This window comes from Photinus pyralis, unplaced genomic scaffold, assembly GCF_008802855.1.
Source record: "Photinus pyralis isolate 1611_PpyrPB1 unplaced genomic scaffold, Ppyr1.3 Ppyr1.4_LG5, whole genome shotgun sequence".
NCBI classification, from domain to species: domain Eukaryota; kingdom Metazoa; phylum Arthropoda; class Insecta; order Coleoptera; family Lampyridae; genus Photinus; species Photinus pyralis.
The window spans coordinates 20973822-21197393 of record NW_022170596.1 but is presented as its reverse complement, the minus strand read 5'-3'; the positions used below and the strand labels follow the sequence as shown (position 1 = coordinate 21197393).

The following is a 223572-nucleotide window of genomic DNA, read 5'->3' as shown; positions in this document are numbered from 1 at the left end:
AAACTGCAACCTGGTTGTTAATTACACGCTGATACCATTGAATAATAAGACTCTTTATTCAATGCTGATACTTTAAATCGGAAAACCAGACCCGGTGAAATTGAAATCCATAAAGCTCAATTAGAATCTGGTAGCTGCGAATTGGAGAAGCGAAACCGAAATGTGGCAATTGATTAAAGCTGGAAAGTAAGAAATGGAATTCGAAAACTAAGATTATTGTGCATTGAAACTGTAAATCAAACAATAAAAACAAACCTTCAACAAATGAAAACAGGAGACTGGTAACTGAAATCGAGTAACTGGGCCTCTTAAAATAGCAATGGAAAGTACAATGTGGAAATTGGAAACTAAAAAATGATAAATATACACCGATAATGGGGAACTGAGATATGGGCTCTGAATGGATGCTGAAAACTTGTACCAGGTGGAAATCTGTACAAAACAGAAGCTAAAAGACTTAAACCGGAATCGCGAAACTAGGAAAAATGTTAGAAATTGGATAGCGAAAGTTGCAGTTCGAAATCCGAAATTATAACTGGAAACTGGCAAAGGGAAACCGGAGGTACGAGACTGAAAATGTGAAACTGTAAACGTGAATGTGGAAACTGGAAAAGTAAATTTTTCAGAACCAGAAAGCGTTCATGCCGTTTAGTAACCAAGAACCGTTTATACAGACTACAGAGCAAATCTTGCTACCCCTACAATGTAAAGAGAATTACGTAATTTTCGATACATTGTTCTCTATTACATGGAGCTAGACATGGAGTCTTCTATCTCAAACAAAAGTAATCCAATTTCAAAGACAGATTCAGAAGAAGTACACATAATTACCATCTACATTGAAACTATTCTCACTAAACCTTTAATAATGAAGTGACTATTTTTAACATGCTGTTTTTATAATGTCTGCACACACACAAACTGACCTACTTACACAATTTCAAGGAATCTTCAAGAAAAAAAAAACATACTTAGCTGAAATAAAGGAGGCATGAAAGCACGTTTCTTAATAAAGAAATAAATAAACGTTGTCTTTTCGAAGCATTTGTTGTCACCGCGTGTTCTATGAAAGATATTGAATATCGAAAATGTTCCCCATACCTATTAGTAATGCCTGCACTTACAACAAAAATTCAAGTTTGAATTCAAGTGGCAAACTGACTGATATACACATAATGAAATGTGCATGGGCCCATAAACATCTGCAGTGACATTAATTAACAAGCAACAATTAATTATTGCATTTTTTATTATCGACCATATTTTCTGCTGCAATTCGACCTAAATGTGTTTGGCATATACAACTTTCCATTTCCATCCCATATTCTCATAATTCGGTTCAGCGAAATGTATTTTTTGTTGTCTGTTTTCATTCCTTAAGATAAACTAAGCTTTATTTTTAAATAATATTGTGTACCGAGCAGTTACTTACCCTCGCTATGCGTGAATGGACCCATTTATTTCCATAAGCGCATATACCTGCCCAATCCTACATTTTACACAAGATCTCGAAAATCTCGAACGAATTAACTCAAAGTTCAAGAAAACAAGCGAGATGCAAAACCATTTTTAGCGCATTTCAACAAAAATAAAAAAAAATGCGCTATTGTGGCCACTTTGTCCGTCCGTCCTTCCGTCCGTCCGTCCGGCTGTCCGTCCGTCCGTCCGTCCGTCCGTCCGCTACTTTTGCGACGCTACTAGTTCTTTATCTTAAGAGCTATTGTTCTACTTTTTTCGCTATTTGGTTCGTTATGGTGTCGAGTCTTGTACCAAGGAAGGAATTTTTTCTGCGTTTATTGCTAAAAAAGTTATTGTAAAAAAACCAACAAACCGTTTTTTACATGTTCATAATTTTACACTTTTGCCGTTCATTAACCATCCTAGAGATCATTTATAATTTTGTATTGTTGTCTGTCGTCTGTCTGTTGGTCTGTCCGTCTGTTCCTGTGCCTGTCTGTCCCTCTATTTGTCCGTGTGAACGATAATTTTGTTTAGAAATGTCCGATCGCTTTTACATCTCCGTTAGTTATGAACTGAATTGAATGAAATTCAATATGGTCATAGCCTTAGCCATATATTTCATATTTATTTATTTTTTCCATTTTGATTACAGTGTAAATAGGTAATATTGGAAACGTCATTTTAAATTTTACGCGACTTGAAAAATACATACAAACTACAGAATTGACTACAACCAGACTAACAGTAACACGCATTTACATATAACACACAGAAAGACATAATTAGGTTTTGCAGAGGTATTCGTTGACACTATAGAACGGATTATCAAGAAAGAACATTTTAACCTTAGACATAAAGGAGGCCTGATTGCATTTCAGGAGATCAATAGGGAGGCTGTTGAAAAGTTTAATGCACATGTATTTTGGAGAGTTCTCGAACAGGGTAGTATTATGTCGAGGGACAGTGAGCTTAGAACCGAAACGAGTCTTCCTGTCACAGCTGCGGATCTCTTCGTTCGTTGTAAACTGATATGAGTTGTCGAAAACGAATTGCACACAGTTATAGATATATAGGGAGTACACAGTCATTATTTGCAAGCGTTTAAAAAGAGGTTTGCAGTGGTCACGTATGCCAGAGTTACACATATGACGTATGATCCGTTTTTGCAGTAACAGCAGTCTGACAGTTGCATTGGAGTTGCCCCATATAATGATGGCGTAGTGTAGTTGACTTTGGACCTGGGCATAGTAGTACTTCAGTAGAGCAGACTGCCCTACCACGGGCCTCATACATATAATTGCGTAGCATGCACTTTTTAGTTTCGAGCAGATTTGATCGATGTGAGAGCTCCAATTTAGATTGTCACTTACAGTTACTCCAAGGAAGCGTTCGCCACTGGTAATGCGCAACAGTTTCCCATTCATGATAATGTTAGGACGTCCCGCTTGGTTATTTCGGCTATTGCAGAAGCTTACTACGCCAGTTTTGGTTTCGTTTAATTTTAGCTGGTTAGAATCGCACCACTCTCTTATGCATGTTATAGCATCACAGGCCTTTTGTGCTAGGGTGTCCAAATTAGGATCCGATATCACTAAGGAGGTGTCGTCTGCATATTTGCAAAGAGAAATGCTCGGGTCGTTGAACTTCCTATCCAGGTCGTTGACAAAGATCGCGAAGAGTAGTGGAGCTAAGGTGGATCCCTGGGGCGTTCCAATTTTGTAGTCCAGTTCAGAGGATTTGAATTTATGATTCGTTACGTTACCAAATTTACGGGAGAGTTCAACAAACTGAGACCTCCCCGTTAGAAAGGAGCTCAGTAATTTGAGCGGAATGCCTGTGATACCATATGACTCCAATTTCTTCAATAATATATTGTGGTTGACGATGTCGAAGGCTTTAGATAGGTCAAAGTAGATTCCTATGACGTGTTGTTTATTGTCCAGTGCTTCGTAGATGCGGGTAATGGAATCGAATAAGGCTGTGACCGTTGATTTTCCTTTTATAAAACCGTGTTGCGTTCTGAACAGTAGCTGGTATTTAGTTAGATAGTTGATTAACCGGTTAGCTATGCATTTCTCAAATAATTTTGAGAAAACAGATACTAAGGAGATGGGTCTGTAGTTCGTGATGTCATGCACATTTCCTTTTTTGAAAACAGGCACCACTCGCGCTATCTTAAGGGTATCTGGAAAATACCCAGAGCTGAACGCGTCATTGATCATGTGGGAAAGAGGTTTAACGATATAGCCGGCGATGTTGTACAGGATGTGGCACGGAATGCCATCTGCACCTGCTGATTTTTTCTTCGACAACTGTGTTATTATATTGAAGAGTTCAGCTTCAGTGACGGGATTGAGAAAAAATGACTCGCTGGACCACCTGGGCAGATCCACATACTTCGCATTAGTTATTCTTGAAAATTCATCTGCGATAAGAGCGGCGCTATCAATAAAATGATCGTTGAAGATTTTACTGGTGGTGAGGAGGTCACGCACGTACCGTCCGTCATGAATTATGGTAATTTCCGATTTTTCTTTTCGTCGTCCTTGTCCGCCTGATAAACCATTGATTAGATTCCATACTGCTTTATTAGTATTGTTGGACTTCCTGATAAGGTTGTCATTATACTCTCGTTTGGTAAGATTGATTAGTCTTACGTACGATGTTTTTAAGCCCTTATAGGTACGCAGCACATTTTGGTCACCGGTTAGCTTCCAGTTACGATGCATATCTTTCAGTCGTTTACTTGTAGCTATGATTTCCGACGTTATCCATTTTTTGTTGTTTTTCGCAGTTACTTTAAGTTTGGTCATAGGAAAAGCCGCATTGAAGTAATTAGTGAACGCTTCTGTGAAATTGTTGAATTTTGCATTCACACAATTAGCATCGAAGACATTCCTCCAAGATTCGTTAGCTACACAGTTGTGGAACCTCGAGATGTTTTTGGAAGTAAACAGACGAGTGTTTGTATAATTAGTTTTATCCTGGGCAGTGGTGTAAGGTAACAAGAGTTCAATAGCCAAGTGATCGGAAAATCCACTTTCGATAACCTTGGCTGATTGATACTGAGTGTTGCAGTAGATATTATCGATCGACGTAGCGCTTACATTTGTTATCCTTGTCGCGACGTTGTATAATACGCAATGCCAAAAGTTGAGTCGAATCGATTCAAAATTCACAGTGCCCTTTTCGCATCTCGACCATTTATAAACCGAATTGCAAACTTTTTTTCTTATAAAAGTATTTGAATGAAATTTGATACATAGGCACTTGAAATAAAGGAAAATCTAACGCCAGTTTCAAAATTTAGGTTTGCGCATGCGCAGTTCCTACTTTCTTATTTAGAAAAGCATTGAAATGAAATACTTATAAACTGAAATTGAAATAGCATGTCAAAAATGGATTGCTCATGTGCAACGTTATCTTTCATATTTGTGGACGGATTTTTACGATTTTAACAGAAGTTGCATCTTACAAATGGGAAATGAATGCAAGTGGAAATGCGCTTTATGTAAATCGTTTACGATTACTTTTTAACTTCATTAGTCATTAGTCATTATATTTTTCCTTTGGCATACATATGTACAATGTACATAGGAGGCGTCAACGAGAAAAAAATAAAATACACACATAAAAATATAAAAAGAAAATCACATATCACACAGCCACAGGTATATCACAGTAGTTAAAGCATTTATTTCTACATCCATCCACATATTCGTCAATGGTGTAGAAGCAGTTGCGTATTAAAAATTTTCTTGTTTCCCTACGAAATATACCCAGGGACTTGCAGGCCTTGAGTTTTTCCGGGAGCAGGTTGTACATGTGGGTTCCGGCAAACATGGGGGACCGTTTGTAGAAGGCGTAATTCGGTTTAGGCTCGTAGAAACTGTCTTTCCCTCGGGTGTCGTGTCCGTGAATCTGGGTGTGTGTCCTGTGCATCCGTTTGTGAGCATGGAAGTTAGTCAGTAGTTTGTATAGGTAGATGGAGGTGACTGTTAATATGCCCTGTTTTTTGAAGGTCTCTCTACATGAATGAATGTTTCGCAGATTAAACATTAGTCGTATGATACATTTTTGCGCCAAGAACAAGCGATTTAATTCTGTGGATTGGCCCCAGGCTATGATATTGTAATTTAGTGCCGAATGAACCAACGCGTAGTAAACACTCAACAGGGAGTTATTATTTAAATAATTCTTTAACGTCATTATTGCAAAGAATGATTTATTTAATTTTTTAACGACTTCATCGATTTGGCTAGTCCATCTTAGGTTAGTGTCCATTACTATACCAAGATATTTAACCGTGGCCGTTGTTGATATTGTATTTGAGATTGATCTTGAGCGATTGCGGAAATCTATTATAGATGTTTTATTTATATTTACTATTAATTTATTTTTATGGCACCATTTATTAAAGTCTTCTATCACTTGTTGGACGAGATCGCACGCACGTTTTGGACATGGGTGTTGCACGATTATCGTGGTATCATCTGCATACATGAATACTGTACCGTAACGAATGTGGTGTGGTAAGTCGTTCACGTACAGAAGGTATATTAGGGGTCCCAACACGCCTCCTTGAGGGGTCCCTCTGTTCATTGTAAATATTTCAGAGTGTTGGTCGCCACATTTTAAAATGTAACTCCGGTTTTTGAGATACGATAATATGTATTCTGCGGCGTGACCTCGGATCCCCATCTTCTCGATTTTTTTCCTTAGAAAGGAGATGTCAATTGTGTCGAAGGCGCGCGAAAGATCAAAGAATACTCCAAAAACAGTCTTGCCGTCATTGAGGTGGCCCATGATGCAATCAATCATGCTCGTAGCTGCTGTTTCTGCCGAACGGTTTTGCCTGAAGCCGTGTTGGGATGTTGTTATTATATTGTACTTGTTTAGGTATGAAGATAGCTGCCTTGCCAGTAGTTTTTCAAATATTTTTGAAAATATGGTCAGTAGCGCTATCGGTCTATAGTTTTTGATATCCGTTGTGTCACCTTTTTTAGGAACCGGAATAATGATCGCAACCTTCAGGATTTCTGGGAAGGTGCCAGTCTGTAGTGAGTTATTAAAGGATTCTGCTAGGTCTTGTGCAAGGATGCTGTTGCATCGCTTGACAAATCTTGCGGATACATCGTCGTGGCCGGTCGCTTTGTTGATTTGTAAACCTTTTATGAGGCAGCTGACCTCTGTTGCTGTGAAGGGTGTGAAGTACATGCTGTTTGGTACCTCGCTCGATGTTGTGCAAGCTTGGGATACGTTTCGACCAAAGTGATTTCTTAGTGTGGTTGGAATGATGTTTTCAAAAAATTTTGCGAACGTTCGACATAGTTGGTTGTTCTGAGTGATGGCCTGCCCTTCGTAGATTATTGGTCCAATCTTGGTCATGGTTCGAGTTGTTTAATTACATATTCAGGTTTCATAAACGTAATTTTTAAACACGAATAATTCTAATTTCGATCTTCTTGCTATTTTGCCATTTTAAAAGCTGTCGATTTATTTGCCCAAGTCCAGGAAAAAATGCAATCTTTTTGGAAAACTCTACGTTTCTGTGCATTTTAAGTAGCACCAGTATTCACATCATAAAGTCGAGTAGGTACCAACAGTACTACAAGTAAATTGTATTAGTTCATTGTAATTTTCCAGTATCTGCAAAAGCCCTAACATACTATATGGTCACCTATAAAGTGACAGGGGTTCAAATGGGGAGAATACGGAGAATGTTCCTGGACTGTTTCACAAATAACGCCTTTTTCTAACAGTGCAGGCTTCTTCTTCCGAACTCTCCCGTGTAGGGATTTCAGAACATCGAAACGTGATTAAGAGTTTGGTCTTCTGAGACCCAGTCGATGTGAATAACGTTTCGAATGCCGTAGAAAACGATCATTCATCCTCTAGTCCAAATGAACAGTCCTCCTTTTGAAAGTACCCCCTTCTACACGAATCATTAATTTGCTACCCAACTATGAAGGGAGAAGGTTGTAATACATTTAGTCCAGCGTCTCTCAAGTTGTTTCATACCGTAAAAAAAAAATCAATTGCATGCGCTTTTCGACTCATTATCTGAAGTAAATTTTTTACCCCTGAGCTGTAGGGTGGATGTGGTAATTACGTGAACCACGGATTGCGATAGTCGTTGAAGCACGGCGCGTCTTGTGGCAATTGTCGTGCAACAACGCGATTTTTGTTCATCATTCGTTCAGTCATTTTGATTTAAGAGCCCCCTTCAAGCTTTCAATCGTGCTTCCATAAACCTTTTGCCATCTATTCAATAAGGAAAACGCCCTCGCTGCCCCAAAAAATGGTCGCCATCCATTTTCCAGACCAAGACTGGGTTTTTAAATTTTTTAGGTTTTTTTTTCAAACGAGACGAGACTAACCATCACTCTCGGCGAGAGCTAATATTTTTAGCTGCAGAATGGTATAGAAAATCCTTAAACTACGCATAATTATGTTTCGTGATTAGCAGATAGATATGGACGGTCATTATTATTTGTTATGCCCTCGTGGTGCCTTTTATATGCTCTACACCATTTTTGGATAGTATGGCGAGACCAAACGAGACTAGACGAGACGAGACGAGACGAGTCTGAACCAGGGCGAGACGAGACTTTGAGTTGGTCTCGTCTCGCGGCAACACTACAACTTTGTAACATAAAGAAGTTTTAATTACAGATCTGTTCATAGAAATCTATACCACTCTATATGTACCTCAAAATGTAATTGAAAAATTATTAAACGAGAGAGTTGACAAGGGACTAAAAAGCGTTTACATGTTCCAACGGTCATATCATCATCGGATTAAAAATATTTACATATTGCATGGAAGGAAAGGAGTCAAATGAATTTACAAAATTGTTAGTGCCACTAGAATCGATAAATATTTTATAATCACTGGAGTACGCAATTTTTAACATGTAACTACACGTCAATTTCATACTTAAACCGCCCGATGATTGTATGATTATCGAAGCATGTAGCGCCATTTAAACCTCATATCAACTTTCCTTGCAATTTTTCAAATGAGAGATTTACAATTTTCGTCAACGCTACCAAAGTTGAAATAGAATGGTGGTTAAATACTGAACAGTGCTTGACAGCAGGGTACTTATACCTCGACTTATACTCTAAAGGGGGGTATTATCGGTAGGCCATGTTTAAGGTATAAAAAACGGTTATTTCAAACTACGTACTATGATGTAGGTAAATCATAGATATGTTTAATTAACTATTGGGCGTTGAGTGTGATTATAATAGATAAATACTGTTGTTAATACTACACAGAAATTTTGTCATTTTGGAGGAATTGTAAATTCGCCATGTTTGAGGAATTTACATAAGAAGAATGGAACTTGACAGTAGATAAAAATGCGTGGTTCTATTAACGGGGATTAGGACTAACAGTTTCGAATTTCAGTTACTTTTCACGTTCCGATTTAGAGGATATGACGCGTCCCATAAGTATCGGACGGATACATAAAATATCTTAAAATCATTGCATCTTAGTCATTTCCAGCAAATTTAGAGAAACATGCGCGACACATTTCTACACAAAGACGATCTAAGGTGAATATTTACAGAACATTACGCATACTTTCCACTACGTACAAAGAATCTGAATGATACAACGTTGTCCGTCTACCCAAACAGGGTTATTGAAATATACTAATTTTCGCCACACTTCATTTCTGTTAAGGTGACTAAAAATAAATAAGAGATAGAGACCATGTCCAAATATAATGAAAATTCACATTGTTTGCATAAATTAATCCGAGAATGCTCTGCCGGTGCAATGGTAAAAAGGATTGTACTCGCAATTTTGTCAGAAATGGGGCTTTTGAACCTAACGTGATGTACAAGAAAAGTTTTACAAGTACATCTTTTTAGCTTCGCCATTTATATAAAAACGACACAAATTTTCATTTGCAGAAATTGATGTACTTGCAGGTAACTTTTGAACAAAGCCATAGTAGAAAGATGTATTGAACTATGAATTGTTGTTTTATGCAAGCGAAAAAACAACGTACTACCAGTACCCGTGTATAGCAAGTTTATTTATTCTCAACGAAACACAAACGCAGAAAAATGTACTACCAAGTACATCCTTCTGCCATTGGAGTAGGCAGTGTTTAAATAACTAATACAACGTAACTTCAACAGTACATTATTTAGCATTGTATAACCTTACTTTAAGGGAAAACTCGGTTAAAAACCGCCTTAAAACGCCGACAGCGTTGAAGTTATAAAGTGTTACATAGTACATTTTAGTGACGCCAAATATGAATTCTAGAGTAAAAACTAATGTTTAAAATGATGAACGAATCTGTATCTGGATCATTTAAGTAGTACGTAGGTTAGCTCGCGCCTAAGACGTCGTTCAAAGTCTAAATTACCCCCTTATATTTCTGTTGTTGTTTTTATTAATTTGTACTTTGTTTGGCAGGACGTTATAAAAAACGGTTCACTTAAAATTTACCTAACATTTTTTACGTTATTTTGTAATCTATGTTTGAGTTTTAAGAAGTATTATGGTTCCTTTTATGTACTTATTCTTATGTAGAAATTTATTTTTAACATAAATAAAAACGTACAAAATCAATCAACTTTACATTATTTTAAGCAAATCTCTTTACTAAATGAACCACCTAAATACAATGGCAGAAAGATGTATTGTCGTTTACATTATTTTACCAAATGCTTTGTTTATAAAGTTATATTGGCAAAATGATGTACACGACTTTTAAACAAAAGTAGAGTAAATATAACTAGTTTTCCAAGATGTTATAATAACTGATGATCTTTCAGGCCAATGTACAACATTTTGTTTATGTAGCGTCAATAATAAAGATGAGATAATTAGCTTAAAACTTAATTTTCTCAATATCTAAATTTAGCAAGTACATTAATTTGCCTTTGTGCGGCAGTGCTGTCTCCCAATATAGAGATAGACACCTTGGTCCTATACTTTCTCCATAGAGAATGTGATGGATTGCTGAACAAGTTTACCAAATAACTACGTCATATTTTAAGCTATTGACAAGGTACTGGAAGAGAACCATGTTCGCTCGCTAGTCGCTTTGGTGAAGTATTGTCCAACCCCGATTTGTTTGTATGTAGCTAAAGATCACTCTTTATTAACTAACCGCTTATAAAGAATTTTAAGACTTGTAAGTGCCGTAATTTATACTCATTTCGAACAAACTAGTTGTTGAAATTACCGGTGGAATTCGAGCTTAAATCAGTATTTGAGAACTGATCCTTATTTAGACAATTTTACGTATTAAGGTGGCGTTTACATTGCAAAGTGGAAATTTGCTTCCACAATAACTTCTTTCTGGGTATACAGTTTTGGTTGAAATAACATTCATTGAAATATATAATGTTTCGACATTTGCATGAAACAAAAATCATTTAGCTAATTCCTGTACTTTCACCGTTATTTAGGAAAGAAGTTTAAAAAACTCCCATATAAAATACGAGTATATATCTTTCATTTTTATGGCACACTGATAATAATTTGTTATCAAATTTAACTTCATTCATAAGCTTAAACCTGTAGCAACCATCGGTCGTTAACAGAAGTTCATTTTTTACCTCGAAACAAAGTTATTGAGGAAATCGCAAGGAAACTTTTGCACTTCTTGTAAAGAAAACAATAAAATATTTAATGTTGGTTTTGAGGTAAAAGAATATCGTTTGTATCAGTATCACCTATTTTTGACTTCGCAAAGCTTATTTTTTTAATAAATGATTAAATTCCTACGCCAATGAGACTAAGAAGAATTGGATATAAAAGGAAGACGCACTTTTGCAAGGAAAAGTATTAGTTATAAATGTACCGTTGGCTGTGTTTCGTTCTTTCTTATACGCATAATACCTCTTCAATTTGTAACTACTTTTACATAATTTATTCCGTGTTTCTCAATATTTATGCAATTCGGAGTTCTACACTAAAAGCTCGCCTCGAAAAAACCAAACGTTTAAATGCACCATTGGACGAGCTTCATTTTGTATAATCGAACGATCGTTAGTCGACCCATCAGGTGGTCAGCAAATATTATATTAACTTTAATTATTCGTACCAAATTAATTGTAATTAGCATATAACTGTGCAAATAGGATCTCACGCAAGAGGTGGGCTGAGTACGTTACAGCCATGGGCGGCAAATTAATCACAATTGATGAATATAAAAGTCTCTCGTGTTATATTGGTCAAAAAGGGTAAAATATTAGAATTATTAGGATCTCAGAAATCTTATAAACAATAACAAGTTAAAAAGTAATCGTAAACGATTTACATAAAGCGCATTTCCACTTGCATTCATTTCCCATTTGTAAGATGCAACTTCTGTTAAAATCGTTAAAATCCGGCCACAAATATAAAAGATAGCGTTGCACATGGGCAATCCATTGTTGACGTGCTACTTCAATTTCAGTTTATGAGAAGAATTTCATTTCAATGCTTTTCTAAATAAGAAAGTTGGAACTGCGCATGCGTAAACCTAAATTTTAAAACAAATTTACTATAACTAACTAATAAACTAAGATTTTCCTTTGTTCCAAGCGCCTAAGTATCAAATTTCACTTAAATAGTTCCATAGATAAAAAAGTTGGCACGGCGCATGCGCAAAATAAAATTTTGAAACTGGCGCTAGATTTTCCTGTATTCCAAGTGCCTATGTATCACATTTCATTTAAATTCTTCCATAAATAAAAAAGTTGGCACTGCGCATGCGCAAAACCAAATTTTGAAATTGGCGTTTGATTTTCCTTTATCCCAAGTGCCTATGGATAAATTTCGTTTAAATTCTTCCATAAATAAAAAAGTTGCCACTGCGCATGCGCAAAACCAAATTTTGAAATTGGCGTTTGATTTTCCTTTATCCCAAGTGCCTATGTATCAAATTTCGTTTAAATTCTTCCATAAATAAAAAAATTGGCACTGCGCATGCGCAAAACCAAATTTTGAAATTGGCGTTTGATTTTCCTTTATCCCAAGTGCCTATGTATCAAATTTCGTTTAAATTCTTCCATAAATAAAAGTTGGCACTGCGCATGCGCAAAACCAAATTTTGAAATTGGCGTTTGATTTTCCTTTATCCCAAGTGCCTATGTATCAAATTTCGTTTAAATTCCTCCATAAATAAAAAAGTTGGCACTGCGCATGCGCAAAACCAAATTTTGAAATTGGCGTTTGATTTTCCTTTATTCCAAGTGCCTATGTATTAAATTTCATTCAAATACTTTTATAAGTAAAAAAGTTTGCAATTCGGTTTATAAATGGTCGAGATGCGAAAAGGGCACTGTGAATTTTGAATCGATTCGATCCAACTTTTGGCATTGCGTATTATATGGCTAAATCTATGCCCATATTGAATTTCATGCATTTCAGTTCATAACTAACGGAGATGTAAAAGCGATCGAACATTTCTAAACAAAGTTATCGTTCACACGGACAGATAGATGGACAGACAGACAAAGGAACAGACGGACAGACCAACCGGCAGGCGACAGATAGCAATGCAAAATTATAAACGATCTCTAGGATCGTTAATAACGGCAAAAGTGTAAAATTATGGAACATGTAAAAAACGGTTTTTTGTTTTTTTTACAATAACTTTTTTTGTAAGCGGTACAGAAAAAATTCCTTCCTTGGGACAAGACTCGACACCATAACGAACCAAATAGCGAAAAAAGTAGAACAATAGCTCTTAAGATAAAAAACTAGTAGCGTCGCAAAGTTAGCGGACGGACGGACGGACGGACGGACGGACGGACAGACAAAGTGGCCACAATAGCGTATTTTTTTTTATTTTTGTGGAAATGCGCTAAAAATATGGGAGTCACAGTATGTTAAAGGTAAGATCTGGAGGAAATTTTAAGAACAACGCAATCCTAAAATCATACTAAGTTGCGTTTTAATACATATATTTTGACCGGTGTGTTTTCCATACATAATACATTCCATATCGTGGGTAGGAATTTCTTAATTAATTTGCACACTTCAAAAAGTACGGGTTTTTTGTCCATGTACTTTACGGACATTTTGAAACTGATAAGGTTCTAGTCGCAAATGACCTGCTCTTCTTCCTTTATTTCTCGTCGTATACTATGAACAAATGTCACTTCATTACAGGACGCAATTTCGACATTATGAAGCACAAATTTCAAAATACTTGGTTATCGTTGATGTCTGGTGCCCTGTTTTTGGGCAGTAAGATCAAAAATTAATCCTGCATATGTAGGGTGTCCATTGGAAAATTGAATTTATTAGTTGCATCACAAAAACTTCACCTGTTAAAAATACGATTATCACTTTCTCTTTCTCTCTTTTCCTCAAAATTTAGCGTACTGCGTCCAGAATTTGTCATTATCTTGTCCATTTGGTGTCCTTCCGTTTAGTCCCAGTATTCATTTGTTGTCCTTTGTATTCCTTTTAGTTCATCCCATTTCTTCCATCTCCACATCTCTGTTCCATACCATCAACACCCTGTCGCCCTCTCATCAAAAAGGGGGTTTCTTAGTCAAAACTTCTCCCTCTTTTCTTAACTCTCTTATTTGTGCATTTCCCCCATTATTTCGCATCTGGTAACCTGAATATTTAAAATTCTCTTACTTCCTCGACTGTTTCCAGCCTCCACTTCCCTTCTACCTCCTACCTTCCCAAATCGTATCTAATTCGATATCTCGACATTTAATTCCATTTCTTTTCTTTCCTAGTACCTCTACACCCTTCCCATCATGGATGCTAAGGTTGGGCTAAGAGTTTCAGTCCTCCTTGATTCTATTCTTTAAAGTATAATCTGTTTCCTCGTTTCCTCATCCTCCATCATAATAATAATAATAATAATAATAATAATAATACACAAATACACAATTTACGACAATACTTTTATAACAAATCAGATACTTCAGTCTTACACAAAACAGTAACATATGCAGACAAATCTTACACACCACTTACTACACGAAACTAATGTACTCCCACCCACATCCAAACTTACATACATCACAAATAACATACAGACATGGAACCAAAAGCCTTTACATGGACGATTTCCACAAGAGGTTGGTCAGGATTGTGTTGACTCTATAGCAACGCACAGTTGGTTGTCTGAATGTGATGTCTTCCCGGAGACTGAGGGTTTCATGTTAGCAATACAAGACCAGGTCATTAACACACGCAACTATAAAAAAACACATACATAAAGATAAAACAGTGACAAATGATTCTTGTCGACTTTGTTCACAAACATCAGAAACAATCCAACATATAATATCGGCATGCACACGACTTGCACAAACTGAATACAAACATCGACACGATCAGGTAGCTAAAATCATACATCAAAAATTAGCACTTAAACACAATCTCATAACAGATACGACACCATACTACAAATACACGCCACAGATCATACTTGAAAACAACACACACAAATTATATTGGGACAGGACACTACTCACAGACAAAACTATCCACAATAATAGACCAGACATTACACTTATAGATAAAACACAAAAATCCATTTGTATTATAGACATTGCCATCCCCAACACTGACAACTTAACTAAAACACATGCAGAAAAACACCGCAAATACACCGATATAGCTATCGAGCTTAAGACGCAATGGAGAATGAAATCTACTGTTATAGTTCCCATTATTCTTAGTGCTACTGGAATTATACCAAAGACAATACACCACAATTTACAACTATTAGGTTTAGACAAAAACACATACAAACATTTACAAAAAGCAGTCATTATCAACACATGCCATATTGTTCGTAAATTTCTAAACATAACACAAGATACTACATACAGAAATGCTCCACAACGTATACATGTAAACAACAGCACTCCCTCACAACACGGTACACAACATACTGTAATATCTCCACCTCTAACCCAAACAAACACACAAATACAACTTACCGAACAAACAAGCACAACAAATGATAAACATATACTACAATCAGAGATTCACCTCTGAAGCAAACCACATTATCACCACCCATTAGTATTCAACCCAAACGCAAAAGCCTAAACAGCACTTTAGACTCACAACATGACACACAACATACTGTAATATTTCCAAACTTAACTCAACCAACCACACAAACACAACTTCCTGAACAAACAAACGCAATAAATACAAGTAACGCAACACGCACTACAAAGACGCCCTCACCCACACGACCTAGCACAGCTGAAAAACACAATACTCTTTCTTCTCAGAAACACACCACGTTATCACAAACACAACCCACTCGTACTCAACCCAAACGCAACAACCTTAACAGCACTACAGGCTCACAAAATACTGTAATGTCTCCACCAGTAACCCATGCAACAACAGAAATACAACTTCAAGAACAAAGAAACACCATAAATACAAGTAACGCAACATGCACTACAAAGACAGGTCCATCCAATAAAGTTACACGCCCTAGCACATTTAAAAAAACACAAAACTCCTTCTTCACAGAAACACACCACATTTTCACAACCCACTCGTATTCAACCGAAACGCAAAAACCTTAACAGAACTACAGGCTCACAACATGCTAAAATATCTCCAGCAAAAACCCAAGCAACCTCTCAAATACAACCTCAAGAACAAAGAAACACCATAAATACAACTAACGCAACATGCACTACAAAGACAGGTCCACCCAATAAAATTACACGCCCTAGCACAGTTAAAAAACACATAACTCCTTCTTCACCGAAGCACACCACGTTATCACAACCCACTCGTATTCAACCCAAACGCAGAAACCTATACAGCACTACTAGCTCACAAAATACTGTAATATCTCCAATAACCCAAGCAACCTCACAAATACAACCTCAAGAACAAAGAAACACCATAAACACAAGTAACGCAACATGTACTACAAAGACAGGTCCATCCAATAAAGTTACACGCCCTAGCACAGTTAAAAAACACAATACTCTTTCTTCTCAGAAACAACCCACTCGTATACAACCGAAACGCAAAAACCTTAACACAGGCTCACAAAATACTGCAATATCTCCACCAAAAACCCAAGCAACCTCACAAATACGACCTCAGGAACAAGGAAACACCATAAATACAATTAAAAAACACAAAACTCCTTCTTCACAGAAGCACACCACGTTATCACAACCCACTCGTATTCAACCCAAACGCAAAGCCAAAGAAACACTTACACAATAAACTCCATTTAATAAAATTACAGGAATTATTATAATGATTTTTTTTGTTTTGTTTTGTTTTCCTCTTTCCTGATAGCGTTGGCTATTGTGCCCATCAATAGGTATGTTGGTAAGTACGAATTACATTATCCCTAGATGTCCAATGTACGTGTGTGATTTTTTTATTTTATTTTTTATTTTTTTTTTTATTTTTTTTTTATTTTTTATTTTTTTTTTTAATGACCCTACATAACTTCACCAGACACAGACACAGACACTAATCGTTACTTGATTTTAATCCGTGCGATTAGTTAACCAGGCTAGACCTGAGTTCTCACAAGAAACACCGACAATAATAATAATCTTTATTCCAACCTAGATACAAAACTGCAAACTCAACAAAAAATTAAAAATTATATAAAGTATAAATTAAGGCAGTGCGAAAATAAACGAAACTTAGCTTAAAGATAATGTACTAGGTGAAATAATACTACACCAGTAAGAGTAATGAGAATAAAATTACTCTGAACACTGGGAGGAAAAGCAAATCCAAGATCATGCTACAAACGCCATACACACGTACAGAAATCTAAATAGAGATCAACATATAACTATAACTATTTAAATTTAATGAACATATTTTCAGCTAAATAAAATGTACGCAACGTATCGCTAGTGAAGCATTGGTGGAAATGAAGATGTATAACATAAACCAAGCAAAATTAATCAAACTGTAAAATTAACTTAAAATAAGATAGAGATAACATGTTTTCCAACTCAGTAGTCGTTTTAGTAAATAAAAATTCCTTAACTCTTTTCTTGAACACCCGAACCGATAGTTCAAATATACTTTGAGAATAATGGTTAAAAAAATAATTACACAATTTTGGTCCGAGGAACAAGAATGTTTTTTGAAAAAACGATTTAGTGACTTTAGGTAGACGCAGCAGTTTCTTAGAATATTGTCGAGTATTGTGAATTCCAGTCCCCAGATCAACTGTTATTCCAAAGCCACTACTCATCTGATAAAATAGATCAAGAACTTTGAATACATATAGATAACGTAGATAACGAAGGGGTAGCACACGAAGAGAAAGAAATAAGGGAAAGGAAGAAAAATACCTGCTTTTACCGTAAATCAATCTTATGTAACGTTTCTGCAGTATTTGAATACATCTAAGATAGGAGATATACGTACCACCCCAAAAGGCTATGCCATAAGATAATTTAGAGTGAACAAGCGCAAAATATACTTGCTTCAGTATTGCTACGCCACAAACAGATTTTAAATGGTAAAATGTCCTGAGTGAGATTAGTAAAAGTTGTTTTATCCTCTGTATATGACTCTTCCATGTTAATCCACTATCAAGGCAAACACCTAAGTATTTAATAGAATTTGTTACTTTTAGTCTAGGACAGTGACACTTAGTACTACTTAAGCAAGATATATTATGAAAGATAAGTGGGTTAAGAAAATTTGCACTGTTGTCAATCCCAAAATTAATAACCATTGTTTTCTCGGTGTTTAGAGATAACCGATTGTATGTAAACCACAATTGGAGCTTCCTAACGTCCGATTGAATTGTTTTATGCAGTTCTTCGATATTATTATTTGAGTATACAAAAGCAGTATCATCCGCAAAAGCTGTAACAGAACCTTCTAGTTTACCAGAGAGAAGGTCGTTAGCAAAGATCAGAAATAGGATCGGGCCCAGGACAGAACCTTGAGGCACCCCCACTTTAATTAAATGCTCAGAACTATTCGATTTTCCGATTTTAACGTATTGCTTCCTGTTTGATAAATAGCTGCGAAACCATTGCAGTGGAATGCCTCTAATCCCAATCCGTTCAAGTTTCTCCAACAAGAGTGATCATGTTCCATATCCATGAAAAATGCCATCACTTTTCCTTTTTCAACCCGTCTGTGTAGTACATATGTATACAATCGATTGTTCCTCTCCCTTTTCTGAATCCTATTTGTGTTTTCTCTTTCTATTTATAATTTTCCGAAAATCATATTTTATCATTCCTGCATCTTTCCCTTCTTCAGCCCTTTAATTTCTGCTGATTACCTTCTTTTGATATCTCGTCCACTTCCACCTCCTGCTGCTATCACAAGGGTAGCGAATCTCACTTTGGCCGGCTGGCTGGCAGCAAATGAAGTCCAGTAGAAGAACGCTTGTAGAAAAACGAGGAGTATACGTGTACCTACCGAGGCCGTGTAATTAATAACTTTATGGACGGAGCTACATGTTGTGTCAAAACTTCAAACGTGAATTGCGAGTGAACGGGACGTCGGAGGTGGGTACCGACAAAGGGAATATGGTAATCCCCGACGAGATTGTACCGAGTGCGTTAAAATTTCAAACTAGAATTGCGGCTGAACGGGACGTCGGAAGTGGGTACCGACAAAGGGAATGTGGTTGCCCCCGACAAGATCCGGGGGCAACCACAAAACAAAGGGAATGTGGTAGCCACCGACAAGATCTTACTGATGGTGGGGTCAAAACTTTAAACGTGCATTGCGGGTGAACGGGGCGTCGGAGGCGGGTACCGTCAAAGGGAATATTATGGTAATCCGCGACAAGATCGAACTGATGGAGTTAAAATTTCAAACTCGAATTGCGGGCGAACGGGACGTCGGAAGTGGGTAACCGTCAATGGGAATGTGGTAGCTACCGATAAGATCTTAATGGTGGGGTCAGAACTTCAATCATGAATTGCGGGTGAACGGGACGTCGGAGGTGGGTACCGACAAAGGGAATATGGTAATCCCCGACGAGATCGTACTGATGCTGGAGTCAAAACCTCAAACGTGAATTGCAAGTGAACGGAACGTAGGAAGTGGGCAACAAAGGAAATGTGGTAGCCAGATAAGATCTTACTGATGGTGGGGTCAAAATTTCAAACGTGCAATGCGGGTGAACGGAGTGTCGGGGGCGGGTACCGACAAAGGGAATAATATAATAATAATAATAATAATAATGATTTATTGTCCAACAGATGTTTGTACATCCAATTACAGAACAATTACAGAAATTAAATATGGCATGATTGAAAAATAAACATAATATACTATAAATTGATTATCAAAAAAAATAAAAAAATAAAGAGATATTTAAATGTAAGGAGACATATATATCTACGAAATGACAAACCAATTAAAGATTAATGAAATAGATTAATTACATCTGATAATGAGCAGATATTTAAATCACATTGTGTGCAGTATTGATTACAATTTTGTGACATCAAACACACTGGCGATTTTAACAGCAAGTTCGTTCTGGGTGTCGGATTAAGAAAAACTAACGGATAGCGACTAGTACGAGGCGGAACATGAAAGTTAAATAGGGACAGTACGCTAGGACAATCAATACGGTTATGTAATAGACCATGGGTAAATTTAAGACTATTGCAAATACGTCTTTTCTCCAATGATTGCAGATTAAACCGGCTAAGCAGTTCATCATAGGGACAACCTCTAGCCGGATAGACACCATCTTGCTTAAACGAAACGTACTTCATAAATCTTCTTTGAATTTTCTCAATTGAGATAATGTGGGTCCTATAGATCGGATACCAGATAAGATCACAGTAATCCAATTTGGGCCTTATTAAAACACAATACAAGGACAACAACGTATCAGTATTTTTAAACGGTTTACTATTACGAATTATGAAACCCAATGTTTGTATAGCTGACGCAGAAATAGCTTGAATGTGGTTTGAAAAATTTAACCGTTGATCAAACACTACTCCCAAATCTTTTGCAACGGTCACACGATTAAGAGGAACAGAGTCAATACAATAATCATACTGAATGACATGCTTTCTAGTATAAGACAATATTTTGCATTTACCAATATTTAGATCCAATCTATTATCAGTACACCAATCATGAATAATATTTAATTGTTCTTGCAGGTGAACACAGTGGCTCTCAGAGCCAATCTTCCGAAATATTTTTAAGTCATCCGCAAATAATAGGCACTTACAGGAGAGTACCTTGGTAATGTCGTTAATAAATAGAAGGAACAAGAGGGGTCCTTGAGGCACCCCAGAGGATGCAATAAAGACTTCGGATTTAAAATTATTATAGCATACATACTGTAGACGATTAGATAAGTATGATGTAAAGAGCAGGCTAAGAGAGTCGCTGAATCCAAAACTTCTTATCTTTTTAATAATTAAGTTGTGATCGATAATATCGAAAGCTTTGCGGAAGTCTGTGTATATTACATCAACTTGTCCTTGATCATCTAGTACTCGACTTGCAAATTCCGTGAAACAAATAAGATTCGTTGCTGTGGATCTAGAGCGCATGAAACCATGTTGATCGCTTGAAATGTAGTTTCTAATCATAGGATAAACAAAGTTAAACAAGGTAATTTCAAATATTTTTGAAAAAGTAGAAAGAACGCTTATGGGCCTATAGTTAGATATTTCAGACGCATCGCCAGATTTCAATACAGGACATATTTTTCCTATCTTCCAAACGTCAGGATAACTATGAGTACTAAGTGCCAGATTAAATATAATACACAAAGGATAAATGAAAATATGCTTACAGTCCTTAAGAATGATGGAATTTGGTCATTTCCGGAAGTTTCTTTATTTTTTAACTTTGATATTGCGTCAATGACCATACCTTCTGTTACTCTTTGCAAATGTACGCATGGAATATTGGTGAAGGGCTCATTGGAAACATTTGTATTCTGCGACTGACGATAAACTCTTGAGAAATACAGCTGCAATGCATTAACAATTTCAACTGAAGTAGTAAGAGAATTACCATCATAGTTCATAACACCAGGAATTCTGGAGTAACCCTTTCTGGCTCTTACGAACGACCAAAATTGTTTAGGGTTAGTAATTAATGTATTCTCAACGCTAACAGCATAGTTTTTGTAAGCTTTTTGGATTTGTGACTTAACTAATCTTCTAAGGCGTTTATATTCATTTAAATCATCAAGGCGCTTAAACTTATGGTACTTAGAAAAAAATTTTGATTTAAAACGAATAAGGGTAATAATCTCACCAGTAAACCATTTAGGATAATGGTTTTTACGAGTGCGATGAAGTGGTACAAACTGATCAAATAAGTTGTACAATACATTATAAAACTCCGCGCATGCCTTATTCACATCAGAGTAATATTGTAGGAAAGACCAGTTGACATTAGATAGAGTCGAGTATAAGTTAATAAAATTGGTTTTCCTAAAATTATATGACTTTTTATTCTCATTAACGGGAAACACTGTCCTATGACTCAAGTCTGTGTGGCAAATTATTGATAGTGCTGGATGGTGCGCATCTTCTGACACAAACGGGTTATCATCGTGGATGACTTCACAGTCAAAATCACAAAAAATTAGATCCAAAATGCGTTCATTTCTATTAAGGATATGATTGAATTGTCTTAAATTAAACAAGTTTGAAAAATTACTCAATAAGCTAGATTTGGCGTCAGCAGTACTTGTTGTCATCATGTAGCTAGGTATGTTGAAATCACCTAGAATCAAAAAATGATCAAACTCGCTGCACAACTGTTCAAAAGTTTCGAAAAACACTTCGCAGTCGCCCAGTACAGTATCAGGCGGAATATAAATCACAAACACATTAATTGTCATATTATTAAAACAGCACTTGCATCCAATTATGTCTATACAGGGTACTAAGATGTGTAGAGCAGATGTGTTGATTAACGAAGTGACGATGTTTGCTTTCACCGCAACCATCGCACCACCACCCCACTTTTTATTCGTTATTTCAAATCGTCGATCACACCTATGTATATTATATGTTTGCGAAGCAAACTCCAACGTTGATATTTCCTCAGAGAGTGCAGTTTCCACAATGCCAACAACATCAAAGCTACCTTCAAGGAGTGACGCGTACAGTTCATGTAGTTTCGACCTTAGACCACGGACGTTTTGGAAATAACACGACAATCCATTATAACGCTCACCACTAATATTTATATTGGCATTATCATTTAGTTTTTTGCTTGCTGTACAATTTTAGGCACACCATTTAGATACCGTATGGTTAGATTCAACTCTCCTTTCGATATTCTTTCAGACAACTCATTGCGCAGGATTTTTAAATATTCTCTCTGGGAAGGCGTTTCATCAGCTCCAACCGAAATTTGACTGTTTGATTCTCTGAGTTTACGCTTATTTCTTAAAACTTCGATAGCATCATTCGATGAGTTAAGAATAACTTTTATTGGTCTTGGTTTCCCATCAGTTCTGGGACGACCCAATCGGAAAAGCTTAATATTCTCTAATGGAATATTTACTAGCGTGGAGATAACGCCAGTTACTATGTTTTTATCACTCTCTTTCCTGGAGTCAGCATCACCAGAAGAAGGTTCATCTGCGTTGAATATTATTACATTTGCAGCTCGTCTTTGTCTTTCAGAAATTTCGCTGATAATTTCTTCTTTGGCATGGATGCTAGCATTAGGACTGGGAGTAGTTATCAATTGCCTGAGTGAATCTAGTTCCCTCATAAATAATTCCTTTAAATCATTCAGTGATGAGATAGAGGCGTTTAGAGTATTCGAGCTCTCATCATTAGCTAATTGATGATCGCAAGATAGGCACATATAGTATGAACGAGATCCTTTGGTCAGGATCTGCTGTACTTCGGATCTACTCAACTCAGTACAAGTGGTGTGAAAACCCTTTCTGCATTTATCACATATTATTTCATCCGCTATGGAATATGGTAATTCCCGACGGAATCGTACTGATGGAGTCAAAATTTCAAACTCGACTTGCGGGTGAATGGAACGTCGGAAGTGGGTACTGACAAAGGCAATGTGGTAGCCCCAGGCAAGATCTAAGTGATGCTGGAGTCAAAACTTCAAACCCGAATTGCGGGTGAACGGGACGTCGTAAGTGGGTACCGACAAACGGCATGTGGTAGCCCTGAGAAGATTTTACTGGCTAATAGAATACTGATCTGCTACACAAAAATGCGCTGAAGGCCCTTCGACTCGACTTTGATATTTATTTTTATTTTTCATTCTTCCATTTCAATTAAATAAAATTAGTTGCAAATTTTCTGCAGTATAATAATAATAATAAAAGTCTTCTATATCCGCCATGTCGAGTTCTGAGGGATAAAAATCACGGTTCTTCCGGCAAAATACTCTCTTTTGTTCCGTAGCATATATTCAAATTGATTTGATTTCTTCATCGACTGCAGTTTCTTTTTGTCGAGTCCCTAGACTAGATTTTTCTGCATTTTTCAAGTTTCAGCTAATCAAGGTAATTTGACCGAGCTAAAGCGCAGGAAGTTGGCAACATTCCATCAAATGCATTTCGTGTACATTAGAAATTTTTTTATTCTAAATACGTACGTAACGCAATTCACCTGTTGCTGTTTTAACCCCGAAGTTGTAATATTCGGAGGTTTGTGTATCGGTGCAATGGCGAAATGCGCGGACAATCACTGTTTTAAATAAATTTCGAAATTCGACTTAATGAGCTATTTATACTATAAATCAGTTTAGTAAAAAATTATCGCCGAAAAAATTTTGTAATTTTTTAATCTTGAAACTAAGCGTACTAATTACTGTTAAATCAGAAGGAAGAGCGATCGTGAAGTGGTAGGAGTTTGAGGAGGAACACAAGAATAAGTGAGCACGTGTTGAAAATCGACGCAGCGGTAAACGCCATAGAGCAGACAGTAGTTAGCACATGTGGTGCTGCAGGAAGTTTTGAAAAGTTCCCTCGTCGGCGGCATTCCGTGTTGCGCGGCTTGTACGATCGGTCATCTTCTTGGTCCAGCATATGCATATTGGTAACTTATTACGAATAATGTTCTTTTAGTGCGCGTGTGACTTAGTTTATTTGAACAATGGGCTCCTTTAAAAGCTCAATCCCTAGACTTTTGTGGTTGTATTTAGTTGCCGCCTATTTTATTTTCGTTGTCGCAAATACCGGCTACCAGGTATTAGCCGCTGAGGTACGTATTTCTCACTGCGATTCCTCAAACATTAGATCCTTCCGGCTTCTGTACATCAAATAAACCCGCCACAAAAAATACGCCAATAAATTAAGTTAACATTTAGGAGCACAAAATCAGTTTATTAATAGAATGACCGGTTGTGAAGCTATAGCACTTAGAAGTATTCCAAAGTTTGAACGGTGCAAAGTTTTAATCTAATTTATTATAGGAAGCTTACAATTTTCGATTATAACTGAACAGGTAATACGATATCGAACCCTTTCGTAAATTGTGTTAATTATTAAATTAACCGTAGAACTAAACAAGTGAAACCTGAAAATCCTTTCCAAACGTATGAAATTTGAGATACGTTTAACCGCAAATTATAATAGAGAAAAGGGCGAATACGTTTTTAAACGTAGCGCCACCTCCTTTATTGTAAAAAATTAAACGGGTGCGCAATTATTGGCAGAAGCTTTCCAAACTTCAAAACGAAATGCATTTCTCAATTATTCGCTTAGTCTAACTTACGTGAAGGTAGGAAAAGTTTGAATTGTAAAAAAAAGCTGAGAGGTAATTAAATTGCTAAAACTTACAATTATGGGTAGTCCTGCTTCTATTCATTTTATGTATTTTAAAATAAATTAAACGTTTCGCAAATTAGATTAACAAAGAGGAAAAAAAGTTTTAGTTCGTAAACCAAAATTTGCAAGCGAAATGAAGTCGTATTATATTCTAATGCACCAATTGTATTAAAAAAAAAATGTATTGCGTAATAACCGACATAAAAATTTGGAATTCCTTAAACAAAAATTTCGGAATTGGAGGACGTATGGGAATGAATGTATTGTTCTAAAGAAAATTAAATTCCAATTCGGTCATGTATCTAATGAAAGCTCCTTGAACTTTGCGTTATATTTCCTCGCCGAAATAATTTTAGCCTCTCTAAAAGTAGCGCAAATTTTTATTATAAAGCCTATAAGTAATGATAGCACCCTGTAAACGGTATCAAAGCCCCTAAAGGGAACCGTTTGCTTGTGAAGTAAATGAAATTATTGTTTTTATGTTTTACCTTTATGGGAAAACTAAAGAAAGGTTAATTGTATTCATTGTAGGTAATTGGGATTTACTCTCACCTACCACAGAATGTTGCCGCAGTGTAATGACAAAACAACTCTATTAGGTGTATTTGACGTTAGTAGTGCAGAAATTAACTATAATATAATTCCGAGTCTGCCTTTTGTTTCCATTGTGTTAATGCTTGCATCTTTACCGCATCATAGGAATCCATTTCCCAAATCTCAATAGCAAAAGCATTTTAATTTACACTTTCTGGGTCACAGAATGTTGCTAGTTCATACAGACACATCAAATTTGGGGACTGCTTCTCAAGAGTATAATTAATTGCAAGCTTCACCTTCACTTAAAACTCAAAAATTTAAAATTGATCTATATCATTGAGCTCGTAGGGTTATTTCACAAAATAAAGTGCTCCGCATTACTTCTACATGGGGATGCGACAAAAAACTTGGTCTCCGTAAAATTTTGTATATATAGGGGTTGAAAATAATGAATCCAAAATTAGTTTTTGAAACTTTTTCCGAGACTTTTTCCAAATTGTTTTCATATAAAAAAAGGTGCATTTTGTGGTCCAACTGAAAAATTTGTTCTCCTTTAGCACCCCATTTCAAGACAACACAGAAGAGCAACATACGCCATTTTCCGCCACATTTTTTTAATTGGATGCAATAGTGGGCAATGGTGGTGAATATAAATTCATGCTTTGTAGCGGTACTAATATGATGGACCGACCAATAAAATTAAAGGCAGTAACTGCATATTCCACACCCTCTGAAGTTAGAAATTGCCAACCAACAACAGGGTTTGCATATTTCTTGTGAAGGTAGCAGTAAACATTCAGCAAAATAAAAGTGTACAAAAATATGCAAGTTCGTTAAATGATGATATACGTATATCAATTGCAATGTTTGATGTAATTGGTATCCAAACGTCTCTAATCTGGATGGATGTTTTCACTCTTACTACGTTCACTTAAGTTCGAAAATTATTTAAAAAATATAAAGCTTATGTCTATGTACATAATGGCGTTAATCGCAACATTTGATATATTATTAGTGTCCACAACAATCCACACACTCATAAATAGGATTTATTTTTTCATATGCATATTTTTGCGTTATTGCTAACTTCACGAGAAATATGCACAACCTATTGCTGGCTGGTTTCAGCGCTTTTACATTTCATTTGTGAAGGAATCATAATAAGAGTATATGATAATTACTTCACAAATGGAAAAGTGCATTGAAATTGCCATGGAATGAATGTTCAATATACCCATCTGAAACAACCTTCCAGCAATAGATTGGGCATATTTCTGCAGAACTAACGCAAACTTCGGATTACCTGAAACACCAAAAAGGACAATGGTCCATTGAGTTCACAAAATCAAAAATCCACGTAAAACCATTAATTCCATTCCTCTATGTGTTACGATTGCTGAGAAAAAATTCAAGAAAAGATTTGAAAGAATCACAAATTTGCATATAACATTCTTCTGTACGTTTGTTTATGACTGAACTCTTCCTAAACGGCTGGAAGCGAGGTGGAAGGACTTTGATGAAAAAAATTGTTTTATGTATCTTTGTGTGATTTCGACTCACAATTGGGCTCCATCGGATTGTAGGATTTTTAAAAACTTTTTCGTTGATATCGCACTCTGCCAATTCACTTGCGTCGTAGCGTATCGATATGTTATTTATCATACAGGGTGACAATTTGAAAACTTACCACCCCCCATATCTTAGTAAATAAACGAGATATTTAAAAAAATCAAAATCCGTTTCGGTAATTCGGAGGGGGAATCACAATGACATAGTTGGCGACGCACCCCCTCCAACCCCCTGCGCCCCAGCCACCCCAACTTTTAAATCTTAAATAGTGACCCCCCATGTGTGATACGTCGTTGGAAAGCTCTGAAAAAATGCTTTCCAACCATACCAAATAGCATTACATTTAGGTTAGTAATTATCGTGCAAATCAAAAAATAAACTAATATGATACATTTGAAATCTGTCGTATTTAAAACGCAACCGGCGAACATAGACGAACTAAGACAGAGAATAATTCAAGAATGTCGAAATATTGCAAAACCAACATTTGAAAAGGTTCGACAAGAGTTTGAGAATAGATTATAACTGGCGATCAAAAATGAGTTGCTGTCAAGTCGGCTTTGGAAGTTCAAGTTAAATACGATTTTCCATGTTTATTTTTTTATTTGCACGATAATTACTAACCTAAATGTAATGCTATTTGGTATGGTTGGAAAGCATTTTTTCAGAGCTTTCCAACGACGTATCACACATGGGGGGTCACTATTTAAGATTTAAAAGTTGGGGTGGCTGGGGCACAGGGGGTGTGAGGGGGTGCGTCGCCAACTATGTCATTGTGATTCCCCCTCCGAATTACCGAAACGGATTTTGATTTTTTTAAATATCTCGTTTATTTACTAAGATATGAGGGGTGGTAAGTTTTCAAATTGTCACCCTGTATATCCGTCAATATCGAGCGTACAAAGTCGCGGGGGAAAATCTAGTAATTGTATAAAATGTTATGGTGCACAGATTCAAAAAAATGTCACAAAATATTATAACGCCAGGCTCAAGATCGGCAAGGTTTTTCTCAGGATAAAAATGTTAAACAACAGAACAATCTCAAACACGTATTTTTGTGCGTTCATATTCTGCAGACTCAAGATTTTCCACGGAATCCAATTTTTTTGAAAAACAGGTAAATCTTGTAATTCGCCCAATGCAGATTTAAGATCTTCTAGATTCTTTAATATGAATTTCAATACAGTTTCTTCTAAACTAACCATTTTCCAGGCTTCCTCCTCGGTGTCAAAATTTCAATAATTCAGACGAATACGAAAAATGTTAATGCAATGTCTTCATTCTGTTCAAATTCTAGCATAGGAGTTGCTTAACTTTCGTTATTGTAAGTTACAGCGACAAATAATGAAAACAATGAAAAAATAAAAAGGTTTCACCTTAAGGCGAATTTTTCATTACCAGAAGCATCCATGGTTAAAATCTCAAAGGAATTTCTAATACAGTTGGCGTTACCGACGGCATTACACAGTATTAGCATGCGCACGTCTGATTTTTTCTATATGCGATAGGTTTATTTTAGAGATAAATTGCTCCATTTTTATTGTTGGAACTCGATGGATGATGGTAGATAAAAAACAACATTAATTATAAATTATCTACCATCATCCAGCGATAGGTTTACTTTCACTAAAAGCGTCTGTGTTCACAATTTCAAAAAATATCTATAAATAAAAAGTTTGTACCTATTGCGAAGTCTGCGCATGCGCACATCTGCCTTTTACTATACGACCATATTAAAATTTCAACAAAATATATTAATAAATAAGAATGTTGATATTGCGCAGCCTGAGGATGTGCACATTAATCGTCAAGATTTTTCTTGGCTCAGATGCCGGAACTATAAGCTACCGAATTCAAAAGGAACGAACTTTACATATTGAAAACTTCACGAGTAGTTGCAGCCTCGGATGGACGGACGGATGGAGAAAGAGGCCGTTATCGCCTAACAACATGTGTAGCAAAATGCGCTAAAAAATGGATTGCAGGACCTTCACTATCTGTAGATTCAAGATTTTTAAGATTCCTTGTCAAAATGTTCAAAAACAGAGAAATAAAAAAACGTTATATTCCAGGGTTGTTCATTTACAGATTCAATATTTTCAAGGTTCTACCACTGAAACAAACTTTAAAAAAAAATGTTAATTTTGTCCAACGACAAAAACTGTGAAAAAATTTTCATTGCAGTTTACCTCCTATCTGCAGACGTAACATGTTGTAGGATCCTCAGTGCCAGATATTTCAAAAACAGAAGAATGAAGTGGAAAAATTGTTTTTCCATCTTGTGGTCGATGGAAAACTCGTTGAAGGTCGTCTTGTGAATACAAATAAATTGTTTTTTTTTACCACAAGACGATCTTCAACGGCAATTAAGTTTTCCCTTTTTCAAACAGAAGAATGCAACAAATCTTGTATTGTCTTCATTCCCTGCATGCCCAAGATTTTAGGAGAAAACTTTTTAAAAGAATTTCAAAACTTAATTTTGTGGAATTTTATTATGCATTAAAAACAAAAACAAGTAAAAAGGTTTTCCTATGGCGAGCCCTATGTGCATTTTCCATGCATTAATTTATTTTATTTTCTTTTGTCTTTATTTTTGAGTGGGCGGGGTTTCAGCCTGCGCCACACGAGCCGGCATTTATCAGTACTTCCCAAAAAGCTGTCTATATTTTTCTTTACTAAAATCATCTATGGTTAAAATTCAAAAAAATATCTCAATAAATAAGAAAGTTGGAATTGCAATCTAGACATTCGGGCATCGTATTTTTACAATATGCGATATGTTTGCCTGTACTAGAAGTATTTGTGGTTAAAATTTTAACAAAATATATGAATAAATAAGAAAGTTTATTATTTATAATTATGCTGTCTTTACAAGAAGCATCTGTAATTAAAATTTAAAAAAATATCCCTGCAAATAATTAAATTTCTGCACATGCGCAGATTAATTGTTAAAATTTGTCTTGGTTAAGGTGCCAGAACTATAAGCTACCGAATGGAAAAATAACGAACGAAATATATTAAAAGCTGTACGAGTAGTTAAGGCCTCGGATGGACGGACGGGCGGAGAAAGTAGCCATAATAGCGCCTTCCAATATAAGATGGAAATGCAGTAAAAATGGAGAAGAATATGCATCGCAGTCTTCAGGAGTCTGTTGAGCTCCTCGTCCCTTATACTTTTTGACTCGCTAAACATGAACCTGGTTTGCAGGAAAAATTGAACCTGGCACATTGGTTTTTTTTGCACTTTTTGGTCAAATTTTGACAATTTTCTCAGTTTTTGGCCGATATCTCGGAAAGGAAGCGTTATTTCGACAAACCGATTCTATACAAAATTAAAGTCTGTGGAATCGAGATCTGATTAGCAATTTCGATGGTTTGAGGAATCGACACTTGCAGGAATATTTTGTAATTTCCCTTATTAAGATCTTCCTACCGAGCAGTGGACTGTCAACTTTTTTTAATGAACCTGACGTTTCACATACAAAGGAGTGCCATGTGACATGTGAAATTAAGGGTTGCCTATAACAAAAATAATGCATTTAGGCATTAACGATTTTCATAATTTCCCCAAAAATGAATTACATAATTTACACATAGCCGTCGGCCTCGTCACGCTTCATTCGTAATCAATTACTTTTTTTGTTCTAATTATATTTTTCTACAAATTTCACGTGCCGAGGGGTGTTTAATCGAATATGCGATAGAAATCTAGCGCCACGCCGCTCTTTTGGCAAACCATTAATTTGGGTGTTGATAACGACAGACAGTTTAATTTCCAATTAACAGGTAGTTTCGAATTTAGTATTTATGGGCCATTACGCCTAATTTTCGTGGTACGTTATTGTCCTTGTATTAAAATCGCGCAATTGATCCTTGATCAAAGGTGCTTGCCCATCATTGTGTAACCGTGATCGTTTACTAATTTATGTAAGATTTTCTCGATTACGTTATTAAGCTACAATCTCCTATTTCCTGCGAATAAAAAACAGCTTATTGGGGTTAACTGAAAGAATTGCGGTAAACCGCTAAGGACTGTTGCGACATTTCCACACTACCAATTAAGTGTCGAGGTGCCAATGAGCGATAGACTTATGTTAATAATGGGAAAAGATTTAAAATCTTGGGGTCGGATCCAGTCAGGCAACTTTCGTTAAATTCTTTTATTTTTAAGGTGTTCAAGCTCTTCAAAGTTGCAGATATATGCGTCGGTTTTACATTTTTTGGATCAAATTACGTGGCTTGTGCTTTTAGTGTAGGTAATAAGTTATAAAGTGCCAGTTCCACATAAGCTCCTTTTTATCAGTATTCAGGAATATCGATTGCCTCTGAAAGCTTCTAATAACAGTTACAGGTTCAACTTTGGGCAATTACCGCAATTACAAAGACATAATGGAGGTATTCCTTCCGATTGCGTACTTTTCAGTCACAGATCCTGACAGCGTAGCACGTATTTACATTTTACGTTGTAATCCGCCTTTTAAAATGTCTCTCGTTTGATTCATTAAATCCTTTTGTCTTACATTTTTAGCTTTCCTCCCACACAAGTTGGATATTTTCTCATTGATTTCATTTAATTGTGATTGTTGAAGCGCTTCAACAATAAAGCGGCTCCCGAATAGTTAGGCAGAAATAATTAATTCACCTCCTGATTGGCATTGGTTAGTACGTGTCCTTTATGTATTTGCAAATGAGCAAGACCTAGGTCACAATCTCTTCCACAATTGTAGAAATCGACTTATTGTTAAATAAATGTCGAGAACCTAATTACGTTTCTTATTTATAATTATTGTTATAACTTATAATTGACATGCAGTTTATCCAACAATGTCCAATGTTTAAAATGTGCACACTGTAGTGGCATTATATGGAAATGGTCGTCGCCCACCTATATAAATGAATGCTTGTCTGTCTGTTTGTCTGTGTAAATCGATCATCCGATTGCGGCGACACACTGGGGAATGGTTGGACGTATCTCAAAAGTTTATGAGCTTCCGAAATTCCCACGGGAACGGGAAACAACCCGATTTTACGTTCGTCGATCATTTAGAACGTAGGTTTCTTTGAAGATATACTCCGAAAGAAGTTCCCAAGGGGCGGATACGAAGTTCGCAGGGACTGCTAGTTTTAAATAAAATAGTTATTTATGCATCAAGGGCATTAAGGCGATATTTATGCCGAGGGCGACAGACAGAGTCGCCCGAGGGTTAAATATTGAGTAATGCCTGAGGTGCATACAACATTTTATTTTTCATCGTTCCAAAGAATGCATTTCCAATATACAAATGTCATGATTATTGTTTGCCCAACATTAAAATGCTTCATACGAATCAAGTTGCATCTTTTTTATTACATAATGTAACTCCGTCAATCAATTTGACAAGCCGTTTGAGGACATAATGAGATGACAATCCATTATGCCCTCTCATTATTCCCTTGGGCGTAATAGACTGCTGTATATATCACATATGACAGATGTAATTGACATATAATAGGCAAATGAAAAATAAAATATATAAATACCTTCCTTCAGTTAAAGGTCTATTTGTCCAAATTCCAATACCCTACAATGCAAAAATAATATCACTTCTGAATCTGGTGGTTCGGTTCGAGCTTCAGTTTTTAAAGCGAAGAACTGTGCCTCCCTAGTGGTTTTAATTCGCGCATTAATTCAGTGGCATATTTTTAATTGCTCATTGCCGGTGTATGGTTGGTTCTTCCGAAGCACCACGAGCAATTAAGCCGATACCACCCGCATTACGCATATCTACGCATGCGCGTTCTGCCCAAAAGCTTTTCAGCCCTTCCTCTATGTGTACCAAATTTGGTTCCAATTGTTTCAACCGTTTAGCCGGAAATGAGAGTACTGACCGACAGACCGACATTCGAGATTTAGTTTGATTCGGATTTCTGGTAGGTACTTCAAAGCGTATATTTCGGTCAATTACTAATGTGCGGGTGGTAAGGACGGAGCGTTATTTCCTATTTAAAAGCATTTATTTAGTTAATTTTCAAATGTAATTAAAATTGGCATAGTAATAATCGAACAGAGCAAGCCAGTTCGCCCACATCGTTGAGACGGAATTTAATTTCTTAAATAACGAAACTGAAAAATGATTATTGGAAGCGAAGGGTAACAAACGAAAGCAGTGAGTTTGCCCATGAAATCAATCATTATTATGAAGTTTTACGTTCCTACTACACATCACCTAAGTTTCTAATGTGTTTTGCGTGCTTGCTGCACATTAAATTAAAAAATAATAGAAAACTTCACCGATTCTTTCGTTTAATCGCAATTCGTTAATTACACCTAAAGATTATGAAACCTGCTAGTACCGTGACACAATATTATTCCCAAGCGATGTTTACAAATTACTGTCAATATATTAAACTACTAATTGATTTAAAATTCAAATCGAAACGCCATGTTCGTCTCTTAACCTTGACCAATTTAGTGTCTTTTAAGTGCACTTTTACTCTCGGCTCGTGGAATCTCAAACTCAATTAGGAATCCCCACAAAAAATCTACAGTTACACCACCTAGGCGGCGTTGTTGTGATTTATCACAAAAAAAGAGCCGGTTGCCCTTGATTATTACAACACAAAGTTTAGCTTCCCGATGAAAAAACGTACACAAAAAATACCACATTTTTATTTATGCAAACATTTATAAAAACCGTGTAACATCCTAATTCTTATAAAGTTAAATTTATATTTAACACTGGCTCTTGAAACCGCAATCTCGAGTAAAAAGAGCGGATGTAAATGAAGGAAAACACAAATATCACTTAACGTCAAGTACAGCTTTTTGCTGGTTTACTTCCCCAAAGGATTTAGCTCGATTTTTAGGCTTTGTGGCCATGTCTGGTAAGCCTTGCTCTTGATGATGAGGGACGCATATATTGTATTAATTTAAATTTTTAACAGGTGAGCGGTTGTTTATTATATATCTTTATTCCTTTGTGAGGCAGCGGAATTACGATTTTTTGTGCTAAATGTAATTCACTTTGAAGCAAAACGTCCGTTTGAGGGATACAATTCTTAAATTAACAGTTAGACGATGGAGCGGGTGAGAGCGCGAAAGGTTCGAAAGACGGTTGGGGTTTATAACATGTAACAATTGTCCCTTACGTTAGGGGGTAGTTTTAAGATCATCCGAAAGCTGTAAAATTGCGGCGAGAAATGTTCAGGTGCGTCAGCGAAGCGCACCGTTTCGTAGGAGGTGTGACCGAATTCCGTTCAGAGGATCTGCTCCGATACTTTTCCTGATTCCCAACGAAAATTTCTACATCGCTTCGGGCGTGATTACTTCAGCTGCTTAATTTCACGTTATAAACTTGTCACAGCTAAAAGACATCGGGATTCTTCGTACTTCTATTGACCATCCCTCTGAAATGTAAACGCTACATCCCTCGAACAGGTACAAAACTCAATTGGTGGCCCATTCTTTTGACTGAGAGTTTACCCTGTTAAAAGGCTAAAAGATCTATCAATTTGGTGTAAGTGCTTTGAAAAACATGTTAGCTGTTATTTGCCCATTGTGACGTGTTTGTTCGTTTTTCAATCGCAAACACGTTTACAATTTTGAAGTTTAGAACCTTCTTTTAATATTAAAACATTAACGCTAGTTCTATGCACACCTACGGATGGAACCAAAGACGCACCTTCAATTATGTAGAATAGCTGGTTTAAGACGCAACGTATGACACTGACGTGTGTGGGCTATTAATTTTCAAATAAATACTAAGAAAAAGAAGAGCAATAATAATAAAGGACTGACTGGGAAGGAGCTAGTGTATGGGCCAACTGGCTAAATTTAGGAAAATTGTATAATGTGGAGGTACCAATTTTTGTTTTTACCACAGGATGTAAAAAAACATGATTACAATTTCAAAGTGGTACTTAGCTAATAGAAATGGTGCCCAATCCAAGATGGCGGATGTTGAGTTTTATAAAATGAACTACCTGTTTATCTGATTTCATCATTCTTTTTTCTTAAATGAAAGCTCCTTATGTGCGCTGCAGATTTTCTCAAAACTACCTTTTCAATAAGATCAAGTGTTAATAACTAATTAAAAAAATAGACATCATATACACTAAAAATCTGCTACTTCTTCCTCTTATTCAGTGACGTTTTCAAAATTTTGTAGTTTGTATGCGCTCGTACACTTTAAGCTATTGGCCATGCAATTACAGGGTGGTCCAAATTGGACACTTTCTTATGGAAGCACCCTTTATTTTAAGAAGTAGGACATGGACCCAGGGATCTGGAGGCCAATTTTAAAGAGAAAATCACTATCGCAAACAGAATTCAGCTATCACTAATCGTTTGGCCGCTAGAGGGCGTTTCTCGAATTTAGTCGATTTCCTTAAGCTTTCATACTTTCTTATTATTGAAAATAATTGATTTTGGCAAAACCTTTCTTAGAGTACTTTTTTATGCGCTACACAGTTTTTATACAGGGTGTTTGGTTTTTCTTATACGACCCTAAACTATATTTTTTCATATGCATCTTGTATATTTTGGAGTTTTTGAAAAGAGCGTAAAATTTCTGAAATTTTGATGTATCACTTATTATATTTATATTAAATATTATTTGCATTATTGCATTTTATACATTAAAATGTTTTTATTGTAGGCATCTAGATTTCCATAGCGAACAATAGATTGGGTGAAATGACAATTTCTTGGTTATTTGGAAATGTTTATTAGTTTCCAAATATTTCTAATTTCCACAAATTGCCATCTTTTGCTCGGCATGGAAACCTAGATGGTTACAATAAAAACACTTTAATGTAAAAAAGAAAATAATTTTTAATATAAATATAATAAGTGATACATCAAAATTTAGGAAATTTTACGGTCATTTCAAAAACCCTAAAATATATAGGGTGGTCCATATGAAAAAATTGAGTTTAGAGTCGTATGAGAAAAACCAAACACTCTGTATAAAAACTGTACATCGCATTTCTATTCTATATAAAAGGTGCTCTAAGAGAGACTTTGCCAAAATCAATTATCATAATGAGAAACTTATGGGGCATTAGCGAAATCGCCTAAATTCGAGAAACGGCCTCTAGCGGCCAAACGGTTAGTGATAGCTGAATTCTGTTTGCGATAGTGATTTTCTCTTTAAAATTGGGTTTAGTTGTCAGATAATCCGACAGCAACGAATCCTATGTCAAATTATCAAGCGCAATATACACTTTTCCATCAATATTAACAAACTTTACAAACAAGTCAAACTCTTTGCTTACGTTGTAGCGAAAATGCTTCTTTCGAGATTCTCTTATATGATTAACTTGCCATCAAAGTTAGAAATAAGTTTCGAAGTAGAAAACTTAGAGCCTGTAGTATATTGTGTAAACCAAGTAACTAAGCACCTATAGAAATGTTGGGTCACCCTGTATGTTAAATTTCATTTATTGTTAACGTTAAATGTGGTCGCCAGTTGAGATTAAACATCATGTTATTCGAATTCGAGGTCAATGTTTTGTATCGGAGATGTTAGATGTTTAATTTTGTTTAAATTATCACTATTATTTTGTCTATTTGGTGGAAAATTTAATTGTGTGGAAGGATAAGGGACAGTCGGAAATATTTGCGTCATTGCGATAAGACACCATCAAAGAGCCAATTCTACATCTGTAATTATAATGAACCCCGTATCGTTTAAATCGAGAGTCCGATGCGCATGCATAAATACACATAAGACGTCCAAGACAAATACTTATCCAAGGTTCGACAAACCACACACGCATCGGACATTTGCGGCATATTTTTGTACATTTTATGGATGTACAAAATCCCATGTAGAATATGCATCTTATACTCATTGTAGGAATCTACTTTTTTATGTGTGTATCTCGGTGTGTATTAAAAGTAAAGTTTCGAGAATCGACTGACTGTATTACGTATATAATGAATGGTCTGCCAAACCTTTTATCGTGGTCCCCCAGCGCGCTATTAATTAATTACATTTGCTAAAACCACGGCTTGACACGAAGTAATGTTAAATTACATAATCTAGTAAATGCAAACAGATATTTGCTTGGTCATTTATTGTTACCTTTGAGCTATTACCTTAAATTAAGCGTAGACGCGCCTTGAACGTCAGGTACACTACCTTGAACGTTAACTCTAACATCCACAAATACACAGCCTGATAGTAAAATTACACGTTCAACCAATCCATTTGTAACCGTATTATTTGCGTTGCCCAAACGGACACCTCAATTACACTTTCACGCGTATACAATAGCCTTCGTTTATTTGAAAATAATATGGAATTAGACAAATTATATAATGTATTAATTTAAATCAAATTATGTTATTTTAACGTTTCGTAATATTAGGTCATCAATTCTAAATGTCTTTGAACCTTTTTATTGTGACGCTTAAACGTTTTAAGTATTACTAATAAGCTGAAATATGCGTGCTTGATTATTTTAATGTTGTCAGTGTTTTAAATTAAATAAATAATATAATTCTTAACAATTCATTAGCTGGCAATAAAAAATTTAATTGTTGGGTTGTCGGCATTAAAATCACCTTAATTTTAATGTGCTCTTTAATTATGTTTCCTTTTCATTCAACTAAGTGTTTTAGGTATTGTCATAACATATTCTTTATTAAATTATGTTATTAAGAACGGCTCTTCACTATTAAACCATTATATTCATTAAGCAATTACATGGTACTGTTGGTAGTGGTTACTATTGGTTCTTCTGTGATGAAGGTGAACCTTGCTTAGTCACTCTTTATAGAAATTTTCAATTCTGCGAGCTTGTGTGTGGGCTTTGTGATATAGTTCTGGATATATGGCCAATAAATGGCTAAATATTTTCTTTTGGCAATATAATTGTATGATTCCTTGTGAAGGTATTTCTGCACCACATGGAGTCTCCCTATGAAAATTGGCACATCTGCTCTTTGTCTCTTCCTCTTAAAGTTTCGACGTGGCGCTACGCTCATTTGCCTCTGGAACTCCCGTGAGGGGATTGATTGCTAATGACTAGAGCTTTTTTCTACCCTACTAAGCTCTATGGTTTTGGAAGCTTTGCTGAGAAAGTTTTGGCTGGCGACATACAATAAGAAACAAAACATGGAAGAATTTTTCTTTTGCCAGAAATTCAAAGAGGTTTTCTTACGTAACGTTGAAGTGTTTACTATAATTCTGTACAACCCCTCAACAGTTGTAAGACTAATGAGGTTTCGACCTTTTCGTATTTCAAGTAAGTAGTAAAGGAATTATTCGGGCCTGCTTCTGGTTAGAATTGCGGAGTTCGATTAAGAGCTCCGGATAGTATCTCACAATTCGAAAGATTTCTCTGATAAGGTTTTGAGTTCTGATTAACGTTTGGTATAGCCCCCTTCTTTTTTTTAAAAACAGGGCGTTGGATGTTACACTTCTTAAGGGTTCTAAACTTTTTTTTAAATGGTGTTTCAGGTTTAAAGTACTGTATGGCCCTTCAAAGGCACTTTTTGTAGTGAAGTTTTTATCAAGATGGTTTATGATATTTGTTTCTTAACAATTCCATAATAAATATCGTTGAACACATTTTTTGGTAGAATTTTTGAGTTCTGACCACAGTTCCGGGTCACCCTACACAATTTATGCAACATACTATTCATTATCAGATTTTTCTGTAAAAATTTGTCTCTTACTAAACTATAGTCAATACCGGGAGTTTTTATTTGAGAACATTGCACAAGGTCTTTTGCACTGATTATTCATGAAAAATCTAGAACTATTGACGATCTTTTCAGAACTCTAAAAATGTTCACTTTTGAATGCAAAGAGGGGGCTGCGAGAAGTTGGTCTCTCATAATTTTCCAAAACTGATTTTTAATGACTTGTCAAAGATTTATCAAGAACTCAGGGCGAGATCTCCAGGTATGATCTTCCTCAATTCCGTACACCATTTCTAAAAATACAACTTTATTACACATTTATAGCGCTGACCTATAAATTTTTTGCAAAACATCACAACCATCTGCTGGCATAAGTCGTATCCTGGAATTATTTTTAGTTTTCGGCTTTTATAACCTTCACTGAATATGAAGACATTTAAATGGAATCGCGCGTCTCTGAATGGACTCGGATAACATTTCGCTTCGTTGATCATTGTTTATTGGGGTTAGTAGATTACTATAACCCTTTATCTTAATGATGCAGGGTCAAAGTGAAATATTTTTGAAAGTTAATATTGACGCAGAAAGGAAGGAAGTGCAACAGTACGATAACTTAAAGCCATTATCATCTCTATTACATTATAATGCCGTACATGGATACCCTTATCATGTTTTAGGTTATTCACATTATTTTATCGTATAAAGTGATAATGAATTTAAGGTAGCAGGAATTCTTAGGTAAAAAGTACACTAAAAGAATTTTTATTCGAATGGAATTGCCTTTTAGATAAACTTTTTTATCTTCTGTTTAACCCTTGTGAGTTATATTCAAAACGGGAGAAAGTTGTATCGAATGCAAACAGGATATTAAACATATTTAAATATTTCCAATATACCGATCTGATCTATTACAAAAGTTCAACTCCGATCCAATATTGTTCGTTTCTTATATTCGCTTGCATAATCAGCATGACAATAAAAATAAGTAAATGAACTTTTACTTTTACATCACTTCAGTTTATTAGCGAGTTAACCTACTAATCAATTTTAATCCCCTTTGTCCGTGTCCTAAAACGATGAAGCACTTAATTTGAGTGAGCTTAGAGGTTGTGGAGATATGCAAACAGAATTTAAAAGTTTTTTTATGTTTCCACCTAACACGATAGTCCCATTCCTATTGACTTAGAAAATGTAAGGTATCCATTGCTTTATATCAAAATTTATATTTGCTGTCGTCTGATGATGCCCTTTGTCAATTTACATTCATGTTTAACGCTAAGAATATATTAATCAAATTTCACTTTGCCGGCTCATTTCCCAATAAGTATAGATCTCTAATTAAACGCACAACCCTGTAAAGGTAATTTTAATTGTTTCGCGATTTAATGTTAACAGCAACCCGTTTTGAAAGCAAATTTGCTTTTAATATTTTACGTTTAAATTACTGCCATGGGCGAAATTGATAGGAAAAATTCTCTGTTGCCTCCCGTACACAACTTAATTGACTGGGCGATTCTTATTGACGTAATTGTAATTTTAAGTAAATTCGGGACGAAAAAAATTAACGCGAAAAAGTTGAAAATATTCAATTAGTAAACTCCATTTAAATACTTTCTGGTCTACTGAAGCGACTAATATTTCATTAGTTTTAAAACTGAAGCACAAATTCAATTGTTTGCAAAAAATGGAGGTCGAGCTTCTAACATCTTACCCGTACTTTTATGGTGCGGTTGTAAATTTTATTTCTGTATTTAAAATACCAATAATCCGTTGTGCAATTTACATATGTTAACCGATAAAATCGCGAAAAAAAAACTTAACAACCTTTAGCTTCGATTGACATCTTGGCAGCGCCTTTGATGCTTTTAAGTAGATTTATATGTCACCGATTCTCTTTCTGGGAAATTGGTTAAGTTATACAATTTTTTAGATATCGACCGTGAGCAAAATTTTACATTTTACTAAAAAAATATGTGCACATGTGCTCCAGACTGTGGTTTTAGGAATATGCACGTGGAAGAACCTTGAAATTTAAAAATCGTCTCCTTGTAGTAACAAAAACTACTTGACAACAGCTAAGTTTATTGGAAGCAATTAAGTTCGCGCTTTTTGTACAGGGATTAGTTCCACTTCCAAAAGAAAACGTGATTTAATTTCGTCTTCCCCAAAGATGTCCGTGAACTTTAGTCGATCACCAACAGCACGAACGACGTGCCGATAATGGCGGACCAACATCTAGTACCATTTTATTACAACAACCTTTCATTGGAAGTCCCAACCAAGCGGGGGTGGCAAATTTTAGTGCTATTTTTCGCAATCGCTGAATTTTGATTATATTGTATGTTCCTTAATAGAATGCAACAAGCAATCTTCCCCATATGGAAAGCCGTTTGTTTTTCAATAGCAACAATACTAGCATTTATAGCATTTCGAAAATTAATTCAATATGAAATTAAATGCTATGGATATGGGGTATCAAATTATATTTTTAACCCAAAACATTTTCCTTCTGGATATCATGATTGATTCGTCAAAGAAATTCTTTGATATATTTTTATCAATTTTCTTACACGTTTCCCTAGATTCTTCATTAAAATTAACATGTTATTAGAAAAATAGTTGCGTAGCCAGCCAAAAAGCAATCATTATATTAAAATTAAGAAACTGATATAATCTGCAATCTTAATCAAATTCTTCGTGACAAACTGAGGCGGGGAACGGCGAAATTTTCTTAGCTTACTTGCGAAATCTTTCTAGAGCTTTTTAAAACCATGGGTCTTAGAAATCTCCTTAGAGGTTGTCATTGACATCTTCTTCGGTTTCACAAACTTTGGTCTTGATTGACCTTATTCCTATAAGGGTTTCACGAAATCTTACTAGAAATCATAAAAAGCTTTTTCGAAAGCTTTTCAGTGATCTTAGAAGATTCAAAAAAATCTTGCTAGAAGAATCTCCGGATGGACCTTAACTTTTTACTGTAGTGTAATCGAATTGGTTGAACTCCGACTGTGAAGTTAGCAGTAGAATTCGGGCAATAGATTTCAATCTCCATATTTTACTAGAAATCTCAGAAGTACGTAATTCACCAACCCTTCTAGACCACTACAAATGAATTCCAACCAATTAAATGGAAAAATCTCATCAAATGAAAATTATTTATTAGCATAGATATTAGACCACCAAATGTCAGCCCTGGACTGTCCGAGTTCGGTTGCTTGTAGTCACTGGGCCTGGATTCAAAAGAAAAAAGAAAAATCTTTTTCTTGACCCATTTCACAGTCTGAGTGCGATTATATTGCTAGAGATGGGGGTGCTATTGGTAAATTAAAAGTGAATTTTTTTAAAAATAAATTCGGCTTGGTAATTCCTAAAGAAAGAATATCTATGCGAAATCCGTTTAAAACCGTCTTAGAAACTGACCGAAGTTAACAAAACAGCGCTTCTCAATCTAGGGGTCGCGATGCTCTTGTGGGTCACGAGAAAATTTTCGTGGGTCGCAGTAGCTCGAGGACAGTCAAGATAATTTCCATTTCCATTGCTAAATCAAGAAAATTCAGGAAATTTATAATAATGCAACTAAATAATAAACACATGCGATTGAGAAAAAAAGTTCACAAGCAAGTTGTGGCGGTAGTGCCGCGTTTGTACGGGGTCAGTAAGTAGGCCAATAGCTGGTTCTGCACATGCACGCATCGCACTCGACTTTTGACATGTTTGTCGTAAGGAACCGACTTGCATTTAAAAGAAAATGTCGCTGTTGAAATTTAAAATATTGTAAAAAAACGGTCGTCAAATAATATTTTTTTTAAATTTTTTGTAGTTTTTCCCAAAAAATTGAGTTTTTCAAGGAGGAATGTGCTGAAAATCAACAGAGCTCATCTACGAGACACCGTAAACAATGTTTAGTAGTAGATTGTATGATTTTCTACACCAGAGGCTATCGTGTCCAACAACGCCAGAAGATTTTTTCGAGATCCACCTTTTGTGTATTTCTCGAAAAATGCGACAATACTTAAAAACTAATACTTTTTCTAGCAGAAAAGTAATACCATAATGACTTTACCAATTAGTGTCCAAATTTCAGGGCGCTTTTTTTTGTGAACTTTTTTTATTGCAGTTGCCTTGAACCATAAAAACCCAAAGTGAGTTAAAAAACTCAAAATTACGGATTTTTGAGCAGTATTGGACAAGTTGATGTGAATTTAGCACGACCAAAGACTTGTCTCTGAGCACGACAGTCTACACCTTTAGATTTGATTTGTGAAAGTACTACCTCAAAAATTTTTCTTTATTATCTCAAAAAAAACTGACCAAACAATTGTAGGAATTATTCAAAAATACTTTTTTTAACCTTTTCACATTTATGTTAACCTCTGCCATATATTTGATATAGTTTTATTGTAGTTGTCTTTTCTCAGAGATAATTATGTTAAGGTTGAATCGAGGTTGCCGATAAATGTTTAGTAGAAATGCCCCAACCTAGGTAATTAGATAGGAGTCAGCAGTCTGTAACGGAACCCTGCATATTTTGACATATTTTGAAAGAGGAAATGATATTAGGTATGAAAAATGTCTCTTAATTTAATTAATTAATAAAAGGAGCTGCAATACAAACTTCGCACACACTCCAAAAAAATGTGCTGAACTAAGAAAGTAGGTAACATGAAAACTAACTGAAACTAAAAATTTAATTATAAAACAATACTTTTATATTTCAATTCAACATTTGGTCTCATCAAAATACCGGCGCTTTTATTTAAACAACTATAACTTGTTTGGCATTAAAGTACCTATAGCTATGCATGAGTGTTTGTTGTTTAATCAAAAATAATCTGAAACTGTTTTTGTTAGTGAATATGAATGCATGTTTTTAATGTTTAACGGGCTATTTGAAAGTGGTTAGAGACTTGTGTTAAACAGTTACATTGTCTTTGCATCTTAATGATTTGATATAAACTGCTTTTGTGATATGCCAATTGCTCATTTCAATTAAAAGGAGGGTATTAAGAAGTTTTTGATCTGTTCAACCGTGCTGTAGGCAGTGCAAAACCGATGTGCAATTTATAATTTATTGTAGCATTAAATTGTGCACGTTATGTTGTAATTGTGTGATAAAATAATGTCCAGCTTTAACAATCATTTAGTAAGCTTTACACTAACTCTGAAAAAAAGCACAGGATATTCTAATTATTTATGTTACATTACGAGCCAAATACTTATCAAGTTTTTCTCAAGAGGCTTTATAAGCTTCCTAATTAACTTATTTATAAGATGCGTAATGTTTTTTAATCTTGTTTTTTCCGCTGTTTAATTCCCTTCGATCTGTACCTTTGTATAGTAGACCAAAATCAAAGGAAAAAGCAAAAGTGGGCAATCTGGATGGAAATCGACAAGTAGCGCAAGTATCCATTTTTGCTTTCTATAAAGCGCGTAATGTTCGCGATGTAACAAAAGCTGCTGATATAATTATTATTACCTTATTGTTAATTTTGCAAAAAATACCAATCGCAGCTGCATTTCCTTTGTATCGTAGAAAAATGAGTGGGAATAAGTAGTATGTAGTTCAATGCACTTGCCTATTTTATCGCAAATTAGATGCTTGGATACGTTTCAGCTTCATATTAGTTTTTATTATTGTTACCTAAGAATGTCAACTGGCCGAACTACTTAACTAAAATAAATATTTGTTAACAATGACATCACCGAGAAATAGTCTGTAAGTTACCTGTGTCGGGGTGACACAGTCGAGACCTGAATGACTTCAAGGTAAGGAGGTCGTTGCCATCTTGAAATTGTGCAAGAACTCATAAAAAATACGGCACTAAAAATTTTACAGAGCAGAATTCAATCGGGCTTAACTTAACAAGAATCTTAGTCTTCGATGCCAATTATTAGAAATCGCAATTTATGTCTTCGATAGGGAAACTATTGTAATTGGCTCCAGCGTACTTAAATCAGTTACGTAGGCGAGAAAATTACATTTTTAAAAAGGTGCATTATTGCATTCCCGGCTTTTTTCTTTCTTGCAAAATGGGCAACCGGTTTAAAACAGGTAAATGTTGCATCTTGTCATGATGAACTTTATCGCTACATCATCCTTGGCTTACCTTTTTTAGGAAAGCTTCATTTATCATTTCTTCATAATTAGCCAAAACGAAGCAAGATTGAACTGTTACTTCTATCGGTACCTACTGGTTCTGCACGATTTGCGCATAACTGCAACACAGACGTTCTGTATTCAGCAATCAACGCCAGTACTTGATTTGTAAATAATTTATTCATAAATTCAAATCGTAGTTATGGATTTCCTTATCAATATTTATATTAATCGTCCTGTTTCCTGTTTCCTCATATTTCATGCATTTAATACCAGTACCACCTCGTATATTACAACTGGACTGGAAACGCGAGGTGTACAAAAGCTCCAGTATCCATTCCTAGTTCGCAATTGGCTTTGCACATTTTATCTGTATTTTGTCTCAAACTTCTGATGGAATTTTAGCCCAAATCGTAATTTTGTACAATGCTCTTATCAACTCAGCTGATATAATAGTAGGGGAGCTAACACGAAATCCACTGAACGAGAATGATCAAAATTTTAACCGATGGAGTTCCATTTTGCCCTATCAGAGTATGCTAAAATCGATCGTCTGCCTCCTCAGGCCATATGACTTAAGGCGCGGCGGGTACTTCTTGCGGTACCAATTCTGAAAGGTTGTTTTTCGAGAAAATAAGTTATACACCAAATGAAAACGTTGATAATAGCTCTTAAAAAAATATTTTAAAAAATCGCGCACATTTGATAACTCCGTAAAAAAACAATTCTTAGTCGGTTTTTCACGAACTTTCTACGGATATAACTAGGTTACGGTTGGATGAAGGAAGCTGATTTTTTTTACAGACTAATGATAGGCACAGCCAATGACTATGAGAGTGTTTCTTTTTTAAATTTTTTCTCTAATTATAAGATATCTTATAATGTTAAGATAATAAGATAATCTTATAATTAGAGAAAAAATTTAAAAACGAAACACCGTTAAGTCATTAGTAGTACCTATCATCAGTCTGTAGAAAAAATCAGCTTCATTCGTCTAACCGTAACCTAGTTATATCCATAGAAAGTTCGTGAAAAACCGACTAAGAATTGTTTTTTTACGGAGTTATCAAATGCGCGCGATTTTTTTCAATATTTTTTTAAGAGCTATTATCAACGTTTTCATTTGGTGTATAACTTATTTTCTCGAAAAACAACCTTTTAGAATTGGTACCGCAAGAAGTACCCGCAGCGCCTTAAGTATTATGACCTGAGGCGGCAGACGATCGATTTTAGCATACTCTGATAGGGCAAAATGGAATTCCATCGGTTAAAATTTTGATCATTCTCGTTCAGTGGATTTCGTGCTAGCTCCCCTACTATAAGGTTGTTTCACTTTCGACATCAAAACTTAGAACTTAAAACGTAAAATTGGATTCATGTGTTAATTACTGGAACAAACATTTTTACAAGACACGTGGTTTATGCCTTCGAGGAAGGATCCCTTCGATCACTTTGTCGGACCGTTACTTCTGAGAGGTATTTACAAAAGCCTGTGGTTTTTTTACAGTAGTCCATTGATTAGATGTTAGAACAATTGCCCATCCCACTAAATAATCACATTGTGTATCGGTATTTTCAGCTAATAGAATACTCACGCCTGATGCCCTAAATAGAAGATCTAATATTTCAATACTTTCACTCCAGGTTTTGCTGTAAGGAATTTTGTGCTATGAATGCTTTCCAACAAAAAATTTTTGTGCCGCAGAACCTTATTGTCATTAATTAGATTTGAAACAGAATTGAGAATTTGCCCGAACTTTGGACGATTGAAATTCATTTTTTAGGTGTATCCGTTCTATAATTTTAGTTAGGTTGAATGCAACATCCACTTAAAATGGGTTTTTTCCTATCGCAAACCAAACATCAAGTATGAACTTTGCGCAAATTGAGAAATAAAAGATTTTTACGTTCTCTTCCAAATACTCTTCCTCTGTTATGCAACAATCCGCAAGAGTGATTCGGCATAATCGCATAATGTCGACACAAATTCTGATTAATTGAATGTCAAATAAATCTTTTTAATAATTTATTATTATTATTTTAAATATTATAATATTATTATAAATTTTTTTACAACCGATTATTATCATACAATCGATCGAGATTCTATCAATCTTTAATGGTGTGCGGTAAATTCGCCCCGGAAGACTCACCCTGGTAAATTCGCCCCCAAGTAAATACGCCCCCGGAATACTCGCCCCCAAGTACATTCGCACCCGGAATATTCACCCCCAAGTAAATTCGCCCCCAGCAATTCGCTCTCGGAATATTCGCCCCTAACAAATTCTCCTCCGAAAAATTCGCCCCGACAAATTCGCCCTTAGAAGATTCACCCCCGTAGGATTCGCCCCATAACATTTATTAACTCTCGGAAGTAATAAGTTGGTTTGGTAACAAATAACAATTAAACAAAATTCATTTTATGAACTGCTGGCCCTGTTACCTCCAAGAATGAATTAATCTTATGGGGCGAATCCTACGGGAGCGGAATCGCCGGGGGCGAATCTTCCAGGAGCGAATTTGTCGCGGGCGAACTTGCCGGGGGCGAATTTTCCGGGGCGGATCTTTCTGGGGCGAATCTTACGGAAGAGAATAGCCCTAGGGCAAATTTGGGGGGGCGAGTTTTCTTGGGGGAATGTTTTCAGGGGCGAATCATCCTACAATTGCCGCATTACAACATCTTTGTATGCAACTTTATCAGTCATATTATGCATATTTCGTATTTGAGGCCTACCCGCCTACAAGCCGCAAAAAACTAGGTCGCGATGCGGCCCGCGGGCCTTATGTAGGATAGCCCTGCACTTAGGTATAATCGATTTATTTAAAAAGAGAACAAATGCGACATTCAGATTACACACGATGACCCTACGAGTAATAGACTCAAGGAAATTAAATTTATTCATAACAATGTTGTACAAACCGCCCTCTTTTGTAAGGAATTTGGCAAAATTTGAGGAGTTAACCTCCACAAGATTATCTCTTATTATGGCAGTAGCCACATTCCTAAGTAATTTACCAAAGTTATACAGGGTTATATATCCAAAGTTATATGGGGTTCTTTTGTCTTTTGCTTTTTTTGGAAAAAATAAATATTGTGTAAAAACAGCTTTGAAAACGTCCTTATCTATAAATCAATTATAATTTTTAAATTACAATTAAGATACAAACTTTTGGTTTTTCTAATACAAACCATTATTGGTAATGACTATAGGAAATAGTACTTATTTTTGTAAATATTGTTGTGTAAATAACGCCATACGTCCGCGTCCATTTAGCTTCGGCACCTGCAACACATCCTGTATCTGAATTTTAATTATTTTAAAGCATAAATGGTGCCGGTAATTTTTAGAGTAAACGCAAATCCGATCATATTGCTTGAATTCGAGAGCAATGTTTTATTTATTTAGTTGTGTTTAAATAATTGCTTTTGTTTATTTTAGTGTAAACTTATCTTGTGTTAATAAAATAGGAACTTCTGAAAATTATTTGCGTAGTTATTGTAAAAGGTCTGCGCTAAGAACTGTTATCGCTGGGTACGCTAATTAAATTTCAACCATATGCATATTTTATGTTTTCGTACAGCAACAAACTGATTAAAATATCGGAAAAAAAGCATAGGCATTGCATCTGAAAAACAAAAGTTGCATCGATTTCTTGTTAAATCGGAAGTGATGCCGGAAGTTTGGATATGCGATCAGATATAGTAATGTCACGTATAGGATTATATTTAACAAATTTTTCGTATTTCGCCAAATAAAAGCGATATTGAGGTGACCCTCTTTTCTCAAACGCACTGTATATGTTGCAATTGGTGTATAGGATATTTATTATTGGTTAAAAGCCTTCATGAGTGACCAAATATTTTCTCTGCAAGACATTTCAACGCCATCCACAGCCTTTAGTGGCCTTTAGGTAAAATCCATTAAAAATCTTTATGACTCCAGCACTCATAAAAGCCTCAAGAGCCTATAACTGCTTCCTAAAGGCTTTTAGTGCCTTGAAAAAAGTCTCCACAAGTCTCCAAAGGTATTGAAGAGTCTTCAAAACACTCAAACGCGTTTATTTATTAAAGTACATTTAGCAATCCTTATATCTTTCTAAAGAGAAAAGTTTGTCCTTTTCAAAAAGCCAACTAGCTATGACTATTATTTAAAAAAATTGAAGTTTGTATGTATTATAACTAAAAATTGTAAAATATAGAAGGAAATTAGTATGTTCATAATGTTAAGCATTAAAATGTCTAAAACTACAACAGTTAAATGAAAAATCACTAAATCTGTTTTTCGTTCATATCTAGTAAACTGTGGATTTTTTCAAAAAACAAAAGCATATCTTAAATAAGCTCTTAAAACGACAACTCTTTCCTCATTTAACCGAATCTGTATGCCTTATGGTTTCCGAGATCCCAATGCTTAAAATGAAAAAAAAACTCACTCTGTATCTTTTATTGTTAAAATTAGAGATAAGGGAGAGCCGAATAGTAAGTGTCTTTGATTGCAGTTATTAATGATTTAGAAGTTCTTGAATTTCTTCGTTTGTGTACCCAACCATTAATAAATCATAAAACTCTAGGCGTGCACTAATCATGATTTTTTACAAATCATGACATACTGATTGTATATTGAAAATGTGAATTGGCATGCGTGTTCGATGTTAAGTTCGTGCACCAATGAAACTTAATTAGCAATTTTACTATTTTTTTTTATATAACCTTTCTTCTTCTTCCCTATTTTTATCGGTTTCATGTAAGGAAAATACACTGCTAAAAAGCTTTAATGGAATTATTTGCCTGGAAGCATACGAGCGCATTTTGCTGTAACAAACTGCAAGGTTTTTACCGTTGGCACACGTCATAGTCAATTACGTATTGACTTCCTTGAAATTTTGAGCGCCACCGCGGCACCGTTAAAAATATTCGAATCACTTGTCCAGGACACGTTAATTATCAAAAATTTATAGACATCATTTGCATTCAAATTAAATTTTACCTTTGTGCCAGAAATTACCTTCATTTCATTCTGTGCGCATGAATCAAAGGTGCTTAATTAATTTAATTAACATATCTATTATGCAACGCAATTGTATGCAAATTACGTAACCTAAGTATCTCTCTTTCGATAGGAATTCAAATCATGTACATTCCATTTTTGTTATAGGATGGTGACAATTATAAAAAATTAAGACGTTTTGGAACGAATTCTGTACGTTAGACACGAATTAGACTATCAAAAAAAATGAGGGTGGTTGTTCCCAGAAAAGAAATGTGATATGACCTGTCTTTTTGTATGAAAAGTTACAAAACACGGAAGTTCTAACTCGATAATCGTGCGAAAAGGGCAGTAAGCGATTCTCAACTGTATTGAAAATGTTGTAGAGGTCAAAACTGAGACGAAACAGCAAATTAATTGTTAATTTACATTGGCGCAGGGGTGAGAACCACAAACCGTGCGAATGTCAAAAGTCTAATAACGTCAATTACTGTGACGCGAATGTTTGTCTGGTTTTTATCTTTATTAAAATCCACGCATTCTTAGCTGGACGTAAATTATAAAATTTGGCACACCTACCTACACCCGAACAAGGAAATGGGATTTAAAAATCTGCAAACGCTCTACGAGCTTCCGGAAGTTATCGAGTAACTTCCCTTTTAAATTATGCGAACAGACGGGCGAATCATGTTTTCTCGTAATGGGTAGGAGGATGTAATCTAAATAGTGCACATGCAAAAAATACTCATTGTGAAACGATAAAGCGGTGCTAGGCTAGTGTTTATAATACCGTTTTGCTACTTCTACTAACTTGTATAATTGGTACACCCCAGTGTATATTAAAAATGAATTAGAATGCGCCTTCATCGTGGTTTTCCTTTTGAAATTTTCTTATTAAAAATTAACCGTCGCGTCGGTCTATTTATAAGCGGACTAGGGATTGAATTGAAAATTGTTGTGCGCCATACAAAACTATGATATTATTCTAAAGCAATTTGAAAAAATAAAAGCTTAGGAAAAGATTCTTAGTCCATAAGTGACCTTTTATCGCTTTAGTGCCTTTCCATTCGTAATCTTCATGCCGAGAGATCCTAAACATAAATTAAAGAAACATGTGCTGGTCCCATCCGGCTAGGCTATTCAAGAGTTTGAGATCTCAACACTCAAAAATAATGCGTAAGGGCGTCATTTAACTTTTATTTAAAAAATTTTAAGAGTAGGTGCACGTAATATTGGTGAATCCCGAGGGATGGCGCATTTAGTCGAAGCATATCATTCGGGCGGACGGTACTTACTAAACGTAGACTGCGAAGATGCAGAAGGAAAAGATCTCCCCTAAAAAAAAAAGGAAAAAGGCCAACGTGTTTCATTCCTCCGGCACACCTGACTACAGGGATACCGGAGGCGGGCTGCTCAGGGCTCTCTGGCCCTCTTCAGCCAGAGAATGGGATTGTAAGGATGGGTAAAGTTAGGGATGGGAACGGAAGGAACGGAGTTAGAGTGCTGAGGGGGAGAGTACTGCTCCAGCATTTGCCTCGTAGATTTCAACATAATGCTAGCATTATGCGAAACTACGTATGTCTGAGGAAAACCCCCTGACAAAACCCCAGACAGAGCAGTCGGCAGCGGGATTCGCATCCACAACCTCCCGAATAGCATCGGTGAGCGCGACCACGGCGCCACGTGCCTCGGTCCCCTAAACAATTGCTTTACCTTATATAAAATTCGACTCTTGCAGGGAGGGAATCGTAGGAAATTCCAAATCGGTCGGCGTGTCGTTGCGATAAAGCTCGAAAGTTTAAGATTTCTTTAATTAATTGTGCGACCTGCTGCTGTCCTAAAAATCTGGAATTGATATCAAAATTCAAATTAATTAAGCGCGCTTCCAATGACACCCCGCCCGATCTAATCTAATTAATTGCTGCAACAGAGATTAGCTACCGGTATTTATTCTCACTCCAGTGGCTGGGTTGAAATTTCCAAATTCGATAGCCCAGTACTGCCTATTGCTATTTGGAATTTCGGGTCAATCGTAAAAGGTCTGCAATCACGAAGTGAACTGCACGACCTTTAATGCTCGTATTAAATTTACCATAGAAAACAAAACCTACTAATAATATATAATGGCTTATCATACCCGAAATTCAAAAATATTAATTTGCCCTGTTCCTATTATTATCGGCGATAATGTAAATATTAAACAAAATGAAAACACACCAAGCTCACTCCTCGTCTCCTAGAGCAAATAAGTAAATTCAGAAACTACTTAGTAACGAAGCGCCCAACTTAAAACGCTTCTAGATACGTGGTCAGTCAGTCTCACCAATTTTTCTCTTATATATTTAGATTTTTAACAATTATGCAGCAAACGTACTAATTAATCGTCTTTAAACTTTTTACCGGTTACCGTTTGATTCATAATATTTTTATTGTCCCGTATAAAGAAGAGAGGCGCACAAATTTGGTTAATAAACTTGTTTTTTTATCTTAACTAACAAGTATAAACGTAATGAAACGTTCTGTACTTTTGACCACAACGCTTTCGTGGTAAAATTCATTTAAACGCGATCACGCTAATCAAATGATGCAACTATACAACAAAAATGTTGGCTCGCATATTAAGAATGTAACACATTATCACTATATTCACGGTTGAAAATGAATCAGCCAATTTGTCGATTTCTCTACACAACGAAGTTCCCCTTTTGCACAAATACACCACAGATCCGACGCAAAACAAACTTCGACCACATTTCATGTAAGGGTAAAAAATTCCGTCCGTCCGACTCCGTAAAAACGGTCTTCAGGACCGGTAACCCTGTGGCGTTTTGAATCTTATATGCTTGTATACTCGCTTCTTATCTGAAAGCACTTCATTCATTGCATTTTAGTTCCGTTTTTACGCTATGAAGCGGTACACGTATACAATTTTCTATACTGGCAAATTTGTAAATTCGAAACGAAATCTCTCTAAGCCTAAAGCGACCACCAGTTACAGTTGCCGTCAGTCATAATAGCATTATACCATGCGTGCTCAAATGCATTGTCTTCAAAATTAAGAGAAAGGCGTTTTGCCTCAGTGAAATAAATTTAAGAAATCAGGGCAGTCATAAGCTACGTGCCCCGGCCCCTCGCAGTGAAGCATAACGCCGATCAGTCCAGGCACTTACAGCGTACCTGCAAATGCCTCATCTCCCATCGCCTCTGGCCTTGAGAGTCTCTCTCAGGGCTTCCATAGGCACCGTCATCGTTATTTCGCCTCGGTCCCCTATTACATAGATTGCCACCTTCCGTAGAAGATCTATGTCTTTCCTATAGCAGACAGGACCTTCTCGCGGTCTTTTGCTCTGGCGGCCTCTGCTTCATGCCCTCGTACCATCTGGAACCAGACTTCTACAACATCTCAAAATCGAAGAAATAGCTCAATTTTTCCAGAGACTATAACGTTTTAACCCATAAAGATGAACAAATAAATGTAAATAAGAATTATAGTTTACAAAAATCATTTATTCTATAAACATTTGCCATTTGTTCAGAGCCCCAATGCCATGTAATTGCAAAATTTTTATTCTGTATGGTGTCTGGTTAAACAAATAAATTAATTAATTAATTCATTCATTCATTCATTTTTGAAACTTTAAAAAAGGCATAACCAACAAAATCCAGTTTTTTGGGAAACAGTTAAACCAGGAGAAGCATTTTAAATTTTTGTTCGAAATATATGTTTCTTCAATTCATTATACTTTGACACATAGAGCAACGTATTTCGATATATGCAAGACAAATAAAAAAAAATGCACCCCCCACCAACCCTTAAGCTCACATAACATCGGTGAATTAGTATGTTCTTCAATTTCAGGAAAAACCAGACTCACCCATGTATTTCCCCCCATTTTTGCTTCATTGACTATCTGAATTACTAAAAATGGTGCTGTTCTTATGTTCGGCTGAATGCTTTCAGTACATTTGACGTATCCAGTCCAACGCTGACAGTTATTGTCAAAATTGACAAATTTGGAAAAGATGCCAATGAGACCCATGCAAGACCAGAAGTTTTGCTTTGCAATAAATGGAATTTGGAATCTGAATGTAGCCTTTAAGATTTTGGAGTAAACGTTCCAAATGAGCCTTAATTGACGCTGTGACTAGGTACACAAAAAATCCATTCAGTTTAGCTAATAACATTGATACTCATCGTTACACCTGTTGCGTGCATTTATTTTGCTCTTTAATTAAACTAAGTTATGATTTTTATCGCTGGGAAAGTTGTAATTACAACTATAATTATGCAAGAAGTCTATAGAGTTACCAAGAGGACTATTAAGTGATTACAATCAGCTCTTGATCCCTACGCAAATATTATATAATTATAATATTAAATGGTTTAGCTTAACAAATCACGATTATAATTACTTACATAATTAGTATGTACATACATTATGCACGGATAAGTAAGGATCAAGAATTTTTCAGAAGACGTAACAGCTGTCTATTATCATATAAATGCAGAGCATATGACCTCAGACTCTAATGTCAAATATTTACCAAAACAATGATATCATCGGATTTTATCTCGACAACAACAATATAGTTTCGATCAAACTTTTATTAGTCAACATGAAACCAATAATTTAATTGCCAGTAGAAATTCGTGGGGATATTAGCCACCGAGCACAAGCTCGAATGTTTCCAGAGCACACCACGAGGAGGTTTCCCCACATATAGTGCTCCGCAATTCACCGTATCCCTCCAGTTGGTAGTTTATTTTGGAATAAAATTACTCGTTGAGCTTTATGAAAGAGTTTCCTTCGCACGTCTGGGAGCCGGTACAAAGCTGAAGAAAGGAGAATATGGCTACCCTGCTACCCTCAAAAGAAGAAAATCTTTGCAAAATTTTATCTGACCCACTGTGTGGCTCAGTGGTAGAGTGTTGAGCTACATAGCCGGGAGGCCGGGTTTTCGAACCTGCGCGAACATGTTTCAATACAGATCTTTTATTGCGAGACCGTGTAAATGGTGATCATGCCGGGTTTCTTCCTTTCCTTATTAAGAAAATACTCAAAAAATAGATAGTACATTCATAATCTACCTACATAGGTTGAAACACACCCAATGTAGTATGGAAACATGTTTATTTTAAAATCACACAAACCAAAACTCTTGATTCACCGTAATACGTGAGCGTTTACTGAATGAAATGGAATCCATAATTAAGAGCTAATTTAAGAATTATACTGTATTCACTCCACCTCACCAAATAAATTTTCAGAAACGCTATTTATATTCTACTTGCCGATATTTATGTTTTGTACATGCTACAACGCTAGAATTTAAAAATGCCCACCGTAAAGCTTGAGGCGCAATCTTTATGAGAAATTTGAACGTTACCGCGAACAATAAACCTGTAACACTTCTTAGTCATACAAGGCATTTGCATTCTTGAGCATACAAAGAGGCTAAAATAGCATACGTTATATTCTTGCGAATTAACTTTGTCTGGCCTGCAGATGTTCGCCATTTATTACTATTTATTCGAATAAAATAGTGGGTGTGGGCAATTGTCGGGGGCCAGTTCTCATGCGGCGCTTTTACAAAGGCGACGAGCGCTTCCTTCCGATTTGCGGTGGGTGTCGAATAATCGCAAATTTACAAAAATAATCAACGCGCTCCTTTTCGCACTTTGATGCAACTATTAATCAAACGAAAAAAACGCATTACTTGTCACTTTTTCCGTGTACAAATAAAAACCTTATTTTGAGCAAACCTCATTTGTATCAGTTCCAAGCACAAAAGAGACGCGAGTCTGTTTCTCATGCTTTGATGCTGATTACATCCGAAAATTTCGCAGCAGGGCGAATTTTCCGACGTGTACGGGGAAAATGCAACTGAAAAGTGCATACGCGAAGTTCTTTATGTAAACAAGCAATGCATTTCAATATTTTAACTGATTTAAGTGGAAAGTGACTCGGCGTGACGATCTGACTGTCATTTACATCTCTACTAAAAATTAAAATTAGAATTACATTGAATGGCACTTCTCTATACGTTAATTGTTAATACATGTACTGTTCTGATATTAAATTTAGGTGTGTTAGTAGCTATTATTTACATAATTGTCGTCTTTGTTGTATTATCCAAAATTGACTAACTAGCAGGGTGCCAGAAACGATTTTAAGTGGAGATTCATTATAAAGCCAACCTTCATCTTTTAACGTTGAAAGAAACGCGTATGTGCAAGTCTTTTTGTCTAATACATTTGACTTGGAACGTAATTTTAGTAGGTATTTGGAACTAATCCATTCTTCTTGGGAGTCTACTGCATTACTAAAGATGCAATCTACCATCAGTTAGGTACCTATTTTCAGCGCAAGAATGAATTGAATTAAAAAACTTCCTTGATGATTTTAAGTATTTCGAAAATTCAGTCTTTATCTAAAAAATTTGGATTTTATCTAGGAAATGCGATCTATTTTGGAAAATCGTAATAAACACGCTTCTAAATTTAAAAATTGGAAATTACTGTAACCGGCGTAGAAGGAATGTAGAAGCAATGCTGTCACATCAGCGAATAAACTATTATTATAAATTATATATATAAAAAAAATTCTAATTTTATCTAACTAACGGAATTTGCTTTGGAAAATACCCTTAAACTCGGAAAGTTGCCACCTTAATTTGAAAAATTCGCATGTAGGTACGTCTAAAACTAAGTAAAATGTTAGTAAAATATAAAGAAATACCAGCTAGCATGATCTAGGGGCAGCTGACTAATTTTACTACATCTACGAAGTGGGGGATTAGGATGGTAGAACAACTTCGATAGAAACCTCGTCCACTAACGGATGGATTTTCGCATAGGCTAAGTAGGCTAAAGAATATTGCGGTAAAAAGATAGGGGCAGCAAGTTTATCATGATTAACAAATATTGCCTTAATGAGGTACTTTAATATGTCTTTCTCCCCAACGTTCACCTATTGTATAAGAAAACTATAACTTCCTATACACTCTCCGTGCTGAGATCCTAAAACCGTCAGATAAAGGGAAGAAATTGAAAATGTTTCAGAATATTATCCTCATGTTTAAAATATTCTGGAAAGCATCTTCTTTGAATTTTATTAAAACAGTTTTAGAACACCCTTTTAGAAGCTCTACAGAATCTTTATTTAGATCCTCATATTGTGTTCCGAAACCTTTTAAACTCTTTGAGCTTCTTAGAATAGATTTTCTTGGAGCTCCAGAACCTCTGAAACCTTGAGTTGTTTGAATCTGTTTCAAATATTGGTAACATTTTTTATGCATATCTTAGGATCCTCGTAGCGTCTTCTTATTGTCTTCATCGAACCATCTATTGGAACATTTCTAGAATCTGTAGAACCCTCAGTCTCATTAGAATTTTGGTAAATCCTCTAAAAATAAGTTGCTCGAAATTAAAAAGTAAACCATAGGAAATTGTAGGAAATTTCCTTTCCAATTATGTGTCACTCGACCCAATGTTCAATTTAAAATTATTAAAAAGGTGGCAACCCAGTTTAGGAGGTTGGCGCCCGTGGTGTAAATTGTTAAGTAAAAGATACCCCCTTGCAACCAATAGATCTGTTTTTGAGTTGTTTGCCACTGATTTAAGTGGGTGCCTACTAAGCTACTGCTACCACCTCTACACCTACCCCTCCCGAACGGCGCAACGAATTCAACCGACTTTCCATCTTTTGGGGCCAGATTTTAATAAAAATAATTAAATATTTGGCTTTGTGTGCCGTTTCAGCTTGTATGCCATTTTATGTTTTCCGATAAGTGCAGAAGCGGGAGGAGAGCATATGCATATACATCTTTTTACTTGACTGTGTCCCTTTTAATTTTGGTCTAACAAGCGAACACATAAATATCAGTACCTACACAGGACCTATCAACTACGAGAACGCGGACCGGTATTAGGACAGTGGTTTACAGAACCACGTTGGAGGCAATGTCTTTATTATAATACGTGTGGTTCAGTTTCTTACAGAACCAACATTTAATGCACCGTACTGTCAGTCATAGTAAACATTTTAAAACGAACTTCAAACCAGTGCAACTTAATTTGAAACACTGCAATGCATATTCATGAAAACTAAAATTAAAAATAAGACGAGAATAAAAGGAATCAATTAATCCTTTTAGCTAAGTGAATATAATTTACTAGTAGATTGCGTAATTAGCAAACCTAATTCAATTTCCAATTACAAATAATTGGTAGCCTAATGCATAGATTTGGCGGATTAATTTTCATTAATAATAAAGCGCATACACAAATCTGTAGCTCCTAACGGTAATTTATGAAGTCCATCCCTCACCAACGCCCTCGCATCTATTGCATTTATTCATATCAAACCACACACAGATTTATATAAGAATATAGCTACCCGCTCATATTATATCTTTAATTTAATTAATTAATCTTAATTGAAAAGATTTACCTTGTAGTGAAGTATTCCGATAGCAGATTCGGACTGAATATAATTAACAAAATCCCCTTTTCATCTGGAATCGATTAATTTCATTCAATTGCTAAGTAAGTTACTTCCTTACTCTACAATGACAGGTTTTTAAGTGCTTGCGCGAGCTTTCTTTACACGTTAAATACCCATTCCTTAAGAACAACATAGAACAATTAGGTATGCTAGAAATGGAAATTTTTCGCGATTATTACTTTAGTCTTATAACCGAAGTCTTTTTATACCCTTCGTCATAAATTATTAGTTTATGTGTTTAAGATTGTAGAGCACTAAATCTGTTCTGTTACAAACAAAACTGGTTTATACGGTAAAGGGCACCTTACGCATATTAGTAATATCGAGGGTCTAACATAAATGGCCGTTACCAAGCACGTGCTCATTCGTTATTTCTATTTTAAAATTCCAGCTAAAGTTAAAGATTCTTACTGCTTAAATGTTAATTAACAAATATCTATAAAGTGGATCACTTTAGTACCTTACTACGACACTCCATTTTCGAGATATTGACACTAAGTTTTCATATCGCCAGTAGACGTGTCTCGTTTAGACGTGCCAATCACTCTTTGAGAATACCCTCCTCCCACACTGCGTTTTGACAATACCAGTAGGTGTGTTTCGTCCAGACGTTCCACGTGCCCTTTATGAGTACCCTCTTCCACCATTCCGTTTTCCAGATATTCTTTTCGACCTCAGTAATGGAGCCGTCTTGGCCAGACGAATTATTTTGCCTTTGTGAGTACTCTTCTCTGACACTACGCTCTGGAGATGAGGGATTATAACCGGTCACGATAATAAGCCAAGGAGTAGGACTGTGGTTGGTAGAAATTAATTCCTTTCGTTGAGACCTTTAAGAAGGATAAAAGCAGGTCTCTGATTTTGATAGGGCGTAAGGGAGCAGGGCGGTAGTCTTTTTCCTCCTTGGGTTTGGCTATGTCACGCCTACGCACTTTGACCTTTGGAGCTATAATGCGTGACCCAGTGTCTTACGTCGAGGGAGGCAGTTTGTTAAAAAAACTGAGGATCGTCTCCGGCTGCGTGTTTCGCTGTCTCTTCCTCCTCGAAGCAGACGAGAATTTCTTGGATTGTTTTAAGTTCAGAGGTTAACCCTTTTCTGAGCTGGCCTCCAGCTACACTTGCTGGTGCTCCACAGTAGGGTTCTGGCTTCTGGCCCAATTTGGGGATGTTTGGTGCCGTTTAAAGATAACACCAATTTCTAATGAGAATGTTTGTACGTGTGCATTAGAATATAAATTAAAATATAAATCTAAATCCATAAATAGCCCCTTAATCCAACACTGGTGGGTCGAGGGTGTCATACTCTTTCACTTCCTTAAGAATTTTCGTAAGAGTGGAATAAAAAAGAAATTCAAAAAATAGCCAAAACATACACATAACCTAATGTCCAATACTGCTAGGTGTCACACAGTCACTTTGAATTCCTTAACAGTTTTTGTATCTGTTTGCATTTAGAAAAGAATCCACATGGAAATATAAAGCATCAAACTGTAGAAACTACCATAAGGGCGGTTACTGTCTCCCGGATGTTCCTGGAGAGGCGCTTTTGTCTGGGGGGATTTTAGTTGGGGCTATTGTCCCACCGGAATTTTTGGGCATATTTTCAAAAACCTTTTTTGCGTGTCATCTCAAATCAATCAATCAAACATGAAATTGGTACCCATTAAAATATAAATCTATTTTCATCCTTTGAATTCTGATTGGTCGAGTTAACATGAACTTGTAAAAAATCAGATTTTTGAAATAATCATGCGGATTAGTGCCCTGAAATTTGGAAAAAACTTACATTAATGTGTGTAAAATCTTTACTCTATGGTAAAATGCAGTACGCGGTTTGTAATTGAAGTGTACCGATTTTCTTTTCTAGTGAAAGTTTAACACATACTTTAATTAAATCTCCCGTCTTCAAATTGCTTTAGGCCGAAGCTGGTTCCCAAACATTGATAAATTATAATTAATGAACTATTGATTGCTCAATTAGACGCCGCGTTTTATGAAATAAATGCCCTTTAATTGACCGACCGTCTTATTCCCTTCGTAAGTTCCCGTTGCGCAATGACGATTAATTTCGATCTTTATATACTTGTCTGTGAGGATTTATTTTATAAATTATTCGCAAAGAATGTCTGAGTTATATACAACGTAGTCTTTTGGCATGTAAAAGTAGCAGTTGACAAATCGCTTGTATTCACTTGTGTTGTCCTAGTCCTAAATACGGCCGTGATCAAAGAGACTCGCTATAAAAAGCTTAAGAAGCTGGAGGTCGAATCTGAAATGTGTTTCTTGAATTCGCAGTTCCATCAAAGTTCCACTGCAGAATTTTGACTTTTTTATGTTGTCTGCTGCTCTACCCACTTTGTAACCTGCTTTGTGAACTATATTATAAAGGCCTTTGTGCCCAGTTGTCATTTCTGAGCTCTATTAAACGCATCTGTCATTATAGGCATGCAAGACAGTCGATCAGATTTCCTAGTCACTAAAAAATAAAGCAGAAACATGCGCTCAGATTTACGTCAGTCATAAAATGTAAGTTGTAACAGTCATTTTTATGCATAAAGACTTCTGTGCTAAATAAGTTTTAAATAAAGATTTGCATGTATAATGAAAGACTGGATTTACAACTACCTTCTTTTAAGGAAGTATTAAAAGTTCCCTTTTAACTTTGCGGGATTATTTTTGTTGGGCCGTCGTATAAACATTTATAATTTTTTTACACAAGCTGTTAGTAACAACCCATCACGTAGCGTAATCGGTTGTTGAAAGCTTGGCATACTTTTTATTCTCCCTTGCCGTCGAAAATTTTTGTTACACACTAATTGTCTAATCCATTTACGTAATTTAAGAACGTTTTAAGACAATTAAGGAGTAATTAATTTAGTTACCAGTAAATTATTAGCTTTATTTGCGTATGTTGTTTTAATATACCAGTCGGTCTACTGGAATTTAATTTGACTAATATCCGGTTTTAACATTTGTCTCTTGCGTTAATTAAGCAAAAATTGTCCTTGTTTCTTAATTGTAAAATTTTGTAGTTTTAAGGGAGTAACTTTTACAGCTTTCACTCATTACAACAACAATTTATTTACTTATAGCTAAAGAAAAATGTACGTAATCAATGTTCAATCATGATTGTTCAAGTAAGTGCTTGCTTAACGCCATTGTGGAAAAATAACTTCGTTTGATCAACGTTTGGAGAGCAAGGCTCTTCTTGCAATACAGTTGGGATAAACAAACATTTGACGGACGAATAACATCCTTCGCCACTTAAAAGTTGTCGCAATTTCTCACAACCGCGCGAAAATGTAGACGACCATCTGAATTTATTAAGTAAAGAAAATATGACATTTTGCATCTTGTGTACTGCACTGTTTTGCTAGCAAACATTTGATTACATACACTAGTACTTTATGCTTATGTAACTTTAGGGAATTTTTATACGGTATGTACACTCTTCCCATTATTTGTTATGTTTAGGCTAGCTAAACAAACCTTGGTCCTAATGGCATCATCTCACTTGTTAAAGAATCATCAATAAATTAAGAAAAAGTTTCCCATCTGTCTTAATTATTTCAACCATAATCTTGTAAATTTTATAAACAATTTACTTTTGCATCTTTCAAGAAGTTTAATTTTAACTAGGAAATATCAAGGATATTCTCATTCACACTACTCATTTCGTCCTATCCTTAGCAACTACATCATATTTCATGTTGACAAATAATGTGCCCATTATAAATATTAATGCAAGTTTTTTCCTTACAGGTACGTATCGTCATCACGTCCCAATTAAGCCTAATTTACGTAAGTAAATAATATGCAGATCGCTTTTTACTTGGCCACGGCCATTGTGAACATTAATTATATACATATTCATCTAACGGTTTGTCTATTGTTTTGCTTTAAAATTTACGGTATGCAAATGTGTAACAAAAACGTCATTCTTTATGAAATCATAGTAGCCGCCTGTACATAAATAAATATTTTAATTATAAATATTACTAGTGATGTCATCGATTTTGTAATCTTTCGGCGTGATAAACGACAAACGTCAGACTCTATGAATTATGTATTAGATAACACTTACTATTTTTTACGACAATTCGAATTCTAAACGGAAATTTTCTAAATCGAAAAATATGCAAATTAATCTAATATTGTTTACTTTTTCCTTTATTTACGTTACTACTCAGTCTGGTTTGAGGAAGTAGCTGTTGAAAGTAAGCGGTTAGTTGATTTGAGGATTTATTGCATTCCAGCTTCTCTAAGGTTGCGTAAACGCAGACCTGTTTATCGACTTATTGCGTATATTTACGCATTGAAAAGTTCCAGTTTCTATAAAAGAACTTTTGACGTGATCCTAAAAAATGGTAGCAATAGCTTTTCAGTGACAGATTTGCATATTCAATCTGAAGTAAGCAATAATAAGCATAAATGTGCAAACGAAGTAAACAAATTTTGGGAACACAATTTAAACAAAAACCAAAAACGCACACTACCCTCAACAACGATCATAAAACATTATCCGCCCGTAAATTAGGGGTTGGGGTGGGTTACGTTTTTATGAACGTTGTCGAGGATTACAATATGATAGATTAAGGAATCCTATTTAGTACTTGCCTAAATTATGCCTATCAATATTAAAAAGGGATTTTTATTGTAATCCGCGCAAAGCAAAGTTGGTAAACTTAATGCCAAAATTGGTAAAATAGGGGATGAGGTGGATTACGTTTTACAATTCTTGTTGGGGGTTAAAATAGGATAGACTAAGGATTCTATTTTGTTTTTGTCCAAGGCTGTCCAGGCTATAGCTCTAAAATAATTTATTTTCAAAAAAAAATAATTAAAACAGTTGAATTTTTCCGCAGGTGAAGTCGCGGGAGTTGAAAGGGGTGGTCAATATAAAAGTTATAGAGAATAAAAAAAATGAACAACTTTTGTATCTGCACTATTTTCGCATAACCTCCAATTTGCCTAGAAAAACCGGAAAAACCTTTTTTTCGTTTTTTTATTTTTATTTTTGCGAAAAAAAGTCGTGCGGGTTTGAAATTTGGAGGAAACATAATGATAAAAAAGGAAATAATTTGGGCCCGTAAAGTTGAACCGTCTCCGAGATCTCACGATTTCCGAAAAAACTACCTCTTTCTCAAGGGGATGAAACATCTATTTTTTTTCATCGTATACAGTTGCTCCAGGTAGCAAAATTTTTGTAAGGACTTATATTTTAATAATCAAAAATAAAAAATATTATTCCAATAGAAAAATTTCAAGAAAACCGGCAAAAACTGGGGGAACAGTTTTAAGATATACATGGTTTTTGACATAGTAAATACCACGATACGTGGTATCGGTATACGTGAATCGTGGTAAATATCTAGCTTTTTTGCAACTAAATTAACATAATGGATCCGCGCTAATAAAGAGTTTTTGAAATCTGTCTTCTCTCTCTCTGTTGGTAAAATATTTTCTGATCGTTAATTTACAGGAATTATGAATAAAATCCGCATGAAGATTATTCCAGTGTTTTATATCTCAAATCATTTATTGCTTTGGGCGGTAAAAATAACGTCCTTATTGCATATTTGCATTATTAACAGGCCCAACGCAATTGCATCAGCTGTAAAACAGTCAGGAAGAAGAAGTAAGTGAACAAAAACAAATTGTTCAGGAAGCAAGATAATTCGATTTTACTTCGAACTGCTTTTATTGTGGGAGAAATGCAGAAAAAAGAAATAAAGATGTTTTAACTAGAACAGTTGCGCCTAAGGAAACAAAAGACAATATTTTAGCAAACATTAAAGAGACGTAAGAAGACAGATTTCGAAAAAATCTTTATTAACATCCAACACGTTGATTTATGATGTCAAAAACCGTGTACCTATATCTTAAAACTGTTTTTCCTGTATTTGGCGATTTTCTCGAAGTTTTTCTATAGGAATAATATTTTTTATTTTTATTAAAATATAAGTGTTCCCGAAAATTTTGCTACCCCGTGCTGTACGACGACAAAAATAGATTTTTCATCCCCTTGAAAAAGAGGTGTTTTTTTCAGAAATCGCGAGATCCCGGAAACCGTTCAACTTTACGGTCCCAAAAAAATTGTCTCTTTTTTTATGATAAAACAAGCTATGTTCCCCCAAATTTCAAATCGGTATTTTTCGCAAAAATAATAATTAAAAACGAAACATTGTTTTATTCTCTATAACTTTTACATTGAACATTTTCGCCTAAAATTAATAGTTTTGACACAAATTGCAAAATACCACTTTCCCCCCCTTTCTATCGCCGGGATTTCACCCGCGGAAAAATTTAGTTGTTTTAATTATTTTTTCCCAATTTCTAATCATTTCACCTGCATGAAATCCCCGTTTTGAACCGGTAACTAATTTTTTTGTCAACAAATATTATATAGGCTGGACTAATTGGAATGGATTACATTTTATGATCGTTGTAGAGGGTTAAGGTAGGGTAGATCAATAAGGGATGTATTTGGTTTTTGTGTAAATTGAGCCTCTTAATATTTTGCACATGCTTATGCCTATACTGATTGCCGAAAGTATGTCAAAAAATTAGGGAATGAAGAAGACCAATTTTATTGTTATAAATTACATTTTTTCTAAAAAAAAACATTTGAGCGTATCTCGTCCTCAAGCACTTGATTTTGAAAATTTCAAAGGCACCCTTATTTTTCGAAACTAAAATTATGTCACAAATTAGTTTCCAACCAGGCAGGCCTGATCTACAGACGCTCAAAATTCAATTCGAAAATTGCTTGTCTTTTACAAGAACGACCAAACACTAGGGGCGACACTGTATGATGTAAAAGTCGTAAAAGGTAATGATTTAAATCTCATCCAGATCGTGTAACAACAATGGAGCTGTAATGGACACATAGACTCTAGATGTTTAAAATACAATCTGTTCTTATCACGATATGATATGAATTGTAACTAAATGAAAGCTTTAGCTGTGTAGAAATAAGAAACTGAACTATGCTGAAAATCCCACTTGTAGGTTTAACGCCTATGGGTAGAGATTCGTGACGTTAATTCATTACAAATTGCTCAACTGAATATATTCAACGGAAAAATTTTAAATTCATAATTTTCTAGTGTCACGAGCTCATTTAGAATGACATGCCATTAACATTTACATTAATATTTAATAAACTGTTTATTATTTCTATAAAAGGATTAAATAGAATCGCGTATGATTTTAAATCACTTGAAATTAAACAGAGATCGAACCCCTCAAACTTGAATTGATACCCCGAAGACTGGCTGCCCCTGAAATAATTTGAGCCAATCGAAATTCAAAATCTATTAGACAATTCCACTCTCATCGTGAAGGTCATGGTTATATATGCCTACATAATTTTTCTCTGTACTTTACGCAAAGCGATAAACTCCGTGACTTTAATGTTCCTATTAGTTCAAAGAGAACTAGCAATAGTTGCGATAACCTTTCAAATCGAGACAATGTACAGTATATTACCGAATTTCATAATTCTTGGCAAGTTTCCCACTGGAGAAATTATTTTCGTCCACAATTTGAATTAGCTGAAACAATTCTTTGATCGCGAGTAGCTACATCAATTAACCGAGCAGACTAAATTGAAATTAACTGTTTTGATAAATAGCTGTAATTGTCATTGACAGATCGAATCCGCCTGATTGATAGTCATCAGAAGTATTTATTAGTGTTAATGTGGATTATCGTTAAGATTATTAATCATTCTAATTTAAAGAAGCCTTACAATGTCTGTTCTACTATTTTCATTATCTAATTAAAAAGGCTTTAGCATGATTGAGTTTCACTATTTAAATTCAAACTGTGATACATTGGGATGGTGTAAATGTACTCCGCTGTCAACAATTTACAGTGCATTTGAAGCGGTCCTTATATGTATTAATATACCTCTGGTACTTTTTAAGTTTTAATCCTGTTCAACGCGTTTCCCTATTTGGAAAAATAAACCGACACTCTGCGTCATGTAATTACTATGATATTACATGTTTATGATGTAAGACAGTGTGGTGTATTATTAATTCAGGTTACCAATTTTTACAAGCGTCGATGGTTGGTGGTATTTAAATCTACTTATAAAGTAACATTGATAGTAATTATATGACATTTACCTTTAATTATATAAGAAAGATTGAAAATGACGGAAAAACAGTATTGGCATTACCATACGACCTCACTCCTGCATTTTCATGCGACCCATTGTTGAACACAGAGGGTGGTCCGGATGAATTTTCCCTACCGAGTCCAACCCCTAGTAAATGTTCGACGTGCCCGCCTTCACAGAAGTCCAAGGCTCATAGAGAGATTGTAAATATCAACAATTACGATAAGTTTTTTCAATTAACCTATTTGTCTTCTTGGAATTTGCAATGATAACATTCTGTAGCATAACCGCCATACATCAAAATGGTAAGGATGTGGTAAGTAATATCTGTTTATAGAACAGACGATAACACAATTAGGTCATATGTATGAACTGTAACATGTCTTTAGAAATAGATAACGAATTAAAAAGCGATAACAGAAATAGTAACATTTATACAAATCCTCAATCAATTAGGCTGACCTCAAATTTTTTTATTAATAAATTTTGGCAATACATTGAATGGGAAGTATTTTTATTATACAATACCTTGATATGCTGAATGAATGAATCTTGCTGGCGGCAGCTACATAAGTGATAAACCATGCTGCGCTGCTACAAGGACGATTACATGCCATGTTATTATTATCTAAGAGTAGATAAATAACTTAGCTAATTTATGTAAAGTATTCCTTGATACCTTTCATTTTAATTCTACTACAATAATTATAGATTACAACCATTAGGAAAAGGAAAATTGAAGAAATCTGACAGAAGAGATTGATTTTTATGTCTGGTTTGAGCATTTAGTAGGATTTTTATTTGATAAGTAGGTGTACAGGAGTACGTGAATATATCTTTATGAGCAGCTTTTATTTTCTGAAAGATGTATTAAGCCTGCATAAGGTAATTTGTGTAATCTAGAATTTAATTAGAATAAAGTAATCCTGACCAAACTGCATGTTCCCTAAGGCACGTAGAAAGTGATAGGTAATAACTTTTATCATTTTTTAAAAAAAGGAACGAATCTACTTCCCAAAGATTCGCACAAAAAAGGTCACCTATCATAAAGGAATATTATTACTATTAGTATTAGGTAACCCCATCTTTCGTATCCTCACCGTTCCATGAACCCATGCGCCCAGGCCACTTTCTCTGGCCGTCTACCTTTTCGTTAGTTCAGTGTCTCCTACAGGTTCTCAAGTATCTTCTTTCTCTTGCATTCAATAACTTATGCTCGATCCAAACCACTACTTACTTGAATTAAGAAAATACCAAAATCGTTATTTTAGGTTCTTTCCAACCGTCGCGTCGCGAACGAGCAAGTGGCAGCAGCAGCAGTCAGTCGTGTTTACGTTGATTCTCGTATTTAAGGGAACACTACTTCCACCACAAAATAATCTCGTTCTTAAAAATGCACAAAAACACCGCCAATCACAATTATACTTCATAACGCCAACTTCGAAGGAACGCATCTCAACTTACGCCGAACTAACGCGCACCTAGTAGAACACCTGCATCTTCTATCCATTTTTACCCTCAACTTAAAAGGATACATTCGTTTCCTTACGTTCAGATCTGTAAAGGGACTCTTTGCACTTATATTTAACATGTTTTTAAAACGTTATGTAGTCTGTTCAAAATGTTAATTATAAAGGATAATTATGAGAATTACTTCTAGAAGGTTGTTTGATCATTATTGTTTTGTATATGTCTCTTTGTCCCTTTTTTAGACTGGTAGAATGTGAACCAACACAGCACAAAATTATCAACAATTCAAATGTTTGGTGTGCACGTTGTTTTAGAAAGACATGTTGAGGTCCGGCCAAGTATTGCACTTCAAATTTTTTATGTTGAATTATAAAAACTATTTTCATTATTATACAGGAAATTTCGCCAAGATTAGATTCTTTAATAAAATATGAAAGGGTATGTCCAAAAACCTAAGCAAATCCGTTCGTTCCAATCTTCTATGTGGTATTGTTACCGAGAAAGTGCAGCTCACCAAGGAAACCATGTGGACCCGTGATTTGTTTTGAAACTTTTTTCATTTCATAAGGTATTGTTTTATCAGCAATTTTAAAATACTCGCATACCATTTGGGTTCATCACGCAATAAATCATTTAAAATTCAGGGTGATTAGTTAATCTTCATTTTCTATTCCATATGACCTCAATTTTACCGATAAAGATATCTTTTCCATGTGTTAAAAAATCCTTTTCAATTATTCACTGATACGCCAAATCTGCAAAGGTCTACGCTATCAATATCGGATCACTTTAAAAGTGAGGAAGGGTCGAAAGTTTTGAACTGCAGGTTGAACGTGATTTGTTAATTGACAATTTTGTGATATTATTAATGATCGAAAAACGTAAATTTTACAAATTGTTTCTATAATTAGCATGGTGAATCTTGAGCTCCTTTCTTTGACTGAGGTATTCATGGAGAGGGTGCTGATTCACACAGGAAATAGTGACTATTTTTCATATCAACTAAAAATTTATATTTTCTTTTGACCAAAAACCACAAAATGTACAGTATAGAAGATCGGCCTTTCTCCAATTGTGTAGAAATGATACCAAAGCTCCTATCACCAAGGAATTCTGATTACGACAAAATTTGGATCTATCATGGTATAATAAAAATAATAAAAAAACAAAAAGGGTCTATCAAAATAACGAATTCAAAATTCGAAATCCTAATCTGTTTTTTTGCAAGTCAGTATATTTATTATACCTGCATAAGATTATCACTTAGACTTCCGCTATATCTTATTATTTCAGGCCTTATATGGTTCGAATCGCATTAAATCTACTATTTTAGTAAGTAAGTAAATTTAGTTAATGCGAAAATGTGTCACATTTAAATATTGGATATTTATTAACTAATTTAGATGCAATACTTCAAAGGTGTGTAAGAAAAAAAGCTGACGTAATGAAACCGCCAAATTAGGCAGAAGTAATGCACACTATTAAAAACTAGTCAGCATGAATGATTAGATACTTCAATTAGCATTTTTATGATGTCATTTTATTTGTTTTAATTATTATTTATGTTTACAATACAAGTTATAGCCTTAATACGCGCAGTGAATTTTTATCTAAGCCGTGCGATTATTGAGAAAAAAATGTACGTAGGCGTGAGAAACACGGAAAGGGCCCAATCATAATTTACATTTTGAGTAATGTGGCAATAAATTTTTTGTGTGCCAAATTTTGTCGGTCGTAGTATTTAGTCAGCAGGAAGATCTGATAAATTACTACATCTCATGAGATGAAACACACCTCAATTAAAACCTTGGTCTACTTTCATTCTGTGTTTGATAATGATCCTTAAAATATGCATTGAAGTATGCAGTTTAGTTTATTTATTTATAGTCCCAAACTATGTATAAATAATGATTCAATTATTTTGATTTTTTATAAGAGATCCGGTTGGTTAGAAAAGTTAAGTTTTTCAGCTGCAAACTGTATATTTTTGCATATCCTGAGAAAAGAGGATATATCGTCATTCATCTTCATATCAATTCGAGCTGACCAGATGCATGAAATATTTGGCGAACGTGCAGATTTCAGTGAAAACCGCGATAATTATTGTCTTGTTATATGAAATCATGTTTCCGTAAACGTGTGCTTTTTAGATCATTGCGGCCGCCATGGTTGATAATTAAATAGGTTTATCGAGGTACAGCGTTGCGATAAACATTTTTTTACGACTAAATAAACGTGAGTAACATATGCATTTACCTTATGCATTTACTGAACTGCATTGACCCTTTCGTAGTCTAAAGCACGCTCGATAGGTATTACATATAATTATCGCCTCTGTATCTTTGACCATTAACCTACAAAACAGTGACTTTAATTCCTTTCAAAAACCTAACTTATGAATACGAAACCGAAGATAATTTTGCTCTGCGTAAAATCTACAGACGGTGCCAACACTAAAACTTTAATATCCCGTCATAAAATATGACGAACGTTTTAATTACGTTAATAGCATCTCTCCAAGAAAGTTTCTTGATAGCAATTTTGGGCGTCCTTGTTTACTAACATTATGCATTTCCAATTAGAATTCTGCTAACTATTTTTGATAATTCTTAGAAATAGTACCAAGAGTTAAGTAATTCAAAACCTGCAGATCCAATCTTCACGTACTCTTTCATTGGACCAAAAGTGATTATTTTTTAGTTTTCTCACAGAACATTCCTCTATTGGAATAACAAAAATTAAAAACCGAGGTATTTTCGTACACCAAACCCTAGAAAGAAATTGTGGTGGGTAAGAACACTACCAGAGATAACACTGAAATTTTCTTGAAGAAGGTTGGGGTTCTCGTTAAAGTTCTGGACTACCTATCAATAGTAAGTTATTTAACGTTCTATTATAGGATGTTGAGGTAAAACTAGCAATATAAAAATTAACGCACATTACAAAATCTAGTAGTATAGTGTAAAGGGCTTAAGTTACATTTACAAGGGTCGAAGACCTCGCTTGCATAAAATAAAATTGAAGCTCTACAGCACTGGCAAAAATTGCAATGTGACAATTAATTTTCATCCAACCAAAGGAATGGTATCAGTGAAATTAACTAATATTCCAACCAATGAAACAAAATGACTTAAATCTTTTGTTTGCATTCTATTCTTATCCGTAAGTACAATACAAAATCTATTCATGCAAATGGTTTCCTAGTTCGATTCCTTTAGGAATATTAAAATTTCAAACAAAATTAATATGCAATTTTCACTACTTTCAGGTAACAATTTGCAAAAATGTAGGAAAGCGAAACAATATCCCCCCTTTATAATTAATGGACAGGAACTAGCAAAAAGCTTACCTTGCAATAAAACGGGTCGGTAGAAATTACTGTGAAAGAAAAAGCAAAAATCAAACGGTACGATTGCCAAAGGAAATTAACGAAAAAGTTCAACAATTATGGTACTTGCGAAAGGTAACTTGCAAAAGGCCTTTAAACAACGGCATTACCTTTTATAAAATTCGGTTATTTCATGGAGAGATGGACGGTTTTCCAGCCTATACAGTGTATTCGGTTATCTACATCCAAAAATTAAAACTTCCTTAATTAATTGTGCGCCCTGCGGACGTTCTAAAAATCTTAATTAAGAGCTAATTACACTTACTTCATTTGTCAGATAATATTTCTAAATTCTCTTATTGTCTCTTGTAATTTCTCAGTTCAGACATAAACCTGCATGCAATGATCGTTTCAAATTAACGTAGGAAACCAAAACCATCTAAGGCGCTGGTCTCTCTGGCTCGTTAAACGCGATGGGCGACCGGGGATGACGTCAGGATCCGCGGCAGACATTAGGGTAGGAGGAAGAAGAAGAGTAAGATATTATCAAGATCTTATCCACAAAGAGACAAAAAGTAGATGAGATGTTTCAAAATAGAGATAAAGAACGTGTCTCTTCGGTGTTCCACTTATATACATTAGTACTTTCGACACCGCACTTTTCGTAAGGAAGTGTCCAACCTAAAACGCTTCTAGATACCGGGTGTTCATCTACAGAGTGATCACTAAAACTGGTAACCAGGCAGAAAACAGAGTGCATTGATACAAATATTTTGCCCAAGCTATTATCTTTAAAATCCCTGCCATATTCCGTTGTACACAAAATTTTGTTTATCGCGCAAGGCTCTTTCCAATGAGGTCACTAAACGTTAAAAAACTTGCTTTTAATCTCTCGTTACTGTTAGAAATTCGAAACAGAATCTGTTTGTCCAAAATGAATCACGATGGATCGCGAAAATCAACAAAATTCACGCACAAAAACAGTGCACGTGATCGCACGCTTCGAATCTATTTCCTAACGCACTCAAATAGTACGTTTCGACTCGCGAACTTAATCAATAATCTCCCGCTATTTGAATTTCAGGCACGAGAAAAACCGGAAAGGGACTTATTTCTGAACGCAAATGACATCGACGGAGGTGCCCTAACAACCAATAGAAAACCCGCATTTCCATCAAGTAGAGCGAACGTGGAACGAAACTTTTAGGTTCCAACAGATCGTGGCAATCGCCCTCGCTTTCCGCAATACGATTCTGGTTATCGCCAGACATACTTTCGTTTACATTCCTTATCAAGCGGTACATGTGGAAATTTTCCTGTGCTGAACAAAATACAAATTCGAAAAAATAGTTACTTAATCCTAAAGCGACCACAACTTTTTGCGTGGTCCTTCATTGTTTAAGACAAGAGTTTCATGGGCGTGGTCAGTCACTTGGTGTCATTTCCTCTCTTGAGCTCAATTTTGAACCACAACCCATCAATACAATTACTATTTACCCAAAATGAGAATTACTTCTACCCACGTATTCATAAATGGCACGGTCATGTGCAATTACCACGCACCACAGCGAATGTCCTTGCTATTTTCCTCCAAGTGAATTGTGGTTTTACTTCTCTTGCATAGCACGAAGTTGCACTATCTAATGAACGTGTATAAAAAAGACTAATTAATATTTCCTGCGAGTCATTTACACCTTACTTCTGCAGTGAAGAATGTCCGTTTTAATAAACCATTAATAATTATAAGTAGGTACGTCAAAATCGGCCACTATCTGATTGGGTACGAAGTCGAGTACCTATAAATTATGTAAATGCGCGTAATCTTAGCTACCGGATATTTTGTAATCATAATCATTGTTCACTGAGTAGTGTATAATCAGAAATTGTTATGTACACTATAAAATGTAAACCCATTTGGTGCAAAAGTGCTGCTTGGGGGTATTTGTTAATAAAGTGTGATGGAATTCCACCTCGTTTTATTTATTAAACAAGTGGAAATTTTGATAAATAAAAAAACAAAAATCAATTTGTATTTGTGGGGCGTGTGCCTTAATTTTGTTTTCTGCTGAAATAAAAATAAAACTCCAATCCGGTGAAATTCTTTTGTTATATGTAAAATCAAGCTTGCACCGGATTGCCTTATTCTCTTTATATTTTTTAGGGAATGATTATTTAAACAAAAAAGTACTATCGCAGTGTAGTTAAATTAAAAACACTAGTAAGTTTGTGCAGCAATATTCTGTAGTTTTTCCTTTGTAATAAACCCCATGCGAAGTAGTTTATTAAAAAACTAGTCTTTAAAGCACGTTCATAATTGCAAGTACGATAAATACACGCGTTTCTTATAGTATTTTTCTTATATCTGCAATATAATGTAAAAATAAGGAAAGTAAAATAATATCATATTGCCTTCATACTCGAATACATTTCTGATTAATTTGTTTCTAAAACCGTCTTTAGAAACCCAATGAATCTGGTTAAAAAAGATAGTAGACCGTGTATTCAGTGGTTTGTTGCAGAAGCAGAAGAAAAGTCGATACCTACAAAATCCAGTAAAGTCTATTACAAAAAATACGAAACGTTGGCGCCGATTGATGAATAAGAAACTAGGAAAAAAAGGTTATCGAGGATATTCATAATAACAAATATTAATGCATTTAGTACTTCTTTTTTCGCCTTCAGTTATTCAGTGCTAGTTTTGTGCGTCCGATAACAAGAGAATATACAGGAAGCTACGGCCATTTCCGGCTACACAGGAAGTCAAAAAAGTACGATTATTAAATGCATTAATATTTGTTATAGGTATATGCACACCAATTATTATAAAAATTAAGTAACGGCGATAATCGACTGTTACAGAACTTTATACTTACCCTGTATAAGGTCTGGTATTAAGTAGCTATTTTTACCGGAACTACCGGTAAACAGCACTAGCGAATTATCTCTTTCCAGTTTCATTAAAGGTGAGCAGCCATAAATATCTTAGATGAAATTGTATTTTCAAAACGAAGTTTTATTAACATTTTAATGAATTATAAATGAACAGAGATTGAACAAATTAGTAATTACAGTGTAATTAACGCAGACTTTAATAAACGACCCCTAAGCATTTTAGGCAGTGGCAGATGAACTTAAAAATTCCCCAATATTAGTTTCAGTAATTTTTCGCTTACCCAATATTATATTTTCGGTAGCGGCTAGTTTTATTGATTTGAAAAGTTTCTAGCTTGATGCTTCTCTAAAGAGTTAAAGAGCGTAAAAGTTAGAGTGATAACAGGCGGCGCGCAGTGTGTAGATGGCACACATGGCCATTGTGTCGAACAAATTTATTACTTATCCAAAGTATTGGCTTATAAGATGGAATACAAACGATAAAGATGCCAGCTCTAATAATAAAAGAAATTATGACGCAAAAGCTCGGGGAAGAAAAAGATGCTACTGAGCAAGTGGAATAAAATAAGGGGCTCGTTCGCGTGTCTCTGAAAGAGTTTCTGGTGTTTACGTGAAGTGGGATGTGTATATGAAAGTTGAACACAGGTGGATGATACTCATATTCTACTAACTGCCGTGTATTCAAATAGAGACCTTTGCTTTCTACACCCCAGCCCAGCCCTTTACATATTGACTCCCTGCTACGGTTGCATTACATTATAATATCCTTATGACACGATTCGAAGGCACGTTTCACAAAGAGACAATTCAGACTTGAGTCCCCACAAACCGTCGAGCTTTAATCTTCTCGCATTAATGATTTTTGTGTAATGCAACAATTAAAATCTCTTGTGTAGGGTTTATGGCCAATTATAATTATAACATTATACAATTTCAGCCCGTCAAGTGACCGAAATCTAAAACCTTGTTAATAACAGGTTATACCAGATTAATTATCCCATTCGTTAGTGTAGAATCAACGCACAAACATTCGTACATTTAGTAGCATCTTATTCCAGCAATCTACTATACCCAAGGGTTGAAATTTGATATAGAAATCCGCGTATGCTTGATATTTATTTTAATGGGAGAAGCTCCATTATAATTAATTTAATGTAGAGCTTAAATTCCTTTTACAACATTAACCTCTGTGCATAAAATAGCAACAAGCAATGATTTCATAAATAATTTATAAATTACAGTCTGATGGCGTCAATGTCTAATTAAAACATTTACATATCTATAAACTTCGACCTATTGTCTAACCTTATTTTTATATATTTCCGTCATCCACTCACCTGGCATAGATATGGAATGGATAACCCCGAAGGGGTAAAAGGTGCATCATTTTCTCTACATCCACTCTCGTCTGGTTTTAACTTTATATGTCAACATCCTTCGCCGATTCCCAAATCACTCTCAGTAATTCTGTCCACCATTTTCTTATTATATCGCATCTCATTTCTTTCGGAACAATGCATTTTCTGGTGTATACGTACTTTGTTAATTCTTTACGCCGTAATTAAATCTCGACTAACGTAGTTCATTTCTTTTTGAACACATTGCCGTGTAGCCTTATGCATCTGTTTATTGCAATGAGCTTTTTACGTAAAACTTAAAGCCCGTTTTACATACTGAAAGTTATTTCATGAGAGTCGAAAGTGCTGTACAGAAATTTTTGCTGTGACAGATGTGCTTTACATGCTGCAATTCTATTTCACTTTCAAGTGAAATTTTGTTAATACCAACCTAAAAAATATAGGATCGATTGACACCTTTTGTAACTTGTTTCTATTTTATTTCTGTGCAGTTGTAATTTTCGTTCAACAATCTGCTCGTCAACACAAATGACCATCAAATGACACAAAACATAACATTAATTTTAAATGTGAATTCTTGCAGCTGTGAAATATTTCACGTCGGAACCTAAAAGTTATTTCACTTACAAGAAAAGCATCTATTGCGCATGCCCTCAGCTTAGAGAATTTCAACTTTCGCAAAAACTTTCAGCACGTAAGGCGTGTTTCAGGACATAAGCATACAGAAATATTAGCATTATCGTTCCTTTAATCTTTTGCCCCTCATACCTTTCTCAAAAATAATAAAATGAAGTTCAGACTAACCAACGAAACAGTTGAATTATCTGCTCTTCCACTTCACCCTCAATTAACAAATTATTCTTATTATCATGTCAAGACATTGCAAATAATTATAAAACAAAAAAATAGAGAGAAAGAAAATGTGCGTAATGAACCCAAATGATCCAAGAATAATGTTGTAAATAAAAAAAAATAAAATTATTTGCTAAGAAACTAAAAATGTACTGATAAACTACTGGCGCTCAAAGAGATATTGTTGGTATTTAGACCTGAATGTCTTTGGCGACAGGGACTTAAACTCATCAGGGATTTGGTTATATAATTTCGCGATATTATAAGTCTTAATAATAATAATAATGTGATAGCTGGCTTATAAGATATCGTTTGTATAACAAAATGGAGGGTAGTAATCATACATGGAAAATTTCAGGAAGTATGAGTTATACCTAAATACTAACGTCAGTGCAAAATAACAATGGATTGGATTAATAGGTATGAGGTAAGTAATTAAAATTTTTTTCTTTAGGTTATCGCTATCTTTACCTAAAGAAAAAAATTTAATTACTTACCTCATACCTATTAATCCAATTAAGAAAAGTAATTACCTACTATGGAGACATACATCAATAAAATAACAATGGATTCTTTTCGAATTTTCTTCGTAAGCAGCACAGGGACGTATATACCTTATACCGAAATCTAAATATTACCACAATAAACGAAACGACTGTATTGCCCCAGAATATTCGTTGGAGAAAAATCACCTACCTATAAAAGATCTCAATGAACAATGTGTCATCTTATCGAAAACTCACGGAAATCTCTACCCCAAGCTTTTAAACAATTGTAACGGGCTAGTTACACTTACAGGGGTTACGGCACTGGTAAAAACTTTACTGCAACAATTAATTTTTTTAATCGAAATTATTAATACCACGACTAGCTCAGTAAGGAATCTGAAAATTAAAATCTGATGCTCTTTGACCACTCTCTTTCTTTAGCTTTTTGTGATTTAAAAGATTGATATGCTTCATGTAACAAGTACAAAATAAAATCCTATCTCCTGGTCACGTCCAACTCTAATTAATTACGTCGATTGTTCAATATTAACACAAAACTACCCGTCTTGCATTAATTAAACGGTTCGGTTGTAGAAATAAAAGTCTTTATATAAAAATTGTTTCTGTCACGTCAAAAAACTTTATTCTCAATGCCATCTCATATACATTTTAAAATTAATCAATTCTAAGTGTCTCTGACATCGATCTTTATATTCGCAAATAATCAAACACTTGCTCCAAAGTTCTACTGAAATAATTTTGCACGGCCCGAAATGCTTCATAAAAATGTAACCCACCGAATGGAATGTACTTAAAAATTACCTTTATAACTTAGGGTGTTGACAGCCAACAAAGTACTAATTAATTGTCTTTAACCTTTTTACCGGTTGCCGTTTTATTTATGTTTTAACACCTTGCATAAACAAATTGATTTAAAAGAAATAGTTTTTTTAACGTAACTTGCCACTTCAAATATGACGCAATGTAACGTGTTGCACCTTGGACCCCAACGCTTTCGTGGTACCAATTTATTTAAATGCGAGCACTTTAATCCGATTGTGCAATGACCCGCAAATATTGACGTATTATTATTAAGTAGGTAACTTATTCGCACTGCATTTTCAATTGAACATAAACAATTAAATTTCACGCAATCTCAAAAATGACGTACACAGCTTACATAATTACCCTTGAAAGCTTAGCGAAGAATTTCGTGCCACGCGATTTTTAATTTTCGCGTTTTCGTAACGTAGTTATGCCTCGAAGGTCTGACTACGAATTCAATACGCGATAAAAAAAAATGCAGCGCTCGACCTGCATAGATTCTCTTCGAAGGTTTGAGTAAGAATACCGCTCTCCCACCAAATTTTTCATAGTCTATTCGCCAATCTGAAACAGACCCCAGAGAACCTTGCTTCGGCTGGGTTTTTTCTACATTGGTAACGTTTCGACTCTGCTTAAATACTCGCTCTTATCTTAACGCGCTTTATTTTCTCGTATTAATTGTGTTCTGTTTCGTTATGAAACGGTACACGCATAAAATTTCCTGTACTGGCAAATTTGTAAATTTAAAAAAATCTTTATAGAGCCTAAAGCAACCACCCGTTACACAATTTCGAATCGGCCCCTGGATTGTACTCAATTCTCTATGTTTCTGTGCTAAATCCTTACTCAAAACTTTCTTATTAGGCGATATGGTTGCAAATTTGTTGATCTTGTCACGAGTATTTTTGTAAAAATGATTGTTAGACAAGTCTTGGAAAATGTGAAAATGAAAGCTCCGCAACGAAAACGAACGTAAGTTTATTCCCCATGAAACCTCCCCCCTATCAAGATAAATTACCCTTAAGGAAACTGGCGTTTGGATTAACTGATTTGTACTGAATGTTTTCTAACTTTCCTGCTGTTTTTGTGACAGACACGAGTTAATTATCCGACTCAGAAGTAACTATTAAAATCAAGTGAGACTGGGTTTTTGAGGGGCGATAAATGCTCATCAATAACAAAATATATAAAGAGTGTGTAAAACTGCAGTATTGTGTAGAAACGATTGTCCGCAAAATGTTAATAAGCACGTTCCAAAAACCTTATTCTAAAAAATTGGTCTCCGGAATTTTTGCCTATGTTCCAAACATTTCTGTCAGGAAAACTCACCTCAAAGAGAGTTTTTCTCTGAGAAAACTCTATCCCTGTTGGAATTATTGTCCTTCCCTCCCGGAAAACTGTTGTTCAAAAAACCAAAATTGGAAATTGCTAGTATGTACTCAATTGCAAGTTTTTACCGCATTTTTGAATTTCAAAAAGGACCTTATTGTTTGAGAACTTTCAGCTGTTCAGGCGCCTTTTATAAATCGATCGAGATGTCGACAACGGAATATCGTAAAGTTTGGTTTTGGCAAAAAATGGCACTGTCCCCGCAGTAAGACATTTTTCGTATTTTCCTTATAATTGATTGAGCGGGAAATATATTCCAAAATAACATGGGGTCAAAATGTTCATATTTACAGTTTACAGAGTTCAGTTTCAACAAGTTTTTGAAAATAGTAGTTGTGTTGAATAAACCCTCGTAGGAAAACCCGCCCTACCACCACCAAAAATTATAAAATGGATAAGTCCGCGCGAAATATTTCGCTTCCGACAATACTTGTCCCATACAATTATTTTTTGGGGCAATAATACTGCAAAGTAGAACACTATCAAACCTGAGAAGCCTTCTAAATTTCGTCCCTGGAATACCCTCTCGCAAAATTATCCGCTAGTGTGTTTACCCCCAGAATATTTGCATGGAAATACTTGCTCCAGAAAATACGTTTTTGACAGCTCGTCGCGAAGTAAAGTTTGTGTCCCAGGAAACTTCCTCCAAGGGGAAATTATATTGAAGAAAATTTGAATCCAAGGAAAAGTGTCCACGGAATAATTTTATTTGTGCCCAATTTCTCCTATTAAGCAAGTCTTCCATTGCGCTTCAGAAGAGAGTAGAGAGTACTACAACGAATTAATAGGAAAAGGTTTCTTTATTGGATCAAAATAGATAGGGGGGGTCACCTTGTCACGAGTAAATTGATTGATCGGTAGAGGGTAAAAGCAATGCCAAAATATATGGAGGGGATGCAAAATAATTGCATATCTTATTATGAGTCATTCGCGAATGTTCACTTTTAGCTGCCATAGGACAAATTTTTTTCGCCAAAAAAGTGCTCCTTCTCCATGAATAAGATTTACATTGCACATCTGCTTAAAATGCCCTTGTTAATACAATTGGCACAATAAATTCGTAATCTTTATTATTCCCTGAATACGATAAACCTAGTTTTCCGGATGCCAACCAACACGATGTTGAAATTATTTCTGGACCACAATTTCTTATACATCTCTCCTTTTTAAATCCTTGTAGATAAAAGTACCGCTAATATTGTACTGTTCCGGCGTATTTGAGATAGGCGGATTTGAATAGACTTAGGTTAAGTTCATAAATCTTTCCAAACTACGAATTTCACGAGTACACGTCAACCCTAAAATAAGAACTAGATCGCCTACCAGCGACTTTAACAATTTACCATAAATTATCAACCATCTTAACGATAAAATCTATTATTATTCCTTGTCATAACAACCTAGATCTAGATGAGAAAAGTGACCAACAGATTTATTATGTCGAAACGTTTTACTTCCTATCTATTTTTTGTGCGCAAGTTAAACAAGCAATCCAATATAAACGATGTATGATGTTGCTCAAGGTGTAATATGATGATTATCCTTTGGAGTAACAGTATTATAATTTATATCTCGTTTCTAACCGAATGCGTAAGGGATGAATTATGCACGCAACGAACACAGTACGGAAACCAATATTCGTGTCCAAAGATCGTAATAAACTGCTTCGTTGAGATGTTGGCAAAATTTTTCAACTCGACAAACGTCCCCTGTGTGGAAGACTGTTAGCTTTGGAACTAATCCATCATAACTTTTCAGTGCTAAGATTCCTTTATGTACATTTAAACGCCCAGAGCTGTAGTATTGCACTTTATGTTGTCCATTTATCTCTTTAACATCCTTTTTTGTGTACTTACTTTTTTTTATATCTAATAAACATGTAAAGTGCTCTTTACATAATTTGTAACCGCTCTCGTATTGCTGCCGTGTCTCCCAAATCCGTCGTATTATATAAATATGAAAATTTCATGAGGTGCATTTATTGTGATCCGATTTCAATTCATTTTGTGGAAACAATACGAAACGTGCGTGTAATTTACAAGGAAACATGAATAGAAATCTTTGTATTATATGTGAGATAAACTTCGTTTAAAATCACCCAAAGCCTCTTGAACACGTCGTGAATCGCGAAGCTTTCCAACTAACTTCTTGTTTTCCCTTTAATTTCGATGTCAAAGAGCAAAATGAATATAAGGATAGATACAACGATAACTTATCGCAGTGAATCTCACCTCAAACTTCGCACTTCGGTAATACAAGTTTCAAAAGGATCCCCAAGATCTCGCCATAAAGATTTGTGTAGCACTAAATCAATAGAGTAGTTACCTACTTCAAAAAGTATTAGTAATCCACAGTTTTGATCTGGACATTGTAATCAAACTTCATGGTTATCAAGCTTCATAAAATTTTAACACTTCCGAGATGTGATTACAATACGATATTGTGAAGGATTTATTGTTGGTATTTATGACACAATGCGGCAGAATCAAAATGGGATTTTGCATAATTTATTAAACAGAAGAAACTGTTAGAATTTACATTTGCCACCATAAATTGTAGGACAATATTTCGCCATTACTTCTTTGTGGGTCGTCATTAATTGTCGCAATGACTAATAAGAGAATAATGCATTCGCAATATTCATTACGTGCAGATAAGGATTAACAAAGCAATTGGTCACAGTCTATTTTCAAAAGTGATTGCATATTAAGTGTTTTGCTACTAAAATAACCCCGCTTCTCACCAAGTTAGTAAAGTGAAAAATGTCTGCGCTGAAGAATTTTTGTTACAGCTGCATAATTTTGAGAGTTAAAATTAGCTACACATCACCATCAATAAACATTGGCTAAACTTTGTTGACCCAATTCGTGCGAGATGTAAGAATTTATGCGCGAAACGATATAATTTTCGCACTACTGTTTAATAAATTATTTGTGTTTCCATTTTCGTCCGTCAATTGATCGTTCAATCTGATTTTAATGGATTCCCCCCTTGTTTGATTTATTTAATTTTGGTAGATTTGAATTTATAATCCTGGATCATATATGAATTTTCTGTCATCACACAAAGTATCAATTAAATAACCTTTTAACATGATATAAATGTAATTAAACCATGAAATTTATTATATATTAAAGTAAATATTTATTAGGTATCTATATAATGGGACTGAGTGCTGGGGAACCAACAATTACTTATTATTGCTCGCTACTGTAAATTTTTACATAACAAATTGTGCTTTTTAGCGGAGAAAATCCCCCTTCGCACGAGACGTTTTCCCAAGAATTGTGCATTTTGAGAGTTAAAAAATCCTGCCTGGTGAACGATAATAGGTAGCTAGCGGGAATTGTGGGTTTGGCCTGTCAAATGCAAGAAACGTGTAGCTAATCTTGCAGAGACGTAAATGAAAATATTGTTTAGCCCTGGAAAGTAGATGTGTCGGTTTGCTGGTCGTAGTTGGGTAGATGCCCGACTGAAACACAGTTAGCAGTAGTTGTCGTTGAAATGACAGGTTCTTATTTTACCATATATGTTGATATCTGAAGTGGAAAACTTATTTATTTAAGCGGATTTATTTTCATGGGATTCCTTTAGGTTATGCCATATGTTTTAATTTAATTACATTGCCTTTCTTTTACTTATATCGCAATGCGAAACCCATTTATTAATGGGGTACGTAAGTTTAAATTAATTGGATATGGGTCTGATTTTGGCATTGTAGTTTTTGGCTGTATTTCTACCTCTATCGATGAAGTACCGTTCTTTTATGAAATGCTAAAACGAGTTGACTAACCTTTGATTGATATGTTCTGCTTAGCTGGAACACTTGATATGTAAGATCGGACCCTTTTACAATGCAATGTGTGAACTATCGAAGCAGCTACCAAAATGCAGGTAAACCTTGTCCAGAATTGCCAATTTATTTATTGTTTTATGCAATTTAATATCTTTTGTGAATATGTATATTCTTTGCCAACACCAAAGTGTATTCTTATTTCATTTTTATAGTCCAGCAACCACCACCTTTGTTTTTTTCAGCAATTAATAACAGGCGGAATCTCCGTGAGTAGGTTGGGTTCGATGAGACGGTCAGTTTTTGCGCTTTGAAAATTCTCGATAGCGGTAGTTTACGATCTGCACAGGTGTTAAAAACTTCCAAATCTGAAGGACTATATGACAGAGGGAAACTGGCTGTCTCATCGAACCCAACCTACTCACGAAGATTTAGCGTGTTATTAATTACTGAAAAAAAAACAAAGGCGGTGGCTGATTGACTATTACTCTTTATTTTTATTTACTTGCCTGGTGCCAAAAAGTATATGAACTGTGTCAAACTTCAGCGGCTGTTTCATGTTTCCCCTGGCTAGCCGTGGCCAATTCCCTTTTCCTTCTTGAGGTTCGCTGCAATGTTCATCAGTTACTCAAAAGTGTAAACGAGTTTGATTTTTATACGGGGTGCAAAATAAGAATGGCACGCGACTATACTGTGTGTTCGAAATAAGAGGGTCACCTCAATATTTTCTTTATTTGCCAAGATATGAAAAATGTGTCAAATATAATTTTATATGTTTATATTCAAACCTACCGTATCATTTCCGGTTTAACCTGAAATATATGCAACTTTTGTTTTTCAAATGCAATGTCTAATTTTTTTACGATATTTGATAAGAGCAATCAATTTGCTGTATGACAACATAAAATATGCATATCAGTCGATCCCTTGTTATGCTAAAAATCTGAGACCTGTCTTAAAATTCATGCTAATTAAGGGCGATTCATTTGACACCAAATGCAAACTCGTGTCAATCAGGACACGGTTTGCTGCTTATATACCGGTAATTATACTTACTTAATTGGCCGAGTTGAAATTCCGAAATTCTGTAGTACAGCGTCCTGGAATTTTGGGATCTAGCGATAGGTTAACTTTATCAGATACGTGTAAGCGAGCCACCTTTCGGTTTCAATCCTAGCTTTAGATGACCTTTTAGCAATCATTAATTAAGGGATCATGCAATATTAATTTTCCCTCCTTTCCCAATTGTGAAGAGCTTTCGTATGCTGCAAAGGTAATTTAATTTCTACGGGAACGGCTACAAACTGCAAATTAGTTACAGTATCTTGATTTCCTTAACGGCGAATAAAACGGCGTTACAAATTCAAGTCATTATTATTATATTCTATTTCTAACTCCTAGAAAAGAAATACATACGTCCGAAACTGGAATTTCTCGTAAGCAAGCGCCCGTTCGAGTTCGTCGAAGTACCGGGTTAAGTAAATCTGGTAGCGTCTATCAATGTACGGTGCGTTCTGATATGAATCATGTATGAAAAAGGGTGCTTCGTTACAAAACAACCAAACATACACAATAAAAATATTAAAACGAGGAATCTAGAAGACAATGATGTGGAAACAAAAGAAACAGATCAGCGAGCCCCAGAACCGAATGCATAAGAACTTTTCAGCAGTAAAAAAAAACTAATAGAAAACGGTAAAGAAGGATATCTAATAGCCAGGGAAAAAGACAAATCAAATAAAATAGTAAAAGAGATGAACCAAGATTAAGAGAGAAAATTAAAAAAAAGATTTACAAGAAATATTAAACGAGCGAGTACCAACAATGAAATGGTATGCCGTCAAAATAATATTTTGTTTTTCTATGGATAGGTTGGAGTTTTTCCCCATGAGCTTCAGCTTTAAGACCATTTGTTTCCGTTTCTTATTAATATGCGTCTTCCATGTTAGCCTTTTGTCAATATGTAGTCCTAGGTACTTGACTTCAGGGGACTGGGAACGGATGGTATCATTGATTTGGTCTCGTTGACTCTAATTCTCCATTTGAATAGCCATTGTTCAATTTGGTTTAGATAGCTTTGTAGTGATCAGCTGCTACCGGATTTTTGTTACACGAGAGTACCGCCGTGTCATCGGCGAATGTACCCCATTTGAGTGGAATCTGTTGTGGGTAGGTCGGAGGTGAATAATAGAGATAGCATGACACTCCCCTGCGGTACTCCTGGTCTTTAATTTGTGAAGTAACTTGACCGATCCTTGTTTGGAGGGTTCGATGTGTAAGATACGATCTTAATAGTAGGTAGTAGTCAGACGGAAAGGATTTCTCGATCTTATATTGTATTTCTCTGTGCCATACCTCGTCAAACATCTGTTTCCAGGGTGCTCAGCTGAGCTGAGTAATGAAACTACTATGAAAAATTCGGATAGATGCTAGCGAGCAAGGGAACACCTTTGTGGAATAGCTGAATCTACCACAATGCATCCCCTCCTCTTATAGCTGTTAGTCACACTTGAACCTTTATTTGGATGTAGTGCGCAGGGCTCTTTTCTGGTTTCTTTTATTGAACAAAACGTATTTGTGTTGGAAAAATATGTGATATATAAGGATTTTTGGCTTTCTTAGACAGTCAGATACTTTTCACTCTGCTCCAGTGCTGTCCCCTGGTTTTCATGTTACGCTACTAAAAAAAGGCGTTTAGAGAGTCAACGGTTTGTGACAAAATCGAGTCTTAAGATAATAATTGACAATAAAAAAACTTATCCCACATCAAACAACGTAACGTAACTCAGAAGTCTAGCAGGATACGTGGAATACTTGAAATATTCCACTAAGGACGATTCATAGAATTTGATATAGCTATATCATTTGGGATGTGCCCGAGAAGCTTTGAAATGGAGACCTACCGGCCCGTGGAGCACATTAAAGCTACACCGCAAATTTGTTGTACGTGGTTTTAGTTAGGTTAACGATTCTAATGACCTTTCATTTTATGACATCTGACGTGTCCGACGAAACAGCGGATCACTTTCTACACAAACGATGTGAAGGGAAATTTATCCTTTGAGTGCACCAAAAAGCTCATGCGAACTTGTTATGAAACATAATAATAAGCAGTTATGAAACTTCTGGAAAAGTAGCATCATATAGACAGCAACGTATTGGTTTCCAAGTACACAATATCTTAGTTATAATAAGGTAGAACGTACATTAACAGCCGAAGGTGTACATTTCATTGCTATTAAGGACTCCCAATTAACTCAATTTGGGGCTTCGTGGTTGTCGGTAAACCGCTCTCTTTTATCCCTCCATCCTTTTTCAGCCGAGTGGAAAGATTACAAAAAGAACAGCAAACATTTATGTATTCACAACTTTGAACTTTTACGTTCACTTCCTACTTCAGTAATTTTAACAAATTATCTTCCAGTTTCTCATTTGTTTTATAGTTCTGTTTAGAAAGCTGAAGCGGAAGTAGAAGGTGTAATCTTTAGGTAGGCGGTATTTACTTTAATCAAATAATACAGAAGAAGAAAGGATTCGCGTTTTCCGCCAGCCTATTTAAAAATGTAATGGAGATTCATTCAACAAAATATTGGCAAGCTCCGAGTAAACTTAACATTATGAAATATATTAGACGCTGCGTTTGTCTATTTTTGTGGTGCGAATAGAAATCACTTATAAGTAGGTTAGATTGTAAATATAGCATTGTTTAATATAAACGTTCTATAAAAGCTTTTCCAAAAACTATGAAATTTTGTATCGGGAAGGTAATCACTTTTAAGACTTTTTTTAAGTGGAGTATCAAATTTCGCTTTATTATGGTAATATACAAATGGGATGAACTTATACCTTATATCATGTTACATACCAGGGGATGATTTCATGCTGTCATTTTTTTGGCGACTCAAATTGTATAACAAGCGTTTTTTTATTAGGCAATTTGGCAAGAATTTTATAGAAGGGCTACGACCGACGATCTATATACGTTTGTGAAAATGAGTCAGGAAGGTGTAAAAATGTAATAATAGTTTCATTTTTGCGTGTGATTTGTAATTTCCGCGTTACGTTGGCTTCTTACTTCATCACTGTTTCAAGCAATCCGATTTTGTTAAGCCAATCGATAATTTAATCGGCGCTACGTATCTTTGATTCACTAAACGTTTTTCTGCACTACATCGGAAAATTATAAAAGTGCTGCAGTCGATCAGCGTCGTAAACAGCGACCTTTGCCTATTTTTGTGTTTTCAACGAAAAAGTAAGGTTATGCGCATAAAGTCGACTAATTAATAAAATACGTGGGCGGCCTCATTAAATTTAATAAAGGTAGACAGCATTTTTCCATAAGATTTTAAACCATATTCAAATATCCAAATTGATTAACCAAAAATAACAACAACAATTAAAACGAAAGTATCGCGATACGAGTAAAAACGGAATGCCGAATAATAAACCATAGATCGTAACTAACCGAAGAGATCAAGAGAATTTGAATCACCTTTCACCCTATAAGCACAGTGGAACATTGTATAAAAACATGGTATAGGGGCTCAGACAATGCTTTATTATTTTGAGCTATGCAACTGTGTAAATCTCAATTTTTGAGCTTTGGTAATCAATACAGTTTAATAAATATTAACTTTAGACGACAGATACGAGCTCAAAAATGTTTATGGTTTTGGGTTTTATAAAGCATAAATCCACAATTTTTGAATTTTTGATAGCTATTTCACAAACCATGTGGTCTTGAAAAATAAGAGCATCGAGATCATGAGCTTTCTCGAGCTTTTACATTTTACTATTTGCAACTTCTGAGCTTTTAAAAGAAGATAAATGAAGGCCAACGTTAAAGATAAAGGTTTAATAATTAGAAATTCATGGATGTATTGTCAAAACCTATTATTGTCTTCCAAATTATGCGTTATCTAAATATACGCGCGGAAATGCCAAGATTTGAATGAAAATAGCGTAATGATTTTGGAAGTTTATGTTGTCATAAAGTAATTTTTGCAACACTTATTTTGTCTTTTGGCACGAGTTTTATAGAAGGGGCCACGACTCGTGATATAGATGAAGAGAATAGTAATTGATTATACCTACTTTAGGTGACTCGTTCTTTTATAATTGATCACGTCAATTCGTATTTGGTTATACATACTGAGTGTTCCCACTAATTTTGTTATTATTGCACAAAAATAAAACTGCAATTATTAAAGTATATACACTGTGGTTATTAGGCGTTAAATATGTTATTCAAAATTTTCTTTTCTTTAGAAATATGTAAGAATATACAGAGTGTTATTTTTAAGAAACGTGTAATGATCCTTGAAACTGAATTTATTTGCAATGGGCTGCCTCATTTCAATAAAAGATCAGGGTAGTGCTTAAAGAACCGTAAAGTTGGTCATCAATAACAAAATACGAAATAAAGATTTAGTCTCACGCGCCATTGCCACAAATATCCCCTAATTAATTTCAATATATATATATATATATATATATCTCTTTTTCTAAGAGAGCATTTTTACGCAATTTTTATTATTTCTCCTTTTTTGATATTCCCACAAATATCAAAGTAATTTTTGTTTTGCACTGTTGTCACGTTCGCACAAGTCATACCTCAAAATTAACGTCATCAATTTAGACATCTTTAAAAAGTAACTCCAAGAAGTGCAAACCCCATCACTCTATCTCTTTTAGTTCTCAAAATATCACCGAAAAACGTCAAAAACAAGCAATTTGGAACACTCTGTACAAAGCATCTACTGCATGCAACAACAGGATGTTCTCTCCAGCGTAATTACTGGTTCCCCTCACGGAGTACCTAAATTGTGAATATAAACCATCCGAGGGGACACAGACACACAAAATATATACAGACGAAGAGGAAGAAGAAGATATTGCAGATCAGACTACCTATTCTCCTAAAAATAGTTCAAGAACGCAAAAGCGGGTCTGGACGGACGGCGAACGGACGGACAAATCGTAAACAATAGCCACATTTTCAATTTTTTTAAAATCCGCTAAAAATGAAGCTTAATTGATAATAATCAGTCTACTGCACATAAGTTATTCCATCAGGTCCAATTTTAATAAAGGCCGGTGTACTCCGAAGACCCAAAAGTAACGGGAATTGGGCTACGAGGAGGAGGGGGGGAGGGAGTATTATTCGATATGTGTCCGTAAGGAGCACGCCTCCTGAGGCAGGTTCGTAGTTGTGCCGCTTCGAGAGTGTGACCCAAAAAAAGTGCGGTCAGTGAAGTTAAACATCAAGACAACTATTTCTTTGATTGCAGATGTGTTGTGCACACGGATGTTTTTCCCCCGTTCTCCTGGGAAGTTTTAAAAAAAATGAGGCAGAATATTAGGAAAAAAAGGGCAGATCTTTGTCGCGCAGGTGGTTCTTGGTTTTTCCATCATGACAACGCCAGGCTCACACCCCCCTCTCCGTAAAACAGTTTTTGACCAAAAACAGAATGACGCCATACTCATTAGATCTAACCCTCCCCTCTGCGATTTTTGTTTGTTCCCCAGACTTTAAAAGGAACATGAGTGGAAAAACGTTTTGCCACAGTGGAGCGAAAACAAAAATCGCTAGGAGGCCTAAAGAACATCCCGATAACTGAATTTAAAAAAAATGTTTTGCGCAATGGAAGGATCGTTTGAAGAAGAGAATACTTTGGAGGTGATCAAAATTTGGGTCAAAAAAAGAAATTTATCATGAAATTCCCCCTCTACAGCCTTGAATCGAAAATTACTGACTTGCAAATGATTCCCAGAGTTTGACATCTATAAGAAGCTTAATTGAAAATCAACGGCTTGACGCAAATCCGTCGGGAAACCTTTTTTGCTAATAAAGTTTGACAAAAAAGACTTAATTGACGATACTCTTCCACAATAAAACTTTTAGATTTGATTACCTATATAGAAGCGTGAGTTAACAAACTTCGGGGCTTTAAATACTCATACATAATTAAGAAACTGCGTCTGTTAACAAATATAGAATAATAAAAAGATATACCTGTTAATATTTTCTTGAAAAACATTCTCAAGATTTCTCTCATTACTAAATTACCCTGCAATGGAAATGCCAATGTAAGTTTACCTTCCCTTATATGTTATATCTATTTCGTGTGTTGATTGTTATTATTCTGCAATGAAAAGGTATTATTTCAGTTCTGGCTAAACATGCACGAATTTTCCCACATTAGCCATTTTGTCGTTTGATGTGAAGTCGAATATTATTCGCATTACAGCCATCATTGAAACGAAGAACCACAAAAATTGGTTTACCTGAACACCCCACCCTCCGAATTAAACTAATTCCAAGATTTTAAATATACCTAAGTACAACTCAAGTTAGGATAAATTTTAAGTATAAAACCCGTAAAAGTTAAAAATGCATTAAGAATTCCAATATTAAAGTAAATTTCCCGGAAAGAGTCTGTAAAATGAGGTAAAAATTTAACGTAGAAACAACGCTTTTTAAAATAAGTTGTCACGTTTTCAAACAGTTATGTAAGCCAGCAACCCCAAATCCTCACATCTGCAGTGCTGCCAATATAGGTATCATAACACCCTAAATATTCAAGCGTGGTGTCTGCCATGTGTATGCATGGGGCGCTTTTTCCCATTTCTCCCTTTTATCCTTCCCCATTCTCTAATGTTTACTTATTTATTACTTACACGATGTCGAATCTCAAACACAAAACCACGTTTCGCGACTTAAATGATTATGAAGGTGAAAGGCAAATTTTTTTATGAAAACTTTAAGAATTCCCAAAGAGTTTATGCTAATATAATATTTATGGGTCCAACGCGATTATGTAATGTAGAAAAGCTTTCTATAGTTCTGAATATTTAGTCAAATCCACCGGGAATTTTTAATTGAGCGTTGATACCTTAACTTTCCTAACTTTTAACAAACAGATTAATGTTTTGTTAGACGATTCTTGTCGGGGCTGATAGATCCCGACCCCTTTCCAAGTCTGATCCCCCGCAGCAGAAGTGCGAACTTGTCGGAGAATAGCAGGCGCGTGTTCGGACTCTAAAGTACATTCATAGGGGTGTTGATACTGTAACACTTGGACCATTCGCCGCGGTAGATTGATCATATTAACCCCAAATTACATTTCCACTTTGTACACTAAACGCACTTTACGAGATTGAGACTATTTTCATTCCTTTACCGAACTCATATCTTTTAGATTGTTTGCCAATCTGGCAAATGATTGATCGCGATCGTAATTGTTACGTCAAATATTTTCAAAAACCTCACCACAATTACGAGAGCAACTATCAATTACTTTTATAGACCTGCAATTTTTCTTTGCCGCCATAAATTTTCGCGTCGATCTTATACATCTCCATAGACTAAAAGACGTGTCAGAAGTGCCCCTGTTTTAAGAATCGCCGTTAAATCCTGGTAAAGACCACACGTTTCGTGTCGGGTTTGGCCTTCCAAGTTTGACTTGCTTTATATTTCTCCTTCACATGTAGGCTAACATCGTTCCGAAAATTCATAAATTCCTTGTAACAAACACTTAAAGTTTTAAGTTTGTTACAAAAAATTAACAATGAATATTTAAAATGACTTATTTTTAGAATCTTCTAGGGTGTGCCAAAGTAATAATGTTGAATATACTTCTTGAGCCAAAATTCTTGTGATTATTACTTTTAAAAAAATCTTACATGTAACTTAATTGACTGAAACAGTAAATGTTGACATTATGAGGCAATCTATTTCGAAACCTCCGATGCATTTATGATCGAATAACAAACTTTGTAAAGTAATTAAGGGTTTATAAATATAGTATTAGTATAGCCATTTCAAAACATATCTATATGTACAATTCATAATTTTGATAAAGAAAAGGTTGCAAAACACATAGAGGTCAAGAACGAGGACCTGTTTAGTGATAGGTTTACCTTTATTGAAGCATTACCCCGCACCACCCGCTTCCGAACCAAATCCTAATTTGTCCCCATTATATGACATGTATACTGCACAAGACCCCACATAAGGTCAACCTGTTTACAGAGTGAAACACATTTTTTAGCAATCTTAATATGCAAGCAAACACATCGCAAATGGGTTGCCTAAAAAAATTAAGTCCAAACTACTCTTAATTAAAATTAATGTAATTATTCATGCGCACTCTCTTACAGTCGCTGCGTCCTTCTCTTTCATACGGAACAATACACATGTTTCTCTCTCGTTTGCTACTTAAAATTGCGACAACCGTACTGTTCCGTGAGAAAGAGAAGAACACATCGTAACATCTGTTTGCTGTGTACGTAAGAGAGTGCACATGTGCTCTCTCCATGTGATAGAAGCAGACAGAAATATTAATTATATTAATTTTAATTAAGGGTAGTCTTTGAAAGAGATGGGCAAAGGTTGACCCCATGTGGAATCTTACACTACTAGTGCTTTGTAATGCTCAATAAACCAGCGTTAGTGCTTTTCGTATTTCTTTCGGTCTCTTGCCTGAACCAAACTAATTTGTTCCCAATTTTGTCCCACACGTTAGTGCTGCTTAATGCTAAATAAACTAGCGTGGGTGCTCTAACACTACCCCGTAATGTTACAGTTTTTTAAATAAACAAATAAAATAGTTGTCCGATCTATCGAGAGAAGTTTACCGATTGGAAATTTGCTGTACAGGGATATTTGGAACACGAATATCTGTTTAAACACATGGTAAATGAAACACCGTTTGAGGTAGCTATTTACGTCTGAAACTCAGTATAGCATCAATTCCGACGAAGTTGAGGCAGCTAAATAATCGAGGAAAACAAAACTAAAATTAATCAGTAATCGCGCTTTGTGACCGATCAGTTTGTGTTCACATTCGAGATGCGAAAACACCAGCCAATTAAGCAACCCACGTACCAAATTTTTGATGATTCTTACTTCTTATGACCCAAAGAATTATCCCTTGCTGCGTTTACAGGTGTACCGAAATAGGATTAATTAAGAAGACTAAATACGATTTAAATGGTAGACATCTCGGCTCGAAAAACTTCAGAAACTCATTAAGAAACAAAGCCTTATAGAAAATAAACAACGCGAGAATAAATGCACGTCCCTTGCACTGCAATTTACAGCTACTGTTGCATTGTTTTTTGTTTCGCTAGTGATAATTTTTGAATTCTTGTTTTAAAGCATCCAAGTTTTCCTAGAAATCTTCGTTGAACATGTTCAAAACTTTGATACTTCTCTTGCAATAACTGAACCTTTAATTCTTCAGTTTGGCAACAATATTACGCTTCTGTATGTAAGTATAAGCTTTTGGTTACATTGATTGATCGGTATCTTTCCATTAATCGTTAAAATAGCTGAATATATCATCACATTCTTTAAAGTCATAAAGTGCAATTGTCTTTAATTTTAAATGTCCCCAGCTGCATTCATTGAAGGTTTGCAATACCTGTTTAAAATTATTGAAATTCACGGCGCTCAAGCTACATTAAGTATTAAGTGGTTTTTTTAAACTAATTATCTAAATTAGGACGTTGCATCACATTAATTACTGATAATTAGGTACTGAATTTAAAATTCGAAAACTTTAGCAGATTTAATCCGTACTACAACGTGACGTTATTTTGCATATTCAATTTTGTAGACAGCATGACCCAAATCCTTACTAAAAGGACTGGATAAACCAGTTTACAACTTCGGTATTGCAAAAACTGGTACAGTATAGACACATAACGAAAAATACTGTAGACAAAGTTTTGAAAACAAACAATTAGCCTGAGGAGCAATACAGATATGAATCATAAATAATTAATTACAGACATTTAGATGAATCTGGTAACAGGCCGGTTTGTTTATATTTAGGCTCCAGATTAACAACCTCCGTACTATTAATACCGGTTAATCTATTTTTTATTTTTATTATGCAAATTTTCGAAGAAATTTAAATTTCTAATTTAAGCTATTGTGTTTTGGATTTGTCGGTTAAATAAACACAAAGGCCATCTGGTCACGAGACGTTCTAGTTACCCACTCAAATTTTAATCCCGACTCCTTCTGCTATGCAGTCTAGAAGTACAATTATTTGATTTTTGATCCCTTCCCGTTTCCCGGTTTGTTTCCTTCACCCACTGTTCTAATAACCCAAGCTACTCCTACAACATTTTTGTGAATATGGTACATTATCATTTCCGAATTTTTAGGCTGTTCGTTATCTGCAGCGGGGTTGCCTCGGTGCACAATAACTAAATTTGTAGCCACTGCGATCGCAGATGTGACTAATTAATAAATGTTGCGTGATTTTACATATTACTCTATAACGGCACTGTGAACTTCTTCGTTTGATTAAATTTTGTAGAGTTAATCTAGGTAGTGTATTCAATTTTTGGAAAAATGTATTACTTTAAACCGCTCTTTGAATAACAAATACAATTATGGAAATATCCCCTAAAGCGATTTATTTGAGAAAACGAAAGAAACTGTTTATATCCACATCAAAGTAAAGAAAAAAGTTTATTATAATGTGTAATCTTGGTACTGAATTTGCATTTCATAACGGAACTTTTACACACTTTACTCGAGTGCTAAACAAGAGCGGAAGACAAAGAAGGCATATGGCCGCTAACTTTTACTCTATTTTGGAAATTTGTTTTTCAAACAAAATGTTCAAGACACTTTTAGAATGTTAAATACGTATCATAGGTCACCCCTAATGTAATACGTCGGGGGGTTCGTTCCCGAAGTTTCTAAAGACCCACACTTATGTACTGAATGTTGATAAATTACCATGAAAAATTAATCTTCATCCAATTTTATATAAAATTTCTCTTATATAACGTCGCTACCCTTATGTGTTTAATCTGCGGTGAATTTTATTGCTTATTACCGGTGTCGACTGACTAGGGGAAACGTTATAAACCACTTCATTAGGTTACTTAACTACGAGAATAATTATACTTGTAAAATCCGATGGACTGCACAAATGTTAAAAGTTAGCGAGTTTAAGAAAGGGTGCAAGCACAACACGCTTGCAAGAACGGGAGCAGGATTATGTTATCAACTTGATATCACACTGATATGAAGTTATAGCCAAGATGTGGTTAGATTCACTGATGTGAATCTACCAAACCGATACACATCGATATCAACAGCGTTCTCAATAAATATGATTGCAATCTGAAATCGTAGTGGATAAAAATTGATCCCAAATAAATTATATCTAACCTAATTTTAATATTAGATCAAAAACTAAGAACTCTCTCGCCTACGAATGTAGGCATTTTGTTCGAATTCGCTATGAAAGTCAATAGTACTACAGCTTCTGCGGATATTTAATAAAATGCCTCTTCTCGAGATTTACTCTCAACAATATACATGCGCGTAATTATTTATACATAATCTATTACAAAATAGAACTGTTTATTTACATACAATATGATTTATACGTTTTTGAACGGTCACTGTGTTAATGATCTATTTAGTACGAGGGTATCAACTTGTAAGTTGCTTAATTGAAATGTTGATGAGTGCAATCCAATTAGATGGCATTCAGTAGACAAATAGTAGACACACACTTTTATTGAAACATTTTCTAGTGGACTCCTAGTGGAGTGTTAACTGAAAATCGATCAAGTGCGTTTCCTCAATGGGAACGATTGATGTGGAACCGATGTCAAAATATGCAATTTCTAACGAGTTTGTCAAATTTTTATAGCTATTAAGATTGCTAGGTGTTTTATAGGTACTTTAAAGGACGATGCGACCGAAGGGCGCGAGGTTTCAATGGGCAGAGTCCTTTAAACTATAAAACACCGTGTTATCTTCAAGATTTTTTCTAACACTGAAGCATATTTTATCCGAATTCGTCTTTCATTAATATTGTAGTATGGGAGAAAAATGTTTCTCACGGTTGGTGTAGCTGTAGGTAGTAACCACGGTAATAGAATCAACAAAATTAGGTACGAAATATTATGCAGCGTACTTTAAGTAGTGTATAAAGGACGTAACCATTGACGACATACTTTATAAGAAACAATGAATTTTATAATAGTACATTATATATCAAGGTAGAGAAGTCCACTATTATTGCCTGAGCACCAAGATTACATCTCGAGGCGCTTGCGCCGAGGGGTGTAAGGTGCGAAGGCAATAATAGACTTCTCTACCGTGGTATATACTATTTTTTTCACTACTAGCACTTGAAATCCTCTAAATTAACATATTATATTGATAAGAAAGTGAACGGTTGGACAGAATTTTTTGTTTATTAATTTAACATGTCGATCAAGTACGTGGAAGTACAAGTCAAACAGGCCGTATTTTGTTCTGTCATTGAGATTTTTCAAAGAGTAATTTCGTTCGAATTTTTTCAAAATGTGATAATTTTAGGTATGTAATTTCTCTGGAAATTGCGAATGGTGGCAATTATTCGTTTTAGAGAACTTGTCCAAACGTTTATTGAGCGAAGTTTCGGGTTGTGTTTTCTAAAAGTGACAGCGTGACAGTTCTCATTATTGACTACTAGTTAATAATAAAAAATTATTAACCACTTTGAACAAATGCCGAGAAAACCTACTTTACAAGTGGAAAAAAGGTTAATAATCATGTCATCAGACGCTAGTAGTGAAAAAACAATTTAACAAACGAGTTTAAATGTATCTTAGCAAAGATTTAAAATGTGAGTGTTATAAAAAGTGTTTGACTTCAAATTCGATATTGAAAATTGAAAATCCTTTGGTATCCTCACCTTGGTGCCTATTTTGTGCTATTTTTTGCCTACCATACAATTTTTGTACTTTCATTATCTTCACATCTGTCACTGAGGTTGTAAAATTAGAATTCCTTTTGTAGCTTAATGCTATTTTGACTATATACCAAATAAAACATTTCTGATCTTATATAGTCTTTGGCGCATTTTTGAAAAAAATACGCTATTATATTCGTTATGGCTGGCCGGCCGGCTGTCCGGCTGAGATCTCAGCAACTACAATAGCTAGAGACTTTAAATGTTCACTAAAAGCTTTCTGCTATAGCGTAGATGTGCAGGCTCTAGCCTATTTTGAGATTACTTGTGAGATCTATAATTTAAGAAAATAATTTCGATATAGTTCTCGGAGGTGCTATAATTTTACCGTTAGATAGCGCTACCAATACTGGTACAATTAATTAGTTACTTTGTCATGTGTTTTACAAAATAAAGACGTACTCTCAATTGTAATTAAATAATATTAATTATTTAACGCAGCCAAAATTACTCGTGAGATCGATAATTACCAAAAATGCGCTTTAATCATGCATATGCTGATTTACAACTTGTTTCAAGTTCAGTTCATTCCCTACACCTTTTCGTACCTTAATTCATGTTAATTCACGTTAATTCAACCTAATTATTTACGTTAATTCAAATTTATTCACGTTGTTTCAATTTAATTCATGTTAATTCAAATTAATATACGGTAATTCAAATTGAATCACGTTAATTCTCATTAATTGTCGTTAATTCTAATTAATTCAGAGGGTGTACAACACACCAAACATTCGAAGTTGTTTCCATCTAGAATTTTTCCAAGGCAAAGTTTTACCAGGACTAGGAGTTTGCGAGTAAAATATTCCAACGGCGGATTTTTTCTGGGAACAAATTTTTTTTACAAGTATACCAGGGAAAAATTTTCCAAGAGCGATTTTATTAATCTTAAATTTTCGGGGCGAGAACTTTTCCATTTCAAGGGCGATTTTTTTACGTTTCTGGAGACAAGTTTTCCACGCAAGATTCCGGGGCGAGTATTTTACGCGAGTATTTCAGGGCATAAACTTCCAATGCAAATTTCCAAGACAGATTTTCCCTGAACGATTTTTTGGGGATCGAATATTCGAAAGATGATTTTTTTAACATTTTCTGTAGATGAATTTCCTTTGCTGGACGAATGTTTCAAGAGCAAATTTTGAAGCCTACATTTTCCGTAGGTAAATTTTTCGGAAGCGAATGTTTCCATAGCGAATTTTCCCAGAACAATTTTCCTTGGAGATTTTGGGAGTCAAATATTCCAATAACGACTTTTATTCATTCGGTAGGCGAATTTTTTAGGAAAGAAGTTTTCCAGGAAGAACCTTCCCGAAAATTGTTGGGGGTGAAATTTTCACGCAAATATTACGAGAGGAAAATTCGTAGAGGTGAATATTCCCTGTAAGAATTTAAGGGTTGAATCTTACAGGGAAGCATTTTAAAAAGGGGCCTTTTTCATAGCGAATTTGCCTTGTATATTTTTCTCGGAGGACAAGTCTTTAGGGGTCAAATATTCTAGGGGTAATTTTCAGAGCGCATCAAATTTTCTAGAAACGAATTATTCACGCAAGTATTCTAGCGATAGTAGATTTTTGCGAGCCTTTTTTTATGAGAGCGATTTTTCCTAGCGAATTTTCAGGAGATTTTTTTTACAGTAATCGGCGTATTTTCGACAAACGAATTTTCCAGGTCAAATTTTTTCAGGACAGTGTTTCTGGGTCAAATATTACAACGGAGATTTTTTTCGAGACAACATTTTCTGGGGGTAAATTTTTCACGCAAGTATTCCAGGGAAAAGTTTTCCAAGAACGATTTTTTCGTGTTTAAATTGTCAGGACAAGAATTTTTCGATAGGGAATTTTCCAGAATAACATTTTGTTATACAATTATTCCAGAAAAGAATTTTTTCGTGCGCATATCCCCGGGGCGACTTTTTCAAGCCTACATTTTCCGGAAGCGAATTTTTTCATAGATAATTTTCTCAGCAGGAATTTTTCGGGAACAAGTCTTTGAAGATTAAAACACAATAGTGATTTTTCGAGGCTATATTTTCAGGATGGGAATTTTTCTATAGCGAATATCTCCAGTGAGAAACTTTTCCTGGAACAAGTCTTTAGGGATGAAGTATTCCAAGGGCGATTTTTGAAGGGCAACCAAATTTTCTGAAGCAAACTGTCTGAGGATTTACAAGGGCAATTTTTTCAGCAATCGATGATTTTTTAGAAACGAGTTTTTCTTAAGGGGAACAAGTAGGTACCATTTTTGGGGTACATCAAACATTCAAATTCAAATTAATTCACATTAATTCATGTTAATTCATGCTAATTAAAATTAATTCACGTTAATTCAAATTAATTCACGTTAATTCAAATTAATTCACGTTAATTCAAATGAATGCACGTTAATTCAAATTAATTCACGTTAATTCAAATTAATTCAGAGGGGTGTACACCATAAATTCAAAGTTGTTTCCCCCTAGGTTTATTTGGAAAATATACGTGTTGTAATTCCCTTTCCCACCAATTTTGTTTAAAGGTATACAGTGTAACGGATTAGTTACATTTACAAGGGTCCCTCTTGTAAAAAATAAATTTATTCTCTACAGCACTGGTAAAAATTTTACTGTAACAATTAATTTTTGTAATAAAATAGTTAATACAAAATCTTTGGTTTGGGTTCACTTATGGTTCATAAAAAATACACAAATTGGCCAAAATCGAACTTTTCAGTAATGTTAGAATGACTTTAGGTGTAAATTCCTTTTACAAAATCCTCAAAAACAGTCGATTCCTATTTTGATACAATGTAAAATATTCAATTAACTTACATTTACCGATGAGTTGAAATATTCTCCCATTGACGGTTGATTTTCTCCTTTGGAAAATTGTGGCGCTCGAATTACATGACAACTCTTTCTGGGTCGTACAATGGATTCGAATAAACACACAATTAATTGATTAACAATGACAAAAATTTATTCTGAAATACATGAAACAATTAGAACAAAATCCCTGAATGAAAGAAATTTGCACATAATACCCCACATGTGTTTTGAAACACTTTTTCTTATAATCCAAATAATCTGGTCGTAAAAAGGTTTGCGATATTCAATCGCACTTATCAAAGACACAAAATCACTCGCTGACAGCTTCAGGAGCCTTCACTTTTTTTATTAAACTGAATCTGGATAAATAAGATGAGAAATCCTCGGTTGCTGCTCGGACAGTAAAAATATGTAGACGCTCTTTACGGCTGCTAGCAGCAGACGCGTTTTACTTTGATTCCAGTATTTAAAGAACCACCACTTCCACTGCACCATAATCTTCTTTCTCAAAAATTTTCAAAAACACTACCAATCACAGTTCGACTTGATAACGTCAGCCTCGAAGAAACGCGTCCCACCTTAGGCCGAAATAACGCGCACATCGTAAAACACCTGCATTTTCTAACCGCGATAAGAACACAATTTCGTTAGATAAGAACTCCTTATCGCAAACGACACTGAGAAAACAAATTCAACTACAACAAACAAACCAACAAAAGAATAATTGATGAATGTCGTCAAATTACCCCAGAAGTTTTACAATATGTACGGGAAAGGTTCGAACAAAACCTGTATTATTGTATTGTATGAAAGTCGAAGGCCAACATATTCAACAATATATACAGATATACAATATAAATAAAATTGATTTAAAACTTAAGGGTTATAATGCACATAAAAATACCTTCAAAATAAGGTATCACTCGACCCCCTCATTCGATTTAAATTTTAGGGGGCGATTGTAACCCCCGCTATGACTTTACCCTCAGTGAGGCAAAACTAGCAAAAAAAATGATTCCCCCTTAAATCAAAAATTGACGGGTCCGAGGATTTCTTCGTAAATGTCCCCAAAATAGGCTCTGTTTCGTTTTTACTTTACTTTAAAGGCATATTGTAAAAGTCAGATGTGCGCCTGTGCAGATTGCGCAATGCCAACTTTCTTATTTATGGAGGCATTCCTTTGAAATTATAACCTAACCATAGAATATAGATGCTTCTACTAAAGAAGAACATATCCCATATTGTAAGAATTAGATGTGCGCAAAGAGTTCTGAATATCTTGAAACAAAGAACTTACTTACGTATTTTATGCAATTCCTTATGTTACTTGCAATTCCTACACTCTAACATTGTTTTCTTTTTTTTTCAGAATGACGGTGATTTAGTATTTGATAATGTAGAAGATTCCAAATTAGTTAGTCAACGCAATAGGCATATATTAGAAAAAAGAAGTAACCAAAATAATTTAAGTTCGAAATCTAGTCAACACGTTGAAGAGGACCACTGGCTCACGAAAACTGTGAATCGCATTAAACGACAATGGCCATCTTTTAACTGGTTTGGAAGTTCCAACAATGAGGATCCAACAACGACGACAGAACAAGGACAGGCCCACGTCGATGTAAGGGAGTGATATCGAAATAACGTATTTCTTATTGTCCTTTTTGCAGTCTTTTAATGACGTCGACAGCAATGAGAATGACATTGACGACATCCATCCCGAATCCGACCATCATGGAGAGTAAGTATATTACAAGTTTTTCTATACATGCTAACTGTTTTTTTTAAGATCCGACGATGAAGATGATCTCGATGACGTTTCCGGTTCTGGAGGGGTCGAGACTGATCGCCCAATCATTCCTGGCCAACCTGGTGCGCCAAAAACCAACCTCATGAGAGTCCCATTTTAATTTACCTCTTTGGTTTTAGTCTACTACAGAGTTACAATGGCCGTACTTGAACCGTTCATTGCCGCTTTTGCCGACCGCAATACTCCGCAGTACAGGGAAATTGCGGAAAAGTTGGTAAACGCTGTCAATGATCTGTATGACAGTCTCCAAGGGAAACAGTCGGCTACAGTGATTCGCATTCAGTACGCAATCAACCAAAATCGATGCTAGGTAATAAACCCCTTCTTTCAGAAAACGAGAGGCCGATGTCTTCTCCAGCAAAGTCACCATGGATTTGGGAACGGTAGGATTTTACGACCATGGCAGAATAAGGAGTCACCTGTACAACCACATTAAGAACTACCACACGCTGGGACCGTACAAAGTCACCACTGACGAATTTTCATTTAGAGAGTTTGAAGGTATATTGCACACAATGCTCGGGGAAATTTTAAGATTTAATTATATCGTTTCGTTTATGTTTGTTTTATTTACTTGTGTTACCTTATATTAGGTTCTCAGGGATTACCAAAATGTGAACCTGACGAGTTACCATGCCATAGTGGTGAATGTGTACCAGTATCAGCTCGTTGCAATAGTATTTATGATTGTCGAGATCATTCTGATGAGGCTGGTTGTGGTACGTCGTATTTATTTTTTTTTATTTTATCTCTTATTCTTAGTTTATGATTTGGAGATTTATGATGTAGTGGATCGGTGATGGTTGTAGCGACACCATGCGAAACACTTGCTGTATAGTACAATATAAAGCTTAATAATGAGACATAGGGAGTTTTTCTGATATTAATCAATCGCTACTAATTTCAACATTAACTAATCGATTTCCACATATTAATTTCATTTTGCTTGACAAAAGAACAACTACAGTAGAGAAAACATTGAAAAAATTTTTAGTTGATCGACTTCTGCCATATTAAAATTAACTTAATAATTAGTATAACCAAGCCTGGGTTTGCGAATTTTGCTTGAAGAAAGTCTGTCAACTTCAAAGCTGTGCGGGACACTGTATAATAGTTGAAGCAGTTACCAAATATCAAGACGATTTGAAGGTTGAACGATTACCATTTCGTTTATTACATTTAAAAAGAACTGTGTTGTTCTGGTTTTGCTTTGTAAATTTATAAATTATAATCAAAAGTTACATTTAGCATGACCATTAGTGATAGTTTAATTTTTTTATATCATAAAGTCATTAACTGAATACTGATTTTAACTTTTTATACTTCACTGACGACAACATGTCATACAAATTCATTACAACGCATAAATTTCTCGTCAATCCTATCAGATGTAGTTTTGGCAAAGATTTACAATTTAAGAAGAATTAGATGGTGGAATGGTAGCTATACTATAATTAACCCTCTCTCCTACATCTAAAACTTCCTTCTTGTGTAATTCTGCGCTTATAAATAATATATTATTACCGAGAACATCTGCAATACACTAACTAGGACAGTGTTTGCATTGTTCCTTGTAATGAAAGTCTGTAATGCATCAAATAGGATCACAACTTTTCAGTACGAAAATATTGTCCATCATCTTTAGTAGTAATTATTTATTTCGTCCCAATTCAAAAGAATGCGCCTGAATATATACAACCCAAAGATCATTACTAAATAGTGACATTCGAGTTGTACGATGTGTTGTCTACCTAAAAGTACATTTAGAGAGGTATTTTAGTTTGTAAGTGCATGTATTGGCGTTTGTAAAACATAAAAGTATGTACAGATAGTTAGTAATCATAGTTTAATGCTTGAGCTTAATGTAAACAGTAACAACTAAATTGCTTTTGCTTGTTTATTGTACATAGCGTTGGAATTGTGGAGAAGGGATATATTGTATTGATGATAAGTGTTCAGTGGTGTACTGTATAGATGTCGTGACTTGTACAAATTTCGTAGTCGTGCGTTTCATACCAAAGTGCAAATATAATCAATAATTGAAGTGACCTGTCGCTTCAGAGAGGGAGACACTTATCTTTGAAGGGTTTGAAATTATTAGGGGAATAATGCGGTTCTGCAGGCCGCGTCTACTAGTCTTTGTAGGCGTCATTGCTTAGGTGTATGTTGTGTTGCCTAAGGAGTGAAGACCTTGAGTTAATGATTGCTCGATATATATACACCAAAATTTTGAAAATAAGTCATTTCAAAAAAATATTTGATGGCTTCCGTGATTTCGTGACAAATGTACAAAACTAATCAAAATCTCATAATATTTGTATCAGGATAATGACCAATCCAAAGTTATTTTTTAAACATTTAATTCTGAAAACGCATTTAAGTTGGATAACCAGCTGCGGATGTTTATTTTTGGTCCCAATTTCTGCACAAAATACAGGGTAAGTAAAGAGTCCCAGAGCGGTCGATTATCTGCGTTATTTATGAAGCATTTTTTTAAACAATTGGTGTCCTTATATAACAAAATACTAAGGCATTTCGAACATTGACTGTATAGATACCTAATTAAAATTATTAGATTCTTCAAAGATGATGCCCTTTGTCATATTTTTTATTTTAATTGTTGTATCACTTTTAAAATAAAAGGAAAAAGAAGAAAAATGAAATATTATGTATATGTGTTATACAAAACCAATTATTAAAAAAAAATGCTTCATAAATAACGGAGATAATCGTTTGTTCTTGGTCTTTTCACTTACTCTCTATGCATTTAGGCGAACAAAAATTTCAATCCAGGTCCGTAGCCAAGTGGCCCCACCTAGAACGTAGTTGCCCCATCTAGACATCTACGCCAAACAAGGAAACAAAAATATTTTGTGTAACGTAAATTTAATTACTCGTTCTTCAGTCAATAACATAAGTCGTTTTCGTAGTTCATCAATATCAGCTTTCATTTCATTTTCTACTGTATGAATTTTATCTTGGACACTGTATCTCATTTTTAATCGTATTTGTTGTTTATTGCTGGCCGACATCGTTTATTTATTCACACGTAATTAACAATAAATTTATGCAGCGCGAACTATTTATTACTTCGGCGTTGAAATTAGAACAGAACTGCTCCCAAATGCCCCCGCTTTCTCGAAAGATCTCAAAAGCTTCCGAAGGCACCCGACTATTCTAAAACGTTCTGTAGCAAACACATAATATTTGTTCACATCCGCCTTTGTTCTTTATCGCCGATGACTAATCTTTCATGGCATCTCGATGTCTATCAGAAATTCTGGAATGTTCGCTACCATTTTAATAATTTTAATTTAAATTATTTGGGATAACAATCTGGCGGTCTTGTTTTTTTTTACCTAGAAAAATATTTTCCACCCCTATCACTTCATCGTGGTTAAGGGCCTCGGAGGCAAATCTTGTTCCATTTGTTTACATTTTCGATGACAGGGGCGCATAAATGCTCTTCCACGGTGGTGATCATACACTTGAGGTTTCAAATAACCTCCAAATCAAGAAGTTTTGGATGTTATATCCACCACAGACACTGTCGTAACGAATTTTTGGAAATTCTGCCCATTGTGGTCTCGGCAGATGGGTTGTGTTGACCGAAATAATCACGTAAGATACAAAACGTTTTTTACGCCTATTTTCGTAACGTAACACTCGACCGTGTAACGCTCCATAGTTCAATTTTATGTTATGCCTTCTTGTGCCGTTTCGGGGTTGAAGCGGAATATCTGAATGCGCCTCCTTTGTGGTGCCCATTGTACAATTAATTGAGAGTGAAATTCACTCACGATTGTTTTACCGCTGCATCAAAAACCAAAAATAGACTATTACCTCGACTATTACTGAGACATTGCTCTGTTATATATAGACGTATTTCAGGACAAATTGAATCAAATGACAGCAACTTGTTGGTGCATTTTTTTGCATTCTTTGCCATTTTTGAGCAATGGGTCATTTTTTGCTAATTTTTAGCATTTTTTAGAGTTTTTGTGTTTTACTTTGAATTTTTTGCATTTTTCAGAAATAGCGCTAATTTGTTTGATATTTTACAGTATTTCTCTTGGCGAACTTATAAACCTTTGTTAACGTTTTATTTTTCATACAGTCTTAGATTTCTAAAACACAATGCAATATTTTTCTTTTCTCGGTAGTTCCGGGTATTTTTACATAGTTAACGTTTTCTTGGAACAGTTCGAACGTGCTTAAGTCATCCACAAACGAATGCCCACTAAGGAATTAAATTTCTTTGGGATAGGGTAAGTGAGTCAGTATCTTACATACCTAGTTTCTACGAATGGCCTGCAGAGGGTGGAAATGAACCATCAATGAAATTCCTGTCTTATCGTACCTAATTGCTTCTTAATATAATTTTGCGGGCTTATTCAGTTTCATCTTTGAATATAACCTATATTTTATATTCAAAGGTTTCATCAATAAATTTATTTGTTATTTAAAATGTCATCTTTCTAAATTTTTATGTCATTTTTGCGAGATTTTTAAATCATAATTCATTTTTTATTTTGCATTTTCGTTGATTTTTAACGTCATTAAAATCCTAGCCCTACTAATTACCTCTTCAATGTGGCTCAATTGAAAATTTCACTCAACAAAGAACTCAATCACTAAACCGGACGAACCTACTGATTCATTTTCTTCGGTCACGGGTCAACTCATCAGCTAAGAATTTATAGCTGTTTTTGTTTGTTGGCCTGTTCTTCCGTCTTGCAATGGGAATATATTAGTATACTAGATTTTCCACCGCGACTTCGTACATTCGATCATTGACCGGTATATAAGTGAAATCCAGCGTATAGAATATAAAAATGTAAATACATGGGCATAGTACGACTCAAGTGACTTGGCGCATGTATCGATCGGTACGCGAAGTAGCAGAGTGCGACATCAACGAAAAAAGATTTTTTTAAATCCCATTGGGCCCAATTGTGAATCTAAACCATCCGGAGACACATAAACGAAATTCAATCAAAATCTGTCCAGCCGTTTAGGAGTTTAGTTAAAAATACATGTACAGAAGTTATTTATATATAATAATTGTTACGTACAACTGCTTGCCACACTCACCACGAAAATTTTAAATTGCAACCTTCTTTTTGTGGGTCATTGGAAAGCTTTCAAACGCACATTTCGATAACACGCTTATAATTTATTAAAAGGATTTTATGTGATTAATACATTTTTATAATTAATCACAAAGAAATGTTTTCCTATTTATTCTCGTGATTTGGTAAGGGAATTTTCACTTACCCTCACTTTTGGTATAATATAAGTTATAAGTTTGCAAAATGGATTTTTTTGATAAGAAATGCATAATTGTAATTTGTATACGGAAAAGCATTAAATCTATTTATTAACCTTTGCTTGTTAAGGTACGAGTAGATATGTGAAAAACACTTTCTTTATTATGTAATTACTAAATGAATTAATCACATAAATTACAAATTTTTGTTAAATACGTTATGAACGTGGTCTCTTTTATGATGCCAATAAAAAGCACCTTTAATCATTGAAAGTGGTAGGATTCAATTTAGAAGTCTGGAAGCCGACCTCTCTCATTACAGACCTCATTTATTGTTATTAAGGTCACATTAGGTTCAATAGATGCCACCCGTGGCAACTTGGTTGACGTCCAGTTGGTAGCGGAGGCCCGCACACTGGCGGGACTTGTTTTTGAATAATAACACTAGAACATTCACGAGTTAAACCCTGACGAGACATAATCAAAAGTGCCAAAGCGATGCCACTCCATTTGATATGGTAGTTGCCCAGTTTGAATTTCATGCAATTTGGTTCATAACTAATGGAGATGTTTCAAAAGGGCCTTCCTTATTTTTTTGACCTATATTGCCAATTCACAAACTCCGATCTCCAAATTTGATAGAGAAAATTTCATCGTAATTGATCCATTAAATCGATGGACATTAAACCATCGACGCGTCTCACTTAACAACTAGACGCTAAATTTTCGAGGTTTTCGAGGCTTTTACGTTCAGATTAATTCCCCCTCCAAATTACCGACGCGGTTTGGAATATTTCTGATCATATTCATTGGGGCCGCATTTGAGTCTCAAAACCCATAATAAATTGTATTTGTTCGTTCAGCGGCCCTAGACGGGGTATACAACGAATTTCGAGAAAGGGGCGATTATTCCCTTAGTTAGTGAATATATTCCGAACGAAGACTGTTCGAAGGTTCCTGGAGCGAGTTTTTTCGAGAGGCCAATTTCCCGAGACAGAATTTCGTACAATCATTTGATAATTTGAAAAATGGGTCTTTTCAGAAAACCAAAAAGACATTTTCATTTGATTTGTTATACCGTGATCTATCTTAATTCAGGATTCTGATTGGGGTTTAGGAATGGCAATTAAATGGGTATCTACGTTTAACACTTAATGCAACCGATAATGTTTGCACTTTGGTATTTTTTGTTGCATTTATGTACTAAACGTTTATTGTCTAACTTATTGTGTATCATTTCGTTACGTATAGAGTATAACATAAATGAAGTGGATCTTCGTCCAACTGAGCCGCCCGAAACAACTCGACGCCCATACACTCCATCCCCGGCGGTACCATCAGAGTTACCACGTACTCAAAACCCCTACGAACCAGTAACACACTCGCCATACACTCCGTACTATGGTGTACTAACCGAAGCTGGACCAGAAGAAACGACAATTCGACCAGAGCAGCACACACCGCCACACCCAGTTGAAACAACTACTGAAAGTATACTGGTGTCTGTATTTAATACACTGTACAATTCAACAAGCCCTCTGGACGTCGAGCATGGAGCAGAAGAGACGACGCCAACAATTTTCCACCAAACGTACCCGACGCATAGAGGAAGATGTCGAGCCGATGACGTTGTACGTTGTGTAGACGGTTCCGTCATATGTGCCGATCAGTTGTGCGATGGCGTACAAGATTGTCCTTCAGGAGACGACGAAAACAATTGTCCAATTGGTAAAAAAACCAACTAATTCACATTAACTAACCGCTTGGTGTGGCGATGAACTCAAGGGACACCTCGACCAAATGCATGAGTTTTTTTTACAAGCAAATTAGAGCGACACTTTTCTAATTGTACATAGTAACTGCTACAGCTTTATGCAGTATATTATAACAGCATCCACCATCGAAAATCGGCGCGTTTTAATCTTAGTTTCGGGTGGAATTGTGCTTTGGGAATTTATTAACTTGCTATTGTTTTTATTTAGCTTGCGCTGAAGGAGAATTAAGCTGCGACATCAGTAGATGCATACCAATCAACAAGCGTTGCGACGGATACGACGACTGCGACGATCGCACCGATGAATTGGACTGTCGTAAGTGATTTTTTTTTAATTCTATTATTGTTGTAATTTTTCGGTTATATGCCGTCTATTTCAAGATTAATGCGCCCTTCGAGATTTGAAACGGTTTAATTTTAGTAATTCCGCGGATATAGGCGTTAGAACAGAATGATTTGTCCTCTCGTCTCCACCCCATGATTGGAGCCCCTTGCTGAGAGTGTAATACTCTTGGAATGTAATCATCCTTTATTCATATTACAAGTTGTGTGAGCATAGCTCTGAAATGCTCTCCGAACAATATTATTTTCTCTGGATTCATTCGCAGTTATGTAAGTTTCTTTATTATTACATCAGGAAAAAATCATTAATCGCGTTTTATTACTTTCGTCTCTTTTATTGCCGCTTTGTACAAAATTTGGGATTTTTTCCCTTGTGATTTTTAAAACATAATACACGCAGCTAATTAAATTAAACCTTTTTCAATTTACTTTAACGGAAAACAAACAATTCTTCGCAGAGTCCCCGAAGTTACAACTTGATGTATTAAAGTATGGAACAATGTTCACGGTTACATTGATCGCGAGTTTTTCTCAAGTGCAGATTCTTTTGTTCGTCCTATAAGAACATAACATCAGAAGCCCTTCACATGCAAATGAGGAATTGAATATTCATACGTACCTACTAACAAAAACCTGAGAGGACATATTCAATTCATGTACGCTGTAACTTGCTTTCAAAGCAAGTTTATTAATATTGACGTGAACTTAATTAACCATAGTTACCTTACCTCTTCACCTTTTTTTCGGATTGAGCTACAGCTAACCGTCTTAAACTCTGCAGACTTTTTCGTTTTAATTGCAAAAGTGCACACCAACCTCCCAGTTTCAGAGAGGGGTGAAATCGATGTTTATTTTTAACAAGGTATAGAATTGTAGATACCTAAACCAGAAAGGTACACATGAATTAATAATGCGCTTTTAGTAGCGTGTCAATAATTTTGTGCAACCCCTTCGACGGCGGTTCGAATTTGGCAATTTAAAAATTAGGAATGCAAGAGGGTTTAATTTAAAAACCCCATTATACAATTGTACATATAGTGGACGAGCGTGATCAATGTCAATCTTTCTTGATTTCAAAGTTGCGTTAAAAGTCTCCTAGCATTTGTGATTGATTACCCCATTCCTTTTATCAACCCTAACGAGCTTTCGTTATTGTGACAGGGCATAAAAGGATCTGGTCCACTAATTCCTTATTTACATTCTGGTAAAAGTCAATTGAATGATGGGTGCGGAGAATTACAATCACTAATTATCGGTTTGCATAAAATTCTGGGTTTGCATGTTTGAATTGTAAAACATAAAAACGGAAGGAGTTGGTATTATTTATTAGTACATCGATTCATTCAAGGGAGTTACTTATAAATGGATAATTAGTTGCTATTGGTGTTCAGGTTAGACAACTTAAAAGGGCGCTAAGTAGATCATATGACGATTATACATATAACGTTGTAAGTTCTCGTGTAATAATTCTAATAGATATCGTCTGCAGATGGGCGGTATCTGTCACGGGACTGAAATTGTCACGCAGAGACCTGTGGCTGTATCGCCTGGAGCTTGGCACGATGTCGCATACTCGTCCTCTTTCAGGAAACCCTGTCGCCAATGGCTTCTGTTGATTTCATCTTATTCCAGTGCAGCGTTAATCTGTAAAATCAACGAGTGCAGCATTGCATTACAACGTACAAGTCGCACCATTGTCCCCCAACGATTATTGTCGACACTGGATGCTGGTTTAATAAACCCAACGGTATAGCTTATATTTCCGAAAATTGGAAAATGAGATAAACCTAATTTGCCAGGTCATCAGCAATTTTACACGTCCGCTCACTTCTGACGTCGTGCTGTCCAGCCTTCGAATTTTTTATGGAATCGACAGAGACACTTTTTCTTTAATCTTAGTTCCTTTGAACTACCCAAAAATGACAACCGATATACAAGATCGCATGAATAAATTTATTCGCGAGCCTTTCACATCCATCTAGTAGTTGTATAACGAGTTATTTATGTGCTAACTATAATATAAAGTTGTATTTTAAAAGAAAAACGTAAACGATATCTCCAATTATCCTCTTTGTTCACGGTTATTGATTGTTTCCATGTTTTGTACACGCCTGGAGAGTGTACGATAGTAGTAATTTGTTACAAAGGAAAGATAAATAATTCCACCTTTTTTTGCAGAAATAAGACGAAGACACTGCTATTTTCAATGTTTTATTAAGCTTTAGTTAGAAACAAAGGAAATTTTCTCGTCAAAACGGATAATTCTTGTTCCATCAAATTGAGTATTTAGCAAATGTAAATCAAATAAGGGATGCGATTTTTATTATTAGTCAGAAAATATTTTCATTTAGGGTTAGCGTGCAGACTTAATTTTAAAAAAAAGTCCCAGCATAAACGAAACCTATTTAAATAAATATTAGAGTTAGACAGTATTTATTTGCATATTAAAGAACTTTAATAATTTCCTGGATTTAGTCTGGAGAATAATTAAATTTACTTTATAGCATATGTTAAAATGACATTTTAATAAGTTTGAATGAGTAGGCTAAGCCGTTCTTTAACCGTAAGGATAGATAAAGTGATCACTTTAACCGTAAGGGTAGATAAAGTAAAACAGCACGGTGCATTCTAATGACATCTGCCATTCTTATTTCAAATGCACGTTATAAAATCACGTTTAGAACATATGACAATTCTGTTTCTATAGAAACGATCGCGACGGCAGAACCTAAGGTTGCTATTTTTGACGTCTCTAAATTAAAGTCAGAATTGTCAGAAGCTTTACAATAATTTATATGACTTCTGCTATAAAATAACGATTTGTATTATACGCGACGATAAAGGGAAACTAACCATCTTTCACTCGTCTCGTCTTGTATAATAAATAACTATAGCTTATCTATTGCAAACCGAAATGATGATTTCGTTACATTTTTATTATCCCAATGTAGTAATTATTGTTGCTTATTATACTTTCTTTAACCTTATAATTAAACAAGAGGGGTTGATGATATTGTTACGGATGGTTATCCCAAATTCGTCTTGATCAAAGTTACCGGACGCAACCTACTCACGAAGATTCAGAATGTTATTAATCACTGAAAAAAAACAGGCGGTGGCTGCTGGACCATGCATTTAATGTTGCAAACACACGTGTCACCTTCAGGGAATTATCCCCTGTTGTGCGGGACACAGTGACGTAGCTTAGAGAAAATGATGAACTGATGATGTTCCTAAACTTCACTTCTCTGACTTTACTCAAAACTCGACTTAGACGAGACTGACTTCGTTGTAATTACAATTATAGTATTGGCTCTTTGATGGTGGACACTACTCCATTTAACGAGTATTGGGAAACTGGATTTCGTAATCCATGCTACCATCGGAGACATTGTAAATGATAACTGTATACAGTCATATGTAAAACACAAATAACTCTCCCCCGCCACCCTTTTGAGTAATAAGCGTCATAACATGCTAGTAATACTATCAAAGAAGATGTGCGAGAATTTTAGATTGGAATTAGCAAAACAATTGAGCGCTATTAAGTAAGACCCCTATCAACAGTAACCGCGACTTTTCCTTCACTGAACGATTACGTTCGAGTACGGTACAATCGTAACTTGATGCGACACCGTTATCTTTTCCGCTTGAACGAAACTCGTAACTTTATAGCCATATACCGATACGAAACTATAAACATTTCCAATGTTAAAAACTTTGATACCGGCAAAACTGACTGTTTTCCAACAAAAAGCGCCCGCCAAACAAAAGCTACGACTAACGTCTTCCTCTTCTGCTTAAAACAATTTCCCTTTCTCACTTCCGTTCCTCATTACTTAACAAAATATCGAAAGAAATGAACATCTGCTAACTTCGGCGATAACACATGCTTATCTGGAAACTAATTCGCTTACTCGGCGATACAAACTCTTATTGCAAACGACGGGAGGAAAACATGAGATAAACTTTTACAAATACTACGCCAATGATTACAGGTGTTTAAAACTAGCCTTTCAACACGCAATTTCTTTACAATTACATAAACAATATAAAAAATCAAATATTTAAACAAAAATTACATAATTAATTATGCAGTATTTAAGGCTTACTATGGGTATGTTTCAATTAACCATAATTTACTCCCGTTTATGAGCTGGTGAACCGTTTTATTACCCCATCGTATCCCGGCTGAAAATTGTAACACGGGTTTAGCTTGTGTTAATCGTTCCACACCATGCCTGACACTGATACCTTAAACTTGAGAATTTGAGGAATTTTTGATAAAAATAGTTTCCACTCTGAATGAATTTTTAGGTCATAACTTCGCAATTAATAATAATATAATAACAATTTAAGGTATATCTACATAAATCTTGTTGGGAAAACACCCAGACGCATCCTTTCAATGCCCAAAAAATGAGTGTGGCGCAAGGCACGACAAAATTCTTTTTTATCTACGCCATTATGTATGCACAAATATCATTGGGAACTCGCCCAAAAAAAATTCATTTGATGCATCTTAGCTTTGTATGTGGCTGATGTAGATAAATGATTTTTTAATTAATTACTGAATGGATTAAGTAAGTAGCAGTTGCTTTTCTGTTCTTTTCGTAATAGTAAACCAACGAATGCAACGAATAGTCATTAACTGAAACTTGCTTTCGGAGTGCCCGCCCTGCCAAGGGTTAAAATTTTTAAATTCTTTAAGAAACGATCTGAAACTAAAACGCTCAAATCCAGAATATAGTATACAATATGTACTCTTTTTTTTTAAATAAACGACAGGGAAGAATAGGCACTCAGGGCCAAAAGAACATAAAACAACGCAACAAGAGATCGATAGAACAAATTAATTAAGGTTCGAAAGAACAAAACTCTTCGACTGAACTTCTTCGTAAAAGTCACTTCGAGTTTTAACGACGTATTAGATAAATCTCTTATCGCACACCTAACTTTCTTCTGCAAAACTTTACAATTAAACAAGAGTGACTGTCTCGCTCAAATACGGCAGCGTTTAAACATCCACCAAACCAAAAAAACCTTAACCAAAAAGCAGCGATTAACGTCGACCACCAAAGAAGGCTACGATTCACGTCCAGATCGCTTATTAAAAACCCTTTCTTTTTCACTTTCTGAACCATCTTCTTTTTACTATTCTTATTAACTGCGTAAAACTAAAAGCAAGAGATAGAAATTTAGTCGCCGGTACTGTACAAGGGAAGTATGTGTGTGAACGGCTCCATAATTCCAGTCTGCGGGCGACGTATCACCGTGTAAAACCGGTTTCCTTACTTCGGTGATAACACGTACTTATCTTGAAACTACTTAGCTTACGCCGCGATAGCAAAACTTCTTATCTACGACCGGAGATTAAAGTTTTCCAAATCCTAAGTAATTATTTCGAGATGTTTAAATCTAGTCTTTCAACTTTGAGTAAACAATTAAAGAACAAGAGAAGAACAAGAAAAGAACAAGAACAGAGGAGACAAGAATATTAACAAAATTAACAACTAATAATTTTGATACAAAACAAAATTGACTTAAAAGTCGAATGACACGACCCGAATTGCGCTTAATCTCAATTTACAACCAACTTTTAACGTTAAAAATAATTGAAATTTACATACAGGATGATATCAAATAAAATGTCCGGATTACGTAATTTACACAACAATATTTTAATCGTAAATCAAGATGAGACTGTTACACATAATGCAGTTATAACATATTTTTATTTTCAAAAATAACACCCACCCATCTGCCGGGATGTTATCTTCTAGAGTCATCACTGCTCCACCCCTTCTAAGAATACGTTCCTCGATAAATTAGCTTACGAAAACTCTCGCAAGCTCCCCGCAACCCTAATGCTTCACAAAATAGAAGCGGATTAAATGCGAATTTATAAAGAAAAATGTCGCACTGCACTGCTTTTTCCTTATGGGTGCAGCGAATTTACCTGGAGTGAGTTTCTTTGGGGGTAAATATTCAGGACCAACGAATTTTCCGGTGAGAATGAATCATAAAGAACAAAATCTAAATACGCAACAAAATTCACACCACACACCGTAAGATTAAGATAAAACTGCAAGTTTCGGTAGCTATACACATAAAATGAAGAGAACTAATCCTGCCCATTAATAGGGAATGAGTGACAAACACGAGGAAAGAAAGAGAGGGTTTTACAAAATAATACCATCTTCTTCAGAATCGCTTGCCATTAAGCAAAAATAAATGACAAAAAATTAATACTCCACACTCGCCTCCACAGTAATAGTAAGCAAAAACAAATGACACACCATAAGAATAATATTGTTAAATAACAACAATAAAAGAATAAATGAGAGAGAAACAAGTTAGCAGTATGGAGTTGAGGGACTGTGGTTGGTAGAAATTAATTCTTTCCGTTGAGACCTTTTATCTAGCCTTTTTATAGAATGCCATGAAGGGTAAAACTTGTTGTCCTCCCTCCCCCATTTTGATAAGGAGTAAGGAAGAAGGGCGATAGTTGGCTTGATTGAGACCCGTCTAACAGGTCCCCTCGACTGGATACCCCCAAATCCCCTTTCTTCTTTCCCAAAAAATTTCAACAATATAATAAATAGAACAAATTCTGTTTATCCAGAACATGCATTTCCACAATTATACAGGGTGTTTGGTAAACATGCGGCAAAAATTAAAGAGGTTATTCCTTGGACTATTCTAATGTTATTTTATCCTTTGATGATTTTTGAAAAAACGCTTCGTTGCGAAGATACAAGGCGAAATAGATTTTTGAAGAGTTGAACTTATCAAGTAAAAAACGTTAATCACATTCCCTGATATCTGTCATTGATGATCTTTTGTTTCGAGTTTGTCAAGATTTATTGACGTTTGGCTATTGGCGTGTAATTTCTGCCCTTATTACTTAAACGGTTGTTTGTGAAATCCTCTATCATGGCTCATTATTCGAATGCGTTTTTTCAAAAATCATCAAAGGATAAAATATCATTAGAATAGTCCAAGGAATAACCTCTTTCATTTTTGCCACATGTTTACCAAACACCCTGTATAATTTCCCAGATTTTCAAAAATAAAAAACATATCCATTCAAATCGATGCATTAGTGATTTATTATCAAACTAGAGTCTACAACCTGCTATAATTGTTATGTATAAAGTGAAGTAAGTTAAGGTGTTTGAAATTACTCTATTTAATAGCACAGCACAGCTTCTGCCAACTTTATTGTCAAACAACTCACGGTTAATTGTGGTTATAAATTTGTCCAATACTTGAATGTTTTTGTTGTTTTATTATTATACCTATAACCCAATTTTTTTTGCGACTGTAGGTGGTTCGGGGAGAGGGGTTCTAAATTGTTGCTCAACTGCGATCAGCAGAACCTATATAGGATAATCTGCCAATTGTTTGATTAATAATAGTAAAGTTCTTGTTCCCATGAAATCTTCGTACTTGTTCAAAGTTGAAAGGGTGCAAGGGGAGTGGTGTAAATAATGCACCCCTCGAATCTTTCGGCCCCGGCTGTATGTATACGATTTATTATATTACGACTTTAACAAAGAATTTACCAAAAAAAATGGCAAAACCTTCCTAGGAACAGCAAACAGTAAATTGCAATAGGTAAGCAGACTCGCCCCAGTGAATAATTTAAATTAGATGTTTGCAAAGTTATAATGGAATTGATCGCCTTTTAAGTGATTTTAATTGGGCTTGTTTAAGTTAAATCCCTAGTTAAAATATGCCATATTAAAAGGTCAATTGGTTAGCCGAATGATAACATAAACTTAAAATTTAAATAGCATTTCAAGTGAAAGTAAATGCTTAGGATTAATGGCATGAAAGCATGCATACGAAGGCATTATACAAATTTTCGTATCGCTATCTTCACTTATTCTCTACTCCATTCTCTGCATTGTGTTTTGTATTTATGTGTAACAAGATGAGCACCAACATAATGTTGGGTACCAACTGGCACGAGCTTTGGCGGGCATTCTTCATCCTTAAGCTTTCAACATATTGTCGTGCCCATTATAAATTATATGATACGTATTTTCCTGTTGGCTTGCAAGAACTGAAACGGAGTGTTCTTCGTCCACAAAAATTAGACCTGTAGCTGAAGCTATTAGACTTTCAACGTAACCCGCTAGTAAATCACGTCTATAATTAGAATCTAATTGCTCATTCAGAATTCCTACAATTTTCCACATTTGATATGCTTTCAGTTTACAAGAGATGAAAGGCCGCCACACTCCATAAGAGCTTCCACATATTTTTTAAATTCTGTTTATCGTCGGACATGCAGATACCTCAATTGCCGCAAGTATTTACTTTTGAAAGCATTAAAAATCTGGTACCTATTCTAATTTTTTCGCGATTTGGCATAATACGTGCGCCATATTTTTAGATTCCATAGGAATTCAGTTGCCAATGAATTCTTTTCAACAAACCTATTATATAATTTCTAACTGGATTATTTGTTGAACTATTTTTGTAGTTGATATGCGCGGTTTAGTTTGGCGCGCTAAGGCTAAGGCCACAATTTATATTTTATTAATTAATGAGCCTTTGAAATGGACTAAATAGTTTTAACTTCTGATTCAGTATCTAATGACTTGTGTATTGTCATAATAAGTCATGTACATTGAGTTGATCTTGATACTTTACAAACACGAAAAATATCATATTGCACTTTAGGTAGCTAATGTTATGAGTATGATTATCTTGATCTACGTATAACAATGACATCCTAGTTCGTGCATTTCAGTAAAAGGCAATACTTTAGAAACGTATCACGCATTATCATTGTGGCACGCAAGTTAAACTAAACGGTTATACGCTCGTTCTTAGTACCTACGCTTGCTTAAAAGAGTATAATTTCCCTTTTCCGATATTTTTATGAATAAATTCCCATCGCCCGATATTGTGAATGTTTTTATAAATCAGAGTCAATTTTTTTAGAGCCGGTCACGTGTATGTTTGAAAGAGCCATCCAATTCCGTATATGTCAGCATTGTTAGGTTGGGCCCGATTTCCCTGTCGTTTATCACACTAAATCAAAGGAAAATAAAAAGATCATTGTCCGAGTTATTTATGTCCCATCAAAGTTCAATTGACCATGACCCCCCACACGCATAAGATGTTTCACCAATAGAGTTATAGGCAGTTCCAATCAAAGCACAATTAGGTTCATTACATCTGGATGGATGGTCCATAAAATTCCGTGAAAACTCCTCGTAAATTACATTGTACATATTGTGATAACCTTTTTGGTAATATTATTACATAAGCAAATTTGTTAATGTGTATACTTCCCGATTTCCATATTTAGACGTGCCATTTAAAGACAATTAAGTGCTTTTTTATAACTGTGGACGACTTTTCGACTATGGATTATTTGACGTTTGCTCTTTCACAGTCTACGAGTGTTAAATACAATGAATTTGATCCAGCTGTCGTAATGCATATTTCCAAGGATAGCTTGAAGGTTTCGGGTGCCGGTAATTGAATTAAGTTGACTAAATTAAATGGTACTGGACGCATTATGCAATTTTTTTTTCAATGATAAAACTTGACATGTGTATTCCTCTAACAACCAACACTTGTGTAACGGTTCACCAGCTCCTTGAACATAGGTCCACTTACTCCAAACTCTAAGAAAGATCTTAAACGTCTCCTAATTTAAATAGGAAAAGTCTGTAGCGTAAAGGTTATGTTCACATATTAAACCTTGTGGTTTAGAGGATGCATTTTTTCTGATAAACAAATATGAATCTTTGCAATAATAGGCCAAGTGCATCTAGCAGGAACTAAAAACCACGAAATTCTCGTTAGTCTGAAGGATGTGATAAATAAATATACCTACCACACGATGTTCTACTTTTCTAAAAAAAAATTAATGCGATATGTACTTAATGGAAATTATTATTAGCTACATATAAATTTGGTGTGCAAGTGTAATTTCGAAGAGTGTTTGTAACGACTAAGGCCGGTGAAGTTACATTAATTAATTTCAATTTGCGGACTATTTTCCAAAATTTGGGTTCCTGTGATTAAGTTTCAAAAATCTTCCGCCATTTTAATGATATCTAGTTAAAATCAACGCTAATTTCCTATCAAAATAAAACAAGGGGAGTATACAAATTTTGCAGCCGCCCCAGAAGCGTTGTTTCTTGGTTTCCTTTTTTTCTCATTGATTACACTCATTTGTTCTCTTGGGCAGTTTCTCTTTCATTGCTCTTATTTGTTGATTTCATTAGGTATTTCCAAAGCTTTAGGTATATTTTCAGTACCACTTTGCTATGCTTCTATCTTTTCTCGCATCACCCCTTTCATGCAAATCGGTTGCAAAAAGCCACTTTTCACTCTTTAGTTGTTCAAAGTTTGAATATGACAATTGACAACACAAAGTGACTGCTACATTATGCGATTGCATTATCATTTCCTTTGGTCTTGAGAGATGTAGTGAAGAACCGTTTGCTATTCCTCCTTTTCCTTTGGTTGGAAAGGAAGTTGGGAGAGACTGAACGTGAAAGTGATCGCTGAAAAATTGGCAAAATTAAATAACTGTGTAAACAAGTATGACAAACGAGCTCATGGCTAAAGCTATGCTCATTTTGAATTTCATGCAATTAGGTTCAGAACTCACGGATATGGCTTTCCTTATTTTTTGGCCTACATTGCCAATTCACGAACTCCGATCTAAATTTGATAAAGAATCCACCTGCAAAATTTCATCATAATCGGTTCATTAGTTTTTAAGATATCGTGCTAAGGGACATACGGACAGACATCGCAGAATTATAAACTGGCTAGGAGCTCGTTAATAAACTAAATATAAAATTTAAATAATGTTAAAAATAGCCGAATTTGACGAATCTTATATTGTATGACGCACTTGTGAGTCTAATATCCCTTAAGAATTTACCACAACACACCTTAATCGAGAACGAACTTGATCTGGCTGCTGGCCCTCTTAGTCATCGGAAACACTAAAGGTGTTAGGTGACGATCTTGTTGATCCGATGAACGAGTACCAAAAATTGAACTTGATTAAAGGCAACAATTTAGAATCACAGTAATTTGCGGAAACGGGATAAAAGAATACAAAGTGTATTAAAAATCTTAAGGGACTCTGAAGAATTTGAAGAATCTAAAGGATTTATCGAAACAGAAAAGATGGAAAAGAATCATACAAGTGTAAAAAATGTAGTCGAAGAATTTTTAAAGATTGTAGAGTCAGAGAAACCCATTCTGAACAATTCTATGAATCTACAAACCGAAGGAATTCAAAGAAGCCGAATAATCCAAAAGAGTCATAAAAATACGAAAAATTTGAAGAAAACCGAAAAGCTGAAGAATTAGATGCAACATCCAAAGTAGCAAGAGTAAGACTAATATCGACACAATTATTGATCGTATTTCATTTTGTTTTTGGGAAATTGTTGTTATTGAGTCATGCAATTATTTATTAATCGATCATTCTCGATTGGGGGTTTGGTTAATTGGGGAGTGTTACTTGAAGATTTAATTTACGAAGAGATCTGACGTTCTCCTTTCCTGACGAGAACTGTACCCGTTAGAGCTAGTTGTCATTGACTACATTGTGTCCAGTGGTTTTAAAACACACAAAATAAGGTTTATTTATTATGGCAGCAATATCATTACCAAACAATGTTTGTGCGCTAGGAGTTCCAGATGTTTCTGGCCACGGCTTTCAGTGAAATGTTTTCCTCCCTCCAGTTATGCTATACGGACCGGCTACAGAATCCTACCGTTTCTTCGATTTGAAATTGCCCTCTGCACGGACCAGATTGTGCCTATTTGGCCCGCTTCATTTACCTCATCCCGAAGACACACGTAACGCAGTATAAATATTAATTTACTTTATTTACATCTGAAATCTGTATTTCTAAACCGTACTTAATATTGCTAATTTCCTTCCAGCTTCCTTTCTCCTATTTGTGATAATCTAACAAAAAAATATCAAGCATCCGAAGAGATAAAGAGTATGTCAAAAAAGCTTAGGTGGAATAGAGGACTGAGGCGGTGTAATACATCTTATTTGGGAGCTACTTTCCAAAAGTCTCAATTTTTTTAGAACACAAAAGACATAGAAGGTTACATTTAACGACCTTGCCTAAGTTTTTGGGTATATGGGCGAAAAATCTGTTTTATCGAAAATAATAACTAAATCCCTTTCTGAAATTTTTAAAAAAATTCAGCAATAATTTGTGGTTAGAGTTACGGATAAGTTAAATTGTAACTTACTTTATCGATGAGTCAAAATTTTCTTCAATCGATAGCTGATGCTCTCCTTTCGAAGGGTAGCAGCAATTTGGAAAATTGGATAGTGGACCGCCTTGCACAATACAATCGGACCTTTTGTACCGCCAGATAAAATTTTGTTACTCGTTGAAAGTGAATCTTGAAAGATGATTGACGAATTTGAATAAGGAACAAACTTTGCTTCTCGCAATTTATTAGTTGAAATTTGGGCCATTTACTGGAATAATTTACCAATCTTCCGCAGTATGGAAATGTCCAAAATTACCATTATAACTTAGGGTTTGGACAGCCAACAAAAGAACGAATTAATTGTCTTTTACCGGTTGCCGTTTCATGTAGATGCCAGTCGACTACGCAATTCAGTTCCTCTTTTTTTTCCTACACCAGCCACTTATTATTAGCAATTAAACGGATTTCGGTTCGAACTTTTAATTGAAAATAAATTCACGTAATCTCAAAAAAATGGCGCACACAACTCACATATTCGCCTTGCAAGCTTGGCGAAGAATTTCGTGTTACGCGATCTAAAAATCGCCGTGTTTAGGTTTACCTCTAAAGTTTGGCTAAGAATTCATACACCATCGCTCTCTTTTTTTTATACATGTAGGGGTACAGCAAAAACACCGTCTCTCATTCTCCGTCACGACGGTTTTTAGACGTGGCAACCGTAGCGCGTTTCGACTCTTATCTGCTAGAATACTCGTTTCTTATCTTAACGCGCTTTATTTTCTCGCATATTAGTTCGGTTCTCTTTTCTTATGAAGCGGTACACGAATAAAATTTTCCATACCGGCAAATTTGTATATTTAACAAAAAAAACTGTAGTCCGACCATCTATTACTGACAACCAAGAAATTGTTAGGTTTTCAATTATAGCGACAGGTAGAAACCGTGTCGAGTATATGCCGTGTCGAAGCATCAGAGGAAACTAAAAAATGAGAAAGCAACGAGAAATGGAAAGAACGCTCGCCAGAAGAAAATCATTAGAATCGAAGGAATTGGAAAAAATTTACTCTCTGGATTAGAAGAATTAGAAAACTCCGAAATAATGAAAGAATCTGATGCTCATGAACGATCAGAACCGTCCAAATAACCTGAAGAATTCAATGCTAGCCCTGTAAATAGATCAAAGAATATAAAAATTCTCAAGAAGCAAAAACTGAAAATTCAAAGGAATCTTAAGCCTTCGAACGAATTAATTAATTCAGAACCGTAGCCAGATTAGTTACCAAGAGCAGGCAAATAAATCTACAGAGCGGGCGGGCGAAATATTAAAAATGGTTTCTGGGTGCCGCGCAGATACCACCCGCTAAAGAAAGTCGTTTTTAGCGTAACCCACGAAAGTGGAGTGCTTATGTTTTCACATTGCCGTCCGCCTGTCTGTCATTTCGTGCTATAACTCAGTCCGTAGACCTCGTATCGACTTCGGGTTTTCTTTATATGAAAGCTTATGGGTTTCAGCAGGTGTGCTATCAAAAAATAACGTTTGCAAAAATCACCTTGTTGCCCTAAATCGGTCAAAATCGTTATTTACACCAATTTTGTTGGGAAAAAGATCAAACTCGATGACAAAGAAATGATACATGTGTGTTTTTGGTGACTAAAAAATGTATTCATCAATTTTCTATGGAAAAAAATTGTAGAAATAGAATCATGAGAAACGGAACAAATCGAAAAATCGTAACAATTTAGACGATTTGGTGGATCTGAAGAATCAAGAAAAAATTCTCAATTTCAAAAAATTTGTAAAATATGTACGATTTATTCAAATGTGATTTTTACCAATGACGAGTAGGTAGATACTTTTTAGGAGCTTCATTGAGGAGCCCTCTTTGCTAGGTAAAACTACGACACGCAAAGTTTTTTTGGTTTAGGGCGGCATAATATCAACATTAATTACACGTACCGAAACAATTTGCAAATTACGTCATTGCAGACGTGTTAATAAATTCCTTTAATTAAACATCACTATTTATAGGCCGGTCAGTGAAAAAATAAAGTTACGATTAATCCGTAACTTTAGATCGTTTCACTGGTGGACCACTGAAGAGCTTGTCATGTAAACCAAGAATAAATTTGTTCTTCCAACTTTTCGTATTAGTTGCCTTCCGAAAGTTTATTTCGATTTGGCCTTATTTGGAAGTATAGATCTAAGATAAATAAATATAAGTGCGTTTTGAGTAAGTGCCGATCCCTCATGTGTCTTGGCATGTCTTTCATGTACCGCCAGCTGTTAACGACGGGAAATCAAATATAACGCGATTTGTACGTAGAGAAGGGCGATTGTTATCAAGACCACTTTGAATCTTCCGCAGATTAGATTTTAGATGAATGAATGGTCAGTTGTTGCTGTACCGGAGGTTCCTCAGAGTGCAGAATTTCTGTACCTGTTAACGGGCTTTTAGTTTCAATAGTTCCACTTTGCTTATTCTATTCAGTTGGAAAATCAGAATTGGACCGCCGTTTTTCGAGCATCTAATTTAAGTGGCAGCAAATCGCAAGAACGGCATTTCGAACTGTGACAGTGTCCAGATGAGCGTTTCTATTTCGAATTGTTGTAAGACCTAGATACGTAGCCAAAATTTTCGTCCGTAGTAAATAATCGCGTATTTTGTTGCCTTTGAGCGTCGGTGATTCAAATCTACTGAACTAGAAGCTATTTTTATGCGTGAACTACAAACCGTTTATATCGGCTAACCAATTTATATTATTACCTAGTTTTTGAATACGAAACCAATTACCTCGAGGAATAGTTATTTGCGGCTGTCAGTCGAGAACTTATAAGGTGGAAGCTCTGTTTATAATTAGCTAATGGAGTTTTAAATGAAATTGAAATTAATAATCACTCGATCATTCTCCAAAAATTTTCTAATCGACTCGTATCTGTTTATTTGAAACAGAAGAGTAAGTGCAACCGCCGACAACTGCGCTTGAACGTGGTGCTCCTGTATATACCGAAGGATTATCACGCGAGTTCATTCAGTCGCGGTTGTCCGCATTTAGCGATTGTTATCAAAAGGTGCTTCTTCATTTTTCCGCAAAAAAGATCGTCGTCAATTTTCAAAAAAACCGGTGATTGAATGCTACTTTTATTTAATGGATTATTTTTAAGCATGTGATTATTTTGTGATATTATTTTAAAATCGCCTGAAAGTTTTCGCAACCTACCCTTTCAGTTTGTAAGTTTTATTTTTTTTATTTTTCTTTCCAGTGTGTTATATTTTCATGCTTTACAAACATAATGTTGCACCTCTAGTTCCTAAATGTGGAGATGACTAATTAAAATTGGCACTTTATTTTTAAAATTAACTAATGCGTTCCTTTTTTTCAATTGTCACCTGGAAAAGTCGACATAGATTTGTGTAAGATGCACCCTCTGCAAATTTTTACCTTCTGGGTCGTTTCAAATTATTAATAAAAGCAACCCACTCGTACATTTGTTTTGAGCGAGGTATTGCCAATTTTTTTTCAATAATAATCCTATGTTGCAATGAATCATGCCATGTGTTTACATTCATATCAGTAATATGCCATTAATTAACGATATAAACAACTATAAACAAATTTAATTTAATATAAACATTTTCATAACCCCTTGAGGTTATTTAGTGCGAGGACGCCTTTTTAAAAAACCGCTTCGACCATTTGTCTTTTGCACACGAAATTTTCAATTTTATCCTTGCCCTATTGCCACCAATAAAAATTAACGCTAAAACATGATACAACTAATCTTCTTGTAAATGAGAATATCAAATTGCTTCAATACTTGTTTAGACCACCCACGCTTAAATATAAAACGACCCATCTCCCATTTATTGGTGACCGACACGGTTTTCCGTATACGGCCCGTTTGCGAAATTCGGTACAAGTTTACTTCAATTCAATTATTCCTCTCCGTTAGGCACGTGTAACTAACAGTAGTTCTCCTTGTAATTCGCACCCACGTTTCTAATTTTTTTGTTCAACCGCCCAAGTAATTGTAAATCAATGATGAAAAATGTCATTTTGAATTTTTAACGGAAACATTGTTTGCGTCTTTCCAAGGAAGCGGTCATTCATTTCACAAATTATACACTAACAACCCGCTTATGTTTACAGTATATTTATTTCCAAAGCTTAAGGTCTAAAAGCGTCCCATTTTCCTGTATTTTTACGAGCATGTGCATTTTGTTGTCTGGAAAAGCGTCGTCCTAGGTTGTGAACACTCTTAATGGTTATGCTAATCATTTTTTTCTTGCTTCAATTATCATGCAAATTAATGACGAGCGAAACGGCTAAAGAGCACAAAGTGACGCCATGTCCTGTAGGTTAATCTTTTCAAAAATGTAACGCACCCCGTTTGCCTTTCACGAAAAACTCGTCTCGATTTGTTAATTACTATAAGCTTTACAGGGATTCGTGTCAAGTTACTTGTACAGTTAGCTGCAACAAGCAGAAATTTAAATTATTTGTCGGCGCCGAATAAACTTAATACTGCAGAAATTACTATGTATGCTAATATAGAATTTAATGGATTCTGTATTATTACATTTCGAAGGTACGGCCCGAATTAACCAATTTGAATAGAGTTGCCGCAAGGGTCGAATTACGCCCTTATTTTGTTGACAAGATTACTTAAGAAATTAAATAATTCCAGATGCTAAAAGTTCTCGTACCAATTTGTTTAGGATTACCTCAGGAAAAAGTCGCATTGAATACAGCAGCCTCGGTTATTAAAGGGGGATCATTTTACCAATTCCCGCCAATACGCAAATTTTTTACGAAAATATAACACACTGGTATTTCACACCTTAATTAAATCATAAATTGTATGAAATCTTATTCAACAGTCGGCACAGTGGAAGATGGGCCACACGAGGATCTACCAAATCACCCTTGCAGTTCTTTTAATTATTCAGAGCGCAGGTAACGTTTTTAATTAATTATATAACACATTATAAATATCTTCAATGTAAATCTCAGTTATGAGATCAGTGTAAATTAACCTTGAATTTTATTGTTATGTCGGTATTACTTTTACTTATACGCTGTTCTCCCACTTGTAATGAGGCTTGATTGATTACATACACCGTTAAAAATAGTAACGCGCAATGGAAACCTATAACATTTTTCCGTGGTATTAAAGAAGAAGAATAAAAGCTTATAATTTATTATTATTTACCTTTTACTGATCTACGTTAACCTCTTCTAATTTATCACCGACAATTTTATTCCTTCAACCCTATATTTAGGTGGCTCTATTTTTTAAAGAATGAAAATACACTAACGACGTTCTGTGTGACTTTGTTCTTTAATGGAAATTATAACTTTAATTGTCTTCACATTTGTTTTACTATTACCTTTATTGTATGATTTACAATCGGACTGTTTATTGCTGGTAATGTTCGCCTACGTTTTTAAAAAAATGCCGAACATTGTTTCAATGCCTAAGGTTTTTCATTTCCGATTGATTACACCTGAAAAGTTTATACGGTTTTCGATCTTTAAGTGTGATCAATAAATTCTTTAAACCATAAACGTGTAAGGCAAATGACGTTTTTTTTTTAATTTTATTCGTTATTAATGAACTGGTACTATTATTATTATTATATATCCAATGACGAGCTGAATTCATACATAAAGCAGTGTTGCAGCTTTAATAATAATGTTATATTTGCAAAAAAATACCAAATTCTAATTGAAGGTAGTTATTCATTATCAATAAATTTCCTGGGAAATGGAAAATTTGCCCGATAGGTATTCTCGCACGTTTAGGTCGTTGTGCGCGGATGCACCACCCTGTTGAAACCAACTGTTTCTAATTTTTGTTTGCACCATTCATCGATGTATTCGTAATGAAAAATTCTACTCTACTACTCTACTTCCCACCATATAAAAAATAAAATTGATTATGATTTCTCCGAAACGAAACGTTGTATAAAAAATCTCCCAACGCTGTCTTGTAAAGCTCATGGCAATGGGAAAGTGTTTTTTTGTATCTGTTCAAATAACACATAAAAAACAAAATCGGCAAATTTCGATTTTGTAGTATCTTCGGAAGTACCTAATCGGAATTTTCTGGTTTTCTTTAATTGCCCAACTTTTGCCTAATTTAACCATCGTCGTATCTTCTATGGTTCCCGAGATCCCTATGATAGACTTTCTTATCTTGGACACGTTGTATACTGATAATAGTAAAAAAAAATACTACCATAAAGGGTGTATTTTTGGGGAATGGATTTATGAAAAATGATCAATATATTATTGATTGAGATTTAATAGAGCGTATGAGTTATTTTTATTATTTAATTATTATTAATTATTTTATTTATTTTTATTATTCAAATATGTAAAAAATCACAGAATTTACCTTGGCATTTATTATTTGTTTAAATTAAATGGCAGCTACACGTTTTTTCAGAAACCGTAATTTTCCGATCGAACTAAAACATTTTCAAGATCTTTTCTTTTACCCTGGAAGCCCACACTAACTTTGTTATGTTAAATGGCATACCTTTTTCTTATTTTTCTTTTTTTTTTGAGAAAAATAAAGATTTCGATTTTTTGACTGCAAATAATGCTTTACTGTTTGTTTGCAAAACATTTACGGATTTATATTTACCATAATTAAGTTCATCTTTTTTTTGTATCTGATTCAGATCTATTCAGTGGCTTCCATCCAATTATAATAACAATGGAACCTGGATTTAAAAAAATGCCTATTTTTATTACGGTACTTTAGGGGCCGTACAATTCTGGACCTTTTCATATAAGGTGTTCATATACCTATATCTCTTATAGCGAGTGTATAATTTATTTGCCTCGAATTCAACCAATATGATCTAGATTTCCGTTCAATTTTAAGTCTCTTTTTCGACTGCAAAACATGAACTCGTTTTTTCCTGTTTCCGTTCCCGTGGGAATTTCTGGAAGTGTTTTACTATTAATTCAGAAACTTTCGAGGGCATATGTCCAACCATTCCCCAAAGTTTCGCAATCGGGTAAACGATTTAGAGAGGCATAAGAGACGGATAGACAAACATTCATTTTTATTGGTAATAATAGAAACGAAAGGTATTGCCGAATACGATTGAAAGACATAGGTTTTTAAGCAGTCGATGTTGCAAAAGGAATAGATAAATGTTTACACTTTGGTTGGTAACGATTACAAAATCAAAACTACATTTAGTCAGGAAAAAAGCTAAACAAAGTCAGAGTTTACAACAAAAAAGTGTAAATAAATACACCCTAAAATATACACAGCCTACAATGGCCACAATAACCTCAATTGACAGACCGGAGGACGTAGAACAGCACCTGTATAAGCGACTTGTGTGAGTTAAGATCGAGCGAAGTCGCTCTCAAACATCGAGAATTATAAAAACATCACAATCAGTAAAGTCAAATCGGATACACCGCATAGACACAGGGTGCAAGAAGCGGAAGAATGCATTTGATTAGCGGACTCTTACCGCATGCAGTGCACTTCTGCAGTGGAAATATTCTTTTCCCGTTACCACACAGGGATAGATATAATAAACCAATGCACCAATATAAACAACGACCGACAAGGTCACTTCCGGTTGACGAGTATTGACCAAAATTTAGTCACTTAGTCTCTTGACCATTGTCTACCTATTACTCAAAACAGAACTTGAAAATTCGAAACCGTTCGTGAGTTATCATGTACCTACACAGACTGACGGACAGAAAGTCCAAAATCATACACTCGCTTTTTGTCGCTCGTTAATAATCATAATTTATGTTGCACTAGTTCTTGTTCAGTCTGTAACTGTTTTCTGCAATTTTCCAATTTTCTCCGCTATTTTATTTTTCTTAGTTTTTCTTTCCTTAAGAACAGTCTACGAAGTATTACAAAACTTAAAAAAAGGATGAATAAAATCGATAAAGTCGTTCTGAAGTTATGGCATTACCAAGGAAATGGGGATTCATTTTTATACAGGGTGCTGCAACAGTGCGTCGATTTTTTTAAAATAAAACACCCTGTATATTTTTGGTTGTTTCGATGTCACTTGTAAACCTCTACCTATATAATAAAAACTGCCAGGTTTAGACTCAGAACGTCCCTGATAAAAATTGAAGAGAAGACAAAAGACTAAGGAATAATGAAATAAAATAGTAGTGGTAGTTCTATTGGAAAACAAAATAATTCGGGCACTTTGAAATTCGGAAATTTTACCATTTCATTGTGAACACCATAATTACTTCAATTTATTCCTTAACTTCAAAAAACAAAGTGAGTCGTTGGAATTATTCGGAAAAAAATTAATTAGATGGCAACATTTTTTTNAGATACGCTTACACAAAATGAATGTATCGCCATTGCTGATAGACAAATAAACGACTGGCTTCAATGCAATAAATTAAAACATAACGTCAGCAAAACTCAAAAAATTAATTTTACCGCCACCAGATCTATTTGTACCAGAAACTCGGTCAAATTGCTAGGTATTACATTAGACAATGAACTCAATTGGGAGACTCACGTGGACAGATTATGCACGACATTATCTTCCAACATTTATTTGTTATTAAAATTACGACAATCTGTAAATGTTCATGTACCTACTCATATCAAGCTACTACGCTTTCATTCACTCCAGAATTAGCTACGGGATAACTGTATGGGGCAGATCTCCTCATTCTGAAAGAGTCTTTAGAATTCAAAAAAAAAGCTGTGCGGATTATTGCCAGTATTGGAAATAGAGATCATTGCAGAGATGTGTTTAAACATTTTAAAATAATGCCATTACCATGCATATATATTTATAACACATTAGTTGATATCCATAAATTAACAATCTCTAAAGGAGAAGTATCAGATAGGAGCCATCCACAATTACAACACTCGCCATTGTCAATTGTTATTGCCCCCAAAATTTAAGCTATGTGTGTCCGACAGAAACTCACTGAATGTAAAACTCTACAACAAATTGGATAGTCAATTAAAACTAATGCCATTGCCTAAATTTAAAATTAATGTTAAAAAACTCTTGTTGCAAAATTGTTTTTACAGTATCGCAGAATATTTGAATACCTACTCCTTAATGCACGCGAATCTAGTCTTGTAGTTCCTAACATACTGTGATATTTTTAATGTGTGAAATATTTATATATACCTATACTCCTTTATATCTCATATACCATTTTGACGTGACAAACAATGTAAATTGAATAGGTCCAATAAACTATATTATTATTATTATTATTATAAATATGTAAAAAATCACAGAATTTACCTTGGCATTTATTATTTGTTTAAATTAAATGGCAGCTACACGTTTTTTCAGAAACCGTAATTTTCCGATCGAACTAAAACATTTTCAAGATCTTTTCTTTTACCCTGGAAGCCCACACTAACTTTGTTATGTTAAATGGCATACCTTTTTCTTATTTTTCTTTTTTTTTTGAGAAAAATAAAGATTTCGATTTTTTGACTGCAAATAATGCTTTACTGTTTGTTTGCAAAACATTTACGGATTTATATTTACCATAATTAAGTTCATCTTTTTTTTGTATCTGATTCAGATCTATTCAGTGGCTTCCATCCAATTATAATAACAATGGAACCTGGATTTAAAAAAATGCCTATTTTTATTACGGTACTTTAGGGGCCGTACAATTCTGGACCTTTTCATATAAGGTGTTCATATACCTATATCTCTTATAGCGAGTGTATGATTTATTTGCCTCGAATTCAACCAATATGATCTAGATTTCCGTTCAATTTTAATTTATAACCACATTTAACGTCCAAGTCCCGTTTACTCGTTCCCGTGGGAAGTTCGGGATTCGGAGTACGCCTTCAAAGAAACCTACATTCTAAATGTCAAGTCTCTTTTTCGACTGCAAAACATGAACTCGTTTTTTCCTGTTTTCGTTCCCGTGGGAATTTCTGGAAGTGTTTTATTATTAATTCAGAAACTTTCGAGGGCATATGTCCAACCATTCCCCAAAGTTTCGCAATCGGGTAAACGATTTAGACAGGCATAAGAGACGGATAGACAAACATTCATTTTTATTTTAAGGTAATAATAGAAACGAAAGGTATTGCCGAATACGATTGAAAAACAAGTATTTAAGCAGTCACGTTGCAAAAGAGATAGATAGATGTTTACACTTTGGTTGTTTTACCAAAGGAATCTAATCGGCCTAAAGAGAATGACCGAAATCATTATCTTGAAGTACATAAAACAAAAACAACTAATACCCCGTGGATGGAAAGAGGAGCACTGGTCAGAGTTTACAACAAAAAAGTGTAAATAAATACACCCTAAAATATACACAGCCTGTCATAGCCACAATAACCTCAATTCACAGACCACACCTGCCAACTTGTATGTGTTAGATCGAGGGAAGTGGCTCTCAAATATCGAGAATTATAAAAAGATCACAACCAGTAAAGTGAAACCGGATATACCGCATACACACAGGGTCGAAGAAGCGGAGGAATTCATTTGATTAGCGGACTCTTACCGCATGCAGTGCACTTCTGCAGTGGAAATATTCTTTTCCCGTTACCACACAGGTATAGATGTAATAAACTGCACCAATATAAACAACGAGCGACAAGGTCACTTCCGGTTGACGAGTATTGACCAAAATTTAGTCACTTAGTCTCTTGACCATTGTCTACCTATTACTCAAAACAGAACTTGAAAATTCGAAACCGTTCGTGAGTTATCATGTACACAGACAGACGGACAGAAAGTTCAAAATCATACACTCGCTTTTTGTCGCTCGTTAATAATTATAATTTATGTTGCACTAATTGTTGTTCAGTCTTTAACTGTTTTCTGCAATTTTCTTTCCTTAAGAACATTCTACGAAGTATTACAAAGCTTAAAAAAAAGGATCAATAAAATCGATAAAGTCGTTCTGAAGATATGGCATGACCAAGGAAATGGGGATTCATTTTTATACAGAGTGCTGCAACAGTGCGTCGATTTTTTTAAAATAGAGCACCTGTATATTTTGGTTGTTTCGATGTCACTTGCAAACTTCTACCTATATAATAAAAACTGCGAGGTTTAGACACAGGACGTCCCTGATAAAAATTGAAGAGAAGTCAAAAGACTAGGGAATAACGAAATAAAATAGTAGTGGTAGTTCTATTGGAAAACAAAATAATTAGGGCACTTTGAAATTCGGAAATTTTACCATTTCATTGTGAACACCATTATTACCTCCAATTTATTTCTTAACTTCAAACAACAAAGTGAGCCGTTGGAATTATTCGGAAAAAAATTAATTAGATGGCAACATTGATAAAAAATCAAAAATTGAATAGTTTCAATGTAGTGACATCGAAATAACTAAAAATATACAGGGCGTTCTATTAAATAAATCAGTTATTTATTTACACCGTAAAAATGGAAAACCTTGTACATTCAAAAATAATGTCTATAGATGCCCAACCATCTATTTACACAAACAGTTTTTTTCATATTTTTTACGAGGTATGTGCTAGGAAAGACCACAGTGTTGCAGGACCCTGTACATAGAGATAGAGAAGAAACCAAACCTCATGAAAAATTTTATAGGAGCATATTTGGAACAACCGTTAAAAACACGTTTGCTTTAAAAAATAATTGTTTTCCTTTTACTAGTTTTCATTCACTTTCATATTCTTGATCCATTAAACGCACCCACTAATTTACAATGTAAATCAAAAATTAGACAAGTTTGAATTAATTTTTTTTAATGGCACGCATGATAACGAGGTAGAGGTCTCGGCAGTAAACAAAGTACAGATTCAAACTCTGGGTCAAATTGATGACGAATGTAATTAGTGATATTCGTTCAAAAAATATGAGTAGATTCATGTGTGCTCCATGGTGTTATGTATGAATGCAAATTTTCCGAATTTCGGGTTTTGTGGGTGCACCAATCTTCTAAGATGAAATTTCGTATGATATGCACCTGGTAAAATCACTAACTGGTCGATTTTTAAGGGAAAATAAATCAATGGTGGGTTTTCTTAGAAATAACAACTCCTCTTAAGTGAATTTGCGGAGATGATTAAGCCTGTCTTGAATTCTCTTGCGAGAGAATTTTCTGGGAGCGAGTTTTTTAGAGGTGAATATTCCGAGGAGTGGGTGAATTTACCGCAGACGATGGGAAACATAAAAAGCCACACAAGTACCCATTTTGTATGCATTTGCTAAACGCGGTTATCTGTTCATTAGAATGCAGGTGCGGCAATTTTAAAACCAACAGGAAGCATGGGAACTATTGCGAAGAAATGAGTTTTCTATTTAAAAACATTGATTAGCACGTTTCCTCATTGCGCTATAACTTAATGATACCCTTACGTCAGGTGGCGCTGGGAACAGAGCTAGGTGTTCGCATGCTGTCAAACTTACTCAATTAAAAAAATAAAGTAATTCACTGGAATTGTGCAAAAAGTCAAGTAAAATTATATGACCTTAATGTTATATAAACCAACATCTGCGGAATGTAAATCTTATTAACATATGTCTGCACGTAAAGTGGGTGTTAAATAACAAATTCTGACGAAATTTAAGTATTATCGTATCGTATTTCCTTGATGTTCAGTGTTGAGGATGGAATACGATTAGTAGAAATACGGTAACGAGAAGAGCATTTCTCTGGTCAGTGTAACATTATTAATAGACGTTGCAATTACGAATTCTGTTTATATTTAGAACGGATTGAATTTAAAATCAGGCCGATTTATTTGGAGATCAAATAAAAATGTATCTGAACGTTTCAGAGTAGATTCATTAACATTATGTAGCAGGTTCGATCAATTTGCCATGAACGTGTAAACAAATGGTTTGCGGCATTTAGATTACAACAACTATTGACTTTGCGTGTCGATACTATCTAACTACCCTTAAGTTTCTACGTTGTCTATTTTTTGTTAAAATGTATACATTCGCATTACACTGTCACCTAAACCGCCTTTTTTAGGTTGGTGCTAAAGTGTTCACGTTTTACTATTCTCTTTGTCAATCGCATTTAAACGTTGAAATTCAAATAAACCCTCATAACCTTATGAATTTTTTACACGGATTACCTACCTACGACTTCGCATTTTGGTCGAATTCGCATCAACAGAGATTTTTATTACGTATTTATTAACATAGAAAATTGCGTGCCGTGTATCCATCCAATTCAACTTACATGGTGAAGCATACAACAAAAAGACTGGTGGCACTTTCATATTCCTTTTTCAGATTTGATTCCACCTCCTATCACATACACTCTTTTATCAAAGACAGATGGAATTCCGAATCAAATTTCAACCGTATTTACCAGTGACCGACTCTGTTCTTTGGATGTAGTAAACATTGTTACCGAAATTTAATTTGCCTTCTACGTTCTTGTATCTACAATATACAATTGTGGACAAAATATTACTCCTACAGTAATTTTAAGCTTATTATTACATTACCCAGTATTCAACCATAACTTGGCAACGCAACATTTCAATTTATTGTATTAATTTATTCACCGTTATTTATTACAAAAACCCAATAAAAATATGTAAATTCAGATTCATGCCGAGCGATTTTCTTTAACGTTACATAATTATTAATATTCAGCACCCCTTTTTATAACCATTTGATTAACATTTCCACTGTTTATGCTCAGTGTTCAATTTAGCGAGAAAATTAGGTTTGTGAAATATGCAGCTGTGTAGTCCACCGTTAACAGATTACAAATAATTGCGTCCCACTGCAAAAATGGTTCAAATAGTCTTTTGTCACTACTACCGGTGCTTCCCGCTGTAGTATTTTGATCGAATATGAAGCTCTTCATTCCAAGAAGCAGTTTTCATCAGAAGCAGCTCGATATTTTTTTTGTTCTCCTTGTTTTTTTTCAATTCAATTTTTTTTATCACAAGTTTTGTTTTTAAAGAAAATTGTATATGGTTATTGTTTAACAAACAAAAAAACGATTGCATAAGTGAATGTTGGAAACTGGTCTATTCCAAAATTATCCAAAAGCTCTTCCTAGGATTGTTGCTTAAAATCTTCATGGAAGGCTTCCATTTAGGAATATTTTTGAAAACCTCTCTCGAAAGCCTTCAAAAATCAATGTGGCTTGCAACATACATTTTTGAAAAGAAGACTTCACAACTCAGAAACCTATTGAGAATCATTCAAATCTTCTCTAAAGTATTCCTACCAATCTTTCTCTCCCAAAGGTCCACCTTCGAAAACGTCTTTCAAAACTTATTCATATGATTTTGAAACATTACGATGCTATGTAAACCAGGGGGTGTGCCGTGCTAAAGAATGCGCAAAAATGGGGGTGTTTTTTGTTTAAAGATATGGGAATGAGGAGCGACACACCATGTATTTAATTTTTTTAAGGTAATTGCGAGGGTAATTGTGAAATCTAGTGAAATTTATTACAATGAGGCACAAAATTGTCGGGTTTTATTTAATTTTAGTCATAGTTGTACTTATTCTAAAAAAATTGTTCAAGAATTTAGTAGGTTATAATTGTTTTTGCTTACAATGTAAGATAACGTAGAAGCTCAGCAACATGTGAGTAAAGAACGTATTGCGTTCTTGCGAAAATCAATCAACAAATGCTAATAAGAGGGCGTTATCAAAGTAAAACTAAATTAAAATGAGATAAATAAGGTGCAGGAACACGATGGAGGTGTCATTCGATGTAGCGAACCTAACAGTTAGTTGCGTGGTTAATCTCCAAATACGATTTTTTCGGCGGTCGGTCAATGTTTTGAAGCAATTTTTCATTTCAATTTGAATTCCAAAAAGTAAATAAAAACCGGATAGTTTTTTTTTCACTGTAAATTTCTCTTGCGTCAGGTTAATCGTTGGGTTTTTCTAGTCAAAATTTAATAGGACTGTTCCATTTTGTATTACAGATTTCCAAAATTTCAACTCTTAGTTGAGTTAGTTGAGAGTGTTGAGATTTTTCAACGTTTCAGAAGCCAACTGGACCCGGATATCAAGATTTTTCTTAGTTAGAAAATTGAAATTGTAAGAAAGATGAGGGCTTAGTTACCAGGATCATTTGTGTTAATTTTAGCTATTTAGTTTCGAAATCCTATTGAAAACCTTTTAAAGAATTCCTTCGAGTCGTTCATCGTTTACATCATGTAGCTCTTACTTTGTATACAATGGGTCTGGGTTTGAATCCCAATTGGAGCATGGTTACTGGTGGATCGTATAGTGGGTTGAATAAATAATTATAAAATCATTGCCTGCCTTACTTTTCTGCATAACATTATACACAATAAATTGGATGCACCTTATTTCTTGTCATCCATTAATTTTCATATTCCTCCATACAATACTCGTTTCAGTGCCTCGTTCTCTAGAACCACACCTCGCACAAATATTTTATACAAATCTCCTATTGTAAACGCATCTAAATTATTTGATTCAATTTGCCCGAATATTGACATATTTCTTTCCACATTACTCGAAATGTTTAGTTATATTACGTATTAGTTAATAATTTTTGTTTACCCCTTTAGATTGCATTTCATGTTTTGGTATATCTCTTAATTTAATTATTTTCTTTTATTGTTATTCACGGATTTTTGCATACTACTATGTTACACACTGTATTTTTCTCATAAGGCTAGAATTTCGTTTCATTTTCTTTATATTATTTTGTACTCTATACCTATCAATCTGTTGTTGTCCTGTAATTGGAAAATGTATTTTTTTCTGTTGGACATTAAATATTATTATTAAATATTATTATTATAAAAAAAGAATTCATCTCCTGTTTAAATACAATTGTTTCTATGGAAATTAATGAAATATAAGGTAAATTTAATAGTGACATCGGGAGCCCCACACTTAGTGCATCATTGCATTTCCCCTCCTGAAGAAAAAAAATGATTGACCCTTAGTAGGAGAAAGCGTACCCATACTTAGTCTTCGGTCCGAGGGCCGTATGTGGCCCGTCGAACTTTATTATGCCGCTCGGTATATAATAGTTAGCTAGACGATAAAGGGATGGTTGGTTACGTTTTATCGTCGTATATAATACAAAACTCTATTTTATAGCAGATGCCATAGTTATTATTAAGTATAAAAGTTCTGAAAATTATGTAGGTATTTAATTTAGGACGTCCAAAATAACAAGTTTAGGTTCTCCCGTCGTTTTCCTGGAAACAAAATTGTATTATGTTCCGAACTTTATTTTATATCGAACTCCGCGACCTATTTTTAATAAGAATGACAAATGTAATTGGATTGATTCACTTTATCTACCCTTTCCATTAAAGTGATCACTTTATCTTTACCGCACATCATAGCATCGCCCCTGTCTCATACATAACTGTGTCCCTAGTGACCCACTGCACCTAGCATTTCATTGTAATTTATTTTCAAGTACTGACAGCAGCGTAGCAAACACGAGTTCTTCTTTATCGGATGAAGATAATATTTTGTTTAATTCTAGTATATGAAAGTGGTAAACAAAACAAAACAAAAATAAGTAGAAGAAAGAGGCAAAATTAGCGCCCCCCTATATCCTTCCCGAGTTCGTTCAATTTTCTTAAAGTTCTTCGCAAGATCTCCTAAAGTTTTGCTCAAGATCTCATTAATTTTAAATGTCTCTCAAGTTCATCTGACATTTCTATTAAATTCTTTTCGAATTGTACTTTCCTTTGCTCCCTTCAAATTCATCTCAAGTTCTCTTCTAGTCCTTCTAGAGTACCTCTAATGCTGCGCCTTTTATATTTCCCTTAAATCGCCTAATTATTTCCTTCGGCGTGTAATACTCATCCGTCCTTCCAGTTCCCATTATTCGTATCAAATTTCCCCCAAATTCCCCCATCAACATTCCCTATAATTCATTGTTTCTCTCTAGTCTTTTCCATTGACTCTCAGGTTCAAATTCGTCTCAAGTTTCCCTTAACTTCAAAATTACCGGAGCTTTCGGAATCGTTTGCAGATAAAAGCTCCGAGTTAAGAGTCGAAGTTTGAATAAATAAGAGCAACAATGTCAAGTTGCAAACAGATCGATTGTTTTTAATGAAATTTGTTGAAGATTGGTTTGGTTTCGTTCCTGCCTGGGGTCGGTATTTCATCAGGCTATCGGCTATCATCTGGGTGTAGTTATTTTAAATCGAAATTTAAAGGCAGATCTTCACCTTAGGGAGATGTTCGTTCCGTATCGTAGCTATTAATTATGTGGTGCAATTTTAAACTACGCCCACTACCGTGGAGGTCTTTCTTGGTTTAGATTTACGTCACACTTTCTAAGACTCACAAGATGAGTTACCGAAAGGTAACTGAACGTTAAAACCTTGTAAGGTGACACAACTTTAACAATGTCTGACATCACCTTAATCACGTCTTGCACGGAATACAAATTGAATACTGTAGTTTTTATAGTGCGTTTGACTTTGAATAACATTACCAGTACGTGGCGTTTACCCATCAGTCAATGGTGCGAGTAACAGAAGTAAAATCACCTCATCTAATTCTAATGGTTGACTTCTCTGCAACTTGAATAAAAATTAGTCATTTCATGTGTAGAATTCTGAATAATGTAACCAATGCGAAAGATAGCGTTCAGTTTCATTTTTATGTTGGCAAATCAACAGGGGGTTGTACCAAACTCCCTGGTTGCTACGAAGAGTACAACAATTGTCATACTTACAAGCAATCCAATTTCATGCTCCCTGTTAGTAAAATGTGGTAGGTCATATTTACACTTTGAATACTATATTTTTGTTTTCAATTTTACATTGTAAATATATAATAATGAAACCTAATCAAAAAGCACATTCGCGTCCCTTAATTTACCTACGAGTACACTCAATTACTTTAAGCCTACATAAATTTATTATTAAGTAAACTTTAAGCTATTAATACTGGCGTATCTCTGGTTTAGACTAAACATTTACATTGCACAGAATAATGAGTGATTATATTGATATAAAAGATGAAGATGTGCAGGATGCCATTTTTTGTGCTCGATGGAGACGTCTTCCGGCCTTCTGGTTGCGTAATCTTTCGGTGCAGTTGTAAAAACAACTAAAAATTGCATTTTTTCCCTCTCGTGAATAGAAAAAGAGTAATATACCTCAGTAAGATAAATCGCGTAAGGAGACGGCGGCGGTCTCAGAATCTCGCACAGTGCAAAGGTCGAGTGGACACATCGTGGTTTACAGTAATTGAGTTTGTCGCCCCTCGCATCTGTCATTCCCCCAGGAGCGTAGTCCTGTGTACCTTGCGATGTTCCAACTCGCGTCTTACTGCTCGTCCTTGGGGTTAACTCTGGTAACGAATTTTTCTTCCACGCGCCCTCTGACACGTTTCCCTTTTATTTATGAAAAAGTTATGTGTACCCTAATATCATTTATTTCGGAAAGCACGCCATCTGCAAATCTCGCCGAGACTATTTGTCTTTTTGACACCCATCGGTTGCCAGAAATAAACTTATAAGTCAAAGAAATGAATCATTAGCGTGGTAGCCTGCGGCTTCTTTCCTTTACTTCCTCCAAAACAGTGCTGTATCCGGTCTTTTCTTGACCTCTCGCTTCCTTACATTCGCTCCGACAACGCGTCCAGAGCAAAATATAGCGGTGATATAGTGGGAGATGTTAAAGCTTCCGGATGTTACTTTTGTTTTGGAAAAGTAATAAGTCTCCTATTGGCCACAACATACACATTTGCTTGTTACCAAAACGGATATGTTTTTACACATCAATCCTCATTAAAACAGATTTGTAACAATGGCTCATTTATCCCCGTTGATTTTTTTGTTAATTCTTCAGACTCGCATGCAATTTAGGTTACCCAGTTTGCAACGAAAAAATGAGCATAACTCGTGATCTATCAATCTAATGGCGGTCTCGTCCCTGCTAGGTGTTAATTGCTAATTGTACTAAATAAATATTTTGATGGGCACGTATGACAAATCATCAACTTTCAAGGCATTTATCCGACCGAGTAAATATAGTTTCCTGTAGTAATAGGATAAAATCTTAATTGACGTTAGATTTTTATTTAGGCATATTACTTTGTGCAAGATGATTTATGGCGAGAACTTTGAAATTTAAAACTTTTCTTAATGGAAAGTATTTGATATGTAAGATATCTATAAATGTAATATCCATAAACTTCCCAACTATGTCCTTTGTGCATGAAATTTTATCCGTGTGGTTTTAAAGAGAGATTTGTTGCTCTTCTTGTAGGAGTGGAAAATCGTATTCTTAAATTCTCTGAAGTGCTGTAACAGTTTTTATCAATCCAGTTGTGTTTTTATTATTAATTCAGCAGAATTTATTAGGCGCATTTTCTCCAATATGCTTTATCGGCACAGCAGTCGTCTTCTTTACCAAAAATTTCGAATTAATAGCGCTTTCCGGGCAAATGTAAATTAAGACACGGGCAAGTGGACAGGTAGAGACCCAATCACCTGTAAGTGTTGCAAAAGTCGGAATAAAGTTTTTTATAACTTAATCGAGATCTCGGCAACGGAATTTGAAATTATATTTGTAGTATCGTGTTATTCCTGCATCGCTTAGTTTGAAAGCTGAAACTCTGAAGATAGTAATTTATGAATTGTGCAAGTGATGTTATGATATCCAGCTTCCTTGTCCTCCACGGTCCCTCCTTGGCGTCCTTCGCAAACTAAACTATGCGTTGTAGCGCCTCCCTCGTCCCCCGACCTTTCCGGAACCCATACTGTCGACCCGATATCTGCACGTGGTCCTCCAGCCTTCTATCTACCATTCTTTCGTACAGCTTCCCATTGTGGTATATAAGTGAAATGGGCCTTACACTTCCGACCTCTTTTTTGGGTATCAAAACCACATTTTTGCTCATGATCTTATATTCATCTCTCATGCTATCCATCAATCTATCGAGTTACGCCGGATCCGGCTCTACCTATCCCCCTCCTCAACTCCACGCAGGCTCCTCTACTTCTGTGTCCGGCCAGTACGCCTTTTTCTTATCCCACGTTTCCTTTTGGACACTGCGTTTCCCGCCAGATTGGTTTTTTCAAATACTGCACTATGCAAAAATAAACGTCCGATTACACAGTACACTCCCTCATTGGTGATAATCAGGTTGCATTTTCGTTGTAGATTTTGTGATGTACTTTGGAATTTCCACATAAATGGAGTTCAACCAAAAATTTTTGCCTTCACATTATTTCAAATTCTTAATTAGGCTAATAAGGACCATCTGATACAAGTAGTTCGTTAATAAAATGTTGAATTTTTGGATTATTTGGTAAAGTTCCGACATGATGAGCATACTGCACATACATTTGCTGATTCCTCATATTTTTCTTCACTAATCTTTAACTAATCCTACAATTTCAGGTTTACTTTCATGATTGTTACATTGGGCAAGGGGCGATCGCGAGAATGTAACTACATACAATAACTATCTATCTGTTGATCAAAAGCTATTGACGTTATGCGTTTGGATGTTTTCTACCAAAATTGTTGAAAAATATGGAAAACGCATAGCGCACTTAAAATTCGCACTTTAATTAAATGCGGTCATTAGTGAAAGCACCTTTCCAACTTCATGGTAGTAATAGAAAGAAAATAATTCTAAGATTCTACACCACATCTTTTGACTGCCGAAGTGAAATCTACCTATAGTCTGGGGTATGGCAACTGGCAATTTTCATTTTATTGGAAGATGAAGATCTCTTATTGCACAATGAAGCGTCATAGTGACGCTCCAATGTGGGGTCAATACTAATGTATCCTTTAAAGGGTAGTCACTTTTTTCTATTCTTTTTTTTAAATTTTCCATACTGAAACGTTATTGCTAAGTACTTTGTAACATTTTTTCAACAGTTTTTTTTGTTCGGTAAGGCAGATTTGAGGAGGGCATTTATTTTTTTATGGGGGACATTTTCGAAACCAACGATTACACCTTCGCTCGATAAAATCTACAATTTTTGCTTGGACTTTTCTCATACAAACTGTAACGTCTCGTCAAACGTACTCTTAGTAGTAGTAATTGGTGCCATTGGGAATGAGAAAATATCACTTTTGCTTTTGTCGTTCTAATTTTTACGAAAGATGTTGATATATTGGAAAATTTCAGAGTCATCACGCTAAAATTGTTTACAATTAATTATCTATGCGTCTTTACGCGAATGAGGTGTGGCTGTACCCTCTGTAGATAAAGTTATATTCATAGGATTCCTCTTTGTTAACACGTCTCTTTTTAAGTTATGCAATATGTTTTAATGTAAGTACTATTTGTTTTACCTATATCGCCATCCGAAACCCATTTACTAATGGGACACGTACGTTGGAATTGGGTCTGATTCTGGCATTTAATTAATTTATTTATTTCCTCTGCAATTGATTACTACATGAAATACAGAAGTTTTAATTTATCTTTTGCCTTTGTCGTTGATGTTAACGCAAAGTAATTTAATAAGTTAATTTATTTACCTTCCGAGCTGTAAATGACATTAGATTAAGTTATAGCGTATACGTATTCAGCTGTACTGAACATTTGCATTTAGTTAAGTCTTGCCCAGAATTGGTAATTTATTAACTGATGTATGCAATTCTTTTGTGTTGATGTAGATTCTTTGCCAAGACAAAGGTGTTTATACCCAACAGAGCCCGAGGATTCGCAAAGCTTGTATTATTATTTTATTTTCAGTTTTGGCGCCAAAGAATTGTATGACCTTTGCCAAACCTCGATGGTTGTTTCACTGGAAGACGTGTTCCCCCGTTTTCCCTGGTTAGCCGTGGTCAATTCCCTTTCTCTTCTCGAGGTTCGCTGCAAAACGCCACTTATTATTTGATTCTTATTTGGAAGAAAACAAAGTTGTTTTTTTTAAATAAATGCGATTTTAACACGTTCAAACAATGGTTATAGTTGAAAGCAGATGGTGGGTTTATACCGTCGTTAAGAAATAGCCAATAGAAACAAAGATTTATTGGGCGTCGCTAACCAACGAAACCATCCCTTTGTTTTTATTGGCTATTTCATAATGATCTAACGATAGTGGACAAATGACGCAGTGAAGTATGGTAAAATACCATACAAAACTTCCCACCCCCAATATCCCGATATCTGTATGCTAAAGAAATCCCAAAACACGTGAACAATGTTACAAAGTGAGAAAACCGTTTATTAATTATTATTTAAGAACTCACCCCCTTTCATCCTTTGCTCTTAAAAATTTTAAATTGGAAAGGTATCGATTAATATCTCATTTGAGGCCCTTTTTTACCTGAAATGGTGCAAATTTTCAAAAATATATAAGGAGCTGGAATTGATGGATGATACCCCACCGACTGTGAGGAAGTCTAAAGTAAAACCGTTTTGTTGGCAAATGTCTAAAAATTGAGAAAGAAATCTACGTTGTTATGTGCACAATTTTTCTATCTGTTATCCTCCAGAAGTTGTGAATATACGATTGGGCAAAGAGCTGTAAATAATCAGGTCGAGAGCTTTGCATCACAGCAAAATTCCGCTCCGAGACGATCTAAGAAACTAAGAATAGGAATTTTAGCGCCTGTTTAAAAAATTGAAAATAAAAGCACTAGAAATGAAACCAAAAATGTAAAAGGGATTAGCTTAATCAGTAATTAGTAGTCTCAACGTAATATTTCGAACTAAGATTGCACTCTGGGCTAAAATGAATAGTTCGTTATGAGCGACTTTGCATTAATTTAAAAATATAGCCCGTCACAGCTGACTTTGAAGATAACAAGCAATTTTTTTTCATTTTTATTACGTTGTTTTTAATCAAGCAAAAAGCAACACAGACACTGATTTTAATTGCTGGCAATCACCGTTTAAAAATTCCCATAAAAGTAATTGAAAGTAATGAGGCCATTAGGGCCACATTGTTGGAGGGTAAACAGGTATAGTATTGATTTATTAGAGATCAAGCCGTAGCTGCCGATTATTATAGTTTTACATTCGGAACATTGATCTATTGCTAGGTACCGAAACAACTATGACGTGTATAATTCGAGCAAAATTATTTATTGCACAATTTTGCTGTAGGAGATTTCGATTAACTCTCAATAAAAGTCTGATGCCGTGTATAATGGGTGAATGTTTGCCTAATTCATTTTGTATCCACATGCAAGGATGAGCAGGACGAATGCCGAAGGGAAGGAAAATATGAATTATAAGACGACTGATAGAGCTGCAGTTTTTCATGACAATGTCGCGGATATTAGCTAACTATAACAATAAAATGACGGAAATTAAGTTTAAATATAAATAACTTCACGGAAGTTGTCAAAATACGGAGACAAATGTTGAAGTTGAGTTCGTGGCACGATACGCCCCGATACGGATCATCATCGCTCATTAGCATAATGGCTACTATCAAGCACGAATACCCTCCAGTTAGTAACTGTTTTCTGAAGACAAATCGCAACTTACGTTGCATTTTAGAAAAATTCTTATTATGAAATTTGCTCGTATTAGTCACGATATTATCATTCTCAAGTAAACTACGGCTAGTCCAGTTATAACTTTTGCTATTTGCTATTTTCCCGTTCGCGATCACGTAAAAAGCCACCCTAGATATTTTCAGTGGATTCACTTAAATTATTTATCAACTTTTTGAGTGTAACCTACACAAACATAAAAATGAAACGTGAAAAAAAGTGTGCGAAAATTGATACAATAATGAAAAGGCAATTGAGGAAAATTACTTCCGAAAAGTAGTACAGATTTAGACTTTTCACTTTCTAGAGACAGTCGAAGGAGAGGAAGTCGCGAAAAGTCAAAAGTTGTAGTATCGATTAAGGGCATTCATTTTAAATTACCGGCCGTGCAATGTACTTTCGCCCTTTGTTGGACGCATGCAAAAAACGGCAGCAATAGCGAAAGAACTAACCTGATTTGAAGAGTTTGTTCACCGTTAAAAGGATTAAAAGGGCAAAGTACTGATCGCTTAATGCGCTCATGAATATAACATGGACACCTAATACAAATAAAATTTTTCTAAATAACGGGGACCCGTTTCATGCGATTTGTAAATTGTCTAGGAGATTACACGGTCATAACATATGATCGATGTGATCAATTACAAGGCATATCTAGTGGCTTTAAATCAAATCTCCGCAGAGCAATATGTTAATTAAGTTGTAGAAACGTGAAGATTACGAAGGTATCAACAGATCGAAGAATCTCCCAAATTAATTTGCATCAATACCGAACGCGTGTAACTGTGACCGAGAAATCCGGAGCAAGGGCCGGAGGAATCGAGCTTACTATCCTTACAAACTTTACCGAATTAATCAGCAAAGGATATTATTCCTATACGTATATATATATAAATCTTAAAAAACCTACACTCTCTATTGACTGACTATAGATGAATTTTATATTTAATAAACAGAATCTTATGCTACGGCTGTAAAAGCTTTCTTTCTCATTTTAGCGTACGAGAGGGTCTCCATAGACTTAGTCCACCCTTCTCAGTGGGTCCTTTCTAGGCCCTTTACCACCACAAACTGCGCAGCTAGTTGTCAAAAGTACTTTCACCAAAACCCCAATCCATACCCAGAGCGCTCTGGTGTCAATACCATTTTGTGTGTTTTCAGAGCTTTGCAGAAGCTGTCAGACATTTGTCGTCCATTTTATGTCTTTTCTAGAATTGTTTACGATCAAATAATTCTGGAAACGACACCTAGAGTGTGCTTTTCGATTTTCCATGCTCCGTTTTGTCCTGAGATGAGGAAAGATATCTGGGCATAGAAAATAGCGAAGGCTCTAGAGAGATCAAACTGACCAAAACATCTGAAAGGTGCTCGAAATGCATTCACTGTGATTTAGAAAGCTCTAGAAGGGTCGCAGGAAACAATGGGATACCCTGGAAAGCTTTTAATTGTATTAGAAGCGTAGTTGGAAGGCTTTAACGATGAAAGACCTGGAAAAAGTCGAGAATTCTCTAAAAATAGCCTGGAGCCCCTTAGAAGGCGCAGAACTCTGTAGTGTGAACCAGTGAAGAAGGTCTTCCAGCGGTCCGAAAAGGTTTAGGAGGGCAATACGATGTTCTGTATAGGCTATTTAAGGTTTGCATTTTTTAATTGTAACAAGTAAAGCGTTTAAAGGTCTTAGAAGGCTCTGGTAACGGCACATTAGGTCTAGAGGCCCGTCTTTTCTACTGTTTTGCTGCAGAGATTTCTCTGGAACTGTTATTTTAAGATGATTCTTGCCACTGATCTGGATCATAAGGCTCTTTAATTATCTGCTGCCGCTGATTATGAGGAACTACCGACAATCATTCTTCCCCATTGTTTGTTTTCATGCGTTTAAGTATTGAGTTATTGTTATCGACCCTCCGTAAATAATACGTGTCATGCATTTCCTGTAACCAAGAATCATTCTTGTTTTCCTCAATAATTTCTACGATTGAAACCTTTATTAACAGAACTGTAAACTCGACTCCTCCATCAAACGGCCGCGAAACCTCTTCTATCTTTCCGATTTTCTGATCTATGAAAAAAATGAGTACAGTAGACTCTCTATAAACCAGCACTGCGCTCGTCCGGCACTTCAGAAATCCGGCGCACTTTGACGGGCCTGGTGTGAGATTCAAGGCGAGACACGTTATTAAAACTGTATTTATTTTTCATTTTTTAATGTGATACTGCACTATAAAAATATTATTTCTTAGAGATATTGTTTTAATATGTCATTTTTAGTTCTAAAAATGCCTTTGGTTAGTTATTTTGTGCGTTTTAAACGATTTTATTGATGAACTTCCAGTAATCCGGTTTTTTCACTAATCCGACAGTACCACGGTCAGATATCTGCCGGATTACTGAGAATCTATATTAAAAAACGGAAAATTTGTCCCTTAAGACTCGCGCTTGCTTTTCGAATTAACATAAGACACGCATGTATGAAACTCTACTCTTTGATAAAGATGTCCCTCTTCTGATTCAAGTTACGGTGTTAACCGTCCCTTACAGGCAGACAATTCTGCCCATTGACTATGCCTATACCTAAAAACCCAGCAAATTTAGGTATTTAAGAATTATAAGAAAATCATCTACATTTTATAGTTCATTGATAATATCGAGCCCGTCACTGCCATTTATTTACTGAATATTAAAAATGTACAGAACATGGTCACAATGTTGTTCCTGCAATAAGAAATCGAATAGTACCTGATACAAGATGCTATAAAGAATAATCTGCATCTAATTCAGTAGGTACGTAGGACCAAGTGTGTCTATTAATTCAAAGATTAAATTATTAGGTACATCAACCAACCGTTGTCTATTATACAGTTTCATATAAATATGCATGTGGGTTGCATACGACACTTCAATGGTTAATTGTCGATACGCTCACTTAAGCCCTGCAGCTCAATTTTGTCATATAATGCAATAATAAAATACGTTTTTTGTGTGATATTAATAACAATCAAAGAGCGCGGGAGTAGATTGTCAATAAACAATTAAATTCTAATTAAAAAAACTCTAAAATCAGATTAACTTGGTATCACCACCAGTTTTACACAAAAAGTTTAAATGAAGGACTGGAAAATTATATAATGTTACTTAGAATTAATGAATTAAATATGTTCGTAAGGACCATGGATAGTATAAGGATAATTTAAGAATCATGATCGTCTCATTTACGTCCAAATACAATATGAACAGTCTAGGATGACAACTTAACGGCTATAATGTACTCAGTACTAAGTCCTTTTTTACGTCAAAATTAACAGTGACTCTATTTGTTTGAGGGTCTCAAGGGTAAAAAAGAATATTTCCGAACGCTACCAAAAGTTTAGAAATGACTTGTGCTCCTTTTGCGCTGACGTTTTGTACGTGAATATTAACAAATGTTAAATTTTTGATCACAGTTTACAACTCAATGCTAAGCATGAAGATTTCGCGACTAATATATGGATATTGACTGTGCTTATTAAAAATTCTACATACATTAAATATTGATGAATACATTTAGAAACATGCGAACACATTTTTAAGGAAAGTGAATTAATAAAGTAAAAGAATTGCGACCGACCCTCATCGAGATAATTATAAATTACCAATTTCTACTTTAAAGCTATTGAATTATGCAGTAGTCGCGGATGTATCTGTTACACAAAAGTTACATCGCGTCTATTTTAAAACTAATTAAAATTACAACAGAAATGAGTCATACGTGATTACCATATATCATATTTATATCATCATCTTGATCATAGAATTCTTAAGGCTGATGTACTTACAATTTATATTTTGCATAATAATGATTCACTCCTGATATTTATAAGAAAATGTACAAAATCTTACTTTGCCATTTTTTTAAATGATGAAAATATCAGTTTAAAAATTGCCCCTTCACAGATGGTGAACATAATTTTTGAGATCCAAAAAACCTCGACGTTTTCGGACGGTTTCAGTTTTTCAATTGGAATTCATAAATCGCAATGTATTACAGTGCATGATGCATTTTTTCGAATTCTTCTAAAATTGTAAAGAATTTTTTAGATATTTTAGAATATTTTTAGAATTTTCTTAGAACTTTTCTTGATTTTTTTAAGATTTTTTTAGAATGCTTTCCGAACGCACATGTACCTACGTTCAATTATTATTTTATACATGTGCTATAATTTTATAGAATTGTTTAGAATTTCCTTTAGAATTTTAGTGTACCCAAAATTTGAAGTGATTTACTCCTCGTAGCAGAAGCCTCCAAGATTTACAGTTCTATGCAAATGACCGGAAACTCCAAAAATGTCCAGGTTTTTCGGTTTCCTAGATACTTATTATGCTTAATTTGTGGGGGTGCAAACAGATATTAGGTACGTGTTTAATAATATTAACGAATAGTTTTAAAACGCTTCCAAGCCCGACCCAGATACCAATTAATATTTTCCATGGGAAATAAACCACCATGCGACGAACTGCACCATCACAAATTAGCGTCATTAGTCCTTGGTACATACACATAATAAATCAGTTTTGTACAACCTCAATTATTTCAACGGTACGAAATTCCGGTATGGTTACTATATCCATAAACCTAATCAAAATGTAACCTACGTTGTACAGTACCATAAATGTTGATAAAAATTTTAATCCGAATCGGGATTTACCTTGACAACTCATTCGAAATAATTATTAAGAACAATTAGCCTTCATTGCCACAGTGCAATGCAGGAGTTTTTTTGTTGTTTTAATTTCAATTACATTTAGAACCACTGAACTCATTTTGATCCCCGCATTCCACAAGAAGAACATTAATTTACTAAATTTGTAGTGGGATGATTGTATCATCGGCATAAAATTTTTTGTGTTCTCCCATAACCTTGTTTATTGTGTAAAATTATGGTCACGTTAACTTCCTCAAAGTTTGTCCAATAAAACGTAAAACCAAAATCTTTATGATGGTGCAGGTCTCGGGCGGAAGTCGTATTTCCCATACAAACAGGGCAAACTTTAGGCAAACACAATGGCTTCAGCGACGTTTTTTTCTCAAAATGAGTCGCTTTTATTTCGTTTTGTTTACGTAAATCCTTCGTCAATTTTGAACATCTTCAAATATATTGTCTTGTGCAATAGCACCTTGTACATAAATAATCTATTTCGAGCGCTTTGAAAATATACAACAATATTGAAAGATCCTTAAAACAGGAAACGCGCGCATTGTAGTAAAAAGAATTAAAGAACGATTTGGCATACCATTTTACTGGTCTTAAGGAATAATAATTAAGCTCCCACGCGTGGTTCCTCTTTTAAACATTTCAATAACATTTGATTTATGCTCTATTCGTATTTACTTCCAAATTTAAAATAGCCACAGTCCGTCCGCATGTATAATTCCCAGCACGTACCACTTATAAATTTTATAGATAGGGTTCGGTCACTTATCAATCATACATTACACGCATTGAAGTTTAAAAAATTTGCTAGAGAGTTATCAATTAATAACTTAAGTTCACGATCAGGATGCTGGAAATAGTTCGCTTTTGAGTATATCCTTACCTCAACTAAAATAAACTTCTGCACTATAAATATCAATATAAATAGATCAAGGCTGTATCTTACAGGAGAACTTTCAACTAAAAATATAATATACCTATCGGAGGTTTATTGAAAGTAAATTGAGTCGGGTATGTGTAATGTAATACACGAAACCCGACGGTGAAAATACGGATAAATTAGCTAGATTTTGTAAATGCGGCTGTAGTTGAATCCGTATTGGAAACGTAATGAAGTGGATTTTTTTCCTTCGCGCGTATTTGTGTATCTAATTCGAACACTGTGCATACTATCACGTTTTCGTTTGAAATTAATTAAAATCACGTTTGATAAAAGTGCTACTCTTACCGCTGTTTTGCGGAAATATGCGAGTAACACACAATAAACGTGTAGTATTGTAATAATTAGAACATCCCTTGAATTAAAATTATGGGAGTAGAATTTGCATCGGTCTAGCTCTAATTATAAAGTGAATAGGATGGTTTTTTATTACATCATTAAACAGCCACGAGTGATCATTAACGAATACCCACCCATTAGTTTTAATTACCAATTTTAAATGTATGCACAATATTAGGGTAAAATATTGTGTGGCATTTTTGGTAGTAATCTGTATCTATTTGAAATGCAGGGAACATTTTCGATCGTTTTTCGTAGCGAAGGTTACAAGGAAACTACGAGGGTAGATTTTTATGTAATATGTTTAGATATGAAAGAAAAGGAATTTAAGGTCGCAAATAACATCGTCAGAAGCTAATCTTTGGCTACTTGAGGAAAAGATAGTAGTTGCGGGGTGCTAAATCCGGACTATAAAGCTATAAAATTTATGCTTGAGCTTCTAGTTTTAAAACGGATTCAGTAGATGACATTTGTCAAAATTGAAGAATATTACGCAGCTTAATAAGGAATTAAGTAGACAACAGCAGAGAGTTAGCAGAATTGTTACTCATTGGCGAGATTCTGGATACCCTTGATTAAACTTATTTCTCCTTCAGGAGCAGCTGGAACCGAAAGCAATGAGAACTATCCAAAGCCTCACAAGCCATTTATGTTCATTTGAGCGAGTACTGCAAACTAATAATGTACTTCAACAGCAAGTTCTCGTTTCAAATTCAGGCACTACGTTTATTGCAGAGAAGGACAGAAAGTTAAAATGCAACTACTGCCAAGCTATCGGCCATCGAGTGAGAAACTGTCAGAATTGGATTAAGGATGGCAAGCCTCCAAAAAGCAATAATCAGCAAGCAACAACATTAACTTCTAAATCGGCAAACATGATCATTATGTCTATAGAGAGCAATGAGATATTTTCAACTACACAGGCTATCATATGAGACGCAAGTCCGAAGTTAAGCTCACCTTAATGCTAGTTCAGAGCAAGACTTTAGGACATGCTGTAAAATGCCTACTAAGCGATAACGGTGGTGGGTGAATTTGACACAAAGTCCATTCGAGAGCTACTAGACTCAAATGGAATTCCTGGTAATGCCATACACGTCAGAATAAACGTGAAAATCGAAGATTAGTAGAAACAATTATGTATGCGCACGAACCAATGTCTCAAGAGTTTTGGGCAGAATCAATAAACATTGCCGCGTATATTCTCAACAGAACCGGTCCAATGACCAAACACCACAAGTCTCCGTACGAACTTTGGAATAGGTAGAAGCCGGCCATCAAGCATCTTCGAATCATAGGATGCAATACCTACGTCCACATTCCAAAACAATGACGGAAGTAGTAAAATAAAAAGCCATCAAGGGAAGACTAGTCGGCTATGAAGACATACACTTGTAATGTTACGTAATGTAATTTTTGATGAGAGACCATTTCCACAACTCCATTTTGTGTAAATAATGATGCAATAATGGGGTAGTACAAGTGGTGACTGCCGATGGATAACGCCATCAGCAACTAGGAACAGGATTCACATCTTGAAGTAGAAAATGATCCATTAACTGTCAAACTCGAGGCTACGAAGGTAATCAACAAACAGTCTCTAACGATCTTTTAGTCCGGTTACACATCTATCAACTGTTAGAGCACTTCTCAGTGTCAGCGCACAAGAAAATTTTGCACTTGCAAAGTTTGGAGCCTTAATCGAAGCCGGCTCCAATGTGTTGGAACTCTTTCTTTGAAAGAATCCTAATAGACATGGACTTCAAGCAATGTGAGGCTGAGTGTTGTTTATATACTAAGGAAATAGATGGAAAAAAGCTAATAATCACATGGTATATAGATGATGGATTAGTAGCTGTAACTGATTGGCGAATTCCTTTCTAAACGATTTGAGAATACGTCTATGCAATACGACAAAGCCCGCTTCTTATTATCTTGGACTAGAAATTGTCATTTTTATAAATCAACAAACCTCATCTCGGTAGAATCGAAACCAAATCTCATTCAGGGAAAGTTGAAACTCAAAAGAAGGTAAAGTTTCCGTATAGACAAGCCGTTGGTGCCTTTATTATTTAATGGCCGGACATTGCCTATGCGGTGGGTGTTGCTTTCCGAAAATTAGAATCTCCATCCAAAGAAGACTGGCTGGGAGGCACATGTTTCTATGGTATCAAGTACAAATTAGATCAACCTGGAATACTGGTAGGATTCAGCGATTCAGACCATGGACGAGATCGTAAAAAGGGTACAAACTACAAACCTTGGACATCACTACATCACCTAACACTAACTGTCAATTACACTGTTCTTAATGTAATATCTACTGTTACAGCCGATTGTTTGCCATCCCTTGATGTCTTAAGAGCCACACAAATATTTCAAGATTTACAAAAAAGTAATAGAATTATAAAAATTAAAAAACGACTTGAAAAAAATTCTAGTAAGGTTTCGGAAAGATTTCGCATATAAAATCGATGGCGTTTTCCATAAAAAATGAAAATAATCAATATAGATATTCTTAATATCATTATTCTATGGTTATCTGGCAGCGAACTTCAAAAAGGAAAAGATAATTGGCAACGACTGGCCAATAGGGCCTGGTCTTCCAATGAAACAGCCACCGAGGTTCGACAAAGCTTATATAATGTTGGGCGCCAGATAGACAAGGCACACTAAAAAACTAAAAATACAAATTAAAACTCCCTAAACTATAATATATCAATTTAATTCAAACTTACGTATCACATTAATAAATGGCTTTCGGATTGCGATATAGGTAAAAGAAAGATAGGTAATGAAATCCCCATTCGTTCCAACTTACACTCAATCTAATCCACTAAAAGTGCGCTTACCTAAGGGTACCTAAAGAGTTCAACGCAACAACGAAACGTTACAATCTGTTGTATTCTTGTGCAAGCAGGATTCCTTCGTGCATTAGTTTATATGTGCGTTACCCCTTGTCATTAAATATTCACACATACTTCTACCAAAGAATGCAATATGTAAAACTGTGGGCAAGTGGTTGGTGCGTCTATTTCTTAAATTACTTGTATCTGGAATTTTTAAGTATTTGCTTCTATATAAATATGAAAAGGAATTTCTTCGCAATCGTCATGTTCTTTACACCCAAAAACAATGATTATGTATAACATTGGCAGAGTTTAACTTATTCAGGGTATTTTGTGCTTTTTGTATTAAAGCTTTTAGATTCTCTAGGACACTTCGTGCTGAAAGTTAACATAAAGAAGTTCTATCTCTAAATGTTTACCATTGGCCGAAGAAAAAATGTCTACAATTTGTAGTTAAGATATTACTTATTAATAAAAAAAATAAGCAAGAATTTTTATTCCAAGGTATTTACCCAAGAGCAAATGAATCCTGTCCTCAATCACTGTTGAAATAAATCATTACAGTCATTACCATTTTTTAATGGTGCAATAAAAAACACAAAAAGGTCTCTTTATAAATAGTTTAATTAAATCGCAATTGATATTTTAAATTTTTATTACAATCGCAGACGAAGTGTTTCTGATTTCATTAGATTTCCTTCGCGTTTTAATTGTAGATCACTGTGCACATAACAATTGGTAATTACCTACATTCATAGGCTCACGTAAATGACAATGTCGATGATTTTGTTGAGGTATCGATGACATAAAATGTGGTATGTAGTCGCACCTATAAATTTTAAATACATACAGAACCGCGTATTACCTTTGATGTAAGGCGCACGTAACTGCCGTTTTGTGCATTTTTACTTGCACTGTGAAAGTATAATTTATTGCTACGATTTTCCATCATAAACGCGACCTATTTCCATATTGATATTTATAATTTCTGATTCACCAATTAAATCTATTTATATGTCGGTTACATTGAAAAAATGTACTTCTACAATATTGCCACAAACTTTTCTAAATTAGCTCCCTCATCCAACCACGTAATAAATTGGAGGAAGTATCAAAAAAGTTTGCGAAATGTGCTAGTTTTTTTTTCGGAGCAAATCCAACAACTCACTTTGAGTTCATCGCATTTTATTTTATTGTACTCGCGTTAAGTGGGTGAATTTATTTTAAGGATTTCTTTCTTAATCAAGGTTATTAATTAATTGTACTTATTTTGTTTCAACATCCAGTATTCGTGGACTTAAAATCTTTAAGTGGGAGCGGTCAACAACATTTATTACAAACATTCGCTGTATGTTTAAGTCGTTAACTGCAGTGCAATAAATGAGGAATGTTCACACTTTAACGCTTTTTGCAATTCTGTTTTTTAAATTTTATTATTAGTCATTGAAGGGCGATGAAATGGAACGCGAAATTTTTGGCAAACGCTTGGAACGATCTCACTTTTACGACTTCATTGTTTCCAATTTGGATTATACATTTTGAGATCATTTAAAATTATTCATCGATCGTTAAGGCAAATGCAAATTGATAACTATTTTTTATACTTTTTCATATTTTTTATTTTTGCGAGTGTGTTTATTGGCATATTCTTTCTTATTATAAGGGAATAATATAATATGCATTTGGTAGTATTTTATTCTTCTTAGTTGCATTCTCGCGTCGTCTTTTTTTCTTCTTCAACCCTTAATAGTTCAATGATTGTATCCTGTCTCTAATGAGATGCCACTTTTTCTAAAATAAAAAAATATTTAGTTTCTCATGGCTAGAAAGAAAGCGTTAATGTTATAGACTATAGAGCAATGTTTCATTGGCGTACCCTACCATAAGTGAATAATCCACTTTATGGGGATTTTGTTTCTCCTAGATGTACTATTGTGTTTGTCGTTTTCTATAGGTACTTCAACCGCTAGTAATTCAATTATTGTTTCCTCCTCGGTTTCCTCTCTCCAACATATTCCTGAAAAAAAATTTTTAGCGTCTAATAGCTATCACAAAGGGTAGTGGGTAGTGTTACAGCAATGTTTTATTGACATATTCTTATTATATTATAAGGGAATAATCCACTTGATGGTATCTTACTCCTCTTAGTTGTATTCTCTCGTCTTCTTTTCTGTTCTTCAACCCTTAATAGTCCAATCATTGTGTCCTGTTTCTAATGAGATGCCACTTTTTCTGAAATAAAAAATACTTAGTTGCCCATGGCTATAGAAAAAAAGTGTGCCAAATTCTTGACAGAACAGCTTCCTAGCTCAAACAAAAAATATTCATTAGAATGTATAGGTTTCTATTTGAAAAAATTGAGTTGCTCTACACTAGACCCACATAAAATCAAATGAAACAAAATCCCTGAAAAAGAGAGAAGCTTGCAAAGCTTGTTTAGACAATTTTACACCGCACGCACGCGTTCGATAGTGAAAATGAAAAATTGTAAAACTACTTAGTTTTTAAAACGTCCTAATGCATCTGGTCACTGCGAAACCCCTATTAGGCGTACAATCACAATTGAAACAAAGAAATAGCCCCCCGCTGTAACTTCACTTCTTCAACTTCTTTCGTAACTTTCAAACTAATTCTCGTACTTGTACTTTTTCGGATGGTTTAAAACGGCAGTAGTTTACTAATACGTCTCCTAATACGGAGAGAAACAGCTTCAAGAAACTCGAACTAACTAAAGGAGTGGACGAAGTGTTCCTGTCGCAGTTGCTATAAAGGTCGATGCATATAGAAAGTAAGGGCTTTCTTGTACTGGCTTCATAAGCTGTAACTCCGGGACCAATGCTTCTACCATAATGAATTTGGAGTCATATTTTAGCTTAGTATATGTACTCGTATAAGCCTATAAGGTATGTAACCTCTTCAGCTCATTTTATCACAAAAGTGATGAAAAGTAAATCCTCAGTCCTACTGTTTTTGTAGAAAATTAAGAAAACCAGAATGAAGGAGACAAAATAGGGAGGGGTGAGGGAAGCATTATTTTTTAACTTGTTTCCATAATGTCATTAAAGCACATATATAAATGCTACATGCATGCAAAGTTTCATCTTTTCTTCCGGGTGGGACCCTATTAAAATATAGAAAAACACAAACAGACAGAAAATTATATAAAGGTAAGTAATAAGAGAACTAATGACAACAACCGCCAAATCAAATTTCTATCTTACAAACCGTCAAAATTAAAAACTATAAAATTAATATTTACCGCGATTTCGATTGACTGTATAGCACGCAATGTGTAATAATGACCAACAAACGTTTGCCGCTTAATACGCAATACCTACTTCAAGAGATTTGAAGTGTATACACAGAAGTCTTCAAAAGATTAAAAATGTGCTTTTACAACGAACTCTGTACCCGATGAAAGATCACGCATCCCACTATCAATATTCTATTAATTGAGCGTATTATTGTGCCACGGAGCCAGTAAGCTCCTCTTTTATGTGCGTTATAATCCGCTATAGCTTTCTTACATGAACGAGTACAAAGCAAACACCTACAATACTTTCAAATATTTAAAATGTGCCAAGTGCGATTTTACAACAAGCTACCACCATGTCCTGAAACGGCATGAGTTAAGAACTCACAAAACCACAACTAATTTAAAATGTACGCACTGTAATGCCATTATAATGGAAATGTTGGGCAATGTCAATGTACCCATGTATAAGAGATTCTCCGGGATAGGTGATACAACGTTCGTCGGTCTGATATTATCTATATAAATAAAAATTAATGTTTGTCTGTCTGTCTGTCTCTTATGGCTATTTTAAGCGTTCATCCTTTTGCGATGAAACATTGAGGAATGGTTGGACATACGCCCTCGAAAGTTTCGGAATAAAACACTTTTCGAAATTCCCACGGCAACGGGAAAAAACGGAATTTTACGTTTTTTCAATCGAAAAGAGAATTGACATTTAGAACGTAGATTTATATGAAGGTGTACTCCGAAAGAAGTTTCCACGGAACAGGGAAAAAGGAAACTGGAAAAAACGGGATTTCCTAAAGCCTCATGAAGTTTAAATACAGGCGTGATATCTTTACGAAAATTTTGCTACCTCGCGTACCTATGTAGGTACCACTGAAATGGGGATGGTTTGTTTTCGAAAATCCTGAATATCTCGGAAACGGCTCATCTTCGTATAGACCCAAGAAATTTTGATTTTTTTGTCATAAAAGTATGTTTCCTCCAAATTTCAGACCCCACGATCTTTTTTCGCAAAATTAGAAATAGAAAACGAAAAAAACAGGTTTTTCGGCTTTTTTTGACGTTACGCAAAATATGTGTAGATACAACAGTTGTTTATTTCTTCATTGCCTACAATCTTTACTTCGAACACTTTCGCCTAAAATGAATAGTTCTGACACAGATTGCAAAATACTACTTTCCACCCCTTTCACCTTCGCGGATTTCGCCCACGTAAAAACTCAGCTGTTTTAATTATTTTCCCCAATTTCTAATGATTTCACCTATATGAAAAACCTGGTTAGGGTCCGGAACTAATTTATTTGAAATAAATTATGTTAGAGGTTTTTGCCTGGACTAAGTCTTTTATTGGATATCCTATTATAATAGGATATCCAATAAAAAAACTTAGTCCAGACTAATTATAATTATAATTATAAGTGAATTCCTGGGAATGATTATTAATCAAGGCATTGTGAATATACTATACAGGGCCATTTTGTCCCTATTAAGGAATTGTGCTAGGTATCAAGTGAATCATGATTGGTAGGATCAAAAATGTCCATTTTACCATGACCCATATTATAGAAACCCCCACATGTTTGTTCTAAGCTATAATACATAAGCGTTTAATAACTTATGTAATTTGTGCTAAATAATCAATTGATGATGAATCTCTCTTTCTTGCAATGTATCGATTTAGTTATTGATGTTAGAATTTGCTGCAAGTGAATTTATGAGATTTCGTTTGAACTGAGATCGCGGTCCCTAACCGAGAAGATTCCAGCTGAAATAATGTTACAATTTAAAATCATCTTTTTATGACAATTAATAACTCTTCATTACTTCGACCTTCTTATATAAACGCATGTCGTAATGTATATAATCAATGTACATAAAACTATTTCATTTAGATTTATTTGTAGACATAATCTTCACGCATAGCGCTCTCTATAGATAGACTTACCACAAAATTTTTAATGGTGCTACTAAATTAGACTAATTTATCATTTAGGAACATATACAATGCAACAAATTTAGTGTGGTTTCCAAGGTGAAAAACTGAAGTTTAAGCAACACTTTTGTCCGCCACCAATATTTCTTAATTGAAAATTTTACGATCGACGAACGTTTGAATAATGATACGTTAAACGTTTCAAATTTTCAATTTGGTGTAACAATGGAACGAATTAATGTTAGAGAAACTAACTATAGACCGATATTGTTTGTTAAACTAAAGTTTTTCGTAATATAAATTAAAATCAAGAACTCATTTCGAATTTCGTTCGCGCTGTAATGTATTCTCTAATATAATTCTGCGAAATTTCCACGCCCACTTTAAAATTTGGTGTTAAATGTCAAAGCTATACTACAGCGGAATTTGCTATATTACGTTAGTAATGCGATAGAGGTGTTGAGCTTTTAGTAGTCGTCTTACTAAAGGGTTCAGCCCTTTTATAAAGCTCGAACTATGTACATCCCATTTTCTGCCTGAAAAAGCTCTTACATATTTTTTGTTATTCCGTTTTCCCTCTTTTATGTGGTCTTTGTTTGACTGTCATCGGGTGCTCAAAAGTAGAACTTTCCTTAATAATACGAAAGCCGCCCAATTTCACACGCAAGATTTCGCAAAGGATTCCGAATTAATTTAAATGCGGTTGTTACCTATACCTTTCCATGTTAGACGTAATACCGGTATTAATTTCGCTGCATTCAAGTGAAATGAATGAGAAATAAGCGACGAAGAGACAATAGATTTTAAAATGGATTTATCGGAATGCTCGGATCCTTTTCCTGGATTAGCACTAATAAGAATTTTGTAGCGTCGAAAGAACTGGACAAGTATTGTTAGAGAGCTTTTTTCTTGTAGTCATGTTTCTTTCTCACCGCGGAAAAATCAGTTGATGATTTTGATAGCATTATGGTCTCTGGTTTTCTACAAGCAATATATTTGTTTACAGCTCCTCAGCCTTGCCGCACGGGACAATTCAGATGCAACGACGGAAAGTGCATAGAGATCTACCAACGATGCGACTATCGGCAAGACTGTAACGGTGGGGAAGATGAAGAAGGTTGCAGCAGTCCAAGTAAGCTTCCCTGTATACTTTTCAATTACGTATACATGATAAACATGTTCAATCAATGTTTTTTACAGCTTTTGAATGTAAAGCATGAAATTTGATTGCATTCTTTTAGCTTGCACTTGCATTTAGCTGTTGCATTTTGATATATTGTAGCTCTGCTTTTTGTTATTTTTACATTTTTGTAGTAATGCTAATGATAATTAATTACTACCGCATGTTTGCGTAATACAGAACGATGTGACGCCGTCCGGGAGTTCAGATGCAATAACGGCAGATGCGTACCCTTATCTGCACGCTGCAATCGGAAATACGATTGTGACGATGAGTCTGACGAACGAAATTGTCGTAAGTGTTCTTCAAGTTCTTCTAAGTGTGTCGTCCATTTTGGTGTATTTCAGCTTCATCTTCATCTGCCATTCTTCAATCTATTTCATACTCTTTATGCCTACTTCAGCAACGCGGTTTCCTAAATCATTGATTCACCCAATCGATGTTTAAGTGTATTAACTTTCTCATCAACCGACTCTCTTATATGTAATTAACATTTTTTTCACGTTGGTGAAAATTCGCGAAGGTAAAACTATCTGTTTACAGCATGTAAATCAGACGACTTCCATTGTGCGAACGGGTACTGCATACCACCGCACCAGAAGTGTGACGGATTACGACACTGCCAGGACGGTTCAGACGAGCTTAATTGTTCTAGTATGCATAGCTTTTTATTTATTGTTGTTTTGTACATTTTCAAGGTAGTGGTTAGAGTCAAGGTGTTGAGATTTAGTTTAGTAGAGGTGATGGATAGGGTGATCAGATTTGCTTTTGAATGATTGGGGCATGTGGTTTTATGGGGGTGACAGCGATTACAGAAACCACACTGAAGATTCTCTGTAGATGATAGATTAGTTGTAGCGTAGGGCATGTCAGAAGTACGCAAGCTTAGGATCACCTCTTTTTTATTTCCCCCCTTAAATCGTCATTTAAACTAAACAAAAATTACGTAGACACGAGTACCTGTCGATACTACCAGTTCCAGTGCAGTGATGGCACCTGCATAGATCAAATGCTGAAATGCAATAAACAACCCGATTGCCCTGATCGTTCGGACGAGATTGGCTGTATCGATTGTCAAAAAGACCAGTTTCGATGTAACAATGGCAGTTGCATAAGTATTTCGAAGCGATGCGATGGAGTTTCCGATTGTCCTCACTCAGAAGACGAAGAATCATGTGGTTAGTTTAATATTTGAATGGTTCATTACCACTCATTAAAGATACAGATTTAGGCTCACAAGCGTAAATCTGCATTTTTAAACTATTCGCATGTAACCCCTTTAATGCTTCTTCGTAATAACAGCATCATGTACGAACAACGAAAAAAGGTGTACTAATGGTGAATGCATAAACTTATCGAAGGTGTGTGATGGTATCAAAGATTGTTCGGACGGCAGTGATGAGCTTCACTGCAATGGTAAGAACTTCCTTTAGTTGTCTTCATTCTTAGTTTTTTCTCTGATGTGTGTTGTGTGGTTTTTCAACAATGATCGTTCTTCCTCTGTAGTGAATCAACACAATCTAAAATTGGAATGAACCTGTAGTAGATGTGCTAGATATTTTATTTCACATTTATTCTACTCTCTCTTTAAATCTTTCTACTTTTCTGAAGTAGATGTAGACAAATTCTTCTTGCTATAATCCGCAAAGCAAATTTATTTACTAAACTGCTAGATGCGACAACGCTTGCTACTTTCCCTTGGCATGCGAGCAGCGAAGAACCCTGTTTTGAAAATGAATGGTTATGTTTTGACAAGATACAATGTATTCCTGCCCATAAAAGATGTGACAAAACATACGATTGTCGAGATAGCTCTGACGAATTTAACTGTTACTGTCCACCATCTCCTGCCAGCATTATAAAAATACAAATAGGTTCAGGTAACATTACACTTTTATTTAGTAAGGTGTAAATATTTATAAATATTGTACATAGTCGGAGCACCCGGAGCGGTGTGTTTTGTACGTTTTTAAATATATGGGTCTGTCTAATTTGTGTCTTGGGGATGTTTTAAATATAAGATACATGTAAATTGTGGAGCTAGGTACACACTTCACGATCTTACCATACTATAATACTACACAAGGATTTGTAGTATGTCCAGTTTCGCAAAGCCATGTTGGCACTCTTCTATCTATAAGTAGTACCTTAACAATTCTTAAATTCCCTATAAATAAACGTTGTAAAGTTGTTAGTGATACTACTACTATTATATCACTGGAGACTCCCCCATGACCATAGATTTAGTTTAGGTTTGAACCAATCAACACATACTGTTACACTGGTCAAGGGTTGCATGTCAACAGAATCATGGAAGGCGGGAGAATAAACGTTTCGTTTATTTTCCCCCCTTTCCGTTCTCATTAATGGGCCTTTTACATGCATGCGTCGCTGCAAGCCCTTCGACAGACAGTAAAGCATCTTCGACACAGTTCGGATTTTATTATACCTACTGCAACAATTCTGTGGTGTAGTTTTGAAGACTTTCTGTTCTGTTAAAAAAATATATGTGGAGGTGGAGGTGGTGAAGGTGTACTGATTTGCTTGGTTTATGTTTGCCAGTACCGGCCTGCAGGGCTAACGAATTCATGTGCGCTTCCGGTGGTTGCATAAGCTCGCATTTGCGCTGCAATTATTACATGGATTGCCGCGATGGGTCTGACGAGTTTAACTGTGTCGGTGGGTATTTCTACTTATCCAGTAACTTTCTCTTTGTAGCGCTGTTTTCTCTATTGTACTAACTTCTACATAGAAAACTAGTAAATCCTTCTAGTTTCCAGTCTCTGCTAGTAGACGTCTTTGTAAATGAATAATATTTACACTACTTTGTAAATTGTAAATAACAATGTGTTATTCTTCTACTAAATCCACAGAAGGATGCAGTCAGGGGCAAATAAAATGCAACGATGGTAGTTGCATTGAAGGTCACTTATGCGACGGCATATTTGATTGCGTCGATGCCTCAGACGAACGTAATTGTAGCGTATGCAATCTCGACGAGTTTCGTTGCGAAAACGGCGATTGCATTGCAGAAGATTTCCGTTGCGATGGGCGCAAAGATTGTAATGACGGTTCTGATGAGGTTGACTGTGGTACGTGCATTTGTTGCCAATATTGTTTGCTTATTACCTATATATTTTATGTGATGAGATATATGTGTAAATTCTGTAGTTTTGCAATGTCCGGGGGACAGCTTTCGATGTGGGGATGGAGTTTGCTTGGATGTTAAACGTCGCTGTGATGGCTACCCAGATTGTCGAGATAACTCGGATGAGTTGGGATGTACGGGCGTTATTGAGCATAATACTACCACCAGTCCAGTGTGTAGGTGTTTTTTTAACCTTTTTTATTTACCTACTTTTGTATGACAATTAGGTAGATGTTGTAATGGGTTTCTTCTTTATCTGTCTGTTGTTAGCTACTGTGCAAAGTTGATTTCTTTGCTTACCTACTTCGTATCTTTGAGCATGATACCTGTGTGTGAATTTCTGGTTGTCGTTCGTGTGGTATTAGTGTTATAGAGTCAAAATCGTACTAATTTTAATATTTACTACTCTAGGATTAAAAAAGTAATTAGGTATAAATAACCAAATATTTATGAGGATGATTGAATACATAAACATATTCAATCAATCTCGGATCACTTAGGTATTCTCCTATGGTATTAATAAATTAAATAAATACTAGGTAGCTGTTGTCCTTGATAGTACTGTTCACATTTAAAGCAATAAAATATTAATTACCAAGAATGCCGAACTGCTTTGAAATGTGGACAGGTCACTAGTGACAGTTTCCTAACTCCCTCATTAACCTTTGATCATGGTAAGTATGTGGGAAAAGCATGCAAATCCCCATTTTCATATTAGATTCGATGTATATATGTAAATAGCTGTATTCCACAATTGTTGCTTATGTATACGACTTTTGTGTTGCTTAATGCTGTGTTTTTGAAATAGCTTGTGGGGCTGATCAGTTTCAATGTGGCGACAAGACTTGTATTGGAATTGATTTCCGTTGTGACAAATATCAAGATTGTAATGACGGTTCAGATGAAATCGGATGTGAAGGTAGGTACGGGGCTTTTGATGTTTAAGCTTTGCATCTTTTCAGCAAAACTTTTACGTTTGCTGCTTCGCAAAGCATTTTTGAGAATAGATTTAGTCGTAAATAGTATAGAAGTATCAAGAAAACTTTTGCAATTATATGAGCTAATTGAACTGCTGGGATTTCAACAAGTAGATTTTATGGTCCTCATTTTTGATTCGACATGCAAAATTATACACAAGCTTTAGACACAGTAAATAAAATCAACAGCTCCGAACGGGTAGAAAAATGGCACAGGCACATTCTTGAAAAAGAAAAACGCAGGGAAAAACGTAAAAACTCTCACTTCCGGCGACCTTCTGTTTCTTTATTTTTTTACAGCGAAACATTAGATAAAAGTCTCCAACGTGATAACGCACCTGAAAAGGGCACAGACACATTCTTCGTTCTTTTATAATTTTCTAGTTGCTTCGTATATTAGAACATTTTGTCATTAATTAATTCACTTACTTAATTTGCTATACTTCCCTTTTACATCATATTTTTCTTCGTTATGTTATTTCATTATTTATCAGTTTCCCATTTTCATTTTCATTATGTCAACGATTATTTCTTTGTGACATTTACTTCCTCCTATTATTTTTTCCTTTTCCTTTTGTATATTACATTACATCAAATTAAAGGCTTGTTTCACTTGATATAATTCTCTCCTTCTCGATTTTGTCCTCTTCCCTTTCAAAGAATGTATCTTTTTTATATATTTAGTTATGTTTCATTCTAAGTGTCTCCTATCTTCCTTTTCCATGCAATGTTTTGCCATTTCCGTACTGATTTCAACGTTTCTAATTCAGTCATATTAGGTTTCCACTTTTTCTTCCATTCTGCTATTATTGTCTCTGATCTTCGTACCTGCTTAGCTTGTCTTCTCTGGTTTCTTGTTCTATTGCATTAATTTCTTTTGCTAACTATTCACATTCATTAATCTCGTTTCCATGCTCTTCTTTTTTGACATCCTCCTCCTCCTGTAATTATCTTCCTTCTCCTCTTTTTTATTACAGTATTCCATTATTGAATCGATTCGATATCATTCTCACCTTCTCAATTTGACTCTCTTCGTTATCATCATTTAAGTGCTCTTCCGGTTTCATTCCAATTTTGTTCCACTACCTCCTTTTCTGATTTCCTGCCATTTTCCTACCGACTTCAACTTTTCTAATTCCATTATCTTGTCTTTTCTTTCAATCTTTGATAATTTCTTTTTTCCTGCTTCGTTCCCTGTTTGCGAATTGAAGCCCCTTTCTTCTGAAATCTATGCTTAATTTTGACATTTGTGTCTGTTTCTACTGTTCGCACTTCTTTAACTTGTTACATCTGCTTTCTTTATCCATGGGCATAATTTCGTCGAGATTTATTTACCCTTTCACTCACTTTATTGCTCTTTCTTTCTCACCTTTTCATTCTTTCTGCTGTCATTCCCTTCGCATCCTTCTTTATAAATCATCTTTTACGTAATGAAACTCGTCCCCTTCTCGATTTGTCTTTCTTTTAACTTTCTTCAATATTTATGATTATTTTTAAGATATTCGTGTCAATGTCTTCTGATTTTCTAAGTCCATTATTTTTTAGTTTTTTATCTTTTCTTCCTCCGGTTAAATAATTTCATTTTTCGGTAACGTGCTTCTTTCACTCTCTTCACTTCATACATCTGCCATTTTTTTTCTTACTCTGAAAAATTTCTGTTTCGCTTGGGGAGTCGATAGTGTCTGTCTGTCTGTTTGTGGACACGATAACTGGCAAACGCTATAACCGATTCGGTTCAAACTTTCTTTTCCTGCATTTTATCTTTACTATTTTCTTCCACCATATGAGTCTAATTCCGTATACTGTTTTAAAATCCCTCCTCTTACGACTCAAAATTCCGTTTCGACGTTTTTCTTGTTATATTCACTTTAATTCATTCTTCATTGTTCTACATATATCAGCATAATTTACTGTTTATTAAAAATCCTCGAGATAATGTTGTATTGCTGTCTGTCTGTCCGTGTGCACAATATCAAAAAAATATCATAAAAAGCCTGTAAAAAGTGAAGCTAATGCCGAATCAAAAAATACTCTGCCCTATTCAGTTTTCCTTCCATTTTTAATTCTTCCTCATTTCTCCATGCGCTTTGTATTAATCCTTCTTTTACTGGACGTTTGTTCAACTCCCAAGATGGTAATCATAAATTCTTTAGGCAGTCCCTCTGTTTCCGTGAATTCCTCCTGTCTGCTGACGTCCGTTTCTTTTTCCTGTACCATTATTTTTCCAATTGTCAGTTTAGTGAAACGTTCTTCTATTACTCCCCGTCAGCCTTAGGTATTATTCTTTTGGCCATTTCTTGCAAAATGTTCATTGATGTCCTCAAGTGCTCCCCTAGTTTTCCTATTTTGCATCTTTTGTAAAATGTTGTATTCGCTTTTCTCGAGCTGTCTTAAATAACAGTTTGCATTCTTGGTTTTTTTCTTTATTTCGTCATATCCTTTAAGCTACCTTCTAATTCCATTTTATCTTTTAGTTTCTTCCTTAGTTTTTTTTAATTTTAACTTCTGCTTTACCATATTTTCTTATCTTATTGTTTTTACTTCCCTTTACCTTCCGCTCTGTGCCTTTCCTTAACTCTGAATATCGCCCCATTTAATTTTTCTTTATATCTACATATTTTCCTTATCTTCCCTTATTTTGTCTGTATTCACTTTTAATTCGCTTTCCGACCGAGTTTAACCTTTCATCAAAATTTACTGAAAGTATTCAACTACTTATAGACATTATAGATTTAACTAATTACCTATACCATTCGGTGCATTGTTAAAATATGCATTCAATTGGCCATATAACCGCTAAGGTACGTACATAAATAAGTAGTAAGTACATAAATTTCGCATCGTTGTGTCTGCCAATGCTTTATGTGTTTAATTGTGCAGCCTGTGAAGCTGATCAATTTCAATGTGGCGACAAGTCATGCATTAGAAAAGAATTTGTTTGTGACACCTTTGAAGACTGTCAAGATGGAACTGATGAAGAAGGTTGTACAGGTAGGCTATATTGTCATATACGTAAGTTTTATATTGTTATAAGCACCGAATTGAAAATAGAGCTAATCAGTTTCTATCTGGGGACCTCGAACAAATTATCGCAAAGTGACCTTTTGTTTATTAGCGTGGTCATTAAATAGTTGTTTAATGGTTTTGTAGAATGTTCCTCCAGACTTGTGACTTATGTTGAAATTACTTTGCGAAATTTACTTCGGGTTTCCATTGATTTTGACTTAAAACGTTTCACTTAAATTTAGAGTAGAAACAGACTGTATTTTGGTACCGATATTTAGATTTGTTTTAGCCTTTGTAGCTACTAAATTTGGATCTAACATTGCAATGCTTGACATATAGCAAAAGCATCAGATGGTCCCATTGCGTCCCTGGATATGTTGTAATTTTTAATGTTTTTCTAGCGACAAATTGTCAAAGTGGAGAATTCAGCTGTGAAGATGGCAAATGCATTCCTGAACATCTGAGATGCGATGGTAGATCTGATTGCGCCAATGGCATTGACGAATTTGACTGTGCGCCCCCTACAAAACACTGCCAAGGGTACGAGTTCACCTGCAAAGACGGTTCGTGCATTCCAAACTATTTGGTCTGCGACGGCACGCCGCACTGCAAAGACGGATCTGACGAAACAGAATGTGGTGAGTACAAAACGAACATGACGGAACAGATTCGGCAATGAGGGGTTTAACATGTTATTCTCTATTTCTCTAATAACAAATCGTAACATATTATGTTCTGGCCCCTTTGGCCAGGAATTTGTGCGGACCCTGACTGGTTCCAGTGCGCAGATGGAGCCTGTATCGAATCCGTACTTCGTTGCGACAATTACTACGACTGCCGGGATTTTTCTGACGAGCAAAACTGCTTCGGTTAGAACTATATTCGTGTATTGTGGAAAATTTACATGTTTTGTATGGATGTCATTTAGCTACATTATAGAAGTGAGATTGAAGAATGTCGTAGAAGGTTATTATTACTAGTAATCAATGTCAATTTGGTAAACTATTGTAAATAGTAGATAGATTAGTGACTGTGGGATAATGTAGGTAGCGACTACAGAGATATAATTCCCTTTTTCAATTAGTAGGACTTAGAACCAGTATTAATTAGAACATTGATCAAGTAGGATTATTATGAATTGTTCGTGTGCCGACGTTTGCATTGTTTTTTATTTTAGTACTGTATTTAATGTAAATTTTGTTTTCCACTGATATAACATGCTGTACAAGAATAATGTTATGTCAGTACAATTTAAACATCTTTATATAGCTTCGTAGATACAGATTGGTTTCCTGGGGAATTTAAAGTAGGATGCATATTGTTGTATATCGAATTTGCTTCAGACGTCATCCCCATATTAAGGGCTAAGCTACTTTCGTCAGGTGTTCCAGGAGTTCGTCATAAAATTGTATTAACTCTGGAGACCTTTGCACCAATTTTTAATTTCTGAAAAAGTTTTACCACTTTTACAATCCGAGGCTCTTAAAGACACTTATTAAATCTCCTTTACGGCTAAACCCACACAGATACTTAAGAGTTTTTGAAAGCCATTAAAGTCCCTTATGACTTCTACAAGGGAGGTGACAATTTTAAGGGCTCTAAAAGATTCTGGACGACCCTTTTGACCTACTTCCTATTCGGAAAGACCTTTAAATACCGATACCTAACAGCTTTTAAAGGCTTTGTGGTTAAAAGCTCCTTAATGTCATTGAAGACTTTAAAAAGGTGAAAAAAGCCAACTACGATTTCGAAACCACAACAAGACTATTAAAGCCTTTTAGGATACTTTTAAACATTTTTGAAGACTCAATCACAACTATTAAAGGCCCTCATAGATTCTCAAAGGTGTTAAAGCATCTTAGAGGCTCGTTAAAAGCTCCTTAATAACCTGAATGGTCCCCTAAGGAACATTTTGTTGTATATTAAAAGTTCTCAAAGTCAAAGGGTTACAAGAGACAGGCTTTTGAAAACTTTTGGGTAATCTTAAAGATCCTTAAGAGTCTTCTTTACCCAAGCGCAACTTTTTTACATTATAGTATATAGATGATTATAGTTGCAAGATACAAGATGATATTTTTGCTTTGTGAACTCCTGTCTTGGTCCTTAGTTAGTTCCCGCCGAGACTAAGCAGCCACTTGTTACACTGAAATTGTTGATTTACCGCCCGCCAAGATACAGACTTTATTTAAAAAAAATATGATTTCATTTTTTGGGGTCATGTTTAGAATTAACTTATTAAAAAACTGTCGGTTTACTTTTTCCAAAAATCGTCTTGATCGCGAGTAAAAAAATGAAACAGATTAGCGCAATAATCGGTGCAAAACAGCTAATCTTTAAAAAATCGATATTCAGTTGCTATACACTTTTTAAAAAAAATAGTCCGAACATTTTGTAGATAAAGGTCTAAATTTATAAAATAGTTCTTAAAAAAATTTTTTTTCGATAAACAACTTGAGTTTTTATGGCGGGCGCTCTTATGGAAATTTACATTGGGTGCAGTGGGTACAGAAGACTCTTAAAGATTAACAAATGTTCAGCTTTGAGAGGTGGAGGTGCTAAAGGTCTTGAAAACTTTAAAGGCCCTTTAAAACGCTTAAAAGCTCTCAGATACCGAAAAAGGTTCTGAAATGTTCTATAACACGAATTAAAGCATTTTGATTTGTTAAATGGACTTAGGAAAAGGCTCTGCAGACACTTTTTCTGTGCGTCTGCCTGTCGTAAGTGAGTTTTTGAGATATATTTGTTTCGTGTATTTTGTATTTAGTAGTTTAAAGCTCTGGCATCTGAGCCTAACGATTGTTATGTCACTTAAAAAAAACAAGCAATCCTAAACGATTTACGTAAAGCGTAGTTTGAATGAGGTCTATTATTCCAGAATTAACATTAAGAAAATTGGAAGTTAATTTTGTTTCCCTAATACAATAAAAATTACTTTGATACCATTCGGTCCAAACGCACTTTGGACTTAAAATTTCTCAATGTGAGAACCTCGGTCGCTTCCGAAACTTCCAAAGGATTAAATATACATTTTTATTGACACCTGAAGAATCTGATATGAAAAGCTCTATTCCGGTCTACAATGGAATCGAATAAACACACAATGACAAAAAGTTATTCGGAAACACAAGAAATAATTAAAACAAAATTCCTGAACGGAAGAGAAGTTTCCAAAGCTTGTTTGGACACACCCCGCACGCAGACGGGCGATAATTAAAAATTTGAAAAAATCTTATAATTACATAGTTTTTTTAAGAATTCAAATATGTGGTCGTGAAAGGTTTGCGATATTGGAGCACTAAAATCACACAAACGCTATCTTCTGAATTTCACTTGTGCTTGATAACACTGAACTTGATTACAAAAATCTTGTTGGGTGAGTAAGATGAACGAGGTGCCTGCTCGGACGGTAAAAACTACTAACTTTACTAAGCAGACAAATGCTTTGTTTACTCACATTGGAATTAACTTTTTTTTAATACAGACTGCTCAGCTGCAATAGCAACGATAGTAGCCCCATTTTTACGTTGATAAAATTGTCTCCTTCTTCGGGATTTTCAAAAACAATTACAATCGGTAAACACTTGCAATTTCGTTCTAACAACCACAAGAAAACGTGCGTTAATTAAATTTCGTCCGATAACAAAACTTCTTATCGCAAACGACCAGATGTCCCCACATTTTTACACGTAATTGCACAATTAAATACACAAATCTAAATAAACAATTTACGAAAGCGATAAACTTTAAACGAGAAAATAATACGCAATTACAAACAATTCTAATAAGGAAAAATAGATACTGAGATAACAAATTCAAATGACGCGAAACAACTCCACCAGACCCACACCTAACAAAATTGAAACATTCTCATATACAGGATGTCATTATTTTTGGTGATTAGACCGAAATAACGTCTACATGACGTTGTTTACACAACAATGTAAAAACTCTTTAAGACTGTTGAAAGCTCTTAGAGACTGAAAAAAGGTCTGTAAGGCTCTACAGCACACTTTAAACCACTGGACCTTATTAAAGGGTATGTTTTAAAGGTTTTCAAAGTCACCCAAACCTCTAGAATGCTCTCAGAGGTTCTTGAAAACCTTTGGAGACTAATGGAAATTCTTAAAGATTCTTAAAGGTTTTTTAAAATGTTAACATACAGGCTCTTAAAAAGACTAAGTTGTTAGAATGGAACTATGTATGTCTACAACTTTTTGAATCTCATAAGCTTCCAGATTATTTGATTTAGTAAAAGTAAATTTGATACATTTTTTATGTGATTTTTGCTCGAGATATGTTAAAATCGTTCTGAATAGAACAGTTTGGGTAGATATTTTTTTTAACTTGAAAGGAATTCTAAAAGTAATGGACATCTATCAGCGACGATTGCAATTTAGAAAAGGGTACAAATTAGAGCCGGTGTCAATTTTCAGTAAAATTTGTTTTTATGGAAATTAACTGTCAGTTAAGTTTAACTGAAACCTGAATGACCGACCTCTAGTGTGTTCGTATATTTTACCCGGTAGGCCATAAATAGAGGAAGTCCTGCTCATTCAAAAACTCATTCATTGATTGCTTTGAAAAATGCCTACAAAGGGCCATGCGCTTGAACTGTTCGAAAAAAGATAACAATATGCATACTTATTTCGGGAAACTTAACTGTTGGTGTCAATTTGGACAAAATTCCATATAAAGTTATGCATGATCTAAGTGTGTTACTGCAGTAAAATGCTAGTGTGTATACTGTACGCGTACATATCTATTCAATTATTTTGTAAAAGATTGCATGATTTTTCATGAACATCATCAAGAAAAATCAGGGAAAAAGAATTGATAGTTCTTGCTCAATTTTATACAAATGTTCTTGTCCAGGTTGTCGAGCGGATGAATATCAATGCGCTAGCGGTACGTGTATAGCTGGACATTTGCGATGTAATTACCGCAACGACTGTAACGATGGCTCCGATGAAATCAATTGTGGAACAGAACCCACCCCAACTGAACCACCAGTAACGATACCACCACGATTCCCCGACCCTGGATCTGGAGTAGCAAACTGCCCTTGGGGTCAACGGATGTGCAACAGTGGAGATCAATGCCTTCCCTATTCCGCATTTTGTAACGGAAGATACGAATGTAACGACCTGTCCGATGAAACCAACTGTCGTAAGTGACTTTTCTATTTTGACCAAACGTTCTGGCAATAGAAGTGAATTCAATTTCATTGCCTGAACACGTACAATAACGAATTAAATATATTCGGTGATACTGTTAGCAAACAAAAATGTTAGTGGTGGATGCAGCAGAGGATATTTTCGTTGCGAAAATGGTCCGTGCATAAGACAGGAGTTACGGTGCGATGGAAAAGTGGATTGTCCGTATGACACCAGTGATGAGCTGGATTGTTCCGATTTTACTGAGAGACCGCCTGACAGTAAGTCGGTCGCATCCCAATGTAATGCGACTGACCTTATCAAATTTCAGCTTTTATAGAAACAAACGTAAAACTCATTAGTCATTAGTTTTTTGGTTATGGAGTTCTTCCATATGAATGCAAGATCATGATCGATTTCTAATCATTTAGAAATTAGAACTTAACCATTGTACAATGTAGGTACTAAAACCTTATCGAATAATAAAGTTTTAGTAGTTCAAGACTAATGATTAATATTTTCATATGTAGAATAACAAAAAGTTCATCATTTTATGTCGGTATAGGCGATATTTATTATAACATACAGTCGTGCATCTCAATAGTAGAACAGTAGATGCAGTTTCTTTGCACACCACAGCCGAATTATTAACATAGTTTCTTATTTTAGCTGGTGTCACTGGTGGTTTGCACTTGAAGACGTATCCCAATGAACAAACCATCAAAGAAAGTAAGTGTTGTTTAATATTAACTATTCCTGTGTGTTATATCCTTTAGGGGATTACATAATTTACCCATGGTTTAAAAAATCATTGATGGTCGGAGGCAGGGCCGTATCCAAGGGGCTGAGCACCCCCTGACGGTCACTTGGGTCCCTCCGATGTACAATCGTAATCATACCAAATGATTTATTTTATCAATCGTCTATGTCGAATAACTACATTACAGATTTATTTAAAAAGGGGCACTTTAGCAAGTGCAGTTTACAGTTCGTTATGTTTTAATGTTTGCCACTAAGTAGTAAGTCATAAGTAAGTTTTTATACCTTTGATCAATTGTAATTTCGTTAATTTGCAATTAGATGTGGCTTAACAAACACATTCCTAAAAATTTAACACTCCCAAATTTTTGATCGAAATGGTCAAAACTTACACAAACGAGGAAATTGCTGTACAAATCCTACTCAGCCAATTAATTACCTCTCGGTTGGAATCTTGGCAAAACAGATGAAATTACCAAAAACGTCAACACTTGTTACCAACCGAATTGATAATTTCATTTTTTCTTAGATTCTACTGCTTTTTGACCTCTTTTACGTCCACGTATTTTCAAAACGGTTTTTGATTGATAAGAGTATTTCGTCCTTTTTAATTTTAAACGCCTATCACCATCGTCTATGGCTAATCGTAATCTAAATATTGCAATTCAGGATTCGGATTCATGAGACTGAAATTCGAGGAATTTGACATTTGAATCGTATAGTTCTGCTTTAGCTTTACCAAAATTATTTCCTGGTTAAATCCTAATTTTGTTGGATCATGCACGTAACAGAATTTAAAACTTTGATCGAAATGCATTTGAGCTGAGTTATAAACCCAACTTTCTAGACACATCCAACGGCTATACCTTGGAAAAGTCGTGTTCTGCATTTTGTCACTAAAACTAGTCATGATTCCACTAACCATTGGATTTGTTCAGATATTTGTCCACTGGAGATACAACTACTACAAATTTGTTTACTATCTCACTACATTATTAATTTGCGTGATCCAATGTTGTATGATCCATCACAGTTGTTCCGTATTAAACAATTTAATTAAACTTATTGGTCACAACGGTGAAAATTGAAAAATACACGTTACATAGATGAAGTTTGGCAAATGAATTTATTTAAAATAAATAAAAGAGCCCGAAAATTGTTATTGCGAGTCTAGGAATGAGAAGTTAATGATATTCTATTAACCTAGAGAATAAGTATACATAAACCATGTGGTCACTAATGCTCTTTTTGTCTATGTTTTCGGAATGCAGGCGTGTACAAGCCTGGTGAGTATAAGACGTTGCCTGAGCCTGTTACCATATTTTCACTTTTCATTTTGTCACATTTTTCCTATTTAATTTAAACCATACTTACATAAATGTGGAAGCAATCCTATGGTTTAAATTTGGTGTATATACCTACTCTACCTGCAGCATCTAATGTAAATATTATTAATAAACTCCATATTCTTTTTTGCCTATATCTCTATTATAATGTGTGTGATTTAGTGCATTACTAGTTGCCCTCTAGATTACCCTTGTGTTACACACATTTTATCAGAGAAACCATCGAATATCGACTTACACATTCACACATACGATTAAATATTAAATATAAGTTGTTAACATACATCCTTTATACTTAAAGCTCTCTTAATCAACATCATTGATACTGAATCTCATTTCGTATTAAATTCAATTCATATACACAGGTACAATAGTAAACAAGAATAATATTTAACAGTTCGGTGTACATACTGCATGAACCCTTCTAATTCCGGCATTCGTTAATTGTAAAATGTCAATATAGGGCGTGAGGTCGTCTTCCAATGTCGTGATGAGGGACCTTTAAGAGCGAAGGTTAAGTGGATAAGAGGGAATGGTTTGCCACTTCCTCAAGGAACCCGCGATAACGCTGGCCGTCTGGAAATACCCAACATACAAATGGATCAGGGTGGCGCATACACCTGCGTTGCCATTGGATATCCACCGTCAACCCCCGGCGCCCAAGTTAACGTCTACTTGACCGTCGAGGCCCGTAAGTACTTTATCTATTAGTATACCCGTTAACGAGTCTCAAAACTTCGCATGCAGCGTGGATGAAATCTTACAAAGACAGTAAATTTCAGTCATCTGTTTTAAAATACGGAATTTTGCCACCCATAGATACTGAATATCATGGAACAGGTATATCTGACATACTAAAACTAAGTAATGTTAATTAATTGTTGTCCCCTTTTTACCTACCTATGTCTTTATAATATTAACGGTAAGTGTATCGCAGTTGTTGATATTTACAATAAATAATAATAATAATAATTGTTTTCAACGCAGACATTGCTCCTGCTCCTCGTCCACCCAAAGCCTGTGAGCTTCACGAAGCGACTTGTTCCAACGGAGATTGTATAGCGAAGCATTTAGTATGCAATGGAGTATTTGACTGCAAAGATGGCTCTGACGAAACTCGCTGCAGTATGTGCCTGATCTGCATTTATCAAACATAATTAATGAATATTCACTGTAGGTTCCCACGGTTGTGAGCCCAACGAATTTAAATGTAACAACAAGAAATGCGTACTTAAAACATGGCGCTGCGATGGCGATGACGATTGTGGTGACGGAACAGACGAAGCGAGCTGCGCTACCAACCCTCCAGGATCTCCTTGCCAGCACCACGAATTTGCATGCCACGCCGGCAACCAGTGCATTCCGAAGAGTTACCACTGCGATCACGAGCGTGATTGTGCAGATGGTAGCGACGAAGTCGGCTGCTGTAATTAACCCCCACTAATTTACATTAAACTTCTAAGCGACATTTTAGCTGCCGTTGTAATCGCCAAACCTCCCCCTCCGATGGTAAACCTCAACGTTGGCGCACTGTTTGTAATTACATGCACGGCTGTCGGTGTTCCCATGCCAGAGGTGGTGTGGCGACTTAACTGGGGACATATTCCTGAGAAATGTACAACGACAAGCGTTGGGGGAGTTGGCACACTGACCTGTCCGAACATACAGATTGAAGATCAAGGAGCCTATTCTTGTGAAGCAATAAATATATTCGGCGCAGTTTTCGCACGCCCAGACACCATTCTAGTTGTAAATGGAGGAGCACCTATCTGCCCGAAAGGAACTTTCAACGAAGAAGCCCGAAACCAAGACGAATGCATTAGTTGCTTCTGTTTCGGTGCAACTGCCGATTGTCGATCAGCTGACTTATTCATCTATCAGGTAATCGACTGTGAAATCGCATATGTTTTTAATCTTTCAATGTAGTTGCAACCACCATTTAATGCCCATAAATATTTGGGTGTTCGCGTGGATCCCTATTCCGGCGTGGTAGACATCAGAGATGAACCGATCTACAGAGGCGCCGAGCCAAAAGTTAGTCCAGTTGGCCAAAACGGCGTTCATGCCGTTTTAGCGGCTCCATATGGCGATTTAGCGCAAAGTGATGTTTTGCCTTACTTTGATTTACCTGACAACTTTGTTGGCAATCAACTGAAAAGTTATGGCGGATATTTGAAGTATAAGTTACGTTATGACGGATATGGGCGACCACTCACTGCTCCTGATGTTATTTTAACGGTATTAGATCGATCAGTGTTGTTGCTCGACTGTATTTGCATACAATTGTAGGGTAATGGCTATACGTTACTTCACATCGGCAACCCTCACCAAGCGGGTAGAGAAGAAGATATTTCCGTTAGATTCTTTGCTGGAGAATGGGTTAGACGATCACCAAATGCGCCAGAAGCTATAGCAACTCGCGAAGATATAATGATGGTGTTAGAAAACGTAGAACATATTTTGATTAAGTTGCAATACGTCGATGGCCATTTGGATACAGCCCTCACTAACATCGATATGGATTCTGCTGCCGTACGCAATACTGGTTTAGGCCAGGCTATATATGTAGAACAGTGTTCGTGCCCCGCCGGATACTCCGGTTTGTCTTGTGAGGTAAGAATTTGGCCCCAGTTTTACATGTGCAGTACCTAATCACAATATTTTTCAGAGTTGTGCACCAGGATTCAGCCGACACAAATCAGGACCTTGGCTTGGCCAATGTTACAAGGAGGTGGCAACCTGCCAACCCGGAACTTACGGAGATCCATCGAATGGAATTCCTTGTCGACCATGCCCATGTCCACTTACAGATTCCCGAAATCAGTAAGTTATTAATATCGATTTGTTAATTATTCCACTTTTGTAAGGATATTACCAGTTTCAGTTTTTCCGCTTTAGCAAAGAACTTACATGTTGATATTGCTGTATGCAATGTCGAACGGTCAAGGATATTAACCAGTTTCAGTTTCGTTCCGCTTTAGCAAAGATCTGCATCTCTTATCAGCGATAAAACGCGTGCGTTAATTAAATTTCGTCAAATAAAAACCCTTCTTATTGATATTGCTGTATGCAATGTCGAACGGTCAGTCTTCTCGTTGTCTTTAGTATTTAACGAAACACCACTTCCACTATAAAATAATCTCCATTTGCAAACAATTTTTCAATAAACCGGCAATCACAATTAATCTTCGTAGGAATGCGCGGCTTCCCCACTTACGCTGAAATAACGCACTAATCACATCTGCATCTCTTATCAGCGATAAAACGCGTGCGTTAATTAAATTTCGTCAAATAAAAACCCTTCTTATCACGAAGGACCAGATGTGACCTTACCTCTAACGCCTTATCTAAATTGAATAAGTTACAAAGGCGATAAGATTTAAACAAAAATTACGCATCTACACAAATTTTTCATTGGAATAAGTGTCATTTTCGCCCTACAATCTTTAATTCCTATTTTTAGATTTGGCCACACATGCCAGCTCGAATCAGACGGACAAGTTACATGTCAATGTCCACCTGGATATGTTGGCAGAAGATGTGAACAGTGCTCATCTGGTTATACCGGAAATCCATTGGTACCGGGCGACTACTGCAAACCTGGAATAGGATGCAACCCAGATGGATCACTGAACTATGCCGGACAACGATGCGATTGTAAAGTAAGAATAATCATTAAACATTCCTAGCCCTTTCACCAATTTACTCGATTATTCTTAACATGATTTCATTTCTTTATGCTCCCTTCAATACGGAATTTTGTAAGTAAATCCCTATAACTCAAACGAATACATGTGTCATTAAGGTTATTATTAGAACTAATACAAATATGTTTGTAGCAAAACACTTATGGTCCTACTTGTAATCAATGTAAGCCTAATACGTTCCATCTCAGCTCTGAGAATCAATTTGGTTGTATTGCCTGCTTCTGTATGGGTATCACTCAACAATGTACCAGCTCAAATTGGTATCGCGATTCTGTGAGTATTCAACCCAGTATCGTGCCGAATCTTCTAAGGTTCATGTTGTAGATCAATATCGCGTTTACTAGCTCACAACATGATGTTCGCTTGGTAGAAGCGCTAAGAAAAGAAGTTCCTATACGGGACGGAATACGTTTAGATCAAAATGCCAACGAAATTGTCTACAGTAGTTTCAACAGCCAAAATCAAGATGTACTGTATTGGTCACTGCCCTCTCGCTTCTTAGGCGATAAGATATCAGCGTATGGTGGATACTTGCGGTACACAATCAGATATGTTCCGACGCCTGGTGGCCAAAGTTCTAGAAATACTGCGCCTGATGTTGAACTGATAAGTGTAAGACATGAAATCTATGCCCGTAAGTGCCTTTTTATCAAAAACATTTTAGGAAAATCACATCAATCTCTTGTACTTTGCACGTGATAACTCACAACCAAATACGAAACAAACGTTCTCAGTTCCTCTACTAGAACAGCACTGGCAGCGATCAGATGGACAAAAGGTAGACAGAGAACATCTTCTCATGGCTTTGGCAGACCTTCAGGCAATTCTGATTAAGGCAACTTACACGACAAACACTTTAGAGGCCAGGTGAGTTGATTTGTACTGGTAGCTGTTTTACAATGTGTACTTTCAGTTTAATTTCGGTATCTCTCGACGTAGCAAGTGAGCGTAACACAGGAAGAGAGCGTGCTTTGGCTGTAGAGCAATGCCAATGTCCGGCTGGTTATCGTGGATTATCGTGCGAGGACTGTGATGTTGGGTATACACGCGCACCTGAAGGAATTTACCTAGGTCTCTGCGAACTATGTTCCTGCAACGGTCACTCGAACGAATGCGATCCAGAAACTGGAGCTTGCTTTGTATGCAATGCGTTATGTTGTCCAATTCATTTTTAAAATAAATATACTTGCAGAACTGTAGAGACCACACTTCTGGTGCAAATTGTGAGCAATGCTTGCCCGGATTTGAGCTCGATCCTAGGACAGGCGAGTGTAAATCGCAAGCTCAAACATGTGAATGCAATCCAGCGGGAGCGCTCTCATCTGTTTGTGTGGGAGGATACTGTCACTGCAAGGTATATGATAAATGGATAGCAATAGAGACTACAATTTTTGAACCTTAGACCAATGTAGAAGGCCCCAGGTGCGACCACTGCCGCCCGGGTACATTCGGGTTAAACCACACCAACCCAGAGGGATGCCAGAAATGTTTCTGCTCTGGAATCACAGATCAATGTGTGGAAAGCAACTTCTACATCGAGCAACTACCTAGTCAAATCCTAAGTCAAGATCATCACGGATTTTCGTTAACCTCAAAGTTCGCTTTACCAATTGCTAAATTAAAACAGAAACCTAATCTTGCAAATTTTAGGACTCGACAGCAAAGTATTACATCTGACTTTTTAATAAATGTTGCCGAAAACAAGATCGGTTACACGTTCAGATCGAGGGTCCCAGAAAGTATGTACTGGACATTGCCACCGGAATTTAAGGGAGATCAAATAAAGTCGTACGGGGGCAGACTTGAGTTTACACAGCAATACTCTGATCAAGGCGCAGGCTATTCTCCCGATCAAGATGTTATAATTTCGGGCAATGATCTTACCATTTATTGGACACATACGTCACCACCACAACCCAATCGGGATAATGTAAGTCTTTCATGTGTGACGAATTTGTCTAATTTTGTCGTGATTGCAGAAAGTAAGAGTTCCATTGAGTGTGGGTAACTGGCAGAGAGTTGACTGGCGAAGCGGACCTCAACCTGCCTCACGTGCAGACATTTTAACCGTTCTTGCTCACATTACTGAAATTCTTGTGCGAGCTACTCTGTCTCCTTATACCACAGCTTCCTATATTAGCGATATAGCTCTAGATACCGCCGTCGAACAATACACCGGACAACCTAAAGCGAGGGATGTGGAAGTTTGTAGATGCCCTCCTGTAAGTATTATGGTCGAACGCCGTAGCATAGTATGACGTGCAAATTTAGGGCTACAGAGGAACTTCGTGCGAGTTGTGCGCGCCTGGGTACTATAGGGATATTAACGATTTGCAAGCGGGACCGCTGGGATCCTGCACGAAATGCCCGTGCAGTGGAAACGAGGAAAGTTGTAATTTAGGTCCAGATAACCGCGTCGTATGTCACTGCCTGCCTGGATATACCGGACCTACATGCTCTTCAATTGGTAAGTACAGTTTTAGGCTTAGAGAATTACTGCAACATCAATGTTTTTAGAGCAAATAACTACCACGACAGAAACAATTTATACCCCTCCGCCACCACCAGTTATTGTCGTCGAGATCGAAGGCCCGCAAATAAAGATTGTCGAGGTTGGCCAAACCGTACGGCTCTATTGTTCGGCGAGCTCATCATCCTCGTCTGTAAGTAGATGTGCTCGTTTACAATCGCAATGTAATGACCTTCGAATCTTTTTTTTCCCAAACGTTTATGTTATATCAAAATTCCCCACCAATGAAACTCACTTAGAATCGGGATAATACTACTCCACCATCAGAAAAGTGAACAATTTGTTAGATAAATGGCAACTGTGGCACTTTGTTTTTGAAATTCATACCGGAAAAAATCAATTTTCTAATCTGTTGAATTTTCGGAAATTTGTCACTAATTTTTCATCCCTTTTAAAATTTTAAATTGCGTAATGTAACGAATGTTTAAATAATTAAATTGAAACGAAAAAAAAACAAGAATCCACAATGAATTTTTTTAAGCTTAGGGCGCGGAAAATGCTAGAATGCCTAGAAAGTCTTCTAACTTTATACTTACTTATAACTTATCCCAAAATGACGTAGCTACAGATTGCCTTGAGGCGACATCTTTGAAGGTCATACCTGATCGAAATAGCATATACGTATAATAGCAGTTAGCACTCTCAGAAAATGTGACTCCACTTTCACTCCAACAGCAGTAACAAAAAAAACCTGAAAGTAGCATTTGGAGAAATATGAGCATTTCTCGACCCAAACCCCTTGCTACTACATACGTTAATTAAAATATCGCAGTTATTTAACCCTTCAATCACTCAGGGTTGCTTCCGACCAGCAGTTGTTTAGTCGCCTCTTACGACACGCAGTGCCCTCTGCGGTAGAGTTATTCTTTCCCGACCCTACACGGGAAAAACATCTCAGATATCAGAATAAACAAATATCTGCAAAAAAAATAAGAACCAAACGAAATAATTTTAAGCCTACGGGAAAGACTACCAGATCGAAATTTCCATGATAAAAAACTAAGTACCTAACTTCACAAAAAACGCTCTCACAATGTACTTTTGAGTAGTTACCGTATTGATTAAATTATTTTTAAGTTAATTATATGAATCCAATATTTCTCAAAATTTCTCTATTGTCCCTCTATTTCCAAGTGCGATTCCAAACCAACTTAAAATTTAGAACTTTCTCAAAAACACTCGTACTATTATAATAGTACAGGAAATGAAGGTTTTGCCCTGGCAATGTTTTCAAAATGAATCGATTGACTTGAAATTTAACGGTAGGTAGGGAATAGGACCAAAATCTATATCATGCCAGAAGGGGTTTTCACCCTGGGGATGGTTGCCACTCCATCTCAGGGGTGGCAATTTTTGTTGTAATTTTAACACACGAGTAGATAGAAAAATTAATTCTAAGCGAAAAGTGTTCTATACATTTTTTTGATAAGTTAATACTTCTCCAGGTATTCGCGAGTTTTTCATAGAAAAGCTCATGTTTTTAATTAGTTATTCGCGAATAACTCGAAAAGTATGCATTATAAAGAAAATGTTGTCTTAATAATTGCTGTGTGATCAATACCAACCGAGTTCTGGCTTGTTAAAGGTTAGCTCTTGTTCGTCAAACGCTAAATTAGAGTTTCACAGGCAAATAACGGCAAAACTATGCATTTTTCGATAAAACTCGTAGAATATTCTTGAAAGAATTTAAAAAAAAACTACCTTGTTTAAATCCTTTAAGGTCACCCCATTTTAAAACTAAGAGTTTTAAAGGGATTTGATGCAATAGCCTTGTAGCTCTTGTAAAAACCTACGAAATGATACAAATGCACTTTCTATCATAACAAATAAAGGAGTTATGAAATTTTTTTCGAAAAATTCTGAAAACACAAATCGGGGTATGATGATCTACATCTACCGGTATATGTATATGTATTTCTTATACTACACATTAGACATATCTATACACTATGTAATGTATATACAGGGCTATTCAAAACGAATATCACCACCTTGAAAATCTGAATTTTAATTAAAGGAACAAAAGAGCCATGGGTTATATCAAAATGAAGAGTATTAAAGTTTTTCCACTATAAAATAGGTTCGCAGATGTTCAACATAACCCCACTCGAGATACATGGATATGATTATACGTGCGCGACTGCTCGGAACCTTTTTCTTTGCACAAACACAGAAACATTCCTGCTCTATGAACTGTTTAATGTTTATATCAACGTTTGATACACCATCTACCAGGAGGTTTGAACACGATACTTTGTTCGAAATGCACACTGGGTAACTGTCGTCAATAAAAAATTATTAACTTTTTGAGGGTAAATACTTTTTTTGTATTACACCACTGTAAAGGTTGATTTTTTAAGGGTTCAAATATTCTGAAATAATGTTCTAAGGCCTCTAACCATCATTACTCAACTTATCTGAACCAAATTTTACTCACATTAATGTAATTTTATGGGATTTGGCAAAGAGGGGTAGTTTTCACCCTCAAAAAATTAAGAGCGGCCATCGGAATAATATAGATTTTAAAATTTTGATGCAAATCGATTCATTTTGAAAAAGTTACCAGGTTTTATACTATTTTAACTTTCCAAGTTTCGTTTCCTGGACTATACGTCTATGTATAATTTACTTATAATATCAATCGACACACTCAAACAGAGTGAATGGCATGTTCTCCGTTAAAGTCTAAACGATACAGAACGATTTCTCTTAATAACATCATGGTACAAAAAATTACAGGGTATTCCCTCCTTATATCAATGTATTCAGTCTTTAAAAAAACCTAAAAATTAAGAAAAATTTGTCCATTTTCTAGTCACCAGTACAACTGAAATGGTACAAGGATGGAGGACACTTAGCTCCAAATCACGCCATCGACGATGGTAGAGGTATTTTGGTTATCACCGATGTTGTAGTATCCGATTCCGGCAACTACGTTTGTCAGGCATCTGACGGATTTGTAATCGTAACGCAATACACAACTGTAACTGTGGGACCACGTAAGTTTCTTTATGTTTATTCAATTCCAAATACTAATTACGTATTAACAATTATTATGCTGCTCAGTGTCATTAAAAAATGCACTGGCTGCACCAGGTAACTTTAACTTGAAACCATGGTTGACTAGTGTTTACAAGGTTTTTTTGTTCAGCTAATCCCGCTGTGCCTCCCACTGTCTCCATTACACCAAGCTACATACAAGTCCAAGAAAATCAACAGATTGAAGTACATTGCGTGGCCAGAGGAAATCCGGCACCGTCGTTACAGTGGCGACGAGTTGACAGGCCCCAAATGAATGAAAGAGTAAGTCGTGAACCGGCGTTGCACGTTTCCTACATTAAATTATTGACAGCATTCGTTTATTAACGGAGTCTTCCGCATACCTTACGCTCAAAAATCGGACGAAGGACAGTACGAGTGTGTCGCTACGAATTCTGCAGGTGTACAGGGTAGTACCGTGTATATTCAAGTCTTTCAGCAAAGTCCCGAACCAGCGATTAAAGTTACCATCACGCCCGCGCAATATTATGGTAAAATCAGGGAGACGTTTAGTTTAACTTGCGATGCCCCACGACCATGGCGTTCGATGGTTTGGTCTAGAGAAGACGGACAACCGCTCCCGTACAGCTCATCGCGTAGCGAAGATGAACGAGTTCTAACTGTTTATGATGCGAAACTTGAAGATAGCGGAACTTACGTTTGTAGTGTTACAGCGCAAACTACTCGGGGCAACGGAACCGCTTACGTATCGATTTCTGCTGAAGAATCTGGGTAGGTTAGCATTCTCAATTGCCATGACGTTTATTTCAAATGTTGTAGGGAATATCCGAAAGTAAGTGTGGACCCGACCCAAGTAACCGTGGATCAAGGCTCAACGATAGAACTTCGCTGCGAAGCAACTGGAGTTCCTGCACCTACCATTCAGTGGACACGAGTTACTGATCCTTTAGGTCCCAACGCTCAGCAAATAGGATCCGTACTGAAAATCCAAAACGTGCAGATCCGTGATCGTGGTGTATACGTTTGCGTGGCAAGTAACAGAAATGGCGTCGCTCAAAGTTCTTCAATCATCGAAGTGGAACGTATGTTACGAAACTGACGCAAAGATGTGATAATTCCAGTTATTTTAGGAAGGGAAGCTCCTGTAATCGAAATTCATCCCAGTAAGGCACTGACTGTGACAGCAGGCGGAAGTCTTATTATGCAATGTCGTATTATTACCGGAAGTCCACAACCTAGCGTGCACTGGAGCAGACCTAACGGACAACCTTTGAGCAACACTATTGAGCAGCTTTCAAATGGGGTTTTGAGGTAATATTCTGGTTTTCATTGTGATAGTCAGATACATAGGTCGTCTTTAGATTTACTTCAATCAGCTTGGTGGAAGCAGGTGAGTATATGTGCACTGCGGAGAACACGGCCGGAAAAACAACAGCCATTGGACACCTTGAGGTTCACACGCAACCGTCATTAACGATCTCGCCGCGTAGTGGCATTTTAAATGTTCGCGAAGGTGAATATGTTCGTTTGGAGTGTAGAGCGACAGGAGTACCTCAACCTACAGTACAGTGGTCGAAGCAGTTCGTTTCCTACAGTGGTGCGGCTCAAGAATCGTACGTATAGTTGTGAATATTGCTCCCAGTTAATAGTTTTCATTAGTCACGCAAGTCCTTTGAGTGGATTAGTACCCAATGTCGCTGTATATGAAATAACTAGAGTAACCAGCAGCGATCAAGGATATTACGTTTGTCAAGGTCAAAATAGCGCAGGAACTGCTGAGGAACGAGTCAGTCTTGTGGTTGACTCGGTACCAGAACGAGGTGATATTACAGGTACGTCATTTTTAGCTTTGTGCTTAGTTTTCCATTGTAAATATGATTAACAAGGGTTTCGTTTTTTTTAATTTTGAGGTGCGACAGCTTCCTCGTATTTTCCAAGAAACCCATTGTTGCTGCTTACATCAGCTAGTGTTAAAAGCCACTACTAAAATCATATTTTATTCAAAATGTATATTGTTTTGTGACCACGATTTATTAATGTGTTTTGTTTTAATTTCATTTGTGCTTCGTACTAATTGGGAATACAGTAAGGCCAGGTAAGTCTAACCAAATTATTAACATGTTTAAAATTAGATTAAATAGGTTCTACTGTAACACCTTTTTACCTCGCCCATCATTAAAATTTCAATCTTCTACTTAAGAAAGTGCAAATTCGCCCTTCTTTCCATGTAAACTTACCCAGAAAGCCAACGCATTGAAAGGTATTAAAGCTCATCTCACAAAATGTCTTTGGAATAAATGTCTAATTATTTGTACAATGAAATGACATACTCATGGCATGGTATTCTAAAGGTATTGAAACACTGAATCAGTGTTACAGCTCTTGTTGAAGAACCAATTTACAATATTCAAAGAAAAATCAATGTTGAGAGATAAAAAATTAATTGTAGGTACTACCTATATCATTGAGCCTGCTTTGATTTCTGAATCAAGTTATGTAGGTACTTATGCAGTTAAAACAGTGTCTCCTCTTGCACTACCTATGGATTGGTTTTAATGGGATATTTGATACTTTGAAAATTACATAGGAGTGAAGTTTTTCAAGAAAAATGAGAGAAATCACCAGTAAACCGTAGGAACAAAACCGATATTGAACATTTCATACGCTTTCTATAAAATACTGTTCAAGATACGTGCAAGAACGTTTTTTTTAAGAAAAAAAACTCTGCGCATATAGGACGAAACCCATTTTTCAAGGTGGTGGTTTTCACATAACCCTTTCAAGTCAAAACCTTTTAGTACCTATATCAAACAATGTCACCAATAGAAGATATCTGCGACGGAAAAACTCACTGCTCATTCCACTTTCGACGCCCTGTGTACAGATTGTTCACATTACACTTGACACAGTGAATTTTCCATTTGTCCATTTTGGAGGAATATTGTTTTGTGGGAAATCGGTACTTATGGAAAATGAGTAGAGTAGCGTCATTATGGCCTACTGGTCCTAAAGAACCTGTTTTCTTAGTCCTTTTTTTTTACAAAAGTTATTGAGAACTCTTTCGCCGGTTTCGGAAAAATTAACAGGAAAGCTCTCCTTTGCTAACAGATGCATTGCATTTTTCTCAAATCGCACAACATAACATATGGGAGGTGGTTTTCCCCATCTGCGTTACGTAAGTTATCATCAAAGCCAGGATCAAAGCTTACTAACGAGCTCCTAAGAAAGTTCATGATTTCTGTCCGTCCGTCCGCCTGTGTACATGATAACTCGCGAACGGTTTCGAATTTTTCAATTCTGTTTCAGTATTATGTTCAACATCACTCAAGGAAAAACTGATGAAATTTTCAGTGACTCTGAAGCTCCTTTGCTATATTTGTTACAAGTTTATTAATACTCCAATTAATAGATGAACTAAATTGTACGAGAAACGCAAGATCGTTTACTTCCGATTGTATGCAGATTCAAACTCGAGGCCTGAGAAGTCTTTCAAGGGAGTTAAATCCCAAATTTAATACCTATCAAATTTCTTATAGGTGCAAGAGCCACCCTGAATCAATCAGTTGGTATTTGAGACTATACAAAATCGCGAAACACATCAACGTTGGATTTCAGAGCGGGAGAACCCCTTGTCAATCACCCACTCCCCACTACAACTCTAATGGCAAAGGTCTTTCAATTCTTTATCCAACCCTGTAACATTTTTTTGCAAAATTAAACTCTGACAGGAAAACCGTACAGCGCATAGGTACCCAAAAACTTAGGTAACGTCGTGCAAACACAAATTTCGGGCCTTTGGAAGTGCATCCCCCGAATGAAACGTTCTGATCCTTCAGCTTGATATTTGGAAAAAAAATGTTTGTTTTCATTTCTTTTGCCACCAAATTTTTGCATTTTAATAAGATTTTAAAAAAGCAGGTATAAAACTACAACGATGCTATTTCAGAGAATAATGTTAGCTGTTACATATCTAAATAACTCCCAAACGAGATATGTTCAATTGTCCTCCCTTAAGGCAATCCAAAATTCGACCTTTCTTAGACCAATCCAAAGGCAGCGTCTTATACTTTTCAGCTTTAAAAAATGTATGAGTTTCATACTGCGAACGAAGTACTACATAATTTGAACTACTCAAAGAGGAGAACTTGAACCCCCTATTATAAGTAAAATCCAAATTGAGTGTCCACCAATCAGCTAAATAAAACTAGTTGATAATTACCACTACAAAATTTGGGTTACAGTTGCATTCACGAAAGGAGAGCCCTACGTCACTATAGTTTGTGAACCAATTTCAAACGGGTTCTTTATTCTCTAGCACATGTCAACACATGAGCGAGAGACTATATGAAATAGATGGAAATTGGTTCACAAACTATTGACGTATATGTATAGTTTCGTATTTTTTCGCGACTACTGAACCGCATAAGCCAAAGTAAGTACCTTTCTGTATAAGTTTATATTGAAAGGTCATTAGCTTTTCTGCTACAATTTTCACTATTTCATTCAGCTCAAAATCGAACTGATAATATCCATTTACTTTTCTCCAGTGCTATGCTTTATTTGAATCCTTTAGTTTCTACAATTTGGGTACCTAGGTACTAATTAGCGACTAATTTTTAAAGGAAATCGCTTTTATTACTAATAAAGCTAATTGACTTTAATCTGTAATCACCTCTAACCCTCACTTATTGGATTTTAAACTTAAAAGTCTGTCTTTTAACTTTAAAGTTTGACTGTACAGCCACACCAATACTATCTTTAATTGAAATCTAGGTGAAGATGGTAGCGCAGGTAACGCGGGTAATGAAGTAACACAGTACCCTCCTTACGTTACGCCACGAGTACCATATAAGGATAACGAACATATCCCTACGTATGGAGATAAAACGTTTACTGCGCCCGTTGGAACACGTGCGGAGCTTCGCTGTCAAACAAAAACACAAGGTACCGGTTTGCACCCCAAGTTCTAGCAAAGATGCTGAATACTCCTTAACTTTCAGCCGGTTCAGATCCATTGTATGTTAATTGGGTACGTGGCGAAAACTCGACGTTGCCCGAAAATTCCGTCGTGAGAGGTGGCACATTGTTCATTGACAATGTTCAGCCGACCGACGGTGGAGAGTATCGATGCCTCGGAGTTCATCCATCGGGTGCTATTGTGTTCAGTTTCAGTGCACACTTAGTCGTAGTGTGTAAGTAGACATGTTTTTACAATGTTGTACGTTTAGATGACCTCTCTTCTGAATCTAGTCGAGTGATTTGATTATTATTTAGATTAATTTTTGTTTCATTCAGCCGAGGAAGACATATGTGCACTAAGAGGTACTGTGTTTTCATCGGTGTTACTGCTTGCATTCTTGTACTTCATTCGACACAGTGTCAAATTAGGTAGACTGTGATCGGCTTTAGGTGTTAGTTAATTGTTTTGAAGCAACATTCCGATTCCTTATCACAACAAAACGGTTACGGGCAGTTGACTAGGTGATAAAACCCCAGAACCTTTTATTTTTCACCATAAAGATTACTTGTGTATCACTGTCCACAGCTACCAGCCGCTCTTACATCCTTAGCCATCATTCTTTTTGTTGTACGTTCTTCATATTCCTGTCCGGCATATATAATATACCATATTATATTCCATATATCGTATTCCGCGATTTATCATAATAGTACCAGTTTAGATACCACATATGTAACGTTAGGGTACCGTTTTCAAAGAATTTTAACAACCGGAACGGAGGGTGCATTTTTTGAACATAGGGATCTGAAAACGGTATGTTAACATTCAGTGTACTTCGCTTTATCAGAAATAAGGATTTTCAATTTACAATATATCTAGACCTTTTTGGCATATGATAGTGTTTAAAAATGAAAAGTATTGCCAAAGTATAGGCAAAATTTTAATTTTAGCGAAGATATCATTGATTTTTGAACGACTGGATAAAGAAATAGTATTTTTCGGTTTCATCATCAATTCAAACATTTTGAAGGGGGTACTTCCATTGCATGAAAACATTGGAATGAAACTGGGGTCACTATGCACCAACATACGGAGAACCAACTAACTCCATTTTGTGACAACTGGACCTAATTTGACATTGCTTCACATTTTATATGATTTTAAATCACATGCATGTATCATTCGATTCTTTCAAAGTATTAGTCTTTTCGTTATAAAATGATGCCACAACTACATACAATAAACTACCTTCGTAGCGCCTCCAAGAATAACTTTACACCCACCAAAACAAGTCGTACGCCCTGGAGACAACGCACACATCGAATGCGCTGCAACTGGACAACAGCCAATCTCCATAACCTGGACGCCTGTCGGACGAGAAATGCCCGCGAGCGGCTCCGCCGAAGGTGGCAATCTTCGATTTATCGGAATTCAAATATCAGACGCAGGTCGCTATAGGTGTACGGCAATTAATTCCGCAGGAGAAGCTGACGCAGTTGCTGATGTAGTTGTACAAGGTATCCCCTTTGTTAACATGATCCGGCTCACTCACTCTGGCTGTTGTTAGATTACCATCAACAGACGACTACAATCACTGCAGAAAATAGGCAACAAGTTGCGGCAGTGGGAACTTCAATCACCTTACATTGTGTGGTTCGTGGAGGCCAAGAGCAACCCCCATCCTCAATCCGGTGGTTTAGAGAGCACCTGCCTCTATCGCCCAACTCGCATGTGAATGGAGACTATCTACAAATTGTGAACGTCCGACAGGAGGATGGAGGTAGATACTTCTGCGAGGTAGCAGCCGAAGGTGGAACTGCGAGCGATTACATTGACGTTCACGTTCAACGTAAGTACTATCGATGAAACAAATTTTTGCTTCCAGTGTTTTTGACTTAATTTTTTGAGTTTGACATTGCATGTACACAGAAATTACACAGAGATGTTCACGATTTGAATGGAGATGTGATGACGGTCAGTGTATAAGTGAACGTCGACGATGCGATCGGAAATACGACTGTCGAGATAGAACAGATGAGCTGTATTGTTTAGGAAGAAGGCGGCGGGGTTTGTTCTTCTTATTTTACACTGTCTAGCTCTACATGTCGTTCATTACAACGTGGTGGCCTATGTGTACAAGTGTACTTCCAGCCGAATTGCTTGATAACATGAAATATTTTACTTTGTGTGCGGTGCTTTGTACTTAATACCAATGGAGCTTAATATAAATAGTTGAGTAATTTACTCCCAGTACAAAAAACTTAATTATACTTGAACTGCAGCTCTTAAACTACCCTTTGAGTACATTTCACTTATAACTTGGGATAGTGGTGTAGTACTAAATATTTAAAGTGCTAAATACACTTCTTTAAGACTTTAATTATCATAAATGGAGGTAGACGTGTCGTTCTCTTCAAATTTTTGGAAAAGAAATTCATAAAACCATTTTTTTACCCTCCCCATTTCTCTTGTTTTACAAAATAGAGAAAAGTGCAGTAGATAAATTTCTTTTCAAATGTCTTTACTTACTTATGGTATTTGATCTGCCACGTTTCCTGGTACGTACAACAGCACTGTAATTGTGTGTATACTAATTACGGGCTTTCGTTATCTTACTGAAATTTTAGCATAAGCTGCATTATTTGATTAACTTTATAACTCGAAGGAGAGCAAGTGACATTTTTTTTTATTATTTAAGGGGGAATTCCCAGGAGATCGTAGTGAGGGAAAAGTAATTGGAAGTAACAATATACTTGTACTCTCAAATTACTTCCCTCTATACTACCGAGGCAATGTTGGGTATTTTTTCTACTCTCTAAGGGGAGAAAAGATTTGGTTCATTGAAGCTTTTGTAATTTGTGGGGGGTGAATACCCATTATGCGCTAATGAAATCAAGATATCCGCCATCGTTTTTCACATATCAAAAATTAAAACGGAGAGGCGCAAGTAAAGTCCCCCCTCTCCTTTATGGCTTTAATGCTCTCTTAAAATCAGTATTGGGGCAGTTTTCTATATCCCAGTTCAATCTGATTTATTTACATCTCTTTTCTCTTTATACCTCAATGCGCCTAGGTACTGTACAAACGCAAAGGTGAACCAAATTGTTCTTTAAAAGTAATTGTTGCATACCTCTGTGTTAATCTTTACACTGTGGCGCAAAAAAGAACGCATGGATTTCAATACCGTACCGTAACCTGGGTCACTTAATAAAGTGAAGGGGAGCGGTGTTTTTTTGACCTGCGTGAAGACAGCAACCAAAGATAGCGACCGTTTCTCCGAAGATGCTCGAATACCACAGAAACACAAAAAAATGTAGTACTTTCTAGTTTGTGCAGAAAAATACTGCTGTACATATCAAATAAACAAATGCAAAAATAATTTCTTGCAACCCCTTGCGTCACATAGAAATCTACCCCCAAAGTGTTTATAAATCGAATACGAAATTATTTCTGCATCTGTTTATTGTATATACTCGGTGTTTTTTTTAACATTGGCCATACGACAATGTAAAGGCGTTGAGTTATTTAAAATGGGCCATAGGGAAATTTACATTGCGTCTATACTACTCGCGCATTGCTTGTTTGTAAAGGTGGACGCAATCTACATTTTTTTAGTATTTCTGTGGTATTTGATCATCTTCGTAGAAACGGTCGCTATCTTCGGTAGCTATCTTCACGCAGGTGTTATTTGTAAGTTAGAGCGACCATACAACTTCGTATTTTTGCTGTTGAGCAATACAGAATTGTTACGGTATTTAATCTGTAAGCTCGAAGAAGAGCGTCGTATTTCTCATCTAATTTTCAAGACTTTTGTGAATTGTGAAATTGGGTTATCTAGAAAAATTTTTGTTGAAAATAAATTTTTATATGATAAAAATAAAACTATTTGTAACGGGTGAAACTCGTGCGTTCTTTTTGCATTGATTTTAATCTTGTCTGATCTATTTAATAACGGCTGCCTCTACGTGGAGCAGATTGAAAATAACACCTGCATAAATTAAATGTACTGAACCGTTTGTCTATGAGGGAAGTTGCTAAGGCTAACGTCAAGTAGTCCAGACATATTTTGGTAGGCAAAAGATCGGGTAGTTTTGATTTTTGAATATGGTGCCGTGCAATGCGCCGCACTTTTTCCCAATCTTCGAGCCTTATTACCTGTAACTTCTATATCTCCGCATATAAATTTATTTATTGACAATGACAATTGCTCTTCTTCACATTTAAAAATCAGAACTAGTCGACATTTTGCACAGCAAACCTCTATCGACTAAACTAAATAGTGCGTTTAGCATCAATTGTTATCTTCATTAACAGACAATAACTACTAAATTTTTATTTTAATTTCAGATTTGTACCTATGCTTTTTATGTTCTTTTTTGTGATCATGTTTCTTCGCAGCTTTTAACTTTCAAATGTAGTCAAATCTGCACCCACTCAAAATAATACACTGCTTATTTTTTATTAGACCAAGCGACCGACGATCGGTTTTCATCATCGTCCTCAAGCGGAGGTTCACCATTGCTGGATATTCAATCATCATCCCCGACTTGTCGCATCGGAGATACTGTCGATTTGTACTGTCGATCAAACGAACCTGGCGTTATAACTTCATGGTCCAAGGTGAATGGTAGGTTTGAGGATAACATCCAAACGAGCGGCGGAACTTTGCGATTCTCATCTGCAATACGTGAAAATGCCGGAACGTATAGATGCGAAGCACGTGGCAGTCAAGGGGTGTATAGCAAAGATTACGTTTTCGAAGTCATAGGTAGAAATCAGCCAGTCATTTCCAAATAATCGTAATATTTGTTAGATCCCCATTACGAAAATGTACAAGGAGAGCAACCGATTGAAACAAAAACCGCTCCACAAGGATCGTCTATAGTAATGGAGTGCCGTACGGATCTACAGCAACCTGTCATGTATCAATGGAGCAAACCTGGAGGCGTACTGCACCGGGACATTAGTCCACATAGTGTAAGCGGGTTGCACGGTGCAACTCTAATGGCTGATTTAACAATGTTACAGCGCACCATCCAAATTGACGAAGTGAAAGGAACGGATGCCGGTACCTACGTTTGCACTGCCAGCAACAGCCACACAAGCATTGACATCCCAACGATTCTTGTTGTAACAGGCATAGTGCCGTATTTCGCACAAGCTCCCAACAGTTTCATCGCTCTTCCTACACTCCCAGATGCTTACATCCAATTTACAATTGAAGTTTCGTTCAAACCGGAAGTGCAAGATGGTTTAATTTTGTTCAACGGCCACAAGAAATCGTCTTCCAAAACTGATTTCATCGCATTGGCTTTAGTGAACGGCGTTCCTACATTCTACTTCAACCTTGGCCAAGGCGTTACCACCGTCAGAGCCAATAGCCCCATTCAATTAGGGCAATGGCATTCTATTAAAGTATCACGAAACAGAAAACGCGGTACCATGTACGTGGACGGAAAAGGTCCATTCACAGGCGTTACCGATGGAAAGTTTGTCGGTTTAGATTTGAACGAGCCGTTATACATTGGAGGTGTTCCCAACTTTAGAGACGTTCCAGCCGAACTTCAAATTGAATCCGGATTTGTGGGTATGTTGGGATGTCGTTTTTTAGGGAGGTTCCACAAAGGGTTGCATTTTAGGTTGCATTAGTCGCTTGAAAATCGGCCACGCGCACCAAGACATTATTCGCGATGCCATCAACAAGGACGGAATAACAACATGCGAGACTTGCTCTGAAAATCCCTGTCACAATCAGGGAGTTTGCCAGGAAGCTTTAACCGCGGAAGGATACACTTGCTTGTGCCAAACTGGATATAGTGGACCTACGTGCAACAAGCATGGAGGCGAAGCTTGCACACCATACGCTTGCGGACCAGGCAGATGTATCGATACTGAAAACAACTTCAAATGCTTATGCCCACTTGGACGAGCGGGACGTAGATGCGAGCAGGAAATTTCCGTTTACGAACCAGCGTTTTCTAAAGATGCCTACATTGCGTACCCCACACCTCGCCCTCAGCGCAGATTAAAGGTATCTTTGAAATTTAAAGCCAGAGATTTAAGGGATGGAATTTTGCTATACTGCGCTGAAAGCGAGGAAGGTCACGGCGATTTTGCCAGTTTGTCGATCAAGGATCGCCATGTTGAGTTCCGATTTGATGTTGGCAGTGGTAGGTTTTGAAAATAGTAAACCTTTAAGCTCTACGCCTTGTGTTTAGATCCAGTGGTCATCCGAAGTGATCGCGAAGTTCAGCCCGGTGAATGGATTGCGGTTACGGCTAGTAAATTTTTGAATGAAGGCAGACTGTTGGTAAATGGAGACGCGCCAGTGACACAGCGAGTTCCAGGTAACCACAAGGCTCTTAACTTGCAAACGTCTCTGTACGTTGGCGGAATTGACAAACAGAAGGTTCACTTAAATCATGGCGTTGGTGTTGATGCTGGGTTTGATGGATGTATTTCAGAGGTTTGTCCGGACCAGTCCAAAAACCCTATACTAATTCTTTTATTTTATAGATTAGCGTGTCAGGATTAGATTTGAACATTATTCAGTCCGTTTCCGAATCTGCTAACATAGAGGATTGTAGTGCATCACCTGTACAAAAGAACGATAATGATATTCGGCCCCATCAAGGATATTTACCAAAACCGTACAATGCAAGACAAACCGGCTGTTCAAGCAATCCGTGCAGAAATGACGGACAATGTTATCCACTGTCACCAGTAGACTACCAATGCAACTGTGTCCACGGTTACAGGTAATTCCAAAAAATGAATTGCATTTACTAACATTCATTGTAGCGGCCGTAATTGCGAGATTGCCCCAAATCTATGTGACCACTTACGACCGTGTCTAAACGGCGGATCGTGCCATGGAAATACATCCACGTATTCGTGCGGATGTCCAATGGGATACACTGGCACCAACTGCGAACAACGTAAGTAGCAGTGTCACATTTGCGTAATCTAATCGAATTACTTTGCAGGCGCCGATATACGAAACGAAGTTAACTTTAATGGCAACGGATATGTAGAATTAAACAGAGGTTTACTCAACCACAAAAATATCGATGAAAACGAAGTAATCGCCTTTGAACTGTCTACAAACGCTAGCAACGGACTAATATTTTGGCACGGACAACGTCCAACGGAAGACGGTAGAGGAAAAGATTACATTTCGCTAGCAGGTACTTTGGCAACCATCCACAGTGGCAATTCACGAGATTGTTTTTAGTTGTGGGTGGCTACCTGGAATACAGTTTTGAGTTGGGCTCTGGTCCCGCCATCATCTATAACAACGAAGTAAGAATAAATGACGGAGAAAGGCATCGCGTCATTTTGAAGAGACGAGGCAGATGGGGATCCATTGAAGTAGATAACGATCACATAGTCGAAGGAAATGCGGATGGGTATATCTACGAAATGAATTGCAATGGAAATATATATTTAGGTAAGTATTGAACGCGTTATCAATTATGGAATCTACATGGGTGGGCACGATTTAGGTGGTACACCGAACAACACTTTCATGACTGGTGGTCGTTACTCACAAGGCTTTAGTGGTTGTATATATGGATTCGAAGTGCAAGATTCAAGAATGTTGGATATTGGTGCTAAAGCTGTGTCCGGCGTAAATGTTAAACCCTGCTCAAGGTAATATGAAATTACTTTCTCTTTGAAATTATACCTATTTGAAAAAAGCTCCGAACGGTTTTTCCAGTTACTTACAGTTAGGAGCTTTTTTTTATCCTTCCAACATATTATCATTAAAGCATTTATAACAATGTTCTGTGCATTCTTAAGGCTGCATTGGATTCCGTCCTCCTTAATATTCTCGGATTCAGATCAATTCGATGAATTCGTCCAACCCCCTCCAGTAAATATAATCCATCCTAAACCAATTAGTTTAGCTAAATCGGTTCAACCTATTACATATGATTACGTATTTTATAGTACTTGTTTGCATATATTGTATATAGTTATTTCGACAGTTTGTATTAAATTTTTGTAGAAACTATTATTTAAATATACAGAGTATAATACGTCCTAAAGGAACAAAATATCATAAATGTATATATCTTTCGTAAGTAGCTAAAGCAATTTTGATAAGAGTATAATAAATGCAAACGGTACCTTAAAGCTGGCTGACCATAAAAAACCAGTGCACTCCCTTTCCCCTTTATCCCTACTAATGTAAGATATTATAGAGTAATATAACATTAATAATAGACTGATGCTTTGTATTGTATTATAAACTGCAATGGATGTAAGAATGGAGGTAAGACGTTAAACCCACATTTTTCATCTTCCTCTTTGTAACATATTTTTTTTGTTTCAGCGGATATGGTGATGGTGAAAATGATTTATATTAGGTATATGAATACTCAAAAACTGTAAACAAGGTTTTACGGTCCATTTAAAGTGGAATTAAGATCTTTCTCCATTTGTGTTCTTATTTGTGTTCATTTTTTTGTGGGAAATCCTTCATTTTAGCCGCTGTTGACAGGATAAATTATTGGTCAACAGTAACTGTATTTGTTTTATATCTTATTGTTTGCACATTTTAAGGCTTTGTGAAATACAGTATTACAATGATCAAACTGCCACGATCCCACAATGTTACATTTTTCTATTTAGTTATACATACTACTTGTTGCATGTACAGAAACATTTGTGCCATTTTAGGATAAAAGTAGAATAATTCAACCAAATTTTCCAAAGTAAAATAGTGACAAGCTATTTTTTAATACTTATCATTTCATTTAAGTGTATAATTATGAGTAATGGTGCTAATAATGTATATTGTCTAATTTCGTTGTCCCGCTTTTATTAACTTCTTTTTTTTAAATTGTTTATTACGTTAGACGTTAGTTAAGTTTTGTTACAGAAGTAAATCTGATTATTTTTGCACAAATTACGATTTTCGTCACCATGTTAATATTAGTTATAATTCTTTGTAAAAAATTCTAAAATGTGATTATGTGTATTGAAACTAAACGTATCAGCAATGGTGACTAACAATAATGTAATGTTAAGCATGCATATATAGAATATATCTGTTTTATAATGCTTTTGTATACCTTCTAGATTCTATAGAGTTATATAAAAAAAAATGCGAAAAACTGTTATTGTAATATGTTTAAAAATTTATTAGACGGCATTTATTTTTGTTCTGTTATTTTTTATTAAAATTTGTACATTTGTGTACTTAAATGCCTTCTGATATATCCCATTTATTATGTTTACAATATGTATGTTGAAGTGCATTTTCAATAACAGGAGACAATAATTAGGTACTTACAATAAATTGAAATAAATGTATGTGAAGCGTAAATGTTTTTTCTTTCATTTCAATACATTTACACACCAACATACACAGTAACAGCATTTCTCATCGCTAAAAATAGTCACTGGAAAGAAATTGTTGAATTATTGCTCTTCTTCATAAATGGAAAAGATTTCAACAGACCAACTCCATCTACTACACAATGACAAATTGAATACTACCAATGAGATACTACAGTCCCGGGGCTCACCTACAATGATGAGTTGGGCTTCAGTCTGTTCTCCCGTGTGGTTTTGTTTATATCAGTGGAAAATTTGTATTTTTGGCTACCCAGCGGTATAATTTGTTTAGGGGGATGCCCAAGGAGGTGCCATTTTAAAATTTTAAAAAATATGACATTTAGAGAAGGTCAATCAAAAATTTTATTTTTTCGATAAAGTAGGGAGTAGAGAGAGTAAAGATCTTAACCTGTGCCTCTCAGCCCAAAAATTAGCCGCCTACGCGATTTAGTTTCTCTAAAAAAAAATTCCGAAGGACTCAAATTTTGACGAAAAAAAGGGTTATAACAGCGAAAACGTTAAAGTTAGCAGAACATGTTACATGAAAAAATAAGTACTTTTCAAGTACTCTCCACATCAGTAATAAAATATGGGGTGTTTCATAATAAAAATGCAAGTTTAATACGCCACTGGCATACAACACGCTCCTGGTGATCAAAAATATTTTAGAAACATTAGAACACTATTTTTATCAAATTTGAACTACTCACAACTTTGTAACAACGTCAGTTAACTGTCTTCTGTACAGAAATATTAAAAAAAATGACGAACTGCGTCTTCAATGAACGATATAGGGTGAAACGCCCGAATAAAAATAGCGTACGCTTTATAACCGTCGCGAACCAGCCACCTGCTTTCAGTATTTAACGAAACACCACTTCCATAATAAAATAAATCTCCTTCTTCCTGTTTTTTTTAAAAAAAAACGACAAACATAATATTACGCCGCCACATAAAACAAACAAACCTCGACCCATCATACATAACAATCATCAATACTGAATTTTAAAAATCACTTGTAAATTGGGAAAATATAAAAATGATAAAGTTAGGCTTGACGTCAAAACAGAATAAAAATTAATTAAGCTAAAGAAATTTTCCTAACTCGCAATATTCCTAGAAACGTATGTAATTGAAAGGACATTCTCGATGAAACTTCTACTCTCGATAAATAAGACATTTGACTGAGCGCATCCGGCGGCGTTTGCTTTTACTAAAAGCATCTTTGGTTAAAATTTCAAAGACATATAGTTAGTAGGTACTGCACAGCCTGCGCATGCGCACACATTTTTTTTTACTATATACGATATGTTTGTAGTATGTAGAAGTATCTGTGGTTGCAAAATGCGCCAAAAATTGGCATTCAGTTAACGGCCGTCCCAAAGGGTGAAACCCCTCCCAATGTATAAAAACATTTGTTTAACCTCCATTAAAAGAAGAGTTCAAATTCTCTTAACATTGATCTTTGCCAGTAGGCACAGATTACTCTTAAGTGTAGGTAAGCTGTGCCAGTACGTACTCATAAAATTGGCATTCAGTGTCTCATGTTTGTTAAAACGTTCATCTTTAGTACAACTAAAAAATTGTTATCCATTTAGTAATAATCTGAGAAGGTCAAATCCGCCCCTAATTCACAAAAAAAATGGCATTGATTTAGCAAACATCCAAGAGGGCGAAGCCGCTCCGACCGTACCAAAATAGTCGTTTAAGGTTTAAAGTGAACACCCTCGAAAAACCAAAAAAGTTGGCACTCATGTCTGACTGTGCGACGAGGTGAAATCCACCCAAAAAAATCTCATGTATGATGAAACGTTAAGATTGAACTAATCTTTAGAAAGAAAGAAAAAATTAGTATTCATTTAGTGACCACCCGATGGGGCCAAATCAGGCCCTAGTGTACAGGGTGTTAATAAAGGCCACAGGCCAGGAAAAAGATTTTAACAAAAGATACCAAGAGGAAACGCTGGAAATTATTTTCAAGTTTCTAGGTTTGTCGCTAGACGGCGGACGATTCATGATTAAGTAGAAAAATGATTTTTTTCACTACTAGCGTCTGATGACATGATTATTAACCTTTTTTCCACTTGTAAAGTAGGCTTTCTCGGCATTTGTTCAAAGTGGTTAATAATTTTTTATTATTAACTAGTAGTCAATAATGAGAACTGTCACGCTGTCACTTTTAGAAAACACAACCCGAAATTTCGCTCAATGAACGTTTAGACAAGTTCTCTAAAACGAATAATTGCCACCATTCGCAATTTCCAGAGAAATTACATACCTAAAATGATCACATTTTGAAAAAATTCGAACGAAATTACTCTTTGAAAAATCTCAATGACAGAACAAAATACGGCCTGTTTGACTTGTACTTCACGTACTTGATTGACATGTTAAATTAAGAAACAAACAATTCTGTCCAACCGTTAACTCTATTATCAATATAATATGTTAATTTAGAGGATTTCAAGTGCTAGTAGTGAAAAAAATAGTATATATACCACGGTAGAGAAGTCTATTATTGCCTTCGCACCTTACACCCCTCGGCGCAAGCGCCTCGAGATGTAATCTTGGTGCTCAGGCAATAATAGTGGACTTCTCTACCTTGATATATAATGTACTATTTTCCTAAAATACACCCGATAAACATGCAAAAAAGTACATGTATCGCAATCTTGTGAATTTTACACCACTTTCAGGGCCGGATTGGTTTGTAAATTCCTACCGGGAAATACTCTTAAAAGGGCCCCCTATAAGGTTTCTTTTTCGGGAAATCGTGTAGGAGGCAACTGTTACCATGTAGTTTAGCTGGCAAACGAAACAATACAGATACACATAACTGATAACATTGATTATTTCAAGGTAACATGTACATGTTTTATTACACAAGTTTCTATTAAAACTAATTCTACGGTTGGTACCTTTCTGATTTCAAAATTATTTAGAAAAATCACTCTTGTATGTTGAGACGACGGTAATGCGCGATTAGATTGGGCTTAATTGCATTTTTGTGTCTTTTGGTTTGAGAGATATTTGGTGCGGCTCAGTGAACGCTTAACCAATAGTAGGGAAGCCCAATAGGATATTTTGGAATTTACTGAAGCGCGCCAAATTAAAGTAAAGTTGGTTGACTACGTGTTGAAAAGTGTGCAATTTTATAATCTGACCATTTAAACGTGACGTGGGGGAGTGGGAAGGTCACAAACTAAATTAAAGTTGGTTGACTACGTGTTGAAAAGTGTGCATTTTTATAATCTGACCATTTAAACGTGACGTGGGGGGAATGGGAAGGTCACAAACTTGCAAAAAAAACGTTACCTCTACATCCGCGAGTGCGTTGGATTTTTTTTATTTCGAAGGAAATTCAAGAATAACAGAGGTAATATAATCTGCCGATTTCCAAACGCCAAAGTGAAACAAACGTTCAGTGTGTTCAGCAGTTGAAGCATGTCAGTTGACTGATATCATAGGCGGCCGTGTCATAAATTAGGGTGCGTTTATCTTGGAGCCGCGATAAGTGATAACAGCGTCGATACTAGCGAAGCGAAAAAAAGTGTAAATGTTTGCGCCTGCGCGCATCTGACTTTTACAATATGCGATATGCTTGTCTTTACTGGAGAATCTTTGGTTGAAATTACAAAAAAATATCTACATATTATACATAAGAAAGATGGCATTGCGCAGTCTGCGCATATTATTCGTCAAGATTTTTCTTGGTTGAGGGGACAGAGGTATAAGATACCGAATGCAAAAAGAACGAACCAAATATTTTGAAATCTATTTAAGGCCGGCGTCTTCCCCAATTTGTACACAAAATTGTATAAGTTTTGAGTATACATAGGGGAGCTGAGCTTTCACTTACCCGTCATTTAACTTTTCTAAATATCTCCGAAACAGAGGGGCAGAGATTGTGAAAGTGGAAGCACAATAGAAGTCCCTACTATGCAGTACCGTCGTTCCAGTGTGACGGAGTTTAATTTTTGGGCAGGGTTTACATAAATTAGTGTATTATCCTGCAAGGATTATTTATAGGTAAAGGTCCTACCTAACAATATTTTGTCGTGCTATAAAATTACGTCCTATTGGAAAGAGCTATCTTCGTGTAATAAGATTTTACATAAATGGAGTCGTTACAGAGGTAAAGGTGATGAGTTGTAGAGGGCGCTGTTTGACATGAACATTCATTTTGCAGGTTTTCTTGAAAATTTCAAATGGATCCATATCATTACTATACGATACTATCAAATAAGATGAAAAAATGAAAATATCAGTGAAAACCGCATTTTGATATTTGTTTCCTAAGCAGAGATAAGGGGAAAATACGCACATTCACAAATTTAAATTGCAATACTTATATTCATCCAAGCAGTGGCGTAGCGTATATAACTGGCACTCACTTCATTAAAATGTACATCTGTTCTAAAAATAAAATAAATTAATAATAAGTGAAACAATAATTATCACTATCGTAAATGTTCAAATTGCTGCCATTTTTTTCGATAAAAAGAGTCTCTACATACCACTGTGATCTCTACTAAGTAGATTTTGTCGTGGCAGTATGTTTCTTTTGTTTCAAAGCCAACTTGAATGAAAATTGCAATTTAAATTTGTGAATGTGTGTATTTTCGCCATAGTTCTTAGGAATTTTCATTTTTTCGTCTTATTTGATAATATCATATAATAATTATATGGTTCCATTTGCAAATTCTCAAGAAAACCTGCAAAGTTTATGTTAACTCAAACAATAAAGTACAAAAAAAAATTTTATAAAAAAAAGGTTTCAAATTCTTTAGATTAGATCTATCTTTAGTACTACCCGATAATGAATAAATGAATGCAATTTCACACAGATAAAATACCCAATTTTATCTGTGGTAGTACTAACGACGAATTGAATCTCCCTGTATGTTGATTGCACCCCAACATTGGTTAGCGTTTAACAGTGCCTTTTCTTTTATTTATCAATGTTTACTTAGTGCACTTCCACAGTTCACTTTCAAAACATAAAAAGTGTACTTTTGCGCTCTTGGTGTCTGTTTGTATGTCTGTCTGTCTGAGTCACAAAGGCTCCGGAACTACACCACTTATGGACTTGGTAATTGGTATTGAATTGGTGTCATTCGATCAAAAATTATTTCATGTTTGTATTCTTGTTAAGGCATGAAATGTCCATAAGGGCTATTAAAATCGAAAAAAACAAATTTGAAAGTTCGCCTCGTGCCCACAAGCGGCTTACCGAATTTTTGCAAATATGGTTAGGCATAATATTTTGAAACAAATCACCTTCATCATAATAATAGACTAATTACGTAGATATGTATTTCAACCCCGGCTCCTACCCCTATAGCTTAGTGCACAAATGAAATGTAATCCGTTACCATGCAACCCCCTTAAATTTAGCCAAACTATACAATATTTACCTTGTCCCTGGAACATGTAAAATAGTACCTCATCATGCATTTATATAATTTGAATTATAATTGTGCATAATGAGATAAGTTTCGCTAATTTTCTCCGTCTCTAAGCACACTGTAGGACGATTTTTAGAGACGAAGTTCAAGGTCTATAGGGGTCTGTCGGTGTTCAATACAGATCGCGCTTTGTCAGATGGTAAGTAAAACCCGGCCTTCCGCACAAAGAGCCAGCAGCAGCTGCTGGATACCCTATGGTGGGAGGCCATCAGGCAAAGAATGCGCTACAAAATATACAAATTCACTTGTTGAATGTAACGTAGCAGTCGCTTTTATGTTGATAGAATGATTGCGCTGGGTTTCAGTTTCATTATCTGTGATAAAAATCGTTTCGCAACGTTAGATTAATTGCATTATCGAGTTTCCCGGCAATTTTTACGCGGATACGCAATTAATAAACTGGTAGATGATGTAATGGTTTTTTTGTTGTTTATTTATATACAAATCTGAATTTGTAATTATCTTTATGCAAAAAAGAAGTTAGGTGATACCGCGAAACGTGCCTGAAGGAACATACATGTGAAGTAGTGCAGTGAAGCAAGGTGTGCTAATTTTCACTTTTGGATGTACTTTTATTTTGGGATTTAATTTTCACTTTTGGATGTACTTTTATTTTGAGATTAAAATGGTAAGTCTAAAGAAAACACATTTATCGAATTTTTATTTTATTGCACCCCAGCTTAAATGCATTACTAAAAATGAACAGGCATTAAAATTAGACAATTCGTATATAATGTGATACGTGCACCAGTATTGGGTTAGAAAGATCGATTTCATGTAGGTATCTAACAATACCCATTTTTGTGTGAAGCCGTTTGATTTGTAGCAAACACACTATACAGGTAATAAGTCATTATTTAGGTACTTCGTAGTTCGTATAATACAGGTAAGTAGGGTACCTAAATATGTAGGTATAAATTTTGATCCAGTTAGGCAAGGCAGGGAGATTCTACAGTGCCTCTGCGTATAGCACGAGGTGTAGCATTTTGAATGATCAGAATGAGAATCTAAAGAAAGTATTAACCTGATATGGCCACATGATCACTTTGGGGCGCCACTGAAACTTAATACACGAGATATCTTCAGCAAAGCGCAAATTTCAAATATGTACAGAAAAAATATGGCACGTCGTTTTAACATGTAATGTTAAATTAAATAATTATTGTATCTAAATGATAAATTTAAATCATTCTTTTTGTCTTGATAATATTGCAAATTAATTATTTTTATTTGGTTGATAAATTTCATTTTCATTTATCCGAGACAAAATTAAATGGCACCCTGCGTTTCCTTTATTTGGTTCACATAAAGCAGTGTATTACTCCATCTCACAACCTGTAAACGTGGTCACGAGGGTGGTTATTTAGATATAAACGTCGGGAAAATGATTACTATATTGTGATAATTTTAATTGTAGTATTATTAAAGTGATAAACAAGATAAAAAAGATTTTTATCTACGACTATTAAATAACGCTCAAATAACGTCACTATATTTTAGCGAATTATGATATGCATTATTATCGGTTCCTCTAAAATCCTTATATACAACTACTTTATGTCACTATATATTTCTCATAATTGCATATGTATAAGTAAGGTATAAGTTCATAATTGCATATGTACTAAAAATAGAACCGCCCATCTCGTATGTACTACCTGTCAGTTTTGTTTTGAATTAAGCATTTCTTAGGTTAGAAATGAGAGATTTCGGGTTACGTTCGCTTAACTTGTAGGTTTATTTGAAAAACAATTAATACAGGAACTTGATCCACCCCTATGACGAGATATGTGCGATATTTATAAAATGGGATGAAATAAACTTGTAAAATACCTGAAGTCATTGGCAAGTTCAGGCAACGTTACTTAACGACAGATACCTTCGCTGATACAAATATTCTGCATGAGCATGAATAAGGTTTTCGTTTGTATTTAAAGTATCTATACCTTCATATTCACAAGGCATTATTTGTAGCATAATGGATTATCGGAAGCCTCATTTGAAGTTTCAGCCTTTTACGAAGAGAAATATGTTTCGTACAACATATATGTGGTATTGTCGAAATTGTGCCACGATACAAAACAATAACATATTGTAAACTCGTTGACAATAAAGGATACAAATTGTCGTAGCACTTAACCACAGTTTTGCATGATTTATTTTAAGAATTGATAATTCGTAACAGGTCTTACATACTAGGCATTGACCAAATTACTTAAATAGATGGCTACAATATGTACGTTAACTAATAAAAAACACCTCTTGCCCTTAAATTTGCAATAAAACTATGCTTTCATCGCTTAAACTTCGTTTCTAAAAGAGGAAGAAACTTCTTGGATGCAGGTCGGAAAAGCGTAAATAAGTCTTTGAAAACTTAGATTATGTATGCGAAACAAAATATTGTATTCCATTTGGCAGCTGTGTAACAATTTGTGCAGGCATAATTGATAGGTACATCGGGATCGGATTTAGAGAATAGTTGTACATAGGTACATCACATAAATATCCACCTTATTTCCATAGGTTATGTCACAATCTAAAACAATGAAAAATGAATGACAACCATTTATATTAACTATAATCTTACGTGTAGGTAATTACGTGTTGAATTAATGACTTCTGGGAACTTAAGATAAATTACACATTTAGTTCGCCACTTAGGTACATTGCGATACATTGAATTAGATTTGAGGTTAAATACCGTCAACGAATGAACGAACGCAAACCAAACCATAGGCGTACATTGCGCTACCGCTATGAAGTTGCTACTTTTCAAACTGATTCATATGCCGCATTTTCTATTTAATTAAATAGTCGTAGATAAAATAGCGTATTTTACTTGCATATAAAGGCGATTATGACACTCGGAAAAATTACAACACTCGCCTTCGGCTCGTGTTGCAAACTTCACCTCGTGTCATAATCGCACACTTTATGTGCTCGTATAATAATATACTATAATGATATGGAGATAAAAAGAATTATTTTATTTCATCAAATAGTTCTTTTTTAAAATAATTCTTTTTATCAACAAGATAATGAGAATTATTTTATTTTATCTTTTATTCTTTCATTTATAAATTATAATTATCAACAAGGCAAGTACGTGTAAATATTATCATTAAGATAATTTTGAGTAGACGAGGTAAAATTATCTGCTAGAAAAAAGAAATCGTCTTCATTAACTTGTTGATAAAAATACTATAATTCCCGAGATAATTCGGATAATTTTTAGAAAACCATTTTAGGATTCCATTCCCAACGGCGAGCGCAAAACTCGGAGCAAAATTTAAAAAAATTCTGTGGAAATTAATAGATCTTGACATTTCCGTTATCACTATTGATGTAGTGAGGATCAATCAATTGCTTGTTTTTTTTTCTATTTAAGCACGTAGTCGAGTACGTAGTAAATAAAGTAAAAATTTCCGACATACGCTAGGACAGTGTGACATGTAAAAAGTGCGCGAAATCTACAGAAAACTTGTCTGAAATGAAATTGATTTACAAATTAAGATGCAAGTACACACTCCTGACTACATGTATCTTGAACACTACACTTGGAAGTATGTAGTTACAGCACGGACAACCAGAGCAACAGCGCAAACAAAAATGTGTGATTTTGGAATTTCACAACCAAAAAAACCAAAATAATTTGAGAATATGCATCATAGGATGTCAGGATTTTACCTGGGATTTTATAATCTTCACAATTTCAAATTTCACAAATCACAGTCTTACTTAGACAGAAAAGCGCTTTTAAGGTCCTTTGCGAGATTGCTAAATGCTTTCAAGGGTATTTAAAACTCGCTTTAAAAGTCTTTTAGAGCTTTTAAAAAGAGTTCATAAAAATCAACATCATTTTAGAGTTTAAACACCATTACGCGAGGTTTTAGGAATGTTTGAGAGCCTTTATAAGTGCTCCTAAATATTGAAGGGATCCCAAGAGTGTTGTAGGGGATTTGAGAGGCTTTAATATTGGCATTTAAAGGGATCCTAAAGAACCTTCAAAAACCTTAACAGGTTTAAAAGCTTTCATGGGTCTTTAAGAAACCCAAATAGCCTCCACGATTTTTCATGAGCCTTAAAGGATCTCCAAGAGACTTCCCGAAACTTTAGAGTCCATACGATTCCCTCTTGTCTTTGAGAGATAAACGCAGAAGATAAACGGTTGCACTGTTTTTTTAGATATTGGGGGGGGGGGGGGATAATTAGGAACTTACTTTTCACTTTAGAATCCATTACTGAACAGAACAAAAGGGGTTTCCCATTAAAAAACAATATTTTCGCATTTTCAACACTGCAGCGGAGCATATGCATATTTTTTTGGTGTTACATAAGTATTAGATAAGATCTATGATTTATAAAAGGAAATCTTGAAATAAAATGCAACTTGTTTGCTGAAGGAGGATATTTTGCAAACATTTCGAAAAAATATTTTCAAAAGTCTTCACTTTAGATCTATGGTTCAATTTTTGAGTACATACAAAAATGAAAAAAATTAGATCATCCCACACTTATTTAAAATAACGTAGTCAACTTCCGGTCTAAATTAGAGTATAAGCTAAAGTGGTTTAAAATTGAAAATATTTTAGCCGTAAGTAACGGGATTATTAAATATTTCCCGTGTGCATTTCAGCTCAGCTGTTTTTAAAGATACCTACATGTTTTCGTGATTCTATGCCATTTTTTTGTGAAACTTAATACCACAAACAGAATCGGTTTCCCAGCTGAGATACAGGGTGAAAATGAAAGTTTGACTTTTTGGGATGTTATAATTTCTTCGGATATCTTACTACCCGCCTAAGATAGAAAAAAGGAAAAAACTGCCTAATTTGGATCTCAATTTGGATATTTTTACGTAGGATCCAGTGGCGTAGTAAAAAAATTTGTTGGACCACCTTTTGTGACATGTGAGTCACATGTCAGAAAATGTGGTCCAACAAATCACATCACACATCACATTATGTGACCCGAAGTTGGTATTGTTTAAATGTAACGCCCTGTATATCCTAACGTCAATTATTTGCATTCTTTCTCATGATTACATTGACGTATCACAACCTATAGTTTTTTTTTAAATTTTAGCCATGAACCAAAAATAAAATCCTTATTTTTTACGGTTTTTAAATAGAAGGCCTTGGATCCATGGAGATTTTGTTTTTTTTATTGTATTCGTGGTAACTAAGGCAGTCGATACCAATCAATAAAATGGCTAACGGTCATTACGAGGGCCACTAAAAAATTTGAAAAATATGATACAATATATTATAATTAGATATATAAACGAGATAAGGTTGTGATACATTAATGTAATAAAGAAAATGCAAAAAATTGAAAACTTAAGTATCATGATTCAAACTTCAAACTCGAAGCATTAACCAGGGCCAGAGTAGGCAATATACGTTGAGCCATAGTCCATAGCTGAGATAATAGCCCAATTATAGTTACTGCTATACTATCACAGCGTGTTACTATATCGTTTGGATTGTCCCTCCTAATAAATAATATCTACGACGGCTAGAAATGGAAACGGAATCATAGGGATCGTTTTGATTTTGAAATAACTTTTAACCCCAAAAAAAATGGACGTCATCTGTGCCGAAACTAACTGGTGCAATTTTCAATGCAAATCTCACATTTTTCTTACTTCTATGTCATAGGAGCTTAGGAACATTGAACGACCCTCAGGTCAAAAAATATTAGTGTCTACCTCGGCGTCTACGTAAAAAAGTGGTTAATAGAGAATGGTCTTTTTTACCGGAAATACCTTCCTTTTCAGTGGCATCTTATACTTTTTGTGCAGGTAGGCGTTTGAAATTAAAAATCCAACACCACTAAAGTAGTATTATCATCTCGGTTACCATCAATGGTGGCGACATGATATTGATACAGGAATTAATTACAATAAACTACTATTTTAATCGAGATTTTAATGATTGGCACTTGCTTCTTGCTCATTACTCACCTAATAACATATTCTAACACGGAAGGGAACGTAGGTCTTACTTTAATAATTCATGGAAAGAAAATGTGTAGGTACAGACGGTGTAATTTGGAATTCACGACTTTTAAGGACTCGTAAATTTGGGATATGTTATTTGCAATTATAAATACGACCTTTCGGTACAAACGTCTCTTGAACCCCGGATGGTCGGGCATGCTAAATATATTTTGCGCCAAAACATTGTAATTTTTAGTTATATTCATTAATATTTAGTACCTGTATTAGAATATACCATTCGCTCAATTGTCGGAAATAAACATGATCTTTTTACAGTTTTAAATTGAGAATCTCATTAAAACCTGCCTTTGAGTTTTATAAAATTTTACTACCTACACACCTATACATGCACGAACTAGCAAGAAAGCTTGTAATTTTGCACTTCTGACAAGTAGGTGTAAAGATCATATTTCTCTGCAGCGTGCGACAAAGTTAACCCCGCGTTATTAACCCGAAGGGTTTCGTGTTGTGTAGCAGGCACAAACGCTTTGTATAATACATAATGAAGCTTTAAGGACGCGTTCGGATAAATTATCCCTACATCAATTTTACCTGTTCTCTTCCTATTAACCCCCAATTTGCTTGAAGAATGAAACTATAGGAACTCGAACGTTGTAGCTACTTAAATAAATGTGAATCACAATCCTGGAATGCAGGAGATCTTTTAGGTACCCTTTGTAAAGGTAAAGCAAATTTAATTCAAAATCCGCTTACAATTCAACATTTAAAAAAAGAATGAATGTATGCAAATTTATTAATGAATGCATGTCTGTTCACGGTTTGCTTGACGAGCCTCTATTTTTAGAACAAAGATTGAGAATATAGTTGAAGCCATTTTTCACTTTTCTATTTTAAAACTGCTTTAATTATACACTTTTGCACTGCTCCATTGTCTCTAAAGAAAATCCCACCTCGTCTCTCGCCTTTTATTGCGTTATGAGTAAGAAAAGGTAAATAGATTTATTTTCTCAAGAGGAAAATTGACTGTGGTAGGTAATAGCTCAAATATAAACAAAGCAATTGACACTACATCGTTCAAAGAAAAAAAATTGATGTTGCTTATCAATTGACAATTTAATACCTACAATCAATCACACTGTCATTCATTAAATTAATTACCTACGACGTAATTTTCGAGATTTTCTTGCTATGTGTGCTTTTAATTGTTTTAAGTTTAAATTTTATTTCAAATTCAAGATTTAAACGTAGGGTGTGAAAGGATGCACAAAAATTCGAAAGCCCTGTAAATTTTCCAGCGGCCTTCAACAATATCTTGGAATTGAAATTGCCATCAGATTTACATTTCATATAATTCAGGAATCTTGATTGCACCAGTTCAATGCTGTGAATCAAATATTTGAGGTTCGATGGCCATATCGGACAAGCATATTCCAGTTCGCAAAAATCAATTTTTCATCAAAAAGTACACCCAAGTCCATTATATCGTGTACGTTTTGAAGCGGAGTATCATTGTGTATTAAAATTCACGAACTGATTTTTTCTTGATACTGTATACTATATCTGATTTACTACCTTTTTTGTAAATTGGAATAAGTGTGGTTGTACTGCTTGTCTTCCAACGGTCGGGAAAGCATTCTTCCGAGCATTTTTCCTTCAAAGAGTCATTGAATAATATATGAAGAGGCGTTAAAAGATTAGAGGCACACTTCGTAAAGAAAATTGCAGGTATTTCATCAATTTCGGGGTTTGATTTCTTTAAATTGAGTAATTGTTTAATGATGTTGGATTGATTCAAATTCCAAAGGTTTGGGCTATGCCCTTTGGTAACAGACACGAGATGACCGAAGAAATTACCCCAAACAGTTTCCCGTTTCGAACTCGAACTGAAACTCGCTACAGTGCAAGAGAAATAGAAATGCAGGCTGTGGTTTGGGGAATTCCTGCTTGGGAAATCGTTTCGCTGGAAAAGAAGAAAAAGAAAAAAGACGAAGAAGTTTTTTTTCTTGTCCAGATGCAATCCCTTACGAGGTACACACAAAAATTCAAATTAGAAAAAATTCAGAAAAATTGTCAAATTAAAAATTTTTAGAAAACTTCAACAATAAAGTAAATATGGAATAAAAATCCAGCAAGTGTAGGTACGCAAATATTCGAAGTTGTTAGATATGTTTCGGCATAGGTAAATATTGCAGGGCATTCTCAAATCTGTCGCAGTATTTTTCTTTTAATTTTAATATTTCTTTTTTTCTGGTTGAACCTTTCCCATCACCAATGTAAAAACGTGCATTTTTAACCGAGCCCCACTGGAAAATACTCACAATCTCTTTATCTCTGTTGCCTGCAACGTGAAGAAATTATGGTTGGCAAGAATTTTAGAAGAAATTGATGAAAATTTAAGAGTACCAATTGAATATGAGAGAAACAATGAATTTTATGGAAACTTGAGAGGGAAGTTAAGAAATTTAAGTACACCTTGAGAACATTTTGAGGATCTTGAGATTAAGTGAATGTGAGAGAAGGGTAACGCACAAAATTCGGGTTGCGGGGGCGTTCAAAAATTTCCAGCTGAAAGTTAAGCAACATGGTTAGGTTAATCAGTGTTTCTCAACGGGGGCCCTAACGTATTTCTTGGCGGCCACAAACGAAAGACAGAATATTGGTAGGCCACGGAAACTTTTCAGTGGGCTATGAAAATTCACGTCTAGAATATCTTACTGAAATATTAAAATTAAATAAATTTACCAAAAATGGTCAGTACAAAAATTATTCACGACGCATTTTTAAAAAAATTTCAGCGTCAAAACAGAATGAGCTTGAAAATGGTTTCTTGATAACTAAAAAATAACTCAAATTAATGTTGATCTAATCCTAATCTAAAGTGTTAAAATATTGAAATGCCACGTTTAATGGCCCATATTCTATACATTTTTGTGCAGTCTGAAAAAGACGTAAATGAGGGGGGGGGGGAATTCCATACCCACTGGTCTAACGCGGAGGGGGGCTACAGAGATAAATAACATTCACCAGTAGGCCACCAGTAAAGAAAAGTTGAGAAACACGGATGTAAATCACGAGTGCATTATCTAAAATTCTAGTGTAAACCCCTAAATTTTTTGGCTGAACCCACCGAAAAATACCCACAATCCCTTTACGGTTTTTTGCCGCTTGCGACGACATCATCGGCCTAGCGATTTAAAAATTTGGTTTTGACTACATTATTCCATAATTATGCGTTTCAAAATTTTATTTTAATGGGTAAAATTAATCGTCAAAAATCAGAAATCAATTTTTTGCTTTTTTGTGAAATTGAGTGCTGTCCTGATATAAAGAAGGCAGCTCCACCACATTTTTTTGTGTTTCAAAATCCGTTGTTGCTGTACGAAATTTATCGTTAGTGAAACCTAATCTATTGGACTAACATTATGTCGATAAAGTTTCCAGTGTTTATTTACTTTTTTGATGCATGTAGCTTGATGAAGAACCTATCCCAGATGTTCCTTTTGGTTGTGCATTGTGCAGTACACGGATATGAGTGGGATACCCACATATTCATAAATGTTACATATTAAAAATCAGTTTTTACAAAATTGTAAAGCACGCGATTAGGTCTGGCAAGTCTCTTAATAAATTACATCAGCCATGAAAGATGTATGTTACGTCTGGAAATAAAGGGTTATTTTCGTTTTCCTTCTCATAACAATAGACGCATAAAGATAAACAAACTCACGGAAATGCGCAAGACAAGCATATGGAGCGCTGTAACTTTTTTATGTTTAATGAGACGCATGTGGATTTATTCGATGCACATACTGGCATATAATTGCTACGTGAACCATCATAATAATGATCCAAATTATTCTACACAAATGAATAGAAAAGTTTGACAGTATCTTTGCAATGTGCTGCCGATGGACCTAAAATATTTCAGGAACGTAAAGTATGCAAATAAAATAAGATTTGTAGCACGAAGAGGGAGATGTTACTAAAATTAGAAAGGAACCAATAAAAAAAAATATTGTCTAATGGCTACTAGTGTATCTTAATAAAAAGTAGGTTCGATGGATTCGATGCGGTTGCTTTGCTTCAAAATTTTTTTTCATAAATCCGGCCCGTAATTTTTCGTATCCGTATACTTATCATACATGTCAAAAATTTGAACAAAATCCGTCGAGCCGTTAGCTCGGAAAATTGCCAACGCACGTACGTGAAAACATACAGACGGAAAAAATATTATTCTTTAAAAGTTGCTTAATATGATCCTAAAACGTTGACATTTGATGAAATTTTAACATGTCCAAAAAACGGCGATCGCAATATTCTTCCCTCTATACTTCTTTATTAAAATTAAAGCGTCGTCGAATGAAAAACTGCATAACTATGCTTTGCTATAGGCGACATCTTCTAAATTAATTAGCCTACGCAGCGATAACGACTCTTATCGCGATGATCGGCGATAACATGAGATAACTTGAACAAAGCATTTCTGATTCCTCTTCCTCGCGGTTGTCAAATAGGGTCAAAAGATTGTGTAATACTCAATACTTTTCCCAACATTTGATTATATTGGTGTTCATAAAAATTAGGATTGGAAAGTCACAAAAGTCTCGCGAGATTCGTTCTGGGAATATTTCTGAAAACATTCCTAACAATATTTTCGAGAAGGTTTTTTTTGTTTTGGAAGAGGAGTTTTTACGAAAACCCTATAGAAACTTCATTCGCTTACTGAGTGCTTACGCAATAGTTGTTAGTACTAATATAGCTCGGTATTTACTGTAATCTGTAATGGTAAGTGTACTACATAAAGTCTTAAAAATTACTTAAAGTACACAAAATTCCCTTCGGAAAATCCTCTCTTACCATTGATTTTTTTTACATAACTGGACTTTGTACAGCCATTTGCATGAGATTGCCTTCTTGTGTTTCCAGTCTCCAAGTGGAAACAAAGTGATTGCATCTCCGAAAAATCCCCACTGAATTATCAGGCCTTCTGTTTCATTTTTTGAATCTATAAAATTAAAATGCCGCATTGAGATCTCACCTTGAGAGCAAGATACCGGGAGTGAGTTTTCTTACTGGAAGTGTTTCAGGGGCGAGTTTTCGTGAACTTTGTAGATTTCTAGGGAAAAAATTCCGGCAGGTTTTCTGTGTGAATTTAGCACAAATATTCGATTACGTTACAGTAAGTTTATTTAAATTCCTTATTGGTGAGACTTGGAAAGCAGTAACTTTCTTGATTAAAAAATAAAAGCAACTTTAGATACGGCCACGATTAAAAAATACAGTTCGATGTCTGTACGTAAGTTTATAAATTCAGGTTAAATATTAATTAGCATAAAATGTATTGCATTTAGCCTAATTGGATCAATTAAGCGCCTACTTAACCAACGTAAATTAGCTCGAAACACATTTAAAATAATTTCCGACATTCAATTTAAATGTAAAAGGTTATAAGTACGTGTTTAGTCTATAGTGCACTATTTTGATTTCGAACACAAATTTTTAAACAAATGCAAATGCTACCCACGTGCGCGATTTATTTACAACTTGTGCTTTATTTGTTTGGTGTAGCTGATGCGGTTTTTATTAATTACGTAATTATAAACTGCGTGCTTGCTTCACTTTCATTAAAAATTTATATTTATGGGTAGCGGAAGTATGGAGATTCTTTTACGAAATCGTGCAAAGGAAGAACCAAATGTTGAGCACATTGTGATTGGGTTAGTTAGGGGGTGTTTTAATTTATCTCTCCTAAACGTTGAAGTAGACCGTTGTCTAGAGCTAAAAAATAAATAAAAAGGGGGTGCAACAAGCTCGGTTACAATACAGAATACGGTTCAGGAAAAAGTTACTACAGGCGTGAGGGAACGTTGCAGTGCAGACACTAAAGGTGGCTAATGACGACTTTGGGTATACCTACACAAATTTTTCTGACGGGGGGTTATCAGTGTATTAATAGCCCAAAAATAATTAATTTTGGAGGTTGACTGTGCCACCCTTTTTTCCTTTTGCAGTAATGATGCATTGGAACTTATCCAGTCCGGATTCAGTAAAGAAATTGGATCGACAAGTGTAACCACAATACCACGCAACGCAATTAATCACTAATCACCTATTGTACTTGCTATTATTGTATAACATTCGACACCAGTTCGTTGCAGTAAAAGATTACAAGGTTGGGACTGATAAGGTCAAATGGATCAGTGCGTTTACCATAAAGGAAGCACATTATTTGCAAATAGTGATGTAATCCAGAAAACGTAGATAAAATTAAACAAAATTCTTCGTACTAGTTGTCATTCACAAAACCAAATAAGACTCGACTCAATTACGTAATTGCGCCATTGGTGACTCAATCAATCGTCTTGAAAGTTTTGTGTTGCTTTTTTAACAGGTTATACCTGCTGCTCATATTAATGAACCATGATTTTACAAGTCAATCTAGAAAAGCTATTAATTCATTTTGAAATTTCCGCCATGTCCCACATTCCGAGGTTTCTCGTCTTGCTTTAAAGTTGGCACATTAATTATTACCGGCAATTATCAACTAAACACTTCCTTTATTTGGGTATGTCCACTACTTAAAACACGATTTTGTACTTATTTTACTTTGTGATGACAGGTGTGCTATAATGGTGGCAAAGATGACAAATGGTACTACACCTCCATTATGATTTTGAAAGTTCGACATGACTACTTCCGCACCGTTAAATTTCATTGCAAGATGCTTTAATTTTCTCACTGACATTTTAATTACGACATTAAATTTTTAATGGCTACTACTCTCAAGCGGACAATAAACTATAATTTAATCGAGTGGATTTTTTTTTGACAATATTGTACTGTGAATTATTTAGAATTGGTAGAACGAATTACATTGCATTTCGGCCGGAATTAATGGGAATTGAAAAGCATTGAGTGAAAGCAAAGGGTTTCGGTCCCCCATTTGGGAATTCATCATCTTGGAGCATACTCAAAATCCTAGATAAAGGTCGTTGTCGTTTATAGTTCCTGGGAAACAAATTATCTCAATTTTGTATATGATCCCACGTTAGTATCAAGCATCATAATTTCTACGCCCCTGAGTAGGAAAAACGTTTTCTTGTCCGTAGGAATAAGGAAAACGGTAATAAACGGATTTAGAGTTTAGAGGGTTGTAACTTGCACGAAGAGGCAAATATGTTTGTTTATTCGATTTATTATGTATAAACCTTCACAATCAACCCTATAATGCGCATGCAAATTTACACCCTCGCCATTTTGATATTACGTAATCTTTTAGGAATGGTGAACCTTATTAACGAGCTCCTAAAAGCGAGTTCATGATTTTGGACCTTCTGTCACAATGTGTACCGGGTGACCCAATAAGACTGTTCCTCGGCCATATCTCGGGAACCGTTCGTCATATGACTCAGGGGTAAAAAAAATTATTAGGTAAATCGGTCATGAAGAATCGCTGGAAAATATGTTCAAGTTCTAAAAATGACCACCAGAGGACGTAACTGCCATCTTAAATTTGCATTTTCTTTAAATTTCGCATAATAAACTAAAAAAATTTCACATTTTTAAAGAGAACCAGTTTATCTATCATTTTCGTAAAAACAAAAACTTAGTTATTTCAAAAACAAATATGATGTGGGGCGTTCAATTGTTTTTGGAATAACCTCCTTCTTAACCGTTTGACCGATTTTAACAAATTTGGTATGGTTGAAAAGAGCATTCCTTGGGCAATGAGAATCAACCAAATATAGTTAACTTAGTTGAATCCGAGGTTGAATCCTTCTCCGCCAGGGGGCTAGTTTTGACACAACGACCCAAAATCCTAAAAAAAATCAAAAAAATCAGGCCAGTGAACACCGTTTTTCAAAATCTCGTTCCTACCCTCAAATATTGGGAAAATGAGATTAATTAATAAAAATGTTTAACTTGTATCTTAAATTTACTTTTTACGTATTTCCGGTATTTGTCGATGGCGCGAAAGAAAAGCACCCTACACTTTTAGGTAGGCCTTGGAAAATTAGACAAATGAAACACGATGCATTATAAAATAATAGCAGCCGTAATTTGTAAATTATTCTACTGTGTTTACATTTAGAAAGCGCAGTTTTTTGAATTTGTAATCTTTTCTAAAATGCCGATTTTTAACCAAGAAGAATTTAATATGCTGGCGATATATTTTGAGTATTTTCAGAATGCGACCATGGCTGCCCGCATCTTCTATTTGCGTTATCCGAATCGACCACGAATCATCGCCGCCAGCATATTAAATTCTTCCATTTAGTAAAGGACACAATTCGTTATTATAAACAAACGCGCTCATAAACTTTACGGCATATTTGGGCAGTTGAATACAGTAAAAGGGACGTGAATTTAATTCACGTGTCGCACGCAATTATAACGCAAAAATGTAAACTCAAATAATATTAAAGTTCAATATTAGTGCCGCTAATGCAAAAGGGCAGTTAGGGAAGCCTCAACGTTAAGTCAAACCATAATCAAAATCAAATTTGACTGTGTATGTCAAACACACTTTTTTGATCGAATCTCATTAACCAGCAAATAAATTAACATCGAGACCAGTTCTGTATTCTTCAACCAACCATCAAACCACAACACCAAGAGTAGTCACCGAGAGGTTGTTTCAAGCCGGCGGATATAAGTATGTATTAAGTGTGTATGTTTAAGTATCCCACGTCGAAGAAAATATTGTAAATAAAAAGGTTAGTTGTATTTATGCATTTTGTCAAATTTACTCGATAACTTTAAAATCCGTTGTCAAAGTACCAGAGATCTTTAAAGAAGTCGAATGTAAAATTTTGTCTTTTAATGTGTGTTAACGATCTCATGAATTTGGTGTCATTTCTAAATAAATTTGTTTTGTCGGAATCAAGGATATTCCATAGGCCTCACTGTGAATGAAACCAAGTTCAAGGGTCATGTATTTATTAGATAATTTGTAATAGTAAAATCAAAATTAAGGTCTGATTAAAGTGTAATTGGTACTGATGTAAATTAGCCGCAAATTAACTCAAATTGTGAAGGTAGATTTTTAGCCAACAAAATATTAATGTAAAAACAATTACTCACATAATATATTTTTAATTATTTTTATTATTGCTGCGCTGTCTTACTATTAAAATTTACTTAATATAGTTCGATAAATTTTTAAAAAAATATTCAATAATATTATCTGATTTTTCCCAATATAATATATACAGCAATTTGGCATTTTAGTGTTACAAAAAACCCATTTGTAGCAATATTCAGATAAAAGAGAAGGAGATCTCTAACGTAAGGAAGGGCAATTAAGTAAATTCCAGTAATACAGTTTTATTTATTGTTGGAATTTCCAGTTTTACCGAAACAAAAAGCTTTAGTGTAGGGTCCGTTGCAACTGGAAACTATTTCCAATTGGTTTGCCTAAAGAAGATGGAAAATTTCCAAGCGAACTTCTAAGAAATGGTATATACCTTCTTCTTGGTCCCTATTAAATTTTAAGTCAAAAGTCAAAGGTTGGAATTAACCAAAGTAGAGATTTTTTTATATATATATTTAAAGTGACAATTGTTTTAAAGCAGCATTTGTTTTGAGGGTAGAATTATCAATACTCAATCACGAATAATCTCGACAAATGTGTATAGAAACAATTTTATAGAATATTTAATTAGTTTTCATTTCCATATTTTTTCATGTTCATTAAAAATCAAAAAATGGCACCTCAACCCCCCATCCCACCTTAAGCTCACCTCCCAGGAGCGGTGACTTCATATCATTGAAAGCCTATGAATCTGTCTCATTAGTCTGCCAAATTACATGGATTCCATCGTAATATGTCAGCGGGTGTCGCACTGCCTGCGGCGTTCGACATACGCAGTTAGGACCTATATTATCTCAATAAATGTGGCGATTGAGTTAGAAAATTGAACTGTTCGTTCTTCTTGGGAAACATCCATTATTCTCCTCGCTTTATTTGAGGTCACATTTTCACTACATCTGAAAAGATATATCCACTTTGTCCGCGAAGCACTTTACTAAAATAGGTTAGTTATTACGAACGACCGTCAATGAAAGCGCCATTTATATCTTTATCGGATCGTCAATTTTAATAGTCAAAAAAAGTTTATTTGAAACAATTTTCCTGAGAGAGCGCAAGAATGGAATTGATTCAGGGTTAATGTACCGATACGGCTAAATGCGAAACGTGTTCGTTACGTCCACAATAGTGTAGTAAGAGCGACAACTAAATATGAATTTTAATGAATGAGTTTTGAACAATTTCTGTATTAATGAAGTCGTTAAAAATACTATCGTGTACATGAACTGTATAATGAATTAGGTTGTAGGTAAGTACTTTTATACATGCACGTATGTCGGTTTACGAAAATCGTTTTGGAATTTTCGGCGCACCCTTAAATTCTGTTAGTACAACGTTACTGGGGTATATGTCTTATAGGTGTAGATCTTCCAGGAGATCTTCCCACCAACATAACCGAACCGTCAGGTTACCAAATTTTCAGTAAATCTTCCGACTATTCAAGAAACCTTAAGCAAACGAACCATTGTGTCCACTCTGCAATGAAAACTTGGATTACTACATTTTGAAATCACAGAAAACACCCATACATTTCTGCTTAAGAGAATTTAAACAGTTGGAATTGTTATTGTTTAGGTGAAATTCTTGGTTTGTTACTTAATTTCTCAATAACCAAACGATTCGAAAGTGATTCAATCCCGATCGATCATGCGTGAGTCATTACGGTATGTGTAATGAACTAATGATGAGGAAGAACGTTACAAGACCCAAATACATATTAATAAAGTCAATGGATTTTAATTTCTTGTCAACAATTTAATTTATATTCATTCATTCGTTTTCATCTAAATTGAAGATTATAGGTAATCAGCGGACATAGATACAGTACTGAAGTATGAAGCTTATTTATAGTACAAAGGTACGTGAGTATAATATTAGTCAATTTTCCACATGGAACTGTGAATATACACAATCTAGGGTACAGTAAAAATAATTGAAATGTTTTATCTTTCAAAATGGGCTACTTTAGATAAGCATATGGTTCGTAATTGGTGCTATGGAAATGTACAAATCAATATTGTTAATGATGAAATATCAAAAAGGGGGTTCTTGTAATTAATTCTTTGGTAGTGCTTGTAGAGATAGACTTACATGATTTTTGAAATTGATTTCTATTCATTTAATTGAGAAGTAAACAAAACATTGTGCGCCAAATGCCCGTCAGAAATGTTTACGGCAACTATCGAAATAACATATTATTTAAAGGTGTAAGTCACAATCCTTCCAATAGAATGAAATGTAAGAGTTGCAAATGAGCTTAAATTTGGACTCCTTTTTCTACAAATTGAACGTGTTCGAGCGTGTTTTGTCAATTTTCCGGAAAATGATTACGGGGTTCATCTTGTATAGGTTGTAACAGAATAAGCGATACGTATTGGATGGTAGAAGCACAGATTTAAATTAGTATATTTAAATCTGTGGTAGAAGTAACAGAATAGCAACAACAACAGTCACTTCATACAAATAAGTTGTGGGCGTTTCGTTAAGTTCTCAGCAACAATAAGCCATAAAAGAATGGAACAACGCTTCTTCCTAGATTCGTAAAAAAACGAATCCAAAGTTCCGATAGGGCCCATATTTTTTTAATTTTTATTTTTAATTCTTTCTTGTCATGGTGACCCCCCTTACGAAAGTGGCGAAACGTTGACTTTTAGTTCAACGTTGACACGGTCTTATTCCCGAAGTTTGTATAATTCTTGGTCAAATAGGAAAAATTTCATGTATGCTCAGTGCATTTATGGGCAAAATTACCAAACATTTTTTAATGAAACTAAAAAAGCGGAGAGGAGTAGGCGAACTGGCCACCTCTATCAACAATTAAGAACTGCACGTGAATATGACATTGTTCGAAGTTAGTTTTTCATTCCCCTCGGAAGATCGTGCGCGATATACATTCGATGACGAGCTTCCCGTATGCGAATCTTCTGTATGCGGATCTTTATGGAACAAGTAATCCTGACCAAACACCCCTACTACGAACCTGATCGATTCTGTAGTAAAAATCGATGCCATAATCCAGTAACCACATGCCAAATAAATGTTTTTGTCAAAATCATCTAAAATGACAAAAAATATTATAACCAATGATCTAGGTGTCTAGGAGGAGGTTGGACCACTCGCCTCGGGATAGTGTTAGAAAGAAAACGTTGAAACTTTGAATGTACTGTATGTACACAAATAGTAGATCTTACTTGGCGGATAGGGAGTTATTACTTGTGGAATTAAGAACCAAATGAATTGTGGCTGTGATCTTAATTTTTCATACAATATTACCCTAAAATATTAATAGGAATCGAAGGACATCCTTGGAATGTTCTGGAATATTGCGAATCTTACTTAATTTCACAGGAAGGATGTATTGAATTTTGAATAGGTACCTTGCGTAATAGATGGTTACCATAACAAAGCGATTTTCCTAAAAATTAGTTGTTTGTGGATCCTTTAGAGATAATTAAACAAGCAAAATATTTAGAGTACGGCAAAAGTATAAATCCTCAAAGCACATGGTTGCAATATCCAAGCATATTTTCTTAAACATTATTTAAAACACCCCTAGCAGGAAGTTATAAACTGATAACTGTTTTAGCGCATTTTACAAGCTGAAAGTTATTTCATGAAGGTCGGAAGTGCAAAATTTTCTTCGAACATTTTTGAAATGGTAGAACTGATTTACCAATGTACATGCTGCAATTCTATTTCACTTTCAAGTGACATTTTGCTAATACCAACGTAAAAAATATAGGTTAGATCCTTAGGCTATGGAAGGAGGGGACCCCTAATACCCAATCAAATGCAGAATTTGAAGCCTTCTGCCTTTAAATTTTGTACTGTCTTTCCATTTTGGTTTATATATCTGTACCTGTATCCTTTAACTTATTTGTCAATCCAATACATGTTTGTTTTATACATACTATATGTTTTTTTTACTGACTTGATCAATGCCACATACCTTTGGTCTATGATCTAATAAAGTTATTATTATTATTATTAATGCTACAGGTTTAAGCAAATTTTCGCATGTTATTGGTGGTGAACAGTAAATATTTTGGTCAGTAATCTGCCTTTATCCCCGTTAACACAAATGACCCACAAATGACACAAAGCATAACATTAATTTTAAATATTAGACTGGTTCACTTTTCGATGTTTCTCTGTCCTAGGGGCATTTCAGACAACATTTGGCCAACAAGGCTTTTTTTACTAATTGGTACCTGCTGAACACGAATATCGATGTTGGCACCTCGAAATCTGAACAGGAAGTCCAGAATTCAAGATGGCGGCCAATTTTCGAAAATGTTTATCTTTTCACTCATGCGCCCGATTTTTTCGATCTAAAACCGAATTATAATGTTATTCCTGACGTACGTCACGATAATAATAGCTAATTTTTTTTTACAACAATGTAATAGTTTTTTTAGCAGCAGGATATGTAAAATTAAGAATTACGAAATTCCTGCCAAAAGGAGGACTTGCAAAACGATTGTTTCTAGTAATCCTGCCATATATAAGTATTCCCGACATGCGTTTATATTGCATAATTCTCCTTGTAAAGTTTTGATAACTACAATCTTTCGAATTTTATGTTAATTTTTATATGAAAAAAATGAAGGAGTTCAACTAAACTGCGGTGTTTCGGAAGATTCTTATTTTGCTAGGTATTAATTACCGCTACTCGGGATATATTATTATTATTAAAGTATGAAAGCACATAGAAAAGTGAATACAAATTTATTAACACCTTATTCTCATGGTGTTAAGTCAATCGTCTTCTTGAGAATTAGGTAGTACAAATCAATTGAGCCTTGCGACATTTTTACAAAGTTTTGACGAGCAATCCTATTTACAACGACAAAGGACGATATCTAGAGCAGCCTTCGGAATTAATCTAACGTTGTGAGAATGGGAATGTAGCCATTTTCAATTCTTTCCCCAGAAAATTAAGGATAGATATGCTAGTCTGAGCGACATTTATGATGGGGTATGATGCCCAGCGTGAACAGTAAAGAGAGCGCTTTGGAAACACTCACTGGTTCATATCCGGGTTCGGATATAGATATTTGTAAATGTCTAGTGGGCTGGGTTGGTAGACCAGCCTTTCCTGAAACCCCCCTGCTTAAATAAAAGGTCAAAAATAAATAAATAAATAAAAATAAATGTATCCAAGCGTGGAAATTCACAACGGCAATGACGTGACAGCACTATTCATGTGGTAGCGTAAAAGAAGGATATTCGTTACTACTCCCTTTGGTCAGTTCCTCTGTTCATCATTATGGATAGGAACAAAGACTATCTTTCTTGAAGTACCGGTCAGCAACCAAACTTAGTTTGCCAGTATTTTCTTGAAGTGATGAAAAAGCAACAGAAATACATCTGTATCTGTAGCGTTATCCTAGTATCCGCTTCCGCTTCTAAGGAGGAAATCTGTGTCGTCTGACGGTTACAGAAAACTTT

At 35.4% G+C, this 223572-nt stretch overlaps 1 protein-coding gene and 2 long non-coding RNA genes across 30 annotated transcripts; 2 read left to right on the top strand and 1 right to left on the bottom strand.

The window, feature by feature from the left end:
- The first annotated feature begins 24355 nt into the window (after positions 1–24355).
- Positions 24356–197581, top strand: LOC116170153 (basement membrane-specific heparan sulfate proteoglycan core protein). 28 transcript variants are annotated; one of them, XM_031486344.1, is made up of 65 exons: positions 24356–24627; positions 100997–101248; positions 101298–101368; positions 101417–101499; positions 101557–101719; positions 101769–101938; positions 102031–102156; positions 107958–108434; positions 108689–108796; positions 159496–159621; positions 159850–159963; positions 160213–160323; positions 160620–160847; positions 160972–161085; positions 162232–162348; positions 162543–162761; positions 162841–162993; positions 163626–163736; positions 166675–166785; positions 167202–167438; positions 171673–171966; positions 172623–172682; positions 173984–173998; positions 174522–174749; positions 175046–175183; positions 175236–175484; positions 175533–175939; positions 175985–176296; positions 176348–176671; positions 176727–176881; positions 177522–177720; positions 177898–178038; positions 178090–178377; positions 178430–178632; positions 178679–178904; positions 178958–179119; positions 179168–179361; positions 179416–179695; positions 179745–179987; positions 180037–180232; positions 180283–180428; positions 183111–183294; positions 183447–183598; positions 183648–184066; positions 184115–184377; positions 184426–184606; positions 184657–184908; positions 184955–185127; positions 185382–185390; positions 188069–188239; positions 188296–188487; positions 189512–189772; positions 189823–190104; positions 190185–190322; positions 192721–193023; positions 193069–193232; positions 193284–193842; positions 193895–194425; positions 194474–194721; positions 194772–195013; positions 195057–195193; positions 195242–195442; positions 195490–195705; positions 195761–195908; positions 196594–197581. In XM_031486344.1, the coding sequence occupies exons 1-65, from the start codon at positions 24520–24522 to the stop codon at positions 196625–196627; spliced, it is 13119 nt and encodes a 4372-aa protein (XP_031342204.1). In that variant the 5' UTR covers positions 24356–24519; the 3' UTR covers positions 196628–197581. The 28 variants fall into 28 exon arrangements, with proteins under 28 accessions (XP_031342204.1, XP_031342208.1, XP_031342210.1 ...); XM_031486348.1 differs by lacking the exon at positions 160972–161085; XM_031486350.1 differs by lacking the exon at positions 162232–162348.
- A 7109-nt stretch (positions 197582–204690) lies between these two features.
- LOC116170154 lies at positions 204691–205134 on the top strand. Its single transcript, XR_004145177.1, has 3 exons — positions 204691–204760; positions 204804–204985; positions 205043–205134. It is a non-coding gene; the product is annotated as an uncharacterized LOC116170154 (long non-coding RNA).
- Positions 205135–205208: 74 nt separating this feature from the next.
- Positions 205209–205813, bottom strand: LOC116170155. Its single transcript, XR_004145178.1, has 2 exons — positions 205656–205813; positions 205209–205604 (listed from the first exon to the last, which is right to left on the bottom strand). It is a non-coding gene; the product is annotated as an uncharacterized LOC116170155 (long non-coding RNA).
- Positions 205814–223572: the final 17759 nt, after the last annotated feature.

Bases quoted from the DNA above. Each gene is read 5' to 3' on its own strand.
- LOC116170153 (XM_031486344.1), top strand. From the start codon at position 24,520: ATGGGCTCCTTTAAAAGCTCAATCCCTAGACTTTTGTGGTTGTATTTA. The intron at 24,628-100,996 runs GTACGTATTTCT...TTTTTTTTTCAG, and splicing joins ACCAGGTATTAGCCGCTGAG to AATGACGGTGATTTAGTATT. The intron at 195,014-195,056 runs GTAATTCCAAAA...CATTCATTGTAG, and splicing joins AACTGTGTCCACGGTTACAG to CGGCCGTAATTGCGAGATTG.